Consider the following 288,358-nt stretch of genomic DNA (forward strand, 5'->3'; position numbering starts at 1 on the left):
AATAATGGAAACCAGGAAGTAACTAAAGAAATGTAAAAAAAAAAAGTTTACAACAAGTAAATATAATATTCTTTCCTTTCCATTTACTAATGCTAGCAGCATAAGGATTTACTAAAGCTACTTGAGGTTGCTCAATCCATTGATGCTCGATTAATTGAGATTTGGATAATTTGGAGGGCAAATTAACACCTCAAGATCATTGTTGTGTACCTGAAACCATTCTTGAACCATTTTTTCAGTGTGTCAGGGTGCATTATCCTTCTGAAAGAGGCCACTGCCATCAGGAACTACCGTTTCCATGAAAAGGGGTACTCGGTGAGCAACAATGTTTAACCATTAGCCGCCCGGCCAATGGCCGTTTGGCGGCTTCAGATGTGTCTCTTCACTCTGGGTGCATGCCATTTGGCGTGCTCCCGCACATGCGCCATTTGCGCTAATGCAGAGCGGCGCAGCAGTGCGATCTGTCACCGGCCGTGCACCTCAGACACGGCCGATGACAGATCCGAGTAAAGGCTCCCGTTGCTGGTACCATGTGACCTGCTGTGACCAATCACAGCAGGTCACATGACAGTTGTATACAATGAATGGCTTCATTCATGATGCCATCCATTGTATACTAGTGTCTAGCTGTGAATGGTCACAGCTAATCACATGCACATGTCATGTGATTAGCTGTGACCAAATCACAGCTAAGCACAAAAAAAAAAAAAAAAAAAAAAAAGCTGAATGAATCGATTTCATTCAGGTAAATGCTTGCTTATAGCAAAGTAATTATTTGCTATAAGCAAATTGTGTAAAAAAAAAAAAAAAAAAATACTGATCACTTCCCCAAAGTAGTACAATGTTACTATGGTAACATTGTACTACTTTGGTTGTAGTAAAATATGAAAAAAAAATCTTAAAAAAAAAAAATGTAATAAATTAAATAATAAAAAAAAATATATATTTTTTTTTTCATACTGTCACCAGTCAGTGTCCCTATTAACCGCCATGCCAGTTATATGATGATGCTGTACTGCACTGGTGACAGTATGTAAAAAAAAAAAATAGTGAAAATAATTTTTTTAATTTTTTCATTTTCCGAAAAATTATGACAAAAAAATAGAACTTCAAAAAACTCGCCATGCCTCTTATGAAGTACGTCGGGCTGTCTACTCTGCAAAAAGGGGTTATTTGGGGGATATCTGTACTGTTCTGACATTCTTGGACCTCAAGAAATTAGATTGGCTGTCAGTACTTTAGGATTGATCAATATTCAGATCTATACCATAGTTTGTGAACTCTATAACTTTCCTACAAACTAAAAAATACATCCTAATTTGGGTTATTTTCACCAAAGACATGTAGCAGAATACATCTCAGCCTAAATTTATGAACAACAATTTATTTGTAAACTTTTATAACAGAAACAAAGAAAAATGTGTTTTTTTTTCAAAATTTTTGGTCTTTTTTTGTTAATTTAGCAAAAAATAAAAACCCCAGCGTTGATTAAATACCACCAAAAGAAAGCTCTAGTTGTGTGAAGAAAATGATAAAATTTTAGTCTGGGTACAGTGTTGTATGACCGCGCAATTGTTATTCAAAGTGTGAGAGTGCTGAAACCTGAAAAATAGCCTGGGCAGGAAGGTGTAAAATTGCACGGTATTGAAACGGTTAAGTAGGTGGTATGAGTCAAAGTAACATCTATATGAATGGCAAGACCAAAGGTTTCTCAGCAATACATTGCCTAAAGCATTAAACTGCCTCTGCCAGCTTGCCTTCTTCCCATACTGCATCTTGGTGCCATCTCTTCCCCAAATAAGCAACACACACATGCACCCAGCCAGCCACATGATGTAAAAGAGAACATGCTAAATCAGACTAGGCCACCTTCTTGCAATGCTGTATGGTCCAGTTCTGATGCTCGCGTGCCCACTGTAGGCACTTTTGGCTGTGAACACGGGTCATCATGGGCACCCTGATCAGCCCCATACGCAACTAACTGTTATGCCCATTTTTTCTGCTTTCAACTTAATGGAAAACATGTTTACTTGCTGCCTAATATATCCCACTGACTTTCAATTACATCATAATATGATAATCAATGTTATTAATTTTACTGGTCAGTGATCTTAATGTTATGGCTGGTCAGGGTATAGAAATGGTATTTCTACTGCTTCTATACATAACAGCATCTCGCTGTCATTGGTTGCTATGGAAGCAGCAGGTGCCTGCACCTGCTGCATCCCTAGGAACTGCTGACGTCACCAGGAATCCCCCACCACATAAGCAAAGGGACAAGGACAGAGGTAAAATCGCTGCCCAAATAGGGCAAATGTCTGTATTTGGACCGCGATGTTGACCAAAATTAGCCATGGCTACATTTGGGCAATAATGTCACCACTATCCACACCCCTTCTATTAATTACTGTAGCTGATGACAGTTTGAGGTGCTGTTATTCTACTATGATTACCATCATTATCAGTTGTACGCACTGGGTCTTCAAGTTTTTTTTTTGGTGGCATTGTGATTGACAATGTATTTAGTAGGGACATTTTTTGGAGATTTTTGTTTTTTAATACAGGACTTTTCAAACATTTGCTTGTCTTTATTTCTAGGTGACATATTTTTTTGTGTGTGAATGAGTGGGGGTACTATGTACCCCATACTCACGTGAGGGGGCTCTTTATTAATGCATTTCAATGGGGTTCAGGTTTGGCATCCAAACTTCTTCAGATCATGGTTGAACTGAACCCAAGGCATTGACATAGACAGCTTGGCTTGTAGATATTCAAAGATGATTTGGATAGTATTGGTGACACATGTAGACACATTAAATAAGGATAGAAATATTGGAATTTCCATTATTGAATGGTTTTGTTTTCATGAATGCATAAAGGCTGTTTTTGTTATTCTGGCATTATTACCTTGTAACCTGAGCCACCTAGAACAAGCATGCAAAAGTCTGACCATCCACCCAGTATGCTTATTCTAAGTAAATGATACAACAGGTAGTGAATCCTGAGATAAGGATTAAAGCCCTAAAGCATGCCTGTTTAAAATTCAACAATAGCAGCTCATATATTCTACTTACAAGCTACCTTTAGAAAGCTTTATTATCCAATATTTTTATTGAAAATTTTCAATTACAGAAACCGTAATAGACAAGTGTCATGTTATAGTCATGTCATGTCATGTTCAAAAAACAGCTGGTTGAATAAACAACAGACATACCATAGAGAGCCAGAAAATCTGTCCAATAATGACTAGATAACTCAAACATAAAGTTCCCGGCATTAAGTCCACATTGTACAGGGGAAGCATTAGTAGGAAACATATGGATCGCACTGAACATTCATCATGAACAAAACCATGACAAATGTTGCAGAACAAATAAAAAATTTAACTCAACTAGCTCCAGAAAACAAAAAATAAAAGACAGTAGAAAGGAAGAAAAAGAGGGTAACAGTAACAAGAGGAGAAGAGGGTCATATCAGGACGTACTAAGGCACAGAGATGTATCGAATCCACGGATCCCACGTTTTATCAAATTTGATGGTATTATTATGTAAAACACAGGTGAGTCTGTCATTAATCATGATCCAATTTAATTTGTTCTTGACATATTCAAGCAGAATAATTGATTTCTTCCAAAATTTAGCAATAGTGATTCTCGCTGCTAACAGCATATAAGTAAGCAATTTAAGAGCCTTTTCTGCTACTGCAAGTGGAAATTTATGGAAGAGGGCCGTTTCCGGGGCCCTACAAACATTAACTCCCGTCACCATGTAGATAAGGTTAAACATGCGGATTCAAAATCTAGTTACTATCGGGCATTGCTACCAAATGTGGAATATAGAACCTATCTTGCCACAACGCCGAAAGCATATTGGTGAGGCAGAAGGACACATCCTCGCCGTCCGAGTTGGGACTAGGCGTTTTATAGTTTGCTTCAATTAAGGTAGTATTGATGGAAACTTTAGATAATGCCAGGGCTATGTCTTGCCAATCAGATAAATCATAACTAACATTCAGGTCTCTTTCCCATTGAGCCATATAGGGGAGTTTATAGTTTGGATCAGCTAGAAGGGCGTACACCACAGAAATACGGCCTTTAGAGAGAATCGTATGCCGACATGAAAGTTCAAAACTAGTAAGAATGGGCGGTCCATCTAGTAAAACAATTTTCGAGCGGATAAAAGAGGCGATTCAATTATATCTGAAAATTTCCATGGGGGGCATCTGTAGTTTCTTTGTAAAGTACTGAAGAGGATAAATTCGGACACCCCGGAGGTAGTCTCCTATCCGCAGCAACCCGTTGTTGATCCACCACTGGAATTGGGTCAGAAACAGACCGGGTACAAATGTATACTATGCTAGGAACTGTGATTGCTTGATGCTGATGTACCACTCACAACTTATCATTGGATTTTACCAGCCATTGTGGCTTTATTTACGGTCATTAAACCTGGCATTTAAATAACCATGGCCATGCATGTAAAACTCTTTATTGCAAAAAATACATTTTTTTTTATTGAACAAAAGACTGCTTGTATCTATCTACATTTATGTTTACTACATTTATCATAGAATTCTGACTATTTTTACACATTAATTTGCCACTGTATATTGTATGGATCATACATTATGGTCTGTTCTGTTAATTATGGCATATTATTGTAGATGAATGGTCTCCCTCATCAGTATAACTAAAAAGGCTGGTTCACACCTAAATTGCACACTAAGGCAGGCCGCATTCCTGTGCGGTGCCATTTTCAGCCCATTGATTTGAATAGGCTGAAATCACACTAGATTGCGTGCATTACTTTTGAAACATGCACTACACCAAATCGCATGGTCCCGAGCAATCCAGAGCAGGCAAGCATACGGTGTTTGCAGTCTGCGTTTGGGCTGTCATTAGAAATATATTGACATTCACATCAGATCTCACACCAAGTGTGCTTTGAATGTGGTGCTGGTTTCCCGCACTGCAATCTGGTGTGAGCAAGCCCTACATTAATGAATTTTTAACCTTCTTCACTACATTTTAATACTGTTGTGATGTCATCATTCATGTCATTCTAAACAATTTATGCTGTATCACACTAAAGTTTTCATTACCCCACAGCAAACACTTATAAATGAAAGGAAATGGTGTCTCCCCTTACAATGCAACTATATGCTGCTGTAGAGGAATGAACTTCTCTAGTACATGTTGTGTCTACATTTCTGACTGATGTGGAGCAGAGGGCATTGTGCATAGTTTATTTAGGGAGTTAACCTTATGTTCATTAAAATGTGTTGTAAACAAATGTTTTTTACATTACTTTTTTTTTTTTACTTTGCCGCAATGGGGTATATTTACAAAGAGAAGAGGTTCATTTAACAAACACTCATTTTGAAAAGTGTAAATTAGTCAAGAATTTTTGTCAATGTTTGTTTGAAATAAAACCATTTAAGATTCTTTGACCTTCCTTCCTCTGTAAAGTAAGCTCTGTTAAATTCCATAATTCAGTAATGTTCACGCAAAAACAAACATTTCCCTTGCACGTGATTAGGTGTTCCTTCAAAGCCTATTTTTACCACATTCCCAAGCTAAAGGAAAACTCCCTTGCAATGTAAAAGGCCTATTTACCTTTATTACTGAAGCGGTTTATGTTACGTTGTTGCGTTACTTTAACTGACAATTGCGCGGTCATGCAGCGCTGCACCCACATGAAATTTACGTCCTTTTTTCCCCCACAAATTGAGCTTTCCTACCCAATATGCAAAATCACGTATATATACGTGATTTTGCACAGCGGTGCCGCCCTGCCGCAGTATATGTACTGTAGCTGGTCGGCAACAGGTTAAATGATCCCATTAGTCTCCAAAAGCACTGTTGACATCTTTTTAATTAAAATATTTCCAACTTTCTGTCTACATGCACTCCAGCAGTGGCTGCATGACTTTTTTCAGGGCAGGCTTCCTAATAGTAACAGCAGTGGACAATGTCTATGCAACGTATGTGGAAATAGCTACTTGTAGATTCCATTGGAAGAGAGTGTGACTGGGTTACCATACAGAAGCAAAACTGGAAGACAGGGAAATTGTCCCATGAAGGACCTTCATAACAAGGTCACCTGCTATTACTTTAATGTATTTTAATTGTTTCTAGCCTACCCTCAATAATCTGACCAATCATGAAGTTTGAAAACTTAAGTTTAAAGAGTCCTTTACATTTGCGTCCTTACATTTTTGCATTTTATGACGTATTCACTATGCCCTGTGGGTTTGCACTGCTGTGTCACACCTTTCACAGAGACTGCTTTCTGAACTACATAGTTGCTGAGAGGAATTTCAGGAGTAAACAGCAGAGGAGAAGCTGCAAAGCGTGTAGGGATTCCAGGAAGTTGTGGAAAGAGATAACCGGAAGACAGGCAGAACTCACAACATGAAAGGATAACTTTTAAGTAAGCTTACTGTATATTGAATGGTTAAAAATATTTATCATTTGTATTGCTACTACAGTGCTGATGTTGTAAATTGAAAGTGTATACTATGACTATAGATCTCCTTTAATGAAAGCTGCAGATTTATAAATGGGCTTTTGAAATTACAATAACATGTTAAAGCTTTTAGAGATTAGATTAGGATTCACTTTAAATTTAATTAAATCTGCTTCAAATCAGATTCAGGCCCACTATAACAGAAAATGACCTTTTAACTGGGATAACATTCAATCAATACTATGCAAAGTAAACAGTTGAATGAATAGGAGTGTATATTCAGGACAACAGTATGTACATATATATGTATATTTGTAATGCTCAATGTCAAACAAAGATACATTTTAAGGCTTGCCAATTTTTCTTTATCCATTAAGAATAAAGGTCTTCCGTCACAGGAGCTGTTTCAGCTCAATAAAGTATTAAAAGATTTTTCAGCTTCTTTGTTACTTTGTCACACAGCTTGGTATGTTCAGATTTTCAGCCTATTCAACATGTACTAAATTCTGATGGCATTTTTCTCACTGCTGCTCAGATCCAACTTCACTTTGGTTCAGAGGCCTTCTTATTCCAAGCACGAACATACCCATACACACACAAACAATCTGCGAGGTTGGTTTACTAAAGAAATAAAGGCTGTTAAATTAGCAAAGTGAATTTTTTGACCCCGACATAGTGAATGAGGTAAAGCTTTGCTGACTTCTATCAACCAATCATGTGAAAGCAAAAATCCTGTGTTCCTTGTACATGGTTGGGTATCTGTTGCAAAGTGAATTTTAATTTGCTTTACTTCATTCACTAAGTGAATTCAAAATTCACTTTGCAAAGTGAGCACTACTAGTAAATCACCCCCAGTGTATCCCACTCACATACTGCTGGGGGTCCTTCTGCTACAACAAACTCATATAATAAACTGCCACAGTCTAGCCTAGGCCAGCCTTTCTCTGCCAGTGTTCTATGGAAGCCTGGAGTTCCTCCAGAGGTTGCTAGAAGTCCAAGAGCATTTTTTGATTCTCATATAAGTAACCACTAACACCAATTATCTTTCTAACAATCTGTAAAGGGGGAGGGGGGGGGGGGACAATCTGCTCACGGTCAACCAATTTAAAAAAGTATTTTACTAAGCACCAACTAAAAATAATCTTGTATCCAACAGCCCTGGGTGACAAATACACGTGGCCACAATCCTTATTCTTTTATTTATTCTTGTTTCTCAACTCAATGTTTACATTATTGTACCTTGAGCTGTAGATATAGCATTCATTAATAGGGGTTCCCTGAGATCTGAAAGGACTTTCAAGGGTGCCTCCATGTTAAAAAGATTGTGAAAGGCTTGTCTAGACAAGTAAACTTACACCAAGGGCAAGGCAGTGCATCAGTGTACTGTACTTCATTTTTAGGCAGGATGGCCTGAGGCATCCACAATGTTGCACAGATTGAAATTTCCAAGTCTTTAGAAAAAGCCACATTTACCTTGCTACAGCAGATGCTAAAGGGTAAATCTATTGCCACAGATCAATTGGCCCAACACCGAGAACCTCCCAGGAGCGGACTTTTTCATGTTTGTGGATTTAGTCAGTTGGAGCAGCTATTCTGTTGACTGACGTAATAGGTAGGATAGCCTGGTCTTGATCTCATTCCTTTGTATGCCACTTAATATTCTTAAGAGTGGGGATTTCTGAGACATTAGCAACAAGCACTAAGTACTGTACTATACGGCCAATATGTTACACCCTCCAATTAAGACTAACTCCAATTAAGACTGATTGCTAGCCCAGATTTGGGCAGCTACTGTATATAATATAGCATGCCAGTTACTACTCTCCCCCAGAGTGGTGCCAATTTTTCTATAGCGCATGTGCTCTGTAGCAGCGGCACTTTTAGGGCTGAGACACACCTTTGCAATGCAGTACATTTTAAACAGCAATGTATCCCCAATGCACGTGTTGCAGTGCTCCACAATACATGGTGTGCTGTGTTGGAAAATATGTTGCCTGTCAATTTGTTGGTCTGTTCTTGTGCATTTGCAGGCCTTTCAGAATTAACTCAATGCAACTAAAATTGACAAGACTCAATGGGCCTTCATTTTGGAGCTTTTAGAGAATGCATTCATTTATGCCTGAGGTATCACCACTGTTTAGGACCCCACAGAAATCTATAGTTATAGTTATGCCCTTGTTGAATTAATTCAATTATATCATTAAAGCCATATAACCAGTACATCATTCACATTAAACTTTAACACCAATCAAACATAATCCTAATTTAGAAGTACCAAATAGTTTACATTTTTATTTTCCTTAGAGAGTTATGAAGATGCAGCGGATCACTAAAGCCATAAAAAGCAAAGTTTTTTTGGAAGTCAAGGCCACTGTGTCACATCGCTGATTGAAATAGAGCAGAAATCCGTTTGAGATGGTAATACTGCCATATTACCCAATATTTGAAAGTGAAAAGTCAGAGTCAGACGATTTTGGATCCGTAGTTATAATTTAATTTACTCTGTTATGGGCATCAACCTGATCAAGTCTCCGCAACAGGTGCTACTTGGCCATCCACTGGAGTGAGTCCCAAGACACACACAACGCTTGACAACATTTATTTTTGTGGTGGCGAGAATTACTAGAGGCAGGTTATGAAAGTCCTCTATGATACAATTTGACCTATAAAAAGCTACCACCTAAACAAACTCAGAAACCTGTTGGGGCAGATGGGGGTGCTTGCTATTGCTATTCCTTTTCCTTTCTTTTCATTGTTTCTTTACCTGGTCCTCTAGCTTGACTGGGGGAGTTTCACGGCTGCAGTACGGCTGTCTTGGGTTCCATACCCCATTTTGGAGGGAAAAATCAAACTTTTTTTGGAGAATTTTGTTAATTTGCATAGTGATATCATGGAGTCATCGGACCCCTTGTTTTCTTTATTTATGGGACCTTTGTTGTGGACACCCTTAGCCTTGATGATTCTCAATTGCAGTATTTTACACAAAACTCAGGGAATGTTATTACTGTTGTACTTATTTCTTTAACAAAACCTTTGTCTAAATATGTGCACAGTCGATACATTTTTGTAATTTTGTACTCTTTTCTTTTGTACTGTAAAAAACTAAAAAACAAAAGATTGGAAATGAAAGTGAAAAGTCAGTTACTTTTGTAAAATATCTGTCATTTTCCAAAAATCTTGAAGAAAAACCATGATGCTTCATGGAATTACAAAACTGCTGCTTGTTGAAGCATTGTTTGTTAAAGATGGATCCTTTTTAGGGGGATAAAGTACTGTATACATACTGATCACTAGCCAGGGTGCAGGTCCAATAAGCACCAACTCATTTTCCAATATAAACCAGCGCAAAACACAATTAATAAATAATAAATAAATATAAAATAATTTTCAAAGTCCAGTGATGAAAATAAGTGACCACAATCCCATGACACAAAAATCTAAAAAAATATATATAAAAGTCCAGTGATCTAAAAAAACTTTCTTAAAAAATAAACTTCAGTGCTTCAAATAATTCTTCCACCATCCACCAGTGCCAAAAACCAACATAAACCGCACTCACCAGATAATTGGTGAGTAAAACACCTTTCAGGATTATTTAGGGCTCCTGGACCCCCTTTGAGGACTCCTCTATTTTCCACCTCAGACCTATGGGTGATTCTTCATTCGTCTCCTCGCCACACCACCAAGTTCCAAAAGGGAGAAAAAAAACTAATAGTGTAATACTGTTATACCCCTTTTATAATTAATTCATGCCAAACCACTCACATTTCATTAGCACATTTTAATTAGAACATTCAACATTCAGGCATTTTAAATGCTATTTGAATGTTATTTTCTCTGCAAAGACCCACAATGAATGTATATCTGCTATCCAAAATAAATGGATGCTGCTACGTTTTTGGATTTTGTGCCTTTGAAAATAACTGTGAACTAAAATGTGAACTAAAATAAACATAAAGTGGCACATCTGGAAATCTATTCCAATCAGCAGTGCGTATCCCTGGTAGATAAAACAAGTGTGTGCCTCAAACAAGCCACTGCTGAATCTTATAATGTGAGATCATAATGTACAACCTTTTTGAACTCTGTGACTAAAATGACTGTTCTTTGTTTAATTATCCAAAAACAATAGAAAATTGTTATGAAAGGGTTAAGATAATATTTTAATTAATAATATCTTCCATAACTTCCAAAATTTTTTTGCTGCAGTGAAAAAAATGACAATCTTTACTACATCCTTTAAAATGGCATAATTTAGTAACATGAAAATAACTACAAAGGGCCACTTTTTAAAAAGTTAAACTTTCAGCCAGTCTCTAAATATTTGCTTAATCAAGCAATGAGTCATGACTAACCTGCTGTCCTGTCATTTGTATGAAAACTCTAGAAAACAAACATCATTTTGAGGTCTAAGGGAAAATAAACCCAAAGGTCCAACTGTGAGGTGTAGTAATTAACCTTTGTTTACCATGGATCACTGATGTAACAATATTACATTGATTTCCAAAAAAAACCACTGATTTGCAAAATAAATGGATGCTGCTACGTTTTTGGATTTTGTGCCTTTGAAAATAACTGAACTAAAATGTGCAAAGAAGAAACTGTCAGAACGCAGGTGGTTACAAATTGTGCAACACCGCCACATATGTAGGTCAACAAATACAACACCTGACACATTTTAGAATCTACAAGTTACAAGAAACTACAAACTACAATTTTAGTCAAAAGTGTACTACTTACAAAGCTTTAAAAAGTATTAGAATGATTCCAGATGTGCTTTATATAGGCATGTGATAGTTCCTAGCTTCATGACCCCTGATCAGCTGTAGGCTATATAACACCTTACACCTACAATTCTACCCTATTCTGTAATGTTAATACAGAGAATTTCATAATGTAATATATACAGTATATCATCTAAAATGTGTTTTTTTTTTGTAGCTATATTCTTGAAACTGTTGTAGCTATTAAAATGTGCTAATTCACATGTCTTTGAGATGGTTAGAGGCATGGTCGGCATGATTTACCAAAACTTCCTTTATGACCTCTGTAGCGGAAAACCGAAATGACCTCCTTTAAATAGAGTATTCTTAGAACAAATCTAGGCTCTCTAAAATAAATCCATAAGATAGAATAGAATGAACATGGCACAAAAAATAACTTTACAATATGCCACTATTTTATTGCCTTAAATATGAATTAAGCATATATTTTATGTATGGGTATGAAATAAATTAAATTTAAAAAATATGCATGTGTGCATGATGTATGTACATACAGCATGTGCAATATATATATTACGTATACAATGTATAAGGATGAAAACAAAGAGTCATTGTTAGGTTAAAAATAAAACAGTTCCACTCTTCAGTGGCACAGAATGGTTAGAGGCATATCTATAAAGTAGTGACATTTGCAAATATTCACTGCAGGTGAATCTTCCTTGATGTATTTTTTTAATTAAAGGGAATAATTAACAACCTGCAAATGTTTGGTGGGTGTCACATTCCATGCGTTATGAATTAGCCCTTTGCTCTCTATAGAATATTACATACCACGTTTATTGAACTACTGTATATTGATATCAAATGATTTTTAATCACTTGTGCATCAATTTGACATACATGAAAACTAATGAAAATAAACCTATATCTGCAATGTAGCTGTAAGAAAAAATATGATTGCCTATAAATAAGACAATGACATGACATGAGTAGGATATACACATTCATTGCTTACCTGACATTTTTATAGTTGTCAAGCTGGTAAGAAAGCATTCAGTTGCAGTATGGTGCTTTGTGTTTTGCTTTGTTCAAAGATGGGCTGTGTGCATGGTTATTTGGTGCATTCCAGTTTTGATGCAGAATTATCATACAGGAAGTGAGGAGACCAAAGTTAGCGACTAAACTCTTTTATGTACTTTTTTTTCTCTGCAAATGATTTGCTTTGTTCAGCAGTATCAGTGGATTATAACAGCTAAGAAAATAGGTCAGGCCACACCAAAAGTGCTATTTTTGCAAAGCAGTCATCATAAATTAATTAAAGATTACAGCGATAGCAAACTTGTTTCTGATACTTTTACCTACAGGTAAGCTTATAATAAAGCTTAGCTGTAGATAAAATTAATATCTCCAACGTGCCACGATTCCCACACACATGCGCAGGAGTGACGTCATTGCAGCTCGGCCCGTCACATGGCCGGAGCCCATGAACACAGGACAGTTCTCCGCTGGAGGGCTTTGTTTTAAGGTAAGTCTTTCATAAAGTGGTAGTATGAGATGCATAATAGCACATTATACCATTGCCTTGCAGGGGTAAATATTTTTTTTTGTAACACTTTACTACCGCTTTAACTCAAGTCTTAATGTCATCATCTGCCCATCTCTCTACCTCAGCCAATCAGAGGAAGCTTTGTATTCATTTGTAGAATACAAGCTTCTTGTGAATGGCTGAGCAGTGCTCAGCCTGACTTGATTTTGTTTCAGGAGCAGGATGGGAAGTTCCTATCCCACTGCTGTAACATAGCACTGAATGCAGCTGAGGCTACATAAAGTTCATACAGTTGCCCCAGCGGCAGTACATAGTTTGGTTTGGATCAGCTTAGTCTAAATGAGCTACTTAACTAGTTGCAGCCTTTGGGAGTGCTACACACACCCAAAAAAACTTCATTATACACAGGCTGTGTATAGCACATCTAGTCTGTCTGCCCTAATTCTGCCCTCCCAGTATAAAAAAATGGTCAGCTTTAATTAAACAAAGCCGGCATTACTGTGTTACACAAAGATACAAAGTAACATATTGTTACTTCTATATTATTCCATTCATTTATCTGTAGATCAAAAGGATGAGCTGCACATGATGTCAGTTAAAGGATAAGTTCACCTTTTGCTAAAAAAAAATAATAAAATGCACATTTTTTCGCAGGTAAAAAATGTGCATTTATTATTTTTTGTTGCAGGAGCCTGCGAACCATTGCACCAGATCACTGGTGCCATGCAGGTCTCCTGCAGACCTGTCAGTATATCTGTTTATCTGTTTGATCATACAGGATGTATGGGCAAGCATATATATTGACAGGAAGAATCAATTAACTACCACGGTGCTCCACAGTGCTGTGGTACAGTGGGGCAGAAAAGTATTTAGTCAGCCAACAATTGTGCAAGTTCTCCCACTTAAAAAGATGAAGGAGGCCTGTAATTGGCATCATGGGTAGACCCCAACTATGAGAGACAAAATGAGAAAAAAAAATCCAGACAATCACATTGGCTGATTTGGAAAGAATTTATTTGCAAATTATGGTGGAAAATAAGTACTCCAGGTAGGTGGCGCCCTGGTTGGAATTCAAACCAATGACCCTAGTACTGCCAGGCAGAAGTGCTAACCATTCAGCCACTGTGCTGCCCTGTAGTTTCACATCCATAGAGGACTCTGAATGGGTCAAATAGTAGCATTATTTAAAAATCTCTCACTAGCTGTCAAAGCAGGCAAGCTAGGGGCAGTCTATTTATAACAGGTTACATGTTACACCCTGAATATGGGAGTAACATGTAACATGTTATGAAAGGTGAATTTATCCTTTAAAGCAACCTGACAAGTAAAATAAATGTTTGTGTTTTTTTAAATAAAATGTTTCTCTATTTAATCCATTATTAACTCTTAGTTTACTCATTTAAGCCTAATTAACTCCCTAGTCTACTTCTCTCTTAAACTATTATTTTCCTGCTGATTTTTTGTTTGTTTCTATTTTAGTTATTAACTATTTAGACAGTTCCCATTTAAAAGAGTACAACATTGAGAAAAAAAAACACTATTTTATTTGTAAATAACTTTGAAATGCTTTGTACCAGAATTACATTTTAGTGACATTTTAAACAAGACAAATTACAGAATAAAATGTCCACATTTTATATGCAGTGACACATTTATTTTTACACTGATACTGCTAAAAAAAAAGAGAAAAAAATGCATTTTGTTTAGTTTTGTTGTGTTTTATTTTCTAAGGATTTTAAAATCATTGTTGCAGGACAATATCACAAACAGAAAGCCTTGTTTGTAAAAAAAAAAAAAACATGTAAGTATTACCTTGCTATCTTTAGTAATGACAGTTATTGCTGAATAAACAGGTCCATAGTGTAAAAATTACTCTTGTCCAGGAGGTGAACAGGTATGAGATGCAAAGTAATAAACTTCATTAAAAGAAGGAGATCAGTTTTTAACACTTCCCTGCACCTAGTGCTCTTGTGAAAATTCTAAAATTTCCATTTAGGTTTTCAATATACTTTCTATCCTAATGGCAAGAGTCAACAGTACAAAGAGAGGAGTAAATTTCCTAAGACGGGACACAAACTGCAGAAAAACCTGAACGATTTTAACCCAGGGGTGTCCTACATGTGGCCCAAGATGGCTATGAATGTGACCAAACAAAATCATAAACTTACTTAAAAATGTTGATTTTCTGGGGGGAATTTTTGGAAAAAATGCCTTCACACTTAGAGCAAACATGCAGCCGAAGAAAAATATGACCATGTCTCTTTACTAAAATTTTATAAGTTTTATCTTCCGAAAGAAAATATCCCACTCTTCACAATCACACCTTATTGTCATCAGTTTTCAGTAGCACCTATATTTGTGAGCAACTATTTTTTTTTTTGTAAATGATTTTGTACAACACATGGTAACAGTACAGAGACCAAGAAAAATAGCCACATCTCCAAGGAACAAGCCAGTGCACAGAGAAGCAAAAACATAAACATTGCAACATACATTATCGTACGTTATCAAGCGTTGCCTACTATCCGCCCAAATAGGGCAGAATATCCAGGGGACCAGAAATATAGAAGTCTTGAATATCCATCTGTAATATCGCCCATGCCATGTGTGAATGCTAATTCACCCTGCACTGTTATATGTTAATTGTCTGAGAGCAATATCCAACTGTAATATCGCCCATGCCATGTATGAATGCTAATTCACCTTGCACTGCTATGTGTAGGGGCGGACTGACAACTCATGAGGCCCCTGGGCAATAGGGGATCATGGGGCTCCTGTGTCCTTGCCCAAACTCAAAAAAGCCTATGAAAAAGGTACCAGGGACATCTCATGGGGACCCCTACTGACCCCGGGCCCTCGAGCAGTGCCCGAGTTTCCAAATGGTCAGTCCTCCCCTGGCTATGTGTAACCTATACTGCTTTTAAATTCCACCTCTAACTAAAGCTGATTCATAACTATCAATGTTCTAATTGGTCATTCTTACTGCATCAAAAATCTTTAACTTTAATCCATATTACTGTGGTGTTTATTTTACTCCTATTGTCTAACCCAAAATTTATGAGCTGATCCTATTCTTTACAACTCTGCCCTCCTGCTCTCTTTTCTCTTGTAGTCCTCCTTTGGCGTGAGAAGTTTGCCCTGCTAGCCATGTCTCTGCTAAGCATTCCTAATTGATTAATTGGCAATTCCCCCACCCAACTCAGTATAAATTTAGGCCTTCCTTAGGGGAGGCACAGCCAAGGGCAGCACAGCCAGGGGCAGCATTGTCAAATATCATTGTGGATAAAGTATTAATCGTGGATTAAGTGTTACACTTCGACTCTGCACTTCAGTGAATGCATAAAGCGGGAAACAACAGCAGACAACTTCAACTACTAATTAGACTACAGGTGACCTGTTTCCCCATCCAGCTCTTTCAGCTCTTATCCAGTCTGCTTCATCTCACCACTCTGTAACATGCATTCCCTACTCCTCCTTCTCACAGTTGTGTCCTCTCTCTTCAAACTTTCTCTCCTTCACCCCTCTTCTCCACCCCACAGCTTATATATATCACCTTCACTCCATTCTTCACCTCTTTACTGTACTCATCAACTCCTGATAATTCTGAACCCTCACACTAATAAAGCCTCCAGGACACTGGGACCTGTCCCTCCATATAAGTTATACTCCCATATTACCTCTCTCACCCGGCTGCTTCTCCTAACATCTGGAGACATTTCCCCAAATCCTGGGCCTCCATCTTTTTCCTTTGATCAACATACCCGGCACCCCCTATCCTCCAACAGCAGCCGCAATCCACACAATCTAGTTACTATTCCTCTTCTTCCTAGAAGAAGCCTCCCCTTTTCCTGTGCCCACTGGAACGCCTGTTCTGTCTGTAACAAACTCACCTCTGTCCATGACATTTTTATCACAAACTCCTTTAACTTGCTTGCAATTACAGAAACCTGGCTTCATGAATCTGACTCTCCCTCTCTTGCTGCCCTCTCCTATAGTGGTCTCCTCTGGACTCACTCTCCCAGGCCTAGTGGACAGAAAGGAGGTGGAGTAGGAATCCTCCTATCCCCTCAAAGCACTTTTCAGGTCCTCCATTCATCTCCTTCTCTGTCCCTCTCCTCATTTGAAGTTCACTGTATTCGTCTGTTCTCTTCAGTTTAGTTAAGAATTACTGTGATCTATCGTCCTCCTGGACCGGTATCAAGCTTCCTTGATGACTTCTCTGCCTGGTTGTCTTACTTTCTCTCTTCTGAACTTCCCACTATCATTCTTGGTGACTTCAACCTCCCTGTAATCTTAACACTCCTGCTACCTCTAAACTTCTGAGCCTAACCACTTCTTTTGACCTAAAACAATGGACACATGCTTCTACTCACTCGAATGGTAACTGCCTCGACCTTGTATTCTGATACCTGTGCACTCCTTGCAACCTCACCAACTTTCCTCTTCCTCTCTCTTATCACTCTCTTTTAGCTTCACTCTCTCCTTGGCTTCCAACCACCAAACAGTTACCCATAGAAACCTCCGTTATCTTAACCCTGCTCTTCTTTTTTTGGCAACAGATTGTCTCTATGACAGAATCTCAGCCCTGTCCTGCCCCAACCTGGTCACTTCTGTCTGCAATAGTTTACTGTCATCCACCCTGGACACATTGGCCCCCCTCACTACACACAGATTTAGGCCCTGACTGCTACAGCCCTGGCAAACAGACAATACCAGATGCCTCAAAACATGTACTCTTGAGCATTTATGGTGTAAGACTAAGACCCAGCAAGACTTGGACCAATATAAATCTGCCCTTCAAGAATACAATTCTTGTCTCCACACTGCCAAACAGACCTATTTTATCACTCTCATTAACACCCTCTCACACAATCCCCGCCAACTCTTTTCTACCTTTAACTCTCCACTTTGTCCTTCTCTACCTCCACCCACCAACTCACTCGCTGCGGAGGAGATTGCTATTCACTTCAAAAATAAGATTGATACAATTCGTGATGAGATCTCCACTGTACAGATATCTCCCTCACCCTACACTCCTTGTCCACCTGCACAATCTATACTTCCCTTGTTTAACCCAGCTGCTATAGAGGAGGTTGGTAAACTGTTTTCTAAAGCCCACCTAACCACCTGCCCCTGAACCCTGTTCCCTCGCAAATACTACGGTCACCCTCTGGCTCTATCCTTCATTCTTTAACTCATATCTTCAATCTCTCCCTTTCTACTGGCTTCTTCCCCAACTCTCTAAAACATGCGTTAGTCACCCCCATACTTAAAAAAGCCTCACTGGAACCTGCCAATTTTGGCAACCTAAGAACCATCTCCTTACTTCCTTTTGCCTCCAAACTCCTTGAACGTCTAGTCTACAACCAGCTGAGCTGCCACCTTATTGAAAATAACCTTCTTGATCCCATTCAGTCTGGATTTCACCCACAACACTCCACAGAAACTGCTCTCCTAAAACTCACAAACGACTTACTAACTGCTAAAACCAATGGTCACTATTCTATACTCTTGCTCTTGGACCTCTCCATTGCCTTTCACACAGTTGACCACCCCCTCCTCAAAAAAAAAACTCTATTTACTTGGTCTCCGTGACTGTGCTCTCCATTGGATTGAATCTTACCTATCAGACCGCACATTCAGTGTCACTTACAACTCTACGTCCTCCTCTTCTACTCCTCTTACTGTCGGGGGCCCCCAAGGTTCTGTCCTTGGACCTCTCCTATTCTCGATCTACACTTCTTCCTTGGGTCAGCTGATAGCTTCCTATGGTTTCCAATACCATTTCTATGTTGATGACACACAAATCTATCTCTCTATTCCTCAGCTCACCCCATCAGTTTCCACACGTATCACCGATTTACTAACAGACATATCAGACTGGATGTCACTCCACTTCCTAAAACTCCATCTATCCAAAACTGAGCTCATAATATTCCCTCCCCCACATGCCTCTTCCCCTGATTTCTCAGTCAGGATCAATAGCACCACTATCAACCCATCCCTGCATGCCAAGGTGCCAGGTGTAACCCTGGATTCTGAACTATCCTTTCAGGCCCACATCCAATCCTTGTCCAAATCATGCCGCCTCAACCCCCACAACATCTCCAGAATACGCCTCTTTTTAACCAATGATACCACAATATCCTAATTCACTTCCTGGTAATCTCTTGACTTGACTACTGCAACTCCCTCCTCATTGGCTTACCTTTACATAGGCTATCCCTCCAGTCCATCATGAATACTGCTGCCAGGCTCATCCACCTTACCAACCGTTCAGTGTCTGCTATCCCTCTCTGCCAATCCCTCCACTGGCTTCCACTCACTCAACGAATAAAATTCAAAATACTAACAACTTACAAAGCCATCCACAACTCTGCCCCAGCTACATCACCAATCTGGTCTCAAAATATCAACCAAACTGCTCTCTTCAATCCTCCCAAGACCTTCTGCTGTCTAGTTCCTGTGTCGCCTCCTCCCATGCTCGCCTCCAAGACCTCTCCCGAGCTTCTCCCATCCTTTGGAATTCTCTACCCCAATCTGTCCAGCTGTCTCCTGATCTATCCACCTTTAGACTATCCCTGAAAACCTCTCTTTAAAGAAGTCTATCCTGCTTCTACCTAGTAAACCGCCATTTATTTCCTCCATCAGCTCATCCCCCCAACAGCTATTACTTTTTGTATCACTCAACCCTTCCTCCTAGATTGTAAACTAACAAGCAGGGCCCTCTGTTTCCTCTTGTACCAAATTGTATTGCAACTAATGTCTACCTTCATTTTGTAAAGCGCTGAGCAAACTGTTGGCACTATATAAATCCTGTATTACAATAATAATAATACTTTAGAGCAGGAACAAATTTTATTTGTTGAGTGAGTGGAAGCCAGTGGAGGGATTGGCAGAGAGGGATAGCAGACACTGAACGGTTGGTAAGGTGGTCTCCTTCACAGTGGAATGAGCAAGGATCAGAGAAATGCAAATGGTAAAGACCTATGTGCTGCTATGTTCAAATTATAGTAATAATATCAGGGAAGAAGATTGCTGGTGTACTCACACGAAATAAATAGATGAAAAAAATGTGGTGTGCTATCTTATCAAAAATAGAACCATAAGCTTTGGAAACAAAGTGACAGTCCAAAAAAAATTGTAACAGAATAAACATTCAATCCAGTATATGTGGTGCTATCAACACCGTGCTTGAATTGTAGGGCTACAATTCAAGCACGGTGTTGATAGCACCACATACACTCCCTGGTCACCTTGACATAACATTACATAGTTAGTCTGGCTGAATAAAGACAAAAGTCCATCCAGTTCAACCATAGAAAAAAAAAAAAGTTATAATCCTATACCCACAATTGATCCAGAGGAAGGCAAAAAAACCCCAGCAAAGCATGATTCAATTTGCTCCTGCTGGGAAATAAATTCCTTCCTGATCCCCCAAGAGGCAATCGAATATTCCCTGGATCAACTTTACCTATAAATGTTAGTATCCTGTTATATTCTGTGTATCTAAGAAACAATCCAGACCTTTTTTTAAGCAATCCACTGAGTTTGCCAGAACCAACGCTGGAGGGAGTCTATTCCACATTTTCACAGCTCTCACTGTGAAGAAACCTTTCCGTGTTTGGAGATTACATTTCTTTTCCTCCAGACATAAAGAGTGCCCCCTTGTCCTCTGTGATGACCTCAGGGTGAATAGCTCTACACCGAGTTCACTATATGAACCATTGATGTATTTATACATGTTGATCATATCCCCCCTTAATCTCCTCTTCCCCAGAGAGAATAAATTCTGTTCCTCTAATCTTTCCTCATAGCTGATCTCCTCCATGCCTCTTATCAGTTTAGTTGCCCTTCTCTGCACTTTCTCAAGTTCCCCAATGTTCTTTTTGTGAATTGGTGCCCGAAACTGAACTGCATATTCTAGATGAGGTGTTACGAATGATTTGTACCGGGGTAATATGATATCTCTCTCTGGAGTCTATACCTCTTTTAATACAAGAGAGGATTTTGTTCGCTTTAGAAACCGCAGCCTGGCATTGCATGCCATTATTAAACTTGTGATCTACCAGAACCCCCAGATCTGATTTAGCACATGGCTCACAGCAGTGATCAGCAGTAGAGTAGGACGTCGGTGTGGCAAGCTAATACCCTGATGCGTTTCGTGCGATGGTGCCATCACACAAAACGCCTCAGGGTATTAGCTTGCCATGTGCTAAATCAGCAGCTATTTTGACTTGCATGCAATATATTCACCAGCTGCTTCTACCATCCTTATATATGGTGTAATTGATGCTACCCACCACTGTTGATTGTGCTTATGGCTTTGGACTGCTAATGCTGCTATTTGTACACCACCGTTTAAAATAAAATTGCTACACTATATTAGCACTTTGTTTCCAGTGGCTTTTTTCTGAGCCACTAAAGGTGGCGTGTGTGCTGAAGTGCATCTACCACTGGGCTATAAAGACAGCGAAGAGGTCCTTCCAGAGGGTCCATTTGAGAGGTGCAGAGGTCTTACCCAGGTTCCTGTGCCATCGGAGTATCACGTATCCATTGAGGCCTAGATGACCACCTTCATTATATGCACATTATTATTTTGGGTCTGGTGAGTGCAAGCACACCCCTTTTTTCTTCATATCACGGAAGTCACGAGCACATAATAGCATTGACACAGGTTTCTAGGAGCTTTTGCACAAGTTCATTGAAATATCTTGATGATTTTATAGACTTTTTATTCATATGGAATTGATTGGTTATATCTATGTCACCATTTAATGATGTCACACTATACTTACCATTGTCTTCATATAAAACACCACAGTCATGCTCACTATTTTAGCGCATAAGATTGCGCATCGTCACTATTGCACTGTATTATGAGCGCTGCATTTATATATTATTCTGTTGAAGATTTTTTAGAGGTTGATCTTATGCAAGCTGCTTTCTGATGATCTAAAGAGCACTCGCTATATTATTATTTTTGTACAAGTAAACAGTGCATTGACGTCGGCTTGTAAGTTGAAGACATCCTGTAAGGACATTATTCCACTGCACAGCTTGGTGTCATCTGCAAAGACTGAAATGGGATTTTTAATATCAGACCATATGACCTATAAATTATAATAGGCCAAAAACACGCTTTATAAGGAAAATGTGTCTCCAAATTTCTGATCCGTGACGTGCTCCTTCCACGTATTATGCTTCTTTAAACTCCAGATCCATGCAAAATAACCAAAAACATACCATAGTGCAACACTGTTTTGTATAACCAAAAATTAAACGTGTTACAGTATCCACTCACATTAGACAAATTATATGTGACTCCAAATTATGGTGAACATATATGCGTTACTCCACCATGCCGACTATACTGTGGTGTTTCCCATCACCGGGTAGGTGCACCATGCACTCACCTCTGACTTAACGGATAGGTCTTACACACCTAGGGATAAAACCAGATTCTGCTTATCCACTGCCGATCCTTAGTAATGACTTCACTAGTTCTGGCCCTTTAGGGGAATATGGCTCTCGGATATCCAGTGGAATTAAGGTGTATATGATAAAAGATAAAGGGAATAGATCATAGTGCAACCCCATAAAATATGAACACTTTATTCAAGTAAAAAATGTACTCACAAAAGTAATGAATCAACAGCATATTATAGCCATTAATCAAAATGGTTCCTCACATCACTTTTGCCTGTTTGAGCATGACTGGAAGTGACATCACTAGGCTCCACCCTACATGTTGTGTAACAGATCACATTACCCTGAAGAAGTCACGTGAACTGTCACGCAACATGTTGGCCAGAGCCTAGGTATGTCGCTTCAGGTCATGCTCAAACTGGCACGAGTGATGTGAGGAACCACATTTGTTCCATTTAATAAATTGAGTAGGAGTACACCAGAGTAGTGAATGCAGGATCAGAATAGATAATCCATATGGCACCATGGTAAGGAGCTCAATGGTACCCCCGCCAGGGCTTGTTCCACTTGTACCCATTGCTTAAAGCGGAGTCAAAAAATAAAAGTCAGCATCTACGAAAACTGTAGCTGATTACTTAAAAAACAGCCACTTACCTGTCCCTCGGTCCCGTGGTGTGTCCCCCACAGCCAGTTTCACCTGCCGTCCTGGATTCCTGGAGGCCGGCATCTTCAGTGTGGGCATCCGACTGTGACTGCTTGCAGCTTCACAGCCGGGTACCCACTGCGCATGCACTAGTAGCGCTGTGCTTCATGAATGGTCCTGTAGTCTTCTGGGACACGTGACAGGTCCTTGATGATAGTTCTGTTAGCTGCCTAAAGGAAAAAGCTCAGTACATGGACTGGGAGAGCCCGAAGAGGATAAAGCAATCTTGGCATGACATTCATTTTTGCAATACTGCAGCATCCGAACCAGGAGAACAAGCCGTTCTGCCAGGTGGAGAGGTCCTTTTTTATGGAGGTTAAGAATGGTGGGAAATTCAGCTGGAAAAATCTTTCAGTCTAGAAGGAAGGTATATGCCCAAATATTTGGTATGGGACACAGCCAATTTAGAAGAGAAGTCGGCCTTGAGGAGGGTGGCCTGAGCAACCAACATAGGTACATTTAGAGCTTCTGATTTTTACTATTAACCCTAAGCAATGAAAGAGTATCATAGATCTTCAGCTCTGAAAGCAGATTAGAAAGGGAGACCAGAAGGTTGGAGAGGAAGAACAGAAAATTATCTGTGCAGGCAGCTACTTTTGGAGACAGCATGGGGTCGACAGGGATGTCCATGATATCCAGATTATTTCTCTCCTTACACAAGAAGTGCTCAAGAAAAAAAATGAATATCATCGGCAAAAGAAGGCACCCCTGTCGGGTCCCATTGGTAATCGCAATGGAGAAAGACAGGTGACCATTTACCTTCACCTGGGTGGAAGGATGTGAATAAATGGCCTGTATCCACTACATGATCCTTTGACCTAGACAAATGTGTCTTAATGTTTCCTTCAGCGTCGGTTGAGAGGAGCAACATAGGGATGTTTCATGACTGAACAGCATGGATCATCTTTATAGCTTTGGTTGTGTTGTCCCTGGCTTCCCTAGTAGGGACAAATCCCACTTGGTCAGAATGGTTCAAATTTGGGATTGAGTCAACCAGACGCATTGACAAAATTTTACCAAATAGTTTAAGGTCGACATTTAAAAGGGAAATGGGTCGATAGTTTTGGCAGTGGAGTGGGCCTTTTCCCTCCTTCGAAATCACAGTAATGTGAGCCTGAAGCGTATCTTCGGGAAAACGGCTCCTGTGCGGTTTTGCACTGTTTAAAAAAACTGCTTTAAGAATTAGAACTCTCCTAATGATTATAGGCAGCATTATAGGCAGCCAAAAAGTGCGAAGAGGGGAGGAATCTGAATGTTTTATAATAGAGAAGAGAGTACCCGTTCGGAACTTTCTTAGATTGAGTGAAAGACGTGGCCTCATCAAGTTCCTCTGCAGAGAGGGGGGCCTCCATGGAGGCTAGGTCTGTCTCGGAGATGCGAGGAAGGCCCAAGTCCTGTAAGTACTGTTGGATGGTCCTGTCAGTGTAAGCAATTTGAGGGCCCACAGGAGGAAGTTTATAAAGTGATTCGTAGTGATTCTTTTTGGAAGATGCTCGCAATATCCTCCGTTGCATTGATCTTTAGTTGTGTTTCATCCATAAGCTCCAGGATGAAAGTGCATGCTCTTTGAGCTCAGAGAGCGCATGCCAGAAGCTTGCCACATTTGTTGCCATGTTCATAAAATGAGCACTGACACTTAGCGAGTGTAGCTTTAGCCTTGTCCATTGCGAGAGATCTAAGTTGATCTCTCCGAACAATGAGTGCTGATAGATCAGTTTTTGCTAAAGATTCTCATGAGCCGATTCCACAGCATGGATCTTAGTGAGGAGTTCTGTTATTTGCTAAGCCTTCTCTCTTTTTAGACAGGCACCCAGCTTGATTAGGACCTCCCTAACATAGGCCTTATGCATCTCCCAGATTGTCAGTGTCTGGGCCCGCACTGGTGGAAAAGAAAAGTTGCAGTTCCCTGGATACTTCTTTCACTACCTTTGGCATCTGAATCAAGGAGTCATTAAGTTTCCACAGCCACAGTTTGGGCTTGGAAGACAGTAACGCTATGTCCACACAGACAGGGGCATGATCTGAGAAAGTGATCAAACCAATGGACGCTGACCTGACTCTTGACCAGAGAGATTGAGGGAGGATCGATTCTGGTGGAAGAATCGTGGGGGTGAGAATAGAATGTGTAGTCCCATTGGATCGGGTGGAGTATTCTCCAAACATCCACTAAGAGAAAAGCATGAATGTTTTTCTTCAAGTGCTTCAGAGTGGCGTAGGAGACATGAGAGGCAGTTCTGGAAGACTCCAGAGCTGGATCCTTTGCCAAGTTAAGGTCATCCCCCATAATAATTGGTCCTTCAGCGAATTTGTCCAGTTTCGAGAGGATCGGTTCCAAGAATGTGATCTGGTTTGAACTGGGAAGATAAAGATTTACCAAGATAACAATTGAACTACCAATCAACACCTTTACAAATAGGGAATTGCCCTCTGTATTATACCATTGACCCCGGAAGTCCCAAGGGACCACTCTGTTGAGCAAAATACTCCTTTTGATTACTGAGCAGCCATGGTTGGGAAGATGCGGTTGGGAAGTTTTGGTATTCTATCAGCTCGGAAGTGCATCTCCTGGAGAAAACAAACATGAGCCTTCATATGTTGCATATTAGAAAGCACCACAAGTGTTTCTCCAGGGTGTTTAACCCTTTGATAGATACCAGTCGGGTGATTTCCATCCCACTGGTTGCCATGCTGGAGGAGGGAAGAGGAATGGATGGAAGAAGAGAAAAAAAAAAGAAAAAAGAGGAGTGAAGGGTTAGTGGGAAGGAATAAAGAAAAAAAGAAATTAGAAGGGGGGTAAGTAAAGGAGAGAAAGAGGAGGCGGAGAGATAGAGGAGCAAAAGAAGTTGGAGAAATAGAGGGCGGGGGGGGGTAATCTGGAGGATACCCACCCAGGAAATTAGAAATATGCCTTGGCATTATAGAGTAATCTCAAGCACCCTTAAAACACTTGTAGGCCAATGCCCATGGGGTGCAACCTTATTCGGGGCAGGTTGGAAACAGCAGGAGTCAGAAACTTCCTATCCCAACCATTGCCAATGTGTAATATATCAGTTAACCAGAGTCTTATAATGAGAAAGCCAGGTGATGCCACCACTGCTGGCCAAACTGTTCAAACAGCAAGGCATAACCCCTACCACATATAATCTTCAAAGTCATAAACAAAATGGATAACAAAAAACTTGAACAAAGAGAAAACCAGTAAATATAAATAGGTTATATCCCAGAGCCCATATAGTGTAAAGGCCTAGTACACCATGTGGAGGATAAGCAGCCAGCCTCAGAGGGGGAGGGGGAGGGAGAATACCGGGGGAGGGGGATGGGGACACGGGGTCAGGGAATGAAGGGAGGGATGGGAGTAGAGAGGAAGGCAGTAAGAGGAAGGGAATGGGGAAGGTAGGGAACTGTCCCCAAGAGTCACCTCCCCCCTGTAGGTCATACTATTCCCAACAGCCTCTAAGCATGGCACAGATATTGTAACAAACCTTAATATCTAACACAGAGAAGCCTGCAGGCCTGTTCCAGATTAAACCTTGTAAGTATTTTAGGTGGGAGAACGGAACACATCAATCATAGGTCTCCCTCCAGGGGAACTACTCCTTATCACAGTGTCCCGACTTCCACTCCTGAAACAGGTGGGGGTTGGTAGGTCCATCCATGGGAGTTACAACTAATATCAGCTTCCCCCCAGGAAACCCCCTAACCTCCCTACAGACAGTGAACAGTCCCATATGCGGGTATAACTGCATGGGCTGTAGCCATCCCATCTGCACGACATATTAGGGCCGCCAGGTCCCTGGCTGTAAATGACACATCCCCATAATCTATCCCCTATTAGGGCCCATAGTATCCTCCTGAGAAGCCCAGCCCCCATGTGAAGAGCAATCTGGGAGAACCGTAGGGGACCCAAGTCAGAAAAATCCCTGAAGCAGGGCATACCGCCCCCAAGTACATGTGAATTCAGTCCACTGATCCCAGCAGCACAGTATGTCCACATTATTATGTACAGCCCAGCCAGTTATCCCTCTCATCCACCACTGGGCTGTAGGGAAGGAGAAGGCCTGGAAGACACAGAAATATCAATTAGCCCCCTGATATTTGTGTAGGGCAGGGAGGTCAAAATAGGTCCTTGGGATATCACTTCATCAAATAAATTCTTGCGCAGTTCCCAGACGTATAAGGGATATGATGTCCAGGGGAGACATCCAGGATTCTCCCTTCCATGGATGGTATCATAAGAGTCACAAAAGCATGTGTCATATGAACAGCCCACATTTGATCATAGATTATCTGCGAGTCCAAAGCTTTAGCTCTGGACACTTACATGGTTGTACAAAAATGTACATTAAGGAAATATGTAATGTCTCCAGGGCCTTTAAGATAGTCCACTGCCCACAAGTTGACCCCGCTCTGCTATGAGCATTGGGATCACCCAATGCAAGAGTCACAAATGTGTCCTAGTGTAGACCCTCTGCTAGGAGTCATAATACTCACAGTATGGCTTTGAGTAGTTTAAAGCTCTGGAGCATCTATCTGTGCCAGGGTTCAAGCTCTTCTTCATAGCCTAGGAGTATGGCAGGGTAGACCAGACTAAGCCGTAGATATGGTGAAGCGAGGGACTCTAGGTAGAGGCAGCCAGTCCAGTAACTGTACCAGGTCTCTGTCAAGGAATGTGAAGAGCTCCGGCAGAACAGCATGGCATCTCAGATGAAAAGATGATCCCCCTGTGTGGATGGTCAGCTGGAAGTGAAATCCCCAGCAGTAGGTGAGGTCCATTTGACGTAGTTTCTTGAGCAGGGGTTTTAGGAGTGCTCGCTTTTGTAATTTGGCTCTTGATATATCAGGTAAAATAAAAATCTGCACTCCAAAACTACCTTCCCTAGCAACCAAGATTTGTGGAGAACCAGTTCCTTCTGCATGTACCTATGCAGATTACATCCCTAGGATGGTTCAGATCTGTTGGCTTGAGGTCCAGCCCTCAGTCAACTCTGTCAAACTCCAAAGTGGTTGGCAGGTTCTTGTCCAGGGCTTTGTGCAAGACCACAGTCACGGTGTCCTGGAGGTTTTCTGGGCCAGTTGCCTCTAGGATGTTGCAGAGCCTCAGATTGTTGCGCCAGATTTGTTTTTTTAGGTCTTCCATGTGGAGCAGCAGCTCTATCAAGTGGTCCATATGGGTTTAGTGACCCTGCTCGAGCTTAGCAACTCTTTGTTCCAAGGTGGTAATCGAGTTCTTCCCTTAAGAGAGCCATTTGTCCAGGGAGTGGACCTCAGTGTGAAGCTGCTGGTAGTCCTTATGATGTTGTTCTTCCAGCCTGAGCAGCAGCACCTCAGTGTCTGTCTTAATAGAAAGAGCCCAGATCAGTACTCTAAGGTCCATGTCATCCTGGGTAGGCTGTGTGGAGGAGATTGGGCTGCATGACTCCTGGTTGGATGAAACAAAAACAGCAGGTACCACAGTTAGAGAGCCGGATGCACTCAGCTGTGATGTGGCTATGCTGGAAGAGATGAGCTGGATTGTAGGCCGCAAGGCCCCACGTGGCTCTGTAAGCTGCATTGTGGGTGAAGAATCCGGGAAAAAACATCTAAATTCCATGAAGGATGTCCAGGGAGTACTCTTGGTTTTCCGACATTTAGTATAGCTCATGGTAGGTAAAAAGCTGGCATTTCAGTGATATTAGGCCAGTTGGGAATCGGGAGCTGCAGCAGGAGACGTCCTCACTCTATTGCTAAGCCACTTCCCCTGAGCAACTATTTTCAAGGACGAAGCACACGTAAGTTAAAATTAGAACCAAAATATCTGATCAGCACCTAGAGAACTCGTTGAAAATTGCTACTCCATCCAAAGATCAGATATTGATGCGTTAGTTTATCAAAAACAGTGCCAAATATCGCACAAGGTTAACGTTGCTCTTTCACTTTTATAATAAAAATACTATGAAAAAATGATGTTTTATTACTAATAATAAAACGCCCCCCCCCCCAAAAAAAAAACCTCTGCTTAGTAGGCTTCAGTTATGAATGAACACAGTGAGTGATTGGTACTGATCATTCATTGTGTTAATTCAGTTAAGGAAGGGGCTGGTAAATGTGACATGTTACTGGACCCTTCTCCTACTGCCCATCCTGAAGGATCCTATTGTGTGCTTGCAGCTGGTGGTGGTAAGGAGAGGAGGGAAGTAGCAGAACTGTGGGGGTAGGGACACACAGGGTCGCTTGGGCAGCAGGGGGAAACTTATGGTGCGCTTCCCAAACGCCTTTGTGCCACCTGCACACAATGCTAGTGTGAACGTAGCCTTAAGCTGCTGCAGAGATAGCCATTAGAGATGAGCGAATCGAACCAGGCGAAGTGGAATTCGTTTCCGAATATTAGCATACTTCGGGTGCGCGAATCGGATTTTTCCTGATCAGCCGGCAAAAGTGTCCCTGCAGAGAGCTCCGCTATTTCTGACAGTTCTCTGACAGTTCCTTCACATGTACAGCGGTTGAAACATTGTATCTATTTGTTTCCATTTAGGATACAGATGTTTTTATTCGGAAACAGATACAATGTTTCAACCGCTGTAAATGTGAAGGAACTGTCAGAGAACTGTCAGAAATAGCGAAGCTCTCTGCAGATACACTTTTTGTTGTACTGGAATACTTCTTCTTTTCATTCTTCTTTTCATTCTTCTCATTCTTCTTTTCATTCTTCTTCTCATTCTTCTTCTTCTTTTCATTCTTCTTTTCATTCTTCTTTTCTTCTTCATGAAAAGAAGAATGAGAAGAAGAATGAAAAGAAGAATGAAAAGAAAAATGAGAAGAATGAAAAGAAGAAGAAGAATGAGAAGAAGAATGAAAAGAAGAATGAGAAGAATGAAAAGAGGAATGAGAAGAATGAAAAGAAGAATGAAAAGAAGAAGATGAAGAATGAGAAGAAGAATGAGAAGAAGAATGAAAAGAAGAATGAAAAGAAGAATGAAAAGAAGAATGAGAAGAATGAAAAGAAGAATGAAAAGAAGAAGAAGAATGAAAAGAAGAATGAGAAGAAGAATGAAAAAAAGAATGAGAAGAAGAATGAGAAGAATGAAAAGACGAATGAGAAGAATGAAAAGAAGAATGAAAAGAAGAAGAAGAATGAAAAGAAGAAGAATGAAAAGAAGAAGAAGAATGAAAAGAAGAATGAGAAGAATGAGAAGAAGAATGAAAAGAAGAAGAAGAAGAATGAAAAGAAGAAGAAGAAGAATGAAAAGAAGAATGAGAAGAAGAATGAAAAGATGAATGAAAAGAAGAATGAGAAGAATGAAAAGAAGAAGAAGAATGAAAAGAAGAATGAAAAGAAGAAGAAGAAGAATGAAAAGAAGAAGAAGAATGAAAAGAAGAAGAAGAATGAAAAGAAGAAGAAGAATGAAAAGAAGAAGAAGAATGAATGAAAAAAAGAATGAGAAGAATGAAAAGATTCTTCTTCTTCTTTTCATTCTTCTTTTCATTCTTCTTCTTCTTTTCATTCTTCTTTTCATTCTTCTCATTCTTCTTCTCATTCTTCTTTTCATTCTTCTTCTTCTTTTCATTCTTCTCATTCTTCTTTTCATTCTTCTTCTTTTCATTCTTCTTTTCATGAAGAAGAAAAGAAGAATGAGAAGAATGAAAAGAAGAAGAATGAGAAGAAGAATGAAAAGAAGAAGAATGAAAAGAAGAAGAAGAATGAAAAGAAGAAGAATGAAAAGAAGAAGAAGAATGAAAAGAAGAATGAAAAGAAGAAGAAGAATGAAAAGAAGAAGAAGAATGAAAAGAAGAAGAAGAAGAATGAAAAGCAGAATGAGAAGAATGAAAAGAAGAATGAAAAGAAGAAGAATAAGAATGAAAAGAAGAAAAAGAATGAAAAGAAGAATGAAAAGAAGAAGAAGAAGAATGAAAAGAAGAATGAAAAGAATAATGAAAAGATTCTTCTTCTTCTTTTCATTCTTCTTTTCATTCTTCTTCTTCTTTTCATTCTTCTTCTTCTTCTTTTCATTCTTCTTTTCATTATTCTCATTCTTCTTTTCATTCTTCTTCTCATTCTTCTTCTTCTTTTCATTCTTCTTTTCATTCTTTTCATTCTTCTTTTCATTCTTCTTTTCATTCTTCTCCTTCTTCTTTTCATGAAGAAGAAAAGAAGAATGAAAAGAAGAATGAAAAGAAGAATGAAAAGAAGAATGAGAAGGAAAAGAAGAATGAGAAGAATGAAAAGAAGAATGAGAAGAAGAAGAATGAAAAGAAGAAGAAGAAGAATGAAAAGAAGAAGAAGAATGAAAAGAAGAAGAAGAAGAAGAATGAAAAGAAGAAGAATGAAAAGAAGAAGAAGAAGAATGAAAAGAAGAATGAAATGAAGAAGAAGAATGAAAAGAAGAAGAAGAAGAATGAAAAGAAGAATGAAAAGAAGAAGAATGAAAAGAAGAATGAAAAGAAGAAGAAGAATGAAAAGAAGAAGAAGAATGAAAAGAAGAATGAAAAGAAGAATGAAAAGAAGAATGAGAAGAATGAAAAGATTCTTCTTCTTCTTCTTTTCATTCTTCTTTTCATTCTTCTTCTTCTTTTCATTCTTCTTCTCATTCTTCTCATTCGTCTTTTCATTCTTCTCATTCTTCTTTTCATTCTTCTTCTCATTCTTCTTTTCATTCTTCTTCTCCTTTTCATTCTTCTTTTCATTCTTCTCATTCTTCTTTTCATTCTTCTTTTCATTCTTCTTTTCATTCTTCTTCTTCTTCTTTTCATTCTTCTTTTCATTCGTCTTTTCATTCTTCTCATTCTTCTTCTCATTCTTCTTCTTTTCATTCTTCTTCTTTTCATTCTTCTTCTTTTCATTCTTCTTCTTTTCATTCTTCTTCTTTTCATTCTTCTTCTTCTTCTTTTCATTCTTTTTTTTTTCTTTTCATTCTTCTTCTTTTCATTCTTCTTTTCATTCTTCTTCTTTTCATTCTTCTTCTTTTCATTCTTCTTTTCATTCTTCTTTTCATTCTTCTTCTTCTTTTCATTCTTCTTCTTCTTTTCATTCTTCTTCTCATTCTTCTTCTTTTCATTCTTCTTCTTTTCATTCTTCTCATTCTTCTTTTCTTCTTCATGAAAAGAAGAATGAAAAGAAGAATGAGAAGAATGAAAAGAAGAAGAATGAAAAGAAGAATGAGAAGAAGAATGAGAAGAATGAAAAGAAGAATGAGAAGAATGAAAAGAAGAATGAAAAGAAGAAGAAGAAGAATGAAAAGAAGAAGAAGAAGAAGAATGAAAAGAAGAAGAATGAGAAGAAGAATGAAAAGAAGAATGAGAAGAAGAATGAAAAGAAGAATGAGAAGAATGAAAAGAAGAAGAAGAATGAAAAGAAGAATGAGAAGAAGAATGAAAAGAAGAATGAGAAGAATGAAAAGAAGAATGAAAAGAAGAATGAGAAGAAGAATGAGAAGAATGAAAAGAAGAATGAGAAGAATGAAAAGAAGAATGAAAAGAAGAAGAAGAATGAAAAGAAGAATAAAAAGAAGAAGAAGAAGAAGAATCTTTACATTCTTCTCATTCTTCTTTTCATTCATTCTTCTTCTTTTCATTCTTCTTTTCATTATTCTTCTTCTTCTTCTTTTCATTCTTCTTCTTCTTTTCATTCTTCTTCTACTTCTTTTCATTATTCTTCTTCTTCTTCTTTTCATTCTTCTTCTACTTCTTTTCATTCTTCTTCTTCTTTTCATTCTTCTTTTCATTCTCCTTCTTTTCATTCTTCTTTTCATTCTTCTTTTCATTCTTCATGAAAAGAAGAATGAGAAGAAGAAGAAGAATGAAAAGAAGAATGAGAAGAAGAATGAAAAGAAGAATGAGAAGAATGAAAAGAAGAATGAAAAGAAGAAGAAGAATGAAAAGAAGAATGAGAAGAAGAATGAGAAGAATGAAAAGAAGAATGAGAAGAATGAAAAGAAGAATGAAAAGAAGAAGAAGAATGAAAAGAAGAAGAAGAATCTTTTCATTCTTCTCATTCTTCTTTTCATTCTTCTTTTCATTCTTCTTCTTCTTTTCATTCTTCTTCTTCTTTTCATTCTTCTTTTCATTCTTCTTCTTCTTTTCATTCTTCTTCTTCTTCTTTTCATTCTTATTTTCATTCTTCTTCTTTTCATTCTTCTTCTTCTTTTCATTCTTCTTTTCATTCTTCTTTTCATTCTTCTTCTTTTCATTCTTCTTCTTTTCATTCTTCTCATTCTTCTTTATGAAAAGAAGAATGAGAAGAATGAAAAGAAGAAGAAGAATGAAAAGAAGAATGAGAAGAAGAATGAGAAGAATGAAAAGAAGAATGAAAAGAAGAAGAAGAAGAAGAATGAAAAGAAGAATGAAAAGAAGAAGAATGAAAAGAAGAATGAGAAGAAGAATGAAAAGAAGAATGAAAAGAAGAAGAATGAGAAGAAGAATGAAAAGAAGAATGAAAAGAATGAGAAGAATGAAAAGAAGAATGAGAAGAATGAAAAGAAGAATGAAAAGAAGAAGAAGAAGAATCTTTTCATTCTTCTCATTCTTCTTTTCATTCTTCTTCTTCTTTTCATTCTTCTTTTCATTCTTCTTCTGAGGATGAGGATGAAGAAGAAGAAGAAGAAGAAGAAGTAGGATGAAAATAAGAAGAATTCCAAGCCGGCAAAAAGTGTATCTGCAGAGCTCCGCTAAGTGTATCTGCAGAGCTCCGCTAAGAAATAGCGGAGCTCTGCAGATACACTTTTTGCCGGCTTGGAATTCTCCTTCTTCTCATCCTTCTTCTTCTTCTCATCCTTCTCCTTCTTCTCATCCTTCTCCTTCTTCTCATCCTTCTCCTTCTTCTCATCCTTCTCCTTCTTCTCATCCTTCTCCTTCTTCTCATCCTTCTCCTTCTTCTCATCCTTCTCCTTCTTCTCATCCTTCTCCTTCTTCTCATCCTTCTTCTTCTTCTCATCCTTCTTCTTCTTCTCATCCTTCTCCTTCTTCTCATCCTTCTTCTCATCCTTCTCCTTCTTCTCATCCTTCTCCTTCTTCTCATCCTTCTCCTTCTTCTCATCCTTCTCCTTCTCCTTCTTCTCATCCTTCTCCTTCTTCTCATCCTTCTCCTTCTCCTTCTTCTCATCCTTCTCCTTCTCCTTCTTCTCATCCTTCTCCTTCTTCTCATCCTTCTCCTTCTTCTCATCCTTCTCCTTCTTCTCATCCTTCTCCTTCTTCTCATCCTTCTCCTTCTCCTTCTCCTTCCTCATCTCCAAGGGCATTTAAATTAAAGGTACAGTGTTCTGCACTAATATAAAGGCTCTCTGAAGCCTAGAAACCCTTTTTATAAGTTAAATTCGCATCGAATCGAATTTCTTCCTCAAATTCGGCGAATCAGCCGAATCGAATTTTTGAATAATTCGCTCATCTCTAATAGCCATACAGGGGATTGGTCCCAATAATTGCCCCCATGCTGTGCTTATCACCCTCACTGTCCAAATCTGATTCACTTAGTTGCCTGGGCCCCCCCAGCTGGCCTGGGCCCAATACAGGAGGACTGGTGGTACCCCCTTATACACGGCCCTGCATATGATTTGTATGTGGAGGATGGATATTAGATACAGTTGTGTTCAAAATAATAGCAGTCAGACATCACTAACCTGATCAATCACTGTTTTTGGCAGAAATGATATTTCTACACGGCAAGTAATTTACTAGCAGGTGTAGTAGAGTAATAGAAATCAAACAGACCCAACAGTCATGACATGCATGCTTCTGATTCTGTGTCATTGAATCACTAATTGAAAGGGGCATGTTCAACATAATAGCAGTGTGGAGTTCTATTAGTGAGGTCATTCATTCTTTGAAAAACAGGTGGCAATTATTGCCCTTATTTAAGGAAGGAAGGCAGCAAATGTTGTACATGCTGGTTACAGTGCATTTCTCTCTGAAATTCTGAGGAAAATGGGTCATTCCAGACATTGTTCAGAAGAACAGCGTACCTTGATTAAAAAGTTGATTGGAGAGGGGAAAACATAAAGAAGTGCAGAAAATGATAGGCTGCTCAGCTAAAATATATAAAGGAATGCGCTAAATACCAAATCACATGAAGATGCAGATAAATACATAAATAAAAATGTCCGTAATTCATAAATAAGTCCAAACATCAATATAAGTGATTAAAAAATCTATTAAACAAGAAAAAACACTGTGTAGCAAAATCCACCACTGAATGAAATGGTTAAACTCACCAGAGCTATTTGCTGATCAAATTATAAATCAGCAAAAATAGCAATTGCTCTGGGAGTGATGATCTGTTGGAGTATCCAGGAGTAATAGACTGCAATCAGCCAAATCTGCACACATGGAACAGCCTTAACTGCAAGTGGTCATCATGCCTTCATAACTTTGGAATCAAAGAAGAAGAGTATCATGGTGCAGTATATTAAAACAAAGATAATTTTTACTGTAGCCTTAAATATGCACTCACAAGAAAGGTGTCCAACCGACACCAGCAAAATCAGCAATATCAGTCTCAAAAAGCTAAAGCAGGGACGAGCCTCGCTCACCGCAATCACAGCCGACAGTCTCGAGGAGCGTCCTGACGTCCCACCCACTAAGTCCCGCCCTACGCATTTCGTCATCCGATGTCTTCAAGGGGCGTCATGGATGACAGACGTCGAATACCAACATTTATACACACTAAATCTGCATTACAGCAACGCTACAACCAATCGATAAGCAGCATTCTGGTGACATAATACCGCTCGATCTCTGCAGATATATCCATTATTGGGACAAATAACATTAAATAGCCAATAAAAAATATGAAATAAAAATGAAAATAATATTCACATAAAAAATAAAACAATAAAATACAATCAATATAAAATAATCTAAAAAAACTTAAAAAAATAATAAAACATTTATAATCACTATATTATATAATCACCCTATTATTTAAAGGGCCAGTATAATTAATAATGTCAAATAATATAAACAACTTATAAACATATAATAAATATCTGCTGATGCATATTCCCCCCCCAAAAAATATATAAAAATAATTAAATGATATTGTATCAGTCTGTAATAATCAACTAGTTGACCACATGCTGTTAAGTGGCCACCCTAAATAATAATATCAATTTGTATGGAAGACCAAAAAATCAATCTTAATCTTCCAAATAAAATAAATCATTATTGTATACGAACAGGATGTTCTACAAATTTACCATCAACAAAAGGAAGAAAATTTGATCAAAAAATGTGATCAAAAAATTTGATCAAAAAACAATTTAAATCAATGTCGATATTCAAACCGTTCGGTTTTAAAGAATTTAATTCGTATATCCAAAACGTCTCATTGATCATGTCAGTACCCCTCCAATGTCTTTTGATTTTATCTATTCCATAAAAAGTCAATAAACTGGGATCACTATTATGTTTAAGTTTGAAATGCCTGGAGACGCTATGCTTGTCATAGCTCTTCTTTATATTATTTAGATGTTCTCCTATTCTTGTTCTTAATAATCTCCCTGTCCGTCCCACATACTGGAAGTGACATGGACACTCTAGAACATATACCACATGGGATGAATTACAATAAATCAGTGTGTCGATCTTATATTTTTTATTCAATGTCATTGAATAAAATTCTTTTTTTTATCTTCAGATCTCTTTTTACTGTTTTACAAGCCTTACGTTTATTACAATGGAAGAATCCTTGTAAACCAGGAAAAAAATGTATTTCCTTAGGCGTGTCAATAACATTATGGGCTAATTTCATCCGCAGCGATCTATTCTTCCTATAGATAAATTTTGGTCTAGAAGGAATAATTTTTTTAAGGGTTTCATCTTTCAACAAAATTGGCCAATATTTTTTAAAAATACCTTCAATATCTTTATATTGCATAATGTAATCAGTAATAAAAGCTGTATGTTCCAAACTTTTCTTATCTTTTTTGTATGATAAGAGAGAGTCCCTATCCTTATTGTTAATCAACTTCCTTTCTGATTCCAAAAAAGGCCTATCAAAACCCTTTTCTATGAATCTATTATTTAATATATTAGTCTGATCCATAAAATCACTCCGTATACTACAATTTCTTTTAATCCTCGTAAATTGACTTCTTGGGGTAGAAAACAGCCCTCTAGGGTGGTGTCCACTTGATTTTACCTATATCCTTAAAAAAGGTCTTAGTCAAAACATATCCATTAGATTTAAACAATGTCAAATCCAAGAAATTAACTGTTTTAGGGTCTCTAGTAACTGTAAACCGTAATCCATAATTATTGTTATTAATACATTTTGTGAATCTGCCAAGATCTCTTTCTGAGCCATCCCAAATCATCACAATATCATCAATATAACGCCTATACAATTTCATTTCTGGCCATTTGTCAAATATACATTCTTCCCATTTGTCTAAAACCAAATTAGCCACACTGGGAGCATACTTCGCTCCCATAGCAACACCTCTACACTGCTGGAAAAAAGTATCCTTATACCAAACAAAATTATTCGACATAGCAAACTCCAAGATCTCTATAATAAATTGCCTTTGAACCTTTTTTAATTTTGACTTATGTTTGAATGCCCACTTTACCGCTTTAATACCATCCTTCTGGTTAATACTGGTATATAAAGATTCTAAATCAATGGTAACTAAAAGACAGTCACCAATGTCACCTACTGTTTTTAGAGTGTTAATAAGTCTCTTAAAACAGATCGATTAGTTTTCACTATGGTCTGTAGAAGAAAATCTACATATTCTCCAATGCGAGCAAAAATGGAAATAATCCTGCTAACAATGGGCCTTCCAGGGGGATTAAATTTATCTTTATGTAACTTTGGCAGATAATAGATAGTCGGAATTCTAGGATTTTTTATATACAAATATCTAGCCTCTTTATCATTTAGGACTCCCAAATCCTTACCTTTCTTAATTGTTTTAAACGATGTTTCAATTTTTTAGTTGGATTGGATGCCAATATTTTATAGGTGTCTTTAATATTCAACAGTCTTTCCATTTCTTTTTCATAATCACTTTTATTTAAAATGACGATACTTCCTCCTTTATCTGCTCTTCTAATAATAATATTTTTCCTATTTTCTAAATCTTTAAACCCTTGTATAATATCAACTGGGGTATAGTCTCTTTTTAACAATAATTTTTACATCAGCTTCAACCATTTTCTTGAAGACCTCCAAAAACTCATTTCCTGCATTGTTAGGATTAAAGGTAGAAGAATTTCTAAGCAGACTATGTTCATAAATACTTGATGGTTGTTTAATATTGAAACTTTTATCTTTATTCAATTCAAAATACTTTTTAATATTCAATTTTCTCACAAATTTTTGAATATTGATAAAAACATCGAACTTTTTCAAGTTCGACTTAGGTACATATTTTAATCCTAAACCTAGTTTGAACTTGAAAAAGTTCGATGTTTTTATCGATATTCAAAAATGTATGTTTATTGGTTGTTTATATTATTTGACATTATTAATTATACTGGCCCTTTAAATAATAGGGGGTCATATAGTGATTATATATGTTTTATTATTGTTTTGAAGTTTTTTTAGATTATTTTATAATGATTGTATTTTATTGTTTTAGTTTTTATGTGAATATTATTTATTTTTATTTCATATTTTTTATTGGCTATTTAATATGTTATTTGTCTCAATAATGGATATACAGTATCTGCAGAGATCGAGCAGTATTGTGTCACCAGAATGCTGCTTATCGATTGGTTGTAGCGTTGCTGCAATGTAGATTTAGTGTGTATATATGTTGGTATTCGACGTCTGTCATCCATGACGCTCCTCGAGACTGTCGGCTGTGATCGCGGTGAGCGAGGCTCATCCCTGCTTTAGCTTTTTGAGACTGATATTGCTGGTGTCGGTTGGACACCTTTCTTGTGAGTGCATATTTAAGGCTACAATAAAAATTATCTTTGTTTTAATATACTGCACCATGATACTCTTCTTTGATTCCCTGAGCATTTCCAAAGTTATGAAGGCATGATGACCACTTGCAGTTAAGGCTGTTCCATGTGTGCAGATTTGGCCGATTGCAGTCTATTACTCTTGGATACTCCAACAGATCATCACTCCCAGAGCAATTGCTATTTTTGCTGATTTATAATTTGATCAGCAAATAGCTCTGGTGAGTTTACCCATTTCATTCGGTGGTGGATTTTGCTACACGGTGTTTTTTCTTGTTTAAGAGATTTTTTAATCACTTATATTGGTGTTTGGACTTATATATGAAATACGGACATTTATGAATATATTTTTTATTTTATTTATGTATTTATCTGCATTTTCATGTGATTTGGTATTTAGTGCATTCCTTTATATATTTTTTGTCACTTACCTTTTCTTTGGTTAGGTTTGCAGCTTTATATACAATTCATTGGCGCTGTGTCTATATATTTTACATGCTCAGCTAAAATGATCGCAAATGCTTTAAAATGGCAACCAAAACCTGAAAGACGTGGTAGAAAACAAAAAACTACTATTCTAATGGATAGAAGAATAGCCAAAATGGCAAGGACCAACAATCAGCTCCAGGAATATCAAAGAAGGTCTAAAGTTACCTGTGAGTACTGTTACAATTAGAAGATGCCTATGTGAAGCCAAGCTATCTGCAAGAAGCCCCTGCAAAGTCCCACTGTTGAAAAAAAGACGTGCTGAAGAGGTTACAATTTGCCAAAGAGCACATTGACTGGCCTAAAGAGAAATGCGGCAACATTTTGTGGACTGATGAAAGTAAGATTGTTCTTTTTGGGTCTAGTGGCCGGAGACAGTTTGTCAGACGACCCCCAAACACTGAATTCAAGCCACAGTACACTGTGAAGACAGTGAAGCATGGTTGCGCAAGCATCATGATATGGGGATGTTTCTCATACTACGGTGTTGGGCCTATTTATCGCATACCAGGGATCATGGAACAGTTTGAATACATCAGAATACTTGAAGAGGTCATGCTGCCTTATGCTGAAGAGGAAATGCCCTTGGAATGGGTGTTCCAAGACAATGACCCCAAACACACCAGTAAACGTACAACACCTTGGTTCCAGACCAACAAGATTGACGTTATGGAGTGGCCAGCCCAATCCCTATATCTTAATCCAATAGAAAACTTGTGGGGTTTCATAAAAAAATGCAGTTTCTGAGGCAAAACCAAGAAATAGAGAAGAACTGTGGAATGTAGTCCAATCATCCTGGGCTGGAATACCTGTTCACAGGGGCCAGAAGTTGGTTGACTCCATGCAACACAGATGTACAGCAGTTCTCAGAAACAGTGCTTATACAACTAAATATTAATTAAGTGATTCAAAGGAAAGCAAAATCTTCAAACATTTTTCAGTTTATATAGTGAATGTTTGAGTTTGTAAAGAAGAATACAAACACTGCTATTTTTTTGAACAGTCTAATATTCACTTTTCTTCGAGGAACAACACAAATTTGATATATTTTTCTTCATGTTTTGATTTGGAATAGAATGTGTCATGTTCCCAATGCATTTTTGTGTATGGAAATAAAAGCTATTAGAAGGATTTTGAGCTTTATTCACTTTTTTCAACACACTGCTATTATTTTGAACACAACTCTAGCTTCCACCTTGAGAGGTTCCATCCCTTTTAAATGTAAGTAGATCAAAGACTTGGGACTCTAAGTGTACCTCTGAAGGTATGATACAAATGAATGTCAATATATAATATATTTTTTTTGCATATATTACAAAAATCCATAAAATATTCTTTACACCGTGTTCCAAATTATTATGCAAATTCTATTTAGGTGTCACAAAGGTGTAGAGTTCTCCAGAGTCTTGCAACTGTGCATAAACCTTCTATTCGGCCACCAATAACCAATGCTCACAAGCAGAAACGGCTGCATTGGGCAGAAAAATACATGAAGACTAATTTTCAAACAGTCCTGTTCACTGATGAGTGCCATGCAACCCTGGATGGTCCAGCTGGATAGAGTAGTGGATGGTTAGTGGACGGCCACCCTGTTCCAACAAGGCTATGATGTCATCAAGGCGATGGTGGAGTCATGTTTTGGGCCAGAATTATGGGAACAGAGCTAGTCTACCCCTTTAGGGGCCCCGAAGGTGTAAAGATGACCTCTGCAAAGTATGTGGAGTTTACGACTGACCACTTTCTTCCCTGGTACAGAAGGAAGAACTATGCTTTTCGTAATAAAATCATCTTCATGAATGACAATGCACCATCTCATGCTGCAAATAATATCTCTGCATCAATGGCTGTTATGGGAATAAAAGGAGAGAAAGTCACAGTGTGGCCTCCATCCTCCCCTGACTTTAATCCAATTGAGAACCTTTGGAGCATCCTCAAGCAAAAGATCTATGAGGCTGGGAGGAAGTTTACATCCAAACAGCAGCTCTGGGAGGCTATTCTGACATCTTGCAAACAAATTCAAGCAGAAATTGTCCAAAAACTCACAAGTTCAATAAATACAAGACTTGTGAAGCTGCTATCAAATAAGGGGTCCTATGTTAAAACGTAACGTGACCTGTTAAAATGTTTAAAAAGTTAAAATTGTTAAAAGTTTGATTCAAATAGCTTTTGATTTCAGTAAATATGCTGCAAACACAACAAATGACAATTTTCAGTTCTTTACAACTTACCGTGCATAATAATTTAGGATAGTGCATTGTAAGTTTTTTATGTTTAAAAAAAATCCTGTTATCATTAGGAGTTTTGTTCAATAAATTTGAATTGTACTCTTAATAGTTGATAACATGAGAATTATGCTGACTGTTATTTACATCAATTATTTAGGTAAATGAGAAAAATATAATTTGCATATTAAATTGGAACACGGTGTAAAAGAATATGTGAATATTGGCAGGCCTCTTCATCATTCCTAGCATACCCTCTGATTTATGAATCAAGTTTCCCAACCTATGCAGTCTGCAACCCAGCCAGTCTGCCAGAGTGAAATGCATGAACATGGGCCCCCATATAAAACCCAGTTAGCAAACCAAGGATTCCAATTCATGTGCTATTGTCTATGAGAGGGTGACTCTTGTTAGGTAGGCAAGTATGCATATGTTAAGGTATTACAGTGCAGGAAACTATATTTGTTGTTTTGCCTTCTTTAAGTGTTTACTGTTATCTCTATTTTAAAATTGCAAGTTGCATTTTGCACTAGGATCTTAGACTCAGACTACTGACCAGTAAATCCACAGACCAGTGTCTGTGCAGTAGTCACAGGACATTGAAAGATGACCATAAGTTGAAGATAAAATTACAAGAACATTGCTTTTTTTCTTGCTGTATTTCCTTATTTGGCAGTTCAGCTGGTTTTATTAGTTAGATACACAAACACACACAAACACACACACACACACACACACACATACACATATTCTCTGCTGAGAAATCTATTTTTGAAGTCCACAATGAACCCAACACTTTAACACACTGATTTCAGTGCAGACTTCACATGAAGATTTTTCATCACCAGAAAGGAGTTTAGTGATGGGGCCATGAGAAAGGCTAGTGTGTAATGTCTTCTTTTAGGCATGGCTGGGTTATTTCAACTTTTTCCCTCTTCCCTGTCCAAAAAGTTTAATTAGTAAAGGTATGCACACTTAAAGAATGCTAGTTAATTATAGAAATGATACAGGCAATATGGGGCCTATCACATGCTAAAACATTAATGTGATGTGAAGTCACAATTATTACTTGCTATGCTTTCCTTTTTCAGCAGCAATGTTAATCTATGTGATCCAAAGGTTTGTTATTAGGGTCAAACAATGTACTAGCTACATAGAGTGCATATTATTATTATTAGAATACAGGATTTATATAGTGTCAACAGTTTGCGCTGCGCTTTACAAAATGAAGGTAGACATTACAGTTACAATACAATTTCGTACAAGAGGAAACAGAGGGTCCTGCTTGTTAGAGATATAAGATGTGTTACTAGTGTCAGGCACCCAGGGCATGTGCCCTGTATCACTTATGAGGTGCCCCGGGTTCCAACAGCATGATTCCCTGCATTGCTACTATCGATGACCTCTTCCTCTCCCACTCCCTCAACCTACTTGCTATTACTGAAACCTGGCTCCAGGATTCTGACTGTCTCCTCAGCTGCACTCTCCCATGGTGGCCTCCTCTGGACTCACTCGTCCAGACCCAGTGCATGAAAAGGGGGCTGAGTCAGACTTCTTTCCTCACAAAGCATGGTCCGGGTTCTTACTGCCCCTCCGTCTGTCTCTCCGCTCTTTCGAAGTGCACTGTATTGGTCTCTTTTCTCCTGTTTGCCTGAGGATCATAGTCATCTACCAGCCCCCATGCCCAGTTTCACGCTTTGATGACTTGGCTGAGTTCTCATTCTCATTCGACCAGTGCATGTTTTAGGGGGTTGAGGATGATGTCACTAGACAGGGAGAGATTGAAGATGAGAGTTAATTGAGTGTAGGGTAGAGCTAGAGGGTAAGCATATATAAAATAACAGACCCAATTCATAACAGGTTCTGGCATGATTTTTAGGGTGGACATCAGGTTTTTTTTAGGATGTACTACAGCAAAAATTACATTTTAAAAAGAAAAAAATAAGATTTTGCAAATGGCCAAAACTAATTTTAAAGATTTGTTTCCCTTTGACTTAATTGCTCAGAACATCAGCACAGTTCAGCGCACCTCCCACAAATCAAATGATTGATTCATCTCTAGTACTGAGGACCCAGATTTTCCAAAATTGTTTCATTGCATTTTCTGTTTGATCTTGAAGGCTGCTATTGCTGCAAATAAAACATTCTGACTTAATATCAATTTTCCTAATGTCTATACTTGTACCAGGTCAGTAATGCAATGTATTAAAGCCAGAGTAACAGCCAAGATGCTAGCTGAGATCAGCAATGGCAGTTCCCATATTTATTTAATAACAGGTTCACTTTAAGCTGATGAATGCTAGTTTCCTTCACCAATATATGGGACCCATTGTGCTCTGCTGGATAATAATTAGCCACCATTACTTCTCTACCAAAGCACAGTCAGATAATTTGTTGGCATGCCAAGACTTCTAATTTTGTGACTAGGTTCATATCACTGCCAACAGGTATGTGTACAAGTGGATGCAAAAGTCAGAAACAATTGTCATCACCCTACAATCGGGCCACTTTACCCAAGCTTCTTGCTTTGCTAGTGTAGCACACAGCTGATGTGGGTGCCAATCTGTCCAAGTAACTTCTCTACCTATTTTTCACATTATTTCTATTTTCTTTTTATTAATCATTAACAGAATTTATGTCAATTGTTTGTAAATTAGAACATGTATCTTGTTTCTTGCAACTAATGCAAAGTAGAAGGATCTTCTTGAGTGGGAGGACTTTAGATCTCCTAATTTTGCCAGGCCAAGGTATTTCCCAAAAGCTTTCATGATGAAAATCTGACAAACTCTGTAGTTGTTTGTGCAAATGTGTATATATAACATCACATGCATTCTCATGAAAGCAGGAAACTGTGGTTTAGTTCAGATCACTTTACAACAAGCATCTTTAAATTTAGACCTCAGGCACAAAAACAGGAAGTGTTTTCAAAGAGTTAAACCGAATGAGAATGTCAAAATCAGGTACCAGCTCCCCCCTCCAAAAAAACACTCAAAATCAAAGGTAAAAACTCCCATGTTTTGATCTTCTCCATTAGCTCATCTCCCACAATTATCACCTTTTGTATCATTTGATCCTCCCTCTTATAATGTAAACCCCGACGAGCAGGGCTCTCTAATTACTCTTTTATTGAACTGCATTGCAACTGTAATGTCTGCCTTCATTTTGTAAAGCGCTGCACAAACGGTTAGCGCTATATACAGTAAATCTTGTATAATATTAATAATTATAATATATGTAAAACATGATTAAAGCCTTTACCAAGTAGCTACAGACCTATTAGTTGAACTTCTATAGTTGGGCAGACACTGTAGATTTTAATAAAAGACCACATAGATGAGTTTTTGCTAGAAAATAAATATTTTAAGCAACAGACATCATGGATTCTTGAAAGACAGAAGTTGTCAAACAAATCTGATTTCTTTTTATGAGGAGGTGAGCAAAACCTTAGAAGGGTGGCTGTGGACGTGGTATACTTGGATTTTGCAAAAGCATTTGACACAGTTCCCCACACACAGCTAATGTGTAAGATAAAGTCTACCGCCTTGGAAAAATCAGTTTGTAAATGGATAGAAAACTATCTAAAAGACCGAATTCAGAGAGTAATGGTTGATGATTCAAACTCTGTATGGTCTAAGGTTATTAGTGGTGTACCCCAAGGTTTGCTGGTACTTAATATATTTATCAATTATTTAGTATCTGGGATTAAAAGTACAATTTCAGGCTTTGCAAATAACACCAAGCTATGCAGTAGAATAATGTCCTTACAGGATTTCTCCGCCTTAAAAGTTGACCTCAATGCACTGTTTAATTGGACAACTGTGTGGCAACTGAGGTTTAATGTTGATAAATATAAGTTTCTGCACTTGGGTATAAGAATATGCATGCATCATACATACTAGGGGGAGTACCACTGGGAGAGTCAATGTGAGAGAGAGAGACATCATTTTACCCCTGTACAAGTCATCAGTAAGACCACATCTGTTAAATGCAGTTCAGTTTTGGGTATCAGCTCACAAAAAGGATATTGGGGTACTGGACAAAGGGCAGAGAAGGGCAACCAAACTGATAAGAGGCATGGAGGAGCTCAGCTATGAGGAACGATTGGAGGAACTGAATTTATTCTCTCTTGAGAAGAGGCAATTAAGTGGGGGATATGATCAACATGTACAGTATAAATACAATGCTCAAAAAAATTAAAGGAACACTTTTTAGTCAGAGTGTAGCATCAAGTCAATTAAACTCCTGGGATATTGATCTGGTCAGTAAAGTAACAGAGGGGGTTGTTAATTAGTTTCAGCTGCTTTTGTGTTAATGAAATTAACAACAGGTGCACTAGATGGGCAACAATGAGACAAAATCCAAAACAGAAAGGGTTTTACAGATATGGGCCACTGAAATGTTTTTCCCTACTCACCTTTTCTGACAGTTTTTCACTAGTTTTGCATTTGGCTAGGGTCAGTGCCACTACTGGTTGCATGAGGCAATACCTGGACCCTGCAGAGGTTGCACGGGCAGTCCAACTCCTCCAGGATGGCACATCAATATGTGCCATTGCCAGAAGGTTTGCTGTGTCTCCCAGCACAGTCTTGAGCATGGAGAAGATTCCAGGAGACAGGCAGTTACTCTAGGAGAGCTAGACTGGGTGTAGAAGGCCCTTAACTCATCAGCAGGATAGGTATCTGCTCCTTTGTGCCAGGAGGAACAGGATGAGCACTGCCAGAGCCCTACAAATGAACTCCAGTAGGCCACTGGTGTGAATGTCAGGACCCGACGTCCTCTAGTGCTTATTGCCCAGCACCATAGAGCTCGATTGGCATTTGCCATTGAACACCAGAATTGGCAGGTCCGCCACTGGCACCCTATGCTTTTCACAGATGAGAGCAGGTTCACCCTGAGCACATGTGACAGACGTGAAAGAGTCTGGAAAAGCCATGGAGAAGGTTATGCTGCCAGTAACATCATTCAGTATGATTGATTTGGTAGTGGGTCAGTGATGGTCTGGGTAGGTATATCCATGGAGGAATGCACAGACCTCTACAGGCTAGACAATGGCACCCTGACTGCCCTTAAGTATCAGGATGAAATCTTTGGACCCATTGTCAGACTCTACGCTGGTGCAGTGGGTCCTGGGTTCATCTTTATGCACAACAATTCCAGGCCTCATGTGGAGAGAGTATGCAGGCAGTTCCTTCAGGATGAAGGAATTGATACCATTGAATGACCCCAACGCTTGCCTAACCTAAATCCAATAGAACACCTCTGGGATATTATGTTTCGGTCCATCAGATGCTGCCAGGTTGCACCTCAGACTGTCCAGGAGCTCAGTGATGCTCTGGTCCAGATCTGAGGGAAATACCCCAGGACACCATCAGCTGACTCATATTAGGAGCATGCCCCTATGTTGTCAGGCATGCATACAAGCACGTGGGGGCCATACAAACTACTGAGTACCATTTTGAGTTGCTGCAATGAAATTTCAGCAAAATGGATTAGCTTGCTGCATAATTTTTTCACCTTGATTTTCGGGGTGTCTTTGAATTCAGTCCTTTGTAGGTTGATAATTTTAATTTCCATCCAGCAATGGGACATCCTTAAATTCCTAGCACATTACCCAGTCCATATCAGTATAGATATCCAGCATGATATTTTCCCCATTGAGATCTGATGTGTTTTCAAAGTGTTCCTTTAATTTTTTTGAGCAGTGTACATAAGTGGTCCATATAGTGATCTTGGTGTAGAGTTAATCACTCATCACAGGGGAAACATGAGGCACTCTTTATGGCTGGAGAAAAAGAGATTTAACCTCAAAATATGGAAAGTCTTCTTCACAGCAAGAGCTGTGAAAATGTGGAATAGACTCCATCAAGAGCTGGCCAGCTCACTAGATTGTTTTTTTTTTTTAACCAATTCAATACCGGGCAATTTTACACCTTCCTGCCCAGGCATTTTTCAGGTTTCAGCGCTCTCACACTTTGAATGACAATTGCGCGGTCATATAACATTGTACCCAAACTAAAATTTTATCATTTCTTCACATAACTAGAGCTTTCTTTTGGTGGTATTTAATAATCGCTGGGGTTTTTATTTTTTGCTAAATTAACAAAAAAAAACCCGAACAGTTTGGGAAAAAAAACACGTTTTTCTTTGTTTCTGTTATAAAAGTTTGCAAATAAATAATTGTTCTTCATAAATTTAGGCCAAGATGTATTCTACTACATGTCTTTGGTGAAAACAACCCAAATTAGGGTGTATTTTTTAGTTTGTAGGAAAGTTATAGAGTTCACAAACTATGGTATAGATCTGAATATTGATCAATCCTGAAGTACGGACGGCCAATCTAATTTCTTGAGGTCCAAGAAAGTCAGAATAGTACAGATATCCCCCAAATGACCCCTTTTTGCAGAGTAGACAGTCCAACGTACTTCATAAGAGGCATGGCGAGTTTTTTGAAGTATTTTTTTGTCATAATTTTTCGGAAAATGAAAAAATAAAAAAAAATTTCACAATTTTTTTTTACATACCGTCACCAGTGCAGTGTCATCATATAACTGGCATGGCGGTGATCAGGGACACTGACGGGTGACAGTGTGAAAAAAAAAATATATATATATTTTTTTTTTTATTATTTTAAATTTTTTTATTACATTTTCTCTTTTTTTAAGATTTTTTTTCATATTTCACTATGTCCAAAGTAGTACAATGTTACCATAATAACATTGTACTACTTTGGGGAAGTGATCAATATATTTTTTTTTTATTTACACAATTTGCTTATAGCAAAGAATTACTTTGCTATAAGCAAGCATTTACCTGAATGACATCGATTCATTCAGGGTTTTTTTTTTTTGTGCTTAGCTGTGATTTGGCCACAGCTAATCACATGACATGTGCATGTGATTTGCTGTGACCATTCACAGCTAGACACTAGTATACAATGGATGGCATGAATGAAGACATCCATTGTATACAACTGTCATGTGACCTGCTGTGATTGGTCACAGCAGGTCACATGGTACCGGCAATGGGGGGCCAGTACTCAGATCTGTCATCGGCCGTGTCATCGGTACATGGCCGGTGACAGATCGCGGCTCTGCAAGCGCGCGAACTGCGCATGTGCGGGAGGACGCCATATGGCGGCCCCCCGGAAAGTTAGTACATTTTTCCGGATGCCATTCAGCCATAGGCCGGGCATCAAATGGTTAAAAAAGGGCCTGTATTCTTCCTAAGTGCACAAAATATAACTGAAAAGTAACATTTATAAATAAAGTTTATCCAGGAAATATCTGATTGCCTCTTGGGGGATCAGAAAGGATTTTTACCTCCACTGGAGCAAATTGGATCATGCTTTATTGGGGTTTTTTACGATTGTGGATTTGGGGTTTTCATGAGCTGTAAGCCATAATCATTACAATTATGACAAATCACGGCTTGAACTATCTTGCTTTGCATGTAATGAGTCTCTCATATATTAGTTTCACCTTTTAAGTTGCATTACTGAAATAAATGAACTTTTGCACGAATTCTAATTTTTTGAGTTTCACCCGTAGGACCTGTAGAAATCAAGAAAAGATGCTATTGATATTTTAGGCCCTGCAATAGTTATGCAAATATTTGTCAAATAGTTATTTTCACAAAAAAAATACACTAAAATCATTATTAGAGGAAACAAACAGAACATAACTTACAAAATTCCTGATAAATTTTTGCTAAGGTCTTTTTCACATGGTGCATGCGAAAGCATACACCCATGGAGGGCCGCATTTACCCACACAGGGGTGCACAGGTGTTCTGTGCATCCCTGTGCAGGCAGTCTCATTGATATCAATTTGAACGCAGCCACTGCACAAACACAGCTACTCCTCTCAACCTGACATCCATGCAGGCACCAAAAGCAGACAATATGGCCCTGATTTACTAATGTACATAGATGTGCATAGGCACATTTCCGTGGGCTAATGTCTACTTTTCATTTGAATCCATCTACTTTTAGATGGCAAAGACATTTGCTAAAGAAAGTGTCTAACAAATAGATGCAAAAGCGAATTTACTAATAGGCACAATACAGGAATCTGTCCAAAAAAGCAGATGTCCTAGAAGCACGTCTAACAAAACAAAAAATCACTGTAGAAACATGTTCACATTGAAATTTGCTTTCCCAAATATATGGACTTCACTTTAAAAAATATATTACATTTAAAAAAAAATTTTCAGTGGATAAAAAATAGTTTAAGGGAATTCATGGCAGTCAAGAACTAGACGCTTTTCCAACGTCTATGCAGGGGTAGAAATGAGCATGTGCAGAACACAATTTAGCCGTCTACCATGGGCGCTTTCTTTTCTGTTTAATAGTAAATCTCTGTGTGGAGTCCTCTGCAAGACGGCAATCGTGACCATTTACTGTGCTTGACAAAAAGCACTAATTGTAGCTAGGCATATCTTTATGTATTCTAATTTGATTTCCTTAGTTCTATTGATTCTATTTTTGTTTGTCTTTATGATTTCTGTAATGGTTTTACATATTTCAAAGATCTAGATAATCTATATTTTGACAGCTGAATCTAAAAATAAAGGTTGGCAATTAAAAAAATTGTCGTGGGGTCAACCATCCCATCCATACCAAGCTCTTCGGGTCTGGTATGGATTTAGAAGAGAAGCCCCACACCAAAATTAAAAAAAAATGGTGTGGGGTCTCCCCACAAATCCATAGCAGACCCTTATCCAAGCATGCAGCCCGGCAGGTCAGGAAAGGGGGACGGGACAAGCGAGCACCCCCCTCCTGAACCATACCAGGCCACATGCCCTCAACATGGGGGGGTGCTTTGGGGCAGGGTGGTTCCCCCTCAAAGCACCTTGTCCCCATGTTGATGGGGACAAAGGACTCTTCCCCACAACCCTGGCCGGTGGTTGTGGGGGTCTGCGGACGAGATCGGAATCTGAAAGCCCCCCATGTGAATGAGTATGGGGTACATGGTACCCCATACTCATTCACAAAAAAAAGTGTAGTGTAGAAAAAGACAGTCTTTGACAAGTCCTTTATTAAAAGAAAAATCTAAAAGAATATCCCCCGTAGTAGATCCAAGACAGTCACGATGCTTGCTGCCACCTCCAACACGAAAAAAGAAAAAAAAAAAAAAAAAGGTTACGTTCCCGACAATGGCTCCCATCGTGTGACTGCTCCAGTGATTTGACAGTTCCTAAATATGTAAGGGGCGTGGTCACCCAGGGACATCACGCATGTGACCCCACCCTATGTGACATCAATGATGTCACATGGGGTGGGGCCACTCAGATGAAGTCTCTGGGTGGCCCCACTTCTCACATATTTAAGAACTGTCAAGGGAGCTTAGAGGCACACGGCTGGAAGGCAGCTTCAGGTGCACAAGGTTTTTTTTTATTTTTTCGGGTATCTGCAGAAATCGTGATTGACATTGGATCTACTGCGGGGGACATTCTTTGAGTTTTTTTCTTTTAATAAATGACTCGTGTCCTGTCTTTTTTCACACTACACTTTGTTTTTTGTGAATGAGTATGTACCCCACACTCATTCACAGATTCCAATAAGCCCCCCCACCCGCAGACCCCAGCAACCACAGCCCAGGGTTTTTTGGAAGAAGCCCTTGTCCCCATCAACATGAGGACAAGGTGCTTTCTGGGGGAGCCCCCCCTGCCCCAAAGCACACCCCCATGTTGAGGGCATGTGGCCTGGTATGGTTCAGGAGGGGGGGGGACAGTTTCTCGTCCCCCCCTCCTTTTCCTGACCTGCAGGGCTGCATGCTCAAATAAGGATCTGGTATGGATTTTGGGGGAACCCCACACCATATATTTTTTTTAAATTTTGGTGTAGAAGTTCCCCTCTAAATCCATACCAGACCCAAAGGGCTTGGTATGGATGGGAGGGAGGACCCCACGCCATTTTTTTAAATTGATTATGGTGCTGGTTTTTAAATGTAATTATCGCTTTTTTTTTCTTCACTAGAGCTCAGAAATTCAGCTGTCACTTTCCCCAGCTAAAAGAGAAAGTTTTCTTTGAGTTTATTTCCCCTAAAAGAAACAAAGTTTCCTGTAACTCCGGGGAAAGTGACAGCTAATCTTGTGAGCTATAGTGAAGAAAAAAAAAAAGCTGGCACTGGCATTTAAAAATCAGCACCGACATACATTTCGTATTGTGAAAAAAATTACTAAAAAATGTGTAAACCGAGACATTATTTTCAATGGATTTTCATTTAAACCGAAAATTTGTTAACTGAGGCATTCGTAAACTGAGGTACACCTGTATTAGTATTGCAATCCTTTGTATTGGGATACATATAACCAACTTACATCTGAATTGGCAACAGCACAACATTTGTGTCACATTGGAGATATCTGGCTAGTTACACTAACCTTGCCCAGGGACTTAGGGTTGATTCACACCACAGAAATACAGGCTGGATTGGTAGCACAGTAGATAAGTGGTTAGCACTGCTGCCTCACAGCACTAGGGTCATTGGTTTGAATCCCAACCATGGCAATGAAGTTACATGTTCTCCCTGGGTGGCTGCCCTCACATATGCTGGCAGCATCTTTGCTTTCTGTTTAAATGATCCCTAGAATGTGAATTAGAATGAGACCTTTTCTGTGTTCAAACACCTAGAAAGCTGTGCCTTAAGTGAATGTCAAACGATGGGATAAGATAAGGGCCTGGACTAATGATTGATTTGATAATGCTGGTTTGCACTCTGCCCCCTTTTGGGAAGGGTTTGTCAAGCTGAGAGAGAGAAAATGATTTGGAGGGGAATCCCCACGCCAAAATGTAATAAAATAATGGCGTGGGATCCCCCACAAAATCCATAACAGACCCTTATCCGAGCATGCAGATACAGCATGCCTTTAAAGATTTATTTCCTTTGTTGAGACTTGGCCTACAATTTGCAAGTCTCCTGGCATGCAAATTGCATGCCAAACACACCCAATATGACTGTGGGCCACCCCGGTCACATCAAAGTGGATTTTGAAGTGGTGTGACTTACAGTGAAGTAGCACAATTTCAGCATTGGATTTGATGTGCACGGAGCCTATAGTGGACAATAGGTTATGATTTGGCCTATGACATTCTAACGCATTGAACACTAACGCATTATACACCAGTGCACTGTACACCAACCCATTGTAGTCGAACGCATTTTACACGAATGCACTGTACACTCTAACACATTGTACACTCAAACGCATTTACTGTTTTATTGTAAAATGCGTTAGAACAGTGCGTTAGAGTGTACAGTGCGTTACTGCAGAATACGTTAGTATACAATGTGTTAGAGTGAACAGTGTGTTAGTGCACAATGCATTAGCATGTACAGTGCGTTAGAGCACAATGCGTTAGTGTAAAATGCATTAGCGTACAAAGCATTAGAGTGTGCAGTGCATTACTGTACATTGTGTTAGTGCACAATATATTAGTGTACAATGCATTAGCGTGTACAGTGCGTTACTGTACATTGAGTTAGTGTACAGTGCATTAGAGCGTACAGTGCGTTAGTGTACAGTGCATTAGAGTACAATGCGTTAGAGTGTACAGTGCATTACTGTAGATTGGGTTAGTGCACAATTCGTTAGGTGTATGGTGCGTTAGAATACAATGCGTTACTGTAAAATGCGTTAGAGTACAATATGTTAGAGTGTACAGTATATTACTGTACAATGCGTTAGTGCACAATGCGTTAGTGCACAATGCGTTAGTGTAATGAGAGAACAATGCATTTAAACCATAAGAAATGCACTCAAATTCCAGAGGTGTATACCGCACCAGGTATGATGAGCATCCAGTAATGTGCTTCTTTAGGCACAAGATGGCAGTAATAATACAGGCCCTTGCCTTGCATTGCAGTGTGTTAATGTTTTGGAGCCTGGACTGGTCTATGCTGCTGGGGCTGATACTGCCATCTTGTGCCTAAAAGTACATTACTGGATGTTCATCATACCTGATGCGGTATGCACCTCCGGAATGTGAGTTCATTTCTTATGGTTTATTGTGCAATAAAAGTTTTTAAAGGATAAAGCACTATGTTGAACTTTTTTTTATGAGGAATTATGGCAGACCCTTAGGCAGTTATCTGGAGGGGGCATCCTGGGAGATGTTATTCAGCAAGTCGATCGTCAGAGTCCATACGTTTGGGACCAAAAGTGCAGTTAGACCAAAACTATAGGGCGGGCGCAAAGCGGTGCTTGCCATTTTTGTTAGTGTGTAGTCAACATGACAAGTTGTCCTGGCCACTCAAACATTACATGAATAAATGCTGTGGCTTTGAGCAAGAGAGTGGAGAGGAAGTAGAACAGATGGCCAGTTTGGCTATTGCCTGTGCCACCTGTAGATTTATGAAGAAAAAAGAACCATTGCAATGTATCTAAATGTTTTTATTTTTCTTTCAGCTGATTAACTGCTGGAGTACAAGGCAGAGGGAGGCCCTGGGAAGCCTGTTGGAATTAGCTGTCTGACATCACAGGTGGGTTCTGAAAAGTGATCTTAACAATTGTTCCAAAATAACATAAAATATGTAAGACTTACCTGCTTTGCACAGTAGTTTGCCACAGAGCAGCCCAGATCCTTATTTTGTTGCTCCCCCACCAGCATTCCTGGGCCCCTCTCTCCTGTCCAGTAACCCCCTGAAAAAGCACCTTGTTCTGGTGTAAGCCCAAGAAGACTCACTCTTGGGCCACGGAGCCCAGAGAGCAGAGCTTTTCAAGCTCATCAGGGAATCAGGATGGGGCTCAAATTCAAGTAAGCATTAATGTGCCTGGGGGAGGGGGGACATTGTGCCTTTCCAAACACAGTAATGGCTCCAAGGATGTTTACTTCAACTCCTGAAAAGGTAAAAAATTAAAAAGATACTCTAATTAGCCTGCACTGAGAAGTGATTGTCATGATGAAATGTCAATGATTCTTTGCTCTCATTTTACAGGAGTGGTCCTGCTTGCAGGTCATGCTTGGAGAAAACCACCTTCATGTCCTCCACTCACCATCATTTGTGGCCAGTGGATATTTTGTGGCACCAGGCAAGAACTGGCATGAAGGACCTGCATAAACACCCTGGCATGCCAGAGGTGGTTTGGAAGCAGCACAGCAACTTGACCATCCCTTTCCTCTATGCTGCTTTTGGGGGTGAATAATTCCTTTTCGTTCCTGAACGAACTTGCAATGGATATCGGAGTCCCTATATATATGTTTGAGCCATGTGCTGTCAAACAGCGGAGCCTGTTTTTGTTTTGCCAAACAATCGGAAGCTGGCAGGTATGTCTTGACATCAGGCCATGTATTTGCCTTTTTTTTTGTCAAATAAAGACTATTTGTGTTCCTAAAAACAGTGTCAGATCCTCTTGATTCTATTTCCGAGACTTAAGATGGCCAGATAATATGCAATGTGATGAAAAGTCAGTGCAATTTCCTCAACATGTAGCTAAAGTCTGTAATAAGAGGACCTACCGGAACAATGCATTCATGTAGAGTGGGCCAGGCCCATACAGTACATAATGGAGGCTTGCTATGAAGGAACATTCACATTTGGATACCTGAGCTCATGTGGTTTGGGTCCAAATATTTCTGGCCATTGCAATGTATTGACTAATGCAGCTCAACATAGATCAGGCATAAAGAAAAGTGTACCTTGTCCATAGAATATCCACTGGAAGGTCCGATTTGGGCACACAGATCTGGCCTACGCATAATTGGGTACATTCTGGAAAATGAGAATTCAGGATGCTTTTTAGTTCATGCCTGCTTCAGGGGAAACATTACTAATAAGTGTATTTTCAGTAGAAAACGTGTCAGATTCCTAGATACATTGAGGTACATAGCAGAGGTTCAAGGTATTCCATAGAAGTTATTTTTCTTCCTAACTATACAGGTGGCACAGACACAAGAATACACCCAGGGCCACTGTTAAATATCACGGGGGCCCCGTACAGCCTGACAGCCCCCCACCGCCAGAGAAAATATCCAAATTATATTTATGGTAAAATGACACTAAAAACATGAGCTAATTAACAAAGTTGTGTGTAATTGAGGTCTTGGGGCTCATTCACATGGGTGCTGTGGCCTGTAGACTGTGAATCAGTGGTTTGTTTTTGTGGCTATCGCCGTTTGCAGGCAACCTATGTTACACTATGGAAATGCTGCAGGTCATGATTTGACAAGCATGTGGGTGCAGGTGTACAGCCCTGAACACAGACAGTGAGCATTCAGGGCCACTTCCCCACGCATTCACACCTGTCAGATTAAAACCTGTGTTCATACAGTTGCTGTGTCCCCATAGTGTAACAGGTGGCTCCAGCCACATGAACAACCCACTAATTCATGCTGTACAGGCCAGAGGACCTGTGAGAATGGGCATTTTTTATTTTTTGCTCCTCAGCCCATTAATTTCAGTGGGCTGCCTAATGTGTGGGAACATGCAAAAATATTGCAGGCATATTACTTTAAAAGTGTGTTCCACCTAACCGCACAGTAGTAATGTGGTAACATGTATTTTGGTGGCTGTGAATGCATCTGTGTTAGACATGTGGCAGTGCAATTAAGTTTGCATTATGGTACCTGTGCACATCTGCACAGGGCATTGCGTTTCTTTACTGTGCAGGAAAATTCAGGCTCTTGCATGCGTTTGTGCACCACAAATGGTGTGAACAGGTCCTAAGGGCCAGTTTACACTATGGAAACGCAGTCTAGATGTGTTCCAGATACGTTTTTGCATGCATATTTTTTGATGCATGCTTACCGTGTGCAGGTGCATTTTGGATGCGTTCAATTGCATTTATGCATCCCGGGTATTTTTTCACCTCTTTTTCTTCAATTCAATTAGGGACATGTGCGTTCAAGTGCAGTTTTGGTGCGTTTTACCGCGGTCCAGTACAGTTCTGTGCAGAAACAATGCAGCCTGTGCTACTTATTGGCTGCACCCAGAACACACTGGAAATGCAAGCACTGATGTGAACTATGAGATTTACAACCATATAACCTTCTGTTAATTTTGAATGCCTAAAAAAAGCCAAAGAAATGCATGTAGTGTGAACTGGCCCTAAAGGTTATTAGAGGTAAGGGACTGACCAGGAATTGCGAATTCCAATAGACTAGTGGTGAGATACAATTATATATAATGCTAGATCTGAGCTGTAGGTGATAGGAAATGATACACATTAACAAGATCAGTAAATAGTTAAATAAAAGAGTTGAGCGGTGATACATAGATTTGCAGATGGAACAGGTGATGACGGGGGGGGGGGGGGTAAAGTTGTATAAGAAGAGTGAATAGAAAGATCACCAGTATGGGGGGACAGGAAAGAGAAAGTTGCAATCAAATATAAACAGAAGGAAAATTGAAAGTTTCAAATTTGTTTGAAGAACAGGATGCAGGTAAGATTCACAACACTGAGCCACTATTCCCTCTCCACTTTCTATTCAGTAGCCTAAATCTTAACTGATTGATCAATATTTCTGGCACTGACAGAACCCTGGAACTTGGGCTTTCACAACAGTCTGTAATGTCAAGGAGCTTACAATATAAGGCTCAGACATATACTAGGCCCAATTAATCTAACAGCATGTCTTTGAAGTGTTGACAGAAACACACCCACACAGAGAAACCATGCAAACTCCAGGCAGGTGCAGCCATGACTGGGATTAGAACCCATGATCCATGTGCTGTAAGCCCTGAGTGCTAACAGCAAAGCCACTGTAACAGACAAAGTTTGAGCTGGAATGAAAAATAGTAACATGATTAAAGAAAATGAAGATATATAATTATATTGTGGGATTAGAACCCATGATCCAAGTGCTGCAAGCCCTGAGTGCTAACCACTAACTCACTGTATCAGACAGAGCTTGAGCTGGAATGTAGAATAGTAACATGATTAAAGAGAATGAAGATATATAATTATATTGGGAAATTAGAACTAGACATTCAAAATATTTGAGATACAAGTCTGAAAATGTTTGACATTTGAAAATAGGATGTATGAGATGTAACATTTATTAGAAAATGCTTTAGTTGGCCCATCATTTTTGGAGAAAAAAAAAGGCAAGAACTATAATAGATTCAACAATCACAAATATAAAAAAAATATTCTCCTCTGGCACATATAAACGCAAACTGGACAAAGCCCGTGCTTGTTCGCCACCTAGCAACCATACCTGGCATTGCTCCTAGAAATGTGTCTAAGATGTGTTTGTATTTACGAAGAGAAATGTGTCTATAAGGTAGATTCTTTCCAATCAGCTTGCTAGACGCTTTTCTGAGCACTGAAAGGTCTTAATTAATTGAATTGAGTCTGCCTGAATGTTCAGCCTCTGCTGGTAGACTCGATTCTTAGTAAACCAGGGCCTATGAGTTTAGGGACAGGCGCATTCACACAAACAGATGTCAAATTGGGATCAGCCGCTGTGTTCATGCAGCTACAGCATCCCAATTGCCATCAATGGGACTTACTGCATGGGGATGCGGCCAGGGATCAGTGCTGCTGGCAGTTTGACCAGTACAGAATGCCTCCAGGTTGCTATATTGCATTGAATTTATTTATAGAAAATTACAGTGGCAGTAGACTGAAAAGGAAAGGTAATTTTTAATAACATTAAATTAAAATATGGCTTGTGCTGCAAATCTATATCTTATATTCTATATGCTATGTTACTCCCGCCTCACTGGTCTACCGTTTCACAGGCTATCCCCCTTCAGTCTATTATGAATGCTGCCGCTAGACTCATACACCTTAACAACTGATCAGTGACTGCTGCCCCTCTCTGCCAATCCCTAAATTGGCTTCCACTAACCTAACATATAAAAGTCAAAATACTAACCACAGCTTACAAAGCCATCCACAACACTGCCCCTAGCTCCCTCATCAACCTCATCCACAGATATCATCCAAATTGCCCACTCTGCTCTTCCCAAGACACCCTGCTCTCTAGCTCCCTCATCACCTCCTCCCACTCTTGCCTCCAGGACTTCTCTAGAGCCTCTCCCATCCTCTGGAACTCCCTACCGCAGTATGTCTGGAAAGCCCCCACCCTGTTTGCCTTTAGGCAATCTTTGAAAACTCACTTATTCAGGGAAGTCTACCCCACTTTCACCTAAGAACTGTACTTAAGCCACCAACATCAGTACATCCGCCTACAGCTATCATCTTTTGTACCACATCCCCCCTCCTTTAGATTGTAAGCTCCACAAGCAGGGCCCTCCTATTCCTTCTGTACTGAAATGTATTATTATTATACAGGATTTATATAGCGCGAACAGTTTGCTCAGCGCTTTACAATATAAGGGAGACAGTACAATTACAATACATTTCTACTAAGTGACATAAACAAGTAGGGTCCAGAGAGGGTTTTTTGAGGATGGGGGTAACCAGTGCATGTTTGAGTGGGGAGGAAAAGGTGCCCATGGAGAGTGAGAGGTTGAAGATGTGGGTTAAAGAGTTTAGGATAGAGCAGGAAGGAGGCTGCAACAATCATGAGGGGACAGGTGGTGAAGTGGGCCTTGGAAAGGAGTTCGGTAACTTCCTTGGTGGTAATAGGGTCGAAGATTGAGAGTGTATAGTTTGGTGTTGAGCCTGGTATGTTGGTTAGAGGAGGAAGCTTGACACTGGAGATCTCATCACGAATTGTGTTGATCTTCTTGAAGTGACTGGCAATCCCTGTGCAGTAAGTTGGTGGGTGGAGGCAGTGGGGGGTGGAGTAAGGAATTAAGGGTAGAAAAGAGTTGACGAGGATTGGATGAAAGGGTCTTGATGAGAGTGTTGTAGTAGGTTTGCTTAGCAGTGTGGAGGATGGAGTTGTATTTGAGAAGAGTAGATTTGTAGAGGGTAAAGTCTTTCAGGGATTTACTTTTATGCCATGCACTCAAGAGTGCGGCTCTGTCCCAAGACTTCTGGTGTCATCTGTTTGCCAGGGTTGTGACAGGCGAGGCCTGGTTCTGCGTATAGAAAGAGGAGCAAGAGCATCCAGGGAGGATGATAGATAGTTGTTGTAGGCAGATGTGGCCAGCTCTGGCCAGGACAGGGGTGCAATTTTATCATAGAGGCGCTCAGTAGCAGAGTGAAGAAGGTCAGGGCTGAGGTGATGGAGGTTTCTACAGGTTACAGAGAGTGCATAGGTGGGTGAATCCAAGGTCAAGGGTGTTGCCATTGGAGTGGGTGGAGGAGGAGGAGGAGGAGAAAATGAGAAAACGAGTATGACAGAGAAAAACTGAGAACGATACAAACTGAGTTGATTACATTTATTGAATTACATTTTTTATGATAGATTAACACAAAGGCCCTGATTTACTAAGAATTGAGTCTACCAGCAGATGCTGAACATTCAGGCAGACTTAATTCAAACAATCTAGACCTGTCAGTCTTCCGAAAAGCATCTAGCAAACGAGAACGAGAAGGAGGAGGAGAACGAGAAGGAGGAGGAGAACGAGAAGGAGGAGGAGAACGAGAAGGAGGAGGAGAACGAGAAGGAGGAGGAGAACGAGAAGGAGGAGGAGAACGAGAAGGAGGAGGAGAACGAGAAGGAGGAGGAGAACGAGAAGGAGGAGGAGAAGGAGAAGGAGGAGGAGAAGGAGAAGGAGGAGGAGAAGGAGAAGGAGAACGAGAACGAGAAGGAGGAGGAGAAGGAGAACGAGAACGAGAAGGAGGAGGAGAAGGAGAACGAGAAGGAGAACGAGAACGAGACAAACTGAAAACGAGACAAACTGAAAACGAGACAAACTGAAAACGAGACAAACTGAAAAACGAGACAAACTGAAAAACGAGACAAACTGAAAAACGAGACAAACTGAAAAACGAGACAAACTGAAAAACGAGACAAACTGAAAAACGAGACAAACTGAAAAACGAGACAAACTGAAAAACGAGACAAACTGAAAAACGAGACAAACTGAAAAACGAGACAAACTGAAAAACGAGACAAACTGAAAAACGAGACAAACTGAAAAACGAGACAAACTGAAAAACGAGACAAACTGAAAAACGAGACAAACTGAAAAACGAGACAAACTGAAAAACGAGACAAACTGAAAAACGAGACAAACTGAAAAACGAGACAAACTGAAAAACGAGACAAACTGAAAACGAGACAAACTGAGTTTATTACTTTTATTGCATTACATTTTTTATGATAGATTAACACAAAGGCCCTGATTTACTAAGAATTGAGTCTACCAGCAGATGCTGAACATTCAGGCAGACTTAATTCAAACAATCTAGACCTGTCAGTCTTCTGAAAGGCATCTAGCAAACTCATTGAAAAGCGTCTACTTGTAGACTCTTTCCCGTTAGTAAATGTGAAATCGTGTCTGGCACATTTTTAGGTGCAAATATGTTTGTTAGGTGACGCACAACCACAGGCTTTGTTGGCGTTTTTCTGTTTGCATATGAGAATACTTATAATTTAAAGTAAAAACACACACACACACACACTTTTTTTATTTTTTTGGTTGCTGTTTCTCCAAAATGATCAGACAACTAATGCATTTCCTAATGTATGTCATACATTCTATTTTCAAATGTCAAACATTTTCACACTTATATCTCAAATTGGGAATGTCTAATTTCCCAATATAATGATATACAGTCAGGTCCATAAATATTGGGACATCGACACAATTTTAACATTTTTGGCTCTATACGCCACCACAATAGATTTGAAATAAAACAAACAAGATGTGCTTTAACCGCAGACTGTCAGTTTAAATCTGAGGGTATTTACATCTAAATCAGGTGAACGGTGTAGGAATTACAACAGTTTGCATATGTGCCTCCCACTTGTTAAGGGACCAAAAGTAATGGGACAATTGGCTTCTCAGCTGGTCCATGGCCAGGTGTGTGTTATTCCCTTATTATCCCAATTACAATGAGCATATAAAAGGTCCAGAGTTCATTTCAAGTGTGCTATTTGCATTTGGAATCTGTTGCTGTCAACTCTCAAGATGAGATCCAAAGAGCTGTCACTATCAGTGAAGCAAGCCATCATTAGGCTGAAAAAACAAAACAAACCCATCAGAGAGATAGCAAAAACATTAGGCGTGGCCAAAACAACTGTTTGGAACATTCTTAAAAAGAAGGAACGCAACGGTGAGCTCAGCAACACCAAAAGACCCGGAAGACCACGGAAAACAACTGTGGTGGATGACCGAAGAGTTCTTTCCCTGGTGAAAACACCCTTCACAACAGTTGGCCAGATCAAGAACACTCTCCAGGAGGTAGGTGTATGTGTGTCAAAGTCAACAATCAAGAGAAGACTTCAGAGTGAATACAGAGGGTTCACCACAAGATGTAAACCATTGGTGAGCCTCAAAAACAGGAAGGCCAGATTAGAGTTTGCCAAACGACATCTAAAAAAGCTTTCACAGTTCTGGAACATCCTATGGACAGATGACACAGAGATCAACTTGTACCAGAGTGATGGGAAGAGAAGAGTATGGAGAAGGAAAGGAACTGCTCATGATCCTAAGCATACCACCTCATCAGTGAAGCATGGTGGTGGTAGTGTCATGGCGTGGGCATGTATGGCTGCCAATGGAACTGGTTCTCTTGTATTTATTGATGTGACTGCTGACAAAAGCAGCAGGATGAATTCTGAAGTGTTTCGGGCAATATTATCTGCTCATATTCAGCCAAATGCTTCAGAATGCATTAGACGCCGCTTCACAGTGCAGATGGACAATGACCCAAAGCATACTGCAAAAGCAACCAAAGAGTTTAAGGGAAAGAAGTGGAATGTTATGCAATGGCCAAGTCAATCACCTGACCTGAATCCGATTGAGCATGTATTTCACTTGCTGAAGACAAAACTGAAGGGAAAATGCCCCAAGAACAAGCAGGAACTGAAGACAGTGGCAGTATAGGCCTGGCAGAGCATCCCCAGGGATGAAACCCAGCGTCTGGTGATGTCTATTCGTTCCAGACTTCAGGCTGTAATTGACTGCAAAGGATTTGCAACCAAGTATTAAAAAGTGAAAGTTTGATTTATGATTATTATTCTGTCCCATTACTTTTGGTCCCTTAACAAGTGGGAGGCACATATGCAAACTGTTGTAATTCCTACACCGTTCACCTGATTTGGATGTAAATACTCAAATTAAAGCTGACAGTCTGCAGTTAAAGCATATCTTGTTCGTTTCATTTCAAATCCATTGTGGTGGTGTATAGAGCCAAAAATGTTAGAATTGTGTCGATGTCCCAATATTTATGGACCTATCTTCCGTCTCTTTAATCGTGTAACTATTCTATGTTAAAGTAATGGTGCAGCGCTATAAATGCATGTTATCAATCAAACACATGTAAAATCAAAAATGTGCAAATAAGTACCACACGTACCATTCATAGGCACTCTGAGTTGGTACTCTCACACGAAGGACATTCCATTATTCAGGAATGATTATATGAACTTTAGCACCATTTACCAGTTTACATAATTATTGCACTTATTTACATTTTTTTTATTTTACATGCGTTTGATTGATAACATGCATTTATAGCGCTACACTATTACTGTAACATTTCTATTCTGGGACTGCTGCCAATACCCTGACTGCTAGCGGCTACCTTCATATCTATACCTAAATTTATATTTATCTTGTGTAATACCATTTTAGTAGTCTATATAATTTTACCAGCTCACGCTTTATCATTATTTTTAAACAATGTAACTATTCTACATTGCAGCTCAAACTGTCTCCCTCAGTGGCTTAGTGGTTAGAACTCACAGTACATGGTTTCTAATCCCAATGATGGCTGCACCTGTCTGCATCTCAGTTTGCATGCTTTCTCTGCACAGGTGTGTTTCTGCCAACACTCCAAAGACATGCTGTTAGGTTAATTGGGCCTGGTATGTCTGAGTTTCTGGTCTTATGCAGGCCATAGATGGGTCAAAAACCAGCCATTTTTTTTAAAACGAAAAATCGATCGTTCAATAAAAAAAATTGGCCGATTTTCATCCCGTCTATGGCCAGCATTCTTACTTCTGTCCCTTGCAGAGAGCTCCGCTATTATATTTTACATTAAAAGTCTTGTGGTTTCAACAATGTATCCATTTGTATCCATTTCGGATACAGATGTTTTTATTCAGATACAAATAGATACATTGTTGCAACCGCAAGACTTTTCATGTAAAATATAATAGCGGACTGGAATTCTTTTTTCTTTTTCTTGCAGGACACAGCTCATGCACATATTTTTATAAGTAAAATGAATCAGCCGATTTGCCCATCATTGTCAGGAAAATCGGGTGATAGTCAAAATCGTCCGCATCCTGTTCTTCTGACAAGTTTAAAACTTTCAATTTTCCTTCTGTTTGTATTTGATTACAACTTTATCTTCTCTCAGGCTACGTTCACACTAGCTTTGTCAGGCGTCAGACAGGCGTTTGGGAAGTTTTTTTTACGCTTCTCAAATGCCTATGAAAATTCTGCACATGGCAGCACAGAGTGCTGTTCACACTGAAGCGTTAGCATTGCGTCACGGCAAAACTGGTGCCTCATGTCAAGTCAGGAGGAGTTGAAGCCTCCCATTCAAGTCTATCATGCCGCTCCGCAAATGCCTGGCAGACGTTTGCGGTGTGGTTGCGATGCATTTTCAGAGCCTTAATACCATTTAACTTCATTACAGGCATTTGTGGCACAGTTTTAATGCTTGGTAAATGCTGATCACATGCCTCAAAACCGCACATAGGGCGTTTCGGGAGCATTAAAAACACTTCCCAAACACCTGTCAAACACTATTGGGCCATTTGGCAAGAGTTAGAAATAAAGTCAAGTGTGAACGAGCGCTTAAACCTCTCTCCTTATACAACTTGTTCCCCTCCCCCACCATCACCTGTTCCATTTGTCAGTCTATGTATCCCCGCCCCACTCTTATTTAACTATTTATTTACTGATCAAGTTTATGTGTCTCATTTCCTATCACCTCCTGCTCAGATCTCGCATTGTTATACGATTCCTGATTGTATCTCACCACTAATCTGATTGAATTCACAATTCCTGGTCAGTCCCATTCCCTGACCTATAACAACCTTTAGGACCAGTTCACACTACATGTGTTTCAGTTGCTTTTTTTTGCATCCAAAATGCACAGAAAGAAGGTTATATGGTTGTCAATGTCATAGTTCACATCAGCGCTTGCAGTTCCAGTGCGTTGCAGGTGCTGTCAAAAAAGGCGAACAGGCTGCATTGTTTATGCATAGAACTGTACTGGAATGCAGTAAAACACCCTGGAACACACTAAAATGCACATGTCCCTAATTAAATTTAAGAAAAAGGGGAAAAAAATTAACTGGCATGCATAAAAAAAATGCACTGGAACACGTCAAAAACACATCCAAAATGCACTGGAACATGCTAAACATGCATCAAAAAAGTGCATGCAAACACATCTGGAACACATCTAGACTGTTTTTATATTGTGAACTGACCCTTAGGACTTGTTCACACCATTTGTGGTGCAGAAACGCATGCAAGAGCATGTTTTTTCCAACACAGCAAAGAAATGCAATGCCCTTTGCAGATGTGCGCAGGTACCATGGTAAAAACTTAATTGCACCTCCACATGTCTAGTAAACACAGAGGCATTCACAGCCACCAAAACGCATGGCACCACACTACTGTGCAGTTAGGTGCAACACAATTAAAATAATATGCCTGCAGTATTTTTGCATGTTCCCACTCATTAGGCAGCCCATTGAAATTAATAAACTGAGGGAAAAAAAAAAGTAAAAAATTCCCCATTCACACAAGTCCTCTGTCCTGTACAGCATGAATGAGGGGGTTGTTCATGTGGCTGGAGACACCTGTTACACTATGGGGACAGAGCAGCTGTATGAACACAGGTTTTAATTTGACAGGTGTGACGGTGTGGGGAAGTGACCCTGAATGCTCACTGTCTGTGTTCAGGGCTGTATACCTGCACCCATATGCTTGTCAAATTATGACCTGCAGCATTTCCATAGTGTAACATAGGTTGCCTGCAAACGGTGATAAAAACAAAAACAAACCACTGTTTCCCACTCTACTGGCCACAGCACCCATGTGAATGAGCCCCAAAACCTCAATTACACACACAGCTTTATTTATGAACTCAGTACAGTTTTATCATTTAGATTTCACAGGAATTTGGTTGGGAGTATGTCCATTAATAATGTTTAGTTTTTTTTACCATAAATATAATTTGGATATTTTCTCTGCCGGTGGGGGGCTGTCAGGTATGCTGTACGGGGCCCCGTGATATTTAACAGTGGCCCTGGGTGTATGCTTGTGTCTGTGCCACCTGTATAGTTAGGAAGAACCTTAAACCTCTGCTATGCATCTCAATGGATCTAGGAATTGGACATGTTTTCAACTGAAAATACAATTAGTAATTAGAGATGAGCGAATCGAAGTATCCGAAGTGGAATTCGAGTCGAATATCGGAAAAATTTAGATTCGTGCCGAATCCGAAAAATAGCCTAATTCGGACGCGCGAATCGAAATTTTTCAGAAAATGGCGGCTGACATGTGCGGCGACGGAGCGGGGATGTCTGGGAAGGCGCGCAGACAAGGCGCGCTGACCCATAATGCATTCCTCAACTACATGTGATCGCATCAGCCAATCAGCAGCCAGCCAGCCCTGTGTAATGGTCGAGCTATAAATAGCGGCCATTTTGGAATTCTTCATTTGCCTGCAGTTATTGAACAGAGGCAGACCGCTCTGTACTAGGGACAGGGACAGAGTTAGGGCCACAGAAACGATAATTGGGGACAGAGAAAAGTTACTTAGGGACAGAGAACCATTACTCAGGGACACAGACTTGTTAATGAGGGCCACAGAATCGTTATTTAGGGACAAAGAAACGCTAGTTAGGGCCACAGAATTCATAATCAGGGACAGACAGAATTGTTACTCAGTGCCAGAGAATTGTTACTTAGGGCCACAGAAACTTTAATTAGGGCCACAGAATTTTTACTCAGGGACAGACAGAATTGTTACTGAGTGCCAGAGAATTGTTACTCAGGGACAGACAGAATTGTTACTGAGTGCCAGAGAATTGTTACTTAGGGCCACAGAAACTTTACTTAGGGCCACAGAATTTTTACTCAGGGACAGACAGAATTGTTACCGAGTGCCAGAGAATTGTTACTTAGGGCCACAGAAACTTTACTTAGGGCCACAGAATTGTTACTCGCACAGACACAGAATTGTTACTGAAGGCCACAGAACTGTTACTGAGGGCCACAGAATTGTTACTCGCACAGACACAGAACTGTTACTGAGGGCCACAGAACTGTTACTTAGGGCCACAGAATTGTTACTCGCACAGACACAGAATTGTTACTCAGGGCCACAGAACTGTTACTTAGGGACAAAGAAACGCTAGTTAGGGCCACAGAATTCATACTCAGGGACAGACAGAATTGTTACGGAGTGCCAGAGAATGGTTACTCTGGGCCACAGAAACTTTACTTAGGGCCACAGAATTTTTACTCAGGGACAGACAGAATTGTTACCGAGTGCCAGAGAATTGTTACTTAGGGCCACAGAAACTTTACTTAGGGCCACAGAATTTTTACTCAGGGACAGACAGAATTGTTACTGAGTGCCAGAGAATTGTTACTCAGGGACAGACAGAATTGTTACGGAGTGCCAGAGAATTGTTACTTAGGGCCACAGAAACGTTATTAGGGCCACAGAATTGTTACTCAGGGACAGACACAGAATTGTTACTGAGGACCACAGAACTGTTACTTAGGGCCACAGAATTGTTACTCGCACAGACACAGAATTGTTACTCAGGGACACAGAATTGTTACTCAGGGACACAGAATCGTTTAATTAAAGAGTATGTCAGACAACATGCAGAGGAGTGGCAGAGGAGGCAATGTTTTAGGAGCGAGCAGACGTGGCAGCAGAGGAAGGGGTCGAGGCAGCACTATTCGCAGCCAGAGGCCAGTGCTCCCGGTGTCATCCAGCGGTCGTGTCTCCACCGACAACCCTGCCGTCATCGATTGGTTGGCTCGGTCGTCTTCCTCTTCCCAGGTCACCTCTGACACCTACAGCCAACGGTCGGTGGGTACGTCAGACACAACCGTTAGTTGGCATGGCCCGGGACCAAGCCCACTGACATCACGTGTCCTCTACCTGCCCCTGTCCTTTGGTGTTCCCTCACCAAGCGAAGTATCGCATGCTGTGGGCTCAGCCCCACTGTACAGTGAGGAAGAGCTAACAGAGGGCGGTCAGGAACGGGGGGAGACATCCGCCTTTTCAGCAGCTAGGCGAAGAAGTAGTGGCGAGGAGAGTGGCCCGGTAGCCGGTCTAGAGACAGGTCCGTCTCCTGACCCAGACGCAGCCGAGGGGGCTAGTAGTGAGGCGGAGACCCTACTTGATGATGAGGAGGTTGATCGCACTTGGCAGCCTCGTCGTCATCAGGCAATTTCTTCCGCATCATCAGGAGAAGAGGGTGGCAGCTTGGCAGTGAGCGAAACAGTCGGTGGGTTGCCCAGGAGACAGCAGCAGGGTCGCAGCAGTGTCAGTGGAAGCAGTGTCAGTGGAGCCAAACGGCCACGGAGTAGAGCACCAGCTCCACTGCAGCCTACCACCACGGCCAGTAGTGGTGCCGGTGTGCACGGAGGAAGCAGCAGTCAGCCAGTGAGGAGTATCGAGGGCAAAGTTTCCTACTCGGCGGTGTGGCAATTTTTCGTCAAGCCGCCCGAGGAAGTAAACGTAGCCGTATGTCGACTATGTGGCCAGAAAGTCAAGCGTGGCCAGGGGGCCCATGTTGGGACTATTTGGGCCATGTTGGGACAATGGGAGACCTCCCATTGCTGCTGTCTCCATCGCCACACTCTGCCATGTGCCACTTTCAGGTCTCCTCACACACTGCTGGTGTGTAGAATTTTTTGACATAGGGTGCTGGCAGATTACAGGCCTCCCATAGCTGCTGCCAGGCCCCTAATCTGCCATAGGCCCCTATATACCGCCTCCTCATGCTGCTGCCAGGTCCAGAGTCTCTCATGGGTCCCTGTACGGCCTCCCATTGCTGCTGTCTCCATCGCCACACTCTGCCATGTGCCACTTTCAGGTCTCCTCACACACTGCTGGTGTGTTGAATTTTTTGACATAGGGTGCTGGCAGATTACGGGCCTCCCATAGCTGCTGCCAGGCCCCTAATCTGCCATGGGCCCCTATATACCGCCTCCTCATGCTGCTGCCAGATCCACAGTGTCTCATGCCATGTGCCACTTTCAGGTCTCCTCACACTGCTGGTGTGTTGAATTTTTTGACATAGGGTGCTGGCAGATTATGGGCCTCCTATAGCTGCTGCCAGGCCCCTAATCTGCCATAGGCCCCTATATACCGCCTCCTCATGCTGCTGCCAGGTCCAGAGTCTCTCATGGGTCCCTGTACGGCCTCCCATTGCTGCTGTCTCCATCGCCACACTCTGCCATGTGCCACTTTCAGGTCTCCTCACACACTGCTGGTGTGTAGAATTTTTTGACATAGGGTGCTGGCAGATTACGGGCCTCCTATAGCTGCTGCCAGGCCCCTAATCTGCCATAGGCCCCTATATACCGCCTCCTCATGCTGCTGCCAGGTCCAGAGTCTGTCATGGGTCCCTGTACGGCTTCCCATTGCTGCTGTCTCCATCGCCACACTCTGCCATGTGCCACTTTCAGGTCTCCTCACACACTGCTGGTGTGTAGAATTTTTTGACATAGGGTGCTGGCAGATTACGGGCCTCCCATAGCTGCTGCCAGGCCCCTAATCTGCCATAGGCCCCTATATACCGCCTCCTCATGCTGCTGCCAGGTCCAGAGTCTCTCATGGGTCCCTGTACGGCTTCCCATTGCTGCTGTCTCCATCGCCACACTCTGCCATGTGCCACTTTCAGGTCTCCTCACACTGCTGGTGTGTAGAATTTTTTGACATAGGGTGCTGGCAGATTACGGGCATCCTATAGCTGCTGCCAGGCCCCTAATCTGCCATAGGCCCCTATATACCGCCTCCTCATGCTGCTGCCAGGTCCAGAGTCTCTCATGGGTCCCTTTACGGCCTCCCATTGCTGCTGTCTCCATCGCCACACTCTGCCATGTGCCACTTTCAGGTCTCCTCACACTGCTGGTGTGTAGAATTTTTTGACATAGGGTGCTGGCAGATTACGGGCCTCCCATTGCTGCTGCCAGGCCCCTAATCTGCCATGGGCCCCTATACCGCCTCCTCATGCTGCTGCCAAGTCCAGAGTGTGTCATGGGTCCCTGTACGGCCTCCCATTGCTGCTGTCTCCATAGCCACACTCTGCCATGTGCCACTTTCAGGTCTCCTCACACTGCTGGTGTGTTGAATTTTTTGACATAGGGTGCTGGCAGATTACGGGCCTTCCATTGCTGCTGCCAGGCACGTAATCTGCCATGGGCCCCCGTACCGACTCCTCATGCTGTGACGTTGCAACAAGGTGGAATTCAACCCTACATATGTTAGACCGCCTTTACGAACAGCGAAAGGCCATCACCGATTTCCTGATGTTAAAAGCGGATAAAGGTACTCCCTGTGTAACTTAGATGTCAGCCATTGGCAGCTCATGCATGACACCTGCGCTTGCTCAGGCCCTTTGAGGAGGCCACGCTATTCGTGAGTCGCCAGGACTATGGGATGAACGACGTCATTCCTCTGTTGCACGTCCTGGAACAAATGCTGTTAACAATGGCTGGTCAGGGTGCGGTAGACGTGGCGCACTAGACGTGGCGCACAGATCTCAACGCCACATGACCCCTGTGGGGGCAGGACAGGAAGAAGAGGAGGAGGTAGAGGAGGACATTGGTGCTCAGGAATTATTGAGTGAAATGGGTGGTTTTTCCACTCAGCGGACAGGAGTGGAGGAGCAGGAGCATCTGGTAGAGGAGGAGGAGGAGGAGACAGAGGACCCAGACGCACCGTGGCAGTATGCTGTGGAGATGGAGGCAGGGAGTCTCTCGCATTCCTTGGCACAAATGGCCCATAGCATGCTCGGTTGCTTGCGTAGCGACAGCCGAATAATAACCATCAGACAGAGGGATGACTTTTGGCTGTCCACCTTGTTGGACCCTCGCTACCGTTCAAAAATGGTGGCCTTTTTCACACCTGCTGAGAGGGAGGCCAAAATAACGTACTATAAAAACCACCTATGTAGTCAGCTGGTCTCTGCCTGTCTGCGCCAACGTCCATCCTCAGACACTGTGGGCCCTGTGCGCTCGCGTTCCGCTGCCATGGCAGCAGGGGAGGGGTGGGGTGGTAGGAGCAGTGGCAGCTCCACCAGCAGCGGCTGCCTCAGTCTGCAGTCGATGATGAGTAGCTTTCTTCACCAGCGCAGTGAGGAAACTACTAACCAGCCGCAGCAGCAGCAGCAGCAGCAGCAGCAGCAGCAGCAGCAGGTGGACCTGGAGCAGGACCTCAAACAACAGGCTTGGGCCTACTTGGACAGCACCCTGCCAACCGAGGTAGACAATCCCCTTGACTACTGGGCAACGAAACTTGACCTTTGGCCCCAACTAGCTGAATTTGCCCTTGAAAGGCTGTCATGCCCGGCCAGTAGCGTGGCATCGGAGCGCGTGTTTAGTGCGGCAGGAGGTATTGCAACTCCGCGGAGGACACGACTGTCCACCCAAAGTGTGGAGAGACTGACGTTTGTGAAAATGAATCAGGCGTGGATTAGTCTGGATTTCAAACCACCAGTTCCTGACACAACTGACTAAATCCGCCATGAATCATGCCCCAAACATGTGCCACTTTCAGGTCTCCTCACACTGCTGGTGTGTTCCATTTTTTGTCATAGGGTGCTGGCAGATTACGTGCCTCCCATAGCTGCTGCCAGGCCCCTAATCTGCCATGGGCCCCTATACCGCCTCCTCATGCTGCTGCCAAGTCCAGAGTCTCTCATGGGTCCCTGTACGGCCTCCCATTGCTGCTGTCTCCATCGCCACACTCTGCCATGTGCCACTTTCAGGTCTCCTCACACTGCTGGTGGGTTCCATTTTTTGTCATAGGGTGCTGGCAGATTACGGGCCTCCCATAGCTGCTGCCAGGCCCCTAATCTGCCATGGGCCCCCGTACCGACTCCTCATGCTGCTGCCAGGCCCGTAATCTGTCATGGGCCCCTGTTGTCGCTTGTTGGCATATTCCGCTCGTTCAGATGCTCCTTCTCCTGCTACTCCTCTTCACGGATTCCGTCAGCAGTCTTTCTTGGAATCCGTTTCCAAGAGACAACAGTTTGCGAGCACGCACCAGACGGTGCAGAAACTGAACGTCCTCCTGTCCAAGTTGCTGCTGCCAGGCTCGTAATCTGTCATGCGCCCCTGTACCGCCTCCTCATGCTGCTGCCAGGTCCAGAGTGTGTCATGGGCCCCCGTACCGACTCCAAATGCTGCTGCCAGGCCCGTAATCTGTCATGGGCCCCTGTACCGCCTCCCCATGCTGCTGCCAGGTCCAGATTGTGTCATGGGTCCCTGTACGGCCTCCCATTGCTGCTGCCAGGCCTGTAATCTGCCATGGGCCCCCGTACCGACTCCTCATGCTGCTGCCAGGCCCGTAATCTGCCATGGGCCCCTGTACCGCCTCCTCATGCTGCTGCCAGGTCCAGAGTGTGTCATGGGTCCCTGTACGGCCTCCCATTGCTGCTGTCTCTATCGCCACACTCTGCCATGTGCCACTTTCAGGTCTCCTCACACTGCTGGTGGTTTCCATTTTTGTCATAGGGTGCTGTATGGCCTCCCATTGCTGCTGCCTCCACCGCCACACTGTGGCTCCACACTCTGGTTTTGGCCCAGTGACTGGCCAAATGAGTGAAGTGTGCGGTGATTCTAAGATCGACGGCACTCATCTGCATGTCATACTGCCTGACAGTATTATTTCTCTTCCCCAGCAGACTCCAAGGGCATTTAAATTAAAGGTACAGTGTTCAGCACTAATATTAAGTCTCTCTGAAGCCTAGAAACACCCTTTTTTAAGTTAAATTCACAGCGAATATATTCGACTCGAATCGAAATTTTTCCACGAATTCGCCGAATCAGTCGAATCGAACTTCGCTCATCTCTATTAGTAATGTTTCCCCGGCAAATTAGGATCAGCTCCTTGGTGGAGAATAGTGATCTCGCCATGTCCAGATGTGGTCTGGAATTCCACAAAACAATTCACAAAACTAAAAAATAGACCACTAAACCCTCCTAACTACACTCCCATCCACTAACACTCCCCACTACCTCTTCCGGGTGTGTGCAAACATCCTTCCCCAAATGTCATGACTAGAGATGAGCGAATTATTCAAAAATTCGATTCGGCTGATTCGCCGAATTTGTGGAATAAATTTGATTCGATGCGAATTTATTCGCTGCGAATTTAACTTATAAAAAGGGTTTCTAGGCTTCAGAGAGCCTTTATATTAGTGCAGAACACTGTACCTTTAATTTAAATGCCCTTGGAGTCTGCTGGGGAAGAGAAATAATACTGTCAGTCAGTATGACATGCAGATGAGTGCCGTCGATCTTAGAATCACCGCACACTTCACTCATTTGGGCAGTCACGGGGCCAAAACCAGAGTGTGGAGCCACAGTGTGGCGGTAGCAGCAATGGGAGGCCATACGGCACCCTATGACAAAATGGAACCCACCAGGAGGAGGAAGAGGGAGGAAAGAAGGGGAGGAAAGAAGGGGAGGAAAGAAGGGGAGGAAAGAAGGGGAGGAAAGAAGGGGAGGAAAGAAGGGGAGGAAAGAAGGGGAGGAAAGAAGGGGAGGAAAGAAGGGGAGGAAAGAAGGGGAGGAAAGAAGGGGAGGAAAGAAGGGGAGGAAAGAAGGGGAGGAAAGAAGGGGAGGAAAGAAGGGGAGGAAAGAAGGGGAGGAAAGAAGGGGAGGAAAGAAGGGGAGGAAAGAAGGGGAGGAAAGAAGGGGAGGAAAGAAGGGGAGGAAAGAAGGGGAGGAAAGAAGGGGAGGAAAGAAGGGGAGGAAAGAAGAAAGAAGAAGAAGAAGGAGAAGAAGAAATCCTAAATGGAAACAAATAGATACAATGTTTCAACCGCTGTAAATGTGAAGGAACTGTCAGAAATAGCGGAGCTCTCTGCAGGGACACTTTTTGCCGGCTGTAGAAGGGATGAAAATCGGCCGATTTTTTTTTACCATTGATGGTAACGTCGGCCGCTTGAACGACCGAATTTTCGTTTTTTAAAAGAAAAATCTGCCGTTTTTCTCCCCATCTATGGCCTGCATTAGGGTTGATCCACACCACAGAAATACAGGGTGGATTAGTATTGCAGCTCTGTGGATTAGTGGTTAGCACTTCTGCCGCACAGCTCTAGGGTTGTCAGTTTGAGTCCCAACCACAGCAAGAAAGTAGCACGATCTCCATGTGGCTGTCTTCAAATAGATGTTCTGGCAACATCTTTGTTTTCTGTCTAAATGATCCCTAGAATGAGGCCTTGTCTGTTGAAAGACCTTCAAAGCTGCACCTAATGTGAATGTCATACAATGATATGAGATAAGGGCCTGGACTACGAATAGATTTGATAATGCTGGTTTACACTCCACCATCTTTTGTGAAGGATTTGTGAAGCAAAGAGCTGAGAGAGAGAAGAGTGAGCAAGAGATACATAGAGTGATAAAGAGAGACATACAGAAGAGTGAGAGAGAGAAGAGAGAGAGAGATACATACTGAAGAGTGATAAAGAGAGACATGCAGAAGAGAGAGATGCATACTGAAGAGTGATAAAGAGACATACAGAAGAGTGAGAGAGAGAGAAAAGGCTTGGGTGGGGAATCCACACATCAAAATTGTTACAAATGCTGGCGTGGATTTTTCCCCCAAATGCATAGCAGACACTTATCCGAGCAGGCAGGTACCGCATACCTTCAAAGATTTATTTCCTTTGTTGATTTACCTGCTTCGTTCACACTATATGCAATTGAAAATTGTGCTTTATGTTGCCAAATTCACCGTGTTTTCTAGAGATTTTCAAACTAGTTGTGATTTCAATTGTGTTTAGCATTGTAATTTCTATTGGAGTCTAGATGTGAAATTGCTACTAAATGGCCCAAAAGTTCGAAGAACTACCTTTGACATCGTAAGTTCAACAAACAAATTGCGTATGTTAATACACTCACATTCATTATATCCGCTATCAAGTACGATGTCAATTCACAAATCGCACCTGAAATTGCACACCCTGGATGCGACTTGGCATTCGATTGGCATGGCCAGCAACTTGCCATTTGCATGGCAAATTGCACACAATGTTACTGGGGGCTAACACCACTGTCACATCTAATCCAATGTGGCAATTGCCCAACTTACAGTGAAGTTGCACGAGTTCACAATCCAATTGGATGTGAACAGAGCCTACAGTGGACAATAGGGTGCAACTTGGTCTACGATTTGCAAGTCCTGTCATGTTATGGGGGGCTACCCGGTCACATTAAAGCAGATTTCTAAGTGGTGTTATTTACACTACAGTCACATGTGACTTTCAGTGAAGTCACATGATTTCAAAGTCTGGGGACATGCTGATTTAAAGTGCGATTCGTTTGAAATATTAGCAAAATCGGCCGAAAATAAAATTGGCCGATTTTCAGATCGTTAGTGGGCGATTTGGTCGGCCGGTTTTCGGTATTTTGGCCGTTTTTTTTTTTTGGTAAAGTTGGAAAAAAAATCGGCCGATTTTGCCGATCGGCCGATTTTCGCGGCAATTAGTGGGCAAATCGGCCGATTTTTTACCGATAAAAAAATCTGCGCATGAGCAGTGACCTGCAAGAGGAAGACAAAAAGAAGAAAAAGAAGAAGAAGAAGAGGAAGAAGAAGAGGATGAAGAAGAAGAGCATGAAGAAGAAGAAGAAGAGGATGATGAAGAAGAAGAAGAAGAAGAAGAAGAGGATGATGATGATGAAGAAGAAGAAGAAGAAGAAGAGGATGATGAAGAAGAAGAAGAAGAAGAAGAGGATGATGATGAAGAAGAAGAAGAAGAAGAAGAGGATGATGAAGAAGAAGAAGAAGAAGAAGAGGATGATGAAGAAGAAGAAGAAGAAGAAGAGGATGATGAAGAAGAAGAAGAAGAAGAAGAGGATGATGAAGAAGAAGAAGAAGAAGAAGAGGATGATGAAGAAGAAGAAGAAGAAGAAGAGGATGATGAAGAAGAAGAAGAAGAAGAGGATGATGAAGAAGAAGAAGAAGAAGAGGATGATGAAGAAGAAGAAGAAGAAGAGGATGATGAAGAAGAAGAAGAAGAAGAGGATGATGAAGAAGAAGAAGAAGAAGAGGATGATGAAGAAGAAGAAGAAGAGGATGAAGAAGAAGAAGAAGAGGACGATGAAGAAGAAGAAGAAGAGGACGATGAAGAAGAAGAGGACGAGGATGAAGAAGAAGAAGACGAGGATGATGAAGAAGAAGAGGACGAGGATGATGAAGAAGAGGACGAGGATGATGAAGAAGATGAGGATGAAGAAGAAGAGGAGGAGGATGAAGAAGAAGAGGAGGAGGATGAAGAAGAAGAAGATGAGGATGATGAAGAAGATGAGGATGATGAAGAAGAAGAGGATGAGGATGAAGAATAAGTAGGATGAAAATAAGAGGAATTCCAGTCCAGCAAAAAGTGTCTCTGCAGAGAGCTCCGCTATTTCTTTGACAGTTCTCTGACAGTTCCTTAACATTTACAGCGGTTGCAACAATGTATCTATTTGTTTCCGAATAAAAACATCTGTATCCTAAATGGAAACAAATAGATACATTGTTGCAACCTCTATAAATGTCAAGGAACTGTCAGAGAACTGTCAAAGAAATAGCGGAGCTCTCTGCAGGGACACTTTTTGCCGGCTCTAGACGGGATGAAAATCGGACGATTTTTTTTACCATTGATGGCAACGTCGGCCACTTGAACGACCGATTTTTCATTTTTTAAAAGAAAAATCTGCCGTTTTTCTCCCCATCTATGGCCTGCATAATGCAGGCCATAGATGGGTCGAAAATCGGCTGATTTTTCTTTTAAAAAAGCGAACAATCGGTCGTTCAAGTAGCCGACGTTACCACCAATGGTAAAAAAAAAAAAAAAAAAAAAAAGCGGTTGCTACATTGTATCTATTTGTTTCCATTTAGGATACAGATGTTTTTATTCGGAAACAAATAGATACAATGTTGCATCCGCTGTAAATGTCAAGGAACTGTCAGAGAACTGTCAAAGAAATAGCGGAGCTCTCTGCAGAGACACTTTTTGCTGGACTGGAATTCCTCTTATTTTCATCCTTCTTCATCCTCATCCTCCTCTTCTTCATCCTCATCCTCCTCTTCTTCATCCTCATCCTCCTCTTCTTCATCCTCATCCTCCTCTTCTTCATCCTCATCCTCCTCTTCTTCATCCTCATCTTCATCATCCTCATCCTCATCCTCTTCTTCTTCATCCTCATCCTCTTCTTCATCCTCTTTTTGTCTTCCTCTTGCAGGTCACTGCTCATGCGCAGATTTTTTATCGGTAAAAAAAATCGGCCGATCTGCCCACTAATTGCCGCGAAAATCGGCCGACCGGCAAAATCGGACGATTTTTTTCCAACTTTACCAAAAAAAAAAAAAAAACGGCCAAAATACCGAAAAACGGCCGAACAAATAGCCCACTAACGATCCGAAAATCGGCCGATTTTATTTTCGGCCGAAAAATCGGCCGATTTTTGACCCATCTATGGCCTGCATTAATGAGAAGTCCAATTTATATAGGAATCTAGGAGGCTAAATGCATAGCACCTGTGATCCATCAGGTGCAGCAAATGAGAGTAATTAAGCAAGTGTGTCCCAGAACCAGCAGGGAAAAAAATATTTGCTGGGTTCCAATATATATATAAATAAATGAATGTTCCACTCTTTTGTAATCACACACACTGCCTAATTATGTCCAAGAATACACACCTACCTAATAGATGAAAAGAGGGAGGGCAAAACAAAAAGGGCCTTAAGACATCTGGATGGCAACAAGGTAAAAAAAAAAAAAAAGTTATTTATTCCACATTTGAATAAATCTTCCTTGCTTTATGCCCCCCGCACTAGGGTCTGTGGATAAATATTATTCCATAAAAAGTATAAACAATATGGGGATCCAGGAATACGATAATTAATGCCTTATTAACACCACATTCCTAATACTAATTGCCCAATTATCTATATGCAATGCTGGGGAGCCAATGAGGCACCCATGCACAACTAATAACAAAAATGGACTAAAAAGTCCCGAAAATGAAAGCGGGGGGGGGAGAGGGTTTTGTATCTATCTAATGTTCATTTACCTCACCAATATATTTACCAAAGTCAGGGAGGCAGGTGAAGTTTGCCAGTGTTAAAGGAGAGACCAAATGAGAAGTCCAGTTTATATGGGAATCTAGGAGGCTAAATGCATAGCACCTGTGATCCATCAGGTGCAGCAAATGAGAATAGTTAATTGTGTCCCAGAGCCATTTTGCTGGGTTCCAGTATGGTTCTGTGCAAGAAATTGTAGCAAGTTCTACTTTTTTCTGCAACGGAAACTGACTGTCACTGGTGTGAACTATGGCCATTGGAATACATGGAAAACACTGTGCATGCATTTTTGATGTAGAAAAAACACACACTGGACTGCATCTGGTGTGAACTGGCCCTGAAGCACGGTTTTTCAACCAGGGTTCCATGGAACCATAGGGTTCATAAAGAACCAGGATTCCTTGAGCAACAAGCAATTTCTGTCTCTCAGCTAGAAAAGTTCTTGTTTTTTTTTTTAAAGGGTGCCGCACCCTGGAGATCTTTGATCTCCTCCATGTTGTCCGGGTAGATCTCTGCCTCTCAAAAGTTGCCTACCCCTGCCCTAGACAAAATGAGCATTTAATCTTTGCAGGCCAGGGGAGGCTTACTGCAAGAGGATAATTGTAATATTTAAGGATAATGGGCATGCCTACATTGTGCTGAATATGGACCCTACTTACTGTATATGTGATACACAGTCTGCAGTCGTTGTACCTACAAAAAACTCTTATTCTGCTATAAGGTGACAGTCTAATGTAAACCAACATGAAAAAAATTGAGAACTAACACTTTGTCTGAGGGCCAATTCACACTATAGGAATGCAGTCCAGATGCATTCCAGATGCGTTTCTGCACGTGCGTTTTTTATGCATTTTGACGCATTCTGGTGCAGTTTTCATGCATTTTTTATGCTTTCCAGTGCAGTTTCATGGATTACAGATAATTTTTTCCCCTCTCTCTTTTTCTTCAATTTAAATAGGGACATGTGCATTCCAGTGCATTTTTGGTGCATTCCAGTGCGTTCCGGTGCGTTTTTGATGCATTTTACCGCGTTCCAGTACAGTTATGTGCAGAAAAAAATGCAGTATGTTCTACTTTTTTTCCTGCAACCGGAACGCACTGGAACTGCAAGCACTAATGTCAACTATGACATTGACAACCATTTAACCTACTTTCTGTGCGTTTTGAATGCAAAAACAAAAAGCAACTGAAACGCATGTAGTGTGAACTGGCCCTGAGCCTACTTAAAAAGGAAATCCTTTAAAAAGCTGCAAACTACACAAAAAGAAGCAAGAACATAACACTTTAGTCCATACTAGTTAATACACAACATAGTATATAAAGTGTAGGGGTCAGGTCTATATTATACAAAACACAGAGAATAGTGTGTAGTGGTCAGATGTATGGGGGAAAGCGTTCAAGTCTACAGTGCATCCAGAAAGTATTCACAGCAATGAATGTAGAAAAGTACAGAGACATCCTTGATGAAAACCTGTTCCAGAGCGCTCTGAACCTTAGACTGGGGAGACGGTTCATCTTTCAACAGGACAATGACCCTAAGCACACAGCTCACATAACAAAGGAGTGGCTACGGGCCAACTCTTTGAATGTCCTGGAGTGTCCCAGCCAGAGCCCAGACTTGATCCCGATTGAACATCTCTGGAGAGATCCGAAAATGGCTGTGCACCGACTCTCCCCATCCAACCTAATGGAGCTTGAGAGGTACTGCAAAGAAGAATGGGAGAAATTACCCAAAAATAGGTGTGCCAAGCTTGTAGCATCATACTCAAAATGACTTGAGGCTGTAATTGGTGCTAAAGGTGCTTCAACAAAGTATTGAGCAAAGGCTGTGAATACTTATGTACATGTGTTATTTTTCATTTTTTATTTCTAATAAATTTCAAAGATTTCAAAACAAACTTCTTTCACATTGTCATTATGGGGTATTATTTGTAGAATGTTGAGGAAAAAAATTAATTTAATCCATTTTGGAATAAGGCTGCAACATAACAAAATGTGGCAAAAGTTAAGTGCTGTGAATACTTTCTGGATGCATTGTATATAACACACGACCACACAACATCACATATAGTATGCAGTGATCATGGAGGGATGCCCTAAATTAGTGGTCCATGGGATTTAAAAATTGCCCTGGGATCAGTGGGAGAAAATAAAGAGTCAGTGTTTGTGGTTAGGGAAGGAAAAAGTGCATGGGCTGATAGGTGGAAAAATGCCCAGTGTCTGAGTTGGCAAACAATTAGTGCCCAGAGGTGGATGGGGAAACAATGGTGCCTAGTGGGGGTGGAGAGGAACAATAATGGCCAAAGAGTGGTGGAAAACAATGGTGCCCAGTGGGGGGGAATGCCCAGTGGTGGTGGAGGAGAGCAGTAGTTCCAAAAGGGGTTGGGGACAACATTAGTGCCCAGAGTTGTAACGTTTACCACTACAACCAGGTGTGAGCAAGACAAAGAGCTCCAAGCTAGCTGTAACACACACAACTCTTCCCATTGCAGTGAGCGGAGCTTAGATGGCAATCTGCAGCTGTAATTAGGCAGTAAGCCCTGCTCCACATATGTGCGTTCCTGCGGTCCACATTTGCGCAAGCACGAGAGCCCATTCATTTGAAAGGACTCCCATGCCCCAGGTAACGCAGGGAAGAAGTCCCTGCACTTCTTTGGAAACCGCAGCCCACATGGGAACCTCGGTTTCCAGTGCGGTTGCAATTTCCAGTGCAGAAGTGCAGTACGCATTTTGCGCAGACACGAGAGCCCATTCATTTGAATGGACTCCCATGCCCCAGGACACGCAGGGAAGAGGTCCCTATACTTCTTTGGAAACCGCAGCCTGCATGGGAACCTCGGTTCCCAGTGCGGTTGCAATTTCCAGCGCGGGCGACGTGCCATTAGAATTAATGGAATCCACCCGCGGGTCCGCAGTCTTCTGTGCAGGTGGTGCGGCTGCACGGATTTCTGTGCAGATCCGCAGTGGCACCACATGCACAGATGTGAACCTAGCCTAAAGCAGGGTGATGCAGAACAAAGCTGTGCACACAGAGCGTGGCAATAAGATGAAAAGTCTGCAAAGTCATGCACAATTTGGGACTGTTGAGAGTTATGCACATACTATTGAACTGGTGAGAAAACACTTTTCTCAGGATTGTGTAATGCACAACATAGCATATAGAATGCAGGGGTAAAGTCTATGTAATGTACTACACATCAGGGTTGATGTACTAAAACTGGAGAGTGCAAAATCTGGTGCAGCTCTGCATGATAGCCAATCAAAAAAAAAAGGAATTGATTGGTTTCTATGCACAGTTGCACCAGATTTTGCACTCTCCAATTTTAGTAAATCAACCCCATGGAGTGCAGCAGTAGGAAATATTGCTGGTCAATGGAAGGAAGAATGTCTCAGTATCAGTTCGGTGGAGAAAAGGCCCAAGGTGGAGGAGTTGGGGGGTAAAGGGGGGGGGGGGGCACAAGGATGCAGGAAATCTGTGTTCAAGGATGGTGATATTCAAGGATGTGACAAGATGGGGTTTATTTAGTAAAACTGGGGACTGCAAAATCCGGTGCAGCTGTGCATAGAAACCAGCTTCCAGATTTATTTGTCGAAGCTTAATTGAACAAGCTAAAGTTAGATACTGATTAGCTACAATGCACCAGAATTTGCATTCTTCTAACTCCAGCTTGTTCAATCAAGCTCTGACAAAATAAAATGGAAGCTGATTAGTTTCTATGTAAAGCTGCACCAGATCTTGCACTCTCCAGTTTTAGTAAATCCACCCAGTATGTGCAGGAGAGCAATGATGATCCAGGAAATAAAAATCTGTGCATCCAGGATCCACTGTAAATGCATGTAGATCTGGCCAAATCCACTTCAAACAGAAATGTCAATGCATTAAAAAGGTATCTGGGAAATATAAAGATTGTTAACACAATCCTGATTACTTCTCCTGTGTTTAGAAAAGCTATACACAGGAGTGCCAGAGTGAATGTAGTCTTGTCTGCTCTGGGATGAGAACACTTTTGCTAATTGTTTCTAAACGGGTTGGCCATAATTTTCCCACAGAATGGCAGATTTTACATGCATGGCTGGAATATAAGAATAATAGGAGCATTTTACGTACACTAAATTAAGAGAAAACTGGAAACCACTGACCTGGTGATTTAGTATTTCCTGTCTGTGGTATATGTTTGTAGCATATCCAAACACACACATCAAAGCTGCGAATAGTAAGCACACAGATATCAATGCACATTGTTTATTTTTTGCTTTTTCATGTGAATTATTCTCTGAATTACTAAATGGATCTTCCATATTATCACGGAGGCATAAGTAAGCAAACTGCTGAAAATCTTCTGCTGCATAAAGGAAAGAATGGAAGTTACTTGCTGAGGGACAGTGAATCGGTTTCTGGAGCCCTATGTCTCTGCATCTTGTAAGTTTAAAGTTTCATGATGGGTCAATTAAGTGGGAGGTAGCATACATTAGTAATCAGTATAATAAAAAAAAATTATATATATATATATATATATATATATATATATATATATATTTATACATACACACACCAGCTCTTTCAACCATGCTAACAGGGTCATCTCTACACTAATATATTATAAATTGTTTATCTGTAACCCACTCTATTAACCTAAACAGTAAAATAGTTTACTGAGCTAGCCATAGGAAAATGCAAATATAGGCAATACTCTTTGTTAGCTATCTAGAATGATTAATTCTCTTCATCAGGTATGATGTCATACAAATACCTGAAAATCACATACTTATATACTGGGGCAGCACAGTGGCTTAGTGGTTAGCACATCTGCCTTGCAGTAAAATGGGTTGTGGGTTTGATTCCTGACCATGGCACCTTCTGCATGGAGTTTGCATGTTCTCCCTGTGCTTGCATGGGTTTCCTCCAGGTGCTCCAGTTTCCTCCCACACTCCAAAGACATGCTGGTAGGTTAATTGGATCCTGTCTAAATTGGCCCTAATATGTGTATGTATGAATGTGAGTTAGGGACCTTAGATTGTATGCCCCTTGAGGGTTAGGGACTGATGTGAATGTTCAATATATATATGTGTGTAAAGTGCTGTGTAAATTGACAGTGCTATATAAGTACCTGAAATAAATAAATATAAACAAGCACAGCACAAAAACAAAAAAAAAAATCTAAGAAAAACATAGGTCCGCAGAGATCAGTGGAACTAGAAAGCTATTTATAGACATGTATCAGGTCATCAGTAATGTATCCATTTCTGGGTAAATGTGACACAGTAGTAAAATGATGCTAGTTTATTCCCTGACAAAATGTTTGTCCTGTCTCATCCACATAAAGTCTAGATAGGTAAACATGTGCATGTACAGTATGTCATTATATACACTACACCCAAAAACCTGCAATAAAATGTGCGCCTTAATCTCTATACCTACTCAGAGTGTGGTACAGGCACATAAGTAGTGGTAAACATGTGTCTGCAGGTTGCAGGCTGGGATATATGCCGTTGTTTTAGGCAGGTTGGTTGCCTGAAAGACATGAGGGTTGTGTTGTCCTGAATGTATATCCTGTAGGCCAGTCTTTCTCAACCTTTTCACCTACCTAATCTGCTTCTGTCCCCTGCATGCTAGCAGTCTTGTGAATACGCTGTTTCTGACATCATCATGCTTATAGAAAGGCTCCGGTCATGGAGACGGCAGGAACAGTCCATCCCTGGACGTGGGAGAGAGACATTTTTTGGGAGGTTTGAATGACAGGGTAAGGATAGCTTTTCTGGGGCCCTGGACAAAATGAGCAGTTAACCCATGCAGTGAGGACACAGCCCCACTGCATGGGACAAAAGAAATGTACATGGAGTTCTGCTTTAAAAAGTACTTTTCTACTTTTCACTTGCAGTCCAGATGACCAGACTTTTATCAATATAGTGATGGTACACTATATTGCCAAAAGTATTCAGCCACCTGCCTTTACACACACATGAACTTTAATGGCATCCCAGTCTTAGTCTGTAGGGTTCAATATTGAGTTGCCCACCCTTTGCAGCTATAACAGCTTCAACTCTTCTGGGAAGGCTGTCCACAAGGTTTAGGAGTGTGTCTATGGGAATGTTTGACCATTCTTCCAGAAGCGCATTTGTAAGGTCAGGCACTGATGTTGGACAAGAAGGCCTGGCTCACAGTCTCCGCTCTAATTCATCCCAAAGGTGTTTTATGGGGTAGAGGTCAGGACTTTGTGCAGGCCAGTCAAGTTCCTCCACCACAACCTTGCTCGTCCATGTCTTTATGAACCTTGTTTGTTCACTGATGTACAGTCATGTTGGAACAGGAAAGGGTATCCCCAAACTGTTCCCACAAAGCTGAGAGCATGAAGTTGTCCAAAATGTCTTGATATGCTGACACCTTAAGAGTTCCCTTCACTGGAACGAAGGGGCCAAGCCCCACCCCTAAATAACACCATAATCCCCCCTCCACCTAACTTTACACTTGGCTAAATGCAGTCAGGCAAATACTGTTCTCCTGGCAACTGCCAAACCCAGACATGTTCATTGGATTGCCAGACAGAGATGCGTGATTCATCATTCCAGAGAACACGTCTCCAGTGCTCTAGGGTCCAGTGGTAGCATGCTTTACACCACTGCATCCGACGCTTTGCATTGTACTTGGTGATATAAGGCTTGGAAACCCATTCCATGAAACTCACTATGCACTTTTGTTATACTATTCTGAAGCCCCCACAAAGTTTGGGGGTATTTAGCTATTGACTCTGCAGACAGTTGGCGACTTCTGCGCACTGTGCGCTTCAGCATGCGCTGACCCCGCTTTGTCATTTTACGTGGCCTACCACTTCATGGCTGAGTTGCTGCTGTTCCCAGTTGCTTCCACTTTGTTTTAATACAACTAACAGTTGACCATGGAATATTTAGTAGCAAGGAAATTTCACAGATGGACTTATTGCACAGGTAGCAACCTATCACAGTACCACGTTTGAATTCACTGAGCTCCTGAGAGCGACCCATTCTTTCACAAATGTTTGTAGAAGCAGTCTGCATGCCTAGGTGCTTGATTTTATACACCTGTGGCCATGGAGATGATTGCACCTGAATCCAATGATTTGCAGGGATGTCCCAATACTTTTGGCAATATAGTGTATTTCATGGGTTTGGTGGTGCAATTTGATAAGTACACCCACTCCAGTCCCACCATAGAAAAGAAAGATTTATGTAATGAGGCACGGACTGTTGCTGTTCCCATTTGCTGCATGCAGCATTCCTACCTAAATGCAAAACAGTTGTGTACTAGAATGTATTTATTTAAAGCGTGACTATTGCTGCAAAAATGTTTGTTGCTTCAAATACATTTGGCAAGCTACTGTTCCATTCTCATGACAAAAGGGAGGGGGGCATGTAGAAGCAGCCGTTCTTGGGTCCTTGAGGGTACTTAATACATTTGTGTCTTAGATACAATAATAGACACTTGGCATGTGAATATAACATGGAAATACAGTATTTAGTTCTTTCAAGTTTGTTAAAGAAGAAAAACAAAACTGGGCAAGCAAAAAGTTTTACTGGCCTTACACACTTACATTTTCTGCCAATTTCAACCACTTTAACTTTTCGGGATTGTGAAGACAATTACATCGGCTTGGCCCAACAGCATTATCATATAGATTTAAATATGTATAAATACCTAAAATTTAGAAGATGGACAGACTTTGGGTGGCAAGATTTAAGCTAGGTGCTTTATCTAAGGCATTTTCTTCTTATGTAAGTCTTCTGGAAACAATATTTTCCACTTCAGCTCAGCACTTGAATACACTTTATGAACCACAGCATTTTTTAGATTGTTATGAGCCTTTTGATTGGGAAATAAGTGTCATTTTTTATAATAGCAAAGCATTTCATGTACATTTTTAGGGGGTGTGGGTTAGCAGAAAAAGCTCTCTTTTGACTATATTGTCTTGCACATATTATCCAGTTTTTCAAATAAATCTACAGGCAATAAATATATTTTTTCTAGTTTGACTAGTAATAGTTTGAAAATAACAAGTGTTACTGTGCTATTTATAATTATATTCACACAATAAACTTATAAAATAAAAAAAGGATTTTTCTTAAATGTTGCACTTTTTTATTTTGACACACTAGAAAAAGAATGAACAAACAACTATCACAGTTACGTGATAGTTTAAAGTATACCTAAAGGCAAAACCTTTTTTTTAGTTTTGGATAGAAAGCAGAGGGATTAGAATACTTGTCAGTTTTTATTGCGTTCTGTGCCCCCATTATGGAGATTCACCCTCTCTATGTGTCCTGTTTACCGTTATTGAAAGTAAAATAAAATCCCAAATTTTAGGTTGTCCTCAGAAACAACTGAGTACTGTCCGTGATACTTTTTTTATTTGCACTAACAAACAATTTTAAGGACAAGCTTTCGGGGAGTGTCCCCTTCTTCAGGTCAAAGCAGTACTGATCACAAAGGGTTAGAAGAGATGTTTTGGAGTTGGAAGGAAAGAAAAAAAAAAAGGAAAGGAGAACAGATAAGATAAGATGCAGCAAAAGCAAAGTCTGGGGAGGGGAGAGACTACACTCACAGAGGCAGTTATGCTTGAGGTAATAAAACTGTTGGATAAAGAGTGAGGAATCCCATGTCCAAGGTTGTCCTCAGAAACGTAAGAGAGGGGAAATCTTCCAAAGGTGACACCAGTTCTGCTGACCTGGGGGTCCCTAAGGAATTCCCTTAATTTGCAGAGATTTCCTCTCACTCTCTGTTTGGTTATGGGACAGGACGTGAAGGGAAATCTCCACAATGGGACACAGATGTTGAAAAAACAACCTGACAGGGGTTACAACCCTACCTTGCTCTATCCAAAATGAAAAAAAAAATTGCCTATAGTTCGGCTTTAAGTTTTTGGGGTTATATTCGAGGTGTGCAAAGAGAAATCACCCAAACACTTAACATTTAATTAGGTAATGACAGATACAGCTAATAATAATATTAGCACATATAACAAAAATACTTAACTAAAGATGCCTTTTACGCCACAGAATTCCACCCACTTGCAGGGTATGGCGCAGACAATCAGACCAGATGCATGTAAGATGCAGCTCTGGAGAGGAGACTATTATTCCAAGTGTTACCTATAGTATATGCAGGATTAGTTGGTAGGAATGGCCAACCCCCAATGCAAGCAACATGACCTTTTAAGGACATGGTCAGTCTGTAATGACATTGCTTTGGCATGAAGTCAGCTAAGATAACTTAGATATTGTTAGACAATTTTATTTAGGAAATATGAAGTATGCAATTTCCCCATCAACAACTGAAAATGTAAAAAATGTTTACAAATCATCAGTTAATATTAGATTTTATACAGAACAAAAATATAAAAAAGCATATGCATTCACCTATGTATGTACACTTTTATTCATATATTTACCATGTAGTAAATCCATACATTTTATTTTTTTTTAGAATTGTATTTTTATTGTATTTCACAAGTAAATAGTTATATCCAACCATATACATTATCGATTTTCTGTGTCCCTAACCCCTTTTTCCTATAAACATTAAATTAAATTACAAAATTGATCACATCAATAAAAATACAACAATAAATTTTAATTTTACCTAAAATATAAAAAAAAATGTAAGAGGGTCCCTTGTCCCTTGGTGATTCGTTGTTAAGCCAGTTCCCTCTCAAGGGGGCCTTCTGTTTGGGTTATCAGTCCTTCATACCTGCTGGGAATCTCCTTGCCATCTTATGCCCACATGGCCACCAGGAACTCATGCTGTTCTCCTGTCCAAGCCATACTTCAGGGTGTACTATCCCTTACACACATTAGGCATATTACACATTCCAGCTCAACCAATAATGGAATGTGCAGCTAGCACCTGCTTTTGCAAGAAATCCTAATTTCTTCTTTTTTTAGTCTAATGAACAGACAGCAAAACATTTTCTTTGCCAACGTTTTTTATATTGCTAATTTGCAATTGCTAGATAGTATTTTTTTTCCCCCAGGCAGGCACCTCTCGGTTGGAAAGTCCAGCAGTCACAAAAGAGAGCTTCTTGATAGGTAGAAGAAGCTATTGTATTAGAAATAAACTGTCAGGTTAGAGAATGCTATCCTTAAAGGGAATGTGTTGGTTTTTTTAATGTATTTTTTGTATAAAGTTGAGAAGTCTACTTGGGTTCTGTTTGGGGCAGGTTTGGCGAACATCACTAAGGTTTGGGTGCTGAATCTGAACCTCATTAAAGTCAAATGGGAGCTGAATGTTAGTGAACAGTAATGGTCATTTTCTAGGCTAACAAGCAAGGGTTTGTTAAACAAATGGCGCTGTTCACTTCCTGGAGGAACATATACCAAAACAAAAAAAAAAATTTTTTAACATTAATTTTGGAGAGAAGCAACAATTTTAGTAATGCCTAAAATGGTTCTAAAGGGAGGTAGGAGGCACTCTGAGACCTGAAACAGAAAAGGTTCATCCTGGCATGGCCTGACCTACCCCTCAAACCAAAAGCAGGTTATGTCATTCTTGGGGACAGCTGGCTACTATAGGAAGTTTTTATGCAACTACAGTAGCCTGGCGAAACCTTTGACTGACTTAAATAAAAAGAAACTGACTATAATGGTGTCTTGAACACCAGAATGTGAGAAGGCTTTCAAGCCTTGAAGGAGGTGCTGGCCAGCGCCCCTGAGCTACAGGCTCCAGACTACATCTGCTGTATCCTAGTGCAGACTGATTCCACTGCCTATGGAATGGTTGCAGTCCTGAGCCAGGTGGATGATGCTGGAGAGGAATATCCCATCCTCTACCTGAGCCAGGGAAGTAGCATACTCCATAATTGAAAAGGAGTGTCTTACAATCATGGGGGCTCTCCAGCAGTTGCAAATGTACCTCTATAGATGGCACTTCACTGTGACCACAGATCACAACCCACTGAACTGGTTAAATCAAATTTGAATTGCTAGGAAGAATGGCAAACTACTTTGGTGGAGCTTAATTCTTTGACGATATGATTTCACAATCCAGCATAAGAAAGGCAGCACCCATGACACCCATTCCAGAATATAGCTATAATTCCAAAAGTGCATCTCCATAGGCATTTGGCTTGAGTAAACCAGAGGCTATGGGCCTGGACACATGAAATAACAGGGCATTGTTATCAGTCCATTGAAAGGACACATGTAAGCCCTTTCAAACTGAGAGGGTGCCCTCATAAAACCATCAAACTGTTAAGCTTGAGCAATTAGAATCTTACCAGATATCCCTTCTGGTCTCAAACCCCTTATCAGTCATAAATAGCTCAGCAGTTGGACAGGCTGAATCTACATTCCTGTCTGGGTGGTTATTAGCAAAGAACCCAATACTACAGTGTATTTCATAACAACAGTACTGCCAGATTAAGGGAATATTTACTAATGAGCAGAGCTTAAGTCCAAACACATTGCCTCTCCTATGTGAACTGGACATCAGAAACCTATCATATTTATATCCATTCAAAAGGTAATTGCATGCTGGGCAATAATATACAACAGGGGTCTCCAAACTGTGGCCTGAGGGCCAGATGTGGCCCTTTTCTATCATTTATCCGGCCCTTGAGGCACTATTCCTCCAACTGAGACCAACAATGGGGCTGTACTTCTTCCCATGAAACCAAGGATGGTGTTCTATTCTTCCCACTAATACCAAATGGTGGGGCACTACTCCTCCTACTGACCAATAACCCTGAGACCATGTTTATTCTCACTGATGCTGGGGCCAGGACATTTTCTAGCCTCACTGGACCTAATCCAGCTCTCCTAAAGTCTGAAGGACAGTATACTGGCCCTTTGTTGGAAAAGTTTGGAGACCCCTGATATACAAGTTAGCAGACTGTAACATGTAGGTATTCAATAATACCTATAGAAAACTAGATCTGTGGCATGCTTGTAAACACAGTGACATCCCATGGCCACTGCTTCGCCAGTTAATTGATCATTTTTGTCAACACCCTCTCTGGAGAAGAGAATAGGGGCTGCCCTGCAGGTGACAGCTCTCCTGTATCATCAAAAGGAGGAAGGAATTTCAAGTCTTATGACAGCCCTGCACTCATCTTGCTCATTGATTGGATTTTGCTGAAACAGGACTTGATACATACTGTATTTTCATATTTCAACCCTGGTTGTTTTGCTGTTCCATTGTTATATTTTTGCTACCTTTGCAATACCTTTTTTTCTATAAATATTATATTTGAATAATTTTTACCTTTTCATTATTTTGAAAGTGTTAAAATTGTCTCTAATGGACTAACACAAAATGTAAAGAATCCCTGTCTCTGGAAGAGCTCTACTAAATGCTCCTAATTGCTTCTAAGCACTACAAAAAAAGTGATTGTAAAGGTAAGTTTTTTTTGCCTTGATGCATTCTGTGCATTAAGGTAAAAAACCTCCTGTGTGCAGCTCTCCATACACCAACCCCCCCCCCTTTGCTAACCTGAGCCCATACTCGATCCAGCTCTCTTCACTCTCTTCCTCCTCACAGGGCCAATTTATAGCAGCAGGAGCCACTGGCACTTGCTGCTATCAATCAAAGGGAGTGGGAGAGGGGGGAGCCACGCTGTGTGGCAATGATGGAGGCAGATAACTCAGCTCAGGATTGAGCCTACCAGTGTGCCACAGTAGGAAGCATATTCCTATGGTGGCACATGGAGAAAAGGAGGAGCCAAGAGTGCTAGTGGGGAACCTAAAAAGTAGGAAAGTATGACATCTTTGTTTTTGGGGTTTTTCTTTTTTTTTAAACAAATAAACTTTACAGTCACTTTAACTATGATTTCATACAGTCTCCCAGAAGGCATTGCAGGTAGTACTGGGCTTTTTAGAAACACCAACATTTTTTTCAAGTATATCCTGAAATATTTTTTTATTTGCAAAATAAAAAATTAATAAATTTCTTAGCACTGTTATAGTCTTTCCCTTAGTGTCAGTCAGTTCCAACCTAATGACTAGTGGCATTGTGAAGCTGGGGCCCACTTGCCTCTGTCAGCCAGAAATGGGCACAGTTTTAAGTCCTGTACTGACAGAAAATGCAGAAGATTTTCAGAGCAAACACTAACATTCTCTTCTGTTTATTTAAAACATTTGAATATTTTTCCCTCATTGATAGGTTTGGAAGAATAATCTACGCATACAGAATTTTTGAAAACAGTCATGGACATTATATGGTTCAGGTAAGGTATTCCAATAAATGTATTTATAGTCATAATTATGCTAATATATACATATATACATACATACATACAGTGCCTTGAAAAGGTATTCATACTCCTTGAAATTTTCCACATTTTGTCATGTTACAACAAAAAATGTAAATGTTTTTTATTGGGATTTTATGTGATAGACCAACACAAAGTAGCACATAATTTTGAAGTGGAAGGAAAATGATAAATTGTTTAACATTTTTGACAAATAAATATGTGAAAAGTGTGGTGTGCATTTGTATTCAGCCCCCCTGAGTCAGTACTTTGTAGAACCACCTTTCGTTGCAATTACAGCTGCAAGTCATTTTGGGGATGTCTCTACCAGCTTTGCATATCTGAAGAGTGACATTTTTGCCCATTCTTCTTGGCAAAATAGCTTGAGCTCTGTCAGATTGGATGGAAAGCATCTGTGAACAGCAATTTTCAAGTCTTGACACAGATTCTGAATTGGATTTAGGTCTGGATTTTGACTGGGCCATTCTAAGACATGAATATGCTTTGATCTAAACCATTCCATTGTAGCTCTGGCTGTATGTGTAGGGTCGTTGTCCTGCTGGAAGGTGAATATCTGCCCCAGTCTCAAGTCTTTTGTAGACTCTAACAGGTTTTCTTCTAAGAGTGCCCTGGATTTGGCTCCATCCATCTTCCTATCAACTCTGTCCAGTTTCCCTGTCCCTGCTGAAGAAAAGCATCCTCACAACATAATGCTGCCACTACCATGTTTCACAGTGGGGATGGTGTGTTCAGGGTGATGTACAGTGTTAGTTTTCTGCCGCACATAACGTTTTGTTTTAGGCCAAAAAAGTTAAATTTTGGTCTCATTTGATCAGAGAACCTTCTTCCAAATGTTTGCTGTGTCCCCCACATTGCTTCTCGCAACCTGCAAATGGGGCTTCTTATGGCTCTCTTTCAACAATGGCTTTCTTCTCGCCACACTTCCATAAAGGCCAGATTTGTGGAGTATATGACTAATAGTAGTCCTGTGGACAGATTCTGGTGAAGGGCAGCCTGGGACTTAGACTCTGCGCCCTGAGGGACTTCGGTCTGTTGGTGGTGGTTGTCGTCAGCCAGTGCATTACCCTGCCACTAGGCCTACCTGTCCGTTCCACAGCCCTGCCCTGACAATTTTTGGGGACGCTATACTAATGTGAACCCTGGTATAGTGCTGATCTGATCAAAGATATTGATCCGTTCAGGCACTATACTAGCAATGGAGGTTTATTGTGTATGAGCGTGTTCCTGGCAATCAAGGGGTTAAATGTGATCACTGGTGTACTGAAGGGCAATCTGACAATATCTGGAAGGGGCGTAAAAACCACGGGAGTGCAAATCACGTATATATATGTGATTTTGAGCACCCGTGCCGCCCTGTAGCAGTATTTCTGCTAAAGAAAGAGGTTACACAAGCGGTTTGTGTTATGGCGCTGCATTACTTTAACTCCAATTTTGCGGTCATGCAACGCTGCAACCAAATGAAATTAACTTCCTTTTTTCCCCACAAATTGAGCTTTCTTTCGGTGGTATTTGATTGCCTGTGTGTTTTTTATTTTGACGCTATAAAAAAAAAAAGACTGACAATTTTGAGGAAAAAAACCTACATTTTGGACTTTTTTCTATAAAACATGTCCAGTAAAAAAAAATTAAAAATCAAATTTCGTCATAAATTTAGGCCAAAATGTATTCCGCGACATGTCTTTGCTAAAAAAAAATCCCAATACGTGTAAATTAATTGGTTTACATGAAAGTTATAGCGTTTACAAATGGCGGTATATATATTGGAATTTATTATTTTTTTCATACTAATAATAGCAGCTACCAGCGACTTATGGCGGCGATCAGCAACTTATATTGGGACTGCGGCGGACATTCTGACACTGCGGGGGAACTGACTTGGGGTCACTGACACCCCCAGTGATACCAATACATTGATCAGTGCAAAAAAAAACACGGACACTGTACTAATGGCACTGGGGAGGAAGGGGTTAACATTTGGAGGCAATCAAAGGGTTAACTGTGTGAGCAGAGTGTTTTGCTAGGGGGTGTGTTCTTCACAGTAGCACACTTATCCGAAAAGCTGTGCTCTGCTATCTGGATCAGTGTGCTCAAACTGACAGGGAGGAGAGCCGCAGTGAAAACACTGCAGCCATCCTCCTTGTCAGTGTTTGCCGGTAATCGCCGGGCTCCAGCGGGTAATCACCGGTCAAAACTCGGTGATTGACACCCGTGGTCGCGATCCGCGGCATGGGTAGGGCAGTAGCGCACCTCACCACGTATATATATGTAATTTTGTGCAGCGGTGCCGCACTGCTGCAGTATATGTACTGTGACTGGTCGGCAACCGGATAAGAATATTAGCAATTTTGTTATGACAATTAGGGGTATATTTTTAAAGCAGTAAATGTTACATTCACAAAAGATTTGTTGCAGGTGTATCTCCCAGATGCATATATTTTACATTACAGTTGCTGACTATATCTGCAAATAATGTTTTGTGAATGTCAAATTTACTGCTTTAAAATATGCCCCTAATGTGGATTTACCATTAAAATGTAAACTTTACATTAATTAACAGGCACATGTCAGCATTAGCAAATCAGCAAACCAAACATTTTTAATATATTAGCACAATGGTAACATTGTTCATATGCATTTTTAAAAGGATATTAAATTGCTACAATATCGCTAATATATTACATTTACCACTTAATATTCATGATACCATGGTCTGTGTTCATGCATGTCAATGAAAATACTGTACATCAGGGAGGCTTGCAGTCAGCCAACATCCAATTTGTTTGAATGTGTCCAACCAATCTCTGCAATATGCATATGTACATAATCCCAGTACTTGATTACTACCTTTCTATAGGAAGCCCTTATTTAACACTATGCTAAGAAATACAGTGTAAAGTTGTTATGCAATAGGCCAGAAAGGGGTGTAGCCTTGCTTATGAGCAAGCAATATAGTTTACTAAGAGCCCAGCTGATCAATGCCTGTTGAGAGAATTTTGTCAAAATCATATCTGCAAATAATTACCGACATAAACTTTATTAAAATAATTCACATTTCCCAAAAATTAGGTGATTTATTAAAGGTTGCTTGGAATGCTGAATATTTATCGGAAACACAAAAGTTATCAAAATCATGGTAGGTTCATTTATGTGAGCTACACAAAATGTGGCTGATTTTTTTTTCTTCCTTAGGCAGCTGAAGGTGTACAAGAAATATACTTCCACAACGTTAAGGACCTCATCAGCTATTATGAAATCCCTAACAAAGGGTTGATGCATTCCCTGAGCTGCCCTGTAAACAAAAATGAAGTTGAGAAAACTCAAATCCATGTTAAAGGACCGGTCAAGCGCTTACTTTTACTAGAAAACACATATGCAGGTATGTCACTATGAGAGTACTAAACTGGTGCCCAGTCTAGGTTTTTTATGCACATGTGGCTTTCGCTACCTTTGAGGTTGCTTATGGCAAACGCTTGGCCGTTCAGTGAAGGGCTGAACAAAATGCATTATGTGTTTCCCATAAACAAAAAGCCAAGGAAGAGTGGGCCCCTGTCACGGTATAGGGGCCCGGCCAATTATCAATTCCTGCTTACTGATCCGGAGTGTCACGATATGAGTTCTCTGCCAGCCCAGTTATTAATCCCCAGGTATTAATTCCTTGTTCCTAATCCCTTCTGGCCATAGGAAGAGCCTCCTCCAATTAGTATTCACTCCTGTGTGCCAAAGGCCCCTAGCTGTAATTAAGGCTCCCCCTCCACAAAAGGTCCCAAATTCAATTAGTGTATACATCCCTAATTAGTGCCTTACTTTTGTATTAATGTATTTTCCCCACTGTTACACTGTTTACAGCTGCAGATTAAATTATTGTGTCTATCCTGTTCAACCAGTCGTTTGCCTAATTCTAATATCCTCCCCACTAATTAGTGCCTTACTGTTGTATTAATGTATTTCCCCCACTGTTACACTGTTTACAGCTGCAAATCCAATTATCCTGTTTCAGTGTCCAGCCGGTCCAACCAGTCTTTTCTGTTTACAGCTACAAATTAAATTTCTGTAGTTCCATTCCTGTCCATTCTCTTCATTGTCGCCTGCTAATGACCCCTCCCCCACCTCTCATTCTGCTCAGGGGGTTTAAGAGGCCAGTACTGGTCTCTCTTTTGAAGCCATTCTGCTGGGCAACCACTGAGGGGTCCAGCTGGACTCCAGAGGCCCCCCAGCTCTGCCTGAGCCCCATTGGAGGAAGGGGGACCCCAGAAGCTACATCAGCCCTGCCTGAAACAGTATCAGCTTTGCCAGAGACTACCACATCAGCTCTGCCTGAGACCACCACATCAGCTTTGCGTGAGTGTATGCTTCTCTTGTGCTATCTGACTGCTTATGAACTGCCTCTTGGATTACAAATTGCTGTAGAGACTTTAACTTTGCCCACCGGGGCTGGATTACAAGTATTTTGGACTCTCTCCCTGCACTACTCCCCATTGAGTGACTGTTGTCTGTTTTAATAAAGCTTTAAGTGTTTGCCATCTGCCTTGTGTGTTCTGTCCCGCTTACCCTTCGTCACAGCCCCAAAGAATATTCACCAGTACATTTTAATGGGGGGGTTTTTAACAAACCTCTACCTTTTATGGAGGCTTTATCTGGATGTGCAGGACATTGCTTCATGAACTAGGCCTTTTGGCTGAGACCGGGGTATTTATTGTTACCAAGCTACAAGGTCTAACCATTGTATTGCACATCATCACCTTTGTTGTATTTATTTTTTGTAACTTCTCTTTTTATGTGTGCCTTTTTCATTCACCAAGGATGGTAGGATGTGGGTCTTTGGGCCTGTCCTGAAGTCTAGAGGCAGGATGTGTGGCCTTTGGGTTCCTTCTTCCCCTGCTCTGGGTGGGCTCTCTTTAGGAGAACCTCTTACCTACTTACCTTTAGCTCAGGGAGGTCCTTCCTCTTTGAAAAGGGACCATTGCCACACCCTGTGCACTTTTTTGTTCACATTGTGTTTAGTTTTTGTGCACTGCATGGTAGACCCCCCCCCCCAAAAAAAAACAAAAAAAACCCATATATATATATATATATATATATATATATATATATATATACAGTTGCAAGAAAAAGTATGTGAACCCCTTGGGATTACGTGGAGTTTTGCATGAATTGGGCATAAAATGTGCTCTGAACGTCATCTAAGTCACAACAATAGAAGAACACAGTCTGCTGAACATAATACTACACAAACATTAGATGTTGCCATGGTTTAATTGCACATAACATGTAAACATTCACAGTGCAGGGAGGAAAATGTATGTGAGGCCCTAGCTTAATGACTTCTCCCAGAGCTAATTGGAGCCAGGAGTGAGCCAACCTTGACTCCAATCAGTGTGATGATATTGGATGTGTTGCTGACAGCTGTCGTGCCCTTAAAAAACACACACCTGTTTTGGGTTTACTGGTTTCAAGAAGCACTGTCTGATGTGAACCATGCCTCGCAGAAAAGAGCTCTCAGAAGACCTACCATCAAGAATTGTTGACTTGCATGAAGCTGGAAAGGGTTACAAAAGTATCTCCTTGAGCCTTGATGTTCATGTGTCCACGGTAAGACAGACTGTCTACAAATGGAGAAAGTTTAGCACTGTTGCTACTCTCCCTAGGCGTGGTCGTCCTGTAAAAATGACTGCAAGAGCACAGCGCAGAATGCTGCATGAGGTAAAGAAGAATCCCAGAGTGTCAGCTAAAGACCTACAGAAATCTCTGGCACATGCTAACATTTTTGTTGACACATCTACAATAAGGAAAACATGAAACAAGAATGGAGTACATAGGAGGACACCACGGAGGAAGCCATTGCTGTCCAAAAAGAATATTGCAGCACGTTTGAAGTTTGCAAAAGAGCACCTGGATGTTCCACAGCACTACTGGCAGAATATACTGTGGACAGATGAAACCAAGATTGAGTTGTTTTTTGGGAAGAACACACAACACTATGTGTGGAGAAAAAAAGGCACAGCACACCAACATCAAAACCTCATCCCCACTGTGAAACATGGCGGAGGGAGCATCATGGTTTGGGGCTGCTTTGCTGCCTCAGGGCCTGGACGGATTGTTGTCATTGATGGGAAAATGAATTCCAGAGTTTATCAAGACATTTTGCAGGAAAACGTACGACCATCTTTCCGCCAACTGAAGCTCCGCAGAGGATGGGTGATGCAACAGGACAATGACCCAAAGCATACAAGTAATTCAACAAAACAATGGCTGCAACAGCACAGAATACGCCTTCTGGAGTGGCCCAGTCAGAGTCCTGACCTCAACCCCATTGAAATGCTGTGGCATGACCTTAAGAGAGCGATTCACACCAGACATCCCAAGAATATTGCTACACTGAAACAGTTTTGTGAAGAGGAGTGGTCCAAAATGACTCCAGATCGTTGTGCAGGTCTGATCTGCAACTACAGGAAACGTTTGGTTGAGGTTATTGCTGCCAAAGGAGGGTCAACCAGTTATTAAGTCCAAAGGTTCACATACTTTTTCCTCCCTGCACTGTGAATGTTTACATGTTATGTGCAATTAAACCATGGCAACATCTAATGTTTGTGTAGTATTATGTTCAGCAGACTGTGTTCTATTGTTGTGACTTGGATGATGTTCAGAGCACATTTTATGCCCAATTCATGCAAAACTCCACGTAATCCCAAGGGGTTCACATACTTTTTCTTGCAACTGTATATGGATGTGCTGGAGAATTTTACTGTATGAGTTTGTTAAAGCACCTTTGGGAATATCATATGTACTTCAGGCAACAGCTGTAGAGGTAATTATCAGACCAGGTGAAGTTTCTTTTTTTATTCATTTTTCAACAGTATAGACTAGTTTGCAGCAAAAAAAAAAAAACATGCAAACTTAAATGGCAGCCCTATATTCTAGGGTGATCTGTTTTGCAAACATGAACTTTACTAGACGCCCTGTCCCCTATCACACACTTTGTTATTGGTCAGTGAGGCTGCCCATCATGCTGAATGGTCAATTGCAAAGTATTGGAGGAAGAGAAGACAAGCTTCTTCTGCTTGTCTTCGAGGGATTCCCCATATCCTTGACAAGGGGCTGCAGGTCCCATCCCATGTGCCTCGATCCACTTCTTCCTCATTCTGCTCATCGTATGGACATATTGACTTTTTGACAACTATCTTAATACCCACTGTACAGTCAGTTTTATTTTTTCATTTATCCATCCATGTGTACTTATCTGTTACTATTCTATTCATCATTGTGTGAGCACTGAATACATTTGTTCATTGTATTGATAATCACTGAATTTATCACTGGAGGAATAGAAGAGGTCAAGACAACAGTCAGTTTCAGGAGATGTTTCTAAAATATAGTACACTGTGCTGCCTTGTATTTTATGCTAAGTATTTTTAAAGTAATATGTTAATTTCTTACATACTGCCCTCTCCATCAGTAACCCTACCAATGTATAACAGTCAATTTCTTGTACCATAATAAGCTCTCTAAATACCCACGCAGGTCAACCCCGCTACCTCTTCAGTAACATACCTAACTTGGAGAGCAAATCAAAATCCCCAAACCACACTCGCACATAATCCTTTTGCCCTGATCAAAAACACTCAGTTCACTGAAAGAAATAGTGTACAGACTATTGTACAGACTATTGTAAAGAAACCGTGTACAGTACCTAGCTTAGATTGCCATTATGTTTTAATACATTGAAAAGTATTGTTAGTACTTTAGCTTCTTTCCTTTTTGAATAAAGCAATGAACAAACAACATGTACATATTTAGAAAATGAAGCAGCAAAAAGGGTTAGGTTTGCTATTGGTGTTTGCTAAAATATATGTAACAATAAAAAATAAAAACAACAACAAAAAGGGCACAGAGGCCCAGTGCACTACCTGATAACTAGGCCTCTGTGCCTTTTTTTTCATTTTATTGTTTGATAGAATGTTTCCCCAATCTGAAGAGGCTGCACTGGGAAAGCATATATGTTAATGCCAAGAATGACCATGAAGAGTATTCTGTATTGACACATCTCTAAGCCTTAGCAATTCCTTAGTGCTGTGGTGTCATTGCTGTGGATTCATCTGTAACGTTTATGTAAGCCCTAACAATGAACTTGTCTATCTGTTACCACTGACCGTGTTTTGTTGTATATGTTTTATTCCAGTTGATATAGCCACAAATCCAGAGCTGGCCTGTGCTCTCTACCTGTGTTACCTCAAAAATACTATTTAGCTCCCCCTGTTCTTAACCAGAACTACAAGTCAATTAGTCCCTATGCTGTGTATAAGAAAACAGTGAAAGCTGTTAAGTAGTTTAGCAAAAGACAATGGGCAGGGATGATACCACTCTACAAAAATGCTGTATGTTCTAAGTCACCAATAGAAAATTAAGATGAAAGTGCATTTCTGGAAAACTGGAAATCAAACAAATATTTTTCTGCACATGCAGGGTCTTTTAAAGAGACAAATCATTGATAGAGTTGCTTTTTTGCACCCTCATCCAACACTTGAATAGTTAATTCTTACTGAAAGCACACCATGTCAGTCAAAAGACTATATATTACTATTCATTAAAGAGGACAGAAGATGAGATGCAATACAGGGTAGCAGGCAAAAACTTATCTGCCAAGGGTGGCAGCAGGACCTAGGCACCTGCTTACATTTCCTTGTGGGTGATCCTCCATTGTTGATGATATATGCATGAATTTTAGTTTACTGCTTAGCAGCATCCTTACACTGTGCACTTATATAATTTCTCTGTTGCAGAGGTTGATGGAAGAGACTATGTGGAAGTCCTCCCTTCTTGAACTAGAGGTAGAAAAAACATACTTTGGTAGGAAAAACAATACTTAGAAAGACTGTTGTAGACCATTCATCTAAACAAAAACTTTCCCATAAGATTATATGTACACCTAATGTATTTTAGGCATGTTGTTTATCTGTAAAAGCCTCCCTTGTACAGACATCCAAAATTTGAATGTGATGTCAGCAGCCTCAGCACAACCCTGTATTAGGGGAAGGGCTACACCCTATTTTTGTCACATTTCCTACGTACTTTCTGTCTGAATGTCTACACAGGAAATCTAACTCTTCTTCCCTCTCCACAATAATTGCTTTATTGTCACATAAATACTTTGCTCTCTGTGCAGAGGTTTCCCCTTACTTCTTGCCCAGATGGTCTCAGAAAACTGGGAAAACCATACTCTGACCAAAACTAAAAAAAAAGGACTGTTTTGGCTGATGTTGCACCTTAAAAAAGAACCTGCCAGGATATGAATATGGGAACTGACTTATTTTGAAGGTGAATGTTCCAGAGCTGTTTTAATACTCCTTTTACTACTTTATTACTAATCTGGGACATGTATGTACAGTTGTGTTTAAAATAATAGCAGTCAGACATCACTAACCTGATCAATCACTGTTTTTGGTAGAAATGATATTTCTACATGGCAAATAATTTACTAGCAGGTGTAGTAGAGTAATAGAAATCCAACAGACCCAACAGTCATGACATGCATGCTGCTGATTCTGTGTAATTGAATCACTAATTGAAAGGGGCATGTTCAAAATAATAGCAGTGTGGAGTTCTATTAGGGAGGTTATTCATTCTTTGAAAAACAGGTGGCAATTATTGCCCTTATTTAAGGAAGGAAGGCAGCAAATGTTGTACATGCTGGTTACAGTGCATTTCTCTCTGAAATTCTGAGGAAAATGGGTCGTTCCAGACATTGTTCAAAAGAACAGCGTACCTTGATTAAAAAGTTGATTGGAGAGGGGAAAACATATAAAGAAGTGCAGAAAATGATAGGCTGCTCAGCTAAAATTATTGCAAATGGTTTAAAATGGCAACCAAAACCTGAAGATGTGGAAGAAAGCGAAAAACTACCATTCAAATGGATAGAATAGCCAAAATGGCAAGGACTCAGCCAACAATCAGCTCCAGGAAGATCAAAGAAGGTCTAAAGTTACCTGTGAGTACTGTTACAATTAGAAGACGCCTATGTGAAGCCAAGCTATCTGCAAGAAGCCCCCGCAAAGTCCCACTGTTGAAAAAAAGACGTGCTGAAGAGGTTACAATTTGCCAAAGAGCACATTGACTGGCCTAAAGAGAAATGGCGCAACATTTTGTGGACTGATGAAAGTAAGATTGTTCTTTTTGGGTCTAGTGGCCGGAGACAGTTTGTCAGATGACCCCCAAACACTGAATTCAAGCCACAGTACACTGTGAAGACAGTGAAGCATGGTTGCGCAAGCATCATGATATGGGGATGTTTCTCATACTACGGTGTTGGGCCTATTTATCGCATACCAGGGATCATGGATCAGTTTGAATACATCAGAATACTTGAAGAGGTCGTGCTGCCTTATGCTGAAGAGGAAATGCCCTTGAAATGGGTGTTCCAAGACAACGACCCCAAACGCACCAGTAAACGTGCAACATCTTGGTTCCAGACCAACAAGATTGACGTTATGGAGTGGCCAGCCCAATCCCTGGATCTTAATCCAATAGAAAACTTGTGGGGTGACATCAAAAATGCAGTTTCTGAGGCAAAACCAAGAAATAGAGCAGAACTGTGGAATGCAGTCCAATCATCCTGGGCTTGAATACCTGTTCACAGGTGCCAGAAGTTGGTTGACTCCATGCAACACAGATGTACAGCAGTTCTCAGAAACAGTAGTTATACAACTAAATATTAATTAAGTGATTCAAAGGAAAGCAAAATCTTCAAACATTTTTCAGTTTATATAGTGAATGTTTGAGTTTGTAAAGAAGAATACAAACACTGCTATTTTTTTGAACAGTCTAATGTTCACTTTTCTTCAATTTTTTTAGAGGAACAACACAAATTTGATATATTTTTCTTCATGTTTTGATTTGGAATAGAATGTGTAGTGTTCCCAATGTATTTGTGTGTATGGAAATAAAAGCTATTAGAAGGATTTTGAGCTTTATTCACTTTTTTCAACACACTGCTATTATTTTGAACACAACTGTTCTTGAATATTTAAAAAAGGTAGAGGGACTGGGGAAAAAATGTGAAATTTGGCAAGATAAAATGTTATGCTACTTGGGGGGAAAAGTGTTTCCTTCAACTCCTTCTTGTAAAAATAATGAATAAACTCTGGTTTAGGATTGGTAATATTAAAAATATTTTACATAAAAATATAAAAAGCAATGGTGGAAAGTTTTTGTCAGTAGCCTACCACTTTGTGCAAATATTATAGGATCTCACTTCAGTAGAAATACTGTAAAATTAGTGGAAATGTTTCCCCAAGCAGCTCAATAGAAAGTAAAACATCAAATATAATCTTTTTCAACAGGTCAGGAATAAGTTGGTAATGTACAGTGTAAAGAAGTGTTTTTTTTTGCAATCAAACCTGTACTCCATATGTCGCCTGCATTATACATTTATTTCATAAAATGCAGAGCATCCTACAGTGTATGGAGATCAGCCTGCATAATGTTGAGTAGAACACTATGGGATAGGAGGAGAGCCATGTCCCATGACTAGTGGTGGGCCGAACACCCCCGTTTGGTTTGCGGTCGAACATGCGAACATAACAAAAGTTCGACCGCAAACATCAAACATAATACAAGTCTACGGTACTTGAACTTGTAAATTCAAAAGTGCCCATTTTGAAGGCTTATATGCAAGTTATTGGCCATAAAGGGTTACGGGAACTTGGGTACCGCCCTGAGGGACATGAATCAGTGAGAAAAGAGCATTTCAAAAAGTACAAAGGGGAAGTAATTTTTCATTGCGTTAAAATAAAAAAAAATATTTAAAAATTCCTTTAAATATCATGCCTGGGGGGTCCCTTAAACTACCTGCAAAGTTGCACATCTGTACAATGTATAGAACCTACTGCAGCAGGACTGACATTTATTTATAAAAATGACATATATTTATATATATATATATATATATATATATTTATATATATATATATATATATATATATATATATATATAAACAAAACAGCGTGGGGTCCCCCCCCCAATCCATACCAGACCCTTTAGGTCTGGTAAGAAGGTTAGGAGGGACGGTAAAAAAATTTTTTTTAAATGTGTGTGTGGGGTTCCCCTTAAAAGTCTTACCAGACCATTTAGGCCTGGTAGGACTTTTAAGGGGAACCCCACCCCAAAAAAAAGTGGGGAAAAAAAGCATAGGGGGCCCTCTAAATTCCTACCAGACCCTTGATCCGAGCACAGGCCTGTCAGTGTGTCCCCCACCCCCGGGCCTTACCAGGCCACGTGCCATGAGCATTGGGACGGTTTAAATAAGGGGGCACCCTGAAGCTTCCTCCCCCTTGTGAATGAGTAAGGGGTACTTGTGCCCCTACCCATTCACTAAAGAGTTAAAAGTGTGAAAAAATAAAAAAAAGCAGGCTTTTGAGAAAATCCTTTATTGAACAAAAAACAAAACAACTGTTTTTGCCAAGTCCTTTATTAAAGAAAAAAAAAAAAAAGAAAAGATGGTTCCATTGTTGTAATCCATCGTCAATCATGGTGTCCAGCGTTGTCATGATGATGCCGACTCGCTGAAATAAAAAAAAAAACAAAGCCCGCCAACCCGTCTGCACCCTCTGAGCACTTCCCGCAATCGGACTTTTGCAAGTCTGATGTAAACAATTGGGCGGAGCTAGCCGTGATGTCACCCCTAGCTGAGGATAGTTGTGTAAGTCTAACAGGCACCTGTCATAACTGTCATTAACAATTGGGTCGAGCTAGCGGTGACGTCCCCGCCAGCTCCGCTCAATTGCCGTGAGCCATGATAGGCCAATCATGGCTTTTATTGTGAACTCAGCTGTGATTGGCCAAAGCATTGCACCTGACCTGTGATCAGGTGCAATGCTTTGACCAATTACAACGCACTGCCAGAGTGCATTGCATTTTGGGACGTGCGGGTGAACAGCCTGCTGAATGCCCCAGATGTCCGTGTGTTCAGTGAACACACGAACATCCGATGTTCAAGTCAAACGTACATTCGACTCGAACATATAGACCATCCCTACCCATGACCCATGTCGAAGTTATGTTAAAGTTTTCCTCTCCCTCCCAGAATCCTTTTCCTCCACGTACATTAAAGTGAGGTTTTGATTCCTTCAAATAGCAAGCAAAGTGGAAAGCACATTTATAAATAACAATGCTGGGGATGGAGGGTTTTTTGTGTAAAACAATTGCCATACAGCTTCTTCATAATCTGGATTGTTGGGATAAACAATCACTCACTATTTTATTATCTTTATTGCAGGAAATATGGTAAAGAGAATCTCGGATTCTAACAGTCTCAGTATAGTGGACTTATTGTAATCACCTTGCAAAAATAAGCAGGGCATATGTCAAGATACTTCCAAAACAACCAAGAACGTTTTACATTTTGATGGGGGCTATGGACAACACAGAGCTAAAAATTGCTCTAGCTTACTTATTCAACTGTCAATCTTCTCTGCTGACTTCTATCATTGCAGTTTTATGATGTGTATGCTAACCTGTACAAATGATTTGAAAAAGGTCTTTCATGTCTTTTTTTTGTGCACTTGATTAAATATGATTTGATAACAGTGTAAAAAAAAAAAATCATAGACATGCAAATATACTATGTATTTGAAATCACAATTTATTAATAAACAACTAAAAACTGGTGTTTTCATGTGTGAATTGAATACAATAGTTACATACACTGATTTTGTTAATTATTATGGTTTTTAATAAAATGTATGGTAAAAAATCATTTAATATTAAGTGGGACTTCAGCACAAGTGTGTTTTCGTTGTTTTTAATGACTTGCCCTCCAGAGGACTCCCCCCACCCCCTTCCTGACCAGTCTATTTTTTGTGATATGGCGCTGCGTTACTTTGGCTGACAATTGCGTGGTCATGAAACGCTGCACCCAAATGAAAGTTTTGTCCTTTTTTCCCACAAATATAGCTTTCTTTCAGTGGTATTTAATCGCCTGTGCATTTTTTATTTTTTGCGCTATAAACAAAAAAAGACCGATAATTTTGAGAAAAAAACAATATGTATGACTATTTGCTATTAAACATGTCCAGTAAAAAAATTTAAAAAATCACATTTCATCATAAAATTAGGGAAAAATGTATTCTGCTACATGTGTTTTCTAAAAAAAAATCCCAATAGATGTAAATTCATTGGTTTATGTGAAAGCTATAGCATTTACAAATGGCGGTATTTATACTGGAATATTTTTTTTTGTTACTAGTAATGGCGACGATCAGTGACTTATAGCGGGACTACGGTGGGCATTTTGACACTGGGGGGAACTGGCTTGGTGCCACTGAAGTCCTCAATAACACCAATACAGTGATCAGTGCTAATAAAAAGCACTGACACTGTACTAATGACACTGGGCAGGAAGGGGTTAACATGTGGGGCGATCAAAGGGTTAACTGTGTGCTGTTTCATATTATGTGCTGTGTGTGCTTTCAGCTGTAAGTACACTGCTTTGTATGGCTATGCTATGCTATGCAGAGCCATACATAGCAGTGTGCAGGAGCTGACAGGGGAGAGAACTGTATTGTTCACATACAGTTCTCTCCCCTGTTGGTAATACTCAGCGATCACCGGGTGCCGGCGAGTATTTACCGGCTGGGACCCGGTGATTGACAACCAAGGCCACGAATGGTGGCGCAGGTAGGGTGCGTGCGCGGCTCATGCACGCCCCCTACCCGGAATTGCAAAATCATGTATATATACGTGATTTTGCACACCCATTCCACCCTGCAGCAGTATTTCTGCTATAAGGAAGATGGTAGGCGGTTAATGGAGATGGGAAGGAAGAAACATTTCTTTGGGTATACAGACAGCAACATCTTTTCCTTATAATTTGTGGAAGGGTTTGATCCTTTGTCAGGCTTTTATTATGTTTGTGTTAGGAGGTTTCCCAACAATGCCTATTCTGGTGATTGTGGTCTGCACACAAAACTAAAGATATAATTGTCCCCTGTGGGATCAATACTGATTTACGAGGCTATTGGCTTTTGGAAAACTTCCTAATTGTTCTCTTCCAATTATTGGTGATTGAAAGTTGAAATAACTATTAGCATCCCTGTAGACCTTATAAAGCTATATACAACCTTTCCTACAGCTTTAACCCTTCATTGTTGCTTCCATGTCCAACCATAGTTGTGTTATAGAATTTGTCGTTGGCAATTTTATGCTCTTGACTAAGGGTATTACTATGATTTGCATATTATTTGCTTGTTTATTGTATGTAAAACACTAAATAAAAATATTATGAGACTAAAACTATATAATTTTGGCTGGAGCTGCACCCTAAAGCAACTCTGTTTTAACTATTTGCCCTGCAGAGAATTTACCCACCTTCCTGACCAGGCCATTTTTTTGCGATACGGCGCTGTGTTACTTTAACTTACAATTGCGCAGTCATGTAACGCTGCACCAAAATGAAATGTACGTCCTTTTTTCTCCACAAATAGAGCTTTCTTTCAGTGGTATTTGATTGTCTGTGCATTTTATATTTTTTGCGCTATAAACAAAAAAAGACCAACAAATTTGATAACAAAAACTATATTTTTGACTTTTTGCTATTAAACATGTCCAATAAGAAAAATAAAAAAATCTAATTTCCTCATAAATGTAGGCCAAAATGTATTCTGCTACGTCTTTGCTAAAAAAAATCCCAATACATGTAAATTAATTGATTTATATGAAAGTTATAGCGTTTACAAATGGCGGTATATATACTGGAATTTTTTTTTTTTTTTTTACTAGTAATGGCGGCAATCAGCAACTTATAGAGGGACTGCGGTGGGCATTCTGACACTGGGGGGAAATGATTTGGTGTCAATGACATCCCCAGTGATGCCAATACAGTGGTCAGTGCTAATAAAAAGCACTGACACTGTACTAATGGCACTGGGCAGGAAGGGGTTAACATGTGGGGCAAGCAAAGGGTTAACTGTGTGCTGTGTGCTGTTTTACTATGTGGTCTGTGTCTACACCGTGTTCCAAATTATCATGTAAATTCTATTTAAGTGTCACAAAGATTAAATATTTTGTTTTTCAGTTTATCTCATGGATGGCATTGTGTGTCAGGGCTCTTTTGATCACTGAAAACAATCTCGGACACCTGTGATAATTAGATTGGCCGGTGAGCCCAATTTAAGGAAAAACTACTAAAGGAGGGTGTTCCACATTATTAAGCAGAGCACCATTTTCAAGCAATATGGGGAAGAAAAAGGATCTCTCTGCTGCCGAAAAGAGTGAAATAATTCAATGCCTTGGACGAGGTATGAAAACATTAGATATTTCACGAAAACGTAAGCGTGATCATCGCACTATTAAGAGATTTGTGGCTGATTCAGAGCACAGACGGGTTCGTGCAGATAAAGGCACATTGAGGAAGATTTCTGCCAGATCCATGCATTGGATCAAGAGAGCAGCTGCCAAAATACCATTACATAGCAGCAAACAGATATTTGAAGCTGCTGGTGCCTCTGGAGTCCCACGGACATCAAGGGGTAGAGTCCTCCAGAGTCTTGCAACTGTGCATAAACCTTCTATTTGGCCACCAATAACCAATGCTCACAAGCAGAAATGGCTGCATTGGGCAGAAAAATACATGAAGACTAATTTTCAAACAGTCCTGTTCACTGATGAGTGTCGTGCAACCCTGGATGGTCCAGATGGATAGAGTAGTGGATGGTTGGTGGACGGCCACCCTGTTCCAACAAGGCTGAGATGTCAGCAAGGCGGTGGTGGAGTCATGTTTTGGGCCGGAATCATGGGAACACTGCTGGTCGGCCCCTTTAGGGTCCCCGAAGGTGTACAAATGACCTCTGCAAAGTATGTGGAGTTTATGACTGACCACTTTCTTCCCTGGTACAGAAGGAAGAACTATGCTTTCCGTAATAAAATCAACTTCATGCATGACAATGCACCATCTCATGCTGCAAAGAATACCTCTGCATCAATGGCTGTTATGGGGATAAAAGGAGAGAAAGTCATGGTGTGGCCTCCATCCTCCCCTGACCTCAATCCTATTGAGAACCTTTGGAGCATCCTCAAGCAAAAGATCTATGAGAGTGGGAGGCAGTTTACATCCAAACAGCAGCTCTGGGAGGCTATTCTGACATCTTGCAAACAAATTCAAGCAGAAACTGTCCACAAACTCACAAGTTCAATGGATGCAAGACTTGTGAAGCTGCTATCAAATAAGGGGTCCTATGTTACAATGTAACGTGACCTGTTAAAATGTTTAAAAAGTTAAAATGTTGTTAAAAGTTTGATTGAAATAGCTTTTAATTTCAGTAAATATGCTGCAAACACAACAAATGACAATTTTCAGTTCTTTACAACCTATAAAGTGTTTTGAAACTTACTGTGCCTAATAATTTGGAACAGTGCATTGTAAGTTTTTTATGTTTAACAAAAATCCTGTTATCATTAGGAGGTTTGTTCAATAAAATGTGAATTGTACTCTTAATAGTTGATAACATGAGAATTATGCTGGCTGTTATTTACATCAATTATTTAGGTAAATGAGAAAAATATCATTTGCATAATAATTTGGAACACGGTGTATGTTTCACTGTAAGCACGCTGCTTTGTGAGGCTCTGCTTTGTATGGCTCTGCAGAGCCATACAAAGCAGTGTGCAGGAGCTGACGGGAGAGATCTGTATTGTTTACATACAGGTTTCTTCCCAGTCGGAAATACTCAGCATTCTCCGGGTGCTGGTGAGTAATCACCGGCCAGGCCCAGTGATTGACAGCCGAGGCCACAAATGGCAGGGTGGGTAGGGCACATGCGCCCTCTACCCGGAACTGCAAAATCACGTATATATACATGATATTGCGCACCCATGCCGTGCTGTAGCACTATTTCTGCTAGAGGGCGGAGGGGAAGTAGAAAAAAAATCTAATAAAAGAAGGCAGAATCTTTATATTTGGAATGTGTACTGTGTCCGGTAATGGTGCAAAGCTGACAGATATAACCACAGCTGCGTGGTGACGGGCTCCCAGAAGTGTCAAAAGCTAAAGATTCTGCAGGACATTTCAGTGGTTGAAGGCTGCAAAGTTCTGACTTGCTTCTTGCAAGACACATAAGTGTTTAGAAGCTTTTTTGCAGGCAGTTTATAGTGAATTTTTTTAGATGACAAAGTTGCTTTAGGAATTATGACAGGTGTATTGCATTTTTAGGGTTTACCCCTACTCTGGCTGTCCTGCTATGGTATCCTTGTGTTTGGAAGCACAAACTATTTTTTTTTTGGTAGAATATACTTGACAAACTGTCAGGGATGCACCTTGTATCAAAGAGTTTATCTGTAAATAAATATTTTATACAAAATAATTCAGAATAAAAGTATCTTTTTAATAAAAACACTTTAAAAATTGCTAGTTTACTGTTACCTTTTGCATTATCCACAATTTGCATTATATTTGCAATACAACCTCTACTGCATCAAAGAAATAAGAGCTATAACCCTTTGATCACCCCAGATGTTAACCCCTTCCTACCCAGTGTCATTAGTACAGTGTCAGTGCTTATTATTAGCACTGATCACTGTATTAGTGTCACTGGGGATGTCAGTGGCAGTTAGTCAGTTCCCCCCAGTGTCAGAATGCCCACCACAGTCCCACTAAAAGTCACTGATAGCCGCCATTACTAGTATAAAAAAAAATTCCAGTATATATACCGCCATTTGTAGATGCTATAACTTTTATGTAAACCAATTAAGTTACAAGTATTGGGATTCTATTCGCACAGAATGGAGATGACAGCTAGGATTATACTCTGAGTGGAGGATGCCACTGTTTGCTTCCTAGCTTCTGTCTCCGTTTCAAATGTAAGTGAATATTTTGTTTCAGTGTTATTGGTTTTACTACTGAATGGAGCCTTCTGTGTGTTCACATCTCCCCCTACTGACAATGGATCCCTGAAGCAAGCTAGTTAGAGAACGGATAAACACAAACTATTTTACATAAATATTCTAAACAAAGAAGTTTACTTGAACCTGACAACTTACCTAGTTCACAGACTTTATATGAAAAATCTCAAATGTAAGCCAAAATGTATACTGCTACATTTCCTTGGTGAAAATAAGCCAAATCAGTGTTTATTATTTAGTCTGTAGGAAAGTTATAGAGACTAATTTCCTGAAGCCCAAAAATGTCAGGACAGTACAGATATCCCCCAAATACCCCTTTTTGGAAAGTAGACAGTCTTCCATATTTAGTAAAAGGCATGTCGAGTTTTCTGACATTGTATTTTTTTTGTCACAATTTTTTTGAAAATTAAGAAATTGAAAAAAAAAATTTCACCAATTTGTTTTTTTACATTCTGTCAGTAGTGTAGTGCAGCATCATTATATCACTGGCCTGGCAGTGATCAAGGACACTGACTGGTGACTGTGCAGAAAAAAAAAAATATGTTTTTATTTTTTCCTTTTTTTTGTAAAATGTATTATTTATTAATTATTTTTATTAAATTTTTTCACAATTTTGGTTTTATAAAACATTGTGACCATTGTGATTGTACTACTCTAGGGAAGTGATCAGTATTTTTTTTGTTATACACATTCTGATTGCCTATAGCAGTGAATTTCACTGCAATAGGCAAGGATATAACTGAATGAAATGGATTCATTCAGTTGTTTCTTTTTTTTTTGGTGACTAGCTGTGATTGGCCACATCTAATCACATGACAAAGATGGGTTGTGATTAGGCCAGTCTGTACCATGTGATTACTGTGACCAATCACAGCTAGCAACACAATTCTATACAATGGATGGCATGAAAGGAAGGTGTCCATTGATTACAATGTTTATGGAACATGTTGTGATTGGTCACAGCAGTCACATGGTTCCGACAATGGGCCGGTACACAGATCGTTCATCGACTGTGTCTGATGGATACGGCCGGTTACAGATCTCGCTGCAGTGCGACCCTGCCGGCATGCGGGAGGCATCGATCCGCGCAGGAGGATGTCATATAATGTAATTTTGTTATTGTCCAGGTGGGAACTGATTGAAAATGTACAAAAAAATAAATCCTAAAAATTGTAAAAAAAATTAATACAAATAAAAATAAATTTAAAGAACAAGGATTTGCTCGCTTTTTGGTCTCTGGAGAACAAACAGCTTTCGAATTGCTCTTTAGAGAGAACTTGACAGGCAGTGATATCTCGGTCATCACTGCAGTTGCAGAAATTATCAAAATATCCGCTTGTAGCCCCAGTGATTTTCTACAAAGTAAAAGTAATCTAAGTGGCTAACGAGCCACTGGATTACTTTTACAGACGGCAGCAGGGGGTCCCACCCCCGTTCCCACTGCCGCCTTTACCGGGCTCTCTTGTGCAATCGGGGAGCCCAGCATGGAAATGCCCAGCTGCATCTGGCTCCCGGCACACAGTAAGAGGAAGAGATGTCATTCCTCCCACTATGTGATGTCAGAAACGGTCCTTTGTTTTTTCCTGGCCAGGGAAGCAGTCGATCAAACCGATCTGTGTCTGATTGGCTGCAAAGGAGAGATGGGGGGGGGTTTAATAGACCATAAATAGATCTCTCTATAAAGAGGACCTGTCATGACCCATGCTATTACAAGGCATATTGTTTATCCCTTGTAATAGCAATACAGTTGATCAAAAAAAAGTAAGTTACAGTGAGAAAAAAAAGTAAATAAAAAAAAAAAATTGTTGAACCACATCTGTCTCCCCCCCCCCCTTGTGCTCATATACGAATGTGCACGTAGGGCCCGCACACATATTTAAACGGAGATCACAACACACATGTGAGGTATTGCTGCGAATGTCAGAGCGCGAGCAATAATTTTAGTGACAGACCTCTTTTTTAACTACCTGTCAAGAATGGACTCGCCAATGGTGGTGGGACTCACCTGCCTTGTGTGCTGCAGTACCAGGGCTGGCCAGTGGGTGCTCTCAGCAGCCAGAAGCTCACTCCTGCAATCAAGCCATCACCTGAGGCTGATTGCAGGAGGTGTATTTAAGGAATGGCCAGGCCTGCAGTCAGGGCCTTGGTGTATTGTTCCCATGAGCCCCTGTACCTGCATCCTGTCTGATCCTGCTTGATCCTGACTCTGCTTGAACTCTGCCTGCACCGACCTCGGCTACTCCTGACCAATCTTCTGCCTACTCCTTGTACCTTGTCTGCCTGTTAGCTACCGACCCGGCCCGCCTGACTACGTTGTTCTCCATATTTATATATATGTATCAGTTAAGGTTTGGGTTTGTTGCACCTTGTTGTACGTATTTGTGTTAGTTTTGGGTTTGGTTTGTTTCACTGCGTTTATGTTTGTGTTGCCCTTAATAAATTATATTGTTTCACACGCTATACCTGAAGTCTGTGTTCCCCTGTGTCAGTCCACACACCTCTGGTCATACCCGGAGCCCTGACAGCGTTGCTTATGGATATAATTAGGTACCATAATTTGGCACCGTTCCACAGGTTTGGTATATTCTTAGAGATGAGCGAATTATTCAAAAATTCGATTCGGCTGATTCGATGCGAATTTATTCGCTGCAAATTTAACTTATTAAAAGGGTTTCTAGGCTTCAGAGAGCCTTTATATTAGTGCAGAACACTGTACCTTTAATTTAAATGCCCTTGGAGTCTGCTGGGGAAGAGAAATAATACTGTCAGTCAGTATGACATGCAGATGAGTGCCGTCGATCTTAGAATCACTGCACACTTCACTCATTTGGGCAGTCACGGGGCACGACGAAGAAGATGAAGAAGAAGAAGAAGATGAAGAAGAAGAAGATGAAGAAGAAGAAGAAGAAGATGAAGAAGATGAAGAAGAAGAAGAAGATGAAGAAGATGAAGAAGAAGAAGATGAAGAAGAAGATGATGAAGAAGATGATGATGAAGAAGATGATGAAGAAGAAGATGATGAAGAAGAAGATGATGAAGAAGAAGAAGATGAAGAAGAAGAAGAAGATGAAGAAGAAGAAGATGAAGAAGAAGAAGAAGATGAAGAAGAAGAAGATGAGGATGAGGAAGAAGAAGAAGAGGATGAAGAAGAAGAAGAAGATGAGGATGAGGAAGAAGAAGAAGAGGATGAAGAAGAAGAAGAAGAAGAAGAGGATGAAGAAGAAGAAGAAGAAGAAGAAGAAGAAGATGAGGATGAAGAAGAAGGAGAAGATGATGATGAAGAAGATGATGAAGAAGAAGATGATGAAGAAGAAGAAGATGAAGAAGAAGAAGAGGAAGAAGAAGATGAAGAAGAAGAAGAAGAAGAAGAAGAAGAAGAAGAAGAAGAAGAAGAAGAAGAAGAAAATGAAGAAGAAGATGAGGATGAGGAAGAAGAAGAAGAGGATGAGGATGAAGAAGAAGAAGATGAGGATGAAGAAGAAGATGAGGATGAAGAAGAAGAAGAAGATGAGGATGAGGAAGAAGAAGAAGAGGATGAGGATGAAGAAGAAGAAGAAGATGAGGATGAAGAAGAAGAAGAAGATGAGGATGAAGAAGAAGAAGAAGATGAGGATGAAGAAGAAGAAGAAGAGGATGAGGAAGAAGAAGATGAGGATGAAGAAGAAGAAGAGGATGAGGATGAAGAAGAAGAAGAAGAAGAAGAAGAAGAGGATGAGGATGAAGAAGAGGATGAGGATGAAGAAGAAGAGGATGATGGTGAGGAAGAAGAAGAAGAAGAGGATGAGGATGATGAAGAAGAAGAAGAAGAAGAAGAAGAAGAGGAGGATGAGGATGAAGAAGAAGAAGAAGAGGATGAAGAAGAAGAAGAGGATGAGGATGAAGAAGAAGAGGACGAAGAAGAAGAGAATGAGGATGAAGAAGAGGATGAGGATGAAGAAGAAGAGGATGAGGATGAAGAAGAAGAAGAAGAAGAAGAGGATGAGGATGAAGAAGAAGAAGAGGATGAGGATGAAGAAGAAGAAGAAGAAGTAGGATGAAAATAAGAAGAATTCCAGTACAGCAAAAAGTGTATCTGCAGAGAGCTCCGCTATTTCTGACAGTTCTCTGACAGTTCCTTCACATTTACAGCGGTTGAAACATTGTATCTATTTGTTTCCGAATAAAAACATCTGTATCCTAAATGGAAACAAATAGATACAATGTTTCAACCGCTGTAAATGTGAAGGAACTGTCAGAGAACTGTCAGAAATAGCGGAGCTCTCTGCAGGGACACTTTTTGCCGGCTGTAGAAGGGATGAAAATCGGCCGATCGGGAAAGATTCGATTCGTGCATCCGAAGTTTGCTAATTTTCGGATTCGACGCGAATCGAATTTTTCCTAATATTCGAAACGAATTCCACTTCGCCAAGTTCGATTCGCTCATCTCTATATATTCTACTTAACAATTGGGTATTATATTGTGTTTTTATGCATTAAAATCCATCAAAGTGTATTTTTTGCAAAACAATTTGCGATTGAAACACCACTGACCAATATCGTGTGACATTAAAATATGCAGTGCCCCTCATTTTATTCTCTAGGGCCTCTTTTAAAACATGACATATACTGTTTGGGGGTTCTAAGTCGTTTTCTAGCATGAAAAAAAATCGTTTACATGTCGGACAGGAATGCAAGAATTGGCCCGGACTGAAAGAGGCTAAAGTACAGCTCTTATGTAGGAATCGACATGGCTGTCCTGGAAGCTGCAGATCTGGAACAAGTATGTACCACATGAATATCAAAATCCTGTATCCCTGTATTTCTATGTTAGTTTGGGCAATTATTGAACCCAAATCCAGGCAAAGAGAGTTTGGAAGCAGCAGGTAAGTGCTGATCCACACATGTGCAGTGCGGATTGAAGCTCAGGTTTCACAGCTAATTGACACAGTAGTTGTTCTGTGGCTTATGTCAGGTTTACATCCGGCTCAGGACAGGATTAGATCAGGTTCAGGTCAGGATTTTGTGTACAGGTGGGGGGGGCTGAGTGTGTACAGCTGTGGGGATGTAAGTGTATGTACAGGTGTGAGGGGGGCTGAGTGCGTACGGGGGGGGCAAATGCGTACAGGTGTGTGTGGGGGGCTGAGTGTGTACAGGTGAGGGGGCGAATGTGTACGGGTGTGAGGGGGGCTAAGTACATACATGTGTGAGGGGGCTGCCAGCAGGACTGCTCAGTGCTCACTGTAGACTGGTCTGGAGACAAGTTGCTAGACATCACAATGGTAGATTGATTGACAATTTTGCTGGATGTGGGCCTGTGCTGTGGCTGTCTCTTTCCTGGATTGGGCTGTCTCTTTGTTATATGGGAAGTATCTTTGCTGGATTGGAATGTCTCTTTGTTGAACATATAGGGACCTCTGCTGGATTGGGTCATCTCTTTGCTGGACTGGAATGTCTCTTTGCTGGATTGGGATGTCTCTTTGCTGGATTGGGATGTCTCTTTGCAATATGGGGATGTCTTTTTGCTGGTTTGGGATGTCTGCTGAATATATGGTGATGTCTCTGCTGGATTGCCCCATCTCTTTGCTGGATTGGGCTTTCTCTTTGCTGGATCGGGATGTCTCTTTGCTGAATATATGTGGATGTCTCTTCTGGATCGGGCCATCTCCCTGCTGAATTAGGATTTCTCTTTGCTGAATAAATGGGGATGTCTCTTTGCTGGATTGCAGTGTCTCTTTGCTGAATACATGGGGATATTGTCAAGGTCCTACCTTTCCTCAGACCTTGTGCTGCTCCATGTGCTGGCATCCATCTTCGGTGTCTGCAAAGCATTGTGGGATCCTTTATGCTTTCAGCCCTCTGTGGCTCCTCCCCCAGGAGGTGGCGGCTTATCACATATAAGTCTGCTGTTTGTGGCTGTCCATTGCATTTGTGTCGTCTGTTGCACAACAGCAAGCTCCTGTTTAGCTACTCATTGCTTTCCTGGATACCGACTCGGCTTTGGCTAAGACGCCTCCTGGCTTGTGACCCCGGCTCTGGCGACGATTCTTCCTGGCTCCTGATCACGGCTCTGGCAATGATTCTTCCTGGCTCCTGATTCCGGCTCTGGAGACGATTCTTCCTGGCTCCTGATCCCGGCTCTGGCGACGATTCTTCCTAGCTCTTGACCCCGGCTTTGGCTACGATTTCCGCTGTTGGACTTGCATAGACTCTTGTCTTATTTTTATATTAATAAACCTACCTTTAATTGCACCTCCTTGTGTGTCTGGCTCCTCACTCCCTGACAGATATATTTTTGCTGAATATATGGGGCTGTATCTTTGCCGGATATATTGAGATGTCTCTGCTGGATTGGGCTGTCTCTTTGAATATATGGGGATGTCTCTTTGCTGTATATATGGTAATGTCTCTGCTGGATTGTGCTGTCTCTTTGAATTATGGGGATGTGTCTTTGCTGGATTTGGATGCATCTTTGCTGAATATATGAGGCTGTCTCTTTACTAGATATATTTGATTTTTTTCTTTTGGAGTTTTTTTGTTTTCTTAGATCTGCTAGGGGAGAATAGATCAAAGGGGCTTTGAAAAGGTAGTGCAGTTAGTGTTAGTGTAGAGTCCTGCTCAAAAGAATCTAACTTTTCATTGTGGAAGACTTCATATTTTTTATCCAAAATATAATTCCTTACCGTTAAATCTTGAAAGCACTGTTGACTTGGAATACACTTTTCATTTACATATACTAAGTTGTAAGAGTGTTAAAATAAAAGTGGGTGCACTGAAGGACTGGGTGGGATACTCGGTGGGGGGATTTAGTGGACAGCCAGTGGGCGGGCCCTGGGGAATGTTAGTGGTCAGGCCGGGGGGCCCAGCCCTAAAGCTGTGTAAAGGGCCCCAAAATTTCTGACAACTGCCCTGTCCGCATATATGTGAATCGGCACTAATATACAATCACTCGCCACTTTATTATGTACACCTGTTCAATTGCTTGATAACACAGATTGCTAATCAGCCAATCACATGGCAGCAACTCAATGCATTTAGCTATACAGACGTGGTGAAGACGACTTGAAGTTCAAACCGAGCATTAGAATGGGGAAGAAGGGGGATTTAAGTGACTTTGAACGTGACATGGTTCTTGGTGCCAGACGGGCTGGTCTATTTCAAACACTGCTGATCTACTATCATTTTCACACACAACCATCTCTAAGGTTTACAAAGAATGGTCCAAAAAAGAGAAAATATCCAGTGAATAGCAGTTGTGTGGAAGAAAAAGCCTTGCTGATGTCAGAGATCAGAGGAAAATGAACAGACTAGTTCAAGATGATAGAAAAGCAACAGTAACTCATGTCAATATGAACCAAAATCTCTAAGGAATGTTTCCAACACCTTGTTCAACCTATGACATGAAAAACGAAGGTAGTTCTGAAGGAAAAAGGGGGTCCTACCCAGTATTAGCAAGGTGTACCTAATAAAGCAGTCGGGGAGTGTATATTCCTTCATACAACCACAAGTAACACTTTCCACACGGACCTCATGTGACTCAAGCCTATAGCAGCAGCCACAAGCATCAAGGGTTACTCTCTGGAAGAGCTTGCACAAGCGCAAGACGAATCTGAGTGGCGGAGGGACGTGCACATGCGCAGTACACAAGGGCTGGAGCTCTCTGAAACGAGCACACAACGCTCCCTGTGTGACGGGGTCTCACAGAGACTAGAGCTCCACTTTCAACAGGAAACATGTGACCTCCACTGTCTACAGCCATTCTTTGTTTGTTACATTAAAGTTCATTTTAAAAAATGGTGGAGTGGAGGTCACATGTTTCCAGTCGGAAGTGGAGCTCCAGTCTGCAGCCGGACTCCCTTGTACGGACCTGGCCGCCTGTTTCCTGCTACGTAACGTCCTGCCCCGAAAAAAAAAAACATGAAAGTTTAGAGCGCGAGATACAATTGTGTGTACGGAACCGACAGCTGGAGTTGGCGGCAACCATGGACCCAGCTTCCTGTATGAAGAGCTTACTGCTAGCCATAGCGCAGTACAAGAGCAACAAGAACGAAGCGAACGGGGCTGCTGTGCAGAGACAGCTGGAGGTAGAGGATCTCCGTAGTGGTAGACATGTCTGAAGGGTAACTACAAGACCCAGCGTGCCAGGCAGAGGCCATGCTGTGTTCTCTGGTTCCTCCATGCAGGCCCAGGCTGCAGGCCATGCTGTGTTCTCTGGTTCCTCCATGCAGGCCCAGGCTGCAGGCCATGCTGTGTTCTCTGGTTCCTCCATGCAGGCCCAGGCTGCAGGCCATGCTGTGTTCTCTGGTTCCTCCATGCAGGCCCAGGCTGCAGGCCATGCTGTGTTCTCTGGTTCCTCCATGCAGGCACAGGCTGCAGGCCATGCTGTGTTGTCTGGTTCCTCCATGCAGGCCATGCTGTGTTGTCTGGTTCCTCCATGCAGGCACAGGCTGCAGGCCATGCTGTGTTGTCTGGTTCCTCCATGCAGGCACAGGCTGCAGGCCATGCTGTGTTGTCTGGTTCCTCCATGCAGGCACAGGCTGCAGGCCATGCTGTGTATTCTGGTTCCTCCATGCAGGCACAGGCTGCAGGCCATGCTGTGTTCTCTGGTTCCTCCATGTTGCAATCCTTTTCTGTCCTGGGGGGACAAGGAGGCTTCTTGAGAGACACTGTCCTGACCTGCAGCCTGCATTTCCATAGGGAGGAATTGTGTGTTTCCTCATCAGCATGCTTGCGCTGGCTCTGTTTCATTATTGAAGTCAGGAAAACTAGAGGCAATCTAATTTTATTTTTGATAAAGTAAGAGGTTTTTTCCTGTTGTGTCCCATTGGGGTGGTTTCCATTCACTTCCTGTTCCACAATCACAACAGGAAGTGAGAGGAAATCCCTCCAACATGAGGGAATCCCTGGTTGTCACCATTGAAAGGTTTCTCCTCTATTCCTGTTCTGGTGACAACTAGGGATGAGCTTGGGATTGTTGGGGTGCTCTTCTGAACCCATGTGACTGAGCCTGCCAGGAAGCTGTCCTCAGTAATGAGTCAATCATCTGTAACGGCGCTTTCCCAGCCCGGGAGCTCCAGTTATTCTCATGTGTGTCGCTGCAGGGAGAGGAATGCTCCAGTCACAGAAGACTGGCCCATTAGAGGACAGCTTCCGCAAGAGCGATGTGCGTTTCCAGGAACGCTCTCTGAAAAGAATGTTTCGGTGCTTGTTTCTGGAACGTGGAAATGTTTTGTGTGTATTTTTTATTTTGATGAATTTTAGTTCAAACTTGTTTTTTGTTTCCCTTTTGTCTGCAAGGTAATCTTTGGACTGAAGTTGAACAAGTTATTTGCATCAAACCAAATATTACCCAGTGAATGCTTGTGTGCTCTTGTGGAACTTATTGAAGACCCCAATACTAGTCCTGCTATAACATTGAAGACTGTTAACTTATTATCTAGTTTAGGTAAGTATCTTATGTGGAGAAAGTTAATTAGATTTGTAAAGCCAGCTATACACACGATTTCCATAAAGTCTCCCACCCACGTTAAACAGTGTGGATGCACAGATTTCCCACTGACAACTCTTGTACTCTGACAAGACGGTACCCAACAGCTGTCAGAATACCCTCACGGTAACTACATGTCATTTGGGCTGATTCACAGTCATTGGCTGAAATTGGAGCTATGTACTATCAGCTTTAGTTTACTTTTTCTTATTGGTTTTGAGGGTGAGACTTCTAGTTTAGGCAGCTTTGTAGAGTAATATTTGTCACTGACAGAATTGCTGTGTGTAGGACATTTTTCCTTTTGTGTATGTTTTAAGGGAAGTTTTTGGTGTATGTACTGTCTAAAAACGCTTTACTAAGACTAAAAGATAGTGTGTATGCGAGATTAGTTGCATGCTGCTTTATTAATATGTCTTTAGGAGTTTTACGTTTAATGTAACATGTATGGTGACCACAAACATACACAAAAAAAATTCTGTAGTGCTAAAAAGTGTACTATTACTGAGAACAATACCTGAAAAGTTCATGATAAATACAAATAGTAAGAGTTCCCTTCAGCGTAGAAGAGCAAAATCATCAATCTGGAAATTGTTCAATCACTGGAAATTAATTCCTTGAGTGAGAATAAAACTGTTCCACCTGCAGCATCCAAACCAGCAATCTTGGAACAAGATCTAGCTGTAAACAGGAAAGTAGAGTGTCAGTTAAAGTGTTACTAAACCCAGGACCCTGCATTCACTATATCTGGTCTCCCGCACTACACAGAACATTGAAATGCAATTCTTTTAGGTAATATAAACTACTAATCACCTTTTCTCATCCACAGTTAGAGCAGTCGTGTGACTTCTATCAGTGTCCAGCAGAGCATTGGTTAAAGCCTGTAGGAGTTTTCATTCTCCTCTAGGAGGATGCAGGACCCCTGTCTGGACAGTGCTGATTGGCCCTGTGCTGATCACATGTACTCTCCCAAGAAAAAAAAAATCTCTAGTAATACACACCAAACTGAGCATGTGCAGAGTGACGCCACACAATATGTCACATCAGGAGATAAGAGGGGAACACTGCAAGAAGGGGAGGATCAGTGAAGTCAGGATCAAAGTGTTTTTACACAATACAGAGGATTAACTCCTTAGGTTCCACAGTGAGTATAACAAGCATGCTTTACTGCATATACAGACTGATTTTACTGTTGTGGGTTTAGTAACACTTTAAATAAAAAATTTTGTTAAAATATTGCGCTTTGTAAAGCAGTAAACGTCACTCAACATACATGTGTACTATGAAGGCCCTCACACCTATGAAAAGCAATCAAGTCAGTGAAAACAAAAAAATAACACATAAACTTCATTGGTTATATGCATACACTATGAAGACACTCCTACCTATGAAAAGTGATCAAATCAGTAAATAAAAAAACAGTGACAGTGGCAAGTTAAAAATCCTACTTACAGACTGTAGACTAATATAAAACATTCAAAAAGACTGCTTCCAAGATGGCCAACAGCGCGATGACGCCCAGGGCGGATCCTCCCTCTGACGTCATCGTGCTGTTGGCCATCTTGGAAGCGGTTATTTTGAATGTTTTATATTATTCTACAGTCTGTAAGTAGGATTTTTTTACTTGCGCAAATAAAGGATTGTTATACGTATTGCACTATGAGAGGCATGTTTTTTCTTTTATGACAACTTTTGGCACCGTTCTGGAGATCACACTTTGGGACTTTAGAGGTTTGGAAAATCCCTGATCCGGGCATGGCATGGAGAATTGGGTAATATTCCATACTGCAATGCTGGTTGAGACCCCCTATAATTAAGGGGTCTCTGCTTCTGGTAAACCTCCATTTAATTATTTGGTGGTCGTACACGTGTTGGTGAATACCCGAAGGAATACTACCCACGATATCAACACTACATTTACGGCATTGAAATACAGCGTTATTACTGGTTGCAGAACTTTATTTCCATATGGACTTTACTGTGTGTTTGCATGGATAACATGTCACTGTTTTTTGACTTTTACTGATTTGATCACTTTTCATAACTATGAGTGTCTTCATAGTGTATGTATATGACCAGTGAAGTTTATACATTATTTATTTAGTTGTTTTCACTGATTTGATTGCTTTTCATAGGTGTGAGGGCCTTCATAGTGCACATGCATGTTGAGTGAAGTTTACTGCTTTACAAAGCGCAATATTTTATTTAACAAAGTTTTTGTAAAGAGAGGATATCCTCTTTAATATTTGCAGCTTTGTAAGATATGGGTATCGGAAATTTGCGCAGTTTGATCCTGTTAACTTTAAATGAAAACACTTCAAATATAACTAAGGCAAGACCTTTTATTTATTTATTTATTTATTTTTTTTGTTTTGGATAGAGTGAAGAGATATTAGAGTGCTTGTCAGTTTTTATTGCTAGCTGTGCCCTTGTTAAGGAGATTCACCCGCTCTATTTGTACTGTTTACCGTTATCATTGAAAGTAAAAGAAAATCCCACATTTTGGGTTGTCACCAGAAACATAATGCAGGGGAAATCTTCCAATGGGGACACTAGTTTTTGGTGACTAGGGCACAGGAAGTGAAGGGAAATCTCCACAATGGGACACAGATGGCAAGGAAAAAATTGACGGGTTATAACCCCCCCCCCCCCCCCCCTTGATCTGTCCAAAAAAAGGTTTTGCCTATAGTTCTACTCTAATCATAAATAAGCATCCATATACATATAAAATATAGTAATCAGCCTCAGTATACATGGAAAGGAGTCACGGTGTAACTAAGGCCGGCCATACATGGGTCAATTTTCGAATGCCTTTTAATTCGAAAATGGGACCTAAGAATATTCTGCCAATTTTTGCTCTGTTAGTGGGGCAATGGCACCGGCCAAGTTTTGTGGTTCCTCCCCATTTCCTTTATCGGGCATGCTGGATAATTCGTGAAAAACTATCGATTTTTGAAATCATTGGTGGCACCATTGAATTACGGAATGAACGATGTTTTCGATCGAAAAACGTTCGAAATTCGACCCATGTATGGCCTGCTTTAGTAGCAGGATCTGTAGGAGAGTCCAGGGTACGCAACGAGCAGTAGCAGTGCTGCCTCTGCCCAGAGCTGGTAATTAGAAGCTGCAGCTGGCTCCAGTGAAACCAAGCTCTGGAGAGGAGCTGACCTAAGAGCAAGCTTTTGTTTTCAGAAAATATTTGATGTTTGGGTGTTCTAAGTTACTTTTTAGCAAAAAATGCTTTTTTGGCCTGATTCATACCATGCCCACACAGGAACACAATATGCGGTTCTGTACGGTGCATTTTCAACCCTTTTATTTTGAAAGGACTAAAATCTCACCACTCCCAAAGTAGTGCATGCGCTACTTTTAAAACCGCACTGCAGCTGGATCACATGGTACTTTTGTACCATGCTATCTGCTGTGGGTGAACGCAATGCATTTGCAACCTGTGTTTCGGATGTCATTAACTTATTATTGACACATGCTGCAGATCACAAATGGACTGCATTTTGAATGCAGTGTCAATTGCATGGTGTGACCCAGCCATATGTGGAAAATTAAAAAATTGCCCCAGACACAAAGTGGTTAATATTTTAGTAACAATATGGAGGCGTCCTTTAATGAATTGCATAAAACAAAATAGAACTATTCTAAACTAAAATTTGAATTATGATTTTTCGGAGGTATGCAATTTTTTCATTGCTTTGGAACCATTGACTTTGTCTGTCCATTTTACACAGAACTCTTCAGGGTGCCGTTTAGTACAAAACTAGATGCGGAAAGTCTCCGTCCCACATTCCTGGTAGTAAAGTTATGGGGATCTTTTTAGTGGGAGCTGATGGTTCATAGCTCCAAAAGAAAAAATGCATTGGGGAAGATTTACTAAAACGTGCACACAGAATCTGGTGCAACTGTGCATAGTAACCAGTCCACTTTTAATTTCAGCCTGTTCAGTTAGGGCTCGTTCACATTTTACTAATTTCTAACTCTTGTCGAATGCCCCTATAGTGTTTGACAGGCATTTGGTAAGTGTTTTTAACGCTCATTAAACGCTCCCCAAACGCCCTATGTGCATTTTTGAGGCATTTGATAGGTGTTTGTAAAGCTTTAAAACCACACCACAAATGCCTATAATGAAGTTTAATGGTATTAGCGCTCTGCAAGCACCTAACAGCCTCACAAATGCCTGCCAGGCGTTTGAGGAGCATCACCATAGACTAGAATGGGAAGCTTTAACTCCTCCTGACTCGACATGAGGCATCAATTTTGCCGCAAATCTAACACTTCAGTGTGAACATCACTGTGTGCTGCCATGTGTAGAATTTTCATAGGCATTTTAGGAGCGTTAAAAATGCTTCCTTAATGCCTGCTAACAAAGCTAGTGTGAACTTAGCATTAGGCTTTGACAATAAAACCTAGAAGCTGATTGGTTACTATGCACAGCTGCACCAGATTCTGTGTGCACCAATTTTGGTAAATCTCCCCCATTGTCTCCTATTGCTCTTGGTAAGTGCCCCTCTGCGTGCATTCTGTCAGAGCTTTTGGGCTACTTGTTGTTTAGGTGAGTTGCACTGTCTCGTGCTGCTTCTAGGTTTCTTTGCCATCTTCAAATACATTGATTTAATTTGGTATGGACATGTCTTATCTGTCTTTGTATACCGCTGGTGCACTTTGCATCTGTGTGTGTATATTCTGTCCCAGCACAGTTACCCATGTCTATTGGATGTTTCAAATTTTGTTCTCTTTTATGTTGGACAGCTGTAGACCCTGAAACAAGAGAAACTCTCCATACTACTTACAATCTCACCAATGTTTTGGCTGGTGTAGTTTACAGATACAGCTCCATCCTAAGTGATCCAGTTTTATTACAGGTTCGTACATTTCTACTGTTTGTCTTCTCCTCCTACCTCTATAAATCTTAGTACAAAACCCATGTACTGATATAATCATATTAGTATATATGTATACAGTTAGGTCCATATATATTTTGGACACAGGTACAATTTTCATACTGTACTTTTGGCTCTCTATGCTACCAGAATAAATAAAAACAAAACAATCCAAATGGATTTGAAGTGCTGATTTTCAGCTTTAATTCAAGGGTTTTTTTAACCGCCTCCTGCCCGCCATGTAGGGAAATGACGGATTCAAGGTGGTTCTCTGGTTCTAGGACGACGTCATATGATGTCCTCCCACTCTAACCCTGCATGCATGCCGATCTGTGGTGTGCTGTGTCCCTGGGACACAGTGGATCATCGATCAACGGAAAGAGCCGAAGACGTCAGCTCTGTCGTGATCAGCTGTGTCCATCGCATGTAAGTAAGGAAATGCCGGTTATCGGCATTTCCTCACGAGCTATCATGCTGACAGCTCCTGGGGAGAGGAGAGCCGGTAATCTGCATTGCTCAGAGGGAACATGTACACTGATCATCAGGGCACTGATGATCAGTGTAGCCCCAGCAGTGCCACCTGTCATTGCCCATCAATGCCACCTGCCAGTGCCACATCAATGCCACATATCAGTGCCCATCTGAGCTGACTTTCAGTGCCACCTACGAGTGCCTCCTCATCACTACAGCCTCATTAGCACACATCAGTGAAGGAGAAAAATCACTTATATACAAAATTTTATAACAGAAACAAAGAAAAAGTGTTTGTTTTTGTTTTTGTTTTTTTAATTTTCAGTTATTTTTTGGTTTGTTTAGCAAAACATAAAAACCCAGAGGTGATTAAATACCACCAAAAGAAGGCTCTATCTGTCTCAAAAAAAGATAAAAATTTCATATAGGTACAGTGTTGCATGATGGAGCTGAAAGCTGAAAATTGGCCTGGACAGGAAGGGGGTATAAGTGCCCTGTAGGCAAGTGGTTAAATATCAAGTACAAATTTTAGGAACTGCAACCATTTTTATACACCTTCCCTTCATTTTCAGGGGCTCAAATGTAATTGAACAAATTAATATAATCTTAACTAAAATGTTCACTTTTAATATTTTGTTGAGAATCCTTTACTGGCAATGACTGCCTGAAGACTGGAACCCATTTGGACATTACAAAAGACTGGGTTTCCTCCTTTCTGATGCTTTGCCAGGCTCTAACTGCAGCTGTTCCTTGTGAGTTTTTCTGCCTTTAGTTTGGCCTTCAGGCAAGTGAAATGCATGCTCAGTTGTGTTGAGATCAGATGATTGACTCATCTGCCATTGCAGAATATTCCACTTTTTTCCTTCAAAAACTCCTGGGTTGCTTTTGCAGTGTGTTTTGGATCATTGTCCATCTGTACTGTGAAGAGCCATCCTATCAACTTTACTGCATTTGGCTGAATCTGGGCTGACGGTATATCTCTAAATACTACAGAATTCATCCGGCTGCTTCTGTCTTCTGTCACATCATCAATAAACACCAATGACCCAGTGCCACTGGAAACCATGCATGCCCATGCCATCACACTGCCTCCACCATCTTTCCTCAGAATGTACCAAACTGTTGATTTGGCCAGGCCTAATGTTGCTATCTCTCTGATGGATTTGTTTCATTTTTTAAGCCTTACAATGGCCTGTTTCACTTACATGGACAGCTACTTTAACAGCATGATGTAGGTTCACAGCAATAGATTCCAAATGCAAAAAGCACACACAGCATCAACTCCAGTCCTTTTACCTGCCTAATTGAAGAAAGAAATAATGAAGGAGCAGGCCACACCTGGCCTTGAAACGACTTTTGATTCAATTGTCCAATTACTTTTGGTCCCTTGAAAAAGGGATGGCTACTCTTAAGAGCTTTAATTCCTAAGCCCTTCCTCCAATTTGGATGTACATACCCTCAAATTAAACCTGAGAGTGTGCACTTTCAGCCCATATCCATTATATAACTATAGCTTGAATATTTTTTGGTAAATACATTAACAAAACTAAAATTGTACCTGTGTCCAAATCTATATGGGCCTAACTGTATATGTTTGGAAAGTGGAGTATTCTATCCTTAATAGATAAAAGGTTATTAGACCATCTGCTAGCATGTCAGTAGTTTTACATTTTATAATTTTATTAAGCAAACATTTGGATTGTCTTCAGAAAAAAAGATGGACCTCCATGACCTCAGGGTAGTTCAATATTTTCTTATGGGACAAAATTGGAACAGTTACCTATTGCAAACAATTTGATTTGTTGCTTGTCTCCTAATCAACACAGACTGGCTCACACCACTATGTTGCAGTAACACTTGGTAACGCACCATGCATTGGGGTGCCATTCACCCTGGAATGCACCTTAGTGCATCTCCAGAACCAGCTATAGCAGGACTTTTTTTTTTTTTTTTTTTTTTTCTTCTTTCCCTTACATTTTAATTAGACTGCTGTATGCAAAGTGCCTCAGTGCACAAAAACCTTTCATTGTGTTACACTGCATACTGGTGTAAAATGCATGCATTATATCCATAGCTCTTTGTGTTTTTGGTGCCATTGTTTGTGAATAGCATCCCAGTGCACTGCTGAATAGCAGATAATGGACCTAAGTGCACCACTATGCACATATCATAGTGGTTTGCTGTGTTCTTTAACCACTTGCCTACAGGGCACTTATACTCTCTTCCTACCCAGGCCAATTTCTAGCTTTCAGCGCTGTCACACTTTGAATGACAATTGCGCGGTCATGCAACACTGTACCCATATGAAATTTTTATAATTTTTTTGTGACAGAGCTTTGTTTTGGTGGTATTTAATCACCTCTGGGTTTTTTATTTTTTTTTAAACAAACCAAAAAATGCTGAAAATTTTGAAAAAAAAACCCAATTTTTTCTTATTTACAAAATTTTATAACAAAAACTAAGTGATTTTCCTCCTTCTCTGATGTGCGCTAATGAGGCTGCAGTGATGGGCACGGATAGGCTGCAGTGATGGACACTGATAGGTGGCACTGATGAGGAGGCATTGACAGGCATCACTGATGGGCATTGACAGGCATCACTGATGGGCATTGACAGGCATCACTGATGGGCACTGATAGGTGGCACTGACTGGCACTGTTGGGCACTGATAGGCGGCATTGATAGGCATTGATAGGTGGCACTGAAAGGCAGCTCAGATGGGCACTGATATGTGGCATTGATGTGCACTGGTAGGCACTGATATGTGGCACTGATGGGCACTGGCACGTGACACTGTTCAGCACTGACAGGTGGCACTTCTGGGGCCACACTGATCATCAGGGCACACTGATCATCAGTGCCCTGATGATCAGTGTACATGTCCCCTCTCCTCTCGAGCTGTCAGCATGACAGCTCGAGAGGAGAGAAATGCCGATAACCGCCATTTCCCCGTTTACATATGATCAGCTGTGATTGGACACAGCTGATCACATGACCAAGCCGACATCTTCGGCTCTGTCCGTAGATCGGTGATCCGCCGTGTCCGCGGGACGCAGCACACCGCCGATCACCGCGCTGCGCACTCCCTGACTGGCGCATGCGCGGTGAGAATGGGAGGACGTCATATGACGTCCTCCCAGAACGAGAGAACCACCTTGCGCACGTCATTGGACTATATGGCAGGCGGGAGGTGGTTAAAGGTTCATGTTTGTTTTCTTTTCTTTTGCCCATTGTGGTGTGTTGATAGCCAATTCATAATGAATAGGCTGCCTTTAAATTTTGCTTATTAACATGCTTTAACACACAACTGGAAGCAAACATTTGAATCCTCCCTTCATGCATAAATATGAAAACTTGATCTGATTAAACAACTTCTATTTTCAGCTGGCTTATTTATTTGTCTTGCTTATTTTTCAAATATTTTTGTGATATTTATTATATAGAGCCTTCAGCTGCTGCAAAAGTTGACCTACAATATAAGAGTTTTGCATGCAAGTGTCAACATTGAGGAACTAATATCCTTCTTGATGAACAGAATGTAAGTACATTTCTAGCAACCCATTTTAGGCACCTTTTTATGGGGAAAATACACATCTGGTTTTGTGAGATCTGTGTTTCTTCCATGCTGTGAGTATTTTTGTTTTAAGCTATTGTATCTGCCTCCGTTTATTTTTCCTGGTTTTCCACACACTGTGATAAGAATGGTGCATCATAATGATCTGTCAAAGATCTTCAGAGCAAACATGCCATAGAATTCAGTGATGGGGGCATGCACAGTGATGTGAAAATTTGGGAGGCAAACAAAATATACTAATCAGATAGCATTTGGCATACTGGAATTTGCCCAAGGGCAGCCCTGATGGGTTCTAATGAATGGGCTGAAATTCAATTAATGGGTGGCCCTGTCTGTCCCCTCCTGTATGGCATCCTTTGACTAAAAAAAGTAGGAGTCAGGCAGAAAATGAATGGCAAAACCGCAACTACATCCAATCAGATGCAGCTGCTGTTCAGACATTGACAGCCACAGGTGCCGGCTGTCAAAATATAATAGCCCAGCAGAGGGGTTTTGTCTGTCCATGCTGTAGAGCCCCATAGAAGTCAGCTGAATCAGGTTTGCGTTGCTTCGTAAGAAGTTAGAGACAGGTGTGTCTGCAGATTATGCAAGTTTACCCACTTACAAAGAAATGAAGGGTCTATAATTTTTTTATCATAGGTGTATTTTAAATGTTAGAAACAGAATATCAACCAACAATCTAGAAAACACTCATGATACAAATGTTATAAATTGAGTTGTAGTTCAGTGAGTAACATAAGTATTTGATCCCCTACCAACCAACGATAATTTTTACTCCCACAGACTTGCTATGTGCTCATGTGGTATTAGTCCTGTAAATTTAAGAAGATACTCCTAAGAACAACTCATTATTCTGTGGACATGTGTCTTTTTATACACCTCTTTCTTCCATTCAAACCTCACCACCATGGGAAAGACCAAATAGCTGTCAAAGGACATCAGGGACAAGATTGTAGACCTGCACATAGCTCTAATTACAACTAGACCATCAGCAAAAATATTGGTGAGAAGGAGACAGCTGTTGGAGCGATTATTTGCAAATGGAAGAAATCCAAGATAACCATCAATCCCCCTAGGTCTGGAGCTCCATGCAAGCTTTGCCTCATGGGGTAAGGATGGCCATGAGAAAAGTGAGGGATTAGCCCAGAACTACACGGGAGGAGCTTGTGAATGATCTCAAGGCAGTTGGGACAAAGTCACCAAACAAACCATTGATAAACACAATATGCTGCCATGGTTTGAAATCCTGCAGCACCCGCAAGGTCCCCCTCCTCGAGAAGGCACATGTAAAGGCCCGTCTGACATTTGCCAATGAACATCTAAATGATTCTGAGGAGGATTGGAAGAAAGGCTGTGGTCAGATGAGACCCAAATTGAACTCTTTAGCATTAACTCGATTTGCCCTGTTTGGAGGAAGAAAAAATGCTGACTATGACCCTACAGCCGGCATCACTAAATGGTGGGTCACATATGGACCAACTCGCTGTACTGCCCGGACCGCCACGGTCCCGCCATTAGGAAGCCTGTTGTGCCCTGCAGCCATCACCGCTGTCATCCTCATAGCCCACAGTGGGAGGAAAGACAGCTCAGCACAGAGGGTTTGCTTCCCGAGTTATCAGGCAGCTGACCGTATGCTAGGTCGGTACTAGCAACCAATCGCCAGCTTGCAGCTCCCAGCCTCTGTCCAGACTTTCTGTGCCTCTCGCTCTCCTGTGTAAGGTAGGACAAGAGGGAGGGGGGATGTGAAGTAAGGCTGCTTAAGACCTTAATTAGGAGATAGAACAGTTTGAGGGGGGGGGGGAAGCTAAAGACAATTATAAGGGAGGCTGAGCACAGTAATGAGGGGCTAAGGACCATTATGGAGAGGCTGAGGCCTGTAATGTAAGGGGGAGGCTGAGGACAACAATGTGGGGGGGGGGGCTGCGGACAGTAATGTGAGTGGGGGGGGGGGCGGCTTCGAACAGTAATGTGAGTGGGGGGAGCTGCGGGCAGTAATTTGAATGGGGGGGGGGGGGGGTGCGGACAGTAATGTGTGGGGGGAGCTGAGGACATTAATGAGGGACTGAGGACAATTATGTGGGAGCTGAGGACAATTATGGCTGGACTAAGGACAGTAGAGGGGGGGGCTGAGGACAGTAATGGGGGGGAGGGGGGTGAGAACAATTATGGGGGGGGGGCCCCGAGGACAGTAATGTGAAGAGATATCTTGATGTGAAGGGGAGGGAACTATAATATAAAGAGGGGTACTTTGCATGCACGCGTCGCAGGTTGGGCAGCCCATTCATTTTAAAGGGCTGCCCTACCCTAAAGAGAGCAAATTAAAAAGTCTTTGACCGTTCTTTTGAAGTCACACTGCACCGAGCCACTTAGCATGTGTGAAAATGTGCTATAGGTGGTGATGTGTGGAGGTGCATTTAAGAATTAATGACACACCTGCACATCTGATAAAGTACAGTACATTTCTCTGTGGGTTGGAAACACATTCAATTTCACGAACCTAAGAGAAGATGGGGTTGTGCTGTGAAAGATCTGAGTCATAGCACAAACATGCAATCTGGACCTTTTGTTGGTAGAATCTTTTACTGACTGGACCTTCATGAATTTTAATTCAGTACCCCTGCCCTACAGTAAAGCACAGAGGAGGAAAGCTTATGCTTTGAGGCTGTTTCTCTACTAAAAGAGGGGGCCAATGGACAGAGCCGTGTATTGTGTAATCATGGATGAGAACCTTCCCTCAGCCAGAACACTGAAGATGGCTCATGGATGGGTCTTCCAGCATGACAATGACCCAAAATATCCCCCCCAAGGCAACAAAGGAGTGGCTCAAGAAGAAGCACATTAAAGTCATAGAGTGGCCTAGCTGTCCCCAGACCTTTATCCTATAGAAAATGTATGGAGGGAGCTGAAACTTCGAGTTGCCAAGCGACAGCCTTGAAACCCTAAGGATTTAGAGTAGATCTGTAAAGAAGAGTGGACCAAAATCCCTCCTGAGATGTGTGCAAACCTGGTAACCAACTACAAGAAGCATCTTACCTCTGTGCTTGCCAACAAGGGTATCTCCACCAAGTACTAAGTCATGTTTTTGCTTGGGAATCAAATACTTATTTTACTCCCAGAACTACAACTCAATTTTTAACATTTGTATCATGTGTTTTTTTCTGGATTTTTGGCTGATATTCTGTCTCTGTAATTTAACCACTAGCCTACAGGGCACTTATACCCCCTTCCTGCCCAGGCCAATTTCCAGCTTTCAGCGATGTCACACTTTGAATGACAATTGCGTGGTCATGCAACACTGTACCCATATGAAGTTTGTATCATTTTTTTTGAGACAGAGCTTTCTTTTGGTGGTATTTAATCACCTCTGGGATTTTTATTTTTTCTTAAACCAAAAACCACTGGAAATTTAAAAAAAAATAATTTTTTCTTAGTTTGTCATACAATTTTGTAAATAAGTGATTTTTCTCCTTCACTGATGTGTGCTAATGAGGCTGCAGTATTGGGCACTGATAGGCTGCACTGATACATGACACTGATATATGGCACTGTTAGGCAGCACTGACTGGCACTGTTAGGCAGCACTGATTGGCATTGATAGGTGGCACTGATGGGGGAAATTGAAAGGCAGCTCAGATGGGCACTAATATGTGGCATTGGTGTGCACTGATGGGCACTGGCACGTGGCAGTGAGCACTGATGGACAGTGACAGGTGGCACGTCTGGGGCCACACTGATCATCAGGGTACACTGATCATCAGTGCCCTGATGATCAGTGTACATACCCCCTCCGCGGAAAGCAGATTACCTGCTCTCCTCTCCTCTCGAGCTGTCAGCGTGACAGCTCGAGAGAAGATAAATGCCGATAACCAGCATTTCCGTGTTTATATGTGATCAACTGTGATTGGACACAACTGATCACATGACTGAGCCGACATCTTTGGCTCTTTCCGTGATCCGCTGTGTCCGCGGGACACAGCGCACCGGCGATCGCCGGGCTGCGCGCTCCCTGAGCCGCACATCCGTGGTGAAAATGGAAGAACGTCATATGATGTCCTATCAGAACGAGAGAACCACCTTGCGCCCATCATTGTACTATATGGCGGGCGGAAGGTGGTTAAAATACACCTATGATAAACATTTATAGACCCTTCATTTCTTTGTAAGTGGGCAAATTTACAAAATCTGCAGGGGATCAAATAATTTCCCCACTGTATTTTGGCTATGCACTCCAATGCAGTTTGTATTCTGCCTTTGTTTTATTTCACTCTGAGAGGTTCATAGACCTGGGTAAACCATTGCTGTAATACTCATACAGCAATATGGGAGGAGAATTCCTTAGGCTGGCAAATTTGTCACTATTCCTCTCAATTGCTGTTCTGGAAAATGTTTACGAAAATCCAGCGTTGAGTGTACAGTAGATCTATTTCCAGGAGTCTTCCAGTATTCTTTTTCTGCTGTATATGTTTTGCTTCAGATTACATCATTTGGTCCTCATTTTCTACGGTCAGTTTGGCAGAAGAATTTCTTTTTAACTTCTTACTTGCCATGTAACTCATATGTGTGACAGCAGGGTTGGTGGACCAATAAATAATCAGTATTTGGTATCCCAAATTACTACAAATTATATATAAACCAAACTTGTGGAAAATCAAATAATTCAAAAAAGTCACACTTTCACACTTGAAAGTAAATATTAATATTATAAACCTTTTTTTGTGTCAGTCAATGCATATAAAATAATAAATAATGTCCAAAAATAAATCCATCTACTGTGTCCAACTTCAATGTTCCCATAAATCCAGATCAGGTGAGTACCTCAAAAAATTTTAAACTAAAATATTGTATTACCTCAATAACATCGGTATATACTTTATCAACCAATAAGTATATACTTAAATCAAATACGTGCAAAACAAACCGACATTCAAAAACTTGAGTAACACGTGAATCGTGAGATCACTCTGTGTACACTATAAAATAATAAATAAATGTGGCAAACAGTATACACTCATAAACCATAAATAAATATATACCAGAACTAAATAAATAACTCAAATAAATGAAAAAATAAATATATAAAAATATTAAAAAGAAAAAATAAAGTATATTAAAGATTTACGGAGTGTTCACCTTTTAATATACTTTATTTTTTCTTTTTAAGTATATACTTATTGGTTGGTAAAGTATATACCGATGTTATTGAGGTAATACACTATTTTGGTTTTATATTTTTTTTGAGGTACTAACCTGATCTGGATTTATGGAAACATTGAAGTTGGACACAGAGGATTGATTTATTTTTGGACATTATTATTTTATACGCATTGACTGACACAAAAAAGGTTTATAATATTAGGGTTGGTGGACCCACAGTAAATGCATATGCATTCATGTGGACCAAGGTTTGTGTTCAGAGCGCACAGATAGCTGTTTGTCTCCGTTTGTGAACCGGAAGGACAGGATCCCAATCGTGACCACTGTGACAGCCGATCAGTGATCTTGTGATTTGGAAGTTCATTCTGCCTCCTAGTGTTAAGGTCCAGTTAAAGGGGTGTGGGGAGGTGGCGTGAAAGGCTTAGTCTTTTTTGTGATGTGTTTCCTGTTCCTGTTTTGAGTTGGTGCCTGTCTCTCTCAGGTGCTATCTTGAAAGAATCCTGGAAATAGATTTACCAGTAAGATTAACTATAGATTTTGTTTGACCAGATTACTTTAATGGGCATATCAAGTTGAAAAGATAAGTTCACCTTTTGTAAAATGTTACGTTACGCCCAATTCCTTTTTTTTTTTTTTTTTGCAAAGGTGAACGTATCTTTTAAATATCTGCTTAAATTTTTTTTTGTCATCTGTCACTGCTTCTTTTCAAGCTCCCCTTGAGTTCTGCTTTTAATGTTCTTATGGCTAATTAAGAAATGTAGCAATAAATGTTTTAGAAAACAAATTGTTTATATCTTCTAGTCAGTCATCCGAAGATGAGCTAACCATGCCTTGTCTTGGCCTTCTGGCTAACCTCTGTCGGCACAATCTTTCTGTACAGTCATACATAAAATCTTTGGTAAGAGAAACTTACATTTTTTTCAGATCTTTAGTAACTAAATTCTGTTGCATTGCAGTTTGTTGGCAGATAAAGTAAATTGTGGCTCATATATATTTTAGTCATATTTTCTAATTAGATACACAGAATATAACTGGATACTAACATTTATAGGTAAAGTTGATCCAGGGAATATCCGATTGCCTCTAGGGGGATCCGGAAGGTTTTTTTTCCCTGCAGGAGCAAATTGGATCATGCTTTGCTGGGTTTTTTTGCCTTCCTCTGGATCAACTGTGGGTATAGGATTATAACTCCTTTTTTTTTTTTTTTTTTTTTTTTTTTTTTTAATGGTTAAACTGGATGGACTTTTGTCCTGTTTTCAGCCAAACTAACTGTAATTATGCAAATATACAGTTTACAGAAATATACAAAGTTTCTTGTCTGGTACATTTAAAGTGTTACTACACCCACAACAGTAAAATCAGTCTGTATTCAGTAAAGCTGCTTGTTTACTCACTGTGGAACCTAAGGGGTTAAGCCTCTGCAAAAAGGCTGTTTGAATCTGTCTTCTCTGATCCTCTCCTTCTACTGTTCCCTATCCATTTGCTGATAGAACAGCCTTGGGAGCAATTTGGTGTATATTGCTAGAGTTTTTTTTTTTTTTTTTTTTTAACTTGGGAGAGTGCATGTGATCAGCACAGGGCCAATCAACGCTGTCCAGACAGAGGGTCAGGGGTCCTGTAGCCTCACTGGACAATCAGGGGAGAATGAAAACTCCTACAAGCTTTAACCAGTTCTCTGCTGAAGTCACAAGACTGCTATATACTGCTGATGAGAAAAGGTATTTAGTAGTTTATATTTACTAAAATAATTGCATTTCCATATTCTGTGTACTGTGCGAGACCAGATATAGTGAATGCAGGGTCCTGGGTTTAGTAACACTTTAGTTTCTTACACATAAGGCATTCCCTCATGGACCCCTCAGTTCAAAGAGGCATTGTGTTTACCTTAATTTACTATTATAGCAAAATTGGAAGCCCAGGAGCGTAATGTTTCAGCTTCGGGGCTTAGTGCTGGACCCTGGATGTTATTGGCAGCCAGCTGTTCTAGCCCAAATGCTGGCAAGGAGCTGCCAATTTCCGGTGTCATTTTAAAACTGCTGGGACAAATAACCACTGTCCCAATGTTGTTTTAAAATGATATCTGGGACTCAAGCTTCAAATAAGTTGACTATAGCTTGCTGTACACCTTCTTCTTCTTCTTCATCTTCTTCATCTTCTTCTTCACCTTCTTCACCTTCTTCATCTTCTTCATCTTCTTCTTCACCTTCTTCACCTTCTTCTTCTTCATCTTCATCTTCTTCTTCTTCTTCATCTTCTTCTTCTTCATCTTCTTCTTCTTCATCTTCTTCATCTTCTTCTTCTTCATCTTCTTCTTCTTCTTCTTCTTCATCTTCTTCTTCTTCATCTTCTTCATCTTCTTCTTCTTCATCTTCTTCTTCTTCTTCATCTTCTTCTTCTTCTTCTTCATCTTCTTCTTCTTCTTCTTCTTCTTCATCTTCTTCATCTTCATCTTCTTCTTCTTCATCTTCTTCTTCTTCTTCTTCATCTTCTTCTTCTTCTTCTTCTTCTTCTTCTTCTTCTTCATCTTCATCTTCATCTTCATCCAGCGAGTACAAGGACTTCTTCATAGGAGATTTTATGCAGACTAATTTTATGAATTGTTATTATTGCCCTATCATAAATTATGATGGGATCGGTGTTATAACTTGCCTACTAGTAAAGCATAAATGCAGTTTTAATGCATGTCTGCACTTTTAAGTCTCTGGCTCATTTTAAAAGGCATAGTTCTGTAAATGGATAGATTAATCTTGTTTTTGTGCACTGCTTAATCTCAAAATAATTTTTTACTATTGTTTAAATTCAACTTGAGCATCCTCTTTTCTTACAGAATAATGTTAAAGCATTCTATCGAACGTTAATCAGCTTTTTGGCCCACAGTAGTCTTACTGTGGTAGTATTTGCACTTTCAATACTGGCAAGCTTAACGCTAAATGAAGAAGTTGGTGAAAAGGTGAGGTGCTCCTATCCTCTGTAGTTTTTTTTTTTTTTTTTTTTTTTTTCCCCCCCAATATATATTCTATATGTAAAAAGCTCAGATGCTTCTAGCTGGAATATTCATACGGGGGATATGTGCATACACAAAGAAAGATACTAAATATTTTATTATTATTATAGAAAAAGGCCACACTGTTAAAAATACTATTAAAAAAAAAAAATCAGCACAGCAAGTTAATCAGTACTTAACCATATATCAAAGACATTGTTCATGAAAATGGTGCTACAGATTAACCGTAGAGTTTACTTTCTTCAATAGGAGCTATTCTGTATCGATGTATCCTGCAAAATGTATACAGCCGAATGGTGGACGTGACCATGGCGCTACCGTAACACTAAATACTCATGGACCACATAATACTATATCGTCTCTCCTTTAGAGAGAAAAATTATATACTTTCCAATGGATAAATGGTACTCTGTATACAGATCGTATCAAAGTAAAAATGTGATCCTACAGACTATACAATAAATACATGAAAATATCTACTAGCATGAACTATATTGCATCTCCCTAAGCGAAAAGTGGTCCTTGCATTTCTCTGTTGTTTCTGCTTTTAATATCAAGGATCAGTATGCCTTTAGTGCCAGGTCACACTGCTGCAAATACTATGCAGATCAGATGCGTTCAGAAAAGCATAGGTACACATGTAATGTCAAAAGGCATTATTACCAGTGAGGCCTGTTCACATATATGCGGTGCGAATTTGATCTGGTCCATAAAAGTGTCCTGTGTGAGTTTAGTGCAGGTGTGTGAATTTCATTTGCTGCTATGCCCAGTCCCCTCAGAAATCCCACTCAATTCACACCTGTCACAGCAGAAATCGCACTGTGATACCGCATCAATTTCGCACCGCATCATTGTCAACTGGCACATAAGGATAGCTGCTGCAAACAGGTGATAAGCTGTTAACAGGATATATATTATACACTCACCAGGCACTTTATTAGGTACACCTTGATAGTACCGGGTTGGATCCCCTTTTACCGTCAGAAGTGCCTTAATTCTTCATGGCATAGATTCAACAAGGTGTTGGAAACATTCCTCAGAGATTTTGGTCCATATCGACATGAGTCACTGTTTCCTTTCTGTCATCTCGAACCAGTCAGCCCATTCTCCTCTGAAATCAACAAAGCATTTTCGTCTACACAACATCTGCTTGCTGGATATTTTCTCTTTTTGGACCATGGGTATGGGGAACCAGGGTGTGGTAGCTTGAAAGGGAGGGTTTTTCCAACCCTAGGTGGAGGAGGAGGCAGGGTGACAAGAAAAGGGGGCAAAAAAAAGACGGGTGCGGGGAGATGGTGAGGAAAAGAACAGCAGGAGAGGACAGGGAGAGAAATGAGCAGAAGTAGGAGAGAACAGAAAGAGGTGTGCGAGTCAGGCAGAGTCCCTCTATGGCCCAGGAATACCTAGGCTAGACGGGGGTGGGGTGGAAAGGGTATATGACCACCAACGGCTCTCCTCACTTTAAGAAATTTAGGGTGGGAATTTTGGATAATACTTGTCATTTTCTCATGAATCATAAGAGTGGTCAAAATGCCCTTCACCTCCGCAAATACCACAGAGGGCTTCCTCCAGGCCCTGGCAATGGTGCATTTAGCAGCTATAAATAGGTACGTGGCCAGCTTCTGTTGGTAGGAAAAGAGAGCGGGCAGTGAGGAAGTGCATGTTTGGGGTCCTTGTGGAAGGGTACGTGAAAGAGGGTCAAGAGGAGGCCGTGGACCTGCAACCAAAAGCCCACCAGATGGGGGCAGGACCACCATATATGGATCTAGTCTTAACGTTGGCCGCAGCACCTAAAGCATCTATCACTATATAACGGGTTTGAGTGAGCTATGCGGGCTGGGACCCAGTACCAACGAAGGAGGACTTTATAGGCTGCCTCTAAGGTGACAGTGTTAAGAGCATTTGGCTACGGCAGACCAGGCCCTGCTCCAGTCCTCCCAGGTCTATAGAAGCTGATACATCTCGTTCCCATTTGGTAACATATGAGTGGGAGCGGGACAAACTTCCTGCAGATAGGGAGGAATAGATGGAGGAGATGGTGCCTTGAGCTCCCATAGAGTGAAGGGAAATGTGTTCGACCACTGTTTTCTGGAACGGGAAAGCGGAATTTCGATGAAAGGTGGAGATCCAGTGGCGAAGTTGGAGATATCCATACACCTCCGCAGGAGGCATGTTGTGGGTCTCAGTGATGGAGGGGAAGGTGCGGGTCCCCAAGAAGTGGCAGACATGGGAGAAGTCATGGGCTCGCCAACAAGCGAAAGCTTGGGGCTGGTCCAGCCCCGGTGGAAAAATAGGGTTGTTCAGAAGGGGAAGAAGTGGGAGGAAGGGGGACATTAAGTTGGCCGAATAGTGCACCGAGTCTTATTGTTATTATACAGGATTTATATAGTGCCAACAGTTTGCTCAGCGCTGTACAATATAAAAGGAGACAATACAGCAATGTTACAGTGCAGTACAAGAGAGTTAGGAGGGCCCTGCTCCTTTGGAGCTTACAATGTAAGAAGGGGCTAGTGGTACAAGAGGGAATAACTGTGAGGGATGAACTGATAGGAGCTGTAGAAGATTCCGTTATTAGCTGAAGGCGGGATAGGCTTCCCTGAAGAGTGAGGTTTTCAGAGATTGCCTAAAAGTGGGCAATCTGTTATTGTTAATGTTTTGAATTTTATTTGCTGGGCAATGGGAAGGCAGTGGAGGGATTGGCAGAGAGGGGTGGCAGATATGGAACGGTTAGTAAGGTGGATGAGTCTGGCAGCAGCATTCTATCCCTTCTTTAGTCTATAGATTGAAGAGGGGATAGACTGCGATGAGGTAGGCCAATGAGGAGGGAGTTGCAATAGTCAAGGCGAGAGATAACCAGGGAGTGAATAAGTTGCTTAGTGGTTTCAGAGGTTAAGAACAGGCATATCTTGGAGATGTTGCGGAGGTGAAGTCTACAAGATTTGGACAGTGATAAGCCATAAGCGCAAGCTTTGGATCATAAGGGGGGGGCAAAGAAGGGTGGAAACAGGGACTGGGGCACAGTTGAAGATTTCCAATAATACCCACAGTGGTACGTCCGAGGTTGCGTGCAGCATCGTATGCTGTAAAATTTGCGCTGCCAAGTAGTATTTAGGTAAATTTGGGACTCAAAGACCGTCCCACAGCCTATGAGCGAAGAGGGTGGAACGAGCTATCCTGGGATGTTTATATAAGCCAGAGAAGCCATAAGGGCCCGGTGCCTTCGCAGGGCGGATGGATTTGATTGCTAAGGCCACCACCAGGCCAGTAATGTTCATGTTCAGTGCCTCTCAGGCAGCTGTGAACAAGGCTTGATTTTTGAAGGGTCAGAGGAAAGAGCACCCCCCCCCCCCCCCCCGTTAGTTTTGAGCCGGATAGGTTTATTGGACCGGCTTGTTGAATTAAGTTTCCGGGCCAGCATTGCACCTGGCTTGTTCGCACAGGAATAGAACTTGTGTTTAGCCCAACGTAAGGCTTTCTGTACCAGATTAGAAGCTAGGTCTATCTGTACCAGATTAGAAGCTAGGTCTAATTCAGCGACAATAGCGTTGCGGGTTTTGGTGGAGGGGGAAAATTTATCAGCCGCTGCCAGTTGAGTATGGAGATCCAGGCATCTGTTGTTTCCTTTCATATTTGCAGGTGGAAGCAATTTGGATAAGGTGACGTTGTAGGGTGGCTTTGTGGGCTTACCAAAGGGAGATGGCCGAGGCAAATGAGCCCATATTTTCCATAAAGAAAGTTTGGCTGCGGGAGTGTGTCCAGGCTGCAATGTCAGAAGGGACTCGTTGACAATGGGTGTGAGGGGGACTGGTAAGCAGGATGATTAAAATGAGAGGGTCATGATCTGACCTGACCAGGGAGAGGAGCCAATGGAAATTCTCTTGACCGGGGGGAGAAGGTGAAGTGGGATCAAGACATGATCGATCCTTACAAAAGCTGTTGTGAGGGCTGGAATAATAAGAGTAATCCTGACCCCAGGAATGGAGTTCATGCCAGGTATCCACAAGGCCACGGGAGTGCAAGAGCGAGTGCTTCTGAGCCATTTGATCATGTGAGGTGGTGGTGCCCGGGGGTAGCTCTGATCTATCGTGCAATCCAGGACAACATTAGAGTCCCCCATGAGGAGGAGGGCCCCAGAGTAATGGCGCAAGATCATCTGTAAGAGAAGAGAAAATAATTGTGTTGGAGGCAGCTAGGGGCATAGTACATAACCAGGGTAACCTCCTGCCCATTGAGGGAACCTTTTAAGAAGTAAATAGCGACTGGTGGGATCCGCAATTTCCTTGGCACAATCAAAGACTACGTGACGGTGGAACACGTTGAGGACCCCCCTGTGTTTCACTGAGGCTAAATAGAAATCGGGGTAACTGAGGAGAGATATTTAGGGGCAGAGGAGGAGGAAAACCTGGTCTCCTGTAGACAGATAAGGTCAATCCAGCTAGGCTTAAGGAAATGAAAGACCTTAGACTGCTTGTTTGGGGCGTTGAACCCATGGATATTGTGAGAGTATATCTTTAGCAGAGTGGAAGCCATTGTGTAGAAACAAGCGGTAGTATTGGCACCCAGTGTGGGGGGCCTGTCGACCCACAAGGGAAGGTAGCCACGTCAAAATAGGGGGGACTTGCAGGAACCATAAGGAGGAGAGAGAATAGGAGCAGGAAAGGGGAATAAAGAGAAGAGGGTGGGGGAGAGATAGTCAACAACCACTGCTCAAGTGGACCACATCCTAGATAAGGAAGCTAGACGTGGGGGAGCTCCACCGCTGGACACATGGCTGCTACAGGCCCGATGGACCTGGAAAATAGGAGGGTCTCACAAAAGAGGAGGGGGAGGGTGCGGAGAAGGAAGAGGGGGAGGGTGGGGAGGGAAACCATCAGCAGAGCTCACATCTCCCTCCGGTCAACAGAGAGGGAGAGGAGAGAGAGACATTTAACATATACGTAACAGTAATAAACGAGTGAGGATAGAACACATCATTGAGGCTCAAGAACCTCAAATGTGGGGGACAAGCCCTGTTTGTTGTGTCATATTGCTAGTAAATTGTTCCTGCCACAAACGGGAGAAAAAAATAAGTGCAGTCAGGCCGAGCTCCCCACAAGGGGGGCGAGGCAGCTGGTATAGTTCAGCGACTCCATCAGACAGGTCCAACCCCAACACTCAGGCAGGGGAGAACCTGCTGGGGGGGTGAGGAGCCAGCAGCAAATGAGACAACACAGCTGTGGACGGATGAACAGTAAACTAATCAATCTTTATAAATAAGCATCAGCAGGAGGTCACAGGTTATTAATGATAATGTCTCGGGGGGGGGGGGGGGGGGGGATTATTTTTGGTACCGAGCGCACGGTGGATCTTATCAAACTCCAGGCAGTCTATGGGTATTGCTGAAACCAGTTCCTGTAACAGGTCGGTTGTCGTGGAGGTGAGATCGGTGATTGATTCTGGAAGCCTAGGAGCCGGAGGTTCCCCCTGCAGGATCGGTTTTCATAATCCTACAGACAGAGTAGGGCCGCCTCCAATTCTTTTTTGAGATCTGTGATGTCCTGCTCGTGGTTCTCCAGGATGGTAGTGGCAGCCTCCATGTTGTCCTCCAGGTTGTTGGGGCAGGACCAGAGCTTCCAGGTCTCCTTTTGTGAATTGTGTAGCCAGCTTGGTGGTAGCTGCAGAGACCTCACCCTGTAACATGGCTTTGAAGTGGGCCAGAAGATCAGTGTCCTGGAGATCTGGGGCCTGAGGCAGGGACTGGGGTCCATCCTGTCAAATGCCTCAGAAGGGTGTGAGGAATCCACAGATGGTGAGAGAGAGAAGGTGCCTAGGCCCGGGCTTGGGGCTGACTCTTCCAAAGTAGCATCAGGCGGAAAGGCCTTGTCTGGGTCGCTGCCGGACGGCTTGGCACTAGACGCCCGGCTGGAGATGGATCACTTCCCCATGAGGTGCGCCAGGATCACTGTATCCAGTGATCAGGTAGTGGGGTGAGCTGGGAACCCTCAGAGGTGTGCAATTGTAGCAGATGTGTCCAGGCGGCGAGGAGCAGCGCTAGCGCATGGCCATCTTGAATCGCTGCTTGCGAGCGCCCCCTGGTGTCTGAAATCAGAATGGAACCAGGCCAGGCACCACCAAGCTTCCAGAGTCTATCAAATTTTCTGGTATAATTTTTATGTTTGTATATTGGCTTTTCACTAGAGATAAGTGTTAAAGTGGTAGTAAACCGCAGGAAAAAAAAAGTCCCCTGCAAGGTAATGCATCGCATACTAGGACATTATGTAAAACTTACCTTAAAACAAAGCCCTCCAGTGGCACGCTGTCACTGCTGCAGAGGCTTCCATCTTCACCCGGCCTTCCTTCTGGGTGCGTGAGCTCCAGCCTCCTGACAGGCCAAGCCGCAGTGATGTTATTCATGCACATATGCGCCGAAATCTCGGACCACGGCACAGTGCTCTGAAGGAACAGCACAAGTATGCCGTTCCTTCAGGATGCTTGTGCCAGTTTTAGTTTTTACAAGGTGTTAAAAAAGAGAGAATATCTAAATGGTCCATGTTTAGGAGATATTGATTTTACTTACAGGTAAGCTTTATTATAAACTTACCTGTAAGTAAAAGTTTAAAAAAATTAAAATACTAAATACCACTTTATCTTGGTTTTTCCACTCCACAGTGCAGGGCAAAGCCAACTCATACTCCTAGATTACAGTTGTCTACAGGTGCTTGCACCTAGGCATCCCTCCTCCTGCACAACTACTGTGGAGGTCATGAGTACCCCATCAAGAACATCTTGTTCACAGGTATGGCAGATCACAAGCACAGAGATGGGGTCCGATGGGTTTGTTAGCACAGGCTCAGCATTTGGCTTCCTTGGTGGTGGTAGTAGTACATAGATTCAGGGACCATTGTTTCTCCTTCTGAGAGGTGAATACAGGGCAGGAGCCCTTTAAACAGTTGTCTCTTTGGTACCCCATAGTAACAGCTATCCACCCTCCCCGTGGTGAAGTGATGGTTCCAGAAAAAATAGTGATATTGGCTGCATTTTTATTTCTGGGGCATTCATAATGTTGCAATATTGCACCTACACCTTCCCCACCTGCATAAATGTTACACAACTGCGCATGTGCAAATGGACGTTATTGCCTTTTGCACCTCATTCCTGTGGAGGTTACTGGACTTGCTTGCTTTGCCTCATCTTTAGACTCCGGATGCCAGCCAGCACCTGTTTTTCCTGCTCTGAGGGTACTTTGATAGTGGTTTACTCTCGCAAGTCCTGGGTTACAGCTGTCTACGGGTGCTTGCACCAAGGCATCTCTCCTCTTGCTCGACTACTGCAGAGGTTGTGGGTACCCCATAAAGGACATTTTGTTCACAGGCATGGCAGATCACGAGCACAAAAATGGGGTCGGATGGGCTTTTTAGCTCAGGCTCTGCCTTTTAGTTCTCTTGGTGGTGGTAGTGCATTGCTTCGGGGCCCTAATACCTTCTTCTCTGATGGTTGCTCTCATTCTGACACCCTGCTTCTGCAGGTCATTCAGCCAGCCCATCGGACCTTATTTTTTTTCTAGGGAGGAATTTTCCAGTATGGGATTACTAAATTACTAAAACATCCTACCTTCCTGGACCACATGCTGATTAATCCTGCCCTATATGGAGACTGTCCTTTGAATCTGCTTAACCCTTCTTGACATGCTTGTTATCTAGGCCTATTGGCATTGTTTGCTTTGTTGTCCACCCCTCAGTTGTACACTGGGGACATCCCATTTGTAATAGTTTAGAAGCCTGTGTTTTCTACTGTACAATCAGAAAAATAGAATTCTTGACTTACCAGTAAAATGCATCTCCATTAGTCCAGCACAGGATACAGGACCCTCCCCTTTGTTCTTCTGACCGCCTTATCACTGCTACAGAACTGAGGCTAGCTGAGAACCGAGGCCAACTTTATATATGACAATGCCCGTGTAGCCTTTTCTTTTTTTGCTGGTGTCCAGTCATATAAAGGTAAATGCATGCAACACATTTTAATGATTTAAAGAAGCCTGTGTCCTATACTGTATTGGAAACCAATGTTACTGATAAGTCAAGAATCTAGTTTAGCCTAGGGTTTGGCTTAAATGTCCGCTATGTAACTTTTCTGTTTTTGTTTTAGAAATAGCCTATAGAAACCTATCTGAGGTTAACATTCTATAGCCTAATTGTGATACACTTGTAGAAATGTATATACTGCATGTTATAAGTTATTGTAAGTATATGGTTTTCGTTCCAAGTTAAAACATGTGTTCTTGACCTATAAATGGTCAGGTTTTTAGTATATCGTGGTCATTTTCTACTTTCCATGCAGCAACTGCTCTGTAACTTGTCATCCAAGTGATTTACAGATTAGCTGCTGGTGATTGCAGAAGAGCATGTCAGTTCTTATGCTCTTGAACTTCAATCACTGCTGTGAAGTGAGTGCTGCTAAGTGTGAATTCACTGCAAACAGCTGTCATAGCAAGGTCAGGCACTTCTCCATGTTTTTGGTTTGAGCTGTGTGTTTTTGACTTCAATACACACATTTTATAAGCAAATATACAGATAAAAGTACTTTCCCTATGCAAACATAGAGCATCTTAAACAGATTTCTACGTGAGATTAAAGCTAGTATGTACTTATTTTGGAAATGTGTTTTTTATAGCTTTTTCATTCCAGGAATATACATCAGACATTTCAGTTAATTTTTAACATTCTTGTAAATGGCGATGGGACGTTAACAAGAAAGTACTCTGTTGACCTTCTTATGGATCTACTGAAGAACCCCAAAATTGCTGATTACCTGACAAGGTAGTACATTTTTGCAATATGATGAATGTTTTTTTGCATAAAATGTCAAGAGCCCTCCCATCAACAAATTTAAATTAGAACTAAAGGCACTTTACTTTCCTCTTCTCCATCGGTCTGGGTCCCGCCACAGCAACCTTTTCCTAGGTGCCAGTCTTCGGGCATCTCATTTAGCCAGCGCGGAATAAGTAACTCCTGCGCAGCACCATCCTGGCACACAGGGACCATGCCAGTGATATAAGCGGAACTGTGCATGCGCAGTACTGTTTACATTCCACAGAAGAGTGTGAGCAGTCTGCCGTAAAAAGGCCTCCAGTTCTGCTTTAGGTTCTGCTCTAAAGGAATGGCAAAAGGAGCCCAAAGCGCTCTCTTTCTCTTCTCAAATATAGCCACATCTTTCAATTATTATTTATTTAAAATATAAACATTCAGCACAGGATGTTTTTTGTCAATATTATAAATATGAGCTGTGAAACTGTGACCCGGATATTGACATTCAAATATGTACACATACTGAACATGCAGTAAACGCATTTTGAAACAAGCCATCAATAACCTTTGTAGACACTTTGGAGCAAGCCATCTTCAAAGTTAATAGAAACCTGCCACTAACACTGACATCCATTCTTCTAATCTATATTACAAACAAAGAACAAGTGCTTTGTAGGAGTAGGTGGGGTGGTGTATGCTAAGCTGTTGAGAATTATTTTGAGTGCCGGTTCACATATATGCGAATTGGATAGGGTTTGAACTGCATCTAGTCTGCCTGACATGTGAAATAACATTGCTTCATTTGATGCCTGTTCACATATGTCTTGTGCACTGGAAGTGCAGATTCAGTGCAGATTGAAAAAGTCCTGTCCGATTTCTGAGCATTACGGTCCACTTCAGGTGCCGTTTACAGGCTCAATCACAGGCTATATGCCACCTGTTAAAAATATATAAACATTTTAAATATCCATAGCCTTTGTAAATGTGTTTTGGCATTGATCCCACCCTCATGTAATCCCCATGCACAGATAAAATATACTACAGATTTACTATTGTACCTAACCTATTACAAGGAGCAATTTGGTTAAGTGTTGCATTACCTATAAACTGTGGATTAATTGTTCGAAATAAGAAAAGTGTTAGTGGTTAGAAAACATGGGCTCCTGTCCCTAGAGGTGATTGGTAAACTTGCTCTTTTGAAAATCACTACAACTCTGGCCTTTCTATTGAAGTCTCCATATAAATTTGAGGATAGCTCACTGACGCCTGACAATAGTAGCATGCCTTTCAGCCGGTGGCTGTCATGAAAATGTAACAGCTTTTGTATTTTGCTTAGCTGGACTGCAATCAAAATGCTCCATTCTGCTCAAAAGGAGATGTTTTTCATTTTTGCTTTAATTTCTATAATTATATTTTTACACACTGATCTTTAATCTTTTTTACTTTATTAGATATGAGCATTTTAATTCATGTCTTAATCAAGTCCTGGGACTTCTGCATGGAAAAGATCCAGACTCTGCTTTGAAGGTAATTGTTTAGCTCACTTCTATACACCTTGTGTTTCAGGATGCCTTACGGGCATGAATCATTGATTTGATATTTATAGTACAGCAGGCTGTGTTTATATGAATGAAAGGAATAATCTGACTTGTTAATGAACAGATATCCTCCAAATGACCCCTTTTTGCAAAGTAGACAGTCCAACCTACTTCATATGGCATGGCGAGTTTTTTGAAGTTGTATTTTTTTGTTGTTTTTCGGGAAAATGAAAAAATTTAAAAATATTTTCACTTTTTTTTTTACATACGGTCACCAGTGCAGTACAGCATCATCATATAACTGGCATGGTGGTGATCAGGGACACTGACTGGTGACAGTATGAAAAAAAATAAATATAATTTTATTTTTAATTTTTTATTTTTTTTCTTAAGATTTTTTTTTCATATTTCACTATGACCAAAGTAGTACAATGTTACCATAGTAACATTGTACTACTTTGGTGAAGTGATCAGTATTTGTTTTTTTTTTTTTTTGCACAATTTGCTTATAGCAAAGAATTACTTTGCTATAAGCAAGCATTTACCTGAATGACATCGATTCATTCAGGGTTTTTTTTTTTTTTTTTGTGCTTAGCTGTGATTTGGCCACGAGTAATCGCATGACACAGCTGGGCTGTGATTGGCCCAGCTTGTGTATGTGATCGCTGTGACCATTCACAGCTTGACACACTAGTATATGGATGACATGAATGAAGTCATCCATTGTATACAACTGTCATGTGACGTGCTGTGATTGGTCACAGCAGGTCACATGGTACCGGCAACGGGGCCGGTACTCAGATCTGTCATCGGCCGTGTCCGAGGTACACGGCCGGTGACAGATCGCGCTACTGCGCGGCTCTGCAGGCGCACAAACTGCGCATGCCCAAAAGGATGCCATATGGCATCCACCCGGAAAGATGAGGGTTTTTGCCGGCCGCCATTTGGCCATAGGCCGGGAGGGAAGTGGTTAATATGATGGAAAACTTCAAGGATAGAGATGGAAGGAGAGGGGCCATATCTATTTTTCTAGGAAATTTAAGACTTGCATACACCTTCAGCTGTCTATATTTCTCTGGATCTACTGATCATTTTTAAACTAGTTTTAGCTTTTTAACTTTTTTTTTTTTTTTTATGTTTACATCATATTCTCAGTTTGGCTTGGCCAGGTTTGTGGAAGGTATATTTGAAGGGCTCATGCACACTTCTTTCTGTGCACTGCATTAATGTGGTCTGGCATGTGCATTGTGTTAAGGCAGCCCATTTGTTCTGAACTGAGCTACCAATGCACAGGAGTGTACCAGAAAATGCTGAATTTTTTCTGATGCAGTGTGTTTTGTGCTGCAACGTATGTGTGGTGAAGCTGTGTTGCCTTGCTGCATTTGGGTGTCAATCAAAATGAATGGTAATGCCCATAATGTGCAGTAAGGTAATAACTTGTGACTGCAAAAGTGTTTCTTGGCCCTTAGTTCCTAACAGAAGTATGTTTGTTTTTAAAGCGAAGGTCCAGTCAAAATTAAAAATGAGTCGCAGCTACAAAGGCAGTAGCTGCTGACTTTTAAAAAGCAGCCAGTCACCTCTCCCATGATCCAGTGGTGTGTTCATGCTGGCTGTCCTGTGGCCCCAGCGTTTGCATCTTCAGTGTGGGCACCCAGCTGTGACAGCTTGCGAATTCTCAGCTAGTTGCCCACTGCAAAAGCGCGATTAGCGCTGAGCTTTATGAATGGTCCTGTAGTCTTCTAGGACAAGTCACGTGTCCCAGAAGACTATGGGGAGGGAGGGGGGAGGACAACTTCCGTTTCCAATTGCCTAGGCAATTGAAGCGGGAGCAGGTACCTATTAAATTTGGATACGTCCTCTCATTCCCCCCTTCCCCCCCACTCCCCAAAGGTGCCAGTCCTTAATGGGGAGCGGGGAACGAAGCTTTAAAGTGGAACTTCCCCTTTTGGGTGGAGCTCCGCTTTCATGATCTCAGCTTTGCTATTTTAAGTAAACTCTATTAAACTGTTCTGTGATTCTTCTGTAGTATAATAGATAGAATTATATTTTCTACTGCACTTAATAACAAGTCATTTTTCAGGTCTTGGAATTGCTGCTGGCTTTCTGCTCTGTGACAAACTTAAGGCACCTTCTGCGACAAGCGATTTTAGAGCCATCTGCTCCAAGTGGAGGGAGTGGGAGACTGGGACCACGCACAAAATCTCCAGAGCCTGCTGTTGCTCTTGTTCATTGGTCAAGCCATTCACTGGAGGCTCCTCAGAACTGTGCAGTATTGGCTTTGGAGCTCTTCAAAGAAGTGTTTGCAGTATGTTGGTTTTTAACTATTGTTTTGTTTGATTCAAAGTAAATAGTTTGTTATATTTTGAGTTATATTTTTATATTGTCAGGTATTACTGCTGCCTACAGGAGGATTGGACACTGGCAAACAAGAAATTGTAGATCAGCCCAGGATAACACCTTCTACTAGCATGCTTTTTGCTATTTTCCTACGAGGATAAATGTTTTCTTCAGCAATGTTGAGAAAAGTCTAATCTTCTGGGTTCTTGTGGCACTTTATGGTCATCACATCCTGGTAAAAGTTGATCTCTGAGCACTTTTCAGGTCGAGAACTGTGGCACTTCCTGAGCACTTGCTCTGTATCTGCAGACTCATATTGTGAGTCGGCTGTCATTTTAACCACAGGAGGGGTTTACACTGAGGGTTTGAGTGATGGCATCATCCACTGGGTGGAGTGTTGCAAGTGTTCAGCACACTTTCCCTGCCCTCCAGTGTCAAGGAATCCCTTTTCTGTTGGTGCTCCTGATTGCATGAGACAGATGATCCTTGGTCTGTTCCTACTGCCTGCGTACAGTGACTCGATCTCCTTCTACCTACCAGTTAGGCTCATGTGTACCTGGGGCTTGGCCTCATGCTTTGAGTTCCCCTGACTTTCCATTTTGCTGTGTAACATGTCTGGTTGTGAATACGTGGCCAGTCCCGCTGTATTGGGTGTCTCCAACTCACATTTCATTAAAGACACCAGTGCTGCTGGCAGTGTCCTACAGATGTGACAGATGCTGGCAGCCTGGAATTTTGTGCTCTGTTATGTGCCATCTTTGGAGTCTTTCTAGCGCTGTCAAGCTTGGCTGCCGCCTCTGCTCTATTTAGGGAGGATTTGCTGCACTCATGCAGGATTTTATGGGCCAAATAGCACAGATGCGTGTGGTCTCTGACTGTACCTTGGTTTTAGCTTCCGCTTGGCTATCAGCCCTGATGTCAGATGGTGAGTCTCTCTAGTCCTTGATAGACAAACCTGCCTCTGAGGAGTCATAATCCTCTGCCATCACGCTCAGACCGAAAAACCGTTTTAGCTCTTCATGCGTTTTGCACCACTTTAAAGAATAGAATACATGACGGTAAAAAACCTTGAGCCTTTACAACCACTTTAAAGCTAGAGGATCAGCCTGTAGCCAGCATATTCCCTAGTCTAGGACTCTTTTAGTGCTCCTAAAACTGTAAAGATGTTTATACCTCCCAAGAACCTATTTGTCCTGTACCGGTTTAACCACTGCCAATAACCGACATAGAGGACATCACTGATCATCAGGGCACTGATGATCAGTGCCCAGTAGTGCCTCCCACCAGTGCCCAGCATTGCCGCCTATCAGTGCAGCATCATCAATGCAGCCTATCCATGCCACCTCATCAGTGCTTCCTATCAGTGCAGCCTCATCAACGCACATCAGTGAAGGAGAAAAATTACCTGTTTGCAAAATATAATAGTAACAAAGAAAAACTTTTTGTTTCTCACGTTTTTTGCTCTTTTTTTTGTTTATAGTGTAAAAAGTAAATCACCCAGTGGCGATTAAATACACCAAAAGAAAGCTCTATTTGTGTGAAAGAAATTATACAAATGTCATATGAGTAAAATGTTGCATGACAGCACAGTTGTCATTCGCAGTGCAACAGAACTGAAAGCTGAAAATTGGCCTGGGCACGAAGAGGGTAAAAGTGCCTGGCAAGTGTTTAAGGAGGACTTTGCTAAAAATTGGTCTGCCCCCTCTGTGGATCCAGCAGTATTTCATCTTAAAGTGTCTCCCAGTAGAGGATGCACCTGTCTTTTTAAGGACCCCACCAACAAGCGACTGAAGGTCCTTTTTAGAGCTGTGTTCTCCCTGGCAGGTCCAGCATTGCAACCTGTTTGCCATGACCTTGATCTGCCTAACCCTGAGTGATCTAAATACTATGTCAGTTGATCGTTGGTAATAGAGCATCTGGAACTCACGCCTGCAGCTTTGAGCTACACTGTGGATGGGTTATTGGAGGTCTATTCTTTAGCTAAAAAGTTGGACTGCAGAGATTGCCTCTAAAAAGGGCTTGCTCAGCATGACCTTTTGATTCACAACACTTTTTTGAGCTACCCTGGATGCCCTCATCAAGAATACCACAGATGGGAAGAGTGCTCTTCTTCCCCAGCCAAAGAAGTCTAAGACTCTTGAAAGACTTACCCCTAGTCTTCTTAAAGGATAAGTTCACCTTTTAAACAAAAATAATAAATGCACATTTTTTGGCAGGTAAAAAAAATGTGCATTTAATTTTTTTGTCTACAGGAGCCTGTAAAGCATTGTACCAGAGATCAGTAGATTGCTGATGCCATGCAGGTCTCCTGCAGACCTCTCAGAATATCTGCTTGCTGTACAGGATGTAAGGTCAAGCAGATATTCTGACAGCTTCAATGAACTACCACGGTGCTCCACAGTTCATTGATAACTACAAGCTGACACGAAGGCTGTCAGGACTTGCAGTTCGTTCATTCATGGAAGTCCATGAATGAAAATGAATGATGCAGCCGTGTGGGCAGGTTTGACAGATAGTACGGGGAGAAGTGACGGACAGCGGCTGCTGCTATGGGAAAATGCTAAAAATGGGTGGAACATGTAACATGTTCCCAAAGGTGAACTTATCCTTTAAACCTGACGGTGCTCTCCCACTATCCAAAGTAGAGGGAAATCTGTTTACCTTTGCAGACATTTGGACAGCCTACATATCAAACGCTTGTGTGAGAGCTGGTTTCCAGGGATTACAAGCTGCAGTTAGGTTGGTCCTGTAGCATCTCTACGCTGGAGTCACACAAGCTAGATTCAGTCCCACTGCGACACAGAGGTGGCATACATCAATCATCAGGTAGGAACCAAAAATTTAGAAGCAGAAACAGAGCAGATCCTAACTCTGGCAGAACTTCATGTTCCAGTCTTTTATGCCCTGTACGTTTTGGCAGACAAACCACCTCAACTAACTGCACCTGGACACTGCACCCAGATGTGTATAAAGACCTGTTTCACGGGGGGATGTTGTATATTTCCTGGCCTTGAGGTTCAACAACAACTGGACAGGTTTGTCTCCAGGTACAGGGATTCTCTCCATGGGATCAGTATGCTCTGATTTACACCTTTCTCTCTCATGAGGCTCTTGGATGCTCTGTAGGCTCTTCAGATTGGATCTTCTGCCTTCAAGTTTAGATTTACAATCCTGCTGGCTGTCTTAATGGCATGGTTATTGAAGCACAGATACTGAGGGACAGAAGCATCTCTGCATTGGTTATTCCCACTGCTGAAAGCTAGGAAGTTTACTTCTTGCAAAGTCTATCAATACACATGGAAGGCATAATTTTCTTTGTGTGGGTTGAGAGGTTTTCACTCCATGAAATTCTCCATGGGGCAAATCCCTGCATTTTTACAGATGAAGTATGGCCCAGACTTTAGCACCATTAATGGTCAGGTCTGTGCGATTTCGGTCGTGTTTCAGAGACTGCTGGCTTCCCATTATTTGATCAGGTCCCTTATGCAGTGTGTATTCCATGCGGCCCCCTATGTTTGCCTTCCTTTAACTCCATGAGATCTGAATTTTGATTTTTCTTGGGCACTTAAACTTACCTTTTGAACCTTTTAAGGGTATTCCCTTTTGCACTCCCACAAAGTTGCATTCCTTGAGTTGTTGACTTGATGCTGTAATGAATCCTTTCTGGTCTTGCTCAAAGACAGGGTGATATTTAGACCCAGAACTACTTTCCTACCAAAGGTAGTTTCAGCCTTTTACCTCAACAAGAACATTGTGTTCCTTTGTTTGGCTTCAGGTCATCAAAAGGACCTCTTTTTCTATTGCCTGGATGTTGTCCAGGCTGTGAGAACTTCTTGCAACTACTGCTCCAGATTCAAGATTGGCTTTGATGGTCCACATGAGGATGAACCTGCTTTTTGTTCCACTATTTTACGGTGGCTCAGACAGGCTTCCTGTGTACCTCAATGAATTCAAGAAAGGAATATATGGTGGGTAAAATGTCCTTTTTACTGTATTTGGATGTGCATTTTTAATTGTAAATGAGAACATTTTATGTCTATAGATTAAGTGCACTTGTATAGCATGATCCTAAATTTTATTAGCCTCTGTTGGACAGGAGATATCCAAATGGTTTTACAGGTGGAGGCCAATGACATTTTTTTCCCTACTCATCTTTTCTGACTGTTTTTCACTAGTTTTGCATTTGGCTAGGATCAGTGTCACTACTGGTAGCATGAGGCGATACCTGGACCCTACAGAGGTTGCACAGGTAGTCCAACTCCAAGATGGCACATCAATACGTGCCATTGCAAGAAGGTTTGCTGTCTCCCTTCGCACAGTCCCAAGAATATGAAGGAGACTCCAGGAGAGTTGGACAGGGCAGTAGAAGGTCCTTAACCCATCAGCAGGACTGATGTCTGCTCCTTTGTGCAAGGAGGAACAGGATGAGCACTGCCAGAGCCCCACAAAATGACCTCCAGCAGACCACTGGTGTGAATGTCTCTAACCAAACAATCAGAAACAGACTTCATGAGGGTGGTCTGAGGGCCGGACGTCCTCTAGTGGGCCCTGTGCTCACTACCCGGCACCATAGAGCTGGATTGGCATTTGCCATTGAACACCAGAATTGTCAGGTCTGCCACTGGCGCCCTGTGCTTTACACAAATGAGAGCAGGTTCACCCTGAGCACATGTGACAGACGTGAAAGGGTCTGGAGAAGCCATGGAGAATACTATGCTGCCTATAACATTCAGCATGACCGTTTTGGTGGTGGGTCAGTGATGGTCTGGGGAGGCATATCCATGGAGGGACGCACAGACCTCTACAGACTAGACCAGCCTTTCTCAACCTTTTCAACTCTGAGGAACCCTTGACGTAACTTTCCGGTCTCAGGGAACCCCTGCTAAAAATGACTGTCTACAAGTTATGATACATTAGTGTGATAGAGGAAATAATGCTCCTTACACTTCTGGTCATTGGGAAGAATTACCCCCTTACAGATTGCTAAAAAGATCAATGGTGTCAGTGGGAACTTACAACAATTGCTCATTTCTCAAGGAACCCCTGGCAACCTCTGGAGGAACCCTAGGGTTCCATAGAACCCAGGTTGAGAAACCCTGGGTTAGACAATGGCACCCTGACTGCCATTAGGTATCGGAATGAAATCCTTGGACCCATTGTCAGGCCCTACTCTGATGCAGTGGGTCCTGGGTTCCTCCTGGTGCAGGACAATGCCCGGCCTCATGTGGCGAGAGTATGCAGGCAGTTCCTGGAGGATGAAGGAATTGACACCATTCAGTAGCACCCCCCACGCTCGCCTGACCTAAATCCAATAGAACACCTCTGGGATATCATGTTTCAGTCCATCCGACACCACCAGGTTGCACCTCAGACTGTCCGGGAGCTCAGTGATGCCCTGGTCCAGATCTGGGAGGAAATACCCCAGGACACTATCCGTCGTCTCATTAGGGGCATGCCCGGATGTTGTCAGGCATGCATACAAGCACGTGGGGGCCATACAAGCTACGGAGTACCATTTTGAGTTGCTGCAATTAAATTTCAGCAAAATTGACTAGCCTGCTGCATCATTTTTTTAACATTTGATTTTTGGGGTGTCTTTGAATTCAGTCCTCTGTAGGTAGATAATTTTCATTTCCATCAAACGATGGGGCATCCTTACATTCCTAACACATTACCTAGTCCATATATGTATAGATATTCAGCATGATATTTTTCCCCATTGAGATCTGATGTGTTTTCAAGTGTTCCATTAATTTTTTTTTGAGCAGTGTGTATGTGTATATATATATGTGTGTGTATATGTATATATATATATATATATTATTTATTTTTTCTTATTTTTATTTATTTTTAATAATATATTTCTATTTATTTTTAGGATGCTGTTGATAAAGGCGTCAGTCAGCTGGCCGAGCGCTTTTTAGACCTTCTGCTTCCTGTCATTCTTGATCAACTTCTTGTTCCTGATCAAACTTTGGATGAAGTATTGATTAAGAAGAAATGTGAAAGAACTGGAAAAGCAATGGATGTTCTGATCAATATCCTTTTTGTACAGTTTTAATGCAGTTAATTTTTAATAACATTTTCCTTTTTTATCAAGGTAATGGAAAAAATCATCCACATTATCTTTAACATGTACTGGTGATGTTCTCCCCTCATGGCTGACAGACAGCTGTACCACAACTTCACACATTGTGATTATGATGCCTTTCTCTTCACCTCACCAGTATGACCAGTTTCTCCTCTGCAACCTGTCCTGGTTGAACACAATCGCCTGTTACTCTCCTCTACATCCCTCAACACTCAGTTGTTGCTTTGTATATTTCCATCCTCCCACCCCATCCCACGTTCACCTCCCATTTTCTACATGATCATATCTTTTCTGCCATCTTTTGCTTTCTCCCTGTAAGTGTCAGTTGACACTACACCTCCTCCCTCACACCCCATCCATGATTATTTACTCTCTGCCTTTTCTCTGATTTCCCCTGGTACTTTATCAGTTTATACCTCTTCCAGTGTTTCATGGTAAACTGTCTCCCCTCTCTTTCTCCACCCCTTGTATGATCAGCTTAAATTCTACTTCATGTATTTCTTAATTTGGCTCCTGCTTAACCCTGTGGTCTATGATCAGCACCCTTTCTGCCCCCCTACCTCCTGTACTAGGACAGGGTTACACTTTCTCTTCTCTAATAATGGCGCACTTGACCTCCATGTGTTATGAATCATTGAAAAACCATTCAGCCTAAATGAACTTGTGCAATCAATAGGCACACGTTTTAATGGCATGTACCGGTTTAGATCATGTATGTATATTAGGTTATATTTAATTTAGAGAATTAGTAAATCAAATATACCTTGATGTATTAGCTAGTCCAGGGTAGTATTATGGTATGTCTAAATTATAAGGCTGCTCTGAACTATTTCTAATTCATATATATGTAAGTGGATTTGCATGATGGAGCACACAATTAAGACCACCATATAGTTAATTCCAAAAAGGAAAACATCTGAATACACAGATGAAATATATATGAGGGAGTGGTATTGCATTTCTAGCCATTTGGTCCTTAGATGTACACAGCTCTGCCAGGCAGCACAGTCGGGACGGTAACACCACTTTTAGTTAATGAATACACTGCTAACACCATCCTGCCCACAGCCTTCTAATGGAATACTGAAAGAGCAGTCAGCAAGACCAAGGCCACCTCTCTGCTCTCTCTTCCCAATCGGCATGTTCCTTATCAGTGCATTTGCATACAGCACATCTGTCTGTGATTCCCCTCCCTCTCCCGCTGCTGCTGCACAGGGGATTACCAGAGGCTGATATCAAGTTAAATTTCCAAGACTTGTATATGTTGCAAAGATGCACATAGTGATTTATTAATGTAGAACTGTAGGCAAAACTTTAAAATGTGCATATAAAATGGCTTATGTGTTTCGGCAATAAGTTTTAGTCATAGCCATGGCTATAGCTAAGGCTTATTGCCGAAATGCGTTAGCCATTTTATACGTACATTTTACGCAGTAAAGTTTATTATTCGGGAAGATGAGTGTCATTATTCACTTGCATCTGTGCTGGGAAGACACATAGAGCCAGAGCACCTACATTCCACCTCCGTGGGAATTCTCTGGGTGTAGCACCTACTTGTTTAAGGTTTAGAACCCCTGTTGGTTTCTTTTTTGCCATCTGTGCCCATTGGGGAGATTTACCTTCACTTCTGGTCCCATAGCCAAAATGGAAAGTGAGAGGGAATCCCTTGGGGACCCTCAAGGCCACCCGGACTTTCCCTCTTACTTTTCTGGAGACAACCCAAAATTTGGGATTTCCCAAATAGAGAGGGTGAATCTCCCTAAGGTCACAGACTACAATAAAACCTGACAGTTCCAATTCCTCTCCACTTTATCCAAAACTAAAGAAAAAGTTTTGCCTTTCGTTCTACTTTAATACAAAGATGCATAATGTGTCTTTTTATATCTACCAAGACTTCAGCTTTAAGAACCCTTTCAGGGAACAAGTGAGACTAGTTGTTAAGCTGGTTATAATATCCAGAAAAGATTGTAACTGTGCTAACATCAGAATGTCTTCTCCTGTGACTTTTTAGCATAACTTGAGACTCTGGTCATAGGGCTTTGTGTTTTGTACTCTCTATGGTCTGGGGCACATGGGAGAGTGTTGGCAATATGTACCTTGAAAACTCTCAAAGCTCCAGAGATTAGGTTCTAAGAACACCAGAATAAAGGCAATATGGAGATTTTGGCAGCATTGTGGTTTTTTTTTCTCTTAAAAAGGCTGTGTGGCGTTTACTTCTACACACACACACACACACACACACACACACACACACACACACACACACTTACACACTTTTAACATTTTCCTTAACCATTCTCACCTCTATGTGGTGATGATGTATTCAAATCTCGACTTGCTAGGATATTGGCTGTCAGCAGATGTGTTTCTTTGGTAGAATATGAGTTCACGTTTATTGGTGTGAATTCCAGCTTTGGTGCCAAAATGGTGGACTCTGAGATTTTGTAAGTGTGTCTTTCATTAAAAAAAATAAGTTTATTCATGTGCTTAATGTATGTTATCCCAGTTCAAAATTAACATCTTGAAATGTTACAATTAAATTAGCATTTCTAGATCCTACAACAGGTTTATAAATAAATTATAAATTACATGTTCCACCCATTTTTAGGGTGTAACATGTTCCCATAGCCACAGCCACTGAACACCCCCCACCTCCCCCCCCCGCCTCTGGCAGATAGTATGAGGAAACGTCTCCCCTGCTATCTGTCAAATTTGAAAACAGCACGGATGTGTGGGGCTCCACCCACACTTCCGTGAATGCTTTCAGTTTTCAATTATTATTATTCTTATACAGTATTTATATAGCGCCAACAGTTTGCTCAGCGCTGTACATTATAATATGAACTACCACGTCGCTGTGGAGCGCCGTGGCAATTCATTGAAGCTTACTGTAAGAATATCTGCTTGACCTTACATCCTGTGCGGCAACCAGATATTCTGACAGGTCTGCAGGATACCTGCATGGCATCAGTGATCTACTGATCACTGGTGCAATGCTTTCCAGGCTCCTGTAGACAAAAATAATAAATGCAAATTTTTTTTCACTTGCAAAGAAAAATGTATTTATTATTTTTGTCTAAAAGGTGAACTTATCCTTTAAACATAGTCACTGTTCTTATATTGTAGTATAGTATAGTGAGCATAGGGAGGAGTCTCCATGCTAATGATATCTATTTGCAGCTGCTCCCCAGTGCTAGCATCACTGCCTCAGATCATCAGGCATTAGATTCTTATAAGGAGTGCGCAACCTAGATCCCTCGCCTATGCCATTTATAGTAAGGTTCATGGTCCTATAAGGATCGAACACCGCCAGTGATCTGGCAGGAGGCAGAGCTCGGGTAGTAATGTGAGCTGCTGTAGGGCTCATTCACATAGTGTGCAGTGACAGACGTTTTACTGCATTGTAAAACGTCTCACCCCAAGGACATGGTGAGCACAATTGTTTTCTTCTTGTTACATTCACACTGTAACGCAGCCTATGTCTATGATAAAATACAACTATGCTGCATTATTTTTTTTTTTTTTTTTACAAAAGAGAAGCAGTCTCCAACATGTCAGAGCAATATAAGTAACTTACACCATATAATCCAATATACACAAGTCATCATCTGACAACAGTACAAACTGCTCAATATGGAATACGGTAATCCCAAGGGAACCCAAAACGTTTATTGAGATTGACCATGTGCAACAGGGAAGGCATCAACGAAAGCTTGGGCTTCAATGGTGTACCTGATAATTGTGCTATAGTGCTTTACTGACGATTACAAGTTTGGGAAACCTAAAAGCTCAAATGTAGAAAAGCATTGTCATAGCAGAATAGGACACTGCATAAGTTTTTAATTTTAAAGATGGAAAAAAAGAAAAGGGTAAACAAAAATCTGCACCACTCTGCCCCCTATTGCAGCGCTCCGGCAGCTCTCCGTTCCCATATGAATCTTCTAATACAGATCAAGCCTCCTGCTGTACGGCCTGGTTCCTAACAGGCCATGGACCGTACCAGTCCATGTCCCAGGACCTGGGGACCTCTGCTGTAAAGGATGAGCTTGGTCTTACCCTTCGCATCTCATTGGCAGAATTATTGGTTGTTTTAACCCTGTGTTTTTCTTTGTTTCTACCATAACTGGTCAAGCTAGTTTGCATATTTTTTTATATATGTTTCAATAAAACAAAAAAAAGTAACAGCAACAAATGTCTCCTAACATTGCATTTTTTTTCTTTTTAAGCAATGCTTCCTTGGAGGTAAAGACGGTGGTCCAATATTCTCTACAAGATAATTTCTACAAGTTTTTGTCAAAGCTATATTTTTTAATACATCTACAAAATAAATTCAATATAGATACAAAATTTAAAAGATGAAATGGTAGAATAACTTTTATTTTTTTTTTATCCGTTTGAGGGATTTAGAAATTCAGATACATTTAAGTTACACTGCTGCCTGCAGGATGTTGGGACACTGTTCAATAGAAAATATGTAAGATAGTCCATGTATATGTCCCCATGTTTCATGTGCTGTTACAGGCCTTGGGTCTTTTAGAACCTCTACAGCTGCAAAGACCTTCACTCTACACCCAGTGTTTGGGTCACTTCTCTTTGAGATATGGAAATATCTTGAAGGTTCTTGAGTACTACCTGATGGTGTGTTAGAACATTTTTCCCTTTTGAGAGAGAATTTATATTTGGTTGGCCGTTCCAGTCAGAGGCACTAGTCAACCACCTTAACGGGCACACCACCAACCAGGTTTAACAAGTGCTCACCTTGAATGAATGACAGATTACCACGTTTAAATACCAGTTTGAATCAACTGGTGTGGCTCTCCACCCTGTCTTGGCAGTAAATTTAATCTGTCAGAATGGGTAGAATCCCTCCAAGAGGATCCCTTCACCACTGGGGTATGCCCCCATTTCATTGAGCAGCTGTCTGGTGCTTTGTACTTCAGTTGTGATGGCTTGTTACAAGCATTTAAACGTATGTGTCGTATGGCACTGGTATCTATACAAATGCAAGGGGCACCCTGGCTGCATTCTTAAGATGCTATTGATGCATCCAAGGAGCATCTGATTTGGTTACTGTTCACAGGGCGTCATCTCCTAGGACTTGATTTGACATTTGTAGCACCATAGGTGGCCGGGTTGGGGGAATTCCACCCTTCTTAAACTACTTAAAGGTGGGGACAGGCAGATCGATATTCAGACAGTTCAACAGGGACCAACCAAATTTCGTCTGTGCTTGGCCCTCCTTGTTCGAGATAAGTCAATCCGGCCATAAAAGTAAACTTAAAACAGTTGGCGGATGCAGACGCTGACTAGTGTATTCTGATAGTGGAGAGTCCCTGCTGTCAGAATACTATGTTACAGTGGGAAGGATTTTTTTTTTTTTTATTCAGCCCATCCGCTGAGGGGAAAAAAAAAAAAACTAACCATGTATATCCAGCTTTAGCAGCGAGTGCCATAGGCATTCCAAGCCTGACTCCCACTCAGCTGGTAGGGTTTAAAGCCAGAGGTCAGTAATCCCTTTTATATGAATGCATGTAGGGCTGTTTGTAGATCAGAACAGGTCCTCGGGTAGTTTGGATCTTCCTTCTGTGGCCTATTCACAGCCTGTTGGAGATGTTCCTTCAGATTCCTTCCCTATTCTGTCCTTAATCAGATGAATTTTCTTAGCAGTGTGGCTAAGACTCCTGCCCCACAGCTGAGGATGCTTCACTGGACTGGGACAGGTCAGATGATTCTTAGGGCCATGTTCTTATTTATTTATTTATTTTAATCAAAGCTAGACAGGGTTGCAAAGTTTCCTCTGCCAGACCTCTGGGACACCCAGGTGTTTAGATCAATGGGTCATGCTCCTCCTTCTGTTATAGTGTTCATGTACACCAACCTGGGTTGCGGCATACCCTCATCCCTGTCTACCCTTGTATGGGTGCCGCTTGCTCATCCTCCTTCAGTCAGTCTGACTTTGATGTTGGTAGCCTTTGAATTTTCTACCGTTTTTAAGTGTCATTTAAATGTCTGTTGAAGTATTATGCTGTGAGGGTTCAAATGGCCCATTGATATCCAAGATTATTTGTTTGACCAGGCAACCTCTTTTCTCATCATGGAAACGCCTTTCTTTGAATCCTAAGGGTTTGAAATCTTATGTTGGCTGGCCTGGTCTTTTCTTATGAACCTGTTTTGAATGTTCAAGGTTTCCTCAGGAGACCTGTTATTATAGGACGTGTCCCTGTTTTTATTTCCATTGAAACCTCTCGTTGTTGGTCTAGTTTCCGTTCTTCTGGGTTTTTTGTTGTTCCACCTGTTTTTTGGTGGATTGCTGGTTGGTTCTCTCAAACTTTTTTGCTGGTTCGGGCTCAGTGTTCAAGTAGTGTCATTCCTTGTGGCAGTGATATCTGGCCTGGTCTGGAGCACCAGATTGGTCCTTTGTGGCCTCCCTTTGGTTGTTGCACTTTCCCTGTCTTGCTAGTGCTTTATCTGGCTCAGATTTGGACATTAGCCTTTCAGGTACTTTTACGTTACAGACAGTTACCAAAATTGTTGGGTCTTTCAGTAGATGTTGCCAACCCCTCTGTTGTACTTCTTTAGGTTGTCCTAACTGTATCTTGAATTCAGGTGTCGATGGATGATAGCAAAAATTAGATTTTTGTACACCGCTCCCACTCTTCAGTGTTCTATACCAGACCTGTGTATTGCTTTTTCACAAAACTGAGGCATGCTAAGCAATGTGAATTCTGACGTTAATTTAGTTTTAGTCATAGTCTTTTGACTAAAATGCCATTTTAGTTTGTCATATTTTAGTCATCTGAATTGTTTTAGTCCATAGTTTATTCAATTAAAATCTCCAGTACATTTTAGTCAACTAAAATCTTCAGTCTCATAAACAAAAATATTGCTTTTTGACAAACAGAAGTGCAAGTTTAAAATTAAAAAAAAAAAACAAAAAAAACTAAACTCTGTTGGCTGTAATGCCATTGCACATATTACCTGGATATAAAAACTAACCATTCTCTGTTACTAATGAAAACAAGTGTCAAGTAACATCTGTATAAATAAAACCAAGTTTCATAAACAAACAAGAATATTGCTTTTTGACCACTGTTCATTTTGGCTTGACTAAAATGCAGTTTTAGTCATGGTTTAGTCATCTGAATGGAAGCTGAATGTTATTTTCATTTAGTTTTCATCACTTGAAAACGTGCAGCTGCCAAAAACTATAACGAAAATATTTGTCAACAAAATTAACACTAATGCTGAGTAGAGAAGAGGTTTTTCAGGGATTGCTTATAATTTTTTCCTGTTTGCCAGTGTCCCAACCTCCTAACACAACCTCCTCTGGACAATGATATGACCCAACTCTTTCTAAACTCCTGTGTCCCTCAATATATTCCAAGAAAAAGAATTTAAAAAGATTTTTCGCATTAGGTGTGAATGTGATTCCAACTACTGCTGTATCAAGATGCCTGTAGTGATGCTCTAGTGACTAATTGCTTTAATCTTTCTTTCTCTCTTTTTTTTTTTTTTTTTTTTTTTTTTTTTTTCCCTCAAAGCAATGTTTCAACAAATGTAATTTTGAAAACTCTGAATCTTATGAGCAAGCTAAAACAGATGGTAACCAATATGGAAGCTGCTTTCTATAAGATACTGCAGGTATGCTATGTTGCCATACATGCTCCTGTGGCACAGTTTGCCATGTATGTAAAACAAACAGTTGTGTCAGCTAACCAGAGACAACAAATGTCATTAGCCATAATGCATGTTAGAATGTTTTATGTTGAATTGTCTGTTGTTGAAACGGGGTGAATACAGACCCAGTAACATTGCACCAGTGATATCTTTAGCAGTCTGTAAGATTGGCATTCACTACTGTAAGGGGAGTACTCTTCCCATTGACTCTGATGAATACATTTAATCTGGGGAGCCCCGAGACCTGAAAATGATTTAACTGGCTTCTGTGGGATAAAAAGGTTGGGGCAGGCTGTGTCTAATCTTTTGTTTCCGAACAGACATTTGCTTAGCTTTATTGGGATAAGGGCAGTACATAGATCTGGATAAACAAAAGCTATGCTTTAACTAGCTATCCACGTTAAAAAGTATCTGCTCTTTACATTTACCTATGTTTTTCCTGTGTCCTTGTTTAATTTATTTGTGTTTTACTGCGCCTGTAGACTATTAACTTGTAGGTATTTTTTATTTTCTTATGTAGGACCAGCGATTGATTACACCGCTCTCTTTTGCCTTAACTTCTGACAACAGAGAGACAGTTCAAGTTGGCCTTCAGCTACTTTTTGAAGCTGCTCCATTACCAGACTTCCCCGCAGTTGTGTGAGTAAAGAATTTCCTGAGTTGTTTACTTTTGTGACCCCACACTGTAATTAGGTCTGCAAATAACAGAATCGCTCATAAAAATAAAGCCCATGTAAATTTTAACTTCACAAGCACCTCGATTTACAGACTATTTTGTTTTACCAAGACCAAGTTGTGCAGACAAATGCAGAAAAGATTACAGGTTGACCACGTGGCATAAATTTAATTGGTTTTATAGCAGAACTGTAGATGCACATGTTTAAAATATTGACAACAAAGCATTAAGTTTTATAGATTCCTTGCCATGGTTTATTTACTAAAGCTGTAGAGCTCACTTCTGCATAGAAACCAATTGGTTTCTAACCTCAGCTTTTTCAATTAGGCTTTGGCAATAAAACCTGGAAGCTGATTGGTTTCTATGCAGAACGGAGCCTTATTTTGCACTCTTCAGCTTTAGTAAATAAAACCCAGTGGGTCATGTTGGTCCCTTGCTTTAGTTCATTTTAGGTTCGCTCACTGGCATACGTTTGACTCAAGTAGAGAAAATGGAAACATTACATACGACTAAATAAGATAAACTGTCATGTAACCTGCCAAACACGGGCTCAGATAATTTTGTCCTACTCTCAGTGAATATATAGTGTGTGTATGAGATATATATATGTAAATGAAGTCTGTGGTAAAAAGTATACATCGCAAATTTTTGGTTTGCATTACTAGGGTGTGCTAGATATTAGTTTCAGCCTGTTTACTTCGGTGTCAAAAGATGAATGCACCCACAGTGCATGGTAAATGGCTCCAAAACCCCAAGACAAATGAAAGGATCAATTTTTGCAATGTTTGACCTCCTGCATCTGTTTCTGTCAATAGTTCCACGCACTCATACACACACACACCAAAGGACTTAATCACTCACAAAAAAGTGATGACAGCTCTGACATCAGAAATTTGAAAAACTAGCCCCGGGGGTGCTCGTGAGCAGCAACCAGGATGGCTGCTTCCTAAATTAACTCCTCGGCCGCCGGACACATCGGCCGATTTTCACTCCTCAGGGGGGGTCCCTCTGTTTCCTCCCTGGCCCCCCTGTCTCTCCAGTGCCCTGATGGGCAAAAAAACGCTGGCCGCCCGTGCCTCCAGCTCCCGGCAGGCTGCTCCGGAGTTTGCGGCCTACCCGCCGGCGATCGCGGCTGAAGCCGGGGCCTCGATTTTGGGCCAGCCGCCGCGGACTTCCAGGACCCCGGCCGCGGGTTCGCGGCTCTCCCCCGGGACCTCAGATGGAGCCCCAGCCGCGATTTTGGGTCCCCCGCTGTCACCATCCATAGGTGGGTCGGACCCTGGCAGTGTGGAGGACCTGGCACCAGAGCCATCCCTGCAGTCTCCCATCCCATCTCTGCGGGATGCTGAGCTCCTGCGCCGATTCAAATGTATGCTGCAGTCGGAGTTGTCCTCCGCTACCTCCAAGCTGGCCGACCGTCTTTCGCAGGAGATTCGCGAGTTGGGCAACCGGACGAACGACCTCGAAGATAAGATGGACGCTGCGGTCACGGTCAGAGAATCACGAGCAGGATTTGTGCGACCTCAAGAAAGAATTGGCGGACGCGCTGCTACGGCTTGAGGATTTCGAGAATCGTTCCCGCCGTGGCAATCTGCGGTTAAGGGGTATCCCGGAAACGGTCGCGGATCTTACTTCCACTGCTACAGCTCTGTTTCAGGAGCTGACACCAGCTATTCCCATTGACCGGCTTGAATTTGACCGCATCCATCGTGCGTTGGGCCCCAGACGACCGGATGGGCCCCCGAGGGACATTATCATCAAATTTACGTATTACCGCACTAAGGAAACTATTCTCTTGGCGGCCAGAAACAACCTTGACCTCAGCTTCCAGGGGCATCGCTACCAGCTCTTTGCGGACCTCTCTCAGACCACTCTTCAGAAACGACGCCAATTGAAGCCCTTCACTTCGGTCCTAGTGAACCACAGTATCAAATACGCTTGGGGCTTCCCGTTTCGCCTCACCTTCACCTACCAGGGCCGCAGTCATTCTGTGGCTACGCCGGAGGAGGCCCATTTTCTCCTGGAATCCTTACACCTTCTTTCGCCTGAGGCTGCGGATCGGAGCCTGGCACATTCATCAGGATCCCCGGCAAGGCCGCTTCTTCCAAGCCGCATCTGGGAGCGGTCGTCCAATAGGAAGAGGGCCCTCCCTCAGACCCCTTCACGATCAAGTCCTTCCTGTTCTTCTCCGGGCTGAAGATGTGTCTTGGACTTCCCATGTATCATCTCACCGATGGACTTCCTTGACGGGACCGTGAGTTTGGCCCTTAGGGCTCCCCCAGTTTGTCAGCATTACGGGTTGGGACTGATATAGTGTGCCCCCTTGGGTTCCTTCCCTGGTTGGGGGGGGGTCTCCTCATGGACTCAAGAATTATGACTTTCTGCTGTTGCAGCCTATTTTGGGCCTGGGAGATGGTATTCCAGTTTTTGTTGGTAGCACGGAGTGAGGGCTCCCTCTGGTTTCGGGGTGGGAGGTTGATCTGGTAGGCCCGGCTGGGTGGGAGGGGGTTGGCCCCATGGTTCTCTGGATTGCTATGGGGAGGTCATCACGGTTGCCTAGCTCCTGGGACCTTTAGTTTTATTGCTTTGGTACCCCGTTCTATTGTGTTTCTTGCCTTATTGCCCTTTTGCCCCCTGGGGACTTATGTTTCTGATGTTTCCATTTGCAGCCATGTGTCCGGTGGTAGAGCCACCCCTAACTGGTATCCTTCATTTGTAGGATGCACGTCACCACTGGCGTGACACGATTGCACTATTGTATATTCTTTTTGTGTCCTTTTCCTTCTTTCTTTCTTTGTTTTTTTTTCTTCTTTGGTTTTTTTTTTGTTTTTGTTTTCTGCAGGGTTCCGGGATGCCACGGTCCGATCGCCATTGGGAGCGGAAATTGCTAGCTGCTTTATGGTTTGTTCTGCTGAGCGTGTTGCTCTGATGCCGCCATGGCCTCGCCCCTTTTGAAAATTCATTCGCAAAATGTTCAAGGCTTCAATTCGCCTCAGAAGCGGGCTAAAGTTTTTCATCACCTCAAATCGCAACAAATTGACGTGGTATGTTTACAAGAGACCAGGTTTTCTCAGTCCTCCGCCCCACGTTATCTTTCACCTCACTATCCCACCTTTTACACGGCCTCGGCTCCTGAGAAGCGTCGGGGTGTCCTGATCGCTTTTAAACGCAATCTCCCCTTTGTCTGTGCTAGGAATATAGCGGACCCCACGGGCAGGTATCTGCTTCTGCAAGGCACCCTCTGGGACCAGGAGGTTACTTTTGTCTCTTACTACGCGCCTAATCGTTTTCAGGATAAATTCTTTTCACATCTTTGCACCATTGTTTCCCGACACTCTAAGGGTCTCCTTGTTGTTTTGGGGGATTCGAATGTTACTTTGGATTCCGCAATGGATAGGCGCTGCGCACGGGGGGCGGCCCCTTCTCATGACTTGGCGCTGGAGGAACGTATGCGCTCTCTCCTGCGGACAGCGGGGCTGGCGGACGTCTGGAGGGAGCTTCACCCAACGGAACGGGACTTTACATTCTATTCCAGTCCTCATGATAGTTTTTGTAGAATTGATCATATATTTATGCAGGTTCAGCAGCTTCCCTTGGTCAGGCGGATAACTATTCCCTCCTCGCCTTGGTCGGATCACGATCCCTTGGTACTTCTCCTTGCCCTCTCTGGGTCAGAACGGCGCCCTTTTCATTGGTGCATCAATGATTCCTTATTGACCACTCAGGCTACCTGCCAACAAATAGAATTTTTTTTACGAACATACTTTACGGAAAACGCGGGATCGGTCTCCTCTGCAGTGCCCCTATGGGAGGCGCATAAGGCCACGGTGCGGGGTCATGTTATACAGCTGGCGGCGGTCCGGAAGCGGGAGCGGGAGCGCCGACTTTTGGAGCTTCATTCTCTCCTGGCCTCTGCGGATGCGCGTTGGAAGTCATCTCCATCCGCGGCCCATAAACGCGCTCGGGACGCTCTGGCGGCAGAGTTGGACTTACTTGCCTCTTCGGAGGCAGAACGGGCCCTGCGCTGGACCAAACACAAATTTTATTCCTGTGCTAATAAGCCGGGCCCGATGCTGGCCAGGAAACTCAATTCTGTGGGGAAACCCCATAAACCGATTCGACTGCGACTTCCTACAGGTGGCTGTACTTCTAATCCCCAGCAGATTGTTTCCCGTTTCTCAGACTTCCTTTCACGCCTCTACGCTAAACCAGATCCCTTCCCCGTGGCTCAGGCAGAGGCATTCTTTCAAGATCTCCGACTTCCTGGGTTATCCGAGGCGGCACAGGTGGCACTCAACGCCGGTGTCACTGTACCAGAAGTGCTCCAAGCTATCAAATCTTTACGGTCCACCGCGGCCCCAGGACCCGACGGCTTTTCCGGTCTTTATTATAAGAAATTCTCAGCCTTGTTGGCGCCCTTTTTGGCTGAGTATTTTAATGCGTTACGACAGGGCTCCTCGCCCTCTCCAGATGCGCTTAGAGCGCATATCGCCATGATTCCTAAGACGACTGATGATGTACAGGAACCACAAGCCTTCCGGCCTATTTCTCTTCTTAATGAAGACCTGAAGATACTGGGCAAGATCCTTAGTTTTCGCATCAATAAATATTTGCGTAGCCTGGTCCACAGGGACCAGGTGGGGTTCGTCCCCGGGAGGCAGGCGGGTGATAACGTCCGTAAGGTGGTCCATCTTATACATTTTCTGCAACAACGGAAAATCCCAGGATTCTTACTGTCTTTAGACATCTATAAAGCTTTTGATTCTCTATCCTGGGAATATCTGCGGTTTGTGCTGTCTCGTTGGGGTTTTGGGGATTCTATTCTTTCTTGGATCCAGGCCTTGTATTCTTCTCCTTCGGCCTCCGTCAAATACGCTGGGTATTTTTCAGATCCCTTTCCTATTGGGCGAGGGACAAGACAGGGTTGTCCCCTGTCCCCAGCGCTCTTTGTCCTGGCGCTTGAGCCGCTGGCTTTAGCGCTTCGGACCGATTGCAATGTATCGGGGGTTCCTTACGCGGGACAGGAATTCAAACTGAATCTTTTTGCGGATGATGCCCTCCTGACTCTTACTAACCCCCTGACGACGCTTCCTAATTTGCAACAGGTTCTTGAGTGCTTCTCCTTGATTTCGGGTCTCCGTATCAACTTGGATAAGACTATAGCCCTCAATATTACTTTGGCTTCGGATTTGGTTTCGCGCCTACAATCCCACTTCCCTTACAAATGGGCTTCCTCTTCTCTTGAATACTTAGGCGTTCGCTTGACCCCCACTTATGACTCCTTGTTTGCTGCAAATTATTATCCATTGCTTAGCTCTCTATCCTCTCTTATGCATTCTTGGCAATTTCCGCACCTGTCTTGGATAGGAGGGGTTAATTCGGTGAAAATGACCATCTTGCCGAAATTGTTGTATTTTCGCACACTCCCGGTGCGGGTTCCCCCTCATTTTCTTAGGTTGCTTCAGGCGAAGTTAATGCGTTTTATCTGGGCCGATAAGCACCCCAGAGTATCCAAAAGTACGCTTTTTGCCCATAGACTTCAGGGTGGTCTTGGGGTGCCTAATGTGACTAAGTATTATCAAGCGAGCCAGATTGCCCCGCTGTCTATGTTGCACGCCTCTTCCGACGTCCCCCTCTGGGTCCTGTTGGAACTACCTAATTGTGCCCCTATCACACTGTCGACGCTTCTATGGCTTCCCCCTGCCCTGCGCCCTATGGCACTGAGTCCGATGTTACTTCATGGCCTACAAGTTTGGGACTCGGTACGTTATTCTGGTGGTCTGATGTCACCTTTTCTGCCTTTGCTACCTATTATTAACAACCCTCTTTTCCCGCCGGGTTTGGATCACCCAGGGGCGTTTTCTTGGTGGGTGACTAATGGTTTTTCGCAGGTGCGACACTTTTTGATTTTTCGGTCCTTTCCCACCTGGGACTCTCTTCGGGAATCCCGGAATATCCCCCCAGCGGAATTTTTTAGATATCTTCAATTGCGACACTGGCTGCTCTCGCTGCGGGGTACTTCTGCGTTCCCGTACCAGAAATCTGCCTTTGAACAGCTGTGCCAACAGCGTCCGGGCGCTCCGGGCCTTATATCCCTTCTTTATGCAGCTCTGAACAGACGCTCATCGCATACTTCTCTTTCATATGTTGTTCAGTGGGAGCGTGACCTGGGAGTGGCTGTGGATCCGGAGGACTGGAATAAGGCCTGGTCACTCATAGCTAAATGCTCATTTAATACGACCACACTGGAGGCAGCCTATAAGGTTTTGTTTCGTTGGTACTGGGTTCCGGCTCGGTTGGCCCGGGCCAACCCTGCCTGTAGTGATCGATGTTTTCGGGGTTGTGGTCATCGTGGTGATGTATTGCATATCTGGTGGTCATGCCCGAGACTGTTTCGTTTTTGGTCTCGTGTATTTGGCCTCCTTTTCACTTTGTTCCATCTCTCCATACGCCGGGATGTTCGGTATGCTTTGCTTCATTGCCCCATACCGGGCCTCTTGGCTCACCAGCAGAAGTTGGCTTCCTATCTGTTTTTATCCGCCACTAGAACAATTGCTCAGGCCTGGAGGAGTCCGTTTGTCCCTCTTCAGGGGGTGCGGGATCGTATGACCACTATGATGCTCAACGAACAGATGTCGAGTATCCGCAATGACTCCCAACGTAAATTTTTGAAAATATGGGAGCCGTGGTTGCAATATGCCCTTCCCTCACTCTCCCCGGCTAGTCTGGGGATGTAATGGCGTTCGGTGTTGGCGCTCTTGAATCCCTGCTCTTTGCCCCCCCCCCCCCTTTTTTTTTTTTTTCTTTCTTTTCCTTTTTCTCTCTCTCTCTGTTTTTGGTGTGACTAGGACAGCTGCATTTAGTTGTTATAATCAGTTACATTAATGTTTTGTAACTTATGTGCCTTTGATAGCCCCTGCGTGGGCGTACCTTTTGCCCTGTTGGCATTAGAGCATTGTTTTTCCCCTTTTTTTTTTATTTGGCATTTTGTTTATCTGTGCAATTGATAGCCCCTGCGTGGGCGTGTTTTACTGCCTCTGTTTATACTGTTTAAAAAATTTAATAAAAACCATTGAAATAGAAAAACTAGCCCCATGTGCGCTGTTATGCTTTTAGTATACATTTGAATTCTCTGTTTTTTAGAATCCCAAAGAAAAATTATAAATGTAGTGTATTGTAGCTTGTGATAGAACTGCTTAAAGTTGCAGAATCTGTTGAGGGAATTACAGTATCAAGATTGATAATATGGTCTGCCAATTTTAGACTTGGGGAAAGCATTGCAGCTAACAATGCCTACATACTGCAAGAAATCGATCATCCAACAAAAAAATTTGGAGTGCAAGCCATTGCAAACAACTGTAGATCCTCACAGATGTCAAATTTGAACAGTGTTGACATATCTTCCTCCAATATCCAGGATCTCATACAGAGGCTACAAACAGGAATGGAGGTAAAGTATAGATATGTATGCCTTATACACAAAATGCCATTTAATATGCATGAACCTTTTCATGTTGGATTTACACACAGATGAATTAGTAGTGGCAATGATGCATTCTTCTCTTTGCCTGTCTGCCAGTTAAGATAGTATTCTTGAGTTTATCGGGGCCCTTTCACACAAGCGGTCATTTTTGATCCTTCTGTCAGTTTTTTGGATGGATCCAGACTGAGCCACAGTGTATGTCTATGGGGCAGGGGAGATGTAAACAAATGACCAACCATTTACATCCGCCTACATCCGTGTCTGTTCAGATTTTTTTTTTTTTTTTTCCTAAACAGAGCAAGGCTGCACCCTTTTCCATTTATGTCCCTTTTTTAGGCGAGAAAAATGTTTTGGTTTACTTTTGTTACCTATGATTTGGTTAGTGTAAACTGACCTGAAGACAGATGTGTAAACTGATGTAACCTGAATCTGTATTCATCAGTTTTTACTTAACAAAATATGACTGTTTAAGCAAAAGTGAAAGGACTGACAGAGGGAGTCTGAAGGCAATCAGCTACTGCTGTGTTTTTTTTTTTTTTTTGTTTTTTTTTTTGTTTGGTTTTTTTTTGTTTTTTTTTTTACAGAATGCATGTCGTTCAGTAAATACTGTGTGATGTGTGGATTTTGTGCAGGTCAGTTTCTGGCTGACCCAAAGCACCCTAACTGCCAAAATCCAGAATTGTTGTTACTAGGCTTGAACTGAATTTGCTTCAATCTTGATTCTACACGTTCATCTCTATTATTACTGATGCTGGTTTCCAACTTTTTTCATTTTTACTAGATGAAGGAACAAGTGAATGATGTGAGGATTTCTGATATAATGGATGTTTATGAACAAAAGCTTTCTGCATTAGCAGTAAGTATTGCATTTTAAAGTCTTGTTTTTTAGACAAATATACAGCAGTTGTAATATTATGTTGTGTTCTCTGTGCAGTCAAAGGAAAGCAGGCTGCAAGACTTATTGGAAGCAAAAGCACTAGCCCTTGCACAAGCAGACAGACTGATTGCACAGTACCGGTGTCAAAGAGCACAAGCTGAAGCAGAGGTGAGAGGAAAACTGTACAGAGCGGTGTGTCAGCTCAGATGGACTTGACAGCTGAGTTTTTTTTACCCAACTTGATAAGAGTTCCCAGTTTGAATTTGCCCTTCATCTTTCCCAGGAATTAGTATACTGAAGCATTACTATATTTTATTTATATATATATATATATATATATATATATATATATATATATAAAATCTATATATCTCCGTACTCCTTTTGAGCTAGTTGTGTCAGAATATTCCTCATTTTATATTTATATAGATATCACTTGCAGCAGTGCTCTGGCATGATGACATTCTACAAGACCTATCCTATGAATAGTTGAACTTATTCTATCAAGCAGATGTTACTTCATAGAGGAGGGGTCTTGAATTAAAATTTACGGAGGTCCAGTCTGCAAAATTTCCTTAAAGCAGAGATCCGAATCTCGTTAGCGATATAACACATCACAGTCCCCCGGTACATTATGATCCTTAGCATACCTTTCACACTGTAGTCCCCCCTACAGCACTACAGCACAGTTCTCTCCTTAACCGCTTCCCAACTGCCCTATAGCAGAAATACAGTTAGAGGGCAGCAAGGGTGCTCCAAATCACGTTTATGTATACGTAATTTTTCATTTCCGGGTAGAAAATGCCGCAGCTGTCAATCACCGGATCTCGGCCAGTAATTACCTGCTGGCGCCAAGTGATTACCGAGCATCTCCAACGGCGAGGAAGACTGTTTTGTTTACAGTTTTCCTCCCTGTGAGCTCGGGCACACTGCCCCCCCCCCTCGCACCCTAATAAAGCACTCCCTAGGTATAGTCAACTCTTTTATCACCTCTCATGTTAACCCCTTCCTGCCCAGTGTCATTAGTACAGTGTCAATGATTTTTTTTTTAGCAGTGATCACTGTATTGGTGTCACTGGGGTTGTCAGTGACACCAAGTTAGTTCCCCCCCACAATGTCTGAATGTCCGCCACGCAGTGCCACTAAAAGTCGCTGATCGTTGCCATTACTAGTGGAAGAAACAATAAATCATTAGCTTTGCACAGAGCAGCACGATTCTTCTCTTTTTATGTCCCCAGCCGAGTGCCACCAGTAGCAAGCCTCTTGCCTCAGGCTCACTCCTTCAACTCCTGTGAATGGACAATGGACACAGAACATGAAACACATCACACTCACCAGTAATATGACCTCATTTCTCAAAGAAGGTCAATTGCTTTTAAGATATCTCTGGTAAATCTTGCTCTCCCATTAATGCGGCATGTACCTGAAGGATTGAGTATAGCATATACCACAACGATCTTGTGCATCAAGAGACTGTTATGAAACCTCCCTCATAGAGGGGAAAAGAACCTCTCATAGTTTAGTAAGGTTTATTTATTTAAAAAACATTTTAAAATTGCACCTAAATAAATCAAGCATGAATACTGAAAAAAGGAATGCCGGTTTGCGCTCCACCTGCGTTCCACCAACCGGAAGTGACGTATCATGTAAGCTTCTCCAAGTTTCGTCAGCACCGTCTGACGACATGAGTCATATGACTGGATACTCCTTCTTTTTTTTTTTTTTTTTTTTTTTATTATAATGCTGGCTGTCACCGCCACTTTGCTTCCGCTCAATCCAATCAGAATCAAAGCCATCCTACATCCCAGCTGAAGATATTTGCACAAAATTGGATCTATATACTGAACTTTGCAATTATCAACCAATTTTTTTAGAGATATATATAATTTAAAATTTAAGAAATTTCCAAATATCGTTCCCCCTTCTATTTACTGAGGACATCTAGCGGTAAGATACCAAAACGTCCACCCCAAAAAATAAACTCATTGTTAAAATCTAGTGGCCGCTTAAGTTGTTGCATATAAAGTGCCAAGTTAACGCGAATAAACGAATAGAGCCCAGTTATGATTCGATTGCAGATTGCAATTCCAATAGATAAACTATTCGATGTAGAACCCCCTTATGGTTGAATTGCAACTCCAATGGATAAGCAATGTGATTACTTAATTGCATTTTTTGGGTGCAACTCCAGTCATTATAAAACATATTAAAAATTAGAAATAAAATAATTCAAATCAAGATCTACTTTAAGGCCTGCAGGACATAAAGTATTCAAAAATCCATTTTGTTTAGTTCATAAAAATTGCTTGTTTTAAATTAGTACCTCTCCAATATCATTCAACTTTATCAATGCCACAGAATGTCAAAACACCAGAATCTCTATCATGACGTATCGTAAAATGTTTCGATACACCAATGTTGGGGAAAACCTTTTTTTATATTTTTATGTTAACTTATTCTGACTCCTAATTTCCTTGTAGTGCTTCCTACATACTGAATTGTTTACTGTCTCTTACAAATGAGGAATAAATCCGTGTCAAGGCTTAGAGAAAAAAAAAATCAATATATTCCTGTATACGAGAGAAAATGAAATTGATACCACTAACTATGGGTCTCCCTGAGGGTATTTTTTTATTTTTATGTACCTTTGGTAATTGATATATGACTGGTAATTTTGGTGCTTCTGGGATGAGGGTACCTAGCTTCTTTCTTACTATTTATCAATCTGGATAACTTAGCCTTGAACTTTTTGATAGGATCTCCAGAAAGCTTTTATAGTTGGTACTATCTCTCACCAATTTAATTCACTTTCATAATCCTCTTTATTTAAAGTCACAATCTCCCCCCCCCCCCCCCCCGTCTTCAGGCCTTATAACAATAATAATTTTAAAAGTTTTTATATCTGGTTCAATCATAGACTTAAAAACATCTAAAAACTGATTAGAAGGGTTCTTGGAGTTGAGCGTAGATCTTTTTCTCAATCTACTCCTTTTAAATTCTGAATTTTCAACATCATTATTCACTGATTTACTCGTTTTGAGCCAAGAGTGGACTAAAGGCCACTGTCGACTGTCCCCTTGCAATTGGGATCCACACGAGGCGCTGAGAGCCTGAGCCAGCCCTTCTGCCTCCTCCACAGCCTGGCACTGGATGGGCAGAGCGGAGAGCCAGTGACTGACAAGTCATCAGCTCTCTGCTCACTGAAGATTGAGAACTGAGCGATCTGTGGTCTTTGATTGCTCAGTTCTCAGTCTTCAAGGCAACACGAAAAAGGATGCAGCATCATTCTTAGGTAAGTGTTTTATTTTGTTAATATTATTATTTATTTTATTTAGGAACCCCATACTTCTCTTTTTTAACATTTAAAAAAAAAAAAAAAAAAGTAACCAGTTTTTATTTCTATATGGCAGGCAAGAAAGCTTGCCACACTTTTGAAGGAGGCAGAGAGGAAGAATGAGGAACTGAGTTTGCTTTTAAAGTCTCAGCAGCTGGAGTCAGAACGAGCCAAAAGTGACATTGAGCAGTTGTTCCAGCACAACAAAAAGCTGCAAGCAGTGGCCGAAGAACATGAAACACTGAAGGTTTCTTATGGTGACCATATCATGAAGTAAGCATTTTTTAAATTTAAAATCAGTGAAATTTAAAAAAAAAAAAGAAAAATATTTCCACTGTTTTTGCATCTCTTAAAGTTTTGGGTTGTTGGTTTTTTTTTGGGGTTTTTTTTGTTCTCCCCCTCCTGTTACCTAAGAGTATTGTAAGAAGTTCCCTAAACACCCCAATACTAAATGGAACATCTCACTAGATGCAGAATAGATGTAGAGCCTGTATACTTATGCAGTACCAGGATCACAACAGTACAGATTACAGGGTACTTTTTGCTGCAAATTGTTATTATGCAGGATTTATATAGCGTCAACAGTTTGTGTAGCGCTTTACAAAATGAAGGCAGACATTACAGTTTCAATACAATTTGGTACAATTGTAAACTGAGGGTCCTGCTCGTTAGAGCTTACAATCTAGACGGAGGGGTTGAGAGATACAAAAGGTAATAGCTGTGGGGGATGAGCTGATGGAGGATATAAATGGTGGTTTACTAGGTAGAAGCAGGATAGGCTTCTTTAAAGAGGTTTTCAGGGATTGTCTAAAGGTGGATACATTAGGAGACAGCCGGACAGATTGGGTTAGGGAGTTCCATAGGATGGGAGAAGCTCGGGAGAAGTCCTGGAGGCGAGCATGGAAGGAGGTAACACAGGAACTAGAGAGCAGAAGGTCTTGGGAGGATCGAAGAGAGCGGTTTGGTTGGTATTTTGAGACCAGGTTGGTGATGTAGCTGGGGGCAGAGTTGTGGATGGCTTTGTAAATTGTTAGTATTTTGAATTTTGTTCATTGGGCGACTGGAAGCCAGTAGAGGGATTGGCAGAGAGGGGTAGCAGACACTGAACGGTTGGTAAGGTGGATTAGCCTGGCAGCAGTATTCATGATGGACTGGAGGGGGGATAGCCTATGTAAAGGTAAGCCAATGAGGAGGGAGTTGCAGTAGTCAAGGCGAGAGATGACCAGGGAGTGAATTAGGAGCTTTTTGTTATCATTGGTTAAAAAGGGTAATATTCTGGAGATGTTGCGGAGGTTAGGCGGCATGATTTGGATAGGGATTGGATGTGGGCCTGAAAGGATAGTTCAGAATCCAGGGTTACCCCTGGCACCCTGGCATGCAGGGATGGATTGATAGTGGTGCTATTGATCATGACAGAGAAATCACGGGAAGAGGCACTTGGGGGAGGAAATATTATGAGCTCAGTTTTGGATAGATTGAGTTTTAGGAAGTGGTGTGACATCCAATCTGATATGTCTGTTAGTAAATCGGTGATACGTGAGAAAACTGATGGCGTAAGCTGAGGAGAATCAAATGTGGTCTGTCTGATTTTGTGTGCAAAATGCTCTACAGGACTCTATGTTGAGGAGACAGGGCAAATTCTCCACCAATTAATGAACCTTCACGGATTCAAAATGAAAAACAAAACAGATGTAATGTAGTGGCCCATTTCTTCTAGAGAAGGAATAGGAATATAGATTAATTTAGAAATGCAAAACTCTAGACCAGGGTTTCTCAACCAGAGTTCTGTGGATCCCTAAGGTTCCTTCAAAGGTTGTTATGGGTTCCTTGAGCAATGACCAATGTTTGCCTCTCGGATAAGTTTCTGCTGACAGCAATTATCTTTTTAGCTATCTGAAAAGGGGTCATTTTTTCCCATTGACCACAAGTGTAAGGAATGTTCTTCCCGCTGGCCATCACCCTAATGTATCATAACATATTTTATTTATATATATATATATATATATATATATATATATAGTAATTTTTAGCAGGGGTTCCCCGAGACCATAAAGTTATTTCTAGGGTTCCTCCATGTTAAAAAGGTTTAAAAAGTCTGCTCTAAATTGTGGTCTAAATAGGGTCAGACATTACACATGCCACCTCGTCTTTGATTACATTTTTTACTTATAGTTGTGTCTTCCACATGTAGAGATGTTTTAGGAAGAAGATGGTAAACTTGGCATTGTGGTCTTGTCCCATGGAAGGAGTATACAAAATCCAGGTAGTATTCTGTTAGCGGTTCTAGCCGCTGCTTCACCATGCTGCTAGCCTCAGATAGATAAGGAAAATGTCTGGTGTTTTCTTATTGTGTTTTTCCATTTAATATCTGCTTTGTGAGTCTCTAAATTCAGGAAGAGTTACTATGTGTATTGTAATTGCTTGTTTTCTTTATAGGTATGAACTCTGTGAAAAGCAGTTGAAAGACTTAGAGGTATCCTACAACACCCTAACTAAGCAAGCTGAAACCATGAAAAAACTAAGTGATTCTCTCAAGATTCAAAATGAAAAGTAAGGATTTTTTTTTACGTACATTTTCAAGGACTTCATAGAGTAAAGCTACTTATAACTGAAAGATTACTTTTGCTATTGATGACAATCTCATCTGTATGGGTCGTTCCTAATGGCGCTGCCCAGAGACCTTCAATGGAAATCCTGTCCTGTTTTGCCTGAGATAAGGGCTTTGTTTGCCTGTTCATCCTCTCCCTTGTCCGTTCCACTTAACTTTCAGGTCAACAGACCCTACAGCTCTGCAGCTATCCAGAGATATGTCATTCTAAAGGCAATTGGATGATAGTTTTATATACATCTGCTCTGTACTGCCCATGGGAAAGCTAACACAGAGGAATGCAGAATGTTGTGCCTCGTTTTTGCAGCAGATATTCACTCTTGCTGGTAACAACGGTGACACTAAACAATATCTTTATTTTCCAAAAGTTATCCATACACATTTGCTACTTACACTAAGCCCATCGATTTAACCGTTTTCAAAAACTTACATTTAAGGCATGTCCTGAATGGTAACTGTTACAGTTGCTTATGCCTTCAACTGAACTGCCAGGTTATCAAATTGCTTGTGTTGTACCTGATACACGTGCAGCACCATGGTAACTGCAAATAATGAGGCTAAGATGGCCGCTTCCTTGTCTGTAAAGAACAGGAAGGTTTAGTCCCACTTCAACTTTATTGGCCCTGTAATCAATTTTTTTGCCATCTTGTAATGTCCTCTTTGAGCACCTGAATTTCTTCTCTTCCCACTCACTTCTATTTGTTTGGAATGAGCGGGGCACGCTAGTTGTGATCATATGCACTGCTGTATGATCAAAACAGATCCCATAGTTCCTCGATCATCTCGGAAGCAAGAGAGTGGGACCATGGAGAACGAACGTAGCCACCTTCTTAACAGGAAGTTGGATCACAGCAGCAAAAAAGGAATTTGAAGATCTTGGAGTTAAGAATACTTTAATTTTTTTTTTTTTTTTGTTAACCCACGTTTAGTGTCACCTTTTCTATTTAAAGGAATATCTACACATGTTGAAAAGCTAAACTTGGCACCTGAGTGTTATTATACTTAGCATGTCATAGCTGTGCAATTTGTTCGAGTCAGAAAAACACAACATTGCACTGGGTGCTTCTTTTGCTGTATGTAAGCACTGCTGTCATTCAGTATAGTTTGGATGGATCAGTTTTTTGTAATGTCTCAGACAGCTTATTGGCTGCTTTTCCCATGAGATTTTAAAATATCCTGCATTTTTCTGTCTTGGCTATTATTTGGAGGATGGGGTTTCCTACTTCATAAAGAAAAAAGATCTTCAGTGTTCTGCTTTAAAAATTGTAATGCTATTTGAGGCCTTTCTGAAAGTACTAACAATGCTGATCACATACAGGACAATGGCCCAGCTAGAAGACACTGAAAACCAGAGAAAAGATTTGGCTAAGCAACTTCAAGACCGAGAGAGTAAAATTATAAGTAGGTGGTGTCCTCCTTTTTGAATATGTGTTTTAGTTTGTTTTAGAACAGGTAACCTTTTTCATCCTGTATTTTTATGTTAATACATACTAAACTTTGAATTGTCATCTACTTCCTGCTTGTTAGCTTATGTTTTTTCCCCATATTTAATTTTGCTGACAGATTTCCAACAAAAGGTAAAGGGTTTAGAGGACAAGCTTAAATTAAAGCAAAAGGAGAAAGAAGATATGGAAGAAACCATTGACATACTTCGTAAAGAGCTGAGCAAAACAGAACAAGCAAGAAAGGAGCTGAGCATTAGGGTTTGTATTTTTTTTTTAAGATTATTAGAGAAACTTGTGTTCTATAGGTGCATTATTCAAATAAATCTTTATTCATATGTTTGCATTATACAGAAACTGGGTACAGCAGAGTAAAAAGCAGGAACTAGTAACATCTATATAGTTAAGTAAGGGAAACACTGGGGAAAGGGTAAAAAAGTAGACACCAAGGTAGGGGGAAGTGGAAGGGGGTACAGAGAAAGGAAGAGAATGCAGACATAATGGAAAGAATTTCTTCCACCATTTTTATATTGGCTTTAGAAATACACCTGTGCTGTGTATGGATAAGGTCCTGAGATAAGTTCAATTATTGTGAAGTATGGAAATAGGTGGACATGTTATTGTAAGGATAGGGCACAGAAACAATCAGCATCTCTGGGCTCGCCAGCATATCAGTAGAGTACGCATTTTTGGGCCATTTGTATTTTCGGCTACCAGGGTCTCCATTGTCATATTTCTATTAAGTATCTGGGCCCATTCTAGAATGTGTGGTGGACACGTTAATTTCCAATGCGGGAAAATGGCTACACATGCAGCCAGAAGACAATGTTTCAAAAAGCCTTTTTAAATTCTAGAAATGGGCACAGGAATCACTGATAGGAGAGCCATCTTTGGGAAGTCATGATATCAGAAATGAACAAGGTGTTATACGTAGGAAAGACAGCTCACCAAAAAGGCATTATTAAGTGACAGTCCACCAGTTACTGTATGTAAGTAGGAACTTTCCCTTCCTACACAACTCCAGCAGGAGCTTGGAGTAGAGGGGAAAAATACAGTTCAGCTCTATAGGTGTCCTACATCACAGGGAAATTAGCTTGTAGCTCTTTTCCTGGGACTAGAAAGACATAGACAATTTAGGTATGAAAAGAAAGCATTTTATTCAGCATCTGAATGACTCCTTCAGCTAATGATGCCATTTAGAAATGGGTTTGTCTCTGGAGATCCGCTCTCTCATCTTGCTGTAACTCTGAGACCCTGTATGTGTATCAGTGGAAGTATTTGAGAGAAAGGCCTCTAGGGATGTCAGTTGAAGAAAGGCAGGTAGTTCTTTTTTTTAACCGTATGTAAGAAGCCAGAGAGTTGGTTAGAGTGAGACAATTATGGGAGCAGGTTATTGTTGTCGTTGGAGCTATTTCTGTACTAGACGAGGACTGGTCAAACTGGATATGTCAAAGTTGGGGCCAGGACTCTCTGAAAAAACAGCTATTGTTTGGGTTCTAAATTCTGAATCAAAAGCTGGGTTGTCAAACAGGGAGGTTAGGGGGCCAGGTTGGTGTGAAACTTCATTGGGTATAACAAATCTTTCCCAGACTTGGGGAAGATAGGGTGGAAGACAAGTTGCAATCATTTTGGCAAAAACAATTTTCATCTACGAGGGAAATAGGTCTATAGCTACAACAATTTGTCATATCTTTTCCTGGTTTGGGAATTAAATTCCCAATGTTTGAGGAGAGAAGGGACTAGGTTGGGAGACCACATTACAAGCTTTGAGGAGGGTTGGTGCTAGAGATTCTTTGGGATCTTTATAGAAACTAGCTGTGTAATTATCAAGGCCCGGGCACCTTTCCGGGGTAGGGAAAAGATGCAGTAGTAGAGTCAAAATCTGTGCTTGTCTCAGGAGGTAATGTGGGGAGTGCTGTGTCTCAAATTAATAGGTCAAAAAAAGATTAATGCATTTATCAGAGGAAAGATCAGGGTATGATCCCTATATATTTTATAATGCAGAGTAGAACGAACAGAAGGGATGAGAGATTTCACTTAGTTTATGAGTTAGCAAGTTAGACTGGACATGTATAGAGGGAATAAAAGTGGTCTTGGATTTGTAGTTTGTGCTAAGACTACCAAATTTGTCCTCGTATGTAAAAGATGCTTCCCAATCAGTCTCATGCAGCTAACAATCACTGATCAATGAGCGGGTGTAGTTTGGCTCGAGCTTTGGAGAGCTGCAGGAGTGTCAAATTGAAAATACGAGTATTTGTTGTATGTTCGAATTCAAGTTTGGATACTTCATAGAACAGAGAGATGATTTACTTGTTTGTTTCTTTTTGTTCTCTGTGGGAATTAGTCCCCCTCTCAAGACGCATTTTAAAGAATGCCATTGAATAGCAAAAGTTGTTTCATATTGTGAGTGAGTTGTTGTAAATTGTGTAATGGTTTGCAAAAGGTCTTGAAGTCATTGAGGGTCATTCAAGATGATGTTGAGGCGCCATGAGCAATGGCTTATGTTTTTTTGTTGGGAATAGACATAAATTGGAGCGTGGTCAGACTATTAGTATTAAGTCTCTCAGTACTGAGGATGATTTGTCGAAGAGGTCAAGTGAGATGAAAAGGTAGTCCAGCCTACAAAAAGTGTTATGTGGGGCAGAATTGGAGCTGTAATCTCTACCTTATGGATTCAAAAGATGCCACACCTCACAGAGATTACAGGCTTAAAGGGCCTGTTTGAATCTAAGTGTTGGGGGTAGGGAAGGAGCTGTAGGCCACATGTCCTATTGGGCCATCTGCAAGCCATGCCCCCAAGGTGCATTTGTAAATGCTGAACGAAAATTTTTTGTTTTATTTTTACCCATGCACCTTGAACCTGTGCCTTTACCATGAAGGACAAAGCAGCAGGTTTAACGCCCTTGTTCCCAGCAGGATTTACTCTTCCTTTGCTTCTTTCTGCTCCATTCAGACATTGGGAGCAAAAAAGAAAGCCCTGCATAAGTTCTATGTAGTCATTCAGATGGTCTCTTATCCCTCTGTAACAGAGGTTGGCCCAATAACAAAGCATCAGCACCATCACATGCTCACTTGTACCCAGAATTAGAGTATTTTCTATGTATATGGAGACTGCACAGAGTGGCAGGGTAATAAAGGAAAACTATGTATATGCTGCAGGCAAGCTGGTCTTTTAAGATGTGCCCCACTGTGAAAGAGGCGGTGTGTAATTCAACCTATCCGTCCTTTATACCTTCATTTAAAAAGACACCTATTACAGTGTGGTAGTTCTGGAACTGTTTCTGGTTTTGTCCTGAAAGTAGCAGTATAAGATGGCATTTCTCTTTATCACTTTCATAACCAGAAGTCATGGCCGGCCAAGCCAATTTTATCAGAATCCAGTATACTTTAATTAGCTTGAGACTTACATTAGTACTTATTTGCATATTTAAATAATTTAGGTATATATTCAAGGATGTATTTTTTTTTTTTTTAATTCTGTAATTGTGTCTGACAAACAGATTGTATTGGAGATGCCACTGTAGCCTGATGATGGTAGGGTTTCTCTTCAGCCTGAAAGCATTTATTTTTTCAATAACCCTACTAGGCTGCATGTGATCACATGGTCTGTAGCCACTGTGATGGATTTCTGAATATCAGTGGGGATGGGGAGTGGTCACTGAAAGCCAGGATTGAGAGACACCAGCTGGGCAAAGTGTTGGCAGGTGTCTTAAATGGAATGGGGCATTTTTTAAGTATATCCCCAGCACTTTGTATCATTTATATACAGATTGCAGGTGAGAAGGGGTTAATATGTAAGATATATTTGTGCAGACTGATGATGATTGGCCAATGTGTATAAGGCAATATCTTGATATTTTGTGTTTAAAATATTGGTGTTGGGGGAACAGTTTAAGAAATAGATTGTGTAGTGCAGCTATTGTTAAAAAAAATAATCTACTTTTGTAATGTGCCACTCGGTTGTACTTACAAAGAACACAAAAGCAAGTGTATTTTGCTGTGTTATCTATGCACATAGTTTTATTGTATTCCCTTTAAATGAAAGTGTACCTGTGGGCTTTTAAAGTTCATAACCTGGCCCAAAGATACAGGATGGAGGGTGAAATTTTGATTGGTGAGGAACAACAGGGAACTCTTGCATATCATCTTTCCAATAGCGCTGAAGTCTGAGACATGGGCAAATCATGTGTATAAAATCATCTGTATGAAGAAGACATTTAGGACACTCAGTCTTTCCTTAGACCTAGTTTTAAATATATATATATTTTTTTGCTGTTTAAGTCCAATACACCAGAAAAAATTGAATGAATCTCTGTGGATGATTTTAAAAGGATTTAGTGATCTTTTCTAGTATAGAAGACCCAGTGGTCATCGGTAACGTCAGTCAATATCTGGTTTTCACAGCTATGTAATATTCAGTCATAAGAGATGATCTCACAGCAGACAAGTATAGATGTTAGATGTGAGTGATTATGCCCTTGGTGCACATAGCTGAACATACACCTGACAAGGTGAAATTGAGTGATCTGTAATTGGTCAATAGCAAGCCGTGACTGCAACATGTCTGAGCTGTGTAAGTATCTATAAAAGTGCCTGAAAGGGAGATTGAATTCAGTTTGCAAAATAGAAAGAAAATTTGGCAATGTGAAGTAAACTTTTCCCTGGAGTTTTTTCTCTCCATGGCTGTGACATATTCTCTGGCATTTTCCTGTGGGAATTGAAGTTCTTAGTACTATGTCCTTGGTTTTATACAGTTTTGCATATTTCCCCCTCTTTTTGGAATACTGGTTTATTTTCCCCCTTGAACTGATGGTGCTCTGTGAGGCCATTCCCCTAGGACTGATGGCACACTGTGGGGCTCTTTGTGCCGTGTTCATGCACCACAACTGTTCACCGTTTTATAGGGTGCTTAAGCGTGTGTCAAGTCTTAATTTTCTAGAAATATCCCTGCTTGAGGGCTATAATTCAATTCAACAATAATTTAAACAGGTTTATGTTTTTCTACACTACAGGCATCTTCGCTGGAAGTTCAAAAAACCCAATTGGAAGCACGTTTGGAGGAAAAGGAGGGAATTTTGAAAAGCCAACAGGAAGAGCTAAACAAGCATTCACACATGATTGCTATGATACACAGCCTTAGCAGTGGCAAACTCAGTACAGGCAATGTGAACCTCAGCCTGTAAGACTGAACTCCTCTAAGCAGCATCTGCACAAGAATTATTTTTGTACTGCAAGTTTAGGGTTGAGCTAGTGATACCGAAGTGTAGCGTGATCGCAACTTTTTTTTATAAGCTGCTGATATACCGATGTACAAAAACATTTTTAAACAATTTTATGAGGTTCCTTATCCCCAGTTTCTCCAGAATGTATTCATTCCAGTAACTGGCAGCATGTTGTAATTTTTCTAAACTCTACTACACAAGTATAGTATATAATGTCAGAATACATGCCAAGCAATCGGGGGTTGCGGTTTCCCTCTTTATACAGGTCCTGAAAGCACTTTTATCAAGTTCAGGAATTTCATTTTATCCATATTTATTTTATTTGTGTATAGTATGTCTAACAGATGTCTCATCAGTTGCAGTAGTATGACTTTTTCTTATGTGAGTTTTTTAGTACAACTTAATAAATTGGGTCAGTGGGCTGAGGGGCTGAGTGGTCGCCCCCCCCATGATTTTCCCAACTGCTATATACCCAGTAAATTAAATGAAAACCCTGCTTGCAGCAAAGAACAAGGGTTGTAGAGGTATTTTAACCTGACTCCAGAAAGATACAAGATAATTGTAATTCTACCTGTCAGCACACATGTATTACAAATCTGTGCTGCTATCTTTAAAGCTGAAGTTTAGTGATTTTTTTTTTCTTTTTAAACAGCACAATGGACAGTACTTACCATGAATGAAATATGGTCCCTGCTCTGTTCAGTTGAAATGCTCAGTCCTCTGCCCCAGATACTCTGGCAACGGTGAACTTCTGGTGCTATGGGTTTAATATGAGTGGCTACACCTGTGGCAGGCACTGGTCTAGTGCCAGCTATGCCCACTTTTTATGCCTTTGTATTTTTCAAAAAGCCATACTACCTGTTCCACAATGAAACACATTTTGTTAGTGTAGGAGGCAGCCTTTTTTCATTTTGAGAACTGATAGTATGGTATCTATAAATAGATATCAGTGAAAAAAGTACCTGTCAAAGGTGCATCTGCTGATATTAACTCCTGCAGCACCAGAAGATCACTGCTGTGGGGAGTAACCAGGGGCAGAGGACAGAGGATTTCAACTAAACACAACAGCTACCAGCACACTGGACACTTCATTTATGGTAAGTACCATCCCTGGTTCTCTTTTAAAAAAAAAATTAAACTTCAGCTTTGGGTTAAATTATCCTAGTATGCTTGCTTTAGTTGTGTCTAAACAGTACTTGTAGTAACTCTATCACCACTGGGGAAAAAAACATAAAAGCAAAAACACCCTGTCAAAGTTGACATTGCATACTTGCCTAATTAGGGGGATAGAAGCTGGAGTGAGCGAGTAAATTCTTTCCTCTCAATAGGAAATCTAGATGCTACTGCTTTCTGACTCCTGCAGGTGTTTTGGACAATGTGTTCTCTGCTAGGCTCAGGTTTCCTACACCGACCCCTAAACCACTATAGAATACCAAGGTGGCAGGGTCGCTTTAAAGTCTAGTCCTAACAATCCTAATTACCGTCCTCATTTGAACTTATAAACACAGTGTATATGCACAGATTGAAGCTGTTGTAGGTATATATTTAACACATTTGCACATATGTTTCAAAATATTATCGTTAAAATGAACTGGAGTGGTGATTAATTTTTTTTTTCTCTTTTGAAATATTAAAATACTAGATATTTGTAAACCACATGTTATCAGATTGGTTTGTACAGAATATTTTAACACGAGACAAGTTTTTGTAACAACATAATTAACAGAAAGCATAGGGGTTTTTTTGTTTTTATTTTCTTTTATTTGTAGGTGTAGAACACTTTTGTTTACAATTATAGTCCTATAGAAATTAATTGTTCACTGAAAATTTATCCTAATAATCCTTAATAAAAAATAACACGCTTAATAATAAACATAAAGCATTAGAATCACTCACTGAAAAATATTGGCCACCAGTACGAAGTATAAATATAAAGGTTCTCTGTCCTATATGCCCACATCCTCAAATATAGGTAACATAGAAAATTCCTGAAGCAATGGATTTTTTCTGGGCAAATAGAAAATGGTACCACAAAGTAAATTTTTTAACTTTTTTAATTGCATATTAGATACAATGACAGGATTACTGTACAATATAAATTAGAACAATGTAAAAAGGTTGTTTTACATTGTACAGTGTCAAAGTAGCAGCATATTTTGTATATGAAGTACAACCAAAATAAAACTGAAAAGGAAACTTTTTTGCTGTCCTGAATGTCCAAATTTTGTGGAATTAGTGGGGAGATTGTAACCATTGAGATATAGCGGGTGGAGAAGTTTGCATCCATTTGATAGCTATTTGTTCTTAAGCTAAAAATAAGGTTTCTCTTAAAAAAATATTTCTGGTATGTCTGGGCTATAGTTCTTTACCTAATAGGCCAAGTAGACAAACCTCTGGGGGGGGAAAAAGGAACATGAGTTAACAAAGAGACTAAGTTTTACTTTTTTCCGGTATCGAGCGATAATTGGGCATGACCAAATTTAAATGTTCGAAATCATCCTGTAAATGATTGCATCTTAACCAGTTGAAATTCGATGCATAGCATATAATCGAGTAGGAGAAATAAGTTTGGTGTAGGATATATAAATGAATAATAAAGTTTTACACAAATATGAATTGTACATAGCACCATATCCAATGTTTGCAAAGTTAAGTGCACAAATCATATTTCACTTCAACATCCACTTTTCAAATGCTTCACACATCTTCACAGCACATGTGAAAAGTATATGTATAGGAAAACACAGTAGTATAAAATCATAAGTTTCCATAAAGTTTGCTAGAGTGGAAATTCTCAAATCCAGAAGGGGACATCCGAGGGATATGAAGATAGTAGTCCAAAAGGTGTAATAAATCTCCAACATAGTCCTACACTTTTTTTCTTTAAAACCAAGCACGTCAAAGATGAAGAGAAAAATTCATACAAGAATCCAAATCCGTTCTGGTCTGAAGTTCAAACTGTCATCCATAAATGGGATGCAATAACCTGCCCAGATCCTTGACCATAATAGCAATATATGTATTCCAGATAGTTTAATCACTTGCCCTACAGAGGATATACCCCCCTTCCTGACCAGGCCATTTTTTTTGCTATATGGTGCTGCGTTACTTCAACTGACAATTGCACGGTCATGCATCGTCGTACATAGATGAAAATTATGTACTTTTTTTCCCACAAATAGAGCTTTCTTCTGGTGGTATTTTATCACCTGTGCCATTTTTATTTTTTGCGCTATAAACAAAAAAAAAACGACAATTTAAAAAAAAAACAACTGACTTTTTGTTATAAAACATATCCAACAAAAAATTTAAAAATAAAATGTCATAAATTTAGGCCAAAATGTACTCTGCTACATGTCTTTGCTAAAAAAAAAAAAAAAAAAAACCCAATACATGTAAATCAATTGGCTTACGTGTAAGTCATAGTGTCTACAATTGGCGGTAGGCATACTGGAATTTTATTTTTTTATATACTAGTAATGGCGGTAATCGGCGACTTATAGCGGGACTGTGGCGACATTCTGACACTGGGGGGGGGGGGGGAGAGACTGACTGCCACTGACATCCCAATGACATTAATACAGTGATCAGTGCTAATAAAAAGCACTGACACTGTACTAATGACACTGTGCAGGAAGGGGGTAACATCTGGGGCGATCAAAGGGTTAACTGTGCTGTTTTACTGTGCGTGCTGTGTATGTTTTACTAGGGAACACAGCAGCATGTTATTGCTGGCAGGAGAGAGACCTGTTTATACACAGGTCTCTCCCCTGTCAGCGTTACTCAGCGATTGACGGGTGCCAGTGGGGAATCTCTGGCCAGGACCTGGTGATTGACATCCGTATGTGCCAATGGCTGCATGGGTAGGGTGGCACACACGCACCCCCTACCTGGAAATGCAAATATATATATATATATATATATATATATATATATATGCACGCACATGATTTTGCACAACCCTGTAGCAGTATTTTTGCTATAGGGCAGAGGGGAAGCAGTGGGGTTTGCAACTCCTTTGATAATTAGGAACAGGATCTGCCCTGTTTTCCTATTTTAGAAGAGCAGCACAGCTTTATGTGTGTGCCACTCTTTGTAAATGCCCCCCTTCTGTTCACGTGCCTGGAATGTATGAAATTTCCCAACTAAAACACATACAGTAAAACAGCACACAGTTAACCCTTTGATCGTCCCAAATGATAACCCCTTTCTACTCAGTGTCAGTGCTTTTTATTAGCATTGATCACTGTGTTAAAGTCATTGGGATGTCAGTGGCAGTTAGTTCCCACCCAGTGTCAGAATGTCCGCCGTAGTCCCGCTATAAGTCGCTGATCGCCACCATTACTAGTATAAAAAAAAATTCCAGGGTATATATACCGCCATTTGTAGATGCTATAACTTTCACGTAAACCAATTAATTTACATGTATTCAGATTGTTTTTTTTAACAGACATGTAGCAGAATACATTTTGGCCTAAATTTCTGATGAAATTTATTTATTTATTTTTTTTACTGGTTTGTTTTATAGCAAAAAAGTCAAAAATATATTTTATTTTTTCAAAATTGTTGGTTGTTTTTTGTGTATAACGCAAAAACTAAAAAACGCACAGGTGATCAAATACCACCAAAAGAAAGCTCAATGCGTGGGGGGAAAAAAAGGACAAAAATTTCATTTGGGTGCAGCGTTGCATGACTGCGTAATTGTCAGTTAAAGTAAGGCAGCGCCGTAACGTAAATAATGGCTTTGTCAGGAAGGGGGGTAAATCCTCAGAAGGGCAATTGGTTAATGAATATGTACATTTGCCAATTGCTGCCCCATCACAGTAGATTTACTGTGACAGGCCAGCAGGTGCAGGCTTAGCAAAGTAATCGATGCAAGCCTGTTTCTGTGTTTAGGGCGCACATGCGTGCGCTGCTGCTGCCGCTGCCCCGTGCTGCAGTTGAACACAGTGCAATTTGTCAGCAGGTTTTGGCCGATGATTTATAGCTCGGACCTGCTGATCGGCTGTGTCCAATCATAGCATACATAGAGCAGCAAGGTGGCTGCTTCTTCTCCCTGCAAATCGGAGAGAAATAACTGCCACATCTATTAGTAAAATATTTTTTCACGGATAAGTGGTGGTTTACATTTTTGGGGTTATATTCGATATGTGCAAAGAAAGATCACACATATACATAAAAGTATAACATTTAATTGATTAGTGACAGAAGTACAAATGCAATAGTATAAAAATATATTAAGAGACTTGGCTGCAGGTAGAATATACAGTGGATATAAAAGGTCTACACGCCTCTGTTAAAATGTCAGGTTTCTGTGGCGTAAAAAAATTAGACAAAGACAAATAATTTCATAACTTTTTCCACCTTTAATGTGACCTATAAACTGCCCAACTCAATTGAAAAATAAACTGAATCTTTTAAGGGGGAAAGTAAACATAAGTTACCACATTATTTTAGTTTTTTTAAGTGTGCACACCCTCTTATAACCGGGGATGTAGCTGTGTTCAGAATTAAGTAATCACATTCAAAATCATGTTACATAGGAGTCAGTACACACCTGCCATCATTTAAAGTGCCTCTAATTAACCCCAAATAAAGTTCAGCTGTTCTAATAGGTCTTTCATGACATTTTCTTAGTCGCATCCTACAGCAAAAGCCATGGTCCACAGAGAACTTCCAAAGCATCAGAGGGATCTCATTGTTAAAAGGTATCAGTCAGAAGAAGGAAACAAGAATTTCCAAGGCATTAGATATACCATGGAACACAGTGAAGACAGTCCTCGTCAAGTGGAGAAAATATGGCGCAACAGTGACATTACCAAGAACTGGACGTCCCTCTAAAATTGATGAAAAGACAAGAAGAAAACTGATTTGGGAGGCTGGCAAGAGACCTAAAGCAACATTAAAGGAGCTGCAGGAATATCTGGTAAGTACTGGCTGTGTGGTACATATGACCACAATCTCCCATATTCTTCATATGTCTGGACTATGGGGTAGAGTGGCAAGACGGATGTTTTTCTTCGTAAGAAAAGGCTTACAAGCCTGGCTAAATTTTGCAAAAACATCTGAAGTCTCCAAAAAGCATGTGGGAAAATGTGTTATGCTCTGCTGAAACCAAGGTTGAGCTGTTTGGAACAAAAACAACACTGCACATCACCAAAAGAACACCATACCCACAGTGAAGCGTGGTGGTAGCATTATGATTTGGGGCTGTTTTTCCTTCAGCTGGAACTGGGGCCTTAGTAAAGGTAGAGGGAATTATGAACAGTTCGAAATACCAGTCAATATTGGTGCAAAACCTTCAGGCTTCTGCTAGAAAGCTGAACATGAAGAGGAATTTCATCTTTCAGCATGACAACTCAAACCATACATCCAAATCAACAAAAGAATGGCTTCACCAGAAGAAAATGAAAGGTTTGGTATGGCCCAGCTGAAGTCCAGACTTGAATCCAAATGAAAACGTGGGGTGATATGAAGAGGGCTGTGCACAGGCGATGCCCTCACAATCTGACAGATTGGGAATGTTGTTGCAAGGAAGAGTGGGCAAATATTGCCAAGTCAAGTCTATATGCTGATAGACTCATACCCAAGAAGATTGAGTGCTGGAATAAAGTCAAAACGTGCTTCAACAAAGTATTAGTTTAAGGATGTGTACACTTATGCAACCATATTATTTTTTCTTTTTTTACTTCCCTCCACCTAAAAGATTTTAGTTTGTTGTTCAACTGAGTTGTACAGTTTATAGGTTAACGGTGGAAAATGTTCTGAAATGATTTATCTTTGTCTCATTTTTTTTCCACCACAGAAACCTGACATTTTAACAGGGGTGTGTAGACTTTTTTTTATATCCATTGTAGATGCTCTTCCAAAGGTCCTTGCCTGTTTTCCAAAGGTTTGGCAGATGATCAGAGCATGCATGTGCTTTTCGCAGTTCTGTAGGACTAGCCTATTCGAGTTTGGGCTGTGTTAGATACAGGCTAGTATGTTAGTAAATGACCAATCAATGTTGTTTGGACAGTGATATCAACTTTTAAGGGAAATAGTGGACGCAGTCATCCCGCATTCTTCAAGCAGTTAAGGAAAAGCCATACATGTCCTTATATGGCTCACTGAGCAGGTCTTAGAGGTCTTTCCTTTACATTAGTGAGCCACAGGTAAGTACAAATGAGGTTTCTCCATCATAAAAGCCAAACACATTACACATTGTTAGGCACACGGTTAACCCTTTGACCCTAAAAGTTAACCCCTTCCTTGCCAGTGTCCTTAGTATAGTGTACAGTATTAGCATGGATCAGTGCCACTATGAGAGATGGGAAGGTCTGGAAAAATTGGATAAAACTTTTATTTTTTTTTATGGGTTTTATTTTCCCCATAAGAGTTTGAGGGAAAAAAAAAGCGTGGAATAATATGTGCCTAGCACAGCCATCCAAACCAATGTGCTTATAGTGAAGCACACAGACACAACATACAGGTGAAACTCAAAAAGTTTGAATATCTTGCAAAAGTTCATTTATTTCAGTAATGCAACTTAAAAAGTGAAACTAATATATGAGATAAACTCATTACATGCAGAGCAAGATAGTTCAAGCTGTGATTTGTCATAATTGTGATGATTACGGCTTACAGCTCATGAAAACCCCAAATCCACAATCTCAGAAAATTAGAATATTGTGAAAAGGTGCAATATTCTAGGCTCAAAGTGTCCCACTCTAATCAGCTAATTAAGCCATAATACCTGCAAAGGGTTCCTGGGCATTTAAATGGTCTCTCAGTCTGGTTCAGTAGGAATCACAATCATGGGAAAGACTGCTGACCTGACAGTAGTGCAGAAAACCATCATTGACACCCTCCATAAGGAGGGAAAGCCTCAAAAGTTAATTGCAAAAGAAGTTGGATGTTTACAAAGTGCTGTATCAAAGCACATTAATAGAAAGTTGTGTGGAAGACAAAAGTATGGAAGAAAAAGGTGCACAAGCAGCAGGGATGACCGCAACCTGGAGAGGATTGTCAGGAAAAGGCCATTCAAAAGTGTTGGGGACTTTCACAAGGAGTGGACTGAGGCTGGAGTCAGTGCATCAAGAGCCACCACACACAGACGGATCCTGGACATGGGCATCAAATGTCGTATTCCTCTTGTCAAGCCGCTCCTGAACAACAAACACCGTCAGAAGCGTCTTACCTGGGCTAAAGAAAAACAGACCTGGTCTGTTGCTCAGTGGTCCAAAGTCCTCTTTTCTGATGAGAACAACTTTTGCATGTCATTTGGAAACCAAGGACCCAGAGTATGGAGAAAGAATGGAGAGACACACACTGCAAGATGCTTGAAGTCCAGTGTGAAGTTTCCACAGTCTGTGTTGATTTGGGGAGCCATGTCATCTGCTGGTGTTGATCCACTGTGCTTCATTAAGTCCAGGGTCAACACAGCCGTCTACCAGGAGAATTTGGAGCACTTCATGCTTCCTTCTGCAGATGAGCTTTATGGGGATGCTGACTTTTCCAGCAGGATTTGGCACCTGCCCACACTGCCAAAAGCACCAAAACCTGGTTCAATGACCGTGGGATCACTGTGCTTGATTGGCCAGCAAACTCGCCTGACCTGAACCCCATAGAGAATCTATGGGGCATTGCCAAGAGAAAGATGAGACATGAGACCAAACAATGCAGAAGAGCTGAAGGCCGCTATTGAAGCATCCTGGTCTTCCATAACACCTCAGCAGTGCCACAGGCTGATAGCTTCCATGCCACGCCGCATTGAGGCAGTAATTGCTGCAAAAGGGGCCCAAACCAAGTACTGAGTACATATGCATGCTTATACTTTTCAGAGGTCCAATATTGTTCTATGTACAATCCTTGTTTTATTGATTGCATGTAATCTAATTTTCTGAGATTGTGGATTTGGGGTTTTCATGAGCTGTAAACCATAATCATCAGAATTATGACAAATCACGGCTTGAACTATCTTGCTTTGCATGTAATGAGTCTATCTTATATATTAGTTTCACCTTTTAAGTTGCATTACTGAAATAAATGAATATTTGCACGATATTCTAATTTTTCGAGTTTCACCTGTAGAGTAAAACAGCACACAGTTAACCCTTTGATCGCCCCACATGTGAACCCCTTCCAGCCCAGTGCCATTAGTACAGTGACGGTGCTTTTTTTGTGGCACTGATCTCTGTATTGGTGTCACTGGGGTTGTCAGGGACACCAAGTTCGTTCCCCCCAGTGGCAGAATGCCCGCCGCAGTCCCGCTATAAGTGGCTGTTCGCCGTCATAACTAGTAAAAATAAAATATAAAACAATAAAAACAGTATATGTTCTGCTATTTGTAGACGCTAGAACTTTCACGTCAACTAATTAATTTACACGTATTGGGATTTTTGGGAGCAAAGACATGGAGCAGAATACAATTTGCACTACAGAAATGGGCATGTTTACTAGGAAAAAGTTAAAAATATTGCTTTTTTCACAAAAATGACAGACTTTTGTTTGATCCAGCACAAAAAATTAAAAAAGCCACAGGCGAGCTAATAACTCCAAAAGAAAGCTGAATTAGTTGGATAAAAATAACGCAGCGCTTTAATGCAATAAATGGCCTGGTCAGGAGGGGGGGGGAGGGGAAATCCTCATGAGGGCAAGTGGTTAACATCTGTGTCCATGTGAGGGAGAGCCCTCAACGTTGCCATCTAGTACTGTTGTGAGGGAACAAGCAAATGAGTTAAAACAGCAGGGTGTTTGCTACACGGGGTCGCCAATGGGAAGTCATCTCCCAAAGAATGTTCTCGCACAGGTCCCCCCTATGATTTATGGAGGTAGAAGAGCAGGAGCCCAGACCTCAGAGTGGTGTGAATGTGCAAATTGGCTGATTTCCTGGCATCAAAAGGGGGGCACATGTGGGCTGTGATGCTGCTCTGGGGCACGAAGATTCATGGCAAAATAGCGGGGCCCCCTGGTGGAGCCAATGACCTACTTCCTGGAGGGTTCAGGGTAGCACAGTACTTCCTGGTGTTTGGAAGTGATGCCCCTTCTAATTTACAAATTCTAACTTCTTGGCCAGAGAACAATATGGACTGGTTCACAAGAATTGAATGGGTGTTGCTTTGGAGTGGTATAAATGTCATTGGCAGCCATGGGCCCTCTTACCCTTTTCTATCCATAGACTAACCAAATACTTAAAGTGGAGCTCCACCCAAAATGGAAAGTTCCACTTTAATGTATGTCCCCCGCTCCCCGTTAAGTATTGGCACCTTTGGGGAGTGAGTCTCTGAATTTGAAGGTACCCGCTCACACTTCTGCTGCAATTGCCTATGGCGATCAGAAGTTGTCCTCCCCCCGTAGTCTTCTGGGACACGTGACAGGTCCCCGAAGACTACGGGACCATTCACAAAGCGCAGCGCTAGTCACACATGCGCAGTGGGCACCTGGCTGTGAAGCCGCAAGCTGTCACAGCTGGGTGCCCACACTGAAATACTGGTGCCAGGGAGAGAAGATGGCTGGTGAAACCAGCCGTGATGAGGACACCGCTGGATCGAGAGACAGGTGAGTGTCTGTATTTTACAAGTCAGAAGCTACAATTTTTGTACCTGCTGAGTTTTTAACCAAATCAAATGGAAATCCACTTTAACTTAGAGGACGAACTTACATTACTTCTAATCTTTGCTCTTGGATTTCTATATGCTCTGTCATAAAGTCTGTTACTTTCTTTGTCAATAAATAAGACCTGGATTTGTTAATCCTTGTGTGGATTATTTTTGGTAATATTGGAGTCTGTTACTAACATTAACCCCTTGACGCCGACGTAACACAAATATGCGGCCTCACAGAACTGGGATTTTTTCTGTGGGGCTGCATATTTTGCATACCTGTCTTTCTGCTGGGAGCTGGGAGCCAGCATCAGGAGCGGAGACTTTTTTAAGTCTTTTTCTGGTCGGCAGCAGGGGACATTCTTTTAGTTTTCTTCTTTTAATAAAGGACTTGTCAAAGACTGACTCCTGTCTTTTTTCACACTACACTTTTTGTTTTTTCTGAATGTGTAGTGGTACCATGTACCCCATACTCATTCGAATGGGGGGGCTGTTATCTGGAGGCCCCCTTGCTAAAGGGGGCTTCCAGATTCTGATAAGCCCCCCTCCCGCAGACCCCCACAGCCCAGGGTAGTGGGGAAGAGGCCCCTGACCCCATCAATTTGGGTAAGGGAGCCCCCCCCTTCCCCAATGAATCCCCCCATGTTGAGGGCATGTGGCCTGGTATGGTTCAGGAGGGGAGGCACTCGCTCACCCCCCCCCCCCCTTTCCTGACCTGCCGGGCTGCATGCTCAGATAAGGGTCTGGTATGGATTTTGGAGGGGTAGGGCCACTCCATTTTTTTAAAAAAATTTTGGCATAAGGCTTCCCCTCTAAATCCATACCAGACCGGAAGAGCTTGGTATGGATGGGAGGGGGGACTCCACACCATTTTTTCTTTATTTTTTAATTGCTGATCTTTATTTTTAGATTCAGCTGTCAAAATATATATTATGTAGATCTTCAAAATATGTAAAACCATTACAGAAAATCATTATAAAGGATAAGAAACAAAAATAGAATCAATAGAACTAAGGAAATCAAATTAGAATACATAAAGATATGTATTCCTACCCCACCCTCACCTAACGGCCATCCTCCCTCATTCCTCCCACCACTTCATCCCCCTCAGCCACTTCCTACTGTACCTTTTACCCCCTCCCTCCTAGATTGTAAGCTCGTAAGAGCCCTTTGGCGCTATATAAACTCGTAGTAATAATAATAATAATATGTCTAGCTACAAATAGTGCTGTTTGTGAAACTCAGTCGAAGGTCGCGATTGCCGTCTTCCAGAGGACTCCACACAGGTTTACTATTAAACAGCGTCTAAAAAAAAAAGCGCTCACAGTAGATGGCTAAATTGTGTTCTGCACATGTGCCTTTCTATCCGTGCATAGACATTGGAAAGGCGTCTAGTACTTGACTGTCATGAATTCCCTAAAAAAAACTACTTTTTACAAATTTTTTTTGAAAAGTAATATATTCTTTAAAGTGAAGTCCAGATATTTGGGAAAGCAAATTTCAATGTGAACATGTTTCTACAGTGATTTTTCGTTCTTTTAGACGTGCTTTTAGGACATCTGTGTTTTTTAGACGGATTCCTTTATTGTGGCCATTAGACCCTTTCTTTTGTAAATGTCTTTGCCATCTAAAAGTAGAAGGATTCAAATGAAAAGAATACTTTAGCCTAAGGAAATGTGCCTAGACGCCGTCTAATCACCTTATTAAATCAGGGCTGTACAGTCAGTGATATTCCGTTTGTAATAAAAATACAATTTTAAAAAGCAAGTTTATTTACTGCATAAGCTATACTTTTATTAAAACATAATACTGCAGTTCACCTTCCCAGTGTAAGAAAACAACTTTCAATTTGTAGAACTACTCCACACTGAATTTTTTCTTAAATTTATCCAAATTTTGCATTATTTTCTGGGGAAAAAAACAGGAATTTTTTTTTTCCCATGGCTTCAAAATTTTTGGAAATTTTACATCTTTAGTCACTGTTGATGTCAGTGTAAAGTATTGTACCTCCCAGCCAGCATCGGCTAATGCCAGATTGCCTGCCACAATATCACGGTCCCATTTTAAGTTGCTGATCACCGCCATTACAAGCTGTTTAAATTCCAGTATATAATTATCATCATTTGTAGACACTATAACTTTTGCACAAACCAGTTAATATACACTTATTGGGATTTTTTGTTATTACCAAAGATATTTAGCAGAACATACACTATATTGGCAAAATTATTGGGACACCGCTCCAAATCATTGGATTCGGGTGTTCCAATCACCTCCATAGCCATAGGTGTATAAAATCAAGCACCTAGGCATGCAGACTGCTTCTACAAACATTTGTGAAAGAAGGGGTTGCTCTCAGGAGCTCAGAGAATTCAAGGTTGCCACCTGTGCAATAAGTCCACCTGTGAAATTTCCTTGCTACTAAAAATTCCTCTACTAAAAATGTCAACTGTTAGTGGTATAATAACAAATTGGAAGCAACTGGGAACAACAGCAACTCAGCCACGAAGCAGTAGGTCATGTAAAATGACAGAGCGGGGTCAGTGCATGCTGAAGCACACAGTGCGCAGAAGTTGCTAACTGTCTGCAGAGTCAGTAGCTAAAGACCTCCATATTTCACAAGGCCTTCAGGTTAGCACAACAGTGTGTAGAGAGCTTCATGGCCGAGCAGCTGCATCCAAGTCTTACATCACCAAGTGCAATACAAAGTCTCAGATGCAGTGGTGTAAAGCACACCGCTTCTGGACTCTAAAGAAGTGGAGACGTGGTCTCTGGAGTGACGAATCACGCTTCTCTGGCAATTCAATGGACGTGTCTGGGTTTGGCGGTTGCCAGGTGAACGGTACTCTCCTGACTACATTGTGTAAGTGTAAAGTTTGGTGGAGGGGGGATTATGGGGTGGGGTTGTTTTGCAGGGGTTGGGCTTGGCCCTTTAGTTCCAGTGAAGGGAATTCTGAAAGTGTCAGCATACCAAGGCATTTTGGACAATTTCATGCTCCCAAATTTGTGGGAACAGTTTGGGGTGGCCCCTTCCTGTTCCAACATGACTATGCACCACTGCACAAAACAAGGTTCATAAAGACATGGATGAGTGAGTTTGGGGTGGGGGAACTTGACTGGCCTGCACAGAGTCTTGACCTCAACCCAATAGAACACCCTTGGGATGAATTAGAGCAGACACTGTGAGCCAGGCCTTCTCGTCCAACATCAGTGCCTGACCTCACAAATGCACTTCTGGAAGAATGGTCAAACATTCCCATAGACACACTCCTAAACCTTCTGGACAGCCTTCCCAGAAGAGTTGAAGCTGTTATAGCTGCAAAGGGTGAGCCAACTTAATATTGAACCCTACGTACTAAGACAAGTATGCCATTAAAGTTCATGTAAAGGCAGGCTTCCCAATACTCTTTTTTTTAATTGGATATGCTTTACAGTATAATAGAAAGTAGCAAAAACGTTTTGTTTGTGTAAAAAAATGATATAAATTTAATTGTGGTACAGTGTTGCATGACCATGCAATTGCTAGTTCAAATAGCACGGTGCTAAATAGCAAAAAATGCCCTGGTCATGAAGGGAGTTCTGGAGCTCAAGTGGGTAAAAACAAAGTGAATTTATCCTTCTTGCCCCCTTCTTCTGACCTAACCTAACCCACCTGTACAGTTGGATACCTACCGTGATTTGATGGCCGTGGCTATGGTTTTTATTTACATTCAGCAGTAAACGTCATCACCATCCTGGCCACGCCAGCACATGGGTGCCTCATAGACATCTATGGAGTTGTAATGTGCGGGTGCCATCAGGAAAGTGATGACTTGTAGCACTGGATGTAAACAAACAGCAGAGGTAAGGATGTATCAATCTAGGGAAAGGTGGGGTGGGGTAAGTTAGGGAAGAGAGAAAAGAAGAAGTGCCCTTTGTTATTAAATACACTTCTTTTAAAGCAAGAATGAAGTGACATACAGCAAAATAGACATCTTAGATATGATTAAAAGGAACTCTTTTTCCCTTATGGAGAAATCACTCTTCTCTTTACTAGTTGATGATTTTTCTCTCTCCGGATTCTTCAATCAACTTCACTGTCTTGTATACAATAATAAAAACTATCTGGAACGCCACAACCTTAGTAAAACCTTGGGGGCCGTAACCAATGCCATGGGAATTGCCTGTAACAGTGCTTCAGGTACTGGACCCTGCTTGGGTGCTTAACTCAGCACTTTGTATAACACATGTAGTTAACTACAGAGTGCTGTACATGTCCAGAGCCATGGTCCACCCCTATGGAATCCAGACCCTAAAGACCCCTTCAGGGATATGCCCAATTTGATTGGTGAAGCCTTGACTGTAGACAGAGATCCGTGATGTGGACAGGTAAGACAGGGTGACTCTGTATCTGTTACTAAAAACGGGATTGTGTACACTTTTCTAACTTGGCATTAAAATTTAGTTTAGTCTCCGGTATATGACCAGATGCTACATTACACCACAGGTCGCATGCTTTACTGCCATTTCTGCCTAGAGCCTTTATAAGGTAAGGTATTCCCGCACTTTTACCACTAGAACTTTGCTACAGGATGGTCTGCACCCAGGTTTCTGCATACTCCACCTCACCCACATTTACCCTATTTTCAGTCCCTACTCCACAGGGGAATATTCACCTGTAGCAATAGTGGAAATCAGGTGAAAGCTCAGGTCAGGCAAACCTTTGCTCTGCCGGAGCCCCACACAACAGAGTGTCTCAGAATGACAAGCCTTCCTTGCACAGTGGTCTCTGCATCTGATTCTAGGTCTATCTGAGGTGCTCAACAAGCAGGCTAACTGACTAAGGCAGATTTTTCTGCAACTATGTGACAATTTTTAGGACAACTAATGGCTTTAATACAGCCATAGTTGTCCAGGGCTCAAAACACCAAGCTTCTCCAGTTGACTGTCTCTGCTTGAGTTGGATTCGATAATGCCTGCCTTGGATAAGGTAGACATAGAACGGAAATAAGAGGATGAGGAAGCTGTGGAAGATCATTCTCCCCTAAGCTCCTATGCACCTGAGGTTATGGCTTCATGCAATAAACGTGCCAATGTTGATATGCTTAAATCTCCTCCATATCGCCATGCTCCTTTGGGTATAAAGAGACCTGCTAACGCTAAAAAGACATTCCTTTTCATGAACAAATAGAATGGGTACTTTATGATGATTGGGTCAATCCAGAATAGATCTTTTTACACTTTTGAAAATCATTGCCAAACTCTATCCAGTTGAAAAAGAGTTAAAAAAAAGCAGTTTGCTCAGGTAGTAGACACTGCCCTTTCAGTCGTAAACATCTTGCTGTACCAATTGAAAATGTTCCTTTGTTCAAAGGTTCTGCAAGAAGTTTGAGATGCTCCTAAAGACCTTCTTTACACTTGCAGGCTCAGAGCAGCAGCTGGCTATTGCTATTATTTTTGCATGTCAGATCACAGCCAACTATACAAGGGTAATGAACAATGATGTATTTCAGGACCATACTTCACATGAGGAATTACAATCTGCTTTGCTCTATTGCGCAGATGCCTTAGAACTGTACCACTTGAACTGTACCAGTTGAAGGTGTCCCTTCATTTAAAGAGTCTACAGATAGGAAGTTTGATACTCTTACAGGATAAGTTAACCTTTCATAACGATACATGCTACACCCATATTCAGGGTGTAACATGTTATAAATAGACCGGCCCCCAATCCCTGTGACAGCTAGCCTGGTTACAATCCTGCGCAATGTTCTTTTGTCTCTTGGTCAGCTGACCATGTCGACCGTGCTTATGCTTATCAGACGACATTTTCCCAGCAATTGTATATGCCGTCATAACCTTTCATTATGTACCTCACGACACAGCAAATACATTGGCAACTTCAGTCACAGAAGCATCAGCTAAGCAGGCACCAACAATTTTCCCTCTTTGAAGCTCAGTAAGCTTTGACACGACTCCATATTACTAGTAGCGCTTGCAGTGACTGACGAATGTGAGGCTTCCCACCTGTTAGCTAGGTGTCTCATCACACTGAGGAAGCAAAAGAATGTTACATCATTTCCCAATGCAAAACATGTTGTTAATTTTACAACTGCAAATCATGTAGTGTTTCAGTTTTTTTTTTGTCTAACCCCTGTATGTCTTGTCCCAGGAAGTTATAGTGCCAGTACTACTCTACAGGATGGGTTTGAAGGATTCTATGCAAATGTTCACAGTACCAAAGCCCAACAAAGGTATTTGTCCTACTATAGTCTTAACCACTTGGAATGACGGCTACAGCGTGGTTACCCAGTTCTGGGAGGGCGTCATATGATGTCCTACCAGAATGCTCGCACCCTGCAATCTCTGTGATCACTGTGTCCTACGGACACAGCTGATCATGGGATGAGGTAAAAGGCCAATCACAGCAGCCTTTTACCAGGTGATCAGCTGTGTCCAATGACACAGCAGATCACGGAGTAAATACAGTTGCTGGTTATTGGCAGCCTCACGCTGTGACAGTGTGAGGAAAGTACTGCCGATAACCGGCAACTGTCACAGAGGAGATCGGCATTGATCATGAGGGCACTGATGATCAGTGCCCTGCAGTGCCGCCCAGAAGTGCCACCCACCAGTGCCCAGCAATGCCACTCACCAGTGCTTCCCACCAGTGCCCAGCAGTGCCACCCATCAGTGCTGCTCACCGGTTGTTCCCAGCAGTGCTGCCCATCAGTGCCTCCCAGCAGTGCCATCAGTCAGTGCTGCCTGTCAGGGCTGTCAGTCAGCACCGCCTGTCAGTGTCGCCTATCAGTGACCATCATTGCTGCATATCAGTGCAGCATCATCAGTACCGTCTCATCAGTGCCAGTTCATCAGTCTAGCCTATCTGTGCCACCTCAACAGTGCCCAGCAGTGCAGCCTCATCAACGCACATCAGTGAAGGAGAAAATGTACCTGTTTGCAAAATGTTATAATAGAAGCAAAGAAAAATTTTTTTTTTCAAATTGTTTGCTCTTTTTTTGCTTATAGTGAAAACAATAAAACATCCAGTGGCAATTAAATACCACCAAAAGAAAGCTCTATTTGTGTGAAAAATAATTATAAAAATGTCATATGGGTACAACATTGCCTGACCGCGCAACTTTCATTCAAAGTGCAACAGCGCTGAAAGCTGAAAATTGGCCCGGGCACAAAGGGGGTATATGTGCCCTGTAGGCAAGTGGTTGAAATCCCTAAGCACATACTGTACCTTCAAATTCCAAAATTTTGCATGGAATCCACAAGCCTCTCTGAGAGGAGGAGAATACTTGGCATCTGTAGACATCAAGATGCCTATTTGCCTATTCTCATTTATCCAATCCATTTCATCAGCGCTTTGTATGCTTTTCAGTAGAAGACAATCACTACCAGTTTGTCTCTCTACCATTTGGCCTATCCGCTGCAGGGGGATAGGATGACCTTTGTTGTTGACCTTTGTTGGTTATGCCTGGTGGCATGATTCTATTTGCCAAGTTGTTGCCCACCCATTTTATTTGTTGCTTGAGGATGTCTCATGATGTAGAGGAATTTTGCCTACCTGTAAATTCCGTAGCTTGGAGTAGGTTCAGAAAACAGGCCACCCTCCATTCTAATTCCAGTGTACTCTAAATTGCTTGCTATAAAACTGAGGACTCATGGAGTGGAGCAGGGCTATAGGGAGGGATGCCCAGTGGGTATGTCCTCCAAAAGCTTTGCCAGTATCCACTCACCTGAAGGTACCAGCCTATAACCTAGGGTTTATGAATACCTTGCTTATGTCCTGTACTTTACTCCAAGAGATGGAATTTACAGGTAGGTCAAGATGTATCTTGCTTTCACAGGTAATTTCTGTCATGTGTCTTTTGAGTGTTCAGTGTAGAGAGCTGAGCCCAGACCTAAGTGACCAATCCTTACCAGTTACAGCACTAGTAGAACAAACAGATCTTCAAAGTGCACAGGAGTAATGCAAAGACACTCTCAGACATGCATGAAGAGATGACAACATAAACAGTCACATTCAACTTGTTCTTTGTAAACCACACATAAGGCAAACCTCTTGGTTAACAACAGAAAAGAGAGAAGGTGCACCAACCTAGTACATTATCCGGGCTGACACATTTTGAAAGGAATACCCTTCTTCCTCACCCTTCAGGGACCCCAGAGTGGCCCCCCTGTGCTTTGGAGACTGTCCAAATTTGGCCACGGATGTGTGGCTTGAAGAGTGTGTTTTACTTCTATGTTTGTGAGTTGCATTTTACTGGTTTTTACATTAAGATCTCTTGGATAATGCACTAGGTTGGGGCACCCTCTCTCATTACTGTTGTTTCCAGTGCTTGCAGAACATCTCCAGTCCTAGAGGGCAGCAAGGCTTCATGTGATTATCCGTCTATCAACTTGGCTATTGCATTTATGCGCAGGAGACTTTTTCTTGTTGTGAACCTCTTGGTTAAACCTGTGATCCAATGTGCACCATATATTGTTTAGATTTTTAACCAGAGTATTATATAACTGTGATGTTGCATCCAGAAATATTCTTCATCAATCCAATGCTGTATCTGTCCCCTGCTGGCTCTAAGGCTGAGACCTGAGCAATGAAACACCGCTGATCACTCAGTTCTCCCTGTCGCTCTGAGCAGAGAGGGTGCAGGAGCGGCTTTTAGGCTCTCAGCGGATCACTGAGAGGTTGAGCCAGGTGCTGGTGCAGGCTCTCAGGTGGATCCTGACCATATCTTCCCCAGCCTGGACCGGCTGAGTGATGACAGCCATCAACAGACTTTAGCCCACTGTTGGCTGAAAATGGGTCACAGGAGTAAAGAAAGAACTGCATTCCTGTGATCCACTTTGGCTGTACTTCTCCTTTAAGGTAATGTAGGAAACCTTTATAATCCTGCAATCTGTGTAAATTAAGGTGCGTATCATGAGTTGGTCTCACAGAGTTCCAATAACTTGCATTAAGTATGAAAGTTGATAAATGGTGTAAACTTGAACATCCAAAACAAATAATACTTAACTTGAAGGCCTCAAGCTTGTATTCATCCTGTTTCCATAGAGGCTAATTCTCAACAAATACCTGCAATGGATAGAACAGAAATGGCCATTGTATACCACTTGGGGGAAATTGGTCTTGCCACCAAACAAACTGTTCTGCAAGCCATTGTACCTTGCCCATTGCCCATCATAATCTTTCTTTAGATCACTGCACAGTTCCATCTACAGACACCCTAAAAGTTTTGGCTCAGTCTTTCCAAAGGAGTTTAAGATAAAACACAACTCAAAATTAAATTAAACCTGTACAGAGATTATATTTAGGTTAACATTGCTGATCTCTCCTCTTGAAAATATTAGTACCTGGATGTCATATTGATCCTATGTGTTCATGACTTTCTGAATCTCTAACCTAGAGCAAGTATGAGATACAGAGTTTCTGACGTTACGTTAACTTTCTAATCTGCTTGCTTGCTCCAGGTCAGTGATTAACAAAGCACTGCAAACAGAGACAACAGGGTAGCTGGTATTTTAGAAGGAGGGCAGCAATGATAACTATTTTTCCCTATTACAGTATTCCTTTAAGCTGAAATCACTTTGCATTTGTGATGGTACAGTACTGGACAGCATTATCAGCTAATCAAACTCATTTTGTTTGCGTGGAGTTGCTCTTTAAACCATATAGGGACATACTACAGTAATGTTGTTTGTCTTGCCAAGCATGTATCAAATAACAGGCTGTTCCACGGAACTCTGCAGTTTAAAGGTACTTGCAAAGTTATTCTAGCTATCTTAATAATGTGACTTCAACCTAGATAAAGTTGTCATCAGTTCTTTAAAAAAGTTCTTTGTGGATGGAGGGGCACACATCCGTTCTTTGTGGATGGAGGGGCACATTTCTTAACACTTATCTTGACACTTATGTAATCCAAAATGCTAGATATTAAAGTATATGTTAGGAAAAGAAACATTTTCCAACTCATTATCTATGGGTTTAAGAGCACTTTTGCTTATATTGGAGTTCATTTACAATGTTGCAGTGCATTTTTAATACCTAATCATGTGTTGTGTTATGGCTGCCCGTTCATATACAGTAGACAGGGTTGTCAGCTTATCAAACACAAAAATGCACCTGAATACATTTTTGGAAACTCGGTGCACCGCAAAATATTAATTCATGAGAAAATGAATGGCAGCGTAATGCAACTCGCAGTGAAATCCAAGCTACTGCAACACACGTATACCAATGTGCACTTATACAACTTTTGAAGTGTATGTATGTGTATGTAGCCTTTTTTTTTGTGAGATAAAGTGTTGAAGGGCTAGAACTCCTGTAATGTTTTTATTGCTGTCTGTGTCCGTGCAAGGCAGATTCATCCTCTATGATTAAAGTGTATCAATACCCTTCCCAAGACTGAAACTGGATAGACATGTACTTTGTACAATGTGCTGGATTCCTATGGGTAAAACCCCTTTCAGAAGGGCTGGATATGGTTTTCCTCAGCCTTGAATCCGTCTGCTAATCCTTTACTGAGCTGAGCGGAGCTATCGGATGTTAGGTTTGTGTCTGCTCTACTTATGCAGAGGGGACATGGACACAGTCCACTCTCTTCTATGTGCAGTTGGTTGTATATGGACCAGCTGTCTGTTTACACCCAACTGCCCTCCAGTCCAGCCAGATGAAGGGGAACGAATCCCTGTTCCGTTTGTTTTTGCCAGATCGGAGGTAGCCAAGTGTGAACGGACAAAATTCTGTTTACATCCAACTACCTACAGAGGTGAATGGAGGGTCCAAAAAACTGACAAAATGGACCGCTCGTGTGAAAGGGGCCTTCTTCGTGGATTTATCTTTTTTTTAGCTGACAGTTTTATGGAGCTCCAGGAGTACAGTTATGACTGTTCTCCTGGGGCTCCTACAGGTGAGACTTTGCTTTCTCATACAGCAGTATCTCTACCTGCCCATCCCCTCTTCTGTTCATTCACAGAAGCCTTTGTATTTTGTAAATGAGTTCACCTAATACAAAGCACCCTGTGATTGGGGAGGAGGAGGAGAGAGGTGGGCACAGAGGTTGTATGCGGTTCTTCAGCTGCAGTAGCTGAGACCAGAAGGACCAGCATCTGAGCACCGAAACTATAGCAATAACTATGTTTCAGGCGCTCAATAGAAATACAAATTTAAACTAAAGAGGTACATCAATGAGGAGGCATGTACCCAACAGGACCTAATTCATGGTAATCCAGCACAAAGTACAAAGTGGCAGAATTCCTGGAGTTCAGCTTTAGTGTCTGCTGTAATAAGCATCCCAAGTGCTAGCTTTCAAAAATTCTGGGTCAGCTGTTAGGTAGGTAGAGAGATCATACATTCAAGAAAAACCTGGGGTCAACACAACAGCTGATTTCTCAGTGGAAATAGATAAATGTAAATGTATCATTTAAAGCATTTACAACATTCTGTGAGTCACACACCTCTGCCACACTGCACTCAGATGACAACCCCTGTATTTACATTATCTATTTACTAATGCTAGCATTAGTAGATTGAAGAAAATGTTGATTGAGAGAGTTTAGTCATCACAGTTTCAAGTGAAAACTGTGCAAACAAATTAAATAGAAGATATATCCAGGTAATACATATGCAAATAAAGTCTACAGATAAAAATGTGAGTCTTAACTGAAAAAAAAAATCTTGCAATCAAATCCTGTGAAGAGTATAGTGGCATCAATAAACAAATGTTATGCTTACCTGCTCTGTGCATTAGGTATTGCACAGAGCGACCCTAAACCTTCTCTTCTCGGGTCAACCATGGGTGCTCCTGGCTCCTATCTTGGTGTGCACCCATAGGAAGCCTATGGGAAGCCTGTCTGCGGGCTCGCTCCTGAGCTGTGCTGCCTGCATTCATAGACAAAGATAGCTCGGTTAAGCCCTGCCCCCTGCTCTCTGCTCAAAGAATTTGATTGACTGCTGCGTCTGTGAGTAGAGAGAAAGAAGAGAGCCGCTCATATACGCACAGCGCTGAATCAAGAAAGTACTCGGGTATGCATAAGTGGGGGTTGAGGGTGAGGGGGCAATACAAAGACATTTTTGCCTTAATGCAGGGTAAGCATAAAGGTAAAAAAATATCCAGCCTTTACAACCTCGTTAATATATTTTGACATCTGTTTTTTAGGTTTGTTTAGCAGACTTGTAACATTACAGAGCTGCAAGTCCAATGTGTCAGAAGCCCATATAGCATATAGCATACTTCCATTTTGTCTGCTTACCGTAGGAGGACTTCATTATTTGCATGCCAAGCTTAAATAGTCGGAGGCATAGGGCTTACCATTTAAGGAGGATTTCCCTCCTGGCATAGAAGGAGGCACAGAATACAAATAGTTTGACATAGCAACTAAATTCAGCTCTCCAGCACTCCTAAAAGCAACACATAAGGGTCTAGGGACAAGGTCAGGTCATAAGTAACATTAATCGCATTCAAGACAAAAATGCCCAAATTTAGAGGTCAAGATCATATGATAGAAGTTCCCTTCAGCTTGCTGACATCGGGTATATAGAGGACTGACTGGGGTGTATATACCAGCCAAGTGAACAGGATTAAAGTAAGTTCTGTGAATAAATTTAACTTAAATAAACCTATCCTTGGCTGACATTATATTAGTGACATAATGAGTAGTATACACATCCCAGTCTTCCTCGGTTAAATCAGGTATGTATGCTTGCCACTTGGTGAACAACTTAGTCTCAGCAAATGAGCCACCGAAAGGCGAAGGTAGATTGAGGACAGAGGCTTCCCCACTGCCCTAGAGGTCAGGAGACGCTCCAGAGGATCAGACTCAAGAGTTACATCAGTTTGGAATCGCCTATGTATCGCATGTCTAAGTTGCAGGTAGTGAAAGAACATCTTATTAGGCACCTGAAATTCAGTTTGAAGGTCCGCAAAACTGTGCAGCTTGCCATTAGACATAGTTCCACTATTCCTTGAGTAGCCCACAGGTGGTGATCGAGCAACAAAGCTAGGTGGGGCAGGGTAGAATTGGCCCACAGGGGAAGTATGAGGAGAAAATCTAGAAGGTTGGTGGTATTGCAACCTCACCTGCTGCCACACCACAATAATGGTTCTCATCAGACAAGTAGGTGGAGAAGGGCCCTGCGGGCCCTGAAAGACTTAGTTACTAAGAGTAGCATACGAACCAATGATGACCGCCTCCAACGGAACTTCCGTGTTGTCCCTTGACTGCGAGAACTACCACCTCACCGTAACCAACAGTGCTGACCAATAATATAGAAGGAAGTCAGGCAGAGAAAGTCCCCCCTGTGAAAAGGGTAGTTTCAGCGTTGACTTGGCAAACCAGAGGGTCTTGCCAGCCCAAACCAATGAACCCAAAATACCATTCAGTTTATTAAAAAAGGATTTGGGTATGCAGACAGGCATGTTTTTAAAAAAGTATAAAAACTTAGGTAAATAAATCATTTTCAGTAGGTTGATTCTGCCTACGGGTGATAGTGGGAGAGTGCTCCAGGTAGCGCATCTATGAACAAGGATTGAAGCAAAGTGAGTCAATTAGGATCCACATAGGATGAAATAGAGTTGCTAATAAGTATCCCCAGGTACTTAAAATCCATGGCCCACTGTAATGTTGTGTTGATAACAGGCGGGGCAGGCCAATGCTCAAGAGGGAAGAGAACGGATTTATCCCAGTTAATCCATATCCCCAAGAAAGCACCAAACTCATCATCCAGCCACAAAGCGGACTGCAACCAGGAGTAAGGATTGTTCAAAAACAAAAGTGCATCATCTGCATATAGTGCCACTTTTTCAATGATAGAGCCCACTCAAATACCTCTAACCTTTGAAGCAGCCCGCAGGATTGCCGCCAGAAGTTCCATGGCCAGGGCAAAGAGCCCAGGGGACAGCCCTGGCTGTGGAGAGGGAAGGAGGAGGACAGGTTATTATTGGTGCATCCTGGCAGAATGGGGGAATAAAGCAGGCATATCCAGGAGTTAAACCAGGGCCCAAACCCAATCTTGTCCAAAACATCCCAGAAGTAGGTCTGTGCAACTGAATCAAAAGCCTTCTCAGCATCAAAGGAAGCTACTACCTCCGGACTATCTGGAGTGGCCAAAGCAAGGTGAGTGTGCAACCTGCAGATACTGATATTGGTTCCCTTGCCTGGGATGAAGCCAGTCTGATCCTCATCAACCAAGGCCAAAATTACCATATTCAGCTGAGTGGCGAGAATCTTAGCCAAAAGCTTAGCATCAACATTTAATAGGTAAATGGGGCGGTACGAGGAACTAAAGTTTGGGTCCCTCCTGGGCTTGGAAAGCACTAAGCTGGTGTTGTACTTTAAAGTATACCTAAACCCAAGAATAAAAAATGTAAATATTGCAACTTACCAGTCCTATGATGTGGTGGCCAGGGGCAGACTGACCATTTGGAAACTTGGGCATTGCCCGAGGGCCCGAGGTCAGTTGGGGGCCCCATTAGATGCCCCTGGTACCTTTTTCATAGGCCTTTTTTTTTGAGTTTGGGCAAGGGCACAGGGGCCCCATAATCCATCCCCTATTGCCCGGGGGCCCCATGAGTTGTCAGTCCACCCCTGGTGGTGGCTGCATTCGTTTTCTTTTTTCAGACTATTATTACAGGTTTTATACATATCACCAACAATTTTATGTCATGCTTTACATACTGTTCATGTTAATCTCAATTTAGTTACAATTTATGGTCTCTACCTCACATACATAAATTCTAGTGAAATTTAGGCAGGAGCCAATTAACCTACCAGCACCTCTTTGGAGTGTGGGAAGAAACCCAAGAAAGCACAGGGAGAACATGCAAACTCTATGCAGATGGGGTCCTTTTTGAGATTCAAACCAAGGACCCTAGTGCTGCAAGCCACTGCTCTTCCCCTAAGTGCAATGTCTGGAAGTACAGAATGGATGTTAAATCTGCCAGAAATCCACTGTCCTCGTAACTTCCTGTGCCCTAAACTAAAATCTCAGACACTGCTATCAGCCGTCCCAGTTATCTTTTGTAACTACAAAACATCTACCACAATTTGTGGCAATGAGGAAAGCGGTTTGTAGTTCAAATTGCAATGGTGACAATGGTGCTCCTACATAGGTCCAGTATGGTGAGCAAGCATTATCTCCTTGGACATCCTAATATGTTCCTGGCAGGATAGCCAGGTGAAGATAAAGGAAAAACAACCTGAAAAAAATGCACCTACCACATCTATGGACTTTCTCCAGCTATAACGGATTCTTTTTTTTTATGGGGGGGGGGGAATTTAGATATGCTTTAAATCTTTGCATTTTGCACTCAGGGGAAGCAGACTGCACCATTCTTGGTCATAAAGACCATCTGAATAATAATAGTAGTAATAATAATAATAATACAAAAGCAATTCTATAATCCAAATAAGTTGATTTACTGTACTACAAGCATATCAATAGTAACTTTCACTGTTTTCTTTGTTGTGAATGGCCTACATCCAAGTTTTTTCATTTTTCCATGAGAGATTATAACACTCTACAGAACTATTCCATAAAAAGTTCAAACATTTTACAGCCCACTTCAGTGTAGATTCACAACCTTTGCTTTCCAACACGAGCTGTGTAGTACATATTTTATCTTATGTTTTTGTGACATGTGATTAGGGAAACAATTCCTCCTTTCCATTAGGTCATTTATCAACAATGCACCAACAATCAAGTGAAGTGAAAACAGGAGCAAGATAAACCCCTCCTCCTAGAACTGTAGGCTAAGTGTCTGCACCCATCTCCCTGCACCCTCAAGGGCTAAATTAGGAGCTAATGAAAAGTACTTGGCCCTGTTGACCTTGAAGACCTCATATAAAAGCAAGAAGTCATCCAGCAGTCATTACCACATCATTTGCTTGACAGGGTATGCACACAACGATCTTTTCAATTCATAAGCATGATGATTTACATGAAGACACATGGATGTATATGTGCATATTTAAAATTAATTTATCAGGACTGGGAGGATATCAGTTGTAGATAATTGTTTTCAATCGAATAATTCCACTTCCATATTTTCTATATTGTCTTAACAGTTTTACTTTTTCACAGTTGCCGATTTCGAGTATCACTTACATCTGTCAAAATGATGGACATGTCGGATTTCGGGGAGGCGGCTACCTACCTAAGGAAGAGTGAAAAAGAATTAATGATACAACAGACTGTAGCATTTGAGGGCAAGTGACTGTTTGATTATACTATTAGATGTTTTGTTTGGAACCAAATTTCCTTTACTGCATTTTTTTATTGTAATACATTGATTTTATGGACAGTTCTTTTTAGAGTTGCCGTTCATTATTTATTACATGTATTTATATGGTGCTAGCTATTTACACAAGGCAGACAGAAGCCAATTGTCCTACCTTTGGAGTGTGGGAGGAAACCAAAGTACCAAGGGGAATCCCACGCTAGCACACGGAGAACATGCAAACCCCATGCAGGTAGTGTCCTGGTTGAGATTTAAACCAAGGACCCTAGTGCTGCAAGGCAGAAATGCTAACTGCTAAGCCACTGTACTGCCAATTATGGCAGATGCTATTATTGTATTTATTTATTTATTTATGTATTATAGGGACTTATATAGTGCTGTCATTTTACGCAGTGCTTTACATGTTTATTGTACATTCCCATCAATCCTTACCCTATTACTCAAATTTTTAGGCTAATAAGCCACTGTACTGCCAGTTATGGCAGTTGCTATTATTCAGTTTTTTGCAATGGGCAGTAATATTTTCTATGGATTTTATGCGTTTCTGTATAGGTTTTTAATTATCTGCCACAACACAGTTGAATACTGTCTGTAGAACTTTTTTATTTGCACTAACAATTAAATTTTTACATTTAGAAGAAGGGGATATACACCCTGAAAGCTTGTCCTGACAGTACTCAACTATGTTGTTGCAAGTGCATAAATATGCCTACAACTACCTTAAGCATGATTACCTGCCTTAAAGTTTCCACTAAAATTTGCAGACAGATATGCGCTATTGCTAATCTATTATGTATTTTTAGCAGTATATGATTGTTATGATCCCTGATCTGTATTGATTAAGAAATGGCCTGGACACATTAAACAGGACAAGTGAGGGTCAGGGGCGGACTGACCATTTGGAAACTTGGGCACTGCCCGAGGGCCCGGGGTCAGTAGGGGGCCCCATGAGATGCCCCTGGTACCTTTTTCATAGGCTTTTTTGAGTTTGGGCAAGGACACAGGGGCCCCATGATCCCCTATTCCCCGGGGGCCCCATGAGTTGTCAGTCCGCCCCTGGTGAGGGTTTAGTAAGCCACAAGTAATGGGGAATTTTGTACTTTCATTAGGCAAATGCAGTCAGAAAATAGGTGGCATAAAAGATGAGGGCTGGTATAGGTAAAAGAAAAATGCTAATAAAAAATGAAGTGAAAAAATACTCATGTGTAGTAAAAGTGGAATCGATCCTGGCAACAGTATCATTATCTGTTTAATTTCAAGGGTCAAATCTGATTGCTGTACCAGCAGCTCCGTGTCTGTTCCAATTTTCCATTCCATAGTTTTCAATACTCGGCTCCAGTATTTGACCAGATCCAGAAAAGCTTTATATTTTTTAGGGATATCATCATGCTGTGATACCAATGTCTCCTTTGGGACTTTAGATTATATAACATTTAGAAAGGGTTTTATATTTTTACATACAACTGGCAAGTCCTGTGGCATTTTACAAACAACACATAACATTTGCATTAGTATTTATCCTGCATTACTATCTAAAGCAGGGGTCTCCAAACTTTCTAAACAAAGGGCCAGTTTACTGTTCTTCAGACTTTAGGGGTCCAGACTGTGCCCAATGCGAGTAAAGAATGCCCCATCTTTGGTATTAGGGAGAGAAATAGTTGAATTAAATGACAGGAATGGTGCCCCATTGTTCGATTCAATGGCAGGAATAGTTCCCCATTGCTGAATTCAATGGCAGGAATAGTGTCCCATTGTTGTCAGTGGAAGGAATAGTGTCACTTGGTTAGTGACAGTGGCAAAAATAATGCCTCAGGGGCCAGATAAAGGCAAGCAAAGGGGTCACATCTGGCCCCCGGGCCGCAGTTTGGAGACCACTGGTCTAAAGTCCCTACCAGAGATCCAGAGTCTCAAAATGTTAGTACTGAGCTAATTTCCTGCTAAAAAATATAAATATATAGGAAAAAAAAGCATAGCTCCAGAATAAAGCTTTTATTTTATTGAACAGGAAAGAAAAAATGTTGGATACCTGATGAAAAGGAAGCGTATTTACAGGTTGAAATTAAAGAGACTAGTGGAGGAAAAGTCACTGTTGAGCTTGCAGATGGAAAGGTAAAGTCAAACCTCTCACAGTTATAATAAGATATAACCTATGCAGTGCTAACAGTTTACTGAATAATGCCAAAATAGGGTACGTTTGTTTGTTAAGCTTTCATAACTGATTGACAGTTTAATGGGCCACTATTGTAATGTATTCTGAAAACTGTATGTGGTTAATATGATAGTTTTCGGTATTTTAAAGCTGAACTTTGGGATAAGCAAATGCTAAATATAAGAAATATTCTAACTTAAATCTTGGTGTGCTGTGTGTATTTTTCCCAGATCTGTGTAATCTAGTTTGGAACTTTGCCTCCATGCAGGAGCTTCCTGTAATAAAGGACGGTCACTGATGCACTCTCTCCCTGTGCAGGATGATCACCCTTCTGTAATTTTCTGCAGGTAGCCTGTGGTCCCTCACAGTTCTTTTCTCTGCACAGGCTATGTGCAGCTCAGTGATGTAGTCACTGTTACTTTTACAAAATAATATTTGGGCTTGCAAAGGCATCTGGTGCACATAAGTGGATTTATATCATTTTTGGCTATTAGGATACACCGTATATAAATTAAATTTTTTTGTGAGTTCAGGTTTAGTTTTTTTTTTTGTCTTTTTTTTAGATCAATTATATTTATTTATATTGTTTCCACATTTACATGCAGTTGTAGCAGCATTTTCCTTAACCCCTTGATGCCGACGTCACACAAATATGCGGTCTCACGGAACTGTTTTTTTTTTCTGTGGGGCTGAATATTTACGTACCTGTCTTTGTGCTGGGAGCGCGCCGCACTGCATGCTCCCAGCACAAAGACCGCGGTGTCACTGAGAGCCCCGGGTCTCCTTCTAACAATCGGGACCTGGGACTCCCGATTACAGGTCACATGATCGCTGTGATAGCCTCTGATTGGCTATCACAGTGATCAGTCACTGTGCAGCCCGGCCTCCTCGTTTTTTTCTCTCTCTATGAATGGAGAAGAGAGATACATTGTATCTCTCTAACTCCTGGCATAGAGAGAAAAAATATGTTAAAAAAAAAAGATAAATAAATAAATATTAAAAAATAAAAGAAAAAATAAAGAAAAATACCTAGATCAAGGTTTGATCTAGTTCAGTGCCAGGGTTATTGTTTGGGGCAAGGTCAGGGTCAAAGGGCAAGGTCAAAAGGTCAGGATTTTTTTTTTAATTGGTATCAGTGTCAGTTAGTGTCAATGTCAGTATCAGTGTGTTTTAGGTAAAAAAGAAATAGACAAAAACAAAATACGCACTATCGTTTCTGGGCTGTACTACAGGTACAAACAACAAATAACATACACATATATGGTATTGCTGCGATTGTCAAGAGCTGGTGAATTTATTTTGGGTTGTTCTTTGGTGGTAGGTTATGGTAGTAACAAGAAACACATAGCTAAAAAAAAAAGATTTTTTTTTTTACTATTTTGGGCCAGTTTTCCTTTGATAATAGAAAAAAATCAGGAGATATCCATTACCAGTTACCACCAAATGAAAGCCCAATTTGTCCTGAAAAAAAACGCGGTATAAATCACCTGGATGTACAAAGTAGTTGTGATATGTACGGTTTTAATAACACATGTCAACGTTGCAAAATTGTGCTTAGGCATTTAGATTTGTTTTACCCTTAGGCATGAAGGGGTTAAGATTTAAACCATGGGAATAAAGGGGAGTGCCGAAAGCATTCTTGTTATAGCTTGACCCAATCTTGATTACATTTGTTGGGCAGCATTTTTTATGACAGTGGCCCTTTAAACTCCTTTCCTATTAGCTTTTTTCAAGAGGCAAAATAATAAAATATATATATATTTTTTCAGTTTTACTTTAATGCCTTTGCAAATTCTTGAAGGATTCCAAATAAATATAGACTTGACCCACTCTGGCCTAAAGTGACTTTATAATGATAATCACAAGTGAAGAGAGCAGCATACCATGTTGTGGAATATGAGAGAAAGCATAACACACTGAGGGTGTAAATCGGTGTATTTTCTAATTTATGTGTTCCCTCATTTTTACATAGACTGTGGTGGTAAAGGAGGAAGATGTACAGCAGATGAATCCCCCGAAGTTTGACATGATTGAAGATATGGCTATGTTAACTCACCTCAACGAGGCATCAGTGCTATCTAATCTGCGCAAACGTTATGCTAACTGGATGATCTATGTAAGTATCCTTTCCTCTACTTTGCTATCCAGATTTCTTTTAGTTACTTTTTGTCTGATCATTTTTTTTGTTTTTTTGTGGGGTGTTTGCAACATTTCAACTGCATACTTCACAATTGCTATTACTGTTATTAGGATCTAGTTTATACAATACTAAGTGTTTCTTACATTACAGACTTATTCAGGCCTTTTTTGTGTGACTGTGAACCCGTACAAATGGCTTCCAGTCTACAAGACAGAGGTGGTTGCTGCTTACAAGGGAAAGAGACGTTCTGAAGCCCCTCCTCATATCTTCTCCATCGCTGACAATGCTTACCATGACATGTTGCGCAGTAAGTATGAATTCATGTCATTGTACCAAGGTCTTAGCAGTTCCCACTTTTTTTCTATCGTGTTACACATTGATCTAATTTGTGTTGTAAAATGTAATCACTTTATATTTTATGACACTTGTTTCATTATATCTCATCCAGGATAAACACATTCATATAATTTGTGTCTCTTATGTTAATTGTATAAGTATGAATATCATACGTCCTTGGAATTAGGAAAGGGAAAGGTTGATATTTCTCACTAAACCAATCTGATTCCAGCTTCTTTTTTCTCAGTGCAGAATATTACAGGTTAGAAAAAAAATGCTAGCATATGACTGAATGCTATGGGCAACACATACAGTAAACATCCATTATTACATGTTTTCCCTATGAGGGTTTCTGAGTTAATTTGTTTACCCTGAGGTGTGTAGCTCATGACTTTACAATCATTTGCTTATCAAAGAATCAAAATTTCTTCTTTTTTTTTTCTTTGTTAGATCGTGAAAATCAGTCAATGTTGATCACGTAAGTAAGATTAAAAATGAATTTTAATTATTTAATAATACACCTGACACATATCTGTTATAACTGGTATTTATGTACCACTCATTTTATTTCATGTAGCTCAATATTTGGCTTTTATTACACTATCCAATAATGTTAAAGTAATCCTCATGGAGAAAAAATAGACTGATAAAACATAACAGGATAAAACAGATATTTTCTAAAGTAATGTGTATATTAATAGTAAGGAATTTTCCACCTCCTTAAGTAGGTCTAGCCCCCAAAATTGCTTATCTTACGTAGATCTAGCTATGAGGCCTGAATATTGTTTACATCCCTCCAGGGATTCGGGATGGAATGGATTTGGGTTGGATTTAAAGTGGAACTAAAGACAAGAATACTTACCTATGCTCTAACAGTCTGATGCCAACACCAACATCTTTTCCCTGAATTTTTCTGGGCGCTGGTTCCCATCCAGCTTGATTGGCCAGTGGAGGATGACGCCACTCCCATGCATGTTCAGGAATGTAGTCTTCCTGGCTAACAGTCACTGTTCCAGAATGTAATCTGAGCTGCATATGCACGGCTCAGTATATATTCTACAGAGGATTGCGAACAGGCAGGTAAGTGTATTTTACTGCAGAAGACATTGCATGTCTCTTCTGCAATAAAAAACTTGCCTGCTTACACTTTTTTATTTTTAGCCTTTAGTTCTGCTATAAGTGGTGTAGGGGCAAAAGGATTACAAAACTTTGTGTTTAAATACACTGTCTATATGTAATAAACTTATGTAAAAAAAAAAGACAATAAGTGCCCTTATCCTTTTCTATCATCTTCTGTTTCCTCTGGTGTGTTCAGTAAATGTTACTGTGTATATACAAAAAAAGTGAAACTGTTTACTATAGTGTTACTAAACACACAACAGTAAACTCAGTTTGTATATGCAGTAAAGCATGCTTGTTATACTCACTGTGGAACCTAAAGGGTTAATCCTCTGCATTGTGTAAAAAGTTTGTTTTATCCTGTCTTCTCTGATCCTCCTCTTCTTCCACAGTCCCCAATCCATCTGCTGATAGTACAAAACCCTAGGAGGCATTCTGCACATGCTCAGTTTGAGGTGTATTACTGGAGAGTTTTTTTTTGTGGGGGGGGGTGCATGTGAGCAGCACAGGGCCAATCAGCACTGTCCAGACAGAGGGTCAAGGGTCACGCAGCCTCATAGAACAGTCAGAGGGGAATAAAAACTCCTTCTACAAGATTAACCAGTCCTCGTCCGGACACTGATACAAGTCACAAAACTGCTTTATACTGCTGATAAGAAAAGATATTTAGTAGTTTATTTTTACTAATAGAATTGCATTTCCATGTTCTGTATACTGTGGAAGATCAGATATAGTGGATCCTGGGTTTAGTAACACTTTAAATATCTGAAACATGATGTAGAAAAAAAATAATGTTATCTTAATTTCCCTCACCTATGACTGGGTGTTTAATGTGACCAGAGATTCACCTAATTTGCTAACATTCACTTTGAAAAGTAAACATTCACTTAGCTAGGTCAAGAGACTCTTTTCCTATAGTAATTCGACCCTCTCTGTCTATATAGTGCTACATTTTCACATACATTTTTTACATGTTTAGTTTTCTATCCAGGGCAATAGCATTCCAATCATTAGATAATATTATTAACAATATTTGGTATAATGTTTAGCTTGCAAACTGATGAATTCTTTCAAATTGTTGTTTATAGTGGAGAATCTGGTGCTGGCAAGACTGTGAACACGAAACGTGTTATTCAGTACTTTGCCACAGTTGCAGCAATTGGTGACCCTACTGGAAAAAAGAATGTAAGTACTATTCTAATTGGAGTACTTAAGATTTCTTAAAGTCCAGTTGTTTCATCTTAGCTTTTCTTTATTTTAAAGATTAACTGCAGCATTTTGTTTTATGATATTACAAGCAACCTTGTCATGAGAGAGGTTTGGGAGCTGCCATTACTGACCTCCTTTTAAAATTCAAGTTGGTTGTGTGCAGGGCCGGGAGGAGGGGTGGGCAGAAGGGGCACCTGCCTGGGGCGCAGTGTCTCTGTGTCAAGGCAAGGGGGCACTTGGAGCTGCAGCAGCTCCATTCTTTCTTTTCTATTGTAGAAAAAAAGGGAATTAAGTTTTAAATCCCCCCACATAACAGAATGTTCACTGCACACTCTGGCTCAGCCTGAGTTACTGCCTGGATGACACTGTATTTCCTGCTCTCACAGGGTGCCTGAGCACTACTAAATTCAGGTACCAGTGCCTTGGCTGACTGGCAACTTTTGGCCCAGAGGACATACACAACCCAGAGGCCCATGCTGCAGAGACTCGGCCCCGCTCCCGATCTCCCTTTTCTTTGCCTTGTCACAACACCCATCCCAGGCTGAAGCGCCACTCCAGGTACTCTCTGATCTCTAGGCAGGTCAGGCTGGTTACTCCTCTTCACCTTGAAATCTTTAGGCACTTGTGCGCAGCCTATTGCATTAAAACATGCACCCCAAAGCGTCAATCGACTTCAGTTCAACAAGCCTGCCTATAGAGTGAAATTTGGCTGGTTCCTGCTGATCTGCCTGTGGCTAGCCTTGCAAATAAATATACGCAAACAGAGAGAGGAAGGAAGGAAGCTAGTTTACATTGAAGTACTCACTGGGAGGTAAGGAGAAGGGAGGGAGGGACTTCACTCACAATGGATGGATCGGCAGGCTGCACCTTTCTGCTTCTGGTTGCTGGGCTTCAAACTTCCTGCCCACACTCCCCGGCAGTGTTGTGCCTCAGAGATGTATGGGCAAGAAGTTTGAAGCCCAGCAGACACAGGAGGAGAGTGCAGGAAGAGGAGAAGCAAGACCAGCTCTTTCTCCTCTCCAGTCTATGCAGGGGGGTGGACTGCCAGTGCCGGCTCTGGGCTGTGAGAGAGAGACTCTCTCAGCACAGAGCCCTGCAGCAGCTAGGGAGCCACAGTCTGGCCTCTTGGGGACCCCCCACAGTGGCATCAGAGCGGCCTGGGGGTCAATTGCCACCCTGCCCCTCGGCCCAGTCCATCTGTCTCCAGTTGCCGGAAGGTCCGGACCTGTCAGCATAGCCTGAACTAGAGATCATGTTACACTGTCATCCTGGCAATAAATAAGGCTGAGCAGAGTGTGCAGTGAACTCTCTGTTATCAGGTGAGGAGATTAACTTTTGACTTCCCTGCATTTATTTGGTTGGCTATTCTTAGGGCTGGTTCATTGGCTGGCCATACATTATGCAATTTTATTTCCTTTGACCATGGGTTGATTGATTTCCCCATCAACACAGTCAGTGCTGATGGGGGAATATTTTCCACTTCCCTATTGTATTCTGACAGTTGGAGGTTTCGCCGCCATCAGAATACAATGATCACTGGTGCTGGCTATTGACTGTGGTAGTGATTATACTAAAAACAACGACAGGTTGGTTGTACTAAAGTTGATCAATAAATCGATTTCAGTCCAATCAGCCTGCCAGTAGATGGATCAAAATTCACCTGGCTCCTGCTGAGCCAGATGAATTTCAATCTGTCTATAGCCGGCTATAATGTAGTAGTGACTGTCACTCCTCTGAAAAGTGATCCATGCATTGATCTCTTTTCAGATCCGTTCGAGAAGTGGTGAGGAGGTGATATGTTCTCTCCTCACTGCCTGATTTAACCTGATACTTGGCATACTACCACACTGCAGGCAGAATTGCATTACTGCGTTCTGTGGCAGCAACATTCTGTTTAAGCACAGCATTGTGGCCGCAACATGTACAGCTGGTAGCAGCTGTAGGTTTAGTGTTCAGACAGGAGGTCAGGGGGTCAGTAAAACCATGGCTCAGCCACCCATTTTTACTCCCCCCCCCCCCCCCCATCACGTGTGTGAACAAGCTCCAATTATCCTCTCAAACTGGACAGAGCCCACTTCAATCAGCAAGGGTTCTATGAGCAAATCCCTTGCTGAATCAGAGCTGAACAGAATGGATGTCAGTTTTTTACATCTGTGTCTGGTTCAGTTTGTGCCAGCAGACACAGGGGGACCCATGACAGCTCTATTGGCTGTTGGATGAAAACAGACTCCAGTTTCTGTTAACTGTTTAAATCATGCTTCCTCCAATTTTTCACGTTTAGGTCCAGATAAATGGAAGAGGATACAGTCCTTTTCTAATTTTTTTCCCCCCAGACCTGGATGGATTCAGAGCTAGGCAGGTGTAAACAGACACAAGTCCATTGACATTAGCCTGTCCATAGGGCTGCATGGACCTTCCAATCAGGTTCTCCTGAAAAACTGACAGGCAAACCTGAATGGATTGCCCATGCAAAAGGACCCTTAAAGGTGAAGTAGGGTCAAAGCTTTTTTGGGCCCTGCTTCTCCTGTAGGTCACAGCCGAGCGCTTAGTTCTGCAATCCTGTAACTTGTATTTAGCCAGCAGCAGGCTGAAGTCAGCAGTTGGCATGTACCAGTTTGCTACAGTGTACCAAAAATATTTGTGCTATACAATTGAATGCCACGAACATTACAAACATTTTGGTGTATGTTGACCCCGCCCCTTCCTTTTTCAACAGGTATTGGGATTATGGGGATGATAGGCGGGCAGGAGGTGCAGTTTCCCACTTTTGCCCTGGGCACTAGATTACCTTGTCCCGGTACTGGCTGTGTGTATCTAAATTAGGCGTGTTTGGGTCACAGACATGGAACCAGCATGCCGTAAAAGTGTTGGAAAAGTCTCAGATTTTGCTATTGCTATACCTGTTCTGGGTCATTTACTCAGAAAACATTGAATAAAACATCAGCATGACAGCCAAGGAACTACCATTGTCAAAAGGAAAGTTCAGCAATGGCAGACTCCATTATTCCCTTTTAAATCTGCCTGGGTTCGATTCAAGAACAATTTCACAAATCTTGATAGAACTTACATTTTGGCCATATGTAGAGCTAATAAACAAGATATTGTCAAACAAAAGGCACAGAAAGCTGGGCTTTACCATAGAGAACATGTACCAGTACAAAAATATTAAAAAAAAACAAAGCACAAAAACATTATCTCTCATAGTCAGCTCTCTCTAACTCATATGGTCTAGGTTCATCACACATTGACAAAATGGCTACTGTAAATCCATTCTGTTATAGAAAGCAGACTGAATTATTAATTCCTTCAAATAATGGCTCTTGTGACTCACCTGACCAGTGTCAAAGGCTTTTCACTACATCATAGATTATTATTTACTTCTGGTGGTGAACCTACACAATTTGTGCGGAAGATCTCAATAGTGTGGTCCCAAACATACTCATAAGTTCCCATGCAAAGTTGATTGTTAGTTGTTTTGCTATATCATGTGTCAAAACTCTTAAGCCCTATTCACACTGATCACATGATCGAGAGCTGTGTGTCTGGTAATTTTTCTGGCTTTTTTTTGTGAGATTTTGTACAAGTATTTCTGTGTGAGTTTCAGGTTGAGTGAAATCTAGTTACTAAGAAATAAAAAATTATGGTACTCACATTTTCCACACCTTTTTCAGGTGCTCCCATTAAAGTGTATTGGGACAAAAATATGCCTCTACCCCAAAAGAAGCTGATGGGGTTTTTTTAGCTTCAAGAGATACTACGCTCAGGTGTGAATAGGCACCACTGAATGAAAATCCTAGTGTCGAGCGTTGAAGTGCTTCTGGTGAAGCTTCAATAAATGGGGCCTACAATATGACTTATTGCTTTTAAAAGTTTTTTTTTTCCTAATTTTTTTATTTTATTAATACACTGCTTGTTTTTGCAACTTATTACATACTATATGTAAATTGGTTCCAGCGCTGCTGTAAGAAATGGTAAAACAATTTAGAGAAGCTAAGCAGGGTATCAGGTTTTATGGCATTATTAGTTTGCTTGGCAGACACAAAGTACATTGAAGTGTTGCGTTTTCTCAGTAATAAAAACTGAAGTGTAATTGGATGTTTTTTTCTTAACAGCAACCAGCAACAAAGACTGGGGTAAGTACTTGTAATCAATATGCCAAATCTCTACCTGGATCTATCAGTCTGTCTTTTATCCATACGCACTATACACACTTGTATGTGGAAGAACAAGGTTCGGTAGACGCCAAATATCAGTGTCACAGGATATATTTATGTAAGTGATTTTATTAATAGGATATATTTATGCAAGTGATTTTATTAAGTACCAGCATTAGGTTTCTGGTGGAGACATTTTCTTGTTTTAATATTATTATTTTCATATTCTCAATTAATGAATCTGGTCCAATGAATAGAATGATTAATTTTTTATTTTGCTTTTAGGATAGGCTATTGGGCATACCTTTTATGTTGTTTAGAAAGTTGTGTTGCTTATTAGCACTGATTACATTTTAGTCAGTCTTTTGACTAAAATGCCATTTTAGTTTCAGTCGTATCTTAGTCATCTGAATTAAAACTGAATTTATTTTTTGTTTAGTTTTTCATCACTGACAACATGCAGCTGACGAAAACTATGATGAAATTTTTTTGCTGACTAAATTACCACTGCTTATTAAGCCTTGGATTTGATTTTAACCTCTTCCTGTCCAGCCCATGCTGATAAACGGCCGGACGGGAGCATTGTCGATGCGGGGGAACGTTTCTAAACATCCACACACATCTATTGCCTGTGCGAGCTCGCTGGGATATGTGCCCACTGTGCCCACCAGACACAGAGGAACAGAGAGCACTGTACAGGGCCGCTGTGAGGGACCGCCGAGCGGCACCACTAGCACTCCACTGGTCAGGCGTGCCCAGAGCGCGGAGTCTAAGCCCCAGGGTACTTGTTCACCAGGGCCCCTGATGGTGGGGATGGACTTGTAGTACCCCGAGACCAGGTCGCCTCTACTGAGCACACCTGTCAGTGGTAGGGGTGTTCGCCAGGGGCTCCAACCAGGGAGAGCCAGATGTGAGGAGGTCGGGTGACCCCGATGGGATGGATGGATGGATGGCTGAGCAAGTGCGTAGTCAGACAGGCCGAGTCGGTAAAGTAGAGGACGGTAAGGTACAAGGGAGCAGGCAGAGAATCGTCGGGTCACACGCCAGGTCAGCAACAGGAGGTCAGATCTAATGGGGGGCATCCAGGGAGAGAGGTCAGGCAAGCAAGGGTCTGGGCAGGAGAAATCAGCAGGTCAATAAACAATCCAGGTCAATAAACTTACTAGGCACAGGTACAGGATCACAGGGAGCAGGTAAGACCAGAAGGCAAAGAAATGACAGCTCAGGGACCTTTAAATATCCCGCCCTGCGCTGCCATTGGTGCCCAGCGGGCGGCCGCGGCTTCTACTGCGCATGCGCGAACTCGAACGCCGCGGCCGGCCCGGACCTAGTGCCCGTGTACAGGGCGGAGCAGTGCGCCTGCGCCGGGACCATCGCGGCAGGGATCGAGGAGATCCCTGACATTGCCCCCCCCTACGGGCAACCTCCGGATGCCCACCCGATCTCTCCACGACGGGTGATCACAAAGAAACCTCCGGACAAGTCTAGGTGCATGGACATTATGGGCTGGTTCCCACGAATTGTCCTCAGGGCCGTAGCCCTTCCACTTGATGAGAAATTGGGTCTGGCCCCCCCTTCGTCGGCACTTCAAGATTGCCTCCACCTCGAATTCTTCTTCCTCTTCAACCGTTACGGCCTCCGGGGGCCTGGATTCCCGTTCCGGGAAGGCATCAGGGGCTACTGGTTTCAACAGGGACACGTGGAAGACAGGGTGGATCTTGAGTGTCTCAGGGAGAACAAGTTCATAGGCCACTTCATTGACCATCCGTTTGATGCAAAAAGGGCCTATAAATTTAGGTCCCAACTTTTTTGACGGGCAGAGCATCTTCAAGTTTGACGTAGCCAGCCAAACCTTCTCTCCGGGCTGCAACACCAGGTCCCCTCTTCGCTTCCTATTAAACGCCCTCTTATAGTCTTCTTGGGCCTGACGGATGGCTTCCTGTAGTTTCTTATTGTTGGAGGTGAAGAAGGTCAGTGCATCCTGTGTCGCTGGAATCGGGCATTCCGGGACTAAGTCCGGGAGGAAGACAGGATGAAACCCATAGTTGGCGAAGAACGGGGACTGCCCAGTTGCTGAATGGCAAGCGTTGTTGTACGCAAATTCTGCCAAAGGGAGCAGTGGCACCCAGTCGTCCTGAGAGAATGATGTGTAGCATCGCAGGTATTGTTCCAGGGTCTGATTGGTCCTTTCGGTCTGACCATTGGTCTGAGGGTGAAATGCCGAGGAAAGGGACAGCTTGATATCCAGGGCTTTGCACAACGCCCTCCAAAACCGCGAGGTAAACTACACCCCTCGGTCCGAGGCGATGTCTTCGGGAACCCCATGCAGTCTAACGATCTCTCGAATAAAGACTTGCGCCGTCTCGGCTGCTGATGGAGTCTTCCGTAAAGGGATGAAATGGGCCATCTTGGATAAGCGGTCCACGACCACGAGAATTGCTGTTTGGTCCAGTGAGGGTGGAAGCTCGACTATGAAGTCCATAGAGATTTTCTGCCAGGGCCGTTCAGGGATGGGCAATGGACGTAGCAGGCCCCACGCCTTATTTCTTGAAGGCTTGTTCCGCTGGCAGATGGCACAGGAGCCCACGTAGTTCTTACAATCCTTGGCCATGTCCGGCCACCAGAAGGAACGTCGGAGAAGTTCCAGGGTCTTGACCGGCCCAAAATGTCCTGCCAGTGGATGGTCATGGCAATGTCCCAAGACTAAGGTTCGGGCATCCTCCGGCACCACAATCCGGTCCTCCCTCCATAGGAGTCCCTCCTTGTTCTGGAGGGGGGCCCCATCGGAGGTAGACATCGCTGTGGACGCTCTCAGGATCTCGGAGCGAAGGTTCGTCTGGAGGGCCAAGAAATTTCCTGCAGGAAGAATAGTGTCGGGTACTGGGATCTCCTTGGTGTCCTCGTACATGCGCGACAACGCGTCAGGCTTCGTGTTTTTCGAGCCGGGCCTGTATGTGATGTGGAACTGGAACCTCGAGAAAAACAATGCCCATCTTGCTTGTCGTGGGCGTAGACGTTTGGCCGTCCTCAGATATTCCAGGTTCTTGTGGTCTGTGAATATCAGGATGGGATGAGAGGCACCTTCCAGCAGGTACCTCCATTCTTCTAAAGCGGTTTTGATAGCCAGTAGTTCGCGATCCCCAATGTCGTAGTTCCTCTCCGCAGGGGTAAGTTTCCGTGAGAAGAATGCTACTGGGTGAAGTAATTCCTTGGCGCCCTTCTGCTGGGAAAGGATGGAACCAACCGCGTTTTCTGATGCATCTACTTCTAAGATGTAGGGCAGGGAGGCGTCGGGATGACCCAGAATGGGTGCCGAGGTAAATAACCTTTTTAGTGCTTCAAAAGCTTCCTGTGCCTCGGGCGTCCATCTGAATCGCGTCCCAAGCTTAGTTAACTGAGTGATGGGGGAGACCAGACCCGAGAAGTTCTTGATGAACTTCCGGTAGAAATTTGCGAACCCAATAAAACGTTGGACGCTTTTCCTGTCCGTGGGTTCAGGCCAATCTAGGATCGCTGAGACCTTCTGAGGGTCCATTGCGACCCCCGTGGTGGAGATAATCAGACCCAGAAATGTAACGCTAGCCTGTTCAAAGCAGCATTTCTCTGCTTTAGCGTACAACCCGTGCTGCCGCAACCGCCCCAACACCTTTGTTACATGTACCCTGTGCTCCCCCAGGGAGGATGAGAAAATCAAAATGTCATCTAAGTAGACGATGACAAAGATGTCCAGGAAGTCCCTAAAGATGTCGTTTACAAAGTGCTGGAAGGTGGCTGGCGCATTGCACAACCCGAAAGGCATGACCAGGTATTCAAAGTGGCCGAAACGGGTGCGGAAGGCCGTCTTCCACTCATCCCCCTCCCTTATGCGAACCAAATTGTAGGCTCCCCTTAAGTCCAGCTTGGTAAATACTACTGCAGCTTTTAAGCTCTGGAATAATTCAGGTACCAGTGGTAACGGGTAACGATTTTTAATGGTGACCCTATTCAGCTCCCGATAGTCAATACATGGCCTCAAAGTCTTGTCCTTCTTTTCTACAAAGAAGATCCCTGCACCTGCTGGGGAAGTGGAGGGACGGATGAATCCCTTTCGGAGGCTGTCCTCAATATAGTCCTTCAGGGCCCCTAATTCTAGCTCAGAAAGGGGAAAAATTCGCCCGAACGGAATTTCAGAACCGGGCAACAGATCAATAGGACAGTCATATGGGTGGTGGGGGGGTAGAGCATCTGCTCCCCGTTCACTGAACACATCAAGAAACTTATGATAGGCTGCAGGAATCACTTGTTTTAGACTGTCATCCCCTTCAGAGCACAGGAGGACCTGGGGGACCTCCGGGCCCGAAGTTCGACACAGTTCCCGACAATATGGGGAAGGGAACGTGACAACCCCAGTTTCCCAGTCAATTTGGGGGTTATGGGCCCGCAACCAAGGGAGCCCCAGAATGACTGGGAAAAGGGGTGATGCAATAGCATCCAGGCGGAGGAGTTCCCGGTGCTGACCGGCAATGGAAGTCACAATGGAAGGGGTCTCCTGGTTAACTACTCCTGACTTTATCCGGGAACCATCAGCCAAAAAGATGTGAAACCCCTTCTCCTTTGGGCGGAGGGGGATACCCTGCTGGTGAGCAAAATTGATATCCACAAAACAGCTGCATGCCCCCGAATCAACTATGGCCGTCACCTCCACGGTCCTTTCTGAAAGCTGAAAGGAGAGGGGAACAACTAAGTACTGGGATGGATTCATATTGCCAACAGATAAAGAAGATGAGGTGAACTTACTCAATTTCTGCGGGCAGGAACGCGCCATGTGACCAGCTTCGCCGCAGTACAGACACAGATTCTGGGAGCATCTGCGCTGGCGTTCCTCAGGTGATAGTTTAGGCCGTGCCAGGCCTAGCTGCATGGGTTCGGGAGCATCTTCAAACAGCAGGTTCTGGATGCTTGGCCTAGTATGTTGACCGGATCCCTGAAATGACCCCCAGGGATTTCCGCGACCCTGACCAGACCTCTCCAATCTGCGCTCCCGTAGCCTACGGTCAATTTTAATGGTGAGTGCAATCAAGTCCTCTAATGTCTCGGGCACCTCCACCCGGGCGAGCTCGTCTTTCAGAGCCTCAGAAAGGCCCATACGAAACTGGTGCACAAGTGCGAACTCGTTCCAACGAGTGTCACCCATCCAGCGCCTAAAGTCAGAGGCGTATTCCTCAGCCGCCCGCCGACCTTGTCGGAGTGCGTATAATGTGGCCTCGGCCGAGGCTGCCCGTTGTGGGTCATCATATAAGATGGCCATGGCGTTAAAGAAGCTGTCGACCGTAACCAGGTGAGGATCATTGTTTCCCCTTAGTCGGTGGGCCCAGTCTTGGGGTTCACCCTGCAACAGGGAGACAACAAACCCCACTTTCACCGATTCTGTCAAAAAGGTCCGTGGCTGCAGTTCAAAATAGAGCAGACAGGAGTCACGGAATGACCGAAAGCGTGTGCGATCCCCATGGAAGCGCTCGGGTAAGGGTACTCGGGGTTCCGCCATAGGGAGTGATGTGGAAGGCCCAGGAGCCGGCTCGTGGGCTGCTGCGACCGGTGGTGCAGGAGCCGGGGCCTGTGAAACAGGAACAGATATGGTGCAGGCCTGAAACCGATTCTCGATCTGCAGACATCTGTCCTGTAATGTGTTTACTGCTTGCGTCAGGGTAGCCAGGTGCCTGCAAACCTCGTCCAACGGGGAGAGTCCTCCTCGAGGCTCAGTCATGGCCTTCTGGTACTGTGAGGGACCGCCGAGCGGCACCACTAGCACTCCACTGGTCAGGCGTGCCCAGAGCGCGGAGTCTAAGCCCCAGGGTACTTGTTCACCAGGGCCCCTGATGGTGGGGATGGACTTGTAGTACCCCGAGACCAGGTCGCCTCTACTGAGCACACCTGTCAGTGGTAGGGGTGTTCGCCAGGGGCTCCAACCAGGGAGAGCCAGATGTGAGGAGGTCGGGTGACCCCGATGGGATGGATGGATGGATGGCTGAGCAAGTGCGTAGTCAGACAGGCCGAGTCGGTAAAGTAGAGGACGGTAAGGTACAAGGGAGCAGGCAGAGAATCGTCGGGTCACACGCCAGGTCAGCAACAGGAGGTCAGATCTAATGGGGGGCATCCAGGGAGAGAGGTCAGGCAAGCAAGGGTCTGGGCAGGAGAAATTAGCAGGTCAATAAACAATCCGGGTCAATAAACTTACTAGGCACAGGTACAGGATCACAGGGAGCAGGTAAGACCAGAAGGCAAAGAAATGACAGCTCAGGGACCTTTAAATATCCCGCCCTGCGCTGCCATTGGTGCCCAGCGGGCGGCCGCGGCTTCTACTGCACATGCGCGAACTCGAACGCCGCGGCCGACCCGGACCTAGTGCCCGTGTACAGGGCGGAGCAGTGCGCCTGCGCCGGGACCATCGCGGCAGGGATCGAGGAGATCCCTGACAGCCGCTGTGTGAGGTCCCAATTCATGAAATCACTGATTGGCCAATCAGTGATCACATGAACAGTAATAAACAAGATGCCACTTCCTGACATCATTGTTTACTACTTGTGAATTCTGTGAATGATCACAGAGGTCACATGGTACAAAGCCATTCACAGCAGCCTTGTACCATGTGAAAAGCTGTGATCAATTACAGCTCTCACAGTATTTCTCAATGGCTGCAGGAATACAGCCAGAGAGGAGAAATGATTGCTTTTACAGCCTTTATGGATAAAAGTAATCAGTGTAAACAAAAACAAATATCTTGATCTCCCCGAACAAGTAGTACAGTGTCACTATGGTAACACTGTACTGCTAGGGTGATGGTATGAAATAAATACATAATATTTAAAAAAATATTTTAAATTATAATTATTTTTCTATATACAGATTTGGGTTATTTTGTTTACCAAAAAGGTAGCAGAATACACTTTGGCTAAGATTTATGAAGATTGATTATTTTTTTGCAAAATTTTATAAGAAAAACTTGTTTTTTTTCAAACTTTTCAGTCTTTTTCCATTTATATAGCAAAAAAATAAAAATCCCAGTGGTGAATAAATACCTAAAAAAAAAGTTATATCTGTCTCAAAAAAATGTAAAACATTTCATTTGGGTACAGTGTTGCATGACTGCGCGATTGTCATTCAAAGTGTGACAGCGATGAAAGCTGAAAATTGGCCTGGACTGGAATGGGTTGAAAGTGTCCAGACTTGAAGTGGTTAAAAAAGGAATAAAGAATATAAATTTGCAAAGTAATATTCACAAGCCTAACCTGTTGCCGACCACATAACACATATGTGCAGGGGCAGGGAGGGTGAGCCTTAACATCCACATGCTACACATATACATTCATGATGGCCAAGGTTTATATACTGAGAGCACAGCTGAGAGCAATGTGCACTTCCAGCATAATGACTGAATTGTCACAAGACAGCCCCCAGTCTATGTTTGTGATTGGTGGGATGGGCTCTCCATCATGTGATCACTGTGACAGCCAATCACAGTGATCACATTATTGGGAAGTTCAAATTGCCTCCCAGCATTAGGACCTAGTTAATGGGCCACTGGGAGGGTGTGGGAGGGGGTTAATGACTAGGGTTATTCACATAATCATGGGCCAGCAAAAATATTCTTTTTGTTTTTTCTTTTATATACCCCTTGCACATGATGCAAATTGAACAAACTTTATTCACTAAGCTAAGTAACATTCGCTTTGCTAAATTAACATTCTTGACTCCTTTAGTCAGCCTGTGGCATTGTGTTGACATTTTTGAAAATAGATATTGATATAAATTTGATATGATATACATTTGTTTTAGGGAACCCTGGAAGATCAAATCATCCAAGCAAACCCAGCCCTGGAAGCTTTTGGAAATGCCAAAACCCTGAGAAATGATAATTCATCTCGTTTTGTAAGTTTGCTGGTTTTCTGTCTGCTAAGGCTAGAATTTTTTCAAAATAGACTAGGTGGTTTATTATTTTTTTATTACAATTTATGGTTTAACCTTGCCATATGTATTCTTTTTTTTTCTAATAATACTTTTTATAGACAACCTGCTTTACTGCTTATTAACACAAGTCAAAAACACAGCCAAGTATCTAAATGTGTTTTTAGTTGAACATAGTAGAAAATATTTTCTGTGTTAGAATGATTTTATAGGTTAATACAATTCTAGTCTACAGAAGAGTTGGTGTTTCCCCAATGCATGCATTGGTGATTACAGCTGATTTTTTGGCTCCATCATGTCCTGATTTACTGCTTTTTATTCAGCACTATATTTACTGTGACTACAGCGATTATCACACACTGACAAAATTCCACTCAAAAATAGCTGACGTGTGTCATATTTGTTCATTGTTCACTGTGCCACCCTTTATAACTGTCATCTAGGTTTACCATGAACTTTATTGTACCCCACTGCATTGAAGTGCGTGGTTTGGGGCAAAAAACTTACTGTATTTACCAAATAGTTGATCGAAGGGTCTAAATATTTCAATCTGAAGTACTGTATACATTTTAGATCATGGTCAGTTTAACATGTGTTAATTACTTTTGTTTCCTATAGGGTAAATTCATTAGAATCCACTTTGGTACCACTGGCAAATTGTCTTCTGCTGATATTGAAATTTGTAAGTTGATAAATTACAGGAAGATAATATTACTTTACTTTAACAGGCACATTGGCTCTGTTAATCTTTTTGCTGTCTTAATATGTTTTTACCCTTTTTCAATCACAGTTTCGAAGGAAGTTGTTACCTTGTACATGCATGGCCAAGTGACAGTGTCTCTATAAAGGGGCCCCACCCAACTGCCTCTTGCTCAGCTTGCCTGTACTCCCCCCGATCCTTCTTCCAGCACAACCATTGCTGAACTCAGTGGTGTAACTCCTTTGGTCATGTGACTGGGCCTAATGATTGGCTGCTATGACATGGCAATAACAGGTTTTCTTTTATGCAGATATCAGGGGCCTATTAATATCCTAATGTCTCCACCACCCCAGCCCTACTGACTGGGAACACATAGTCCCCAGCCAACATGTTTACCAGCCGGTACCACCAATATACTAAAGGTCTGTACTTGGAATGGTTCAGAGCTCAGTGTTTCTGGGTTAATTCTTAGAGGAATCCTAATGCAGCTGTCCTGGGCCCACAGGGAGGTCAGGTGAACCAAGGGAGTAGGAGAGGAGGGCATCATATACCTGTCAGTAGAAGTGATTCTCTGGCTTTACAGCCTGATCACTTGTATTGAACAGAATAAAGTTAGTGGATATAAATTTAAAACAAGCCATGACAGTGTGGCAGTTAATTGGTTAATACCACCATGGATAACAAGCAATAACCTCTTACCTCTGACTTTTTTGTGTATTTTAAGAGCTGTCATCACAATCGTATGTCATTTTTGTGCGTGTCAGGATGATCAGACAAGGTGCTAGGATGTTTATTCTTCAGATTTCCTGACACATGTTGCATAGCAATGGACTACTTGCACTCTTGTGCACATGCATAATTACTAATTTCTGCTAGATATCCTCTTTCAAAGCTACAGACCAGTTTATGCCAAGAAAGGTAAAAAGCACATATCTGCACTGATAATTCCAGCACAACCAATATATGACCTTCTTACAATTGTAGATCTGCTGGAAAAATCCAGAGTCATTTTTCAACAGCCGGGAGAGCGTAGCTACCATATCTTTTACCAGATCACCACTGGGAAAAAGAGTGAACTACAAGGTGAGATCAATTAACTAGCAACCAATAATATAACAACGCAGTGCCTAATATATGCATTTTTCTTAACGGCAAAAGCAGCTAAGCCCAGTAAAAACATTCAAATTCTATTGTTTTTACTTGCAGATATGCTGTTAGTGAGCACAAATCCCTATGACTTCCACTTTAGCTCACAAGGTGTTGTTACAGTGGACAACCTAGATGATGGTGAGGAGTTAATGGCGACTGATGTAAGTACATCCAGAGAAAAAATCTATTTTATTTCTAAGTACTAATGATCAGTGGGGTTGATTTACTAAACCTGTAGAGACTGTTCATTTTGCTTAGCTAATAAGCAGTGGCGTCCTTAGGCGGGTGCTGCGCGCTGCACCGGGTGACACCCATTGTACGGGGTGACACCAGGCCCTCTCCATGAGCTCCACAAAAAGGAAAGTTTTAAAGCAAGCCAACAATCCCCGCAAGATGGATCAGATCTGCGGATTGAGCATAATGGATCGGAGTCCGATCCATTATGCTCCCCTCACTGATCTAGGTAAGGCTGTGCAAAATCCGGGACTTGTCTGTAACTAGGAAATGCGGCCGTGATAGCAGGAACCTCATCCATCTGACATCACTTCTCGAGCATGTGCAGACCGGACCGGTGTTGAAAGATCAGTTAACCCCGTATAGGTTGCAAGCCGACGATCCCTGCAGGATGGATCAGATCTGCATATTGGGGAGCATAATGGATCAGACTCCATAGGTTGCAAGCCTCAGATCTGATCCATCCTGCGGGGATCGTCGGAGGGGTGACACCAAGTGTTACCGCACCAGGTGACACCAAGCCTAGGGACGCCCCTGCTAAAAAGATAACATTTTTACTGTGACCATCCAAACAAGTGCAAGCTAAAATCCTCAAACTAAATATGATTCACCTCATTTACTAAGTTAGTTGAACATTAACTCTGCTAACAGAAGACTCTCTGCACCTTTAGAAATCATTCCCAAATTTTTAGGTCATTTTTTTCCTGCTCTTTCTAAGCTACTTAATTTCTATCCACAGCAAGCATTTGACATATTGGGCTTTATCTCTGATGAAAAGTATGGAGCTTATAAGCTAACAGGTGCAATAATGCATTTTGGGAATATGAAATTTAAACAGAGACCCAGAGAAGAGCAAGCCGAGACCGATGGCACAGAAAGTAAGTTTCTTGACTTAAAATGAGTGCAGATTTTTATGTATGGGATATGGGGATTTCCATACTTCATTTAACAAGCTTTTGCAAACTGCACAGAAAGTAAAAAATGTGCACTATAAGAGATGAAAAAATTTAAAAAAAATGGATATAATCAGTATTACTTGAAATTTTACTGAATCATTTATCTTATTCAAATGTGTTTGTAGATCTAGTTCCTAAAACATAGTTTTTTTTTTTTTACTTTGATATTTTTATTTTTATAGATACTGACAAAGCTGCTTATCTTATGGGCATCAGCTCTTCTGATTTGGTAAAGGGTTTGTTGCATCCCAGAGTGAAAGTAGGTAATGAGTATGTCACCAAAGGGCAAAGTGTAGAACAGGTAAGCTCACCACATAAAAATGCAATACCTTGTTTCATATTATTGTTTCTCTATATCAGTGGTTGTCAACTTGGTAAATTTTGTACCAAATTGTGGCCCCTGACATGTCCAAAGGTCCACATAATATTGTTTCCTGGCTTTCTCTTCTCAGATACAGTGTGCATTAGGACACACGCACACACACACACACACACACACACACTAAAATGACAAAGTATTGGGACACCTGTCTTTACACGCACATGGACTTTAATGGCATCCCAGTCTTAGTCTGTAGGGTTCAGTATTGAGATGGCCCACCCTTTGCAGCTATAACAGCTTCAACTCTTCTGGGAAGGCTGACCACAAGGTTTAGAAGTGTGTCTATGGGAATGTTCGTTCATTCTTGCAGAAATGCATTACTCAGGTCAGGCACTGATGACGGACGAGGAGGCCTGGCTCACAGTCTCTGCTCTAATTCATCCAAAACGTGTTTTACGGGGTTGAGGTCAGTTTCTCCACTCCAAACTTGCTCATCCATATCTTTATGGGCCTTGCTCTGTGCACTAGTGCACAGTCATGTTGGAACAGGCAGGGGCCATCCCCAAACTGTTCCCACAAAGTTGGGAGCATGAAATTGTCCAAAATGTCTTGGCATGCTGACACCTTAAGAGTTCCCTTCACTGAAACTAAGGGGTCAAGCCCAACCTCTGAAAAACAACCCCACATCATAATCCCCCCTCCACCAAACTTTACACTTGGCATAATGCAGTCAGGCAAGTACCATTCTCCAGGCAAACTCCAAACCCAGACACGTCCATTGGTTTACCAGACAGAGAAGGGAAATTTGTTACTCTAGAGAATACGTCTCCACTGCTCTGGAGCCCAGTGGCGGTGTGCTTTACACCACTGCATCTGACGATTTGCATTGCACTCAGTGATGTAAGGCTTGGATGCAGCTGCTCCACCATGGAAACTCTTTCCATGAAGCTACGCTTTGTTGTTGTGCTAATCTAAAGGCCACACGAAGTTTGGAGGTCTTTAGCTATTGATTCTGCAGACAGTTGGGCACTTCTACACACTGTGCGCTTCAGCATGCACTGACCCCACTCTCATTATATGTGAGCTTCCACTTTATAGCTGAGTTACTGTTGTTCCCAGTTTCTTCCACTTTGTTATAATACCACTAACAATGGACCGAGGAATATTTAGTAGCAAGGACTTATTGCACAGGTGGCAACCTATCACGGTACCACGCTTGAATTCACTGAGCTCCTGAGAGTGACCCATTCTTTCACAAATATTTGTAGAAGCAGTCTGCATGCCTAGGTGCTTGATTTTATACACCTGTGGCCATGAAGGTGATTGGAACACCTGAATCCCATGATTTGTACTTTTGGCAATATAGTGTATACAGGTGAAACTCGAAAAATTAGAATATTGTGCAAAAGTTCATTTATTTCAGTAATGCAAACTAAAAGGTGAAACTAATATATGAGATAGACTCATTACATGCAAAGCAAGATAGTTCAAGCTGTGATTTGTCATAATTGTGATGATTATGGCTTACAGCTCATGAAAACCCCAAATCAACAATCTCAGAAAATTAGAATATTACATGCAATCAATAAAACAAGTATTGTACATAGAACAATATCAGACCTCTGAAAAGTATAAGCATGCATATGCACTCAGTACTTGGTTTGGGCCCCTTTTGCAGCAATTACTGCCTCAATGCGGAGTGGCATGGAAGCTATCAGCCTGTGGCACTGCTGAGGTGTTATGGAAGTCCAGGATGCTTCAATAGCGGCCTTCAGCTCTTCTGTATTGTTCAGTCTCATGTCTCTCATCTTTCTCTTGGCAATGTTCCATAGATTCTCTATGGGGTTCAGGTCAGGCGAGTTTGCTGGCCAATCAAGCACAGTAATCCCACGGTCATTGAACCAGGTTTTGGTGCTTTTGGCAGTGTTGGCAGGTGCTGCTGGAAAATGAAGTCAGCATCCCCATAAAGCTCATCTGCGGAAGGAAGCATGAAGTGCTCCAAAATCTCCTGGTAGACGGCTGCGTTGACCCTGGACTTAACGAAGCACAGTGGACCAACACCAGCAGATGACATGGCTCCCCAAATCAACACAGACTGTGGAAACTTCACACTGGACTTCAAGCATCTTGCAGTGTGTGCCTCTCCATTCTTCCTCCATACTCTGGGTCCTTGGTTTCCAAATGAGATGCAAAAGTTGCTCTCATCAGAAAAGAGGACTTTAGACCACTGAGCACAGACCAGGTCTGTTTTTCTTTAGCCCAGGTAAGACGCTTCTGACGTTGTTTGTTGTTCAGGAGGAATACGACATTTGAAGCCCATGTCCAGGATCCGACTGTGTGTGGTGGCTCTTGATGCACTGACTCCAGCCTCAGTCCACTCCTTGTGAAATTCCCCAACACTTTTGAATGGCCTTTTCCTGACAATCCTCTCCAGGCTGTGGTCATCCCTGCTGCTTGTGCACCTTTTTCTTCCACACTTTTCCCTTCCACATAACTTTCTATTAATGTGCTTTGATACAGCACTTTGGGAACATCCAACTTCTTTTGCAATTACCTTTTGAGGCTTTCCCTCCTTATGGAGGGTGTCAATGATGGTGTCAGGTCAGCACTCTTTCCCATGATTGTGATTCCTACTGAACCAGACTGAGAGACCATTTAAAGGCTCAGGAACCCTTTGCAGGTGTTATGGCTTAATTAGCTGATTAGAGTGGGACACTTCGAGCCTAGAATATTGCACCTTTTCACAATATTCTAATTTTCTGAGATTGTGGATTTGGGGTTTTCATGAGCTGTAAGCCATAATCATCATAATTATGACAAATCACGGCTTGAACTATCTTGCTTTGCATGTAATGAGTCTATCTCATATATTAGTTTCACCTTTTAAGTTGCATTACTGAAATAAATGAACTTTTGCACGATATTCTAATTTTTCGAGTTTCACCTGTATATATATACAGTCAGGTCCATAAATATTGGGACATCGATACAATTCTAACAGTTTTGGCTCTATACACCACCACAATGGATTTGAAATGAAACAAACAAGATGTGCTTTAACTGCAGACTGTCAGCTTTAATTTGAGGGTATTTATATCCAAATCAGGTGAACGGTGTAGGAATTACAACAGTTTGCATATGTGCCTCCCACTTGTTAAGGGACCAAAAATAATGGGACAGAATAATAATCATAAATCAAACTTTCACTTTTTATTACTTGGTTGCAAATCCTTTGCAGTCAATTACAGCCTGAAGTCTGGAACGCATAGACATCACCAGACACTAGGTTTCATCCCTGGTGATGCTCTGCCAGGCCTCTACTGCAACTGTCTTCAGTTCCTGCTTGTTTTCGGGCATTTTCCCTTCAGTTTTGTCTTCAGCAAGTGAAATGCATGCTCAATCAGATTCAGGTCAGGTGATTGACTTGGCCATTGCATAACATTCCACTTCTTTCCCCTAAAAAAACTCTTTGGTTGCTTTTGCAGTATGCTTTGGGTCATTGTCCATCTTCACTGTGAAGCGGCGTCCAATGAGTTCTGAAGCATTTGCCGGAATATGAACAGACAATATTGCCCGAAACACTTCAGAATTCATCCTGCTGCTTTTGTCAGCAGTCACATCATCAATAAATACAAGAGAACCAGTTCCATTGGCAGCCATACATGCCCACGCCATGACACTACCACCACCATGCTTCACTGATGAGGTGGTATGCTTAGGATCCTGAGCAGTTCCTTTCCTTCTCCATAATCTTCTCTTCCCATCACTCTGGTACAAGTTGATCTTGGTCTCATCTGTCCATAGGATGTTGTTCCAGAACTGTGAAGGCTTTTTTAGATGTCGTTTGACAAACTCTAATCTGGCCTTCCTGTTTTTGAGGCTCACCAATGGTTTCCATCTTGTGGTGAACCCTCTGTATTCACTCTGGTGAAGTCTTCTCTTGATTGTTGACTTTGACACACATACACCTACCTCCTGGAGAGTGTTCTTGATCTGGCCAACTGTTGTGAAGGGTGTTTTCTTCACCAGGGAAAGAATTCTTTGGTCAACCACCACAGTTGTTTTCCGTGGTCTTCCGGGACTTTTGGTGTTGCTGAGCTCACCGGTGCGTTCCTTCTTTTTAAGAATGTTCCAAACAGTTGTTTTGGCCACGCCTAATGTTTTTGCTATCTCTCTGATGGGTTTGTTTTGTTTTTTCAGCCTAATGATAGCTTGCTTCACTGATAGTGACAGCTCTTTGGATCTCATCTTGAGAGTTGACAGCAACAGAATCCAAATGTAAATAGCACACTTGAAATGAACTCTGGACCTTTTATCTGCTCATTGTAATTGGGATAATGAGGGAATAACACACACCTGGCCATGGAACAGCTGAGAAGCCAATTGTCCCATTATTTTTGGTCCCTTAACAAGTGGGAGGCACATATGCAAACTGTTGTAATTCCTACACCGTTCACCTAATTTGGATGTAAATACTCTCAAATTAAAGCTGACAGTCTGCAGTTAAAGCACATCTTGTTTGTTTCATTTCAAATCCATTGTGGTGGTGTATAGAGCCAAAAATGTTAGAATTGTGTCGATGTCCCAATATTTATGGACCTGACTGTATATATATATATACACACACACAGGTGAAACTCGAAAAATTAGAATATCGTGCAAAAGTTCATTTATTTCAGTAATGCAACTTAAAAGGTGAAACTAATATATGAGATAGACTCATTACATGCAAAGCAAGATATATATATATATTTATTTATAGTGTCTACATCCATCTACAATAACAAACCACTACCTATTCCTTCTGGAAGTTGGTCTTCCCTCATGTTAAGTAACATATTTTACAGTTTTAATTTTCAGGAATTTTTGCAGTACAAACATCTTAAACTGTTCAGACACTAATATATCACCTTGTTGTTCACATAACAGCATAACCAACTCTGTTTTCTTTCAAAACTTAGGTAGTTTATGCAGTCGGTGCATTGGCCAAAGGCATCTATGACCGAATGTTTAAATGGCTTGTGATCCGTATTAATAAGACGCTGGATACAAAGTTACCCAGGCAGTTCTTTATCGGTGTGCTTGACATCGCTGGATTTGAAATTTTTGATGTGAGTTGCTTTCTAGGTAGCTGTAACAAAGTCATTCTCCTAGGGTAACACAATTATAGAAATAAGAAAATAGAAATAAGAGCAATGCCTTATATATGCAGAAGATTCAGGTAATCAAATGTTTTGTATTTTAACCTGTAATTTGTAGTAAAAAAAAAAAAAAAGCAACAAAAGCTAGAAAAATATAGATTTTGTGTCTACTTTCCTTGATACTGTAAATTGTAATTTTTAGAAGAAAAACAAGTTGAAAATGTTTGGTTTTTATTTCTGATTTATTTTCTTGTAGATTTTTTTTTAAAGTTATATCAGTTTCTGGTGCGTATCAGCAGGTTTTTTTTATTTAAAAATCATTTTTGGATGAATCTTCTTCCCATGGCTGAAGTGCAATTATTATAGTTTCCAGTTTAGATAATTTGACAATTGACAGAGCTAAATGGTAGGGAAACTGTACTTGGTACATAGCATCAAACCAAATTCCAAACAAAAAACTCCCACAGCTGTGCTCACAAACAGCACACAATACCAGTGCTGAACCAAAATGAAAAGAATACAAATGTTGCACTGTGTCACTAAATGAAATGTGTGTTAGATACATGTATCCCAATACAAAGGATCATAATGTTATTAAAAATAAATGTGATATGTGTACCAACATCATAAATCCAAATAAAATAGAAAATAAAAATTTAAATTCAGAGGATGGCATCACTATTCCAAAGTGACTAAAAACAAATTAAAAAATACGAATGAATAAATCAATAAACATAGATCCTGATGGAAGTCTAAACCCTATATGAAAATGTCCAAATGAAAAATGTAGTTATGTGTAGGGAGGTTCCACCATCATTGCAAATCTTGTCATATGTTTCCACTTGTTAATGACAATAAGCAGCCTTGTGAATTCAACACCACCACCAATTGCAGCCTCTTAGCAAGCAATCAGACCCCAAATTATAGGTGGTCTTATTACAGCATGTTGTCCGTAATCATCCATCCAACATGTGACAAGGTTTGTAATGGTGGAACCCTCCTGTACATAACTACTTGTTTCATTTGGATATGTGCATATAGGTGGTGAACATTCATCAGCATATATGTTTATTGATTTGTTAATTGGTATTGTTTATTTGTGTGTCACTTTGGAATAGTGGTGTCACCTTCTGAATTTTCTTTTTTTTTTTCTATTGTATTTGGATTTATGATGTTGGTACATATATAACATTTTTTTTTTTAACATTATGACTCCTTGTATTGGGATACATGTAACTAATGCACATTTAATTTAGCAACACAGCACAACATTTGTATTATTTTAATTCACAGGGCTGCTACAGGCATGGGAATGAAACCACTGGTCACCTCAATTTTTGGAGACAAACTCCATCCCACAGACAGTGTAGATAGTTGCACTGCCACTTTAATCACTAAAAGAAAGTATAAAGTATAAAGTATTCCTTTCAATAGGATGGAGAAATAAAAGCTATACATTTTCCAGTTTAAGACTATCAATAAACAGACAGTGTGGGTATGGGCTATCTGCGATTTTTTTAAATAATTAATCTTTATTATCATTTTCCAAAATCTAACAAACAGTTCTAAACAAGATGATCTTTTAAGTTTCACAATTTCATTCTTAAAGCGGAGCTCCACCCAAAAGGGGAAGTTCCGCTTTAAGAACTGCTCCCCTGCTCCCGATTAAGGATTGGCACCTTTGAGGGGCGGGGGGGAGCGGGTACCCGAATTTGACAGATACCCACTCCCACTTCCGGTCCAATAAACTAGACGATCGGAAGAGGAAGGTATCCTCCCTCCTTCCCTGTAGTCTTTTGGGACACATGACAGGTACCAGAAGACTACAGGACCATTCATGAAGTGCAGCACTACTCGCGCATGTGCAGTGGGTACCCGGCTGTGAAGCCGCAAGCTGTCACAGCCGGGTGCCCACAGTGAAGATGCCGGCCTCCTGGAATACAGGACAGCCAGTGAAACAGGCTGCAGAGGACACACCACGGGACCGAGGGACAGGTAAGTGGCTGTTTTTTAAAAGTCAGCAGCTACAGTTTTTGTAGCTGCTGACTTTTATTTATTGATAGGGTGAGTGGAACTCCGCTTTAATAACATCAAAATAGTACAACTATAACCATTTTTCTACCCCATGTTATCTGCAGACATGATTGGGCAAACTAACAGCATCTCCTTAACCCCTTGATGCCGGCGTCACACAAATATGCGGCCTCACAGAACTGGGCTTTTTTTTCCATGGGGCATACCTGTCTTTCTGCTGGGAGCACGCCGCACTGCAAGCTCCCAGCACAAAGACCACTGTGGTACTGAGAGCCCAGGGTCCAGTTCGAAGGATCGGGATGCGGGACTCCTGATTCTGGGTCACATGATTGTTGTGATAGCCTCTGATTGGCTATCACAGTGATCAGTCACTGTTTAGCCCGCCCCCCTTGTTTTTTTTTCTCTGTGAATGGAGGAGTGAGATACATTGTATCTCTCTAACTCCTGGCATAGAGGGAAAAAAATGTTTGTTAAAAAAAAAAAGATAAATATTTAAAAAAAATGTAAAATAAAGAAAAAATACCTAGATCAAGGTTTGATCCAGTTCAGTAAGTGTGTGGGTCAAGGTCAGGGTCAAAGGTCAATGTCAAAAGGTCAGGACTTTTTTTTTTTTTATATATATATATATATTATTGGTATCAGTGTCAGTGAGTTTTAGGTAAAAAAAAAAAAATCCAAAAAAACCCAAAATGTGCACTATTGTTTCTGGGCTGTACTACGGGTACAAACAACAAATAACATACACATATATGGTATTGCTGCGATCATCAAGAGCTGGAAAATTTATTTTGGGTTGTTCTTTGGTGGTAGGTTATGAGAGTAACAAGAAACACACAGCCAAATTTAAAAAAAAAATTTTTTTTTTACTATTTTGGGCCAGTTTTCCTTTGATAATAAACAAAATCAGGAGATATCCATTATCATTTACCCCCAAATGAAGGCCCAATTTGTCCTGCAAAAAACAAGGTATAATCCACCTGGATGTACAATGTAGTTGTGATGATATGTACGGTTTTACTAACACATGTCAACGTTGCAAATTGTGCTTAGGCATTAAGATGTGTTTTACCCTTAGGCATGAAGGGGTTAAGCATGAAATGGGTTTATTGTTGAATAGGACGGAGTAGCAAAATTAGTTATTTTTTAAGCCTATCATTAACAGAATTGTCATGCGATTCATTTCTATGTTATTCTGTATATATTGAAATGCATTTTTAAATTAGTGTTTCTCTAATTTTGTAAATAAATTCTCCTTTTAGTTTAACAGCTTTGAGCAACTTTGCATCAATTTTACAAATGAAAAGCTGCAACAGTTTTTCAACCATCACATGTTTGTGCTGGAACAAGAAGAATATAAGAAAGAGGGCATTGACTGGGAGTTCATCGACTTTGGCCTTGATTTACAGGCCTGCATTGATTTGATTGAAAAGGTAAGAGTGTCATTTTGTCATTACCCTATGAACTGCAATAATAATAAAATGATAGCTTGTTCTATGGTCTATGACGGGGGTCTACAAACTTTCTAAACAAAGGGCCAGTTTACTGTCCTTCAGACTGTAGGGGGCCAGACTGTGGTCATCGGGAGTTGAAATTGTGCTGGCGTCAGTTGGAGTAAACAATGTCCCATCATTAGTGTCATTGGTAGGAATTGTTCCCCATTATTGGTAAGAATTGTGCCCCAACATTGGTGTCATTGGGCACCATTGTTGGTGTCAATGGGAGGAATTGTGCTGTACTACAGGTGTCAATGTGAGGAATTGTGCCCCATCACTGGTGTCATTGGAAAGAATGTGCCCCGTCTCTGATGTTATTGGGCCCCATTGTTTGTGTCATTGGGAGGAATTGTGCCCCATCATTGGTTTCAGTGAATGAAGTAGAGCTCCAAAGGCCAAATAAAAGCAAGCAAAGGGCCGCAGTTTGAAGAACACTGGTCTGTGTTATTTACCACCTGTGATTCATTGTACCATCTTGTTTTCTCTAGCCACTGGGGATTATGTCGATCCTTGAAGAAGAGTGCATGTTCCCTAAGGCTTCAGATATGACTTTCAAAGCAAAGCTTTATGACAACCATCTTGGAAAATCCCCAAACTTCCAAAAGCCCAGACCAGACAAGAAGAGAAAATATGAAGCTCATTTTGAACTTGTTCATTATGCTGGTGTGGTAGGTGTAGTCATATTGAGAAATACACATTGAACAAGTAATGATTTGTGTTGGTAATTTAAAGGAAACGTTTCTTGCTTTTACCACAAAGGACTCAAAGCAAAACAAGTGGCTGTGTACATATTTTTCTATATTATATTTAGGAATAAGAAATAACATTAAATGTTGTTTTTTCTTTTTCAGGTAAATATTACATTTTCAAGTATTTGCTAAAGTGTTCTAAACTCAGACAGTTTTTTACCTTAAAGGATAAGTTCACCTTTGGGAACATGTTACATGTTCCACCTGTTCTTAGGGTGTAACATGTTCCCACTCCTGGAGCCGCTCAGTGATTCGTTGCCTCTGTGTGACAGCTATATGGAGAGAAGTTCCCCATACCAGCTGTCACTTTTTGAAAAGAGAGCAACAGTGTGGGGCTCCGCCCACATGGCTGCATCATTATTCACAGAGTTCTGTGAATTATTGAACCACAAGTATCAACATCCTTGTAGCCTTGTAGTTCTCAATGTACTACTACCGCGATGTTGAGTGTTCTAATAGTTCATTGAGTCTTTCTGTCATTGTGTAACTGCCTGCCCATACAGCTTACACTGACAGTCTGCAGGAGCCTTGCAATCTGCTGGTGCAATGTTTTTCAGGCTCCTAAAAAATAGAAGATTCACATTTTTTTACAACTGTGCATTTACTTATTTTTTAAAGGTGAACTTATCTTTTAATGCAGTCCAAGCAATAAGATGAAAAAAAATCCAACTAACTGTCCTCCCTCCCCCACTTACCTGACTCCTCTCACTGACCCAGTGCCATCCCGGCAGCAGCACTGTTCTACCCTCTTCCTGCTTTCATAGGGAACTCCTGTGAGGAGAGAGCAAGGACATGGCTTGACAGTGCTGTGTGTGTATATGGACACACACCGCCCAGCTCAGAAGCAGTGGCGTCCCGAGGCAGGGGCAGGGAGTGCGGCCCGCACCGGGTGACACCGACCGCATGGGGTGACATGCAACTTATACGGGGTGACACCGGACCCGCTCCAAGAAAAGGTAAGTTGTAAAGAAAGCCGACGATCCCCGCAGGATGGATCGGATCTGCGGAGTGAGCATAATGGATTGGAATCCGATCCATTATGCTCAATCCACATATCCGATCCATTCTGCAGGGATCGTCGGAGGGGGTGTCACCAACTGTTACCGCACTGGGTGACACCAACCCTAGGGACGCCTCTGCTCAGAAGCACACCTGCATGGGTGTCCCCCTAGCAACTGGATTGCTGAGGGGGCACTTGAAGGAAGAAGGAGGGACAGAATCGGTGGGGGACTGCCAAAGAGGAGGTATGTATGACATCTTTTTTATTTAAAAAAAATTGCCTTTAGAATCACTTTTTACCAAATATTAACTGCAAATAATTGTTCATTATGCACAGAAATCTCAGCCAATGTTATCAGCCCTACCCAGTTTATTTATTTATTTCTTATAGGTACTTATATATTGCTGTCAATTTACACAGAGCTTTACATATATTGCACATTCAAATCAGTCCCTAACCCTCAAGGAACGTACAAACTCACATTCATACATACACTTATTAGGGCCAATTTAGACAGGAGCCAATTAACCTCCCAGCATGTTTTTGGAGTGTGGGAGGAAACCGGAGCACCCAGAGGAAACCCAAACAGGCACTTGGAGAACATGCAGCCTCACCACTATGGAATATAGAACATCTCTTCCTTAAGTTATAGATGTGAGAAGAGGGTGGTATTCTGTAAACCTAATAAACTTCCTGTACTAAGGCGGCAGCACTGCTTGTTCATAGATACTGTATTTTGAGTGAGCATTGTCAGCCTGGGACAAAAAGTGTGTTACTGGTAGGATTACAAGGTGACAAAAAAGAAGCAAAATCTGAAAAAAGGCAGCTAATGCAGCTACTACATTGCATACTGGTACGCTTCAGTGTTTTACATTTTTGTGTTTGGGTTTAGATAAATCTTAATACACCTTAATATTCAGTATTCTGCTTTTGAGTGGGTAGTTGGAGCTATGGTCTTATTTTCACATATTTAGCTTTTAAATGTGCAAAAAAGATGCTCCTTTTTACAGATCTCAATGAGTCATGAGCACAGTAACCATTTCATTATTAGATGGCTCAGTCATTAGTTCCAATTAAAAAAAAAAGCCTCATCGAAAACCCGTAAATAATAAAAATAAAATCATTGGAGTTTCCCTTTAAGTAATTAATTTGTATTACAGAGTATTAGTATCAAAATCTAACTGCCAATTTTATTTGAATATCATCTGATGAACTGTTAGATTGATGTGCATCATGTAAATGTTTTTTTTAAACTGCAAAATCTGAGCATCTTTTGGTATTCTCTCTGTGTATTTATAGGTGCCATATAATATTATGGGCTGGCTGGAGAAGAACAAAGATCCACTTAATGAAACAGTAGTGGGACTTTTTCAGAAGTCATCCAACAAACTCCTGGGTTGTCTGTTTGAAAATTATGTCAGTGCAGACAGTGGTAAGTAAAGGCTTCTTTCCTCCACAGAGTCATCATCAAAAAAAAATGGGGACAGGGTAATTATAGATTGATAATTATATTCATTCTATAGGCTGTTTATTATATGAGTGTTGTTGGAGTTATCCTGTGAGATTTTTACAGATTTTGTTGAGATAATTGGGTAGCTTTTGGTTAAGGAATGAGCAGTGATGGGCACAAAGATATAAAGAAAATAAAATTCAGTTCCAGTTGCAGGTATGGTCATGCTAGAAAATGTTTGTTATTTGGAATAATACAGTTTGGAAGGAGAATAAATTAACATCGATCTCATTATCTCCATTGCTACTCAAAAGTTGTTTAAAAATGCTGTTCATGGGTTGATTGATTGATTGATTGATAGGATTAGCATAAGATCCATCTTTGCATGTTCAGCTTATGATTTAGTTATCTGTCAGTAAACTATACTAAATTAGATAACGGATCTCTCTGTATTTCCCTTTTCCATACTGACAACAGACCAAAGTGGAGAAAAGAAGCGCAAGAAAGGAGCTTCTTTCCAAACCGTGTCATCTATGCACAAGGTAATTTTTGTTCTTATTCTACATTTTTCTGGAATCTTAAAATACATTAATGTGCACTTAGACACTTAAGGGATGAGTTACTAAAGGCAAATAGCCTGTTTACTTTGCAAGGGAATTACCATTAGCATAGTGAATGAGATGAAGCTCTGTTGACTTCTACACTGCTGAAAAAAATTAAAGGAACACTTTGAAAACACATCAGATCTCAATGGGGAAAAATATCATGCTGGATATCTATACTAATATGGACTGGGTAATGTGTTAGGAACATAAGGATTCCCCATCTTTTGATGGAAATGAAAATTATCAACCTACAGAGGACTGCATTCAAAGACACCCCGAAAATCAAAGTGAAAAAAATTATGCAGTAGGCTAGTCCATTTTGCTAAAATTTCATTACAGCAACTCAAAACGGTACTCAGTAGTTTGTATGGCTCCCACGTGCTTGTATGCATGCCTGACAATGTCAAGGCATGCTCCTAATGAGACGACGGATGGTGTCCTGGGGTATTTCCTCCCAGATCTGGACCAGGGCATCACTGAGCTCCTGGACAATCTGTGGTGCAACCTGGTGGTATCGGATGGACCGAAACATGATATCCCAGAGGTGTTCTATTGGATTTAGGTCAGGTGAGTGTGGGGCCTGTTCAATGGTATCAATTCCTTCATCCTCCAGGAATGGCCTGCATACTTTCGCCACATGAGGCCAGGCATTGTCATGCACCAGGAGGAACCCAGGACCCACTGCACCAGCGTAGGGTCTGACAATAGGTCCAAGGATTTCATCCTGATACCTAATGGCAGTCAGGGTGCCATTGTCTAGCCTGTAGAGGTCTGTGTGTCCCTCCATGGGTATGCCTCCTCAGACCATCACTGACCCACCACCAAAACGGTCATGCTGAATGATGTTACAGGAAGCATAACGTTCTCCATGGCTTCTCCAGACTCTTTCACATCTGTCACATGTGCTCAGGGTGAACCTGCTCTCATCTGTGAAAATCAGAGGGTGCCAGTGGAGGACTTGCCAATTCTTGTGTTCAATGGTAAATGCCAATCGAGCTCTATGGTGCGCCCGGCATATTGAGCACAGGGCCCACTAGAGGACGTTGGGCCCTCAAGCCACCCTTGTGAAGTCTGTTTCTGACTGGTTACAGACATTCACACCAGTGGCCTGCTGGAGGTCATTTTGTAGGGCTCTGGCAGGGCTCATTCCCTCCTTTCACAAAGGAGCAGATACCGGCCCTGCTAATGGGTTAAGGAACTTCTACGGCCCTGTCCAGCTCTCCTGAAGTAACTGCCTGTCTCCTAGAATCTCCTCCATGATCTTGACACTGTGCTGGGAGACACAGCAAACCTTCTGGCAATGGCACATATTGATAGGTTTCAGATATTGCCTCATGCTACCAGTAGTTACACTGACCCTAGCCAAATACAAAACTAGTGAAAGTCAGAAGAGATGAGTAGGGAAAAAAATGTCAGTGGTCTCCACCTGTAGAACCATTCCTGTTTTGGGGGTTGTCTCATTGACACCAACACCAAAGCAGCTGAAACTGATTAACAACCTCCTCTGCTACTTAACTGACCAGATCAATATCCCAGGAGTTTAATTGACTTGATAGTATATAGTCTGATTAAAAAGTGTTCCTTTAATCTTTTTTGAGCAGTGTACAATCCAGTCATGTAAAAGCAAAAAAATACTGCCTGCACACAGGATTGAATATGCTCTGCAAAGTTAATGTTTGCCACATCCATGAAGCTAAGGGAAAATTCCCTTGCAAAGTGAACAGCCTCTTTGTCTTCCATAATCAATCTCTTTTATTATAATTAAACTGTAATTCTGGCAGTACTAAATGTAGGCTTTTGGGGGATTTTATGTGATTTCTTGGTAGCAGTAGTTAATTTTCTGTCATCCTCATCTGCCTGCAAATCATGAAATGACACCAGTGTGGTTTCAAACTGAGTGGTAAGATATTTGATTGGTGACACCTACCTACAGTATATTGAATACATAGACCATGGCAGTGGAGCCTGCATGATATGGGATGGAGGAGGTCATCTAAGACAAAAGTGATACTAGTCTGTATACTGAAATTATATCCATTTTGATATTTTTGCCAATAGCAAGATAATGATTTTTTTTCTTAGACAGCAGGCTTGTGATGAGTTTCTTGCTTTATGACACCCACCTGCCATTCTAGAGAATGAATCTGCATGCTAGCAAAACTAACCACAAGTGCAATATTTTAAGTGACTATAGGAATGGCCCTGTGAAAAGCAGAGTTACTCTATAAAGGATTATCTCTTTACTGGCATAATTTTCAGAAATGCTAATTGTGCAAAATAAATTATTCTGATATTAGAATGAAAAACTTGTAGTAATGATACCACAAATTCCCAGAAAAGTATATTAAGAAATATGCTGGCAACATAATGCCCTTTACTAATCTAATTTGTTTTATTTTAGGAAAATCTTAACAAACTGATGACAAACCTTAAATCAACATCACCTCACTTTGTGCGTTGCATCATTCCCAATGAAACCAAAACACCAGGTAAAACTCAATTTTAAACCACAATAAAGCCAAAAAAAAGGAAAGTGTTTGCCCACTTATTAGAAATATTTATTTGTATATAGTAGTATAGATAGTATAATCTTAATTCGTTGCTCGTTGTTTTATAGGTATTTGAGGAAGGAAAGAGAAAATCAATATTTTGCCAATACATTTTGATAAGTAATACAGCCTTACTGATATGTGTTTATGTGTTGTGTTTGCTTACAAACCAGGTGCAATGGACCCTTTTCTGGTTCTTCATCAGCTGCGTTGTAATGGTGTCCTGGAGGGAATTCGGATCTGTCGGAAAGGCTTTCCAAACAGGGTTCTGTATGCTGACTTCAAACAGAGGTAGAAAAATAGTCACATGATTTTTTTGTTCTATCTTGGCAAGAGCGAATAACATTTATAATCATAGTGTCATAAACAAAGTGCGGTGTGTGAATAACATTTGTCATTTAAATATGTCCATTTCCTACCATAGAATGTTGAGATATCTCCAGAGTTGTATGGTCTAAAAAGTCTCAGACATTATTTTTTAGTTAAACATACATACTGGAAGATAAAATAGCCAGGCTCATGATAATTATATTAAACACTGTGATATACAGCACATATAAGCAGGGCTCATAGAAAACAGTGATTGTACAGCAAAGTAGGTAATATAATTTACACTATAGTGTATCTTATGTGGATCTGTTGTAGATATCGTATATTGAATCCCAATGCTATCCCAGAGGACAAGTTTGTAGACAGCAGAAAAGCATCTGAAAAACTTTTGGGGTCTTTGGACATTGATCACAATCAGTATCGATTTGGTCACACAAAGGTAAGAGATGTTCAGTTTATTAGAGATCATAACATTAAATAGTGGACAGCAAATGTTAACTAAACAATTTGAGTTCCTTTCTCCCTAAATCCCCTTGAGACCCAGAACATGTTTTGATGATGTCTCAGTTCTGCACTCTGTTTCTTTTTAACATTTGTAGTCTACCAAAACATATTATACATGTTTTTTTGGGACAGATAGGGCTTTAATTTGATAGCAAATTTGAATACATATATTTTTATATCTTTACTTTTTATGTGGGGGAATATATAGTTGAAATTTAGTTGAAAATTCACAAAATTCACATAATTTGTGCACCCCTAAATATTTGACCTAAAATATAATCAACAAAATCTTCTGATTAAAATTATATCACAATAGCATGTCTTTTATGTAATAGAGCAGAAAGGTTAAGCTCCAAATGAAAGCAATGAATTTATGTTAGGAGAGCTTTATTACCATTTTGAAGCTACATTGCCAAGCATAACATTAAGGTAAGATTAAGCTGAGTTAGAACAGCAACAACCTTTTCAGTGGTCTGAGATCACTGAAAATTCAAATGGCATTGCATTCACTTCCATTTTACGGGAAGATTTGCAATATAAATTGTGGTGAAGTGACCCTCTGTTCACTTTAGAAATCCAATCAATAGCCAAGGAATCTCCGATTTTAAGTGGTTTTGTTCATTTCACTATTCTACACTGCATTTTAACTCACTTCACCCTGTAGTAAATTTGGCCCAATAAATGACTATCTTGACTTATATCTATATAGTAAAACTGTGTACATAACAAGTAGTTATATATGCTGTAGGTGTTTTTCAAAGCTGGTTTGCTTGGACATCTTGAAGAAATGCGAGATGAAAGATTAGCTAAGATTCTAACACTGATCCAAGCAAGAGTCCGGGGAAAACTAATGAGAATTGAATTCCAGAAGATTTTGGAGAGACGGTAAGGTGCTTTGAAACCAATTTAACCTTGCAGAGTTGTTAGATTTCCAAAAACAGAAGAGTAATTCTTGTATGGTTGAGAGTACAGAAACTCTACCTGATTATCTCATAACATGGCTTTTACTGTTTCTACACACTGTAGAAAATATGCTTATTGAATTCAAACAGAGACCAGAGGAAAATATATATTCTGCTTTCTGTTGATTCAAAGCCAAGTAGCCATAAGCTATTATTATTGTGTGCACATTTTAGCCTATGTGTTCACAATGACTGTTAATTTATGAATTATATACTAATGTAATAACTGTACATATTATGTTGTAAGTACAGTATGAATGTGTGATTAAACTGCATAATATACTTTTTTCTCTTTATTAGGGATGCACTGCTAGTCATTCAGTGGAATATTCGTGCTTTTATGACTGTGAAAAACTGGCCTTGGATGAAGCTTTTCTTCAAAATCAAGCCTTTGCTGAAGTCTGCTGAGACTGAGAAGGAAATGGCCAACATGAAGGAGGAGTTCCTTAAACTAAAGGAAGCACTGGAAAAATCTGAGGCCAGGAGGAAAGAACTTGAAGAGAAGCAAGTCAGTTTAGTGCAGGAGAAAAATGATCTCACTCTTCAGCTACAAGCGGTAAGAAACCATACAATGTGTAGATTTATACATGTGTTAGAAGAATATACAAGGCACTACAACAGTATTCATACCTCTCTGATACAACCTTGGTAATGCTTCTATTTATACTGCTCATGGTAGGCTTTGGGCTAGGCTGGGTTGTTTTTATGTCATTTAGTCAGGTTTAGCTCTTATTGACCTCAAGCAATTCGTATGATCTTTCTGAGCTCTTGTGGGTTCAAACTTTTTCCCTCAGTAATACTGAAAAAAAAAACAGTATTCAAAACTACAGTATACTGCCTATTTGCATCACCAAATAATAACCAATGGTGGAAACATTTGGTGTACTTGCTCTAGTACAAAAAAATCCATACATTGGGTTTACCAAAACAGTTTGCAGTCATAAATTCCTGGGGCCAAATGTGTCCACTAGAGGGAATGAAAATAAAATGGCAACCGCATGCAACCATAATAAAGACCCCAAATTATGTAGGAATCACACAAATTGTATGCAAGTATTACACTGACAATGTACTGGTAAGGAACTGAAGCTTTAGAGCACTGAAGCTTCTTCTTATACAGAGCATAACTACTGTGGCCAGAAATTAGTTGTTCATGTCTACGTTTTCAAGCATGAAAACTTCTGGTGATATATTTATTTTGGGTCTCTAGCAGATCAAGAGATCAACTTTATAAAGGGACAAAACCAGAAAACAGATTGCATTGTTCTGAGATTACATTTACCTAAAAGTCCACTGTGAGTGCAATATGCATATTTATGTGATTTGGGTCTCCCCACTTTGATTGTGTGCATGTTTTCTTTTTATGCTTTAGAAATAATGTCTTCTGATGTCCATTTATCTTTCTTCTCACACCTTAAAAACTTCATCCCATTGAATTCCTATTTAGGCCAGTAGAGAATTCAGCCTGATTATTTTATATACAAAGTTGATCAAGTTACGATTCTGCAAATATGAGTCTAGAAAGAAAAGTTTGTTGCTGGAGTCTCAAAGTATATAAAGATTCAGTATGTGCTCTGGATAATTGTTTTTAGAAATAAAAAAAAATTGTTTTGAACTCATTGGGGAAGAGTCAGAACATCTGTGAGGTTTTTTAAAAAAAAATGTGGTAGACTTCAGCTCTATGTATCAGTCTGCAATATAAAAGATCACAAAAATAAATATTTTGGCACATATACAATATAGAGTAAATACTGTACACTGATTTAATAAACGTATATGTACATTTTATTTTAGGAGCAAGATACTCTGGCTGATGCTGAAGAAAGATGTGATCTACTGATTAAAACAAAGATACAAATGGAGGCCAAAATTAAAGACCTCACAGAACGCATAGAGGATGAAGAAGAAATGAACTCGGAGCTCACTGCTAAGAAAAGGAAACTGGAAGATGAGTGCTCTGAACTCAAGAAAGATATTGATGACCTCGAGATAACACTGGCAAAAGCAGAAAAAGAGAAACATGCAACTGAAAATAAGGTGCGTGTCCCAATCAACATCAACATTTGATCACAGGTGCAGCAATAGTAGACTTATTTATATTACATGAAATTCTTATTAATGAATATACCTATTTTATTATCATCTACTCAGGTCAAAAACTTAACTGAAGAAATGGCAACTCTTGATGAAACCATAACTAAACTAACTAAAGAGAAAAAAGCTCTACAGGAGGCACATCAGCAAACTCTGGATGACCTTCAGGCTGAAGAAGACAAAGTCAACACCCTGACCAAAATGAAAGCTAAGCTAGAACAGCAAGTAGATGATGTAAGATTTTTTCATATATATATATAATGACTGCTTACGAAAATACATGCCAGGGACTATCATCAGAAGGTTCTAGGGTTTTTCCACTCTTATGTTTTAATATAATATATTAATGTGGACACTGAAACTTTTGTATTTTAGCTTGAAGGTTCACTAGAGCAAGAAAAGAAAGTTAGAATGGACCTAGAAAGAGCAAAACGGAAATTGGAGGGGGATCTGAAGTTGACACAGGAGAGTCTAATGGATGCGGAAAATGATAAGCAACAGATGGATGAGAAATTAAAAAAGTAATTTTATTATGTTGTGTATATGTTTCTGTTTGTTCAAAATCCACAAATATGACTTTCCATGGGTCCAGCAATTTGGTACATGTTTTCTTTAGGGCAAAGCACTATTGATGTATAGCACATTGCTAGTAAGAAAATATCTGTTGGTCTTAACAGACAATATTGTGTTTGCTGGATGTAACAGACGAAAGAAACATTATGTAAAACGTTTTCTGTTGGGGATGGAAATACAATTAAGAAGAAATCAAATTTCAGTTAAGTGATGACAGACATATTATTTGTATATTTAAAATAACATTTTGTTTTGCACATTTCCAAGGAAAGAATTTGAAATCAATCAGTTGACATCTAAACTGGAAGATGAACAATCTATAATTACCCAGCTCCAGAAGAAAATAAAAGAACTTCAAGTAAGAAAACAGCAATAATAACCTAACAGTACTGTATCTAAAAGAAGCTACCTATGCACTGATGGAACAAACTAATGATATTTACTAGATGCATTGGGGCTGATTTACTAAGAATAAGGTGAAGCAATAGAAGTTAGACACCAAACTTCACCTAATTGAAGCAATTAAAGTGAAGTTCCACTCAAAAGCACAAGCTCTGCTTATTTGCCTCCTCTTCCCCCCCCCCCCCCCTTACTGCCAAATTAGGCACTTTTTGGGGGGGAGGGGGGAGCTGTCAAAACCAGGTACCCACTTCCAGCTCAGTTCACTGCGGTGAAGTGACCCGGAAGTTCAACCCCCTCCTTGCTCCCGTAGTCTCCTGGGAACTTTCACAAGTCCCAGGAGACTGCCGGACCAATGAGGAGGTGCGTCACAACTTGCGCATGCACAGTGGGCACCAGGCTATGAAGCCACAAGCTGTCACAGCCTGGTGCCCACAGTAGAGATTCCAATGCTATGGAGGACAGAAGGAGAGAAGGGACTGCACTGGTAGGTACATCGCTGGACCCTGGGACAGGTAAGTGTGTGTTTATTAAAAGTCAACAGCTACAGTTTTTGTAGCTTCTGACTTTTAATAAACACAAAAACAGCTGGAACTCCACTTTAAGACCTTGACGTGGTAAACAGAAAAACGTCTTCACATAGGAAATTGTCTGTTAGTAAATGTCAAATAATATGTATACTATAACTAGAATTCAGTTTGAAAATTTACATTATTTCCTGTGTATGTCTATTGTCCAAAACCAATATTCTACTGATACTCTTAAGTTTTTTTACATTGATTTTAAACAGCACCAACACTGCCTCTGTTTACTGTATGCTGGAATAATGAATATGCAGATGTGGGCTCTCTTTTATCGGTATCTCATGCTCATAAAATTTAGAAAATATATTTAATAAAAACACATATGTAGCTAGATTGCAAGTGCTAGTCTGCTTCCCAAAATGCTAGTTGCTTGGCTGTGTCTGGGTTCAGTTTTTCAGTTATAGACACAGAACAAGCATGAAAGTCAGAGAAAAGGGTGAATTTCTTATCACTGTACACCAGCGTAATATAACAGCCAATGAAGTAGTATTTTTGTAAGGTCAGCAATACATCCAACAAAAACTTAAGATGTGTACGTATACAGAACAATGACATTTTGGCAACACGTTTCAGTATTGATCATGCTTCTTGTGGTGAGTGGGTTTTGCTTTGTTACACAGGATTGCAATCTTTTTTTTATTAAATAAGCCCCATAGTGCTCTTGTCATTTTACCTATGATATTGCTTACTTTTTAGGCTCGTATTGAAGAGTTAGAAGAGGAACTGGAAGCTGAACGAGCAGCACGAGCCAAGGTAGAAAAGCAAAGGTCAGATCTCTCCAGAGAATTAGAAGAATTAAGTGAGAGACTAGAAGAGGCTGGGGGAGCAACATCTGCTCAGCTGGAGATGAATAAGAAGAGAGAGGCAGAGTACCTGAAGATGCGCAGGGATCTCGAAGAAGCCACTTTACACCATGAGGCCACAGCAGCTGCTCTCCGGAAGAAGCATGCAGACACAGTTTCAGAGCTTGGAGAGCAAATTGACAACCTTCAGAGAGTCAAGCAAAAGCTAGAGAAAGAGAAGAGCGAACTCAAGCTGGAATCAGATGATTTATCTTCTAACATGGAGCAGCTGGCCAAATCCAAGGTAGATAATATTTTGTTGCACTCATGGTATATCACTATGTGTTGGCTCGTTTCATTGAAATGGATTAATACTAAAGTTATTCTCTAAAGCAACTCTATCAATAAAGTTTTTATTAAAAAAAGAGCTCTTACCTCTCCCATTGCCCACTCTACTGAACACCACTAATGCTGAGATATTATCCCTTGCAGTCTATTCTCAGAGAAACTTTCGAGAGTATCAATCTCCTGTGTCCCCCACTGTGCTAAGTGGTTCTTCCCAGTGACCTCTGATTTAATTGTATTTACTTTATTCATTATATTATATAATTAATTATACCATATAATTATTTAAATCAGACATGCTAGTTCAGGAAAGTGACTTGGTAAACAGGTTTAGCATCACTGCTATAGAACTGGTATATGACACACGAATAAGGTCTGCTTTCATCAGAATCTTGTTTCAGATTCCATTTAAAGGAAAAGTTATGAAATACAGTACTGTAAAGTAATATAACCATAGATATGTACAGTTAATATTTTTATGCCACTAAGGACATTTACATATTTAATACAGGCCATATCAGAAAAACTGTGTCGCACATATGAAGACCAACTTAATGAAGCAAAGGCCAAGTTGGATGAAATGACCCGTCAAACGAATGACCTCACCACTCAAAAAGGAAGACTGCAGACTGAGAATGGTTGGAAAACTTTGTTCTCTAAAATCACTGCTTTAATAGTATTATATAAATTTATAAGAACATTTTAAAATAAGCAGAAAGCAATAAACAAGATAGTTCAATACACTATTACCTACACTTAACTTTCATCCACAGTACTACAGCCCACGCAGAGTAGAAAATAGCAATATGTCTGAAGACGGAAGTATTTTCTTCCATGTCGTGTTGTTTTATAATTTCTCAATAGATCTGGTTTTTTTAAAGAAACGTACCTGCGTGCATAGCAGACTTCGTGTGCCTGCTTATGCCGAAACAGATGGCTTAGAGATTGAAAGTATGAGCTGTATTCTTTTAATGGATTTGCAGACAGTCAGCTCTTAAATGCACAAATGGCACATGTATTTTCAGACTTCAGATTAGGAACATAAAGAGCATATTTGGCAGCTGTTATTTATTGAGTATGTTGCAAACAACAGCTACATCATTAGATGGTGCTGTATGGCTGCTATTATATTAAAGCAAATGTGCTTTATACTATTTTATCTGTTATTCAGACATTCATTTAACTTAAATCATAGGAGTTTATTAACTAAATGTTCACTTAGAAGAATGAAAAATTTAAGCTGTAATCACTTCACTCATCTAATCACATGCAAAGCAATATTCTTTTTTTCAAATTCCTTTGCAGATCATTGGGTATTCAAAAGGAACACTGTTTTACTTTGCTCAAGTAAAAATGCTCAATTTGCAACTAGATCAACTGTCACATACTCGTGATATGTTAATTTAATTGGAATAAACATATTTTTTTAATCATTTGACAGCTTAAAGGTTTTACCCCTTTCAGGACCAGGCCATTATTTTTGCTGTTCAGCACTGCGCTACTTTAACTGGCAATTGCGCGGTTATGCAACACTGTACGCAAATGACATTTTTAGCATTATTTTCACACATATAGTGCTTTCTTTTGAAGGTATATGATCACCACTTGGTTTTTAATTGAAAAAGATTTCTAAAAAATTATATTTTCTAATTTCTGTTATCAAACATATCCAATGAAAATATTTATAAAATCTAATTTCTTCTTAAATTGAGACCAAAATGTATTCTGCTTGTGTCTTTGGTAAAAAAAAATCTCCATAAATGTTTATTAACTGGTTTGTGCGAAAGTTACAGAATCTACAAACTATGGTATACATACTGGAATTTACACAGCTATAGACACTATACTCTAAAGGCGGTGATCAGCGACCTATAGTGGGACTGTGATAGGATGGCTGGCAATCTCGCACTAACAGACACAATCTGGGAGGGTAACTGACACTGACATTGCTAGTGACTCTTATATAGTGATAATACTGTACACTGACTCTGAATTAATGACACTAGCTGGAAAGGGGTTAACATCTGGGGGCAATCAAGGGGTTGTGTGCCTAACATTGTGTAATATGTGCTGCTTTTACTTTACTATCTGGCTCTTTTTTCTCCCTGCTTTGCAGGGAGAAAATACAGCCAGATAGCTGTTTCTATGCACACAGAGTTCTGTGTGTTTGTAAATACTTTGTGTATGATTGGAAACAGCTGATCAGCTGATTTTAGCCAAAATGATTGGCTGAAATCCGCTGCCAAATTCATACTGTGTCCAATCACAGCACAGGTCAGGAGGGGGGGCACACATATACAAGCTGCAAATCCAGAATAAACACTGGATGTAAAAGTGATTGTGCCTGTACCTACAGGTGGTGTTGGCCTTTTAGAAATAAATATGAAGAGCTTGTAGAGTACTATTAGATATAAATCAGTGATTTTATGATATTAAAACCAGGTACATTTCATGGGACAAATCCCAGTAATCATGGAAAACTGGAAATTAGGATTGTCTTCACTCAGAATGCCATGGACTGTAATGTACCTCATTTGTTCTGTGCTAGTTTGTTGGCCTCAACCCCGTGATCCTGTGTTACGCTATCTCACAAATACTTATTATTGTGGAAGTTGAATTATGTATTCTTTTGGAATTCTACCTAACAGGTGAATTTGCAAGACTTCTTGAAGAGAAGGAATCATTAATAAGTCAGTTGTCACGAGGGAAGTCTTCTTTTACTCAACAAATTGAGGATCTGAGAAGACAACTGGAGGAAGAAACAAAGGTATTCCATCGTTAGTTATTTATATCTGATCAGCTTCAACCTTAATACATAAAGATAATCTGGACATAAAAAAATAAAAACATTACTGGTGAAGAGAAGTATTGAAAAGGCTCCCGTTGACAGATAGGTGATGTGATGTTATTCTAGTAAACCAAACCTATAACTCATTTGTAGATAATTGAATACTGTTTTGGAAATAGTATTATTTAGTAACTGTAGTTAAAGGTTATCAGTGTTATAGAAAAAATAGGATTTTTCTATGATTTTACAGATTAAACAAAAATAACTGCTATAAAAATAGTCATTAAGGTACCCATAATTTAACAATGACCCCAGTCATTGGTAACTCTAACTTTTTATCAGGTGTTCATGACTGTGCCTCCAAAATCTTATTAAAACTAATACAAGTTCTGTTTAAAGGAATTTTTTATGTTAGCTAAGTATAACATATTCATGATGATTCAGGCCATGAGAGACCTATTGCTACTTTCCTGGAAAACCAAAATACATTACCTAATGTGGCTACGTAGCAGACCCAACTACTTTGGCAGAATTAAACCTTTTGAAGAACTCTGTCAAGAGCCACAGCTTTTCTAAATTGTATCTCATTGTAACCAACCCAACACATGACTTATCAAAATATGGGAAAAATCTTAAGTTTAAATTTACCCTAGAACATACAGAACATAAAGTTCCATGTTGAACAAAATTCAGGAGTCTGTGTTTAGGATTCTCATATCTGGGTACAGGGTCACAAAGTTTAGACTCTATATATACCCTCATACCTCATCCCTATGCTGGAGATCCAGCCAACATGAAGGTACAATGCTGTACACTTTTGGAAATACCTGGTATTTTGGCTTTCAAGCATTCAAGATAATAGATATAAACTTTGGTTAAAAAAACATGTGGCCTTTCTTCTTCACTCGATTTCAATTCCCAAAATCACTTAAAAAAACTTGCTACTAATCCACCAAAAAAAATGTACCTCCTTGTGCTGGAAACAAACTTCCCCTCTCTCTTAAGTCTTTGGTGTGCCAAAATGAATGAAACCAAAAAACAATGGAAGAGCTTAGGCTAGCTTTAAAAAAAACAATGAGGAACAATTTCACAAGACTTTCAACATTCATAATATCTTGCTTACCTCATTCTAACCACAAAAATACCTTGTCATAGTGCTAAAGTCCTTTCCCATGTATCTAACCCTCCTGAAAAAAGTGGAGTCGTTGCCAGTAAAATGGCAACCAGACAAAGCTTGCTGTTTTTCCAGAGCAAGTTATATGATGAAATCTATCATCTAAACAATTAGTATTAGCAACAATCCCAACTATTTTATTTCCACTAAGAGTCTTAATGTTACTTTGCCATAAAGAATGTTATCCCTTCCCTTCTACATAACCACATTTTATAGTTCCATTTTATTTTCACAGGCCAAAAATGCACTAGCACATGCACTGCAGTCTTCAAGACATGACTGTGACCTCCTACGTGAACAGTTTGATGAAGAGCAGGAAGCTAAATCAGAACTCCAGAGGAATCTTTCAAAATGCAATGCTGAAGTGGCACTTTGGAGGAATAAATATGAAACTGATGCCATTCAGAGGACGGAAGAGTTAGAGGAAGCAAAGTAAGCTGGCAGTTTATTTAATAACCAGTCTTCAAAATTACTGTCACAAGTATTGGACTTATATACTTATCTGCATAAAATTAAAGGAGAAGTACAGCCAAAGATTTTCTGGCTGTACTTTTCCTATGGACCACAGGAGTGCAGTTCATTTTGCACTCCTCTGACCCATTTTGTTGCTGACAGGAAGCTGAATCCCGCTGTCGGCTGACATCACTCAGCTGACCCAGGCTGCGGAAAGATCCGGATTTTAAAGTTGGGATCCACCCCAGAGTCTGGAGCGGCACCTGGCTCAGCATGTCAGCAATCTGCTAACAGCCTGAACCAGCCACTCACTCCCTTTCCACAGCCAGTGAGCTTGGGGGGCAATGCAGAGAGCGGTGACTGACAGTCAATGCTCTCTGCTCAGGGCAGCGGTGAGAACTCAGTGATCAGCAGTCATATGATTGCTGAGCTCTCTCCCTTAGAGCTGGCGGGGAACAGATACAGCATAAGACCAATGCTGCATCCACCTAGGTAAGTAAAATTTGGGAAAAAAACCCAAACAAACTTCTCTTTTAAATGTGTCTCCAAAAAGAATAATATACATAATCTAGCAACATCTCTAAAAACCAAATGGGTGATTACACTCACTAAGTAACAAGTAGATTTGCCCTTTAATTTTTATGAGTAAAATTTACAAAACAGCAAATCAGTTGCAACCAGTTAAAATTAGATTGTGTTTGTTTAGTCTTTTTTTTCTATTTCAATGGTTTTTATTAATTTTTTAAACAGTATAAAACAGAGGCAATAAAACACGCAGGGGCGATCAATGGCACATAAGTTACAAAACATTAATGTAACTGACTATAACAACTAAATGCAGCTGTCCAGTCACACCAAAAACAGAGAGAGAGAGAAAAAGGAAGAAAGAGGAGAGAAAAAAAAAAAAGGGGGGGGCAAAGAGCAGGGGTCCAAGAGCGCCAATACCGAACGCCATTACATCCCCAGACTAGCCGGGGGGAGTGAGGGAAAGGCATATTGCAACCACGGCTCCCATATTTTCAAAAATTTACTTTGGGAGTCGTTGCGGATACTCGATATCTGTTTGTTGAGCATCATAGTGGTCATACGATCCCGCACCCCCTGAAGAGGAACAAACGGACTCTTCCAGGCCTGAGCAATTGTTCTAGTGGTGGATAAAAACAGATAGGAAGCCAACTTCTGCTGGTGAGCCAAGAGGCCCGGTATGGGGCAATGAAGCAAAGCATACCGAGCATCCCGGCGTATGGAGAGATGGAACAAGGTGAAAAGGAGGTCAAACACATGAGACCAAAAACGAAACAGTCTCGGGCATGACCACCAGATATGCAATACATCACCATGATGGCCACAACCCCGAAAACATTGATCACTACAGGCAGGGTTAGCCCGAGCCAACCGAGCCGGAACCCAGTACCAACGAAACAATACCTTATAGGCTGCCTCCAGTGTGGTCGTATTAAATTAGCATTTAGCTATGAGTGACCAGGCCTTATTCCAGTCCTCCGGATCCACAGCCACTCCCAGGTCGTGCTCCCACTGAACAACATATGAAAGAGAAGTATGCGACGAGCGTCTGTTCAGAGCTGCATAAAGAAGGGATATAAGGCCCGGAGCACCCGGACGCTGTTGGAAAAGCTGTTCAAAGGCAAATTTCTGGTACGGGAAAGCAGAAGTACCCCGCAGCGAGAGCAGCCAGTGTCACAATTGAAGATATCGAAAGAATTCCGCCGGGGGGATATTCCGGGATTCCCGAAGAGAGTTCCAGGTGGGAAAGGACTGAAAAATCAAAAAGTGTCGCACCTGCGAAAAACCATTAGTCACCCACCAAGAAAACGCCCCTAGGTGATCTAAACCCGGTGGGAAAAGAGGGTTGTTAATAATTGGGAGCAAAGGCAGAAAAGGTGACATCAGGCCACCAGAATAACGTACCGAGTCCCAAACTTGTAGGCCATGAAGTAACATCGGACTCAGTGCCATAGGGCGCAGGGCAGGGGGAAGCCATAGAAGCGTCGACAGTGTGATAGGGGCACAATTAGGTAGTTCCAACAGGACCCAGAGGGGGACGTCGGAAGAGGCGTGCAACATAGACAGCGGGGCAATCTGGCTCGCTTGATAATACTTAGTCACATTAGGCACCCCAAGACCACCCTGAAGTCTATGGGCAAAAAGCGTACTTTTGGATACTCTGGGGTGCTTATCGGCCCAGATAAAATGCATTAACTTCACCTGAAGCAACCAAAGAAAATGAGGGGGAACCCGCACCGGGAGTGTGCGAAAATAATACAACAATTTCGGCAAGATGGTCATTTTCACCGAATTAACCCGTCCTATCCAAGACAGGTGCGGAAATTGCCAAGAATGCATAAGAGAGGATAGAGAGCTAAGCAATGGATAATAATTTGCAGCAAACAAGGAGTCATAAGTGGGGGTCAAGCGAATGCCTAAGTATTCAAGAGAAGAGGAAGCCCATTTGTAAGGGAAATGGGATTGTAGGCGCGAAACCAAATCTGAAGCCAAAGTAATATTGAGGGCGACAGTCTTATCCAAGTTGATACGGAGACCCGAAATCAAGGAGAAGCGCTCAAGAACCTGTTGCAAATTAGGAAGCGTCGTCAGGGGGTTAGTAAGAGTCAGGAGTTCAGTTTGAACTCCTGTCCCGCGTAAGGAACCCCCGATACATTGCAATTGGTCCGAAGCGCCAAAGCCAAAGAGCGCTGGGGACAGGGCGCAACCCTGTCTCGTCCCTCGCCCCTCGCCCAATAGGAAACGGATTTGAAAAATACGTTTAGTCTTTTTTTTAATACAGCAGAGTAAAATGCAAAATATGTTTAAAGGATAAGTTCACCTTTCATAACATGTTACATGTTACACCCATATTCAGCATGTAACATGTAACATGTTACGATCAGACCGGTCCCCACTCCCCTGCTTTGACAGCTAGAGGGGGATCTTCTCCCCCCCTCTTGCTAGCTGTCAAATTGACAAAAAAGTCACCACCTACCCGGCCGCGTCACTCATTCACTGTCCTCTGTCCTCCATGAATAGTCCTTCAATAGTCCTTCATTCATACTTCCTGTCAGTACACAGTATCTGCTTGCTTGTACATCCTGTATGGGCAAGCAGATATTCTGACAGGTCTGTAGGAGACCTGCATGGAACCAGTGATCTGCTGATCGCTGGTGCAATGCTTTACAGGTTCCTGCAGACAAAATTAATAAATTAACATTTTTTTACTTGCAAAAAAATGTGCTTTTATTATTTTTTACTAAAAGGTGAACTCATCCTTTAAATAAGCTTGTCCATATATTTAATTCTCTGTCTCTGTCCATAGGAAAAAGCTAGCTATACGCCTCCAAGAGGCTGAAGAAGCAGTTGAGGCAGCTAATGCAAAGTGTGCATCTCTGGAAAAAACCAAGCATCGTCTGCAGAGTGAACTGGAAGACATAATGATTGATCTGGAGAAATCCAATGCTGCTGCTGCTGCCATGGACAAGAAGCAAAGGAACTTTGACAAGATTCTAGCTGACTGGAAACAGAAGTATGAGGAAGCCCAGGCTGAACTGGAAGCTTCACAAAAGGAGGCCCGCAGCCTCAGCACAGAGCTCTTCAAATTGAAGAATGCCTATGAAGAAGTCTTAGATAACTTGGAAACTGTGAAGAGGGAAAACAAAAATCTGCAAGGTAGCCACCTTGCTTGATAACAGAAAATAATTATTAAAAGCATAGGTTTACTTTATGATAGACATTTTTAGGCAGATTGAACTTAAGAAGAAAGAGAAAACTTTTATCAAAGCTGTGTTATATATGCAGTTACTGTTTGCGTGCAACATATTTCTGACCTATAAGGATCTATCATCAGGTCAGCATTGTAATAGGCTACATTGATAGAAATAATGAGAATTGTGATCAGAATCTGCCATTTACTTTTTATAACCCTTGTACCCTCCGCTTTACCAATGCATTTCCCAGTTCCTACCTGAAATTATGCTACTTCTATCACACTCAAGGGAGTCTTATGTCTTCTTTATGTATGAAAAACATTAAAGCGACCATGTCTAAAAAAAGAAGTCCTGTAATAGTAGAACTATTCTAACCTCTCTGGTGGCCTATGTCTTCTACCTTTTCTCAGTTCTAGCACTGCAGTCTCCAGCAGACTCTTTGGCATTGAACACTCCTGGGAGTGTCAGGTACCCTTGTCTCCTGCCTTTTACCATAGTTCCATCCTCTGGCTGCAGTGCTGAAAAGGTAGGAGACATGACCTACCAGAAATGTGAGAATAAGAGCTCCTCTCTTGAAGGGCACCTTTACTTTTTTTTACCATGACAATATTACTTTAACCTAAAATAAAGGGTAAATCTAAAAAATAGTTCATAATGCCTATTACATATGGGTGGACATGGAAACTCAGGTACAGAGATCTTGTTGGCAGGACATAGAAGATAGTTAAATAGCTAGTGGGAAGTTTAAACTATAGAGCAGATTGTAAAACTGTAACATCACTTTGATCAAATGTGAGAAGATTGTTCATTTATTACAAATCTCTATTCCATTTCAGAGGAGATTTCAGACCTGACTGATCAGATCAGTGAAGGTAACAAGAGTCTGCATGAAGTAGAAAAGGTGAAGAAACAGGTAGAGCAGGAGAAGTCAGAGGTACAGCTGGCTCTGGAAGAAGCGGAGGTGAGACCAACAATAATCCAAGGAATTTATTCTCTCATAGAGCCTAACTTTTCTTGCAGCGACTGTTAAAAACACCCATAATCCGCTAGATGGGGCACTACATAAAGACAGCACTAGTTGTTGCCATTTGTAAACTTTCATCTTCCAGGAATATGAAACTTTTGAGTTACAGCTAGATCTCAGCGAACAAGTCTGACTAGACTAGATAAATAATATAGGTCACCTAATGGCAATTGCTGTATGTTTCTATTGAGATAAACAAATTATATAGAAAAAAGGCTATGAATATCAGTATTATAATACCCAAAAGTGACAAATTCAGTTTTTTATTTGTTTTGCTGACAAACAAAACTATGCAGTAGTATTTAAATGACTCAGGAACTCCATTGGTGAGCTATCGCTAACAGAAGTTGGCCTAACTGCTGCATCTAGAATTTGTATCTCACAGACACATTAGTGTGACAGGTAGAATGAGTTCTACATTTTGACTGCTCATGGTAGGATCAGGTAGAGGATCATTTACTTATTACACACTTCAATATACTTTTTAACCTCTTCTTGCCGGCACCTCCCTGCCCTTTAAGAGTTTCAGAAGCTGGGAGGCGGGCGGAGTTTTAGGGTCATGTGACCACCGTGATTCGCCGTCACGGTGGGCACATGATCGGAAAAGGTCCTGATCGAAAGGGGAGATCAGGACCTTTTCTGTGAGTCACGGACATACTGTATGCGCTGGGAGTGCACAGGGCGCGCGCTCTCTGAACATATGTATTTTTTTAAGGCAAATTTGTCTTTATTAGATTTTAGATTTGTCTTTATTAGATTTTGTATCAAATGAAACAATATATAGCAAGAAAATAATAAGAACATCGACAATGGAATGGGCAAAAACAACAACATAGGTATGAGTATGATCCATGGGGATGAAGGAAGATGAATCCAAACATAGATACAAGGGGGGCATCTCCAGACAGGCGGTATTCAACAATAATGAGATAATTCCATAAAACCAAGAGAATACACCCAGACAGAGAGGAAAAGGAGAGAAGAAAAAAAAAAGGGGGGGGAAGGAAAGGATATTCAAGGAAGAGAGGAAAGAAAAAGAAGAGGGTCGGGAGACGAGCATGGCAACAAGTAGAGACAAGGTGATCATCCATCAGTATCGCATTAGAATGACCCCACCGGCTGCACCCCAATACGGACCACAGGGCCACACCGATGAACATGCTAAAATGAAAAAGACTCGGGGGAGTAGGGCTCAACTCCGTTAAGGCACGACAGGGGAACACAAATCTCGGAGAGACAAAGAGGAGGAGAAATGGAGCCAGACCAACCACAGCAACTTATGTTCATTGGCAAATGCCAGCGTTTCCTCCATACGCATGGTATCATTAAGTACATGTATTTTTTAATTGCACGCAAATATGCGGCTGCTCGGCGTCAAGGCCGAGAGGCCGCATATTTGTGTACGCTCGGCGTCAGGGGGTTAAATAGTATGAGTAATTTTTCATTGGTTAAGAAGGGGTGCATTTCATAAATGTTATGGAAGTGAAGGTGACAAGATTTAGACAGTGATTGGATGTGGGGCTGAAAATAGAGGTCAGAGTCTGGGATTACAGCACCCTGGCATGAATGGAGAGAAGAGCAGAGGTGCTATTCATCTCATTGGGAAAGTCAAGGGAGGGGGCATGGGAGGAGGAGGAAATGTTATGAGCTCAGTAGTTTTTGGGGGTCAGGAGTAGAGAGATATATTTGTGTGTCATCAGCATAAAGATTATATTGGAAGCCATGCAAGGATATCAACTGATTAAAGGAGGAGGTGTAGACAAGAGGATAGAATGGGTCCCAGGACAGAACCTTGGGGGACTTCTAAGGAAAGGGAAAGAAAAAAGAGATAGAGTTGTAGGAAGTACTGAAGGAAGACTAAATTAGGTAGGAGGAGAACCTCTAAAGAGCAGAGTTTTGGAGGCCAAGGGAGTGGAGTTTTTTTTAGGAGGATGTCAACTGTGTCAAAGGCATCAGACAGGTCTAATAATAAAAATAATGAGTAGTAGTTATTGGTTTCAGCTAGACATTTACAGAACAAAAAAATAAATTTTGTTTTGTTATTTAAATAATTTAATTTAGTTACATTCATTTAATTCATTTTCAGATCAAATCGAAAAGTATTGAATCAGCATTCAAATTTATTCTATTAGAAATTCACATTGCTGAAGACAGTTATATATATTGTTTTATTCTATTCTGTTGTTTTTTAAAAAAAATTTCTTTTATTTTTTATTCTATTCTTTTCTATTCTATTTCGTTTCTATTCTATTCTAATATATTCTATTCAAATTTATGCTATTCGAAATTCGAGTTTTAGAAGATGGTTATATTTCATTTTATTCTATTGTCTTTTCTATTCTATGCTAATCTATTCTATTCAAATTCAAATCTATTCTATTTGAAATTCAAATTTCGGAAGACGGTTATGTTGTTTCTATTTTGTTCTATTGTTTTTTCCATTCTATTCTTTTATTTTCTATTCTATTCTATTTTAATCTATTCTATTTGAACTCAAATTTATTCTATTTGAAATTCAAGTTTTGGAAGATGGTTATAGTCTATTTTATTTTATTCTATACTATTGGTTTTTGTTTTCAATTCTATTCTATTGTTTTCTGTTCTGTTTTACTTTTTATTCTCTTCTTTTCTATTCTATTCCCTTATTTTCTATTCTATTTCATTCTGTTCTTTTATTTTCTATTCTATTGTGTTCTGTTTTACTCTATTTTATTTTATTTTCTGTTCCATTCTATTCTTTTCTATTCTATTCCTTTAGTTTTGTTTCTTTTTATTCTATTCTTTTATCTTCTATTTTATTCTGTTCTGTTTTACTCTCTTTCATTTCTTTTTTCTCTATTCTATTTTTTCAATTCCTTTATTTTCTATTCTATTTTATTCTATTCTTTTTTTCAAATTCAATTTCATTTTCTAATTCTATTCAGATTTCGGACAAAATTTTGTTTCATTATTTCAGATTCGTTTAAATTTGTTACTATTGTAATCCGGAAATTTGGATACATCAGACTCTCCGAAGTACAAAATTTCCATCCGAATTTCAATTTGGAACAAAACGACCCGCACATGTCTAATGTAGTTTCAGCAGTTAGTAAGCTGTTCGTGACTTTTAGAGGGTCAGTTTTTGTGAAGTGTTGAGGACACGAAGGTTGTTATCAGTGATGACTTAGATGGTTGTAGACTAGGCATTCTAGAAGTTTGGAGGTAAACAGAAGCAAGGAGATGGGTCTTAGGTTGTTCAGATTCGTGGGGTCCAGTGAAGGATTTTTTTAATATTGGAGTGGCCAGTGCATGTTTTAGAGCAGAAGGAAAGATGCCACTAGAGAGGAAGAGAAGTGAGCGTACAATAGTACAAGAAGGTAATTAAAGTAATTGTGAGAGAATGAGGTCCAAGGGAATGGTGTTAAGATGGGCATCAGAGAAAAGTTTACCAACCTCCTCTGTAGTGACGGCGTCAAAAGTGGGCAGTATTGAGTATGGTGGTAGACAAGGTCAGGAGAATTTATGAAGGGTGTTGTAGACACCCTTTAGAATTCCATTGGGGCACAGCACCCAGTTCTGGTGCTTGTGCCCAATATAAGTACAGTACCTGTCACAGACAAGTACACAAATTTGTCTGTGTCTGCATTGGGGAAGGAGTGTACACACTGAACACTCCTTCTCCTGTGCATTCCCACCTTCCTCCATGGCCTCTGTGTCCATCACCCTATAAGGGACTTGACTTGAGAATTTTTATACTATGGGTCGGCAAAACTGAGAGACTAGTTCCCCCTCAGGTCCACTACACTTTTCATTGAAAGCGCATGAGATGGAATGGATCCAGAGAAACTATTTAGTCCAGTAACGGCTTTCGAATCCTCCCACTGCTATTCACTATCACTCAAAAGTGACGCAGACCTAATGGGGAACTAGTCTCTTTGTTCTCCATCAGGCTGCACCCACCCAGTGATGCTCATTTGCTAAATATGAGCATTGGCCATATTTGGGTAATGGCATTAGCTGTAACCCCAGCCCTTTGCTTACATGACAGCTAAATGAGACAGGGGATATAACAATGTGTGAGAATCTATTATATACATTATATATATATATATATATATATATACATACATACACACACAGTGTGTATATATATATATATATATATATATATATATATATATATATAACAGCTTCCCAGCACAGGCATGCCTACTCTAAGTAGGCACGCCAGATCAGAGTTGGTCTTACTTACCTCCAGTTTCCTAAGCTGAGAACTGACGGTAATTCTTTAAGAATTGCTGCCATAGTGGTAGCTTCTTAAAGTGGCAGTAGTAAGAGCTGCCTAGATTTGGCACACGTGTAGGTAAATGTTACTGATATATGCTTGCTTGAATTAGGTGCAGGTAGTTTTTACGGATACTACTGCCAGAAAACGGTTGTTTGAGCAATATTGAATTCCCCTCTGTATTTTAATTAAGGGAAACAACTGGAAAGTGAAGATTTCATCACAAATTGCATATATCTTGTTGTTAAAATGATTGGCAAAGTACTGGGCAGTGAAAATGTTACTGGGTGGTGGCAGTGGGGAACTAAGTAGAGAGTTAAAAGCAGAAAAGAGTTGATGAGGACTGGGTGAAAGAGTGTTAATGAGACCGATGAAATAGGTCTATTTGGCAGCAGGGAGGAAGAAGTTATATTTTAGGAGACTGTATTTATACAGGGCAAAATACTGCCAGGGACCTAGTTTTACGCCACACTCCCTCAAGAGTGCGACTATATCTTTCGAGACCTCTGGTGTTGTCTGTTTGCCAGGGCTATAGTGGTCAGGGCCCAATTCTATGTATAGTGAGGGGAGCAAGTGTGTCCAGGGAGGAAGAGAGTGAGCTGTTGTACACACAATTAGCCAGGTGAGGGCAGGACAAGGGAGAGATTGTGTCATAGAGATAGTCAGTAGCAGAACAGACAGGAGAAGGTTTAAAGTGGTGAAGGTTTCTGATGATAACTGCTTGCTGGTTGGAGAGATAGAGGGTTGAAGACAGGGAGAGTGTGGAACTGATAAGGTTGTGATCAGAGGAAAAGGGAGTGTTGGAGAGATTGCAAGGAGTGCAGAGGTGGGAGACTACAAGGTCAAAGTTGTTGCTATCAGACTGGGTAGGAGTTTGTGTCCATTGTGTTAGGTCAAAAGATGAGGTTAGTTTTAGAAACTGAGAGGTAGCCGATGTGTTAGCATTAAAAGGTATGGTAAAACCACCAAATTATATTACTTTTTTATAACAGCCATTTAGTAATATGACGGACTTCTGTTTTATGTTATTACTAGGGTGCACTAGAACATGAGGAAAGCAAAACCCTTCGATTTCAACTGGAACTATCTCAAATAAAATCAGAATTTGAAAGAAAATTGGCTGAAAAAGATGAAGAGACAGAAAATATCAGGTACTTCTGTTATAGGGTTAGGCATGTTTATTATTTACTGTGTGTGGGGGTGTCAAAGATGACCCATGGCTGTCAAGCAAAGTCTGTTAAAGCAATGGAGTCCCTATCTGTGCCTAAAGGAAATTTCTGTGCACTGCAACACTTTATTCATGGTGTGAATACCTTAAAAGTAGGTGGCAGTTTGGGTGTGTTAAGTTGTTAAATATTGCTTCAAATTTTTCAATTTGGCTAAAACAATCATTCTATAGGGTTCACTTTAAGAATTGGATGGTAGATAGATGATTGAATATATTTTGAATATATTTTTAACCTGCAGTTAAACATTCTTTGGTTGTCATAGCACTACCCCACTCTTCTTTATTCATTTTTAAGAGGTAGACTTGGATAAAACATCAATTTGGTGCAAGATGCATTAGAGGATGTGAACTATGCAGATTGACACTGCTGCTCTCCTTCTGAGAATGCCGTTTTCCTGTCTTCATGCTGACCTTTCTGAAATAATAACTTTCAAATCACTGACTTGGAACAAGTATAAAGATCAGGAAAGTCAATAAATCGGGAGTCCTTACCGGTTTACTTGTTCTAGATCAACTACTCAGAGTATTTAAGCAAGTGTAATGAGAGACAGGCAACTAGCATATTCTGATTGTCTATGGAAGCCTTTCAAGTTGCTGTCATTTTGTTTCCTTCAAAAATCAGTCTGGGAACCAACAAAACAGGCGAAGCTGATCTAGTATAATTTAGTCTTTGATGGAAAAAATTGTTGCATTAAACAAAATGAAATACAGTTTTATTGCAAGTAGGTAATACATATGAATTAACATACATTAACCATTTACCTTTTATGAATTTGAAATTTGCTATAACAAAGTACGTTATTCTTACATTACTATGTCGCACATTAGGAGAAACCAACAGCGAATTATTGAATCATTACAATCTAACTTGGATGCAGAAGCCAAGAGCAGAAATGAAGCCACCAGGTTGAAGAAAAAGATGGAAGGAGACCTGAATGAAATGGAAATTCAGCTAAGCCACGCTACTCGTCAGGCTACAGATGCAACAAAAGCCATGCGAAATCTACAGGCCCATATCAAGGTATGTAAATTACTAACTGAATTATAACTACAAACTAATACTAAGAAAATATCATGGTTTGGTTAAACAATAAAAATATGTCACAGGAAACAAAAATGATCAATCCAATTGTTTTTTCATTTCCTTTTACTAGGACCTTCAAGTCCAGCTGGATGACACCCTTCACCTTTCTGAGGACCTCAAGGAACAAGCAGCAGTCAGTGACAGGCGAAACAATCTGCTTCAGGCTGAGCTGGATGAATTAAGAGCAGGACTGGACCAGACAGAACGAGCAAGAAAGCTGGCAGAGCAGGAACTACTGGAAGCTTCAGAAAGGGTCAACCTGCTACATTCACAGGTCCCAAATCTGTTTACAATTATTTGATGAGATTGTAGGTAGTGTTTCTTCTTTTGAGATGTTCAAACTAAGCTGATCTATCTTAAATATTCAGGGCTTGTTTTTGGAAATACAGAGAACACCTGCCCATAGTAAAAAACCTTTGTTGGAGCAATGATTTGATCTATATTATTCATCCATTTGTTCCTTTTTTTGTTCTAACAGTAGCCTAAATTTACTGTATAGTGATTATGCATATATTTACTTTATTTATTATGGTCACAACTGCACATTTTATTTTTGGTTAGGTAAATATGAAATATATTTGAATATTCTGTATTTTAATTTTCTAGCAGAATATAGAGCTAGAGCTTGGGGCTCATTTTTACATGTTTGACTTTTTACTAATTTTATCAACTATAGCTTCACCATATTAACAAAATTAAGGGAACGCTCTCTTTCCCCTTAGTGCATTAACCGTAATGAGTCAGATGTGTACAAATTGCCTAGTTCAAAGTTTTAGAAAGAGGTAGCCTGCAAGCAAACATTTTCTGCTATTAAATGGGTTTTTTTGCAATAAAAATAGGAGATCAGTATTTGTAATGTAAAGGACCCAGTAAATATTAATGACATCCTATTTGTAACACATGTCCATTGAATGCACACCTCTACAGTGCATACTTTTTCTAAATACAGATTATGTAAAATACTACTGTTTCCAATTTCAATGTTATGATGTATTCTGGAAAACGTCTCTCTGCAGAATACAAGTCTGATCAACCAGAAGAAAAAGTTGGAGAGTGACTTGTCCCACATGCAGAGTGAAGTAGAAGAGGCCATTCAGGAATGCCGAAATGCAGAAGACAAAGCCAAAAAAGCCATCACTGATGTGAGTCATGGCCACTTTCTATTCACATGATCTCCATGGCAGTGTGTTGCAGCTTTTTGATATGAACACTGTTCTTGTAATCATCAATACAAACTAATAGTTGTGCAAGCAGATTTTTGTAGAGCAGAAACGTAAGTATTTACATTACATACTAAAACCTAACCCTTACCTATAACCTTAAAATTATTATAAAACATTATTCACACATTTCAAATACAAAATACAACAATGCAGACTAATTTAAAAACAATTAAAGTTTGTTTCACATGTTCTGAATACCATAGCGCATAGCAGAAGTGTAGCTTCTGCATTTTGTCTACTTTCTGAAAGTTTGGGTCACATAAAGCAGTACAGTCATTGGATTTGTGGGAGTGTGTTTCAAACAGGCAAACAGCTCCTGCTTATGATGCCACTGCAGTATTCATACACTACTTCTCCCATCAGCCCCACCAATGAACTTATCATGAAGATATGCATGAGCATTCTTTTGTGTGCTATGTTTAGGCAGAAACATTAACAACAGTCTTACCCGTGTAACAGTCAAGATTTTGGCTCCCATTTGACATGGAAATAAGCCAAGTTGAGTTTTACGGGAAGCCACAGGGGAATATTATGGGCCAGACAAAAAATAGATTAGGTACAGTGGGGCCAAACTGCACACAGCTATTTCAGTTTTTTTTACCATCATCATAACAATGTATGGAAACTAAAGGTTCTATGAAGTAGGGCTTGGGATTCAATGAGAAAGTATAACCCAGAATGATATGGTGAGAAGGGATGAAAGGAACCAAAAAGCCTTCCACTGAAATAGTGCAGAGCACAGTAGAGTCTTCTTAAAGCCTGTGTCAGTTACATATCTAGACCTCACAGACAGTCCGATATTATTTTAACTATGCTTTCTCCTGGTGAAATGTAGCACTTCCTTTCCAGTCTGTATTCCCTACATTCTCTTATGCACCCCCAGTTACCCATCTGCATCTAAAATGTTATATACCAAAATACTCATACTTAATAAACTTGTCAGCTATGTAATCCTTCTCATTTATAGGCTGCAATGATGGCAGAAGAACTGAAGAAAGAACAAGACACCAGTTCTCACTTGGAGAGAATGAAAAAGAACATGGAGCAAACCATCAAAGACCTGCAGAAGAGACTAGATGAAGCAGAACAGATTGCACTTAAAGGGGGGAAAAAACAGATTCAAAAGTTGGAGTCCAGGGTATTACATTATTCCCTTCTAAGTGTATGCTATGACCCCATTTACCCGTGTAAAATGTGAACTCCTTAGTCTAACTGAAACATGTAAACACCTTTTCTGTGCACTTAACATTTTGGTTACAATAATACATATTTATGTATATACAATTCTGCAGAAAATTATTACCATTGAGCAATAAAATAATATGCAAAATTCCATAAAAAGGCTATTATACATACAAGATATTTTAAATTCTTTATCTTAAAAACAAATGGTTTGTTTGTAGGTGCGTGAATTAGAAAATGAACTGGAAGTGGAACAGCGTCGGAATGCAGAGTCACTAAAGGGAGTCCGCAAGTTTGAAAGACGCATTAAAGAACTTACTTATCAGGTATAATGTAAACTATACAAAACTATAAGTAGAAATTGAATGATTAAATATTACTAAAAAAAAAACCTATGACAAAAAATGTATTATAGCCATGGAAAAACAGATAAATGCCATCTAGCCCATTTTTTTAATCATGCTGATTTTTATTTTGGAAGGCGGAAGAGGATAAGAAAAATCTGATCCGAATGCAAGATTTGATTGATAAATTACAACTGAAAGTTAAGAGTTATAAACATCAAGCTGAAGAGGCTGTAAGTTTTTCCAGAGATGTGTCCTTTATTAAACATAATGTATGCAACAAAGAAGATGGTCACTGTGACACACTAGAAAATAAAAGTCTGCTTCCTATCATTCATTTTTTTTTTACAGCATACACATTATAAGATAAGTTCACCTTTTAAAACCAAAAATTAAATACACATCTTTTTCCAGGGAAAAAAATGTGCATTTATTATTTTTTATTAAGTGCAATCTCAGGCTCCTGCAGACTGTCAATGTAGCTGTCTGCTCATACCTCACAAAGGCAGGTACTGAATGACAGGAAGAATCAAGGAACTACTAGAGTGCTCACCAGTATCTTGGCAGTTCACTGAGAACTACAAGCTGTCAGCCACAATGGTTGACAGTAGTTGTAGTTCTCCCATTCACAGAACTCTGAATAAAGTATGTGCTGGGTAGGTGGAGCCCAGCACGGCCGCTATTTTTAAAATTGGGACAGCAGGTGTGGGGAGAAGTTCCCCAGCCCACTGTCAGAATGGGGGCTCGGTGGGGAGGGGCTGCTCATTTAGTAGCATATTACATGTTACGCCATAGATACAGATGTAGCATGATATGAAACGTGAACGTATTCTTTAAACTAAACCTGTGGGCCCCAAAAGAATGTGAAGTGGCAACTAATATATAGAGCAGACATGTTTGCCTACATGCAAGTTCTAAAAATTCCCCCAGGACTCCCGAAACCAATAAATAACTTCTGTTGTTGTTGGCTCTGGCCAACTACCTCCTTACTTTTGCACTTTATTATAGGCCCATCATTTAAATGGGTTGTCTCAGTAAACCATAGTAAGGCACAAGAAAGGATACCTACAATTTGGAGTTAGTCATTTGACGCTCACAGGTTTGCTTTAAAGATGCCCCTCTGCATTTTTTCTCTGAATTTCCAGCTCACCTTGGGAACAAAGAAGATAGTTATATGATGATGTTTTCTGGCAGATATGGTCATCCCATATACCTCACACTCTGTTTGGCTGGCTAGATATAAATCTGCAGCAAGGGTAACAAACATGCGCAAACCCCTAGATGTGATTTACAGCATGTTGTTGAGACTAAGATGATATGATAAATGATATGATATGATAGCTCCTACTAATACAACGCTACCATGTTTTTTTGCAGCATTACCCTCTTAAGAGTTGCAAAGTATTTTGTCCCCCTATAGTTCTGCACAGCCAGGCAGCACGTATTTCCACACAAACTTGTATTCAGTAGTCAGTAACCAGTCCTTGAGCTTGTTTTGAAGTTTTATTAGGGGGGTTTCAACTTGGATAGGGTAAGGGGTGTACGGGATGTCCAATGCAGCTGAGAAACTGAGAACAAGTTCCTGGACTATGTACAAGTTGTTCCAGCAAACAGTCTCTTTCAGAGAGCTAGCCAATGTCTCCTGTAGTCAGGGGCGGACTGACCATTTGGAAACTCGGGCACTGCCCGAGGGCCCGGGATCAGTGGGGGGCCCCATGAGATGCCCCTGGTACCTTTTTCATAGGCTTTTTTTAGTTTGGGCAAGGACACAGGGGCCCCATGATCCCCTATTGCCCGGGGGCCCCATGAGTTGTCAGTCCACCCCTGCCTGTAGTACCTCCCCAGACCCCAGACTATTGCACAGGCTGCTATTCAGCCTCTGACTAAAACTTAGGACTCTAGCTCCCCCTAGCTTACTAAAGCATATGTTCTGCATTTAAAATGATTTAGTATACACAGCTCAGTTGCTATCTTTCAATGTTTAAATGTTCATCTTCACACTTATCCTACTGGTATCTGCTTCTTTTTCTGTGTGACCCCAAAAGTAAACTGGTAAAAAATGTAGGCCTACATGTTTAGTAAAACAACAAAAAAGAAAAATTCCCAGCTCTAACTTGCCAGCCAGCCTGCAAACAAACCAAATTAACCTGTCTAACAGTATGCGTTAAAAACAGGGGTTTAGTTAACACACATTTGCAAATACATGCGTAAGCTACAGAGCCTCATCACGGCACCCCAGTATTATCTTTTTTGTTGTTTGACATCCATCACCCTTTCATGTGCTCCTTGCTGTGAAGGCCAGTTATAGACTGGGGCAGTGGCCATTTTTTGTACTACATGTTTAGTAGTTGATGCAACCACACCCCCTTCCCTAGGTTTACTGCAATACAGGAGAGTAAATAAGGACTCTGTTTGCAACACAATTATATAAACATTGAATCAACATTAACCAAAACTCAAGATGACTGATTTAAATAATTAGGAAAGTATTAGAGAAGGGAGTGGACGATGCCAGTAATACCTCTCTTGTTGATGAACCACGTTCATAAACGGCCACCAGCTCCTGCACTTCTCCTGTCTGGTCGTTTATGTACATGGGCCGGATGGGAGCAGTGCAGAAGCGGCTGGCCGTTTATAAACGTCCTCCCACATTCTCTGCCTGTGTGCGCTCCCTGGGAGTGAGCGGCACCACGATCCGGTGCCTGCTGTGTCCGGAGGACACTGATCGCTGTACGGGATCTTTGTGTGAGGTCCTGATCATGTGATCACTGATTGGCCAATCAGTAATCACATGAATAGTAGTAAGCAAGATGTCACTTCCTGACATCATTGCTTACTACTTGTGTAATCTGTGAATGATCACAGAGGTCACATGGTACAAGGCTATTCACAACAGCCTTGTACCATGTGACAAGCTGTGACCAATCAAAGCTCTCACAGTATTTCTCAATGGCTGCTAGAATGCAGCCAGAGAGAAGGAGAAATTATTGCTTTTACAGCCTATATGGGTGTAAAAGCAATCAGTGTAAAAAAAAAAAATCTTCATCACCCCTCCCACAAGCAGTACAGTGTCACTATAGTGACACTGTACTGCTAGGGTGACAGTATGTTAAAAAGAAACAAAACATAAATAATAATATAAAAAAATAATAATGTAAAAATTTTTTAGAAAAATTATAATTTTTGGTTATAAACGAATTTGGGTTATTTATTTATTTTTTTTACTAAAAAGATAGCTGAATACATTTTGGCCAAGATTTATGAAGAAAGATTATTTATTTGCAAAACTGTATAAGAAAAACACTTTTTTTTCAAAATGTTTGGACTTTTTCATTTATATAGCAAAAAAATAAAAATCCCAGTGGTGAATAAATACCCTCAAAATAAAGTTTTATCTGCCTCAAAAAATGCTAAAAAAGTCATATGGGTACAGTGTTGCATGACCGCGCAATTGTCATTCAAAGTGTGATAGCACTGAAAGCTGAAAATAGTCCTGGACAGGAAGGGGGTGAAAGTGTCCGGACAGGAAGGGGGTGAATGTGTCCGGACTGGAAGTGGTTAAATCAGACCACATTGTACACCTTAAGTCTGATTGAAAGCATAACTAAAGGCACAACTTTTTTGTATAGAATGGAGGGGATTAGAACTTCTTTCATAATTTTATTGCTGTCTGTGCCCTGTTTAGGGAGATTCACTCTCTCTATTTGCCCTGTTTCCAGTTATCACCAAGAGTAAAAGTGAGGAATAATCCCACATTTTTGGTTATCCCCAGAACAGGAATAGAGGGGAAATTTTCCAACACTGAAACTAGTTCTGTGACCCTGGTGACAAGCAGGGATTCTCTCACTTTGAAGGGACTTCCTGTTGTGGCTGTGGGACAGGAAGTGAGGGGAAATTTACATAATCAAACACAGATGGAAAAAAAAAATAAAAAAAATTGAACATTGTCATAAACTTTCATTACTCTATCCAAAATGAAAAAAAGTATTTAGTTCTACTTTAAAGTGGTTGTAAACCCTCACATACATCCAGTGAAGCGAATTGCCTCAGGTGATACACAATTCCTACTAAATTCTACTTATAAAATTACAAAAACCCTTGTGAGCTGCTATTACTTAAAAAATTGAAAAATAAATATTTTTATGGGGAATCGCCCACACTATTCATACCCTCATATACAATGTGTTAACACTATAATATATACAATGTGTTAACACTATAATATATACAATGTGTTAACACTATAATAGTAAATCTTTGACAGTGCCATGCTTCTCTAAAATGAAACCATAAACCTAAATATGTGCTTTCCAAAATCATATAAACTATCCAAAATATAATTGTACAGTCCAGCTCAAGTCCTAATAATTATCTTTTGTGCTCCACAATGTTATTAGAAGACTCCTTTTAATTCTTCATTTTTTGTCAACACCATTAATGTTGCAAAAATGATGTTACGGTGAAACCCACCACCAGATGTGCTCTCACCTGGGGTATATGACCAAACCGCTAGGTGAGGTCATATAATGCTTGTGTCCTCTCTCACAGGACTTTTATAATGATTACCCAATGGATCAGATGATTTCACTTTTTAAATTGTCATGACTTCTCCTTGATACTTCCTTCACTCAGCACTCCATTCCTCCTCAGCCATGCAAATGGAAAGTGAAATAACAATACACAGTGTTTAACCCGTATAAAAACTTTATTTAACATAAAAACAAAACTCCCACTATTGCACTCACATTTTCTTGGTGCTATAGCGCACCACACTGTTCAACACAATATACATACAGTAATCACATCCATATCAATGTTTCCAGTATATAGTTACCAAACATCATCTAAGGATTATAAGCTTCATGACGTCAGCAAGGCCCATCCTCCTACATACATTGTTCCTGTTTATCTGTAGCCTACTATTCTCTACAGTCATTCAGAGTGCTGAATTTATAAAACTTGTCTGAGAGTTCAGAAAAAAGAGGTCTGAGAACTGAAATTACAGACTTACAAAGTGAGGAGAGCTCTGAGAGCTTATTGGAGGAAAAGGACACACCCCCTTTCACACAGCTCACAGGAACAGAGCTGTGGCTGTCAATCTGCTGGAGGTCCCTCCCCTGTCACTATTTTTATCTTGGTGTCAGGAAAACGTGTCAGAAGTGACTCATGTAGATAGCTGAAGAATGAGGCAGCAGACAGAAATGACACTTCGTGCTCTTAATTGAGACAAGTACACACTATAGAGGGATATGCTTTGTTCACATACCATGTCTGAGGTTTGCAACCACTTTAAAGTAAATTGTGGGAAGTTTCTGACTTTGGCTGAGATGGGTAGCCTTACCAGGTTATTTCCATGTCATGTGCCTGTCTTTTACAAGAAAAACAATTGTATCTTTTTTTTGGTAACTATCTTGAGTCAGGAATAAAAAACTTACTTTTATAACCGTAAAAACTGTGATCTCTTACAGGAAGAACAAGCCAATCAATATTTATCTAAATACAAGAAACTGCAGCATGAGCTTGATGATGCCGCAGAAAGGGCTGATATCGCTGAATCTCAAGTGAACAAGTTACGCAGCAAAACAAGAGATAGTGGAAAGGTAAGAGGCTTTGTTACCTTATCATCAGAAATTCTAAAGGTACACAGTTACAAAGGCAGACTGTTATGCTGTATAATGGTAATGCTGCAGTCATATGGCAATCTGAACATTTGTGAAGACCTAATTAGAGAGTCTAAGGAGACTGGAGCTGAGTTAAAGCAACTCTGTGACTTTCCAAAGAAAGACCAAAGAATGGTTCCTTCAGAAGAAAACTGAATACTTTGAAAGCTGTCTGGCAGGGGCAACGAATCCCCTGTGTCCTGATGATACAGCCTCTAACAAAGACTTTAAGTCTGTCTCCGATACCTGGTCTTCTCTTGTGCTCAGTGGTTCATTCCACTGCTCCTTAGGCCTTTACTGTGTCCTGCTGTAACTTAGTAGCCAATGTGAGAAACCACGGTGTGCAGCAGGGGCAGTGCCGGGACAAGGTTGTCTAGTGCTCACGGCAAAGATGCCAAACTGTGTCCCCCTCCCCTGCTAACAATGTGCAAGTTTAGGGGATCCTCTACCCAGCAGTCACTCACTTGTCAAAATCACAGCCGCTGTCACTACTCCTTGTAACAGAAGGAAGATGTCCCCATCCCTACAGTAAACCATTGTGCCCAGGGCAACCCACTGCCGCCCACCCCATTGTCCCGGCCCTGAGCAGGGGACACAGTCATTCAACACTCCCAGACATTTGTTCAATGTGAAGGATTTGCCAGGAGTATTTTCTTCTACTTTGCACTGTGCTGATAATACAGAGTGATGACACTAGGTTAAGGAAGTCAATCCAATATATAATACAAAATAGGTGGATGTGAATACAGGATGATAGAGCTGGATGGTATAGAGTTTTTGCTTGTAGTCAGAAGCCTTTTAGTCATGCCCATTTTAACGGCTGAAGTACAGTATATTCTGATCACACTGTATGGAGACTGTTCATCATATCTGCTAGTAATGACGTTTCTGTGAACTTTCATTATATAAGTTGAATATATTGCCAGCACTCCCTTTTTTCGAAAAAGCTCAATTTATTAGAGCATACTACACTGTAGTACTTTTTAAAATAAGTTAGGTGTTCTGGTGATATTTATAATGTAGACCCCAGTAGGATGTGCAGTGATAATATACTAATCTTTCATTATATCAAAAACATATTGCTATGGTTTTGGTATATTCAGCAGTCACAGAACTATAATAGCACAAAACCTGTATTTATCAGAGAAAACAATGATCTGTAAGGTAACATTTGCCCTCTGAAGTTGTAATAACTCTTGAGTACTAGTCTGTACATAACCCTTCATTTCTATATAATTTTTCCATTTTCAGTGATGGGATGGACTGATAATTATTATAATATTTGGGTTTTCTTTACTATATAGACTAAAAACTAAAAAGAAAAACAACTATATAAACTAAATAGAAAAACAACCTAAATTTGGGATTTCTTACATTTACTTTTCATTTCTTTCTTCAATCATTGGTGGTCAGTGGTCATTTAAGACCTCCCACCTTCTCCTTCATTCTGCTGATCTTCCTTTCTACTATGTTATCAAAAATTCAGCCTATTAACAATAAAGAAAGAGGAGCGTCACTCTTTACACTTCTGATGACCGTGCTATGTTCACAGAGATCTCAAAGTACAGAGTCACTCTGAGTGGCTTTGTACATCATGACTGTGATCTAAGTTGAAAGCTCAAATGATAGCCATTTATGGGACCACTGGCTGCCCAAGTGTGTTTTCTGAAACTCTGTTTCTAAACAGCACTCTAAATATGCAAGTCCCTCTCTGCACCATTTTTTTACAACTTGGCAGTACGGAGCTCGTTGGGTATGTCCATATTGTGATGTTTATGCTTAACAATATAATTGGTTAATATTTGGTTACTTTTTCTTTATTGTGTTGTGCTAGAATTTTAGGGGAAACTTGCATGTTTTTCATGACATCTTGACATCTTTGTATTGGTGAAACAAAGATTGCCTTGTGTTTGGACTGGAAAACCATGCTCTTTTGTTGGCAAGAATGCCCCCAGGCAACTCACACAGCATTCTGTTGCATTGTGTAAAACTGTAAAGTATTATAGGTTTCCGTTTACATGTAATGAACCAGCAATACTTTCAGAAGAGTAGCACTGAAAATATGTCAACTTACTAGTTATTTTAGCATGGTATGAAGCAAATAGCTGTTCCACTTACCTGGAACAAGCATACATATGAGAAGAGTCAGAGTGAACCCAGAACATTTCTGGTGTAGTTTCTTGTTCAAGTCAATTACTTAAAAAGTGCTAAAGCCATTGGATCAGCAAGTCAATGATGCCACTGAATCAACATAACAGACAGGCAACTAATATGTTCAGGACAAGACAGCAATTATCTCTTTTAAACCTGTCAGCTGCATTGTACAATGAAAATGAAAGTTTTTCCTAACAGGGTGAATCACAAAAAATATACATAGTCAAACCAATAATCAATAGTATTGGGAAAAGAGAATTTAGAATGTTGGTGGGCTATAATGGGGCTACATTTCCAATGGTTCATTTATTGAGTTAGTGTAATATATTTACCTGGGAGAAAGTAATTGTATTATTGTTATAATTACTCAGTGCACTGTATATTCAGCTTTACTAAGCCTGGAGTAGCTGCATGGCAACCAGTCAGTTTCTATTTTTTCAAATGGCAAGTTTAACTGAACAAACTGAAGATAGAAGCTGATTGGTTACTGTTCCCAGCTGTCCCAGATTCTGTCTGCTCCAGTATTGAGATCCCCCCCCCCATTTTTATATATATATATATATATATATATATATATATATATATATATATATATATGAATATAATTTCATAAATAAAGGATTTTAAAAAACATAGTAATTTTCCTTCCAGATCATATCCCATTGCATATTCTACCTTAAACTAAGGTTACCTTTTGTTCTTGTTTCCCAATGACAGTCCCTGTTGTGTGTGGTCTGTCCTTGGGGAAACAGCAAATTTGTGTGGTTGAGGGTGTGGTTTTATGAGCATCATCGGGAGGGTGTCCCTGGCACAGGCGTAACTATAGGGGTTGCAATTGCGACCTGGCCCCATGCTTCAGGTGGCCCGTGCGGTTCCCACATCACATTCATCTACACCTGCATGAGAGGGGCTGAATATAGAGCAACTGATGTTCTGCATTCTCCTCCCTGCAGCCACTGAATGCCTGAGGGAGGGAGAGAAAGAAAAGCAGATATTCAGCGGCTACAGGGAGGAGAATGCAGAGGAGCCGTTTCTCTGTATGCCACCCCTCTCATCCAAACTGCCAGGTGTATCTGTCAGCCATCGGTGGCTGGGACTTCTGGCTCTGCCTCCCAACTTGCCCCCACAACTCCAGCTCCTGCTTTTTGGTTCCAGGCTGCTCCCCCATGGAAGCCTAGAAAATCTATTCTCTGCCCCAGCAGTGCCTGGCACCTGAGTATATGGTGCATCCAGGTGTCCTACTGCTACATTGTCCCCCACTTGTCACACTGTCCCCCCACCTGTCGCACTGCCCCCATTCTGTCATACGGCCACCACCTGTCAAACTGCTCCCTCCTGTCACACTGCCCCCGCCTGTCAAGGTGCCCCAACTGCCACACTGCCTCCCTCCTGTCATACTGCCCCCACCTGTCACACTGCCTCCTCATCACACTACCCTCCACCTGTCAAACTGCCTTCCCACCTGTCAAACTGCTCCCTCCTGCCACTGCCCCCCCTCTATCAAACTGCTCCCTCACCTGTCACACAGCCCCCTTCTTGTCACACTGCCCCCCACCTGTCAGATTGCCCCCTTACCTGTCACATTGCCCACCTCCTATCATATTTCCCCCCTCCTGTCACACTGCCCCCGTCATACTGCCCTTCTATCTCAATACTCCCGCGTCACACTGTCCCCCTCCTGTCACAAACCCCCGATCAGACTGCCCCCCACCTGTCAAACTGCTCCCTCTTGTCATTGCCCCCCCCCTGTCAAACTGCTCCCTCACCTGTCATACTGCCCTTCTATCTCAATACTCCCACCTCACACTGTGCCCCTCCTGTCACATTGCCCCCCATCTGACTGCCCCCATCTGTTGCACTGTCCCTCTCCTGTCACACTGCTTCCCCATACTGCCCTCATCCCATCACACTGCTTCCCCATCATACTGCTCCTCTCCTGTCGCACTGCGCCCCATCCTACTGCCTCCCACCTGTTCCACTGACCCGCCATCACACTGCTTCCCCATCATACTGCCCTCCTCCTGTCACACTGCCTTCCCTGTCATACTGCCTCCCTCCTGTCGCAACTCCCCCATCTTTTGTGCCCAGGTACCCTTCTTAGATGCATTAGTTTTATTTTTTTAGACTTTTTTTTGGTAGATTTGGTGGGTAGGTGTCAAAATGCACCTTCGCCTGTGTAATCATAAATACTTGCACCATCCCTGTATCCAAGTTACTTGTTTCCTGCTTCCCCCAGGCCCCCGTGTGCTCCCCTGGTACCCTCCCTCTCCCCACAGCACTGTTGGATTCCTCCCTCTCCTCTCCTTCCAGCTGCTGCAGTGTGATGCTTTCAGGATGGAGAGCGGGGTAGGAGGACTGTAAATATGTAATTTACAGGCCCCTTCCTTTTCTGAATGGACATAGTGACTGATCAGTATCGATTACTCACTGCCTTCCTTTTATAACTGAAGCATAATAATCTCTGTGTACAATGCTTCAGTTTGTGAATGAATGGGAAGCTCTGTACCAAATTATTCCAGTCCATTCATTCTGCTAGGTTCAGAGATGAAGATTGAGGTCTGTGTCCTAATCTCCTTTCTTGTCTCTGTTTAAACCCCTAATATCTTGCCAAAGCCCCTAAACAGGGCTCCTAAAAATTGTATAAAATATTAAAAAATAAAATTGTAAACATAAATAAAATGATAAAAAATAATAAAAAATAAAATTAAAAAAATTAAAAACTACTAACCCCATCCACTGCCCTACTGACCACATCCAATGCATTACTGACAAAGTCCACTGCCATATTGACAACGTCCACTGCTCTACTGGCTGACACTATTCACAGTCCTACTGAACTACCAGGGCTGCAAAGGTCGCAGTTGCGACCTGGAATTCCATCACCATAGGGGGTCCCCAAGACAGCAGGAAGGGAGCCCACTGCAGAAAATGTGAAAGGGATCCACTGTGGGAACATAATAAAGGGCAGCACAACGGGAGTAAAGGGCTCCAGGCTTGGAGGGAAGGGTCCTGGCTGGGGTTGGAGAGCCCTTCATGGTTTCTTGCACCGGGGCCCAGAAAGTTCTAGTTACGCCTCTGGTCCCTGGATTTTATTTTGAAAATAAATATGGTAATCTTACCTCAAGCACTTAGAGCACTGTTAAAGAAGAACTTTACCCATAACAAATTGATAAAATATAATGTCATTTAGCAACATACATTCCATATTAATACTTATGCTACCAAAAGTAGTGTGTGCTGTAAATTTTAAACAAAAAAACCTGTGCCAAAAAATATATTAAATTCCTAAACCAATGCTGCTGCTCTTTGTTGACAAACCATCAAACAAAATAAATAAAAAATAGAAAAACACAGAGCAAAAAATTATATATATATATGTGATAAATATATATAAAATATATAGAAAAAAGTTCTGTGGTGCTCAGTACATGTACTTGGTGCTCTATTGACTGTGGTACGGATCAGGCAGCGCCTGATTGTGATGTCGGACTTTGTGCAGTCCCATGTTTCAAAATATTTCATACCTGGTATGTTTACTAAACCAATATGCAGTCTCTGGCAATATTGCACCATTGTTTGGACAAATTTCAGTGTTTGTGGATTGTTTACATTATTGAATGAAATGTATTATTATTATATTATTATTTTTTATAATTATTTATTATATTACAATTTATGATTTTGTGTTTCAAACTTTATCATACCCGGGATGTTTACTAGACTCTTGTTTGGACAGATTTAAGTGAGTTATTCTAAAGAATTACAGGCCTACTATATAAAACAACAAATTTCCATGCAAAACAATGTACCGCTTTGACATTCACAAATATTAACATAATCAGACCACCAGAGAGGTTAAACATGAAATGCCCAGATTTATCATAACACAACGTTTTGCTCTGCTTGGCCTATTCAGTGACTAATTGGATGTCACCTTATTTGAATTGTACTGTTTGTCATACTTCACTGGATCAAGCATTACTGTTGCTTAAAATAGAATGGTCCATTGCAACCAATAGCTTAACCCAACCAGCATAAAATAACTTGTAATTTGGTGCACTCTGTATAGTACTCTTTCCTATTTAATAGAAAAACTGTATTATCAACACAAAAAAATTGGGCCTTGTTACTGAAGTTTCAGATAAAAGAACTACAATCAGCGGGGCTAACTTTAAGTCTGGACAACATAGAAAAGTTCTCATTTAAAGCAGAGTCTTACTTTTTAAAATATCTTATTGATACAAGTTTTGACTGATTGTCTTGCCAAAAAATAAATATTTTCCCAGTTACGTCTTTGGCTGGGCTCTTATGATAGCCTATGGTTTCTAATTTAAAATGTCCATCCTACATGACATTTGTCTTACCCTGATTGCAGTGAATGAATCAAGAAATGTCAGGCAAGAGGAAAGTAGAGACAGAGACTGATCAGTAGCTTGTAGCCAGAAGGAAGGTTTTGCTAGAATCGGTGGGAACGTAAGAAGAATACCAATGGTTGTAGGATACTCTGAAATGGTCTCTGTATGCTCCATTCTAAGTCAATATTTAGGCCAATTGTTTGTATGAATGTAGCTTTTTTGGTAAATAAAAATATAATAAAATCCAAAACTTGCAATAAATTAGTTGCTGAATAGCATGTTTCAACATGAGCAGTTTCGTATTAAGCCCAAAGATAAATAAAGCAGATCCACTGATTTTTAACTCCTATCCAGGTCCTTCATTATATATCAGTACAATGTCTGCCTTTGCTTTCATTCCAATTCTGGTTTTGGAAGAAACAAGGGCATGTTCTATGTGTAATATGTTTTTTCTCTTCCACAGTTTTTTTTTTTCATTTTGTGCATTTCCCTTATAGGTACGTGAAGAGGAGTAGACAGTCTGAAGACTCTCTGAGATTGTACTACAGTCTACAACAACTTGAAATTTTAAAATTCTGTGAAATAAATATCATCTGCAATAATTCAGCATCATTTTGTAAATTATTTTCATTCTCACATAATAAGCTATTGGCAAAGGTTTTTGAATGAGGATAAAATGTTAACTATGGCCAAAATTTCACCAAATTTATTGAGTTCGGGTATCTGCATTACAATAGTGCTACCCTAAATGATCCATTGGGTGCAGTTTTTGTATTTCTAATGCACAAGTTTACAGTAGTAATTAAAGGATAAAGTCACATTTTTAAAAAAAATTATAAATGCACATTTTTTTTCAGGTAAAAAATTAGCAGATCACTGGTACCATGCAGGTCTCCTGCAGAGCTGTCAGTATATCTGCTTGCCTGTACGAGATGTATGGGCAAGCAGATATAATGACAAGAAGAATCAATGAATTACCATGACGTTCCACAGCACAGTGGTAGTTCATTGAGAACTACAAGCCGACAACCGCTAAGTTGTAGACTTGTAGTTCATTCATTCACCGAACACCGTGAATTTATAAAAATTGGGACAGCTAGCAGAGAGGAGAAGATACTCCGCGCGTGGGAAGGGTGGGGGCCAGTCCGTTTGTAAAATGTTACAAAAGGTGAACTTATCATATTTGTAGCTGAGCATATGGTATGGAGATGTGCAGAGTTCCAGAATCTCCGATACTGGTGCAGATGGGTCTGAGCACTGCCAGTGGTGTAAGGCTGGATTGTTGGATCTCTGTGCAGCTGCAAGCAGAATGACCGTGCGTGACCAACCTCTTTGATGTCCCTAGGCCAAGAGAGTGAGCCCACCAAATTTATAGACTATGCTAGAATCCCTTGTTTGTACAGCTCACTGGGATTTGTAGTTCCAAATTGACTTCAGGATTTAATAAATGTTTGATACAGGACTACAAGTTCCAAGATCCTCTGCTCTTTGGACAAGAAGAGAAATCTCCCTCTAGAGACAGGAGATGATGCAACGACCTTGTTCCTGAGCATTAGGGGGGAATAAACAGTCTATGCAGGGGCGGACTGACCATTTGGAAACTCGGGCACTGCCCGAGGGCCCGGGGTCAGTAGGGGGCCCCATGAGATGCCCCTGGTACCTTTTTCATAGGCTTTTTTGAATTTGGGCAAGGACAAAGGGGCCCCATGATCCCCTATTGCCCGGGGGCCCCATGAGTTGTCAGTCCGCCCCTGAGTCTATGATTCTTTTTTGGCAATGTCTTCACTCCTTCATTTCATAGCAGCCCACACCTGGCTACACACTTCAAAAGCCAGGCAATGGGTACAAAGCTGCAGCAGGTCTTATTTATTTTTGTCTATTATCTAAGGGGAGGTGAGGGACAATGAAAGGTACACTTTTTCAGGGTACAACTTAGGAACAATTAACATTTTTAAAAGTTCCCTAAAAATAGGAAATCTTAATTTTTTGAGTTCAGGTCCTCTTTAAGAGACATCTGATCCCCACAAAAAGTTGAATTGTTAGAGCAATAAGCAAGTATTTTATTATTATTTAATCATAGAGTGGGTCTGGAAATTATTACTCTCCAATAATTCCCAGAAGTGTCATGACTGCGCAAGCTTTATTTTATGAGGTACACCTTAAAGGTACATTCCCCTAAATTCCATTTAGAAATATTGCTTTATGGCTAATACAATCAAAAGTATAACTCTGGCGGGTTAAAATATTGTTAAGACATCGTCTGAAAACATTTTTCAGCTAAAACATACTTTAGTTTTTTTTTTAATTTGTATGGAAACATAATCTTCATATCATCTACTTGTTATAGCAGATTTTAATGTGGTCCAAGAACCCTCTGTAGACAAACTTTGCATCTGTGCATTGAGCAAAGAGAAGTAGTACTG

At 41.1% G+C, this 288,358-nt stretch overlaps 3 protein-coding genes across 4 annotated transcripts; all 3 read left to right on the top strand.

The window, feature by feature from the left end:
* Positions 1–81,934: 81,934 nt before the first annotated feature.
* On the top strand, positions 81,935–104,617 carry LOC149450190 (SH2 domain-containing protein 1B-like). Of its 2 annotated transcripts, none has more exons than XM_089692229.1 (5): positions 81,935–82,144; positions 90,851–90,914; positions 94,149–94,335; positions 99,737–99,803; positions 104,228–104,617. In XM_089692229.1, exons 1-4 carry the CDS (start codon positions 82,011–82,013, stop codon positions 99,775–99,777), a joined length of 426 nt encoding a protein of 141 aa, XP_089548355.1. In that variant the 5' UTR covers positions 81,935–82,010; the 3' UTR covers positions 99,778–99,803; positions 104,228–104,617. The 2 variants fall into 2 exon arrangements, with proteins under 2 accessions (XP_089548355.1, XP_089548356.1); XM_089692230.1 differs by having other exon boundaries at positions 99,737–99,784.
* Positions 104,618–117,702: 13,085 nt separating this feature from the next.
* On the top strand, positions 117,703–186,664 carry CIP2A (cellular inhibitor of PP2A). Its single transcript, XM_089692232.1, has 21 exons — positions 117,703–117,905; positions 119,119–119,266; positions 124,067–124,179; positions 128,112–128,206; positions 134,198–134,294; positions 136,224–136,346; positions 145,050–145,195; positions 146,635–146,710; positions 148,802–149,026; positions 154,937–155,096; positions 157,452–157,593; positions 162,691–162,790; positions 163,347–163,465; positions 170,766–170,952; positions 171,767–171,841; positions 171,920–172,030; positions 175,273–175,469; positions 177,633–177,746; positions 179,123–179,205; positions 179,368–179,507; positions 184,259–186,664. The coding sequence occupies exons 1-21, from the start codon at positions 117,804–117,806 to the stop codon at positions 184,427–184,429; spliced, it is 2,724 nt and encodes a 907-aa protein (XP_089548358.1). The 5' UTR covers positions 117,703–117,803; the 3' UTR covers positions 184,430–186,664.
* Positions 186,665–211,127: 24,463 nt separating this feature from the next.
* Positions 211,128–286,537, top strand: MYH15 (myosin heavy chain 15). The gene is made up of 42 exons (XM_089692233.1): positions 211,128–211,248; positions 213,286–213,389; positions 215,402–215,545; positions 215,720–215,876; positions 216,356–216,383; positions 218,113–218,209; positions 222,346–222,366; positions 230,200–230,292; positions 230,947–231,010; positions 232,013–232,111; positions 232,235–232,338; positions 233,151–233,289; positions 233,550–233,668; positions 238,651–238,800; positions 242,124–242,294; positions 242,846–243,025; positions 245,406–245,538; positions 246,034–246,098; positions 248,563–248,650; positions 248,884–249,001; positions 249,356–249,479; positions 250,293–250,429; positions 250,807–251,062; positions 252,301–252,543; positions 252,658–252,834; positions 252,976–253,121; positions 253,441–253,531; positions 254,853–255,242; positions 255,795–255,921; positions 257,932–258,050; positions 259,481–259,677; positions 263,030–263,379; positions 264,254–264,378; positions 269,741–269,856; positions 270,762–270,954; positions 271,088–271,291; positions 272,034–272,159; positions 273,208–273,378; positions 273,644–273,748; positions 273,904–273,999; positions 279,235–279,366; positions 286,433–286,537. The coding sequence occupies exons 1-42, from the start codon at positions 211,158–211,160 to the stop codon at positions 286,448–286,450; spliced, it is 5,808 nt and encodes a 1,935-aa protein (XP_089548359.1). The 5' UTR covers positions 211,128–211,157; the 3' UTR covers positions 286,451–286,537.
* Positions 286,538–288,358: the final 1,821 nt, after the last annotated feature.

Source organism: Staurois parvus, unplaced genomic scaffold (genome assembly GCF_062004578.1).
Source record: "Staurois parvus isolate SC_StPar_1 unplaced genomic scaffold, SC_StPar_1.0 ptg000580l, whole genome shotgun sequence".
NCBI classification, from domain to species: domain Eukaryota; kingdom Metazoa; phylum Chordata; class Amphibia; order Anura; family Ranidae; genus Staurois; species Staurois parvus.

Excerpts from the sequence above, each read along its gene's own strand:
- LOC149450190 (XM_089692229.1), top strand. The coding sequence starts at position 82,011 with ATGGATCTTCCATATTATCACGGAGGCATAAGTAAGCAAACTGCTGAA. Across the intron at positions 82,145-90,850 it reads GCCCTATGTCTCTGCATCTT|GTTTGGAAGAATAATCTACG; the intron begins GTAAGTTTAAAG and ends CCTCATTGATAG. Across the intron at positions 94,336-99,736 it reads ACTAGAAAACACATATGCAG|AGGTTGATGGAAGAGACTAT; the intron begins GTATGTCACTAT and ends TCTCTGTTGCAG.
- CIP2A (XM_089692232.1), top strand. The coding sequence starts at position 117,804 with ATGGACCCAGCTTCCTGTATGAAGAGCTTACTGCTAGCCATAGCGCAG. Across the intron at positions 163,466-170,765 it reads CCAGACTTCCCCGCAGTTGT|ACTTGGGGAAAGCATTGCAG; the intron begins GTGAGTAAAGAA and ends TGCCAATTTTAG. Across the intron at positions 171,842-171,919 it reads AAAAGCTTTCTGCATTAGCA|TCAAAGGAAAGCAGGCTGCA; the intron begins GTAAGTATTGCA and ends TTCTCTGTGCAG.
- MYH15 (XM_089692233.1), top strand. The coding sequence starts at position 211,158 with ATGATGGACATGTCGGATTTCGGGGAGGCGGCTACCTACCTAAGGAAG. Across the intron at positions 211,249-213,285 it reads ACAGACTGTAGCATTTGAGG|GAAAGAAAAAATGTTGGATA; the intron begins GCAAGTGACTGT and ends TTTATTGAACAG. Across the intron at positions 232,339-233,150 it reads AGGAGTTAATGGCGACTGAT|CAAGCATTTGACATATTGGG; the intron begins GTAAGTACATCC and ends TTCTATCCACAG.